The 288,358-nt window shown below is 40.4% G+C and overlaps 2 protein-coding genes across 5 annotated transcripts; both read right to left on the reverse strand.

Moving 5' to 3' along the window:
- Positions 1–8,435: 8,435 nt before the first annotated feature.
- LOC134575819 (cytochrome P450 26C1) lies at positions 8,436–21,347 on the reverse strand. The gene is made up of 7 exons (XM_063435249.1): positions 21,293–21,347; positions 20,263–20,634; positions 19,744–19,968; positions 16,834–17,109; positions 13,081–13,239; positions 10,966–11,568; positions 8,436–9,185 (listed from the first exon to the last, which is right to left on the reverse strand). The coding sequence occupies exons 2-7, from the start codon at positions 20,464–20,466 to the stop codon at positions 8,814–8,816; spliced, it is 1,839 nt and encodes a 612-aa protein (XP_063291319.1). The 5' UTR covers positions 20,467–20,634; positions 21,293–21,347; the 3' UTR covers positions 8,436–8,813.
- An 11,824-nt stretch (positions 21,348–33,171) lies between these two features.
- EXOC6 (exocyst complex component 6) lies at positions 33,172–231,820 on the reverse strand. 4 transcript variants are annotated; one of them, XM_063435124.1, is made up of 23 exons: positions 231,709–231,820; positions 176,748–176,919; positions 171,332–171,379; positions 171,157–171,247; positions 167,138–167,183; positions 152,378–152,582; positions 147,533–147,688; positions 146,159–146,227; positions 134,868–134,951; positions 134,708–134,754; positions 133,931–134,051; positions 130,648–130,719; positions 129,985–130,082; positions 129,218–129,323; positions 127,144–127,253; positions 124,170–124,281; positions 122,075–122,209; positions 120,705–120,884; positions 113,778–113,807; positions 92,513–92,654; positions 80,104–80,177; positions 37,912–38,024; positions 33,172–34,357 (listed from the first exon to the last, which is right to left on the reverse strand). In XM_063435124.1, exons 2-23 carry the CDS (start codon positions 176,877–176,879, stop codon positions 34,225–34,227), a joined length of 2,304 nt encoding a protein of 767 aa, XP_063291194.1. In that variant the 5' UTR covers positions 176,880–176,919; positions 231,709–231,820; the 3' UTR covers positions 33,172–34,224. The 4 variants fall into 4 exon arrangements, with proteins under 4 accessions (XP_063291194.1, XP_063291192.1, XP_063291195.1 ...); XM_063435122.1 differs by lacking the exon at positions 231,709–231,820 and adding an exon at positions 222,373–222,532; XM_063435125.1 differs by lacking the exon at positions 113,778–113,807.
- Between the last annotated feature and the right edge of the window lie 56,538 nt (positions 231,821–288,358).

The raw sequence follows: 288,358 nt of genomic DNA on the forward strand, positions 1-288,358 counted from the left end.
TGCTTTTGTTTTTCTTTTCATTGGGTTTATATCTAAAAAAAACGCTTACAAATGCTGTTTTGTTCTCTTAAGTCTTTGCAAGCCCTCCTCTTCTAACCCCGCCCAGACTTTCTGTGGTTGTCCAATCACAGATTTCCCAATGCAGCTTAATGAGAAGTCTTTGCAAGGCAGGTGCTCTGAGCAATTCCTGCTTCTTGAGTTTAGCTCCACTGAGCTAAACAAACAGGAAGTAACAGGAATGGTTGTCTGACATTTTGTGGGGGTTGTAACAATGTTAATTTATGTTAAAATATGCACCTTTTTGTAAAATGAAAAAAATACACTGTTCACACGTAAAACACTTAAAGGGAAACTATAGTGCCCTGATTGCAAACGTTTGTCAGAATACTGGACATTTTATTACCAGGAATGTAAAATCTGTATCTCATTGTTCTATCTATTCTTCTAACTAGTCTCTGATTGCCAAGAACATGCTTTTAATATGCCCTTGGAGTTTGCTTTTGTGTTACAGAGATATCAGTTGCATATACTCAGGCTGTGTTTCAACAGTGTGTCATACTATTTGCTAGACTGGGTAGAGGAAACAGAAGATCCTCCACCAAGGTCTGCTCAACCACACTACATGGAGGGAGGTCAGCGGGCACGGGGAGGAGGAGAAGTCCACAAAGGGACAGGCGGATGGATAGATGGCTGAAGGGGGACAAAAAGACACTCAGGGGGGCTAGGGGGACAAATAGATACACACAGAGGCTGTGAGGACAAAGAGCGACACAGAGGGACTTTGGGGGACAAAGACACACAGAGAGGCTGGGGTAGGGGACACACACAAAGAGGGGCTAGGGGAAGGGGAAAAAGAGACCTGAAAAGGGTCTGGGAGGAGACACAGAGGGACTGGGGAGGGGAAACACACACAGAGGAGCTGGGGGAACAAAGAGACACAAAGAAGAGCTAGAGGGAGGCAAACACAGAGGCTTGGGAAGGCAACAATGACACACACTCAGAGGGCCCGGGGAAGAGAACTGTGACACACACATATGTGCTGGGAAATGGGAAAAAGAGACATGCAAAAAGGACTTAGGGGGAAGACAAGCAAAGGGGCACAGAGGGGTTGGAGTGAGTCACAAAAGGGGTTAGGGTGAAGACACACAAAGTGGTTGGGGGAGAATGATTCATACAGTGAGGAGAAAAAGTATTTGACCCCCTGCTGATTTTGAACGTTTGTCCACTGACAAAGAAATCATCAGTCTATAATTTTAATAGTAGGTGTATTTTAACAGTGAGAGACAGAATAATAAAAACAAAATCCAGAAAAACGCAAATCATAAAAGTTATAAATTGATTTGCATGTCAATGAGTAAAATATGTATCTGATCCCCTATCACTCAGCATAATTTCTGGCTCCCAGGTGTCTTTTATACAGGTATCGAGCTGAGATTAGGAGCACTCTCTTAAAGGGAGTGCTCCTAATCTCAGCTTGTTACCTGCATAGAAGACACCTGTCCACAGAAGCAATCAATCAGATTCCAAACTCTCCACCATGGCCAAGACCAAAGATGTCAGGGACAAGATTGTAGATCTACACAAGGCTGGAATGGGCTACAAGACCATCGTCAAGCAGTTTTGTGAGAAGGTGACAACAGTTGGTGTGATTATTCGCAAATGGAAGAAACACAAAATAACTGTCCTAACTGTGACACGGGAGAATCTTGTTAATGATCTCAAGGCAGCAGGGACCATAGTCACCTGGAAAACAATTGGTAACACACTACGCCATGAAGGAGTGAAATATTGCAGCCAAACAAACAAAATCTACTTCTACTGTTACAGTATAGTGCCTATACAATGAGCCGCTCAACACATAAAGTGGAATACCCCTATCTCCACAATCAATTTTAAACAAAAGCACAATATAAAGCTATATACCAACCAGTGGAGCACTAATAAATAAGTGAATAAAAAAAAAAACAACTTGTGCAGGGGTTGATTTACCCCATAAATATTGTGTAATAACAAACTTGAAGGTACATATGAAAAGAAAAAGAACAAAGAAAAACATATATAGTGTAGATGGTCTTGAGAATAGTTATCATTGGTAGATAAATAACTAGAACCACTCACATGGTATGGAGCCTATATAATATTGGCTCCGTAAAATGGACCTCTTTGCTTTTAGGGCAGCAACACACCACTCACTCAATGACGTTTCTTCCAAAAGAAATACAAAAAAAGAGAGAAGCGACCAATGTGTGATATTGTACAAATTCAGATAAATCTCCTGTTGGTAAGTATTACCTTTTTCAGAGCCTTCAATGCCTGGCTCTGAGAGTAATTAGCAGAGTGCCACTTTTCTAATTTTATTTTTATGCTCTATTCCATTAAAGTCCTTGAAGCATCAAAGAATCTTCACTGGCGAAGCATCTGAATGATTCAGAGGAGAACTGGGTGAAAGTGTTGTGGTCAGATGAGACCAAAACCGAGATCTTTGGAATCAACTCAACGTGTTTGGAGGAGGAGGAATGCTGCCTGTGACTCCAGAACACCATCCCCACCGCCAAACATGGAGGTGGAAACATTATGCTTTCGGGGTGTTTTTCTGCTAAGGGGACAGGACAACATCAAAGGGACGATGGGTGGGGCCATGTACCGTCAAATCTTGGGTGAGAACCTCTTTCTCTCAGCCAGGGCATTAAAAATGGGTCGTGGATGGGTATTCCAGCATGACAATGACCCAAAAGAAACTGACAAGGAACCAAAGGAAGGAAGAAGCACTAGCCAGTTTCCAGACCTAAATCCCATAGAAAATCTGTGGAGGGAGCAGAAGGTTCAAGTTGCCAAATGTTGTCCTTGAAACCTTAATGACTTGCAGAGGATCTGCAAAGAGGAGTGGAACAAAATATCTCATGAGATGTGTACAAACCTGGTGGCCAACTACAAGAAACGTCTGACCTCTGTGACTGCCAACATAGGTTTTGCCACCAAGTACTATCTTGAAGGGGTCAAATACTTATTTCACTCATTGACATGCAAATCAATTTACAACTTTTTTGACATGTGTTTCCTGGATTTTTTTTTGTTTTGTTATTTTGCCTCTCACTGTTAAAATACACCTACCATTAAAATTATAAACTGTTAATTTCTTTGTACGTGGGCAAACATTCAAAATCAGCAGGGGATCAAATACTGGTTTTCTCCCTCACTTTACAAATTTGGCAAGTTTTGTTTTGTGGAGGGAGTGCAAGTAGCTGGTATGCCTAAGATGGTTATTATTTAGCACCGGCCCTGCTCATACACAAATATTACATTGAGGCTGTATCTTATATCATTTACATATTCTGTGGCAGTGCTTTACTATATATTACAGAAGGAAGGTGTGACACTGCCTTAAAAGCAAAAAGGTGTTCTTTACTGAGCCCACACATTCAGGCTCCTGTCCATGTGAGTGAATCGAACGATTATTTGCACACCAATACTCCAGTTGCATTTATACTTTACACGTTTCTCTTTATTCTGTATACCTGGCGTGTATTCTCGTTTTATCCAAGCCATAAGGGTAAGCAAAATAACGTTAACTATTCAGCGATCCCATATTGTATATAGGATGTACGAGTATTTATTTTAAAGATAATTTCTTTACGCTAATAGTTTTATAATAATACCTGCCTTCTTACTTTGAAACATCTTTCATATTGCCAATTGGAGAGAGAATGCATTTATTATGTGGAAAATCATTTCAGACTTTCATCCTCTCTCAGACAGGCAGTGATGACATAGATAGAGGTTTGCAAGTGTTCGATGAGAGATAAGTGTGTGTGTAAGATACTCTAACGTCTGGGTGCGGTCCCCTCAGCCTTCACCAATAATACATAACATAAACAAAGATTAGACGGAATATCTTACGTATAAATAACAGTAGAGATTCAGATGGTGTGAGTATCGTTCCTATAACAGGATAAAAACAAAGGGAACAAATAATAGTGCAGTATCGTTGGTACTGACAGGGGCAATTGTATTATTCCCAATGGGATCCCAATGAATTTGCACTCACAAACAAGGAGCCAATCAATATCCGGCTCAGATCATCAGCTTTGTGGGGTATCAGAGGTCCCACTCCCTCCTTTGTGTGTGCAGGGTCTTCCTTTGGTTGCAATCACAGGCATGCAGTAGTAGTAATTAAAGTGCTTTATTCCATAAAGTGCACAAGTATAAAAAATAAATAAAAACCTTACAGTTTGTACTGGTTAGTCTTGGATAGGGTAGCAATACGCGTTTCGCCTCTCTAGGAGGCTTCCTCAGTTGCTGGTCTAGTGTCCTAGGGGTTGTCGTTCTTTTAAATCCGTTTCTTAACTCGTGTAGTGTGTTACTTCCGGGTCGCGTCTGTTCCTTACGTATTTCCGGTTTGCGTTCCACCGGGTCGCGTCTGTTCCTTACGTATTTCCGGTTTGCGTTCCACCGTTGGAACGCATAGAGGAGATGGTCGTAGACTTCCTATGTGTCTGTCTGTTGGAACGCATCCTTGCGTTTCACTCCGCCATTGATTTCCGTTCTGGGTAGTATTTACAATGTTCGTTTAAGTTCTTATTAAAGTCCCAATATTGTTGAACTCCAAAATATTTCTCAAATGAAAAATAGAAGAAAAAGGGGAGACAAAGAATAGGTAGGGGTAGTCAGGGATCGGAATGCATTATTTTTTGCAGTTATAATCACCATTCCCTAATATCATAATTAAATACTTGTAATACTTGTATGTAACCAGTGATTACATACAGTATCTTAAAGTGCTTCCAAATGTGTACCATTTCATACCTATATATTTGTTCTTTACGTACTAATGTGCAAAAGGCTTGCTAGTATTACTTAGATATTTCCAAAAATACTTCCATTGGCAAAAATAAATGATAATATAAACATGATTATAAATACGGAGTGGGTGAGCTAGTCACCGGATATTTGTATATCTCAGTTTTAATAAACCATTAAAATCAAAAAAGGTATAAAATGGCAATGTGTAAAAATACATACAATGAGTGATTTGTGGGAGTGTCAATCATCATAAAATCACTAGGACATCCCATATGTACAGTGTTAAGTGCATAAACTTGCAGTAGGATACTTTCTCCGAACAAGGGCAAATGTGGTGATATGTAGCTGCTCATAGTTAGCAAACAGCATTTCACCGATAATTTTTTAAAAGATTTCATTTAAAATGGCAAACTTCAAAATCAAGGTTGAGGCCATGGGGGACTAATGTTTTAAAATTGTAAATAAATTTCATTTCTTCTTTTCCTAATTGTTTTATATAGTCCCCTCCTCTCCAATCTTTCTTTACTTCTTTAATAGCACAAAAGAACAGGCTCTCTGGGTTTTGGTTATGTGCTTGTTTAAAATGTAGCGGAACACTATGGGTCTCCATTCCATTTCTAATGTTCCTTATGTGCTCCGCTATCCTAATTTTGAGGGGCCGAATTGTTCTCCCTACATATAATAAGTTGCACGGGCACTTGAGGATATATATAATGCCCTTCGTGTGACACGTTAGATGGTCTAGACCAGCAACTGAGGAAGCCTCCTAGAGAGGCGAAACGCGTATTGCTACCCTATCCAAGACTAACCAGTACAAACTGTAAGGTTTTTATTTATTTTTTATACTTGTGCACTTTATGGAATAAAGCACTTTAATTACTACTACTGCATGCCTGTGATTGCAACCAAAGGAAGACCCTGCACACACAAAGGAGGGAGTGGGACCTCTGATACCCCACAAAGCTGATGATCTGAGCCAGATATTGATTGGCTCCTTGTTTGTGAGTGCAAATTCATTGGGATCCCATTGGGAATAATACAATTGCCCCTGTCAGTACCAACGATACTGCACTATTATTTGTTCCCTTTGTTTTTATCCTGTTATAGTGATGACATAGTAACGCTTTATAATCAGGGATAGGCAGCCTTCGGCACTCCCAGATGTTGTGGACTACATCCCCCATAATGCTTTTACACACATAATGCTGGCAAAGCATCATGGGAGGTGTAGTCCAAAACATCTGCTGTGCCGAAGGTTGCCCATGCCTGCTTTATATAGTTGATGAGGCGTATTTCCACAAAGCATTTTTGTATCAATATCAACAACTGGAGCAGGCGCAATATCTTCCTGGAAATTAATTTGTGGACATCGAGATGCCCTAAAAGTCTGAATTTACAACTTGCATTAGATTAATCTGGTTTCATATTCATCTACCAACAGAAATACATTCTGACTTGGAAGGGAATGTGGCAAACATGTCAAATTAACAATACAGTGATATCTTTATACACAGTTGGCTTTATTCTTTTTTTTATTTGTATCACTTTCATGTCCTTTTCATTAATGATGGGTTTAAATAGGTCAAAAAGCATGAATTTCCCAAGTTGTATGTGCAATGCAAACAAGGGGTCCATGAAGTTCCGATCCCTTTGGCCTAGTCTGAGGGTGCAGACACCTCTCTCTCTTACTCTATTTCCATCGTAGTTTAGGCTATAGCAATGAATGCAGTTGTCGGAGAAGTGGGGGAGGAAGATATCTCAGTAACAATATTAGACAGCTCTTTAGCAGATCCAAAAGTCAAGTAATTGGGGAGAATGGACTTCTAAATTATTGCAGACCTATAAACCCCTTTTAAGCTAAGACTTAGAAATTGTAAGCCAAAGTAGTAGTGATGGCAATGTTTCCAATTCTTTTGTACTGGCTTAGAATTTGAAATTCCCTTGTCCGATCTCCATAGTTACAGATTTGATGAATAAACTACCAAGTAAGTAAAAGAAAAAATTAGTTGAAGGGAGTAAATGTTATGAGTTCTTGGAGCCCACTGAAATGTCCAGTGGAAGAAATTAGTTTTCATTAACCTCCACAACAGAAGGTCAAAAAATACCAAATTATACCTGGGACTTCTCTCTACATTGGAGAAAATGTATAAAACCAAAGTAATGTACCAAAAGCAGGGTAATCACCATAGAAAAAGTTAAAGTAGCTGGCTCATTGCATTGGTAATGCCAGAATAAACAACAAGGAATGTGAAAAGGTTGGGGAGACTTATCAAGCCATCGTTTTCTGAAAAGTGGTACACATCCATTTATATAAATTATTGACCCAGTTTGCTCCAGTTCCAAAGACACTTCTCTCTTTATCATCTAAAAGCAAGCGCGGATGTGGGAATTATAGAGTAGCAGGGCACAGGAAGACACCTTTCTTCTAGTGCCAATTTTGGAGCTCAATAAACTCAATTTAAAGGAGCACTATAGTGCCAGGAAAGCAAACTTGTTTTCCTGGCACTAAAGGGTCATTAGGTCCCCCCACTCTCTGGGCCCTGCTCCCGCTGGACTGAAGGGGTTAAAATCCCTTCAACCACTTACCTTTCTCCATCGCCGGGCTTCCTCTGCGCTGGTGACCTCTCCTCCTCCTGCCGACGTCAGCGCCACATGCGTGGCAAGAGCCATGCGTGCATTCAAACCACCCATCGGAAAGCATTACTCAATGCTTTCCTATGGACGTCCAGCGTCTTCCCACTGTGATTTTCACACTGAGAATCGCGGAAGCGCCTCTAGTGGCTGTCAGTGAGGCAGCCACTAGAGGCTGGATTAACCCTCAGTGAAACATAGCAGTTTATCTGAAACTGCTATGTTTACAGCTTCAGAGTTGAAACTAGAGGGACCTGGCACCCAGACCACTTCATTGAGCTGAAGTGGTCTGGGTGCCTATAGTGGTCCTTTAAATGTACTCTTAAAATGCCATAAACAGAAATATTTTATTACATAAACTAATACAAAGTAAGAAGCACTGATAAAATTGAGTGCAAATATAGCTCTTGTGTTAAACACACAATTCACCAGCGCTACAGCTGATCCACTTGCAAGCTACTTGGTACTTCAGCTTTCTGCTTCTTTTGGTGCCCACGAATACAACCTCAATGGTGTTTCATCACGTTCTGAGACTTCCTCGGAAATAAATAATTGTTTACGTTGCGGTTGTGGCAATGGACACACAATCAAGAAAGGAGTCTTCCTGGGTCTTGCTTTTTTTTATACTTCCCATATCTGTGTTTGCTGTAGGACGAAAAAAGAGAGAGGCGTCATTGGAATTACGATATACAGGGTACGTAATTGATAAAAATGGATGTGCACCACTTTTCAGAACATGATGCCTTGATCAATCTCCCACTATTTGTATTTGGCTAGCTGAAATCTTCAAATCTGGCTCAGCATTGTGCGATTTTTAGTTTTACAGCAGCCGTAGTCCGACCTATCGATGTCTAGGCAATAATGTAACAATGCATTTCATAACAAATTCCATAATGAGTCAAGATTTCATTGCATGGACTGTATCCGGAGCAACCATTTATTTATATATATATATAAAACAGTTTTTTCTTTTCTTAAGGCAAGTTCTGAATATATTTCTTCTTTAACCTAGCCATAAATTTTTAGTAACATTATGTTAGTGCTGATTATACAGTTACATCTTACAATATACCATGCAAGTGAATAAAATATCTTCCATTGCTCCTTTAACTCAATATTGTCCATTGTCTTTTATAACTAACTGACATATAAATATTACATTATAAATAGTATAATCTGTTGGGGTTTTTTATTTTGTTTGTTTTTAGTATTTCGGTTTGTGTTCCTGGACGTGACTACATAACAGATTGTTCATACACTGTTGCAGAAATTGACAAAATAATCTCGAGTGCCAAAATATTGGGCAACGTAACGCTTGCCCCTTCTTGTGCCCACTTCGAAAAGTCTGAACAGTAAGGACACATTGTTCAAAGTCTGGATAATCACGCCTTTTTTGACACCCTGTCGTTTTCAGTAGAACCCAAAAACCTGAAGAAAACTTGAAGTCCATCAACGGGGTGAACTATAGGGACAGTTTGCATTTTGGGGAAGTTTGGGGTGGCGAGCTCCCATTTAGCCGTGCCCACAAGCTCAATAGCCAGGATTTTGAGAATCGTTTGCGCTAACTCTTTTCCGATGCAACTTCTAACTCCCCCTCCAAAAGGAATATAGTTAAACCGTCCAATTTTCCCTTCGTTTCTTTCTGGACCAAATCGGTCTGGATCAAAGAGCTCTGCATTTTTGTAGACTTCAGCTGTTTCATGTGTATCTCTGATACTATACATCACACTCCAGCCCTTAGGAATCTGGTAACCCTGTGGGGGGGAAAAAACAGGAAAATGAAAATAAAATTAAGGAATATTAATATGAGCGTAATGACTTGTGGACACTAAATTTCTATTAAAGGGACACTCTACTTCATGTCAGATATATTATCCAACATTGTGCAAGTGATTTGCAAATTCTTGGCAACAATGTTGGCAGTAAAATTGTTTTAGAATGGTTTGACTTCTTAACTGTGGTCCACTTGGCTCTGCTCCATGCGTCCAATACAGCTCAGTGAGAGACAAAAACTCTATCTTCATTGAGCTAAGACATGCAGTGCGGAGCTTAGCTCATTGACTGAGAGCAATCAGCTGGCACTATCAGTCAGTGTGCGAACCCTTAGCTCTGTAGAGCTAATAGAAGCTCCTGGTACTCTCAATGAGCTGTAGAGGACGCAGAGAGTGGCACCCAATGGACTCCAGGTAATAAATGAAACTGTTCTAAAATGGTTTGACTCCTTACAATGGGAGGGGGAAGGAGGTGGCGCCCAGGGTACTCCAGGCACCATAACTACAGCACGCTTTTTGGTTATTGTTTTATTCCTTTTGATTTCGATATCCATACAGCATGCTTTTTAACAGTAAAGAAGTCATAGAGCTCTTAACACACTGAGTGAGGGATTATTTGGGACTGCAATAGCAACCTTTAAAGCCATGTACAGTATGGAGGCATTATGTCCACACACAGATATTAGTTTTACATTCTATTGCCATTTTCGGGAAGCTACATTTTGAAAAGTCCATCAGGTTCCCTACAAATAGCAAACAAATAGAGTATTGACTCTTTATATTTAATCACACCTACTACATGTGACACCACTGTTATTTCTCCTACATCAATGTTTCAAACCCTGCCTGAAATTTAATGCATGCTATATAATCGCTGGATTTTTATTCCCCAGAGAATTAATATGTTGGAATTAAAAATGGTTATATTTACACTATTTCATTCTTTTTTTGTGTCTCTGAACAGCGGCCTGTAACTAAATTTCACGTCTCATTGTTATGCTGATATTTCTAAAACAAAGTACTTGGTCATAGAGGAGTATGTATGAGAATTTAAAATAGCTAGAATATTTAATCTCCTGTTTAAAAAAATATATTTTAAAATTCGTCCAAATCATACTAATTATGAGTGTATATCTACCATCTTAGTGGTTTTCTAAATTATTATTATTATTATTATTATTATTAATAAAATATTTTCTCCACTTTCTGCATCTATCTATCTATCTATCAATTTTGAGCATATTAATTATCTTCACTTATTACCTGCGTTTAGTAAATGATACAAATTACTATCTGGAAATTCTGTATCCACTCACAGTAAAGTATGGGGTTTCCACACTGTATATCTACAAAATCCCATATTCTATGCTGGGTCTACCTGAGCCATAGTCTCCTGGGAATCTTACACTGTCCCTGGTTTGTCTTCAAGCTTTGATTGTTTAACTGCACAGACTGGATCTATTACACAGAGCGAGTCTAGGGATATTTCCCTTCCTATCTCTCGACAAGGAAAATGAATTCCCATTTCAACCAAAAGAGGGCGACAGAGTAGCACTATCATATTATCTGTCATTCTTAACAACCTGAATCCAACTTGGTCTTTTTTTTTTTTTTTCTAAAACTGTTAAAGCAGTAAGGTGTTCAGATAAAAGGCTTCTCTAACCGAGTTAGTTGTAGTCTTCAATTATCATTTTAATATGTATTCAATCTCAGAGTACAAGAGATGTATTCTATATGATGAGAGGGTCCTTGCTGTACTTACATCCAATTCAAAAGTTTGAAGGGCTGTTCTGTAGCCTCCAGAAACTGGTGGCAAGAGCCTGAGGACCTCCTTGACCACATTGTCCAGGTAGTGAAGTCCCTTTAATTTGTCCAGGCTGAGACTCAGTTCACATGCACATCCAGACCTCCATCCTTGCATGTTAGTATAAGTCAAGTCATTGGAAGATGTATTTTGTTTGTAGATTGATTCGTTGCACTTTTCTTCACACGTCATGTTATTTTGGGTCCTCCTGTACACAGGCTGTATGATGTCCCTTTGTTTTTTTTCCACCAACATACAGTTAGGTTGATCCCAGATGTCCTCCACATGTCCTTCAGATCTCAGGATCATGGGCAAATGGCAACCACTGGTCTGACATGGACCATCTAAGAGGACGTGGTCAGAAAGTGATGGAATGTTGTTGTTGGGGTTTTCAGGAGAAGACTGGTACCCACATTGACACTGCTTGTGAAGTCCTTGTGATATGAGCTCCTGCCTGATTTTCTGAATGGCTGACGGGTGTTTCAGCAACAGCAGGATGAGAGATGAACTAGCGCTAGCTGTGGTGAAGAACGCAGCAAATAATAACTCTATCGCCGTTTCCTGCAAATACAGAACGTTACTGAGTACCTGGCACAGAAATACTATTTGACACGGAAATACTGAGTCTATGACACATAATACTATGGAATACAGAAAGCTACTGAGTATATGGCACAGATCTTACTTAGTATGTGACACAGAAATACCATTTGACACAGAACTATTGAGTATCTGACACATGAGTACAGAAATTTACCGAGTATCTGATCTAGAACGTTACTGAGATTCTAACAGAGAACGTTACTGAGATTCTAACACAGAACGTTACTGAGTATCTGACATAGAACGTTACCGAATATCTGATCTAGAACGTTACTCAGTATCTGATATAGAACGTTACTGAGTATCTGTCACAGAACGTTACTGAGTATCTGACATAGAACGTTACCGAATATCTGATCTAGAACGTTACGGAGTATCTGATATAGAACGTTACGGAGTATCTGATATAGAACGTTACTAAGTATCTGTCCCAGAACGTTCCTGAGTATCTGATATAGAACGTTACTGAGATTCTAACATAGAACGTTACTGAGTATCTGTCACAGAACGTTACTAAGTATCTGTCACAGAACGTTACTAAGTATCTGATATAGAACGTTACTGAGTATCTGATATAGAACGTTACGAAGTATCTGTCACAGAACGTTACTAAGTATCTGTCACAGAACGTTACTAAGTATCTGATATAGAACGTTACTGAGTATCTGATATAGAACGTTACGAAGTATCTGTCACAGAACGTTACTGAGTATCTGATATAGAACGTTACTGAGTATCAGTCACAGAACGTTACTGAGTATCTGATATAGAACGTTACTGAGTATCAGTCACAGAACGTTACTGAGTATCTGATATAGAACGTTCCTGAGTATCTGATATAGAACGTTACTGAGTATCTGATATAGAACGTTACTGAGTATCTGTCACAGAACGTTACTAAGTATCTGTCACAGAACGTTACTAAGTATCTGATATAGAACGTTACTGAGTATCTGATATAGAACGTTACGAAGTATCTGTCACAGAACGTTACTGAGTATCTGATATAGAACGTTACTGAGTATCAGTCACAGAACGTTACTGAGTATCTGATATAGAACGTTACTGAGTATCAGTCACAGAACGTTACTGAGTATCTGATATAGAACGTTACTGAGTATCTGTCATCTGTATCTGTCTTTGTATGCAAAAATATTTATCCGCAAAAAAAGTGGCATGCAGTATTGCACTTTGTGGCCAATTAATGACTGAGTACTATTTGCAACAGTATAGATTTTTTTTTTTTTATATATATTTGTTTTGGGGAAAAGACAAGTTCAGTTAAATTGAAGGCATTTCTAATTCAGCTCCCCCCACCCCCTTTCTCATGTAATAGAAGTCAAATAATTGAATCTGAGTGGTTGTATTATCGTACCCCTTCCCATCCCCCCAGTCTCCTGTGTAATAGATTGCAGGGGTTAAGGATTTAACCCCCTCCCCCCGTGCTGTCAGTAGAAATAAATGCAATACCTTAAGCTCCTGCATGCTGAGCGTTTTCCCATGCTCCTTGGCGCTATTTATCAAATAATCTAATGCATCTTCTTCGCACACATCTGAATCTCGTCCCGATATCTTCTGTTTAATCGCTTCCTCCATATATTGGTGCAAAGTATCCCTGGCTTTAATCCCCTGGGGAAGCAGAGAGTGATTAGCTAATTAGTACTACACCTTTAAATCGAATTGCTAATTAGGCATTAACTGGCAAGGGCTTAGAATGGGATCCCTCTCATTCTCCTATATGGACTCCGACACCCATTTAATGTGGGTAATGGGAGTTTCAGTCCAATAGCAGCGAAGGTAAAGCAGGCCTGTGTCCAGGTTATCTACAATGCCATCACTAAGTGAGACTGGGACCCCTGCCCACTACAATGGAAAATAACTAAATGAATCACGGAGGGCAATTTCATAAAAAATAAATAAAAAAAATTACAAAAAAAACCCATACATTTACTTTAAATAAAAAATAGAATAAAAGGTATTGTATTGTTTGTTTACAGCACAGCATAAACGATGGGTGATCCATTGGAATAACAGGACCCCCGCCCCCACCCCTCTTCCTGGTCAGACAGGTACCATTACTGCAAGAATGCAAGAACACACACTGACACAAAACTCATTATCATTAGATTTTAAGAAGCCAAGATCCAAGATTCTCAAACTGTCTATTAATTAAATATCTATGTAACCTATCCCTGTCTAATATATTTGTGTGTGTGTATATATATATATATATATATATATATATATATATATATATATATATATATATATATATATATATATATATAGAGAGAGAGAGAGAGAGAGAGAGAGAGAGAGATAGAGATTGTGTGTGTGTATATATATATATATATATATATATATATATATATATATATATATATATATAAATGGAAAATAATCTTGCACTCCATAAAGTAAAAGTTACTTGCCCGGTGCTTGTCAAGGAAAAAATGTAGAAAATTGTAGAGATGATAGCACTCTCAGGACTCCAATTTAAGATTTAACTTTTAATAGCTTACAGAAAAAAAAATCGACGTTTCAGTCTGCTATACACAGACTTTCATCAGGACTGTAGTGCTATCATCTCTACAATTTTCTATATATATATATATATATATATATATATATATAGAGAGAGAGAGAGAGAGAGAGAGAGAGAGAGAGAGAGAGATTGTGTGTATATATATATATATATATATATAGAGAGAGAGAGAGAGAGAGAGAGAGAGATTGTGTATATATATATATATATAGAGAGAGAGAGAGAGAGATTGTGTATATATATATATATATAGAGAGAGAGAGAGTGTGTATATATATATAGAGAGAGAGAGAGAGAGAGAGTGTGTATATATATATATAGAGAGAGAGAGAGAGAGAGAGTGTGTGTTTTTTTTTTTTACATAGTGTATGGCATGCTCATTGCTCAATAGTTGTTTCAGTAACTCTCACTTTTATTTTGTCCACATGAATTCTTCTATAGCTTTATAGGATTGGAGCTCTGCAAGTGTTTAAAGGAACAGCCACACATAACATTAAGCCAGCCCAGCTGGTTTCTATTGCTTGTCATTGTGTCTGGCACAATGACATAAACACAACAATTCTGTTGATTTTCTCTGATTTCCTTCTTGTGATGTTGTTCGGACAGTGTCTGCATGGCCATTGCTAGAATCGATAAGTAATGCACTCATCGTGTGAGGGGATACATGGGCTGTGTGTACTCAGTACTGATCTATAGAGAGCCAGTGTGGGCTGGTAGTCACTGGCCACATTAACTAGCTGTCTCTTTCTCTACTTTTCTGACAGTCTCTCTGTGTTTAATTTACCTCTCAATGTATCAAATTTCTATTGTCTCTTTAAATATGGATCTTCGTGTATGTGTCTATTGTACTCCATGTATCATCTCTGTCTATTCCCTACGTGTCATATCTCTGTATATTCAATGTATCTCCATATATGTGTGTATTCCCTGTATCATTTCTCTGTATATTCAATGTATCTCCATATATGTGTATATTCCCATGTGTCATTTATCTGTATATTCAATGTATCTCCATGTATGTGTCTATTCCCTATGAATTATTTCTCTGTATATTCAATGTATCTCCATATACATGTCTATTCCCTATGTGTCATTTTTCTGTATATTCAATGTATCTCCATATACATGTCTATTCCCTATGTGTCATGTCTCTGTATATTCAATGTATCTCCATATACATGTCTATTCCCTATGTGTCATGTCTCTGTATATTCAATGTATCTCCATATACATGTCTATTCCCTATGTGCCATGTCTCTGTATATTCAATGTATCTCCATATACATGTCTATTCCCTATGTGTCATGTCTCTGTATATTCAATGTATCTCCATATATGTGTCTATTCCCTATGTATCATTTCTCTGTATATTCAATGTATCTCCATGTATATGTATCTATTCCCTATGTATCATTTCTCTGTATATTCAATGTATCTCCATGTATATGTATCTATTCCCTATGTATCATTTCTCTGTATATTCAATGTATCTCCATGTATATGTATCTATTCCCTATGTATAATTTCTCTGTATATTCAATGTATCTCCATGTATATGTATCTATTCCCTATGTATCATTTCTCTGTATATTCAATGTATCTCCATGTATATGTATCTATCCCCTATGTATCATTTCTCTGTATATTCAATGTATCTCCATATATGTGTCTATTCCCTATGTATCATATCTCTGTATATTCAATGTATCTCCATATACATGTCTATTCCCTATGTGTCATGTCTCTGTATATTCAATGTATCTCCATATACATGTCTATTCCCTATGTGTCATGTCTCTGTATATTCAATGTATCTCCATATACATGTCTATTCCCTATGTGTCATGTCTCTGTATATTCAATGTATCTCCATATACATGTCTATTCCCTATGTGCCATGTCTCTGTATATTCAATGTATCTCCATATACATGTCTATTCCCTATGTGTCATGTCTCTGTATATTCAATGTATCTCCATATACATGTCTATTCCCTAGGTGTCATGTATCTGTATATTCAATGTATCTCCATATATGTGTCTATTCCCTATGTATCATTTCTCTGTATATTCAATGTATCTCCATATATTTGTCTATTCCCTATGTGTCATGTCTCTGTATATTCAATGTATCTCCATATACATGTCTATTCCCTATGTGCCATGTCTCTGTATATTCAATGTATCTCCATATATGTGTCTATTCCCTATGTATCATTTATCTGTATATTCAATGTATCTCCATGTATGTGTCTATTCCCTATGTATCATTTCTCTGTATATTCAATGTATCTCCATGTATATGTATCTATTCCCTACGTGTCATTTCTATGTACATACAATGGCTCTACTTTACATGCAGCCACTATGTATACAATGCTCTATATGTATCTATTATTTCTGTATAATATGCCCATTTAATCTTTTTATACACTGTATCTGGGTAGTTACTCTATTCTCTATCACCTTCACCTATCTATCTATCTAGTCTGATAGATCCAATTAAAGTGAGATGAGGGATTTAAAGTACATATTATGGTATGAGTTGTTCTTTAATTAATGGAGGTGAGAGAGATATATTTTTGTAATATTGCCATTGCCACGCTGGATGCTCTTAGAACATTATCATATGTTGGGTCATATATTATTACCATCTATCGCCCTAAGAGGCCAGTTTACCTTTCGAAGCCCACTGAATGGGATGTCCAGGGGCAATGAGAAGAGATTCTCCACCAGCTGTTCGAAGACTTTGGCCAGCTCTTTGAATTGTTGGTCCCCCAGGCTGAGCCCCAGAAGGATGCGGGCGGCTATGCGGAAAGTCATGGCTTTGGATGAGGGGTACACGCCTATACAGTCCGACTCCCGGCACCAGGCATGGATCTCCCCACTCACCGCCTCCTGGATCCGATGGAGGTAGCTCTCCAGGGCAGAGTGGCTGAACACCTTAGCCATGATCTGGGAGAAAGGGGGGAAACCAGAGCAAGAGAATGACACTCTTTGAAATCTCTGAAATATCTCTTCACAACCCTCCAAATATCTCTCCACACATCTCAACCCTCAAATATCTCCACAACCCTCCAAATATCTCTCCACACATCTCAACCCTCAAATAACTCCTCAAATATCTCCACAACCCTCCAAATATCTCTCCATACATCTCAACCCTCAAATAACTCCTCAAATATCTCCACAACCCTCCAAATCTCTCTCCACACATCTCAGCCCTCAAATAACTCCTCAAATATCTCCACAACCCTCCAAATAACTCTCCACACATCTCAACCCTCAAATAACTCCTCAAATATCTCCACAACCCTCCAAATATCTCTCCACACAACTCAACCCTCAAATATCTCCACAGCTCTCCAAATATCTCTCCACACAACTCAACCCTCAAATATCTCCACAGCTCTCCAAATATTTGAGGGTTGAGATGTGTGGAGAGATATCTCCACAGCTCTCCAAATATCTCTCCACACATCTCAACCCTCAAATATCTCCACAACCCTCCAAATATCTCTCCACACATCTCAACCCTCAAATAACTCCTCAAATATCTCCACAACCCTCCAAATATCTCTCCATACATCTCAACCCTCAAATAACTCCTCAAATATCTCCACAACCCTCCAAATCTCTCTCCACACATCTCAGCCCTCAAATAACTCCTCAAATATCTCCACAACCCTCCAAATAACTCTCCACACATCTCAACCCTCAAATAACTCCTCAAATATCTCCACAACCCTCCAAATATCTCTCCACACAACTCAACCCTCAAATATCTCCACAGCTCTCCAAATATCTCTCCACACAACTCAACCCTCAAATATCTCCACAGCTCTCCAAATATCTCTCCACACATCTCAACCCTCAAATATCTCCACAGCTCTCCAAATATCTCTCCACACATCTCAACCCTCAAATATCTCCACAACCCTCCAAATATTTATCCACACACCTCAATCTTCCAAATATCTCTCCACAATCCTCCAAATATCTCTCCACAATCCTCCAAATATCTCTCCACACACCAAAACCATTCACAAACCTAAACCCTCTAAATATCCACCCACACCTCAACCCTATCTCCACACCCATCCAAATATCTATCCGCATACCTGAACCCTCCAAATATGTATATTTACACACCTAACGCGTCCAATTATCTATTCACACACCTGAACCCTTCAACTATCTATCTAGCGCCCTCTCTCTCCCTATCGCAGCCTTCCAAACAAATACCCACACATCTAGATACACTCAAATACCTATCCACACACATGCACTACGTATTATATAATACATACAATCCAGCTAAACTTCTATTTACAAACACTTTGTTGATCAATGTATCTATATTTTACAAATAACCATTCTACACACACACACACACATACACACACACACAGACACACAAAGACACTGCAATTAACAGAATATTTTCCTGTTTAAAACGATGTTTCTATTCTTAAATCTGTCACCTTACCTAAATTTGACAATATAAAGTATTTCTCTATAGTTCTACCTTTATGCATCTCTCTCTACACATAATACATATTGTGTGTGTGTGTGTGTGTGTGTGTGTATACATATAGTGTGTAGCAGATATTTGGAAAATATTGTTGGTATAATGTTAAAAATCTGCATACACAAATTATCTATATCTATAATACATCACTCAACCTATATTCTGCATTTATAAAAATATCTATATTACACACTTTTCAGTTCATAACTAGATGATTAGCTGTAAAATATTTAGATTTTTTTTTATATATATAAATAATTTCTTAATATTAATGTCGTATTCAGTGATTTTAGGATTCAGTGTGTTTACTGATAGATGGTTTACAGGTAAACAGATGAATCCTTCTCAGCTAGATGTCATCATATGATTGACTGCAAAACAAGGGGAATGCTGCCTGCCATTTCAATATTGTAGCTATATCTGGGATTCTATAATAAATGTATATAAATGATATACTGTGTACACATAGCACATATGAAATGCATGTGTTGGATCTAGATAAAGGCTGTCACACAGATAACTTTCCTACGATCCATTCAGCTGACAGGTGTTTGATTGGGCAGAGGGATGGTTAACTCTGTGTCTCTGTGATTTGGGTCTAGACATTTTATTTCTATATATTAGTGTGACTGCAGGCGGTGTAAGCACCAGATAGAGATATATACAGATATTGGGACTTTCCACACTTCGAAAACTTGAATCCAGTATAAATAGGAAGTGCAGGAATTTAACGCACAAAGTTCACCTTCAGCTGCAGATCCAGGGCATCTTCATAACCAGAACAATTAATGTTTGAGCCTTCTCCTTTACACAACTGTCACTGGCTATTGCTCTACAACTCTCAGAAGCCTCAGCCATCCGCAGCTGGAGGGGCCCTGCAGATAAGGGCTACAAGTAATATTTTACATAGGGATTGCAATGTGCTCATTACATGTGAATAGAGACTAGCAGCTCCCTGCAGTCAGGGGCCACATTCCTAACACCCTCCTGGCTAGTTAGTGACAGGCTCTCCACACATTGCAATAACTACAATGACAGCATGCAAGGCGCTGCTTTACCTTTCTCTTCTGTCTGTGAAGGTCCCCAATAGAGTTCACTAGAGTGTTGGAGCCCAGGATGATTTGGGTGCTCTGGGGCCACTGGGTGCTCACCAGGCTGTGCTCCCCTAGTAAGATCTTGCGGATGTTCTCTGCTCCAGTTACACGGATTACTGGCTTCCCCAGGAGATGAGTCTTGAATATATTGCCATATCTCTCTCTTCTTGAACTGTGGAAATCCGACCCCTGTAATAAACCCCACATCACGTCCAGTCCATTGATGGAGAAACATCTAGCATTTAAATCCAGAGCTCAGCATGAGATCCTAATTACCAGATTTCTAGCCACTTAGAAGAACTATGATTTAGGAAAAATAATGCTTCAAATATTCATCTAACCCAAATCTAATTTAATCAATATAATCACATGTAAACCACTTACACCCAGGTCTGTTACTTTGTTGTAACAGGGAAAGTGTGATATTTAAAATGTCAACATTCTACAGCTATTAGAATCTAGCAGATGAAAAGTGATTCTTACCTGAACAAGCCAATGCAATGTCTCCCCAAAAAATGGCCATCCCATTGAGCCTTTAGGAAGGGGTAGATTGCATCCTCTGTCCCTAGTACTGTGCCACCTTAAGGACCACAACTGGTGAGATACAGCCAGGAGAAAGAGCACAGACAGGACTGAAGTGAGAGCAGTCTCAAAGAAGGACATGAAGTTCAGTTCAATGAGAAACATCTTGTGTTCAGTGATGACAATGTTGCCTTTGGTGCTAGTGTACTGTGAGCTGTGAATTACTCTGTAGAGATCACCAGGCTCTGAGCTCAAACCGTTTAATTGACACTGGGAGGCGTTCCTCTACTCCAAGCCTTAACAATTTCATTAAGCCATGAATGTATCCCAAGTCTTTAAAGACAAGCATGAAAAAACAAACAATTAATTAGACAAAATCACTCATCCATCTGACTGCAAATACAGAAAAAAATAGCACAGACACACAAAAAAATCTTAAATAAAAATGTATTTCAAAAACCATTTTCTGCAGGTTAACTACTTTAAAATATATATATATTCTTCTTATGGTAAAGTTATACTTTATATCTTTAAGAAACAGAGTGATGTGGGGTTGAAGTTATGTTGATTATAAGGAATACAATTGTAGCTTTCAGGTTTTTATAATAGAATGTTACAAAAGTGATATATTTAAAAATATATATATATATAAAATTAATAGGAAGAACCTAAATAGGAAGATTTATTCTTCAAAGATAATAATTGTTACTGCTGCAGGCAATTCATAAACCTGAATGTCCTGTAGGAACTGCAGAGGGATATTACTGCCTAAATAGAATGTTTAAATACCAGCTTTGGGAAAGTCAAAATAAATGTAGTGGTTATGGTTATAAAGAAAATAATAATAATAATAATAAAAAAATAATAATAAATCAATTAAAAACAAAAACAATTGAATGAAAATTCTCACTATCCTCATATAAACTTTACCAAAGTTTTCAGACAGGTGTGTGATCACCCTTAAAAGTGAAATATTGAGGTAAGTACTCACCAGCTCACTCTATAATCCAGCAGAGGTCCCTACACCATCACTGTATGCTTTGCCTCCAAGACAGATTTATATACATATTGCCAAAATCCATGTTCCACCTTCACAGATGACGTGTGTTCCTGCATAGCTCAGTGGGGAAGTGGAGTGATTGGACAGGCTGGGGTTGATGATATTGATTGAAGGATTGCTTGGGCTGGATGATGTGACAGTCCTTAGTGAGATTGGCAGCAGGGCTGGGGGATACTGGGATTAGAGGTTTTACTGTGTTTAGCTGTGACTGGAAGATTGGAGAAATGAGTAACAAAGTCCAATTCATTCACTGTCTCCAATCTTCTCTAAATTGATCTATTTACTTTTGTATCTGTATGTGTATCAATTTCTTTAACTATCCCTAGTTGTTTTTTTGTACATTTATCTCTATGCTTATGTTTGTGTGTGTGTGTGTATGTATTTATATATATATATATATATATATATATATATATATATACACATTATATTCTCCTCCCCTCTCCACTTCCCTCCCCCACCTTCCCTTCCTTTATTATAGTGAGTGTAAAATTCTGAAAAGTATATTTTTTAAAACCCACCAGTGATGTATATCATGGGCATTATAACCCAGGTGGGTAGTACATTGATAGTGACATGTGTTTTACAATTAGAGGATGGGGTGTTTTTGTCTCTCAGCAAGCCATGGAATCTGTACAAATCTTTTTCTGGGATAAATAGATAACATCACCAACTCTCTCTGTTTATATATATATATTGTAGCCTGAGTCCAGTGTATACCCTCTGCCCCAGTAGATTTATCCCAGGGCCCTAGCCTATCCTTGCACTACAGAGAGTCCCAGGAGGAAGGATTTCCTAAGTACATGTGATGATCTCATAAAGTATGTTAGAAAAAGATCTGCAAAAATTGGGGGACATTGATATTGTGGCAGGCTTATGTATGATCATATACTGCAACTTAATACCAATTATTTTTGTTTGTTTTCTTTGTGCCTTAGTAAGATGCTCTTAATTGTGTGTTCTTTTGACAGCAGTCTTAAATGGATTGGCTGTATGTAGACTGGCTGATCTTGATGGGAGTTAGAATGGAAAAAAATATATTGTTTTCAGTGTGTAATCAGCAGTCTGAAAATAAATTCAAGGTGCATTAAAGGATGCTTAAACCTAGAAGGTTTATTAAGGACAGATCTCTATAATAAGTGATAGAACTGGGGATAGATGCACATTAACCATCGCATCTCCAGAGGCTGTAGAAGTTTTCACAGGTATGTAGGAGTTATTTCAAGCTTCCTTGCTCTGAGATATTCAGTTAAACCTGTTCTACAGCTCACTAAAAGCCCTGCTCCTCTGGAAACACCTGTTATACAAAGTTTGGGCTGGGTGTTAATGAGTTAAATATAGAAATAAACTGCAAATCCATTGATTATCATTTCTGACTTGATACTCTGTTGGTGCATGTATACAGATTTAAAACCGATTCATTCCCACTTTGGGAGTTTATTTTTCTAAATTTGGTGTTTACCTTATTTTTTTCAGCTTAGAACACACCTCATTGTGATTGCAGGGGATTGAAAACTGAATTGCAAAATCTGGGCTAAAATAATCAATCGCTATATGTGAATAAGATAATTTTTCAGATCAGCCCTTTTTTGCCTAAATTCTGAAGTTTTGTTTTTTATTGAATAAACACTACAGTCTAGTGAATAGGTCCCTTTAGATCAGGCTTCCCCAAACTCCAACCCTCCAGATGTTGCTGAACTACAACCCCCGTGATTCTCAGCCTATTTATTTCATTCATAGAATCATGGGAGTTGTAGTTCAGCAACATCTGGAGGGCCGGAGTTTGGGGAAGCCTGTTTTAGATGACTGTGCACACTGATGCTATGTTCCTCTACTCCAATAATAGCTACATAATATCACTGAAATATTGCAGCCATATCATGCTCTGTTGTTACAAAAGACATGCATATTGTCCGTGACTGTTCAGAGGGATTTACTATTGAGAGAATTCTTCAAAGTGAATTTTCAAATTTAAGGCCAAAATCTCTATACTGGCAGATTAGTTGAATTCCAATGTTTTCCAGTTTACCTGATTTGCCCTTAAATTTGATATTCACCGTGACTTCACCTTCAAACACTGACAATTCTCACTTTCGTGTATAATCCGGACAGTGTGAACTGTTGGGAATTCTAAGTAAATTTGAAACATTTTTAGATCTAAACAGCCAAACTGAGGATTTTTTACATTACAAAATGTTTTAATTTTACATTTCTTTTGAAATCAATTTAGATCCACCACAATTCCTACGACAGTGTCTTCAATGAGCTGTGAATTGCAGGAGATTTTAAGTTACTAATTAAACTGTGCATTGTGGGGAGTCAACAAGGGAATTGCAAAATCTGCAGAATTTGAACAATTCTCTAACTCTGCTGTTATTCTAGCTAGCTCCGCCACATTGGACTAACATGTATCCTTTCCTGTCTTAATCTCCCAGTTTTGTAAAACTCCCCAATTCTTCAAGAAATCACTGAAAACTCACTTCTTCAAGATGACATATCAAAATTGTTAACAGCTTCCTCTCTCCACACCCCACTAACCCACCTCCTCTCCTGCAACTGTGTCATCTAAATAAACTGAACCTTCATTGCAAACTCTTCTTGCAGCCTTCTTCCCCATTACACAAAATATATCTTGGGTCATTTTACCTCACTCCCATTAGAAGGTAAGCTTGTTTGAGCAAGGCCCTCAGCAACTTCTGTTAGTTTAGCTGATTAATTTGTTGGAGCTATATAAATAATTTTAATAACAAAAATGATTACTATTCTAGTAGTATCCATAGCTACCCGCTAATGGCTTGTTATACAGTTCTGATTCATGGATTGCAGGATAAAACTTACCAGGAAAGGTTAAAGGATCTTAACATGTATAGCTTGGAGGAAAGACGAGACAGGGGGCATATGATAGAAACATTAAATACATCAAGGGAATCAGCACAGTAAAGGAGGAGGCTATATTTAAAAGAGGGAAAACTACCACAACAAGAGGACATAGTCTTACATTAGCGTGGCAAAGGTTTAAAAATAATATCAGGAAGTATTGCTTTACTGAGAGGGTAGTGGCTGCATGGAATAGCCTTCCAGCTGAAGTGGTAGAGGTTAACACAGTGAGGGAGTTTAAGCATGCGTGGGATATGCATAAGGTTATCCTCACTATAAGATAAGGCCAGGGACTAATGAGAGTATTTAGAAAATTGGGCAGACTAGATGGGCCGAATGGTTCTTATCTGCCGTCACATTCTATGAATCTGTTACCTGTGGTATGTTGGGGACCTTTTGACACTAGGTCCTCTTTCCATATTCCTTTTGCAGCTGCTTAGGTCTCACATCGCCCAATGACACACACTAGTTGGAGCATCATCAAATCATGCTGTGTACTGCTAAGCATCACCTATTTATATGTGCTCTGACATCCTTAATGGGACGCTGTAGACACCATAACCACTTCAACTGAAGTGGTTATGGTGCCTTGAGTTAATGTGCACCGGGACTTTACATTACTGCTTAGCAGAAATGCTCGATTCCCAGCAGGAAGCCCAGCCTCCAGTGATGAAATGGCAGCGACATATGTATATACTAAACATGCCCGGATCCTTTTTACTTCTTTCAGTCACTCCTCCCATTTTCCTTCATTATTCCCATTAAAATCCCCACGTCTCATTCGTTGTTTTTCCTCCTTCCTGCATCTCCATCTCCTCTATCCATCTCAGAAAAGTGCTGCATATGCATAGTAAACAACGATTTGCTCACATTTAACTGAGTAATCCTTTCCTATGGACTCTCTGAATGCGCTCGCGGCTCTTGCCGCACATGCGCATTCAGTGCCGACGTCTGGAGGAGAACGAAAGTTCCCCAGAGCCGAGGGAGCCCGGCGCTGGAGAAAGGTAATTGTTTAACCCCTTCAGCCCCTTTCAGCCCAGCAGGAGTGGGACCCTGTGGGTAGGGGGAATCTAAAGACCCTACAGTGTCAGGAAAACGAGTTTGTAATATTTGTAAATATGAAATAACCATTGATAAAGGTAAAAAGAAAAATAAAGTAGGTGTGATTTTGGGAGTTGGTTTTCCCTGATATATTGAAAGGAAAAAAATGTGATGTGCAAATAGAACCGAGAGTTTGTGCTATCAACTTTTTCCTTATGCACAGTGTACGAAGTGACAATACACTGAGGTGGTTTGAAGATGCACTGGTTTACGTTTTTGGAGTTTAGCGCCTGTTTTTTTCCCTTCTATTGTCTGTTCCTTTCCCTGATATGTCTTACTCCAAGATTGGAACCACTGAATTTAGACCAATAACTGCTCTACTACATTGCATCAATTGATAGTGATATTGTATGACTCCAGTGGCAACCATATTATTTTATACAATTTCATTTACAATTATTGTATCATTTAGCAGTAGCAACATATTCAGTAAATTCCAATATCAGAATTGTCATGCTGTACCGTTCCAATAAGAAGGTTTACTATATGGAATAATTCATCAGTAGCAATGATCTAATGTAACATTGCAAGTAATACATAACATAGTAAGACACAGAAATATAATAATAAAAAACACAGACTCAGATGTGTGCTAAAAAGGCCGTGGTCTTTTATTTAGTTTACAAATTATTACAAACGTAACTTCTTTTCTCTAAAACACGTAATTTGTAACCCAACCTCTCCAGTCTTTAAACCCCCAGAGATTTAACACATAAGTCACCAGAGTTCCGCCCTATTAGCCAGAACTTAAACAAAATGATAACGAAACTCAGCTTGTCCACCCCCCACCCCCTTTAAATTAGGCAGGTGACCTCAACCCCAATAAAAGACCACGACAAATGAACTATAGGGAGGGACAGCGGGGAAAAACTGCTCTACATTTAACTTTTCTTCTTTCTTCTGGCACCAAATATCACCTCAGGGCGCCTTATATATCGTGTTATATATCGTGTTTTTTCCACACCAGAGCGCCCTCGCGACAAGCGCTCCAATCAGAGCATTGTCTGCGCGGACCTCTGCATGCAAGTTCACGAGGGCATTGCAACTGTCGTTACTAATGCACTCGCGACTGATAGCAATGCGCCACACCTTGACCCCTGAATAACCCCGCAACGCACATGTGTACCTAGTCAATTGACTAGATACATTCTTTTTAACACAATTTAACAAATGTCATATTATTCACAGCCGTGCAATATTGTATTATCACTACAATAGCTAATTCTCTACTTACTCTACCATGCATATCCAAAATATCCAGGGTCTAAACAGCATTCTCATGTTTTCATAGATATATTTAAATATCTTATTTATTTATTTTTATTAGATATGTGTTTCCCGGGTGTGATCATATTATTATTACTTGTTAATATTTTCTGCAGCATTGTATAATGAATAGCAACATGCTAAAAATAATAAAATGGGTTAATAGACATCCTATAGCCCATCACTATTGTCATAGTCACCAACAGCTGGTGTGCCTGAATTTAATATATACCAACCCACCACTGCGGTTTGTTGATTTGCTACGTCATCGCTAAAAGGTTACATACTCATTCACAAAACATGATATCTTTATTTACTGTAGTAGCTCAATGTTTATCTTATTACGCTGGGAGTCACAAATATGGGCATAGAGCATAAATCGATATACATATGTCTTTTCACATTCACAGCATTATCCGTGCAAGTGGAGACATAAAATATATGTGCTAATAATTTATAGCACCCATCAGTATAAATCTCTCAGAGTTTGAGCCCACTCTCAATAATTTACAGCTTCAAATGTATCTCCCAAGATGGTCAATTCCCCTGATCACAAACTGCACTAAAAGAGTTTTATATTCGACTTAAGACCTTTCTATCGTTTCACGATACAAAGTAATTTGCCACTAGAAAACACAAGAAAGCCAATATATGAGAGATCCTAAGTGAGTGGATATAATGGACATATTTTCCATTTTAAAAAATCAACAACCCATTAAATAATACTTGCAAATAAGCCAATTGACAATAAAGCTGCTGTCTGAATTTCTAAATATAGTGTAGCTGGTACTGGAATTTTAGAACACCGTGCAGCAGCGATTTGTTGATAAAGTATAGAATTCTAAATCATTTTCCTGCTGGTTCTAGAATGAAAACAATATAGCATAGGTGTAATTTGATACACAATAACATAGCTAAATAAAAATGCTAAAATACAGAATGACTACTGTTGGGATGGAAAATTTAAAATAATATATTTAACGTGAATACTGCAGTGGTTCTTTTGTGGATCAAGATATGCTTTATTGAGGCACAAATTGTTTTTAACCCTTCATCAGCAGTCGGTAAGCATCACATTTTTGGGATTATTTATGAAAATTGTTGCATTTGCTTTTATGTAAGTGCCAGTTGTGTGCAAATTATCAGTTTCTCCATCCTTTATACATTGGGGATTTTTTTTCCCTTAACACTTTGTATTCATCTCACGCTCTTTTCTCTTGATGAATTCATCATCGATTACATTCACAAATGATTAATATTACTAGAAAATAAAAAACACTAATTCGCAATCTGAAGAATATTTTTTATTCCTTAAACAAAAAACTCAATAGTCACTGACACTTTTGCACCTCCTTTAAAAAACAAACAAACAAAAAAAACTCAATAGTGCCATTATTTCTGTCTATTTAAAATGGTGTAAAGAAAAAAAATATCGATTTACACTCACAAACTTCTAAAACAGCCATAGATAACGCTATAAGATACCATATTGTTCCATAGGAAGAGGGAGTCTGCACACTTCTCAACGAGTATTCTATGGTGCGGAACCGAACCCCTATGGCGACCCCTATGCTTTTTTCGTCCTTTGTGAGACTTCTTCAGGGCCATTCATATATTAATAAAAATAAAATAAATTTTTATTATATCTCTTAATATATCAATGGTCTCTGAAGAAGTCCCAAAGACGACAAAATGCATAGGACAACTTGTGGTGACTTTTGTGATTATATCTGCGATTATTCATTTTGATGCAAGTGAATACATTTTTTTTACTTGCACTATATTGCTCTATTTTTCTCTCTGATTGCTAGAAGATCAGAAATGTTTTACAAGGCAGAATTTGGCATACTAAATGTGAGTGGCCAATTGTAAAATATGCCATTACATTTTGTTATACACCATTATAGTTGTGTTATATGTTGTGGCTTTTAAGCACATTTCCCCTAGACTTGTACTATTTGTATTTAAAGACCAGAGAAAGTCTTGTGGGTAAACCCTTCATTGTCAAGGAAAGTTTGGTTTTTTTTTTCATATTTTTTCTTTTATATCCACTGATTTGCACTTTAGTTGTGATTGTCATATCGTAGGGAAAAAAAGCAATCAAATCTAGCAATATAAAATACCTACAACTGGAATAAACCCAATATAGTAGAGTTGGTATTGCAATGATAAAATATAGTAGTTACTATGGCAATTCAATTTTTAATATAGCAGAGGTAGGTGACCTTCATCACTCCGGATATTGTGGGCTCCATCTCCTTATAATGCGCTTACAGCCATAACATTGGCAAAGCATCAGGGGAGATGTAGTCCATAATACCTGGAGTTCTGAAGGTTACCTACTCCTGGTATAGTGGATATTGGACTAATAAAGTATAGTTACTTTTTTGGTTTGGGTAAAAGCTAAATATTGAAAAAGAAATATTGAGCAATAAAATGCAGTTGATATCATGGAGGATATCCTAATGTTTTGAACACTAAGCGGGAGATTTATCAATGAAAAACAAGTGCGGCTTTAAAGAGCAATTACCATGGAAACTGACAACTTTAACATTTAGTACTTTCCACCCAAAATGCTCCTGTTTTGCTCATGATTCCCTTTTATTCCAGAAGTTTGGTCCTTAAGGGGTTAATGTAGTATTCTGCAATCCGCTATCTCTATGTGATCTAGAGTTATTATTGGCTGCCCCACACAAGGTTTCTCAAATACTGAGAAATATCATCTCATTAATCCATTGTTTTCAATAGGACAAGATAAGCACTTTTTAATTTTGTTTATATATATATTGTTTAGGTGCGTGCATGTCTTGGCGTATCTGTGAATAATCTAAAGTTTGTAAAAGGTGTTCTGTGCAAAAGGGAGCTTAAAAAGTAATATAGAAATGTCATATTATAGCTGTTACCATGCCCATTTGGGAATCTCTTAACCCACCAAAAAATGGAATGAGGGTAAGGGAAGGTAAAAACCCTCAACCTAACCCTTGTGGTGGAGCGTTAAAAAGTAAAAAAAAAAAAAAAAAAAGGAGTACACTTACCCCTATATAAACACTGAGATGGAATCTATAGCTGAGCTTTAAATTAAGAAAAAGAAATATAGTTTAGATTGTACAAAAAAAGGAGAGTTGAAGAAACATATAATGGTCAAACTCACACTTGTAGAGCCAAAAAATGGACTGGCTCAGATCACAAACGCCTTAGTGTATTAAGGTGACACCCTCCCTCTTCTTTTCTTTGTAAATATACTCAGGAGAAAACACCGGCAGAAAAGGAAATTCTTGATGTAGTATACAGGGAGTGCAGAATTATTAGGCAAGTTGTATTTTTGAGGATTAATTTTATTATTGAACAACAACCATGTTCTCAATGAACCCAAAAAACTCTAATATCAAAGCTGAATATTTTTGGAAGTAGTTTTTAGTTTGTTTTTAGTTATAGCTATTTTAGGGGGATATCTGTGTGTGCAGGTGACTATTACTGTGCATAATTATTAGGCAACTTAACAAAAAACAAATATATACCCATTTCAATTATTTATTTTTACCAGTGAAACCAATATAACATCTCAACATTCACAAATATACATTTCTGACATTCAAAAACAAATCAGTGACCAATATAGCCACCTTTCTTTGCAAGGACACTCAAATGCCTGCCATCCATGGATTCTGTCAGTGTTTTGATCTGTTCACCATCAACATTGCGTGCAGCAGCAACCACAGCATCCCAGACACTGTTCAGAGAGGTGTACTGTTTTCCCTCCTTGTAAATCTCACATTTGATGATGGACCACAGGTTCTCAATGGGGTTCAGATCAGGTGAACAAGGAGGCCATGTCATTAGATTTTCTTCTTTTATACCCTTTCTTGCCAGCCACGCTGTGGAGTACTTGGACGCGTGTGATGGAGCATTGTCCTGCATGAAAATCATGTTTTTCTTGAAGGATGCAGACTTCTTCCTGTACCACTGCTTGAAGAAGGTGTCTTCCAGAAACTGGCAGTAGGACTGGGAGTTGAGCTTGACTCCATCCTCAACCCGAAAAGGCCTCACAAGCTCATCTTTGATGATACCAGCCCAAACCAGTACTCCACCTCCACCTTGCTGGCGTCTGGCCTTTACCAATCCAGCCACGGGCCCATCCATCTGGCCCATCAAGACTCACTCTCATTTCATCAGTCCATAAAACCTTAGAAAAATCAGTCTTGAGATATTTCTTGGCCCAGTCTTGACGTTTCAGCTTGTGTGTCTTGTTCAGTGGTGGTCGTCTTTCAGCCTTTCTTACCTTGGCCATGTCTCTGAGTATTGCACACCTTGTGCTTTTGGGCACTCCAGTGATGTTGCAGCTCTGAAATATGGCCAAACATCTTGGCAGCTGCACGCTTGACTTTTCTCAGTTCATGGGCAGTTATTTTGTGCCTTGGTTTCTCCACACGCTTCTTGCGACCCTGTTGGCTATTTTGAATGAAACGCTTGATTGTTCGATGATCACGCTTCAGAAGCTTTGCAATTTTAAGAGTGCTGCATCCCTCTGCAAGATATCTCACTATTTTTGACTTTTCTGAGCCTGTCAAGTCCTTCTTTTGACCCATTTTGCCAAAGGAAAGGAAGTTGCCTAATAATTATGCACACCTGATATAGGGTGTTGATGTCATTAGACCACACCACTTCTCATTACAGAGATGCACATCACCTAATATGCTTAATTGGTAGTAGGCTTTCGAGCCTATACAGCTTGGAGTAAGACAACATGCATAAAGAGGATGATGTGGTCAAAATACTAATTTGCCTAATAATTCTGCACTCCCTGTAAAGTGCAATCCAGTGAAAAAGATAATAACATATATATATATACTGCTCACCTGGTTTAGAGCCACAGAGAAACCTGGCTCGAGGTGTAAAAGCTTGAAGCCCACTAAAGGGGGGGAAACTTTCTTTTCCCTAATTGATGGAATGAATAACAGTGGGACTTAAGTATCCAAATTTAAACATTTATTAAACACCATTGGTTAAAAACAAATAAAATGAAAATAAATACTTGTCCACAAAAAGTTCTGGTTCCCATTTGTGAATATGATACATAGCTCATAACGAATCTTCTTAGAAGAAAACCACTCCTTATTGGTAGATTCGAGCACTGGTTCAAATTCATCATTTTCTTCTTTTACGCTTTTAAGTGTGCCATAACAATCTGATAAATGAACTTGTGACAGAAGGTGGTTTTGGGGTTAAATTAAATAATTTCGGAAGTACTTGGTGCAAGCGGCTAAGAGGGTGTAAATAATACTATGCATTATAACTGGTATAACATAAATCCTTTCAATGTTTTTCTTAGTGGCCTCTGTTTGGAAGAGTAAAACTGTTTACAGGGTATGTAGGCCCCAAAAATGGAGAAACAAACGTGAATCAAAATTAAAAGCAACAGAACGGAAGAATACTTTGAGATTGATGGTGATAGGTAGAATGAATGACGTGGCATGGCACGCGGGTTAATGTGACAAGATGAGGTGCTAATGTAGTAAAAGAGGGAGTATTTGATGCGGTATGGTGTGAGGGAAAGGTTGTGGACATGGTATCTGGTATGAAGATGTGATGGAATGCAAGCTGCTGGATTGATATGTCGTATGAGAGAAAAGGTAATCTGGTACAGGGGAAAGAGTCTGACATCATAAAGTTGTAAACGTTTAAGGTGAAAAAGCTCCTAAAGCAAAATGCTCCTGGAGAATGGAGAGTGATCTGGTATAAGGGCAATGGATAAGGTGGTACATGGAGGTGACATATTTTAAGGTGGTATGCTATGAGGGGAGGTTATTGGGGTCATTATGCTAGGAAGGACAAGATACCATGGTGATTATTGCCACGGTAACTTTTATGTCATACCATGTAAACTCTTATTATAGGTATTCTTTTCCTTATATGATTTTGTATTCGAGAAGTCACTGGGTGGCATTGCAGAATCTGAGCTGAGGTCATATAGTAAGAGAATCAGGGCAATGAGGTGATACATTAGAATGTTCACGTGGGAAAAGACATGAAATAGCCCAAAGAAAAAAAGATGTGCTTTATATGGAGGAGATGAGTAAATTGATAGTGAGGGGAGTGGACAGACACCATGGTGCAAACAATTCACTTCATATGCAATGAGGTAACAAAGTGTTGGACGACATGGGAAATGAATTAGTAGTGACGGGTAGCAATGCGCCAAGCCACACATTATCAATTATTCTTTCCACAAACAATACGTTCCAACTGCAGAAATTGTGGGGGGGAGGGAAAAAAAAAACACACAATGGATTTTTGTCAACATTATTTTATTTCCAAATCTTGGGGTATAAGGAGACTTTAAAGAATATATTTACATAGTATAGATCATGTTCACAAACCCTGAGAGCCAAGTAAGGAGTATAACTACAAAGTCTGTCTTTCATATCCACACACGGACAGGAAGACGCCTTGAGACAACACAGAGTATCCCAAATTTATTGGTAATGTGCTTTGCTGTGCTGGCCATCTTAAAGGGAAAGTATAGCTGAAATGAGCGTTACCCCTACTGGAAACAAGATTTTGAAACATTTTCATTGCACTGGTTAGGGCAATTCCCTAACTCCTTAATAAGCGATTAATTTCACCTCGTCATCATAATTTAAATCTTAAAAGACCCAATGCCAGAGTAGGACATCTTTTCTATTTGCCATCAGCAGCTCTGGTATAGCTCGGTACAGCTTTAAGGGTGCCCAGAGTGCACAGACATTTAGAGTAGACCATCAATTGTATTGAAATAGTCAGTCTAAGGCTACTTTAAAATGTATCTGGTTCTAACTACCGCAAAGCTGATTGGCTGAAACTAGAGCAATACAATTCCCCTATAGCCAGAAAAGGAATAAGATCTCACAGGGCACTAGGCAGGGCCCTCCATCATTCTTCAAGTAGGAATGGTTAATTGGGCCAAGCAAAGTCTTGGCTCCTGGGCCCCTGTGTGATCCCTGGGCCATGGCGAGCACTTAGGTCTGCCTTATATTTAATCCTGCTATGCAGATAGCAGCATCTTAACCCTTTTAGCAGAGTGCTCTGAGCAGGGTATTTGCAAAGCATAGCTTATCGCTCTATCGATTAACATCTTCTAGTGCTGGGGCTGTGTGCAATACATTGTCCCCTCTCCCATTAAAGGGTTAATGAGAAATTCCTTCCACAAAATCAAAATATAAAATGTCGACCTCCTAATAAATCTTGGTTTAAATCCCCCGGTAGCATAGAAATGGCAAGTTTTAGCAGCAATATTCACGCGTTTATACAACATATTTACAAACCGTGTGACTGGAGTTTGGTATGTTACAGCAATTTTTAATACCGCCTGTTTACAATATATAAAATTCCATTTCATTTAAAAACTCCTAAAAATCGGGATTGCCTATTGTTTAATCCAACAGAACAGTTTCAGATATATTTTATTATATGCTGCAGCAAAAACTGGAGTCAATCAGAAAATAAAAGACAGACATCTGCTTATTACTGCGTTTTGAATTGCTCATAAAAACTGTCTGGATAAGTTCGCCCAAACTCAGTCTTTTATGTCCTACTTAATGATGGTGATCGGAGTCAGACAAGGACAGGAGTGCCCCATTGCATTATGGGTGCTGTGACATCCCTATAACCAAGCTTCTTAGTTGTTTCACTACGGTGTCTAATAATTTCTGCTTGTCGCGGTCATTCCTCCTGAATTGAGCGAATATATTGTTCCTCTTATTGCCTTCTTTCATCCTGAGAAGAAGAGAGAATTGTAAACATGTAATTTAAGGAAATACCGTATCACGTGATGTGTAATAAATACCGATATAGAAGACAATCCATTTTCAAAGAATATAGGTTTTACATAATGGATACCTAACAAAAGTAACTGTGAATTATTCATTGTAAAAGTACTGAGAAAATGCATTGAAATTAGTTACTAACACTTATCTACTACTGGTGATATAGTCAAGAACTGAGCGATTGTCTCCCACACACCATGTGTCTACTCTTGGGTATAGTGAATTCTAGAATGCCCATCAAACATGTAGGACATGATATACAATAAGGGGTTCCTCATTTTATTGAGTATCATTGAGTGTCTAATCTATTTCTTTAGATATTATATTTCTCTTTGAAGTGTATGATGGTTTTGAAACCTTTTCTTTCTTTTTTTATTTTTTTTATTTAGGAATTATAGTTATGTGCTCTTTCTATTGTATGATATAAAGCATACATTAAAGGGACACTATATAGTCACCAGAACAACAAGAGCTAATTGTATTTGTTCTGGTGAATATAATCAGTCCCTTCAGACCTTTTGCTGTAAACACTATCTATCCAGAGAAAAAGCAGTGTTTACATTACAGCCTAGGTTATATCTCCACTGGCCTCAGATGGCTACTAGATTGCACAGTGTGCAGCACTGCCATTCACTGTATCCACCCTCTGCATGGAGACACTGAACTTTCCTCATAGAGATGCATTGATTCAATGCATCTCTATAAGGTGCTGTGGTGCAGCCAGGGCTGTGTTTGGCTTGTGCTGTCTCTGCTCCTGATCTGCCTCCTTGACAGCATTGTAATTGGCTGAGATCACCCCTTCTGATAATGTCAGCCAAATAGGCAGTTCAGAGGCACAGGCAGCAGCAGCAGACTGGATTAAGGTAAGATTTTACTATATATTTAGGGGGGCAAGGGGTGTCTAGATAGTATTTTTAGCACTATAGGTTCAGGATTACATGTTTGTTTTCCTGACCCTATTGTGTTCTCTATATTGTGTGGCGTGTAATACACAGTAATGTCTGTATTACAATGTTGCATTCTCTCTCCTGTAATCGAATATGTTCATTGTATTGTATGGTGTAGCATGCTTTGCATTGTAGGGTTACAGCACAATGTCTTTAAAATAACATTGACACATGTAAGAATCCTCCTTCCATCGTAATTTAACATTAGAATCCACTGAATATTACATGATGTGTAGTAACGTACTTTTATTGAATGATCATGGTGGAATGTGTTTGAAAGAGCAGGGTTCCCTTGCATACTATATAATACAAATTAGATGCCCTTAAAGGACCACTCTAGTGCCAGGAAAACATACTCGTTTTCCTGGCACTAGAGTGCCCTGAGGGTGCCCCCACCCTCAGGGACCCCCTCCCGCCCGGCTCTGGAAAGGGGAAAGTGTTTAAAACTTACCTTTTTCCAGTGGTGGGCGGAGAGCTCTCCTCCTCCGATCCTCCTCTTCTCCTCCCCATCGGCTGAACGCGCACGCGCGGCACGAGCTGCGCGCGCATTCAGCCGGTCACATAGGAAAGCGCTCATAATGCTTTCCTATGGACGCTTGCATGCTGTCACTGTGAAAATCACAGTGAGAATCACGCAAGCGCCTCTAGCGGCTGTGAATGAGACAGCCACTAGAGGAAATAGGGGAAGGCTTAACCCATTCACAAACATAGCAGTTTCTCTGAAATTGCTATGTTTATGAAAAAATGGGTTAACCCTAGAAGGACCTGGCACCCAGACCACTTCATTAAGCTGAAGTGGTCTGGGTGCCTAGAGTGGTCCTTTAATAATGCATAGAAGAATTCACTGCCTACAGCATGATGTGAAGCAGTGTCCTTTACACTTGTAGAATGCCTTCCACACTGTATGATTGCTAGCAGAATGACCTTCATACTATATGATGGGTTATATTATCCTTTATATTATCTGATCGATATTATATTATCCTTTATACTATATGATGGCTATTATATTGTCTTTTATCCTATATGATGGCTATTATATTATCCTTTATACTATATGATCAATATTATATTATCCTTTATACTATATGATCAATATTATATTATCCTTTATACTATATGATGGCTATTATATTATCCTTTATACTATATGATCGATATTATATTATCCTTTATACTATATGATCGATATTATATTATCCTTTATACTATATGATCGATATTATATTATCCTTTATACTATATGATGGCTATTATATTATCCTTTATACTATATGATCAATATTATATTATTCTTTATACTATATGATAGATATTATATTATATTATCCTTTATACTATATGATGGATATTATATTGTCCTTTATACTATATGATCGTATTATATTGTCCTTTATACTATATGATCGTATTATATTGTCCTTTATACTATATGATGGCTATTATATTGTCCTTTAATACTATATGATCGATATTATATTATCCTTTATACTATATGATCAAAATTATATTATCCTTTATACTATATGATGGCTATTATATTATCCTTTATACTATATGATCGATATTATATTATCCTTTATACTATATGATCGATATTATATTATCCTTTATACTATATGATGGCTATTATATATTATCCTTTATACTATATGATAGATATTATATTATATTATCCTTTATACTATATGATGGATATTATATTGTCCTTTATACTATATGATCGTATTATATTGTCCTTTATACTATATGATGACTATTATATTGTCCTTTTATACTATATGATCGATATTATATTATCCTTTATACTATATGATCGATATTATATTATCCTTTATACTATATGATCAATATTATATTATCCTTTATACTATATGATGGATATTATATTGTCCTTTATACTATATGACGGATATATATACTTTCTCAGTAACAACCCCTGGATGTTGGGCTAAGGTAACATAAACAGGACATACTTGAAAACCTGAGTAATCTGAATGTACCTTTCCTGGTTAAATACTTTGTTATATTATGAAGCATTTGCTATTCATTTGGTACTATCAGTGTAAGATCCTCATTCTATTAACTGAATGGTAGTAGCATATCATTTCTACTGCTGTTCCTTCTGCCCAATGACTTCCTCTGATGGTCCATGGCTTCAATCGGGAAGCCTCGGTCTGGGAAGTAGAGTGGTCCTTTAGTGACCACTTTATTTGGTATAAAACTGATCAATGCAAATAACCGAACAGCAAGACATGCTGTAATCCAACATATGGATCAGGTCTGCAAGCATTATATGTTTTAGGTTAGGGTTAGAATAGGTTTAGGTGTCTCTTAGAATTCAGAACTGAAGCAATATGTGTTGATTTTTTTAATTAGCGCCTTTTTATGGTTTTCATGCATATTTGTGATTTTTCTTTTCTGCACACTTTATGTAAACATATTTAGTAGAATTTTTTTTTGGTACAATACATATTTTGCGTATTATTAGAACCCTGAAAACCTATCTGTGTAACATTGTATTCTATATAATAGTGTGCAAGATGCGTATACTTACTTCTCCAGAAGAATTAGTGCTGTGCTTGGGTTCACTCTCAGGTATTTGGACGACGGCTGGCCATAATCAGCCAAGTATGTCGACCAATCCCAAACCATGAAGAGGTCCAGCAGCTAGAAGATTCATAAATCATTATCAATATATGATCGCATTTTCTCTTAAACAACAGATATGTCTAATGGAAATCTCCATATTGTTAACTTATCTAAGCAGAGCCATTTTCTTACATCATTTTTTTTTCTTTGCCTATTTTATATCCACATCGTTACCATAAATACGGAAGATTGTATCTTCGCAAACTTTAAATGTTATTCCAATAAAATGCTTTAAATTTATAAGGAAACATATATATTGGAAAATATCACTGCAATATAAATACACAGATAATAAATGTGAACTATAGACGTCATAAGATAACTGGAAGATTACAGTTGTCAACTGCGTGCTCCAGAGCATTCAATGTTTTTAAAAATGTTTTACTTGCCCTACCTCCAGTAATATTCTGCTGACAATTGCTATATGCTAGGTTTTGCGTGTATGAGAATCAACACAAAAAAAGCATGTAGCAAAATGAATCTAAAATCAATTAATGAAACATAAAAGGGGAAGTTAAAACTAAATATGCTTTCATACTATATTGTTTAAACCATGTACTTTAAAAAAAAAATAATTATAGGAAACATCACACGTTTGTACAAACCTCTTGCACGTGTGTATTGATATATATATATATATAAATATCCAACCTTTCTCTATCTAGATAGATGTTATTCTAATATGACCGTTGTAACAATTTGAAAATGAGACTGTAGAAAACGGTCCTTTTTTTCCAGTGATGATGTAACCCATTGGGTATTTCGCTGTCTGCACCATCAGGTGAAGTTCTAACAGAGCACATTTCTAAAAATAAAAATAATACAATGGCATCTGTAAAAACCTTCAGCTCCTACATGGGGGGGATACATGGAATTCCTGGATAATTTAATCCAGATCTTATTAGTTAAGTTCGTTAAACAGCTCCTGTTAGGTTATCCTCAGTGGGAATCGCAAGCTGGCAGATACGTCCACATTTCAGCCTGGGAATTCCGTTTCCCAAACACAAATAAAATGATTCCACTTATCCCCTATCATTATTTTAAGGTCTGCCTCAAAGGTTGTTGGTCAATACAGAAGTAATCTTTTAAAAGCTAATGTGTCTGAACTAAAACACAGAACTCTTTATTCCGATTTAAATCCATAATCCTTTAAAGCCACTTTAAACCTACTTCCTATCCACCTTATTATTGTTTGTAACAGTGACATATTTTGCTTACAAACTCTACTGGGCTTTACTGGTTTCTGGGGGTTTCGATGAAACATGCAGAAACAGACACTGGTCCCATACAGGCGGATGAGTTTTTAAAAGACTCCATCCAAGAGAAGCACAGATTGTGATTAAATACAACACGCTCGGGGCATTAATGTGTACACAGCACTAGGCCAACCCAATCTGTATATTTCTTCAAAATACTCCACATCTTACTCCACATATATTTAACAACATACAGGCTCTCGGAGCTCAGTGGAATAGTTTGTCTGTGCTAATTTTGTTTTTAAATTGATTACATGAGAACCAAACGTGTCACTTTGCCCTTTGTCCCTCTATTCCACTCCTTTATATTTATTTATTCATTATATTTAACCGTAGTTTCACTTTTATGCATAAGATAAAGTAGGGCCATCTTCTATCTTATGCAGTGTGTGATCCCGCTCCAGAGACCTAAAATCTGACTTTAAATACCGCAACAGAGCTCAAATATTTACCTCCTAGACACCTGGAACACCCCTCCGAGAGAGATGGGCAGAAAGCATCGAAAAACGGCCCAAGCGGAGGGTCAGAAACACACAGACATCAGGCTGTCCTTCTGCAGGCCACCACAGCAAGCCCGAACAGACATGGCGCCTGCGGAGCCACGCAGCTCGAGTGACTCAGAGCTTTCATGGGAGGATGAGACAGCTCAAACACATCGGACCCACAGCGGAGTGCACCAGAGAGCAGAATCTGACTCCAATCAGTCCCCATCCACTAAGGGAGACATAAAAAGAGAAAGGTGTGGAAGGCGGACCTCGCTGGGGTCCAGGAGGAAATAGGAGGCCTGAATCGCCGCATGGGAGCAATTGAGACCCGAGAAGAGGAGAGGGGGAAAAAGATCGCTGACACCGACTCCCGGGTCACTGCCCTCACCCACCAAGTGCAATACCTTACGCGCACGGTGACCTCCCTAGAAACACGCCACCGACGGAAAAATTTCAGAATCCGAGGGGCCCCAGAAACAATAGGCCAAGAAGCCTTGCTCGAGTTTGCCACCGAAGTCCTGCAGGCACTGGGACTCCGGACAGAAGGCGAACGGCCACCACTAGTGTCGGCCTTCAGGGTCAGGAAGGCCCCCACAGCACCCGCGGACGCAACCCGCGACATCATAGTTGTCTCAAGAGACATTACAGTGAAAACCGCTGTTATGGCGCGATCTAGACAAAACCCAAATCTGGTGATCGCAAACAATAGGATCTCGATATATGATGACCTACCTTCCACAGTCCTTCTCAAACGGCGCAATTTCGCGCCCATCACCCGGACCCTCCGAGATCATGGTGTCAAATACCGCTGGGGGCTGTTAGGAACACTGGTGGTATCGCAGGGGGATGCAATACACACCCTGTCGGCCACTGAAGACCATACAGAGTTTCTAAAAAGACTCAGTATACCAGCATCGACCCCCTCGGAGCAGCTCACAATGGGGGACCAGAACACAGTGAACCCTAATGCAAAGAAACAACGGGGCGGGAGGACCCCCCATAAAGAGACTCTCTTGTCCACACAACCTACGTTATCATCGAGGCTCCAGAGTTCCACAAGACCACAGTAGGTTATTGAGGACTAATTGGGACAACACAAACTCTCCAGTTAACCTAACCCCCTTGTTTTTCTTTTTTGTTCTGTTAAGCTTTAACCCACAAGAGACTCTAACAAGCCCTATCAATGGGCCGATAATGACTCCACCTGTATCGATAACGCATAGCACCAAAGTGTTTATTTTAACCCCTCAGGGGTCACCGACAGTTATTGTCACTACGTCTAATTTAACCCCACGAAAATCACCCACACACTACGCCAATAGGCTCATGCTCATCCCACTAGAGAGGCCAACCTGTGCTGTCGGGGTGCTTGCCTTACCCCATGTGAGTTGTAGTGGAGCTCTACCACAGTATGCATCATGACTCCATAAGAGTCACTAGCGGGCCCCACCAAGGCATATACCTTGGTGGTACACAAGCCGCTCAAAAGCCCCACCAATAGGGATCGCCCCAGGCCCCACGGAAGATGACCTACCATGACACTCACTAAATTCCCAGATTATAACTGCTTATCCATATAACATCTTTTATACTCACCTGTTACCTTTTTGGATGAGCTGGTGGCAATGTAATATGAGGTATAATCAGATATGACTGCTTACAACGTTTACATTTTGTATTACCACAACAACCCAGAGCGGCTGTACATACCAGAGTCAAATACCACGGGCATACCGAATGACTCACTTTTCTTATCTCTGTATAGCTATGATTTTGCCTCAGATAGTAAAACAGATTGTGTAGAAGAAGCTCATCATTAATTCAACTAACCGCACGACTCCACAAGGCTACTTTGCCCATCCTGGCTATTGTCCAGCTTGACTTAAGTTTACGATTCTGCAATTAATGTAAACACCATGTCAAGGTTATATCTAGCAAGCACGTATCTCATTCTATGTTTTAACCTTATCCGATACACAATACATGATAACTCCCATTATCCCTGTTCCCCTCACGCGGCCTACTACCGAATATAACAAAGCTATGCCTCTGTACACATAATATGTTCTTTCTTACGTGGAGTTGCCTAATGTTCCTCTAGGCTTAGACGGTTTGACTTAAAGACACCCTACTTTACAGGCAGTCTAAAATGTGCAGATTTTATATAATACTAACTAACTTGCATATTAAGACGTTTCTTGCATGTTCATCTCATTATCTACAACCACGTATATTCAAAAAAGGTCTTTATAGCATTCTATAAAAATGTGCATTGTGTTGCCATGCCATGCCTTAGTAAACCGATGTTGCTTGCTAAAGCGCGAGTACATGCTCTTGGGGCATGACAAACGCATTTGTAACTGCTTTTTATATATGCACTTAAAAGTACTAAATGTTTACCCCAATGCTAATGCTCAACTTGTATCATAATAAAAACATTACAAATTTAAAAAAAGATAACACGAGCAAAACAAACACTGAGCAACTGATGCACACATGCTCTCACATACTGCCTCAGTATCAACCTATCCTTAATCGCAGACACATAGGCAGGCACACACAGATGTAACTGTCACTGACACCGCCAGAAGGCGCCATAGCTCTCTCATACCATAACCACAAAACGCGCTGAAACAGCTTCAGGAACTATAGACACATACACGCTTGTTAAACTACCCAATACTCATAAATATATACACGTCAGTTAATATAGATTGCTTACCACACCAGACTGTTTACCTCACTAACTGACATTTGTTATGTTATTGTTCCGCGCCTGCTATCATTATAATTTAAAAATGTGCAACTTCTATTGACGCCATACTAATAATACCCTTTATTTGTTATACTATGTTGGATAAGGCTGCTGTGGCATATACAGCTTGGATGTTGATACTTGCACAATAAAAATAAAGAATTATAAAAAAAATAAAAAAAATATATATATTATATATGAACTCTAGCCTTCTCATACGGTATGTGCCAGTAAACATAACATACATCAGTATGCTTGCTTCTCCTCTATACCTCCCAACCACTGCCACTCCATACACCCTATCCAATTCCAATCCTCCTTTGCAGTGACATACCCTCCCACAGGTCCATCCTGTCTATATACAAACCTTTTCAGATCTATACCCCTTCAACATGTACATAGCCCCTTCTCTAACCAAGTACAATTTCCAATGTATACTGAGAAGTGTGGGGGCAGCATCTATGCCTGTACATCCATTTTTATAGACGAGCTTTCTCACTGCGGTTTTAGGAAAAAAATGCGGCCTTATGATGGAGCTCAAGGACATAAATCATCATCTGTTCAGATAGAAAGATAAGCACTCCGGGGACTAGATAATATGGTGAAAAAAAACTTCGCTTTTATTCAGCAAGATCAACGTTTCAGTTCCAGTACAGAACTTTCGTCAGTACAGAACTATCCTGACGAAAGTTCTGTACTGGAACTGAAACGTTGATCACTGTGTCATCTTGCTGAATAAAAGCTAAGTTTTTTTCACCATATTATCTAGTCCCTGGAGTGCTATATTTCTATAGACTGTTATAATTTTTTGCTGACAAGCACCGGGCGCTTACTATATCTGCAGGAGTGAAAGTATTGGATATTTATATATATAATTAAAGTATTTTATAATATATTATACATATATAATTCATATATATGAATTCATTATAAGTGTCTCAAAATACACTTATATAATGCATATATATGATTTCATTATATGTATAATATATTATAACAAGCTTTAATTATAATATAATATATTAGACATATATAGGAAAGAAAAGTGTGTGTGTGTATATATATATATATATATATAATGTAATGAAAATAATGGTATCTTTAGAAAGACCATTTATGTATATGTGTATATGTGGGTGGGTGTGTGTGTGTGTGTGTGTGTGTATATATATACACCTTTTTTTTTTTTATATATATATATGAAGACCTGTGAGTGCATCTTGATTTTTCATTTTTTGTATATATATATATAGAAAATCCAACAAGGTAGCAGCACTCACGGAATACTTTTAAAATCCAATCTTTATTTTGAACTAATTAAAATAAGGTCGACGTTTCAGTCCTACATACAGGACTTTCCTCAGGTGTTTGGTCCTGAGGAAAGTCCTGTATGTAGGACTGAAACGTCGACCTTATTTTAATTAGTTCAAAATAAAGATTGGATTTTAAAAGTATTCCGTGAGTGCTGCTACCTTGTTGGATTTTCTGGATATTCAAGCCCTGGCTAAGCACCCGGACCTAGAGGCAAACTACAGCGTGAGTGCAAGAACTTTCTCCTTTTTCTATATATATATATATACACATCCGTCCCAGCACTCGATGCTCCCAGTATTTTAATGCTCCGGTGCTGTCTCTAACCAAATATACAGAGTTGCGGTGGGGGGAAAAGTGTAGATGAAAACCCCTTCCACCTGAAGTAAGTGGATAGTAAATACTTCAGGTGGAAGGGGTTTTCATCCACACTTTTTCCCCCACCACAACTCTTTTGGTATGTACATTACAAGTAACGCCAAGCCTCCATTGCAATGCTGCATGCTGATGTGTCGCATTAACAACGAAATAGCTGTCCATGAGTGGTTCACAGGCTTTGCTCCTCTTCCTGAGTTGTGTTTTAAAGCTATTGTATACAGCAGACACATACTTCAAGGAATCCATGTATAACGTGGAATAATGAGGCAAAAATGTGGTTCTTTGTTGAGCTCATTTGCATACGTGCTCTACTAAGAACACGTGTTGTGATTGGTACATTTTGAATGTTTTTCATCATATTTTATAATTTTTTTTATAGTAAATTATATCATAAGATGAAAATAATAGTATCTTTAGAAAGACCATTTAATGGCGAGAAAACCAGTATATGTGGGTACAGTAAATGAGTAAGAGGGAAAATTAAGGCTAAACACAAACACCGCAGAAATGTAAAAACAGCCCTGGTCCTTAACGGTAAGAAAATTGGAAAACGGTCTGGTCACTAAGGGGTTAAACCGAATCAGTCAGACACATACATGTACCTTGGGTTGGACAGCTTTAAAAACCCACAGTCTCTTTGGTCTTCTTTGCTTCACTATCCTGCATAGGGACAAACAATGTCCGACCAAAGGTGCATGTATATGGCGGAATGAACAAAGGTATCATTTTTTAAATTTATTTTTTACCATATACTTCATTTAAGAGAAAAAATAGATTTACTTTCAGTACTTGTCAAAGATAAATTATATTTAAAAAATATATTTGAGGGCAGAGTTGTCTATTTCAGTTGCAAAGGTAATTTACACACAATCCATCAGTCAAAAAGGAAATGTGCTCATGTTGTATAAAAATAGATTAGCATGTTTAAATTAGAAACACTATTAAGTAAATTACCCATTTTGTGTCCTCTATTTGGTAGCAAACTAACTCCCTAAGATAATTACTTAATGTTTTTTTCCAAAATGTTATCATAATCAATGGTAAAACGAGAGTGGCCATTCTGGTGTATAATTAAAATATTGCATAAATCGGAGGGGGTGGGAGGGTTGGCAGAGCCCGACAGCCATGCTGGATAATCGCGAAACCCCTTGGTTTTTAGAAAGTTTCTCACTTTTATTGAAAGTCCACAATATTAATATTACTCTTACTCACCTAAAGAGAGAATGTCTTTAGCTACTTGTTTCCTGGAGAAGTCTTAAAGGGTTGATTTCCCCTGTGTTTTACACCGTTGGAGCCTACTGCATCCCTGCCACAGGAAACGGTCGATCCCTCGCCGGGTTCTCAACCTGCCTAGCTGTGAAGTTTACCTGAGGGCCCTTCACTCGCCTCTACCATTTGGACCGGTGGGGGTTATCATCAATGACTGTCCCAGCATACACAGTCAAGAGCCTAATTTACAAGACGGCTATGTGGCACTGAATCATGCCCGCAATTGAAGGATCTACTCGCTAAACATGACCAGCTGTTCGAGAGATTCTTGGCTCAGATGAATCAATAAGCAATACTGGACTTGCCTTTCGACACACACTCGGGACAACATACCGAGCAACTCAGCTAGTTTACTTGAGACTCCTCAATGGAAGTGCCTTCCTAGGAGCCTACAAGGTAATTCATTCCTCTTACTGCCAACATCTATGGAGGGCTTCATGGCAAAGGCTTTATCGACCTCGGAAATTGATACTCTCTGGGAAATGTGCCTCGGACGTGGTTTCTGTCTGGAAACAGTAGAACATGGATGACAGCTCCCATACTGCGTGATTCCACAGCTCCATTGCGGCTGCAATGTACTGCTAAGTGGCATTCACACACCTTCTCTGATTTTACCCAACAAGGGCATAGGTTGACTGACCATTCTCACTAAATAGCTGTCATGCAGTTTGGTTAGGCCTTACTTCATGCCTATGCACACACTTGTTCACTCCTCTCCTTCCCTTCATACTAGCAGACAGAAGCTCCTGGTATGCAGTCTGGCACAGAGAAAAGATGGATGTAGTAAGTGTAGAAGAAAGGGGACATGCCTTATTGTTAGAGAGACCCAAAGCAACAAGAGCATTTACACAGTCATTTTTACTGTAACTAATTTCATTGTCAGACAGTCCACAAAAGTTTTGTTCCCCTACAATCCTATTAAGTTTCCATACTTAATTCCCTCTGCACAAAGAAAGAGCAAGAGTAGTAAAAATAAAATAAAAATATTATTTCTTTTAAATCAATGGGCCGATTCCATTGTCATAGGCCTGGAGCTTCAGCTTCATCAGGCCCTATGTTAATCTGACCCCGATAATAGGATGCAACTAACTCCTAGTCAAGATGGGGTTAAAGGGTAAAAGCTGATTTATTGACAATCTACTTGGTTAGTTAATACTGTAAAATAACTTAGACTAGTCCTGTACAGATATCTAGGAATATATATATACATCCTATTAGCTGGACTTCTGGTGTAATAATTACACCTCAGTTCTAAAACTAGACTCCATGTATGTTTACAAAATTATAAAAAAAAAAAAAAAAAAATGTTCTCCCTCTAAAACAAACATAAGGAGCAGAAAGATTCAGAAATGTCTCCTTAAATCAGTATGAAGGAGGATCTGTCCCAGTCTTCACTTCTATAAACCTGAGGAAGAATGATTCTTCTTTATTGAATACAAATCTGCATATCGTCCAGCTGTGAAGGCGTAATCAATCGTTCCACTAATACAATGAATCAATACTCTGCTCATGGTAGCTTTCTCTATACACAACTGTCAGCTGTCTATCACTGACAATCAAACATGAATAAAATGGCTTACTCCTTCAAGTCCTTTACCTACAATTTAGCTTGGCGTAATGCCAACTGAACCTGAAATAGTAAATACATTAACAAATAAATACTGAAATGTTTATACAATATTCTAAACTGAATTCAGCCTTGGGGTTTTCCAAACTAGTGTTTTTAGTAATAAATAATAAAAATATTTTATGTAATAAATCAACTGTGTATTTATAATATATATATATTTCTCTCTCTCTCTCTCTCTCTCTCTCTCTCTCTGTCGTGAATCAATATGTAGGAACGAAAGGGTACACTCAAAGGACTTTCAATACAATCCGGATTTTCCATGGAACCTCACATTTTACATGTAATGATTAACATTTTGACCCTAGAATACCCAAATGTTTATTTGCATAATTTCAGGTTCTATAAATAAACCATATTACATTGAAAGACCTGTGAGGCTGCCCCCTCTTTGATATATATATATATATATATATATACACACAGACACACACAGACACACTAAGCAATAACAAACAAAATAACCTGGTACCCACACTGTCTCTAAAAACCCATTGGAAGGTGCTTCTTACTTACACTAAATTCTGTTAAGGACTAACAAAGGCTGTCAAACACGTCAATGTTACGGAGATTAAATTGCTGTTCTCACTGTGATAAAACAGGGAAATTGTTCACAATCTGTGTAATTTTTCCAAATTGTTTCGAACTTAGCCAAACAGTTCAGCTCTTGCCAATTAGGAGATTTTGCTAAACTGTTCAATTATCTGTAGTTCATGCAGAAGTTGGCCAAGACGAATAGTATGTTTATGTTTTCTTGGCTCTAGTTTAGTTTAGGTATTTTTCTAGAGAATTCAGTAAAAAAAAAGAAACATAGGAAATGAGCAGAGATAAGAGTTTACAAAGTCTGCCTTTTACCGTCAGGAATGTCGTAGGGTCAATTTAATCTCTGTTCAATACCCTAGGACTGCACAGAGTTACACAGATATTCCCAGCTATATTAACCCAGGTCAGAATGCTAAACTGGATTGCATAGCGATACTTGTTGTCCTGGCATTCAGAGTAAACCAACCCACTTTAACCTTGAACGTTAGTACTTTTTACGATGCTCACAGCCTATCACCGCGGTCCCAGGTTGGATGGGTAATGTGTAAATCCACTTCCGTGTTATATAAGCTGCTGGTGATGGAAGGGGCTTTCTCCTGTGTAAAAGGTTTGACAAAAAAAAAAAATGGAGCCAAAATACTTTTTACTGCCTGGGTCCAGCTCTGAAATTCTGCATCTTCCAATTGAACTCTAGCCTTCTCATACGGTATGTGCCAGTAAACATAACATACATCAGTATGCTTGCTTCTCCTCTATACCTCCCAACCACTGCCACTCCATACACCCTATCCAATTCCAATCCTCCTTTGCAGTGACAGGTCCATACTGTCTATATACAAACCTTTTCAGCTCTATACCCCTTCAACATCTACATAGCCCCTTCTCTAAACAAGTACAATTTCCAAGGTATACTGAGAAGTGTGGGGGCAGGATCTATGCCTGTACATCCATTTTTATAGACAAGCTTTCTCACTGCGGTTTTAGGAAAAAAATGCGGCCTTATGATGGAGCTCAAGGACATAAATCATCATCTGTTCAGACACCTTCTCGGTACGTCACTTCACACATTGCACATGAGGGAGCTGGTCTGTGCAATCACATGCGCAGACAACCAGGTCCCTGGCACATATAGGGTTCTTCCCACCTTGGAATTCGACCACTGAGGACCACTCTTGAAAATTCAGTGACTTTGGTTAAGAACATTTAAAAAAAAAATATTTTCCCCCCTTTTTTTGATATGTTGTATTGATTGATAACTAATAATGATAGAACATTGATTATATAGCTACAATGGCACCTGCCAAGAAGTGATGTATTACAGAGAGTTCTTGCATTTCTTGTGTTGGAAGAAGACAAATGTGAAAGTGAAAAGATATAAGTGACTTTAACAAAGGTGAAATTTCAGACAACTGTGTCAGGGCATCTCCAAAACGGTAGGTCTTGTGGGGTGTTCCTGGTATGCAGTGGTTAGGGTTAATACCTACTAAAAGTGGTGCAAGGAAGAAAAAACAGTTAACTGGCATCATGGTCATGGGTGCGAAAGGCACATTGATGCACGTGAGGAGCGAAGGTTAGCCCATCTGGTCTGATCACACTGTAGCTCATATTGCTGTTTGCTGTCTAAGAGGCTGCGTAGTCGCAGACCAGTCAGACCAGTCAGAGTGCTCATGATGACCCCTGTCCACTGCTGAAAGCATGAAAACTGCACCATGGAGCAATGGAAGAATGTTACCTGCCCTGAATAATCATGTTTTCTTTTAGTTAAGGTGGATGGTCGGGTGAGTGTTAACCTGGAGGAGAGATGGCAGCAGGATGCACTATAGGAAGAAGGCAGGCTGTCGGAGGCAGTGTTATGCTCTGGGCAATGTTCTACTGGGAAACCTTGGATCCTGGCATTCATGTGGATGTTACTTTGACATGTACCATCTACCTAGAGATTGTTGCAGACCACATACACCCCTTTATGGCAATGGTGTTCCCTAATGGCAGTGACCTCTTTCAGTAAGATTATGCACCCTGCCACACTGCAACATTTTTTCAAGAATGGTTTGAGGATCATGACAAGGAGCTTAAGGTGTTGCCTTTGTCTCCAAATTCCCCAGATCTCAATCCAAAAGAGCATCTGTGGGATGTGCTGGAACAAAAAATCCTATCCATGGAGGCCCCACCTGGCTACTTGCAGGACTTAAAGGATCTGTTACTAATGTCTTTGTCCAAGATACCACAGGATACGTTCAGAGGTCTTGTGGAGTCCATGCCTCAACACATGAAAGCGCTTTTGGCAGCATGAAGGGGACCTACACTATATTAGGCATATGATTTTAATGCTGTGGGTGATCAGTGTATGTGCAGCAGAATTAGTAAATGTTTCAGTGATCAGTCTAAAATGTTAAGGACTTCATTTATTTTATCTGGACAAACCACATCATCACAGCAAGAGCCACTGGCCGCAAGTCGAATATCCCCAAAAGCGGATATGTGGACAGTTTACTAGAAAGTTGTCAATAGTCTAAAAAGTTAACACAAGTTAGTGTGAGAAACAGAAAACCCTGGGCCCCTGTTTAATAGACAAAAGTGATATTGTCATCTTTGACATCTGGAAGGGTTTACGTCTAAAGAAAGTCTACTGTCAACTCACCATGGCTACAGCCAATTTTTAAACATGTCGACTCCAATACAGTTCTAGGTTCATTAGCTAGGATAACTTTTCCACATGCTTACAATTAAGGTATACACCCTGCAGTGCAAACGTTGTTTACTGGATAATACAAGTCTAACGCCTTCTCTTGCCTCCTCAGTACTTGAGTGCAGATTGTGAGGTTGATTTCTACTTCCTTCATCCCTGAATTAATCAAAAGCAATTCTTTGTGCAGAATAGTATATTATCCACAGTTTGAAACTCGAACGAAAGCAGTCCAGGAAATACTGAAACATTAGAAAAATATGTTCCGCGATATGAAATTTTGTAAATAAATAAACTATGCACTTGAATAAGGAAATGAAAATAAATAGCAAGAGAGGTGAGAACGGACAACAGCTCAATTAGCCTTCCCCGCTCAGATCTCAAGTTGGTTTTAGCTCAACTTGTGCCATTATAGAGAGAACATGTCTGAAGCATTTCAGACAGGTAGCACCCGTACAGGCAGTCCAGATCCGAAATGCCAGCAAGTTCCCTCTGCACGAGAGATACGGCAACCCCAAACAATTGTTTCAACCTTGTAAGGTATCATCAGTGAGGTATAGCCAATATCCCTCTAGGCACCATGAGCAAGGGGTCCATGTCTGGATTGCCCTCTCTTGCCACTTGTTTTTTCTCTGAATAAGAAAGTACACACAATAATCCCTATTTGCTTTGTGTACACTAGTCTACGTATATGATGACATCTTTGTGGATTAACTATGAAACAGACACTGTAAGATATGTGTCATTGAAGGGACAGATATCTCACCTCCCAAAAAGTGCACTGGAAAAATAAAAATAAAAAAAAGTTTACAGTACGTGCAAGGACACTGGGCCCGGTCTCTTCAGTCTACATAGTTTTGTACTGATTGGACAAATATGTCATTATTTGAATTTGCACAGTGGCTTGTACATTTTGACGTCTGCTTGTAGAGGTATTCATACATTCAGTAAATGTATTAACTTATAACTACCAGCCACTATTTGCCATAATGGTGTACTGAATTAAAACGAGAAGATTTTAAAACCCTATATGTGAATTATATCACAGAGAAGGCAGCGATCTAGGTCACAGAGAATGCGGCACTGAAGACAATAGTAAATATGCAATACTGTCACGTTCTATAACCCTTTACATAGTGTGCATCTTCTAACAAATTGCATTAAGTTCATATAGTCATTCTAACACAGTTTCACTTATCGCTTTCAATAGGAGATTATGAAATGTTGCAGTGATGCACAGGTTAAAAGAAAAATATTAATCTCTATTATTTAAAGGAAGGAAGGGGGTGTGATTGGGGTAGGACTCCCTTGAGCTGAAATAGTTAAAGTTCACAATGCTGTTAATATAGTTGCTCCATTTCCAATGAATGTCTTTCTACAGCAGCATAATCTGTTCTTTCATTCTCCAAACTCAACATACCCCACTTGGCCACATTTATCATACTTCAAGACAGAGTTCTTTAGTGATCACAAACTATAGGATGATCCGCTGACTGCTAGCTCACTATGGTTGGCAAAAAATCATTACAATTTCTTTCTTAACTGCTTTGTTTGTTTTGTTGTAAGAAAAAGAGAGAGAGAAGAAAAAAAACTACTAATGCTGCAGCAGGAGACAGATTTTATCTTGGTTATCCGAGATTGAAGGTAAAGCTGTCTGTATATTTTAAACCCCTTTTAATTTCTGTATCTGAAAGTCCATTTTCAATAAGAATTGCTGAATTTCCAGGGAATCGCATAACGTGCTGAATCTTAGATAGTGTTCGTCTGTATACAGCACAATTACCCAGACAGACATAGCCCTTAAACACACATACCAGACAGACACTCCAACACACACTAATGAATATATTCACAGATACACACACACACACAAAAAAACACAAGCCAAAACAAAACAAACGCACAAAAAAAGCCCTTAAACACACACACACACACACCAGACAGACACTCCAACACACACTAATGAATATATTCACAGATCCACACACACAAAAAAAAAACACAACCCAAAACAAAACAAACGCACAAAAAAAAGCCCTTAAACACACACACTAATGAATACATTCACAGATCCACACACAAAAAAAAAAACACAACCCAAAACAAAACACACGCACAATAAAAATAACTTGGCGAAGTTTCAGTCAAATATGCACACTTGCAGCTTCCAGTACAAACGTACCAGGATCATTTTTTTTTTTTTTTTTTTTAGCATTTTTCTACATGCTATAGGAACCATGTTAAGGCTGGCCAACCTAAAGACCAGCTATACGTAACTATCCTTATTTTTAGGGTGTTTCCATAGTGTTAGACAAATATGACCACATGAGCCATTTAGTCCTAAATATCTAAAACCTACGCCTCTTTACACAAGTCTGCCTACTACATGCTGCCCTGTGCCATCTGCTGGAAATAAATGTCATGCCATACGGTTTTCTGGAAAATCAAGCCTAGTCTACATCATTTAAATGGTAGAACCAACAATGACCCACTAGAGTGTGGCCTTTTTTTTTTTTTTTTTAAGAAACTAGAGCATAATTTTTTTTATTTAATTGAAGATTATTATAGTCTCAACTATAATTGTATAAATTATATTTATCTTTTACGGGCTGTGAGTAACGTTGGCTCGGTGGCAAACCTAGGCAGTGCCTGACCAAATTCCGTGAATTTTTTCCCTTAGCATAATGCTTAATGATATAGATAATTGCTTAATTATATTTTAATTAGAGAAATCTGTCAGGTTAATGGCACTTGAAGGCTGCACTGGACAGTCTAATAGCAGAGGGATCAACATTTTAAAAGGCATTACCTTCCTACTGGTAGAATGAACAGACCCACTAGGAGCATTTCAGAAGGCTAGTGAGCATCAGTGATTGCAAATGTAACCAGAAGGCTTGTGGGATGATTAGCCACTGTGCCGAAATGGTGGTCAATGCAATGGAAATGAATTCTGGCATGTTGAAGTTAAAGGAACACTATAGCATTAGAAATACATATAATTGTAATACTATTGTATTCCATTATGTATGTAGGTGTCCATCCCCCATGCAGGGGTTGAAAACATAAGTTTTATTTATCTTACATCCCGTGGTGAACTGGTCGCTGGCACTCCACCTCAGCCAATCCAATACTTACCCATAGAAAAGCATTGGGAGGCTAGTGCGTGTGCACAATTGGGAGGCTTGGGCAAAATGCTCAATCAATTGTTCTCAATGAGAGTCATTTCAGCTATAACAGAGCTGCACTTGGTTATACCAAAGCGCCTCTAGTGGCTGTCTACATTAGAGTCCCTCTGTGCCTCTTCTCTGTTGTAATGTATCTCTTTTCAAGGAGCTCTATATTGTTGGTGTGTCTGAGTGTATAACAGGCCTCCACAGCAAATATACTCCCAGTAATGTCCTTAAACTACAATAAATGTGTTTAGAAATCAGTCTGTGTACAAGAGATAAATTATTATTCTAAATTACATTTTAGTTACACTAAAATGTGTCCCACCTTGTCCATTTAAAATATTAGGAGGTATGTGAATATATTATACTTAACAAATAAGTAGGGCAACGAAGTGATTAATACCTGTTCTTAATATGTGTGATAATCCTTTGCCAAATATTCATAAAATGAATTCCATTTTGATAAAAAATATTGGGATTTCCACTTATCTTCTAAGACTATGCAACATTTGAAGTCACAAAATTGTCCAGAGTGCTTCTTTTACATACCGACGCTCCTGAATGATTTAACAATTCACACTCTAGATCCGGATTACCTGCATGGTCTTTGGTCAGATAAGCTGTCCTTCTCACCAAAGAAGACCAATCATTAGGTTACAATACATGCAATATTTTTTTTTATCAAAATAATAAAAATCATGACCGTTTTTCTTTAAACATAATTGCTCCTCCCCCCCCCTCCCCACACTAAAGACACGTTTATCCTTCTGCCATAGAAAAACAGAAAATGCTTTTAAATACGTTTTTTTACCCCCTGACCCGGGGGCATAATTACCTAAGAAAAGACCATTATAAAAACATATAGGAGCTTATTCACTTAGGGGGGAAACAAGAGAAAATAAAAATCCCTATCTGACCTCTGAATAACCCAAGCAAAGAGATTAGCCGATTTCCAAGCAACTATGTTGCTTGTCATCCTATAGGCCAATTCATTCCATTGACACTATGCATAAGCACCTTAAACAGAGCCACAAGTCATTAATGTCCTATTATTTTATAAAGTGGGATTTACATGAATAGAAAGACATTGGTGAGTTTGAGCTCAGATCAGAACGATTACGGAACAAGGTGCTTACTAGCATTCCAAATGGCACGGAAGGGGTTAATGGTGCAAATCGAATCATAGCTCCCTAATAAGCATTAAGCTGTATGTTTGGTTTAGGTTTTTTAATAGGATTACAGAGAAAAAAATACAACGTAAACATGAAAAACAAAGAAAAATACTGTTTCGACTACAATGTACAATCTAAAATAAAAAGCGCTTGGTAACCCCAGTGGCATTCGTTTCTGTTGGCGTGCAACCCCAACTTCTCACGGTCAACAGAATGCTGCCTGAGGACTGATTATCAGTGGTTCCTACAACCAACAGGGGTTGAACTATGACTACTATGGTGAATATAAATATATAGTATTCATGTCTACGGACTTGAAATGTAGCAAATGCAGGATTTGTATGTCTCATCAAAGGTACTGTTTTCAAAATGTAATGTGCAAGATGAGTCCAGCGATACATTTATATAAGTAGGTAGCTATACAGCTAAATGATTCATATAATCCAGAGGCGCCCAGTTGGTCGCTTTGCGTACAGGACTAGTAGAAGTGACAATTTAAAAAATGTATAGCACGGTTGACTGAATGAATAGTGATAAGGCAGCTTTGATATACTAAAACTTCTTCATGAACTCTTGAATTTTAGAGTTCGGAGATGGGTAGCTAAAGCTCGGAAAATGCCTGTTGGCATAAATGGAAATCTCACAGCTCTTCTAAGTGGATACAAACTGAGCTTAAGTGGTAACTTGACTCTGCTGCTTAACTACCTACGGTAATTTGGGGGAAGGCAGGAACTCTTGGAAGATGCTTTCAATCCAACGAACTCTGAGTTTAAAGACTCTGGTAATTTCAGACGGTGCATCAAAGCATGATTACTTCTGCTAATAAGCTCCATGTTGTTGATTGCGACTGCAACGTTTTGTGACGCCTTTGGAAAAGTTTCAAGATGTCAACAAATAAGACGCTTTGCCTCCTACCAGTAGTTGTCTTTTTGTTTTTTTCCTCTGAATGCTTGTATATATTTTTATAACTCAAGAAACGGTATATATGGTAGAATAATAGGGCGGGTGCATTGGGTATGTGGGGTTTAGGATGAGTAGGAGATTGGGGGAAATTAAGCCATGAGAAAAGTAGAAGGTATCCCATGATCATGCGTTCCTTGATCATTACAGACAGATCTAATTATTATATAATCCAAAAATAATAATAATAAAAAAAAAATACTAAATTACAATTTCTTCCTTTCCAACATGCTCGATACATATTTATATGCGTTCAATACACAGTACAACAAAAATAAAATATATATGATAACATTAGAAGCCCATCTGGTCATATTGCTACAGGGTGACCCTACAATGAGGTAATGAAGTATGTATTGGTTTATCTAGTAATGTTATACAGAGTACGTTCATTAATACCGTGCATTCCAATATACATAATCAATAGTAGAATTTAATGTCCGCGTGGAGTAGGTTATAAAACCTGCTATATATCTTATCCTGTCACAGACCTGTAAATATCCCACGCACAAGTGACATTTTCTCCAATGTATCGAAAGTTTAATTCAGTCAATAAGCTTATCCAGCATTTCACAAAGAACAGATGCACGATTTCCAATTACCGGCACCGTGGTAGGCATGACATAAGTCTGGGGTCAAGCAGAATTCTGAGTATCCCGATCTATCGGTCGAGAAGCAAATTATCTAGATATAATTAGATAATTTAGATCTAATTGTGTAATTATAGAAGTATATACATGTAAATTATAGAAGTATGTCCTGTCTAATCGATCTCTATACCGGAGTAGGAATATTACAATGTTAGTGTATAGTTTTTTTTTTGTAGAAGGTGCAAATTATTAATTGAACATACTTTAGATGAATCTGGGGTTATATGGTTCACTTTATATTTTTAACCCCTTAAGGACACATGACATGTGATATGTCATGATTCCCTTTTATTCCAGAAGTTTGGTCCTTAAGGGGTTAAAGACATCTTATAAATGTAAAATGTAAAGCTGTTGGGTGTACGTTTTGACGGAATAGTGATTTTTAAAACTTCAGAATAGCTATTTAGTTATATTTGGACTATTTTACGTGCCATTGGTGAAGTTTCAATCATAAGAATAAATAATAATCATCTAGTCGAAACTCAATTGATCAAATTCAGACCAAACATACTGGTATTTTACCAATTCAAAATCAGTCAATATTTGCGATTTTAAGCGATGTTTGTTTCGTAATGCATCAATATGCCAATTTGAAGTTATAGAACTCAGATGACGCAAGCCAAAATTTGGATGAATTACTATTCATTTTAAACTCACAAGTCTACTATTTGTATTGTAAATGGTACTGAGAGAAGCCATAGTTTTCATTATTATGTGCGCTGTTCATATCTAATCTATTGAGACTCTATAGAACATACTTAAACAGTAAAAGATAAACATACCCTTCCTAGTTATAGTTTACATATAAAATACTTAATTCCATGCACAAACTATGGAATTATTTCCAAACGGCGTAATCTTTAAAATGCCCAATATCAATTTAAAGTCTAAAATTCGAAAATATATATATATATATATATAAATTCATTAATATAAATTGAGACTTTATATAAATATAGTTTTATTATTTTTTTTTTACTATGATGTCTCATCCTTTGTTCAATTCTATCATTTCTAAAATGTACTTTGATCAAAGATTTAAACTAGTTCCTTTTGATTCTCATGGGGTTAACCTCCAGCTGTGCAAAAAGTACTAAACCTAATTGGTAAATTCTTTGAAATTAAGATTATACCCGCTGACCTTTCCTGTTTAAAGAAAGGGACAAAAATGGATTAATTTGTTCTAAAGATCACTTGAAAATTTAACTCCAGGAAACTTCCCACTACGTTGGCAGAGAAACTATCTCCAGTAAATACTAGAATTTCACATATACGGATTATAAAGGATGAAATTATAAAATTCCTGCTGCTAATGCCATTTAAAAAGAAACTGAGCCCTGCAAATGGTTTAATATAGCACGGACAGTGTGCTGAAAGCTATATTTCAATTTTAGAGGTATCAGCCAGCAGAATATTATAAATGCTTTCAGTTTTGATCATGATATCTATTACTAGCTAGAAAACTCGTGATTTGCTGATTAGCGAGATTTAGAACTCTCTAGAATTAACTGCATTAAAAAAAAGTTGCGCTACAGAAAGACATGTAATCCACAACTTTAAAATATGGTTATTTGCAAAACTTAATAAAAATTATAGTAAATTTTATTTCACGAATAAGTGAGTGCGGTATTCTGAGACGGTAGGTTATCATGTCTCACATGAGCTATCAAACAGAGTTATTTAGTTTATATATATATTTTTTTATCTACATATTATCACAGGACACCCAGTTTCCTATTGTACTGCTTTGAGTATATTGCCACATAACAGGCTTTTTGCCCCTCTTACACCTGGCTTTAATAACCATAGCGCTCATCTGATTTTGGGCTGTAACACCCATGGCACTTAATGTTTACACCAGCCAATGCTTACATCAGCAGCAATGAACTTGCTGTGCATGGTCCTACAATGTGATGACTGTATATCACAAACAAGTCTTGTAGTAGGTGCTATAAACATGTATGTATAAACCTTTATATTACATATCTATATAGCAGTAATACTTCACTATCCATATTAAAGGGACACGTCAAAAAATCTAAAGTACATTGGCTTTTTAAAGTGCTCAATCTGTAAAGAGTGTGTCTTTTTAAATTTTTTACAAAAAGTGCATTTTTCAATAGAAATTGGCATTTTATAAATTATATTTATTCCCCCTCCCCCCCCCTGACTGTCAATCGGACAAAGGTCCTGTTACTTCCTGGTTTGTTTAGATCAGTGGGGCTAAACTTAACAGGCAGGAAATTGCTCAGAGCACCTGCCTTGCAAAGACTTGCCATTGAACTGCAACAGAATGTTTGTGCTGGGGGAAAAAAAAAAAAAAAAAAAAGGATAGGGCTTGCAAAAGCTACAGGCAAGAAATATGAAGATTTTGCAAGATGGTTTTAGATATAGCCCAATTAAAAAATTGCACAATTATATGCACGCATGTGTACATTTGGGATATACCTACTAAATTGTTAAAAAAAACAAAAAAAAAACGAACTACAATTCCACTGGAGTTTTACTTTTATGTGCAATTACAAGTGAAAACAGATTAGTTGACAAAGATACTACTAGTTCCAAAACAAATTATTATACTATCTCCAAAAGTGACTAGACTGCAGAAAAAAAAAAGGTCTGAATTAAAAAAATTACATAAAAATCGCAAAACAGCATATGCACTTTAATAATTATCCCACGGCATTTTATCATTCAGAACCATCTACATTCAGCATTTACAGATTGTAATAAACTACACAATGGGATATACATTAATGGTTAATGTTTACAATGATATTGGCTTAAATACAGCATTATCCTCTCCGAACGCTTAATATAAAGCTTAAGGAACAGGGCCCATAATCACTGAAGCAATTAACGACTCATATAATTGAGCACCCTTCTGCTTTTACATTACATCTCCAATGACATTTGCCAAGTCATTTTTAGGAAATAATCCAGTAAGATTCGCTCTGGATAGAAGTGGTAAAGACAATGGGCTTCGACAGAAAAACTGTAAAAGTGATTTCGCAATAAAAGGAAGTGGGGAAAGGATTCTATTGTACAAAAACCTGTTTTGTTGCCTTCAAAGATGAGAGATGTGATTAGAAACCTTAACAATCTATCAATACAAGAAAATATTGGTATGGTAGGACAAGAGAACGTCCTCGTATGCCTGTTGAGCCAAAACTGTGGCATTTTCGGTATTGCAATAAATTTATTTTACACCATCCCAGGGTGCATGGCTGTTATATCTTTTGGATTGTAAAACTTGAAGTGGAAGTGTTATTTTCCTCTATATGTATCGTTGACAAAAAAATCGTGCAAATCAAAAGGCTAAACCTGTTTTGCTGAGCCAATTGTGAGTTCCTTAAAGGGACACTATAGTCACCTGAACAACTTCAACTTAATGAGGTTGTTCAGGTGAGAACTATAGCTCCCTGCAGCCATTCTCATGTAAACACTGTATTTTCTGCGAAAATACAGTGTTTACATTGAAAGCTAGGAACACCTCCAGTTGCAGTCACTCAGAGTGAACCAGAGGGACTTCTGAGTTGATGGAGGGATAATATGCCTCCATCCACTCAGATCTGCTGTGCAAGAGCATCCTGTGATTCAGTATCTCCTCCCACTGCATGCAGACACTGAACTTTCCTCATAGAGATTCATTGATTCAATTAATCTCTATGAGGAGATGCCGATTAGCCAGGGCTGTGTTTGAATCATGCTGGCTTTGTCCCTGATCTGCCTCCTTGTCAGTTTCAGCCAATCCTATGGGGAAGCACTGTGATTGGATCAGGCTATCACATGTCAGCAGACTGCTTGTTTTTCCTGAATCTAACAGCATACAGATTTACAGCTTCTGGCTTGAATACAGTAAGATTTTTACTATATTTATGGAGGCATGAGGGGCCCAGGGGGTCTAGATGGTCGTGTTAACACTATAGGGTCAGGAATACATGTAGTTGCACTGGTGACTATAGTGTCCCTTTAAGTCTGCACAAGTGATGTTCTCATTAATTACATTTGGGTTTCAGTTTAGGGAATATTCCTGGCCTAAAAGGTGGCAAAGGGTTAATTAGCAAAATCGGGCATTCCACATGGGTGAAGCTTAGGCTGCATGCAGGGTTACTGCAGCAATATGGCTTAACCTAAAGCAAACTATGGCATAGCTAAAGTATTATTAATATTATTATTATTTTATTATTCATATGGCGCCAGCAATTTCCATAGCGCTGTACAATGGGTGGACTAACAGACACGTAATTGTAACCAGATAAACGGATGCACAGGAACAGAGGGATTGAGAGCCCTGCTCAATGAGCTTACGTGCTAGAGGGAGTGGGGTATAGTGACACAAAGGGTATAAGTAGGGGTAATGAAATAGGTTGCTAGAAAAGTATTCACTGGGAACTTAGTAGGTTATTTTTGACAGTTGCAGGAGAGGAGTCATGGGAGTGGGGGGGAGGGAGGGAGTGAAAACCCGCTAACAGTTTAAATGATATGCTTTCCTATTGAGAGTTGTTTTCACTAGTTAGTGTATGTGCTTGGGCTTAGGATCTCAAAGCATTTCACCATTGTATGTTCTACAGTTTAACACATTTTGTGTTAGTATTTAAAAAGGAACACAATCTGAAGTTTTTTCACCATGTAGAACGTTTTTTTACTACTAATTAGCCTTTATTAGTACTGACATATTTATTGGCAAAGTGTGCATTTTATCTTTAAAAATGGTAGTTTGTCTTGTCGGTGACAAACCTAATGTTTCTTACTTTATTTTCATATTGTACGCTAAAATAGAACAAACACAAACATTAGGCTAATAAACGTTACCTTGACATGAGCAACCATAATAAGCTAACGGTGTGTCCGGCCGGGACTAGGAAATGCAATGACAGCCCACTGGGCCAGGATCTGTAACAGAGACCTACTATTCCCTGTAGGTTCTACAGAACTTAGGGGTCTAAGGTCACAGCCATCATTGATGGACATGTGACCTCAAAAGATGACCTAAATCATTAAAATTAAGCTGTGTAAGCCTTGTACAGAACCGGAAACATGCATTGCATATACAATCACTAACTATCCTTAAAGAATCATTTCTCTTATCCTTAAAAGCATATTCCATGCAAGTTGTCTATTAAAGCTTTTGGTAAAATATATGACCGGGATTCCTATGCATGATGGGAGTTGTCCAGTATTTGTAATATTAAATGAATACTTTTATCTTTGGGTATAGTCCATGGAAGTGGTTGTGGTACTTATGCACTTTCCATTGTAAACACTGAATTGTAGTCGACTTGATAATCATGAGTGACGTATTTACATTAATGTGAACGCACACTGGGTCATTCTTAGTATTACTCTCACAAATTGTATATAGGGCGAAATGGCTAAAAATCACTTCTGTTTTGTTTTTTTTTGTTTGTTTTTTGTGCATGATTTTATAATGCACTCAAAACCGTAGTCAACTCCAGCCAGCAGGTCCTGTTTCTTTACAACAATTTGTGTAACCCTATCAATGCGAAATGGAGTCAGGCATACTGCTTTTATAATTTGCATGGAATTAACAAATATTGAATAAAAAAATACAGAAAACAATGTAAAAGTAGACAAAGGATGATAGGTGAAACATTTCACATTATTTGGATGTTTAGCAAACAAAAAGCCAATTTGTGAGCTAGGCATTACATATTGATATATTGGAGCTTCTGATCAAATATCTTTTAAGGCAGGTTTTTTTTTTAAAGATTTTTATCCCCAAATGTAGACGAACGTAGTGCATTATAGTATGACTCCTTAGCAGCATACTTTGAAGCATCACTGAGATATGTGTAGGTTTTGCCAAGAGTAGCACCAGAACAGCTTTAGTCCCCCTTTAACCATATATCTGCAGTCAAAATTATACCAGAAAAGCAATATGTAGGTCCATTTAAAGGTATCAGGGCCTGCCAAGCAACATTCTTTCGGCGTGCAACATGGAAAACAATCTTTAGAAACTAAATATAAATTACTGTGCTGGCGCATGTTACTGATTTAGGAGGGCTGTGTGGTTTGGGGCACAAAGCCATATACCTTGAAGTGACTGTTGATCGGAGAGTACATTAGTATCCATATATTTATCACACATCCCTCCTTGTGACTTTGTCATTAATATTGTCCGTTTACAAGCAGCAGTAGCACATGTTCATGGTGATTTAATACAGCCTGCAGCACAGCCTGCGATTTATGGCACTTTTACTGCTCTCCAATGAGGAGTCGCACAGAGCATATTTAATCAGGTTTATGAATATGTATCTCTGGCTACTTAAAGGCCACGAAGTATATTGGTAGTGTGTCACTGAATCTTGTAAGGGCTAGCCCTCTGCTCGTGGATACAGACTAGTCCGTTTGGCATAAGGGGTTTGTTATGTCACCTATTGCACTGCCTCACATGCTCCCCAAACCTTCTTCCCATTTGGCAATGAAAGGGTTAAGCCAGCATTAGTTATTCTCACTCTCCGGTGATGGGTTATGTCTTTCAACACATGCAAGTGCAATGTTAATATTCTGCTAATTAACTCTGTAAAGAGGGGAACTTCTTGTTTGGACATCTCACTAATTAACCCCTGCATCTACATTTTGTAGCTGGCTGTGCTTATTACTGAAGGCATTTTGCAATTTTTGCTTTGTGTTTTCTTCCTTATATCAATCACTTTTTCTTACACTGTTTTTTTGTTTAGTTTTTTGTAAGCACAGGACATATTTCTTATTTGTATAGGAGAAAAATGCCCACTTCTGCTTTTGGGTAATTTCTAAACAACATAGTTAAAAAACACCATATAATTTATTCATCCTTGTTTGTCCTAAAAATCATCACCAGGATTTTCAAATATTTTTTGGCAGTTACAGTTCATGTATTAGAAGGAGCATGTTACTCTGTAAAATGAAAGGTTTCAACATTTTATACCTTGGTTCAATACAATTTTAATAGTGGCCAAAGATAGACCATTATTAGTGATAGACCAAAGATATGCCAACAGACAGCCTAAGGTATTTACATTGGTTTTTGACACTTCATAAAGCAATCTGTCTCTACCATAACTTTTGTTTTGTGTGTGTGTGCTTTTTCCCCCACATTGCATATTTTTTTCTTAGATTTTTTGCTAATGTTAATGTTATGTTTTGGTTTTCCACAATTACTTGAGCTGATGAAACACTCTCTTAAAGAACACACTAGTGTAGGGAATAAAAACATGTATTTCAAACATTTTAGCGCTGGAGTGCCTGTTTAGGTGTCTCTGTGAAGTAAAAAAGTTTAAAACTTACCTTTTCCCCCCTCTCCACACTGGTCAAGCTGCAGATGGACCTGCCTTCAAGGCTGAGATCATCAATCTTGATTATCTCAGCCAATCCAGTGCTTTCCCATAGGAAAAGCATGTACAGAAAAAATGCTGCACTTGGCCAATCAGCAGCTTCTCTAAGAAGACAGCGTTTTCATTACTGAGCCTGCAGGGACAGGCTACAGAAACCAGAAGTCCCTTAACCCTGGAAAGGTAATTATTGCAGTTTTTAATTAACAATTAGCTTTATGTGTTAACTCCGCCTCTAGTGGCTGTCTACCAGACTGCTACTAGAGGGACTTCCGGGCCGTTAGGTAATTTTTGGTTGCCTAACTGATGCTGGTTATCCTCACGCTATGCATGAGGACATCCAGCATCTACTGAAACCCAATAGGAAAGCATTGTATAATGCGCATTACCCCCCTCTCCCCCCCGGCTGATGTCGGCATAGGAGGAGCCAAAACGGACCCCGAGCCAGCATAGAGGGACTCTGGTAAGTGACAGAAGGGAACTTTTAATCCCCTTCTGCACAATGGGGGGGGGGGGGGGGGTTTAGAGGGAGCTATAGTTCTAGGAAAACATTTTCAATTATGGCAGTATGAGCTCATTGCTAATGTGCATCAGGTCCCCAATGCTCTTCTATGAGCATTGGATTGGACCAAACTGGAGGCTATGCCTCCTCAATAACACTGGGCAGCGCCGAGGGAGCATTGGCGCTAGAAAAGCATGAGTAAAAAGTTTTATTCTAATACATTTATTGAAAAAACTATATATAAAATTAGGGACAGGGGCTCTATAGCTTTAGGAATAAAGGTTGGCATTCTTAACTCCATAGTGTTCATTTAATTCTACAGCCTGCTACCAGGTCTTTACTTAACTTAATCACAGTTCAGTAAAGCAAGCTTTGCAACAGAATTTAATTGGGAACAAAACAACAAATGTCATAAGCAAAAATCTGCTAGTGGCTAAATGTTGCATATCAACCGGTTTCCATTTAGAGATTTAGGCTTTTAAATCGCTGTTTTCTAAATTAAACATACAGGATTTGGGACAGGTGTCTAGACTCTAAAATGTGCTTTACAATCGGTAGTTCTTCCTATTTCAAGACATCATTAAACATCTAAAACTGCTGTATGGACGTGGCTGCATTGATGATATCACAGCTGCCATGCAATATGTGAATTTTCGTTTAAAGACAATGATAAACAGAAAGCAACAGCATTTCAAAAATGAGTACATGTACTTTTTATTCCATACTACCAAAAAGCAATATTTCTCTGGTACATACAAGTCACATTTTCAATATCTGGTCCATTATTGTAACATACCTCCCAAGTGTCCCTATTTAGGAGGGACGGTCCCTAGTATGAGTCAAAATCCCTCTGTCCCTCTTTGTTGGTGTGTCTGAGTGCATAACAGAACTAGAATACTCACTGTAATGCGTCTTTAAACTACAAGAAAAGTGTTCAGAAACCAGTCTGCAGGTAAGATACATTGTTCATGTTCTAAATTAGATTTTAGTTTCATAACCTGGTATTATTAAGTAGTGTACCTCTTTGTTCATTTAAAATGTTGGGACGTATGGTATATCAGACATGGTTTGCTTGACTTTTGCACATTTTGTAGAAATGTATTTGAGGTTACCAAAGCATTAATCTAATTAAAATGCGCTTTCAAAAATGTACTAATCTATACTACATAACATAATTATTCACAAATATCACGACTTTACATATTTAAAGTGCCAAGTCAGACATGGTCCCAATAAAACCTCAAACTATACTGCAGGTCGGTCAATGTTTTAGAATTTTATATATAACACTATGCACGCAAAAGGGAGTTTAGATACCCAATACGTCTGTCAGCTTGCTAAATCCTACAAACGCTCGTGTCAACTTCTGACCTTCAACTGTTTTCACTAGTCACAAATCGTCTGTAACTACACAGCCCAAAACGGCCTACCTTCAATTAAATGTCAATTTACTTTTAACCCCAGCCCCAAACAAAAGACATGCATCCAAAACATCAAAGCTAATTCCAGCACAAATACTTCTGAATGAAAGACATTACGGAGAGCAACTCGTGGTTGTTTTTCCTGAGAGTAGCCAAAAATCACAGAGAAAGGTCCAGATGTTCTACCACAACTGCCCCGAAGAGATGATCACCTTGAGCCTCTGACAGTTGTGACTGTCTTGGAGATGATCGCAGCGCACTTGTGAACTGACAATTGCAGGACAGGGTTCTTACATTACATCGTTCATATCAAAGAAACTGTTACAAGTCGGCTTTAAAACCGCATGTCAAAAAGTGTCCAGAAAGAAATCATTAAACTGTCTGCTACACCTGTAGTAATCGGATCTGCTTCGGTCAATTACTCATTCAGATTTAATAAATGAAAGATTACAGTTTAGCACCGATTACGTCTGCACTATGACCTTTAACCCGTTAGGTGATGGGTTGTATTTTTAAGTACAGCGTTAAAAAAAGCAGTCAGATCTGTCTTCAGGGTACAAATCCATGAGCCCACAGAAATAACAGAGGCTCATTATTGTCATTATAAAATGAAAGTGAAACAACAAACAGGGTAAAATATAGTAAAACAAACAGTGAATACATCTCAATGGAATATTCTTGTGTAACTATGATACAGTTATTGTTAAAAGATGATAAGGGCTCTCACATTTTGTAGAAAGAATGAATTGTGTGACGTAACATAGCCAAATAATTTAGCCATAAACCACAAATCCTCTATTAATCCTTTTTGTTTTAACCTTTTCATCTTTATTCAAGTATTGGCTTTGATACCTATTCTTCATTTAGGCATTTAGCCCAGAAATGAATTATTCAGTTATATAATAAATACCAAATAAAATCTGGAAAATACCTTTTCTATGGTCTCCCCAATGTCAGCTGTGCCTCTGTAAACAAAGGACATGTCCATCCAACCATTAGGACCCACTGAAAATAGCATGGGAACCCAGGGAATAAGAAACAATAATTCTAACTTATTCCTTTATTTATTTTTTTTTCATTGTTAATTTTTTATTTCTTACACACACAGAAAAAACAACACAAGCCATAAACAACCCAAAACACAATAACATAAAACTAAATAAAATAAAAATAAAAATACATAAACAAAATAAATTCAATTTAACTTTTCTTTGCTATTACCTTGATTTAATTTATAATCCTTATATTCAACTTATACCAGTATGCAAAGTAAAAATAATTGACATTGACAATTAGTTCTTACTCACAAGCGGAATGCTCAGCATATTCGTCCTGTTTTAACAGTTTTAACACTATTTTACCTAAATCTTTCAGCTTTGCAGTCATACCCTATCAATTATTCATTAATATGCAATAATGTACATGCTTTAACCTCATATCTGTTTTAGGCTATTCCTCCTTTTGCTATAACCTCTATTTATACCTTACACCTATATGCTAACCAATCTTGCCATGCTTTTTCATGGCCACCTTCTCTTCCTTCTATTTTATTTACTATTCTCTCATATTCATACGTCTTGTCTACTCTTTCCTGCACTTCCAAAATATATGGTGGGATTGTTTTTTTCCAATTTTGAGCAATGCTTATTTTTGCAGCGATTAATATATGAATAATAACTACCTTATTTTTTATTCGACTCCACTCTTGGTATATATGTAAAAGATAGAACTCAGGGAAATTTGGTATCACTGTATCCATTAAAATTTGAATTACTAATTTAACATCGTTCCAAAACTGTACAAGACGAGAGCATCCCCCAAAAATATGTAATAAAGTTCCCTTCTCCCTTTGACACCTCCAGCACCTGTCAGAGGCAGCTTCATACATTCGAGACACTTTTGCGGGAACTAAGTACCAACGCATTAATATTTTGCTATAAGCTTCCCAATATGTAAGGCTGTGAGATATTTGTTTAGTAATTTTTATAGTTTGATACCAATGGGATAGATCAAAGGTTTTTGATAGGTCTCGTTCCCATAATATCATATAAGGCAACTTATTCCTTTAATTACACAGCATATCACTGTTTACAGTCTTTCTTGGGCAAAATAAGCCATGATTACAGTTTCACAAGCTTTTTAGCTTTTGTAAAACTTGATATCGGGTCATCATTCACAGGAATTAAATCTATGATAGTTTAATTGTGAGTTGAAACTACAACCAATCCTGTAATACACCCACCAAGAAAATGATTGCGTAATACAAGGCAGTTGCCAGATCTTGAGTGGCATGTATAAAGGGACACTATAGGTACCCAGACCATTTCAGCTCATTGAAGTGGGCTGGGTGCAGTGTCCCTCTCAGTTTAACCCTGCAGTTGTAATTATTGCAGTTACTCGTTAACTACTATACAGCCACTAGAGTCACTTCTGGGTCATTATGAGACTTTGGTGAGGATATCCAGTGTCAGCTAAAATCCCATAGAAAAGCACTGATGCAGTGCTTGCCTATGGGGAAGTCCTAATACACTTGCAGCGCTTGTACATTAGGTACCCGATGTCAGCTGATGCCGTGGGAGAAGGAGTAGCGGCGGAGCCTGACCCAGCACAGAGGAACATCAGCGCTGGATTCAGGCAAGTGACAAGGCTTTTTAACCCTTCATGCAATGGGGGGGGGGGGGGGAGCACTATAGTGCAAGGAATAACGTTTTGTATTCCTAGCCTATAGTTTCCCTTTAACCCCTAAAGGACCAAACTTCTGGAATAAAAGGGAATCATGACATGTCACACATGTCATGTGTCGTTAAGGAGTTAAATCACATACATCTCATACTACACTGAAATCTCCAACGTTCTTCTAATAACCTCCTCATACGTTATTCTGACCTGTGAGTTGGTAGCCACCTATTCTCATTTCTTAGGTACAATGTATTAAAGTTGCCTTTTTGATCATTTAAGAATAAAACTTTTTTTTTTTTTTTTTTACTTCTAACATGAAGCTTTGGTAAGTGTAGAGTTTTTTTAAATATATGATATACACATAATTTATATCGAACAATGTCTGAAAAGAAGTCTGGGAACTCCTATTTCCTATTGCAGCTTTAGTTTTCTCTCAACCTCCAGGAACCAAGAATTCCAAAAAAATGTGGCTCCTAATCTGTTTAGAGACAAGGCGATCTGGAATAAAGTATGCAGTGAACTTGGGTTGGTCCCCCTGCCAAGGCATTTTCTTGCTATTAGTGTAGCTGTTGTGCACATGATTCCAACTATCATTATGCTTTGTGGACTAGGATTCTGAATATGCACACACTACTTGCATCCATTGGATCCCAGCACCACTCCTGCTTGTATAGTACGCAGGTTACATCTAAGACACCTAGACATATTTTGTAGGAAATGTTATTTTATTTGCACAATATAAACATTTCTATTGTTCCCAAAATGTGTGCCGCGACACAGGGGTGCCTCAGAATGTGTGTCAGGGTGTGTATCTCCTGTGTGTGCATGTATGTCAGTGTGTGTCAGAATGAGTGTTTTCATGTCAGTGTGTACATGTATCAATGTGTGTATATGTCAGTGTATGTGTGTGTTAAGGTGTATCTATGTGTGTGTTAAGGTGTCTATATGAATGTTTGCGTCTGTATTTCTATGTAAGTATGGATGTGGTAGTGTATGTGCATACATCCAAACAGTCACACACCAGCACAACATACAAACACACTCCTGCAATCTAACACAAATATTACATACACACACCTTCACTCAAACACAAATACTTCAAACAAATGTACATCCACATTTAAAAGTAAACATTACATTCAAACACACCCTGCAATATACAAGCACCCGTTCAAATGCCAACACTGTACATTACACTATAGCGCCAGTAAATGCTGCAGTGCTGTACAGATATACTACCTAGAAATTTTAACTTGGGCGCCTTGGAAAAATATTGAAATATTAAGGGCTCCTTGAACCTAAAAAGTATGGGAACCACGGCTATAAACTATGGAATCTTAGACCTGTGCAGACTGTTCCTTAAATGTGCTGGATGAATTCCCATTAATTTATTTTAATTTATATTTTTATTGTTATAAAATACATGCATTTAAACATTTTCTGGAATAGCCCAACACATAAACAGGCTGGCATGTTTTGTTAATAATCCGTACATAAATAAAAAGTTACAAACAAATCCTGTTAATTAAAAGAAGCACTAGACCCATTTTACATGGACATTTCTTAAAATTGTGACGTTGTTCCATTTTTGGAATTTACAGATTAACTTTTTTTTCTTGTAAATTTTAAGTTTACTTTCTTTTTTCGTTTCTGCAACGTGTGCAATCAACGATACACACTGTCGACATACTATTGGGAATTGAGAAGTGGTTCCATAAATATTGCCCTTGTAATTACAAATACTAATAATGACAAAGAGATTCCCTTGTTTCACATTGACTTCTCAAGTTCTCAAATAGGTGTGAAGAAATTTCAATAATTGGGAAGGGAATTAAGGTCAATGTCTGACCAGCATGCATTCCTCGCTGTTCTGAGTGCAAACCAACTGTATCTCCAGAGATCAATTATAGTTTCTCAAATGTGCAAAGAATTGAACATTGACCTTAACAGAGAAAAGGGTAAAAGGTTCTCTGAACAAATACTTCTTTGCCAACAGAAGCAGCAGGAAGTAAGGGAAATTCAATTTTAAACAAAGTAGCCCAAATTAATTACATATATAATATTATATAAGATTAAATATATATATACATATATATATATATTCACCACGTCAGGGTGTGTCATGGATCCCGCATGATTGTCGTGGTGAGTAAATTGTAAGCCATGCTGGTAGCAGAGGATTTGAAATGATATATTTATTTGGACAGCTTAATTTGCAAAATTTCTGTTTTTATTATTTTTTTAACATTGCGCTGTCCTGCCATGGCAAATCGAACCTGCCTCAGTGCCATATGTTCATACAAAGGATTGCCCTAGTTTACATGCGCTAGAATAGCATTTCTCAGAAGATGCTGGAGAGTGCATGAACACGCAGAAGCATCGTGGGGTGACTATGGCACCCTCTAAACGGATGATCTACTAATGTTTGTTTTTTGTTTTCTTGCATGGAATAATCTGTGTACTATTTTATTGCTCTCACATATCAGCTATGTGAACCTGTTTTTTTTTTTTTTTTTTAGGATAAGATTTATACATTGCTGCAAACTCACTTTAAGCATTGCTTTGTTATATGCACTTTTCCCTTAGAGCAGAAGGGAGCTAGGTCTTTAACTTTGAGGGGTGACTTGCACAAAGCAGGTAAACTGCACAAGATAACATATAAATTACAAAGTGCTCCCAATGTGATATTCTTTAGCCTAGTAAATTCCACACATTGTTGCAAGGTATCAAGAAAAAAAAAGGAATGATTGTTGAGATAACTGGTTTACATTAACAAATTTGTGATTGGCAGGACGATCGAGCCTTTTCCATTCACAGGTCAGGTCTTCTTTAACTGAAGGGCAATCCCGCTGATTCAACTTTGAGCTGTAGTCTGCATTGAAATCCCAAATCTCCAGCTTTGAAGCTTTGATATAGCTCAAGCCCCCCTTGTATTGTAGCCTACCTGTCATCAACTACTCTATGAAGAACCAAGCACATCAGGGGTTTGACCCTGAGGCCGCTGTCCGGGTGGGCAGGTAAACTATTTGGTACTGGACCAACTTCCTTATCTTTCATAAGCTAGTATGTATGCAACAGTATCTAGTTTGAACCAAAATTCAGAAGCTTGACCTTCTCTACGTTTAAAAAAAAAAAAAAAAGCTTAAAAAAAGAATAAAAAGCCGTCTTTCACCATATTAATATGAGTGAATCACAAAAAACCAAAACCAAAAGGAAATTAAGGTAAAACACAACAATGATACTTAGATCACAATCTTAAGTCTGTTTCTCAACTTGCAGACATCTATATATGTATATATCTTTCAACGGCAAACTAAACATTCCTGGGGTAGGGGAGGTCACTCACAAAGACCTACAAGCTATGAAAATAAATCCCACAAAATAATTATGCCATTGTAGTATGGAACTTGGGCAAGATCTTGGAAGCTCAGAGACCAAATTTATGATTTTTATTTAAAAAAAAAAAAAAAAAAAAAGAGGAGTGTGGACAAAACAAGGTGCTAGGGTGCAAGAATGGGGAGAAAAAGGAGCAGAAAACAAGTGCATCGATTGAGATCTGTATAACATGCCTAAACATTACACGGATCAGGTTGACAGAATCCGCATACAAGAAAATAAATACGTATTTACTGTCTAAGTATATATATATATATATATATATATATATATATATATATATATATATATATATATATATATATTCAATAAGCAGAGAGGTGCACTCGTAGGTATTAATCCAAGTGATATTAATTCAAATATAAAGTGCCGTTCAATGTTTCGATCCTTCAGGGTCTTTTTCAAGATCTTTTTCAAGAATAGTGACTGTTCCCCCTAAATAGGGTCACTTGGCAGATATGGATTGACACCTGTCCTCAGGGACCCTGATACACACTGGGGGGGGACTGTCCCCCTCCAGCCCCCACCCCTGAGTGGTGGTTGGGGGCCCTAATTAAAAATCCCTCCCCCCAATCAAAGGTGACTAGGGGTCCCCAAGCCCCTAGTCACCCACCCCCCCACCCCAAAAGAAGTTACCCCCTACCTTCCCCCCTCACCCTAAAAAATAGTGAGGGGAGAATAAAATAACTAACCTGTAAAGAAAAATTCAACTTACCATTTGACGTCTTCTTTTTTCTAAAATCTTCTTTTTTCAGCCCCAAAAAAGGCCAAATAAAAAGCCATAAGAACCGACGCAATTTAAAAAAAAAAACTAGCGCAAAAAAAAATAATCCATCTTCACCCATGGAGGGCTCCGCGCAGACTGAGCTCTGCAGGGCGGGGGAAGGCTTATAAAGCCTTGCCACGCCCTGCAATTAGGCTAAGAACACTCTGATTGGCTGGTTTAAGCCAATCAGAGTGCTCTTTGTCATTTTACACAGCGTGGGAAAATTCCAAAGAACTTTCCCACGCTGTGTAAAATGACACAGAGCACTGTGATTGGTGGGCTTGGAATCTAACCAATCAGAGTGCTCTGTGTCATTTTACACAGCGTGGGAAAGTTCTTTGGAATTTTCCCACGCTGTGTAAAATGACAAAGAGCACTCTGATTGGCTTAAACCAGCCAATCAGAGTGTTCTTAGCCTAATTGCAGGGCGTGGCAAGGCTTTATAAGCCTTCCCCTGCCCTGCAGAGCTCAGTCTGCGCGGAGCCCTCCATGGGTGAAGATGGATTTTTTTTTTTGCGCTCTTTTTTTTTTTTTTTAAATTGCGTCGGTTCTTATGGCTTTTTATTTGCCCTTTTTTGGGGCTGAAAAAAGAAGATTTTAGAAAAAAAAAGACGTCAAATGGTAAGTTGAATTTTTCTTTACAGGTTAGTTATTTTATTCCCACCTCACTATTTTTTAGGGTGAGGGGGGTAGGTAGGGGGTAACTTCTTTTGGGGTGGGGGGGTGGGTGACTAGGGGCTTGGGGACCCCTAGTCCCCTTTGATTGGGGGGAGGGATTTTTAATTAGGGCCCCCAACCACCACTCAGGGGTGGGGGCTGGGGGGGGGACAGTAGGTCCCCCCCCCTTATTGTTTTTTTTTAGGGCCCCCACCCACCACTCAGGGGTGGGGGCCAGGACAGTAGGTCCCCCCCTCATTATTTTTATGGCCCCCACCCACCGCGCAGGGGTGGGGGCCAGGGGGGGAGGACAGTAGGTCCCCCCTCATTATTTTTATGGCCCCCACCCACGGCGCAGGGGTGGGGGCTGGGGGGAGGACAGTAGGTCCCCCCCTCATTATTTTTATGGCCCCCACCCACCGCGCAGGGGTGGGGGCCGGGGGGAGGACAGTAGGTCCCCCCCCTCATTATTTTTATGGCCCCCACCCACCACGCAGGGGTGGGGGTGACAGTAGGTCCCCCCTATTGTGATTTATGGCCCCCACCCACCGCGTAGGGGTGGGAGTCGGGGGGGAGGACAGTAGGTCCCCCCTCATTATTTTCATGGCCCCCATCCATTGCGCAGGGGTGGGGGCCAGGGGGAGGACAGTAGGCCCCCCCTCATTATTTTTATGGCCCCCACCCACCGCGCAGGGGTGGGGGCGGGGGAAGGACAGTAGGTCCCCCCCCCATTGTGATTTATGGCCCCCACCCACCGCGTAGGGGTGGGGGTTGGGGGGGAGGACAGTAGGTCCCCCCCTCATTATTTTTATGGCCCCCATCCACCCCGCAGGGGTGGGGGCCAGGGGGAGGACAGTAGGTCCCCCCTCATTATTTTTATGGCCCCCATCCACCCCGCAGGGGCGGGGGCCAGGGGGAGGACAGTAGGTCCCCCCTCATTATTTTTATGGCCCCCACCCACCGCGCAGAGGTGGGGGCCGGGGGGAGGACAGTAGGCCCCCCCTCATTTTCATGGCCCCCACCCACCGCGCAGGGGTGGGGGCAGGGGGAGGACAGTGTCTGGGGGGAGTATCTGCTTGTAACATTTATATACACTGGAAAAAAAAATAAAAAAAAATAAATTGGGAAAAAATAAATGAATGCAGCTTCCTAATGTGGATGCTGTCCAGGAGGTGGGAGGGTCTGGGAGGGAGGGTCTGCTGCTGATTGGCTGGAATGTGTCTGCTGAATGTGAGGTACAGGGTCAAAGTTTACTGAATGATGACGAATAGGGGGCTGACCGAACATCGCATATGTTCGCCCGCCGCCGCGAACGCGAACAAGCTATGTTCGCCAGGAACTATTCGCCAGCGAACCGTCCGGGACATCACTATTTCTAAACCCCTGATCTGATCTGGGTGATTTTTGGATATGTTGTTCACACAGATCAGGGCTATCAGAGAATGTACGATGGGGATGTGTTATGTTTTGGGGTACTTATGGGACTTTATAAAATATGTGTGGTTTTTCTGCCTGTGGATAATTAAGTTAATGCATTAACTACCTTAATTATATCACAGGCAGATGGGAGGGATTGTTTACTGTATGTGGGAGTGTCGTACTGTTAATTACTGTTTTCATTGGTTTATGTCCCTTGTGTCCCTGTCCTCCATCAGGTCCAGTGGGTGTGCCTCTGGCCTGAAAAACTGTATAAAAATCCAACCTGTGCCATTAGTCTCAGACCGTCTTACCCTCAAGTCGCAGCCTCGTCTCGTGTTGTAGGGAACTGCTATATCACTACAAGGGATTGCTATGATCATCATACTCCCTTGGATAATCACTAGCTCTTGTAAGAGCTGTTCCTGCTATGCTCTGTGAAGGAGAGAGGTTCACCCACTGGAGCCTGGTCGTAGGTCCAGGGTGGGTAGGAGACGGCAAGACCCCAACCAAGCTGCATTGCTTATGGTGTCTGGTGCGGTGCTGATGGTCCTTGGTGAGCACTAGGAGCATCGATTGATGGAGGGTCCGTCACAATATAAAAATGTTTTATATATAACAAAGCTAAATATCAGTGGACACTACGTATAAAATGTTTCAGTCAAAACTAGGACTTTTCTCAAGCTTGAGATACATCGCGCATTCGTTGTACTGTATGAACTCTGTTGAGTCATTTTGTGTTTATGCATCTACTTTATATTTTGTGTACTTGATACTGAATCACGTAACACTGTATCCTTTCAGTTGTAGGACATCTATCAGCTATCGGTTGTTAAATGCTACAATATTTTAGTACAGTTCATTTCCATAATTATGTTCTGTTATAATATTTTAATGGTTTCATACATAACTTCTTTAATTAGTATGTAAGCGTTTCAAGCTAGTTAATGTACAATATTAAATAAAGAGTCAACCATAAAATCATTTTTAGAGGTTTTGATGTGAGCCTAAAGATTTTATGGTACAGCATACGGATTTCCCATGATGGACTATCTAACCTCCATATAGTATCTGTCTTTACCCCTATCTATGATGGAGAGCCATATCTTAAGAGGTTTATGTTTGGTTTCAAACAGTTAAAGGACCACTCTAGGCACCCAGACCACTTCAGCTTAATGAAGTGGTCTGGGTGCCAGGTCCTTCTAGGGTTAACCCATTTTTTCATAAACATAGCAGTTTCAGAGAAACTGCTATGTTTGTGAATGGGTTAAGCCTTCCCCTATTTCCTCTAGTGGCTGTCTCACTGACAGCCGCTAGAGGCGCTTGCGTGATTCTCACTGTGAAAATCACAGTGAGAGCACGCAAGCGTCCATAGGAAAGCATTATGAATGCTTTCCTATGTGACCGGCTGAATGCGCGCGCAGCTCTTGCCGCGCGTGCGCATTCAGCCGACGGGGAGGAACGGAGGCGGAGAGGAGGAGGAGAGCTCCCCGCCCAGCGCTGGAAAAAGGTAAGTTTTTACCCCTTTCCAGAGCCGGGCGGGAGGGGGTCCCTGAGGGTGGGGGCACCCTCAGGGCACTCTAGTGCCAGGAAAACGAGTATGCTTTCCTGGCACTAGAGTGGTCCTTTAAACAATCTCAATGCAATACCTATGGTATATGTCCGGGGATGCAGTGATACGTGTGCAGGATAATCTACCACCTACTGAGAGGTATTATTTCAAGGTGCTGGCAGTGCTAACAAACAGTTCAGACTTTTAAAATATGAGTCCAGATTGTAGTAATTGGGGTCCATCTTTTCAAGGGACACTCCACTGCCCAACTTAAAATCACTGTTTAGCAGATATACCCCCAATGCATTTTTTAAGTTACGGTATGTATAAAAAAAACCTGCTTGCAATAGCTGCAGATCTCTTTTCTGATCTCTTTGCAAACTGTCCTCTTCTAACCTCGTCCAGACTTTCTCGGTCTGTCTAATTACACACACTTCCCAATGCAGCTCAATGAGAAGTCCTTCCAAGGCAGGTGCTCTGGGTAATTGAGCTAAACAACCAGGAAGTAGCAGGACTGGTTCTCTGACAATCAGTGGAGTGTAGCAAGGTTAATTTATAAATATGCCAGTTTCTATTGAAATCTGAGGACACATTCTTCACGCATAAAGCACGTTGGAAAACTAAAGTGCTTTAGATGTCTGGAGTGTCTTTTTAACTTTCAGATTTAAACTGCTGCCGTTTGGTCTACCTGAAATCAGAATTCGATTTAAGCTCACTTAGCAAAATCGGGCCATTGCTAAATACTAAACAATGTTCAGATGACCCCATACAGCACTGAATGGTTTTGTCCCATTTGGACTTTAGTGAATAGCCCAGATAGTTGGCAGAATTAAGCTATAAAATACAAAAATAAACTTTCAACCAAAGCTAAACCCAGCGGGGTAGAGAGAGAAAGTAAGTTGGGCTAGAGGATGCCTTAACCCCAGTCACGTGACCCTCATACTACGTGAATAGACAGGCAGGTCCACACAAACATACTTGGACAGTAAATGACCATTTAGAAGAGTTCTTCCTAGCTAGTTACTTGGATGTTAACAGAAGGCAGTAGTGGGTGGGCTATAACGTTGAACTAAAACTCGCACATACATACATGTTTCTTACACAGAGAAAGACAAGGGAAGGAAGTAAACCCCTCTCATTAGTCTATAAACTAATTTTGAGGAAAAAAATATCAGGATTGATCATCTAATTAGTTTCAGGCTTGCAACTTATCTGCAGCAACCTCTCGGACGTTGCTCTCTCTTTATTTATAGACAAAATCCACAGGTATTTAAGCCACCTAGTCCATCCCATCAGTGCCTTAGTGTGGTTCTCAGTAGGACTTTAGTTTGTTATGCTTATTTTAACTTCGTTCTTGTCTGCTTGCTTCAGTGTTTTAACCTTAGCTTGTACAAGTAGCCAATCTGGCATTTTTACCATGGCTAGAACTTCTGACCATGACTCGAACACCCCAATCTAAAATTGTTAAAGGGACACAATAGTCACCCAGACCACTTCAGCTCAATTAAGTGCACTGGGTGCCAGGCCCCCCAGGTTTTAACCCTGCAGATGTAAACATACCAGTTTCAGAGAAACTGGTATGGTTACATTGCATGGACATTTACGGGTTAATCCAGCCTCTAGTGGCTGTCTTCCTGAATGCAAAAATCGCATTGAGCACGCAGAGCGTCCATAGGAATGCATTAAGAGATGCTTTCCTATGGGCGTTTTTAATGCGCGTGCGCGGCTCTGGCCGCGCATGCGCATTCGGCTCCACTCGGGAGCTGACGTCGGAGGGGGAGGAGAGGTCACCAGCGCCGAGGGAGTTTTAACCCTTTTAGCCCAGCGGGAGGGGGCCCTGAGGTTGGGGGGACCATAAGGATTATATAGTGTCAGGAAAACTAGTGTTTTCCTGACACTATAGTGATCCTTTAATATTTCTCGGATTGCTTCTTTTCATGCACACTGAAATAGTTCTGTATGAGTTTTAAACAACACATTGAAATAAATAACTTCTAAAGGAATAGAATAAAACACGTTTTTTTTTTGTGTTGTTTTTTTAATAAATGGAAAAAGTTAACTTCCCCGCCAAAGGTAAATCTCAGAAACACAAACCAGAAAACTTGTAAAACGACCTCAGACAGATGGGATATTTTTAGTTTTATCAAAACAACTTAAAATATTGTTCTACTTGGTTGTCAACTAGTCTCACAAAGTGACCCGGTTTTGTAGATTCTCAATTATTAGCGAGGATTTCCTAAAACAGATTCTCTAATTTCAAACCATATGACCCGGGGGAGAAAAATAACTTCACTAACCCTGACATCAGACCCCAAAACACCCATGAGGATCTTAATGATGTAATTTAAGTGTTGCCAAGTTATGTTACTCTTGATCCTGGTGTCATTTTCCATACCCTAAAATCTAAAACACAAGGTATTTAAAAATATATTGAATGACTGTATGGGTGTTAAGTATGGCAGCTATAGGATGCCTGCTGTACAAGCAAATGTGTCAAGTTTAGGTTATGCTTGGTAGCAGTGGGACATCTATTGTATGTACAAAGGTGTTAGATTTAAAATTCCCAGTTTTATAAATGTCTATGAATGTGAACTTTCCCAGCACTATCCTATTACACTGCCGATTCAGAAGCAGCAGGCATCAAAATGGCACATCTGCAATGTTACCTTTTGTAATGGGGCAAAGAAATATCGGCGCAGCTTAAACTATTTTAGGAATTAGTTTTGGCTTAGGTGTTAGAAGACATGCATTTTAAATAAACAATTGGGAGGGAAGATTAGGCTGGTAAAATAAATAAATGGCTCTCACCCATCTTAATTGCAGGTCCTCCAGGATAATTAGGGGAATGGCCAATTTCTCATAAGAGTTTTTGTTGTTGTTGTTAAAATACAGGTTAAATAGATCTGATATATTTCTAACAATGGGTTTAAACCCTAGATGAGTGTTAGATATAAAGGCTTAGGCGTCCTGACTTTAGAACGTTACTCTATACGATTGCTAGGAGGTCTATACGAACAGGATCTTTTCCTGAAAGGCTGCAATTTCAATAGAAGTGACAACTCTCCACTTTTTTTGTGCCACAAATGTCTTGTAAAAGCCAAATCCATTAGATATTGAATTAGGGAAGTATTTGTATTAATTGTGCTTTTGGTGGTGTATGTTAAACATTGGCTTCTGGGTCACATATTAAGAGGAACATGCTTTACCTAGTCCAGGTATAGGCAACCTTCGGCACTCCAGATGTTTTGGACTACCATGATGCTTTGACAGCATTATGGGTGTAAGAGCATTATGGGGGATGTAGTCCAAAACATCTTGAGTGCCGAAGGTTGCCTATCCCTGACTAGTCCTAAATGTGCTCTACGTAGGAACGCACCAGATATTTAAATCAAAAGCATGAGCTTATTACAGCGCTCTGTAGCAGTAACACAGAACCTCCACAGAAAGCACAGACAGGACCAAGTATTGCCTAAGTTAATGGTTGAATGAACAATCCAAACACTTAGAGCATTTTAGTTTGCTGAAGTTCTTTTATGTGTGAAGAATGTGTCCTATTTTTCATTTTACAAAAAGTCTAGATTTCAACAGAAATTGTCACCATTATAAATCAACTTTGTTACCCACTAGCTATCAATCAGACAACCAGTCCTGTTACTTCCTCGTTTGGTTAGCTCAGTGGAGCTAAACTTTAGAACCAGACAATTGCTCAGAGCACCTGCCTTACAATGACTTCTCATTGAGCTGCATTGGAAAGTCTGTGATTGGACCATCATAGAAAGTGTGGGCAGGCTTAGAAGGGGAGGGCTTGCAAAGGCTGTAGAAATTAAAAATGCGACTGTTTTTAGATATGACTGTAATGGAAAAAAATGCAGCAATAAATACATAAATTTTTCCATGGGGTAATATTTACTAAACAGATGATTTTTTGGGGGGTATTTGGGCATACACCTACAGATGCTGGAGATTCAAAAATAAAAATGAATGACAGGCAGATAATAAGTGCTATCAAATTAATGAATGAATCCCCTTTGAATAAAAAATAAAACTTGATAAGTATTTAATATTAATATTAATATGTGGCAAATGAAGGAAATTTGTTCAGATTCACGCCTTACCTGTCTGAGATCGATGAATGCTAGCTGTAGGGTGTCCTCCTGAAATCCTGGTACAGGGTCTGAACTTGCAAACACTACAAATAAAAAAAGATACAGGCTTAGTTTTCACAGGATCACACTGGATAACATCTACAAATATAAACTACATTGTGTTTAAAAAGTTAACTTTCCTGTGAAGTTCCGTAGCTTGTGTGAAGTGCACAGCCTTTCCAGGGACCAGATCCTGACCTTCACACTGTTCAAAATGGAGAGATGTGCATTCCCCAGAAACCCAAATTGCAGGGGGTCTGCATTTACTAAAGTTCTCCGTTATCACGTGCAAATCAGTTGGTGTCTTTTGACTCAAATATCAAGTGGTCAGAAGATACTTGAGGTAGACATCTACTTAGAAAAGACTTCTATAAATTAATAGAAATCTGCACTATTAACACGTTCTTATAAAAGGTAAAATAAATACACAAGATCAAATAATGCGATATACAGAGGTCAACATTTAAAGGGTTATGCCAACCAAACAAAATGGTGTTTTACTAAAACACTGTTCTTGATTGCCGTAAAACCCTTGCTTGCATGGTCCCCACCCTACAAAAGAAAAAAAATAATAAAGGAAAAACTTCTCTGCGACCCAACTTAGAGGCCAAGTTCTCCCTGCAGCATGATCCTGCACTGGTGAGGTGAGGACTGAAGGGGGCTGTGACGCCATTGCTCATCTGTCACAAGCATGATGACGACAGTCCCCAATATGCACAGATATTACATTAGCCGGTCCGTTCTAGGTTTGCTAATGACAATACCATATACAGTTGCAAGAAAAAGTATGTGAACCCTTTGGAATGATATGGATTTCTGCACAAATTGGTCATAAAAAGTGATCTGATCATCATATAAGTCACAACAATAGACAATCACAGTCTGCTTAAACTAATAACACACACAGAATGAAATGTTGCCATGTTTTTATTGAACACACCATGTAAACATTCACAGTGCAGGTGGAAAAAGTATGTGAACCCTTGGATTTAATAACTGGTTGAACCTCCTTTGGCATCAATAACTTCAACCAAACGTTTCCTGTAGTTGCAGATCAGACGTGCACAACGGTCAGGAGTAATTCTTGACCATTCCTCTTTACAGAACTGTTTCAGTTCAGCAATGTTCTTGGGATGTATGGTGTGAATCTCTTTCTTGAGGTCATGCCACAGCATCTCAATCGGGTTGAGGTCAGGACTCTGACTGGGCTACTTCAGAAGGCGTATTTTCTTCTGTTTAAGCCATTCTGTTGTTGATTTACTTCTATGCGTTGGGTCATTGTCCTGTTGCAACACCCATCTTCTGTTGAGCTTCAGCTGGTAGACAGATGGCCTTAAGTTCTCCTGCAAAATGTCTTGATTAACTTGGGAATTCATTTTTCCTTCGATGATAGCAATCCATCCAGGCCCTGATGCAGCAAAGCAGCCCCAAACCATGATGCCCTCACCACCATACTTCACAGTTGGGATGAGGTTTTGATGTTGGTGTGCTGTGCCTCTTTTTCGCCACACATAGTGTTGTGTGTTTCTTCCAAACAACTCAACTTTGGTTTCATCTGTCCACAGAATATTTTGCCAGTACTGCTGTGGAACATGTGCTCTTGTGCAAACTGTAAACGTGCAGCAATGTTTTGTTTGGACAGCAGTGGCTTCCTCTGTGGTATCCTCCCATGAAATCCATTCTTGTTTAGTGTTTTACGTATTGTAGATTCGCTAACAGGGATGTTAGCATTTGCCGGTGACTTGTTTAAGTCTTTAGCTGACACTCTAGGATTCTTCTTCACCTTATTGAGCAGTCTGCGCTGTGCTCTTGCAGTCATCTTTACAGGGCGGCCACTCCTAGGGAGAGTAGCAGCAGTGCTGAACTTTCTCCATTTATAGACAATTTGTCTTACCATGGACTGATGAACAGCAAGGCTTTTGGAGATACTGTTATAACCCATACCAGCTTTATGCAAGTCAACAATTCTTAATCGTAGGTCTTCTGAGAGCTCTTTTGTGCGAGGCATCATTCACATCAGGCAATGCTTCTTATGAAAAGCAAACCCAGAACTGGTGTGTGTTTTTTATAGGGCAGCTGTAACCAACACCTCCAATCTCATCTCATTGATTGTACTCCAGTTGGCTGACATCTCACTCCAATTAGCTCTTGGAGATATCATTAGTCTAGGGGTTCACATACTTTTTCCACCTGCACTGTGAATGTTTACATGGTGTGTTCAATAAAAACATGCCAACATTTCATTCTTTGTGTGTTATTAGTTTAAGCAGACTGTGATTGTCTATTGTTGTGACTTAGATGATGATCAGATCACATTTTATGACCAATTTGTGCAGAAATCCATATCATTCCAAAGGGTTCACATACTTTTTCTTGCAACTGTATATAAATTATGTTCTGCAGCTAGTTTATGTTCTTCAAAAGGATGTATAACAGCATGTGAAGACTGTAATTTCCTGGTAAAATGTGGAAAATCTTTTTCTCCTGTACTTCTTAACAGCAGTTTCCCCTGCGTTACATATTTTTAGGCAGCCGATCATTGAAAAATTAAAGCTTTTCTATTAAGCGATTTATCATGTTTTTTTTTTCTTCAAAATTTCTCTTCACAATTGTTTTTGTTTACTTAAAACAGAGATTTGTAGTGTAAGAACAATGCTGAATCAGATCACACACGTTCCATACACAAACCTCAATTTTTTTAATTTTTCGACCCCATCTCCCCAATTACATTGCATTTTGGAGTGTTTTTCTGTTCGAAGTTCAAAAACAAGCAATATACTATATTCATGAAGAGGCTTATTTTCTGCCTTCAGGGAAATGATTAATGAGGGATTTTGAATGATACTAATTCTTCAGCTGTCAACATATTTTGAACATCTGTTTTTGTTCCAGAATTCACACATTAAGTTCTAGCCCTAGCAGGACAGCAATTAAAGAGAAAGGTGTAAAGCTGGAGTTAGCTTAGCATGCTACCATCAGGTGTAAGCCTGTAAGCATCATAATCCGGGCATTTTGCCGTTCTTTATCTTTTAAAACACAATGTCTAGGGTGGTCTGGAGAAAAAAACGCACCGAATATACTGACAAAAGTGATTGGATGTGCTATAAGTCCAAACATTTTTTATAAATGATATGTTGCTTTTCTTGATCAGTCACTATGGCAACATTAAAGGGATACTATAGTGCTCAGAATACTAAGTTGTACTCTTGGCACTATAGCTCCCTCGCGCCCCGCCCAGCATAGTAAGGGTTAAAAAAAACAAAAACCTTACAGTACTTACCCGATTCCAGCACTGGGTCGGAACTCTTCCCCCACTGACATCACCAAACAGGGGTGATTTATATCCACTAGAGGCAGCCTTAACTCTACAAGGTAATTATTGCAGTTTCTCAGAATCTGCAATTAATTACAATTGCAGGGTTAAGGGGACAGGGACACTGCACCCAGACCACCTCAATGAGATGAAGTGGTCTGGGTGCTCATAGTGTTAACGGGTTAATGCCACCCACTCGCAGTATAAAAGATGGGAAATAAAACTCTGTTTTCCTGACACTATAGTTTCCCTTTAACTGGCTTTCATTTTGTCCTGTCATGTCCAGCTAAGGAAATTCAGGATCTCACTTCCTGGAGTTGCAGTACACACAGCCCTTTTAAAGTTGTACCCCTGAGTTAGTGACCGTGGGTTTGACACAAACTCTCTCTTGAAGGAGATGACAATGGTTTACGGGGCATATATGGAAACTGCTTTTTGTAAAACAAATTTGGTTAAGTTACTGGTGGAACAAGGTTCTGCAGTAGACTATGTCTCTATCCCAGTTTCTAGCATTATATTTGAATTGTATTACAGGATAATATATTCTAATTGTGCCAGCATGTTGTATTAGAGATCCTTACCTTAATCTAGCCTACACAAGACAACACTGTGTTTGCCAAAGTTATAAATTCTAATTTATATTTAATATGTTACAAACTTCTTTCAGCTGGTTGAATGGAGAAACACTATAGTAACGATGGTAGTGTTCTACAAACCAGGGAGAGTCATGGTGCAATGATCAGTAATTCCTCTAAAAACACCTCATTTTTACCAAGAAACACGGAATACAACGAGATTGCAAACATGAAAGGAAAAGAAAGGGGATTGTTTTTCTTGTAGGTAAAGGAGAAGGATCAGTTTCTGGCTAGATTCAATGCACGTGGTGAAAGACTTGCTGTATAACTATTCAGATCCATTAGAAATACCAGCTGCAAAGTGACAAGTCAACACGTTTCTTGGCAAAGGGGTCTGTCTGAGATAACTACTTAACAGCTGCAAGCACCTGAAAATGTACACAGATGAGAAATAAAACACATACCCTCCCCCCACCACCAAACAAATACATTATTTATGGAAAGGTCTTACTATTTATGAAAAGACTTACTGATTTTGCTGAAATTCCAATACATTCAAAAGATACAGAAGTGACAAAAGGGGCAGCTTTATCCCACGTAAGTCCCAAGCGTAGGCAATGGGAAGACCTTCCACAGACAGAACATTTCACTATAGCCATTGGGTGACGCTGCTGATGGGAACAGGCATCATATTGTGTAATAATGGCTATAGCACAAGCACAATATTGAGATCTTGCAGTTTTTGTGGGACTTTCCATATAACCAGTTTTGTAGACCCCTGACGCAATAAATCACAATTCTAGATTCTCAGCCAATCCCGGTCTCCCCAGGACAGGTGTCCAATGGCAGCTAGCCACTCTCCCTGCCGCCCATGTCACACTCCCTGAATCTGACACATGAAAACACTGTTTTGGTTGAAGTAACCTTTAAAGCGGAAAAAAAAAACCAAAAAACATTTCACAGAAAGAATAGCTTATAGCAGACTTGTCGTAAATTAATGCACACACTTAATTTAGTCAGCGTTTATGAAATTTGCGGCCAAATATATGCAAATATGCAAGTATTTGTGTTCTGCCACATCAGTTTCCATAATTGGAAAGCTCTACATCAATGACTTATGGGTATCAGTAAAACCAAAAGTATCTACTAATTTGCTAACAGATTACTAGTGTTGCTCTAGAAAGTGCTAGTCAAATATTGACATGTGACGAGGGTGGTCTCTGTAACAACACTGACCATGAAATCAGGCTGAATTTTTCTTTGGGCTCTTCTTTTACGGGTACAGATAAATGTACAAGTCTTAGGAAGCATAGATTAGGGTTGAACTGTGTCATGGGTGTTTGAGGTTGGGGTTAAACTATGGGATACAAGAGTTGTAAGCATTTGTAAGAGTCTGAGTAAGATATTGTCCTGGGCGTTACAGATGTTTGGCTTAGAGGGTATGCTTGGGAGTGGTGTTATGGAAGTATGGAGGTCAGAATAAAGATAATGCTTTTGGTTAATGAGGATTGTAAAATAGGTGTTATGAAAACAATTGGAGTTTTGGCTAGATTTTACTTTTAGCTAAGAATACCAGAAGATATATTCACACGGTTTGAGTATAATAGGTCATTTTCAATGTTTTATACAATTATGTGATTTCCAATATACTGGGAGTTCTCCTTTAATTATAATGTAGTATGTACACTGGACTCTTAGCCAAATCATTCATTTCAGATTTAAATGAAAATGGTGCGAATAAAAGCAAAACTGAGATTAGAGTCTGAAGTGTAACACAGTCAAAGGCACATCCAAACATATAAAGTACTTCCGATTTTTTTAAGGAGTTATAATACAGCTCTTTGAGAAGTCTTTGATTGGACAGCCGTAGAAAGTCTGTGCTGCAGAGGAAGGTGGGGGCTTGTAGTAGCTGCAGATACTAGATCTGCAGCTATTGCAAGCAAAGATTTCATATACCCATGTAAAACAAATTACATGTAAGATAATTACAATCTGGGGAAAACCGCAAACTACGACGTTCAAAACCAATTGTTTCTAAACCGTTCGCAGTGGAAATTTGTCCAAAAGTTGCCACATAATTATTAAGAATTTATGATATGTGTGCATTTATTTAATACTTAAAAAATCCTGTCCAAAATGAAAGCATCCATTAAGATGGTTAATATTTCTTTTTTTTTATGTACACTTGTAGACGTGTTTGTCGTGTACAATTTGCCTAATATGGTGTTTGGATATTTCTCTTTTTCAAAATTAAAATATTACAGTAAAAATCTGCATTAGACGATAGACAAGAGTTTTACTGTACACAATAAGGAACTATTGTATCGTATCGGTTTTCTAGCTTACCCCAGGGAAGCATTAGTCACATGATCTCTCCTGTACAGATGGTCATGTATATTTAATTCACCACATTAAGGCACACCTGCCCATACTTATACCAACATAATGCCTCACAAGTCATTCAATCAATTCTGCATATTGTGGTTTCTGCCTTACCATTACTTTCACAAATATTTCCTTTCTGTTTGGAACACTGCAAATCTGGTCATCAAGTGACCATTCTATAAAATGGAAATGATTTGTCATCTGCAGTGAATTATTTAACGATTCACTATTAGTGACCCATTTTCTCTGTTTACAGCTTAAAGAGTCTGAATTTAAAATAAGTAACGATCTCAAGTATGGACACAGATCTCTCTACAGTAAAAATGAAAATATTAAAAAAAGAATAGGTGTGGTTCCAAATCTATAACAATTTTTCTGTCTACAGAAAACCAGACAGGCTGTAGCTCCACTGTAGTACAGACCATCCCTAGTACAGACAGACTGTATTCTGCTCAATGTCCCATGACGATCCTTACTGAACTATAGAAACATAGAATGTGATGACAGATAAGATCTGCCCAATTTTCTAAATACTTTCATTAGTCCCGGGCCTTATCTTAAGTCCAGGATAGCCTTATGCCTATCCCATGCATGCTGAAACTCCTTCACGGTGTTTAGAAAATTGGGCTATTCCATGCATCCACTACCCTCTCTGTAAAGTAATACTTCCTGAAATTATTCTGTAGACCTCGGCTGGAAGACTGACAGCAAGGTAAACTAAAATGACTACATGCCCAAGTGACGTGGGGGTTCCCAAAAATATTTAAGAGAAAATCAATTCATATATAAAAAAAAAAAAGGGAAAAACCAGATTCAATGCACAGTATTTGATCAGAGGCTAATAAAGCACCTAGACACTATACCATTGGTTAGCATTACAACTTTGCAAAGACAAAATTTGTTTGGGACAGACCCAACAAGACAATATTAACCAGTTCCAATACAAAATAACAGTTGTGCAGAACAGACCAGAGTAAAACCTACTGATCACACTTTATTAAGTATTGCTTTACAGAAGCAGTATACAGCCAGCGGTATGCAGCTATGCAGAGCCAAGGCTTACTTAACTATATGTCTAAGTTCACTTAATAACATGATGCTGGATTGTATTTAGCATAGCCTTGGGAATACCTACCACCAATTGACATGAAGCTGGTAAACATTGAATAAATCAACGGAAAACGTAACAGGATATCTAGATCAGAGAGCGGTCTTCTTCGTTTAGAGAAAATAAAGACGATTGGTGTGCTGAACAGTCTTCCACCTCGGAACAAGGGGCAATTCTGGAGGGAGAAGTGCCTCCTAGTGCCACTAACTGGTCTTTAAAACAGCCTGTACTCTTTGTTTTATTTTATTTTATTTCTCAAAATGAAAAACTAGTTGGACCAATTGATTGTCTGCTTCCAACTCTTATATTTCTTTGTATTCAAATAAAATGAATGAAAGTTGGTGAATCCACTGAACAGAGATCCAGCTCATAGCCTTTAGCATAATAGAATGTAATAGTCACTACCCTAGGCAGGATATAGAACAAATAACTTGGAAGAAGACATGATTGGCCAATTGGATCCTATCTGCAACTGATTTCTTTCTACAGTTTTTATAAATCTGATTGTGTTAAGTAGGAACCGTCAGCTCTTCTAACTCTTTATGCAACTCAAATAAACACATCACCAGAGGGTCAAACTGCTCTAGCCAAGTTTAAAAGATCTATAATTTTCATCATTTTCAGCCCACTATAGACTGGCTGGGGATCACGGACGTTGTAGTCCAACAACAGATAGCAGGGTGCAGTTGACACCCATGCAAGATGGACAAACTATAGTGTATATAGCATAATTAAAGACTGTACTCTGACAGGCAATGCCCTCCATAAAGAGTTTTATAGGCTATATAGGACATTTATTGCTCCTCTTACCTGCCACTTTAAACGGTTAACGTGATTTGACAAACATGCCAGTTTTTCGATGTATCAGCACGAGACAAATTACTTTAACCACTAAGGTTTAGAAGGACGAAAGACAAACCACAATCGTACAAAAGAAGATATTTGCTGCTCTCGAGAAGAGATGTGCGCAAATTCTGACAGTTAAAACGCAGTAATAATCTGCAAACGATTTACAGATTGCATGGAACACATAAATTCCAAGATCATTTTACAGCAGTTTGGAAACTGGGAAAAAAATGATCATGGTAGTCATTAAAGCTTGCCCGTTAAAATGTAGGATGCAGAGGGATGCACCTCCCCTTCTGTGTCTGTAAAACCTAAAACCTCATTTATCAATACAGTAGGAAGCTACCTGCCATTTGTGAGTTATTTTTACACCCTGAGTGCTAATGGAAATGTCACTGTTGTAGCCATTAATCCCAAAATGTCAAAGGAGAAAGCTGAAGGAGGCCGATGAGTTGGGACATAAATCAGAGTCTGCATAGGATGCTAGGAATGTGTCTGACAGACCTTATGAATGGAACCCTGATCACAAAAAGGCTTCTAAGCACTGCGGTTTCTTTTTGAGAAAACCAGCTCCTTTAAGCTCCAATCTTAATCTGTCATTAAAAGAATCCGGTGTTTTCACTGGTATTATCTTCAGGATTTGTCAGAGCTCTGCGTTCTGGCATCAGGGTTTTAAACAGATCATTTAAAGCTTGGTATTTCTCGAATATAGAGAAACAAATAGCAATTTTTGCCTGTCGTAATCGAGTAAACAAATTCGCAAACAGGTCATCGTACAATCTGTACAGGAGAATTTACGGCTTCACTAAAGTGTTTTTCCTTTAAACATATATGTATATATAGCTGCATTACATAATGGTGACTAATGCATACTGAACAAAAAAATCAGTTTGGCCAAAACAATTCGTCCAGGGGGAAAAAGGATTAATTTGAGTAGTCTGACATCGTCTATGCAAAAATATATAGCAAAACCATTTAGACAAACTATAATGGTGCAAAAATAGTCCAAACAGTGTACTGGATACATAATATTGTATGTGAATATTTTGCACCACACTGAGATCGCATGAGAAAAAGAAAACCAATTAAATAGGAGGAGCAGCAGAAAAAACATCCATCTATATCTATTATCTTGTCGTAGCAGCCAAATTGCAGAAAAGTAAAATCCCAGAAACACATGTAAAAGGGATTCCATTATATGAACCGTATTTACAGTGTGCCCATGCAGCACATTTTGGCTATACACTCTGTGACTGCAATGTTCTGAAATCCTATCTAATGGATTTTGCCGTGTTGATCTGCATTATGTAGTTTGTACAGATTTAATATGCAAAACCCCTGTACGACCATGTTACATGTATCGAGGGACCTAGATAAGTGTCAAACTGTTTGAAAAAAGTTTGACGAGTTACTAGGGGATGACTGCAGCCAGGGCTCTAGTGCCCTATTTTCTTGAAGATCAATGAATACTACAGCTCGATTAGCAATTTCATTGGTAAACAACATTCATACAGGTATATCGGCTAGTTTGGCTAATTAAAAAGCCGATTCAAGTAACAGCCACATGGGGGAATTGTTTAATTGTACAAACATGTACATTTTGTATGTTAGTAATTCGCACATAGCCTGCCACATTGCTACAGTATTGTTATATTACATAAGCAAGTGAGATCTCCTTAGGTAGGTAAACCTTTAAAGGATAGATTAGATGATGCATATTTTAGCCTATCGCATCTGCTGAAAATTCATGCGTCTTCTCTGAACTTAAGGTAAATATTTAATTTGCAATAACAGCCGCACAAGGGGAATCTGCCAGTTTGGCAAAGGAAGAGGCCAGGTAAGTATTTAATTTTAAAAAGCCCAATCTATATATATTTGCAAGCTTTTTAGCCGTGCACAAAATATACATCTAAACACTACAAAATTTTCGTTTTTATAACTGAGAAATCCCTTTAAGCTTATAAGTAAGAGAACAAAGTCATTTAAAACATTATTTTTGATTATCGTAAATTGATATCTTAACTCTTCAAGGGACTGCAAAAAAAAAAAAAAAGTGATTTTTTTTTTTGCAGTGATTGATTTTTTTTCTTTTAATTCCTCTGTTTTTTGGGGGGGACAAATTAGAACAGTTTTTTGTTTTTTTTTAATGAATTTCTACCACTTTTAAAATTTCTTTCTGCTCTTGATTTTAAGAGAACAGTGCAGTATAAATAGAGAATCCCTATGGAAGTTTTTAACCCCTTAAGGACCAAGCTTCTGGAATAAAAGGGAATCATGACATGTCACACATGTCATGTGTCCTTAAGGGGTTAAAGGAGAATTCTGGGCATCATCAAAATGAAGTTATCAAGGTGTCAGGAGGGTCCCTTTAAGTGCAATGTATCGTTTTTACAAGTAAAAACCCAAGTAACCGGATTTCATTAACAACTTCTGTGACACACCAACTGATAGTGGGTGCTGGACAGATCTTTGTGTAAGCAATCAGAGAGCAGGTTTGCACCTACCTAGGTTTTACGCCAATCTCTAATTAAATGGCTTGGGTGATCAAGCAGATGAAAAGCTGCTCAGTGACTTACTCACAGAGTGAATTCCTCTCCTCCAGATTCCATCACTGGGATACATCCAAACATGGACATTCTGTAATTTATTTGTGTAAGTATTTATAAAGTGTTAAATAGTGTCAGAATTAAAGGTCAATGGTCATCTGAAAAGTATTTTTAATACACTATCATCATGTGTTGAAAGTATGTATGTATGTATACATATATATTTTATTTTTATTTTATTTTATTGTTTTAATAGAGAGAGAGAGAGAGAGAGAGAGAGAGAAACTTTTCCTCAAAGGGACACTTTAGCTTAACCCCTTAAGGACCAAACTTCTGGAATAAAAGGGAAACATGACATGTCACACACGTCATGTGTCCTTAAGGAGTTAAAGGGACACTATACTCACCAGATCAACTAGAGCTTAATGTTTTTGTTCTGGTGAGTATAGTCAGACCCTACAGGTGTTTTGCAGTAAACACTGTGTTTTTAGGGAAAGGGCAGTGTTTACATTACAGCCTAGGGATACCTCCAGTGGTCACTCCTCAGATGGCTGCTAGAGGTGCGCCCTGGGGCAGTGCTGCACAGTGTGACTGACATTCAGTGTCTCCACCCTCTGCATGGAGACAATAAATTTTCCTCATAGAGATGGATGTTGCTCAAAAATTTGTTAGAATATTTTCAATTCTATCCATACATAATATTATGAGAGAGCACTATATTATGTTTCCTTTTTCTTGTATGTGTGAACATCGGTGGAGGACAAGTGTATGAACTATATCCCTGGGTGGGGATTATATCATCTTATACCTGAAAATGTGAGCTTTAATACAAAGCTCTACACTTGTGAGTGTACATTTTATATTCTTTGACAATTTATGCACACTGTAGTTATAATATTGCACTTTTGGATTTTACTTTGTCATTTCATGTTCTACAAGACTAACTCGGCCTGCACCTATATCCAATAGTTGGGATAATACCGCTACATGCCACTATTACTGGAGCTTGTACATAAACTCCCCAAAATGTGAGTGATCGTTTAAGCACTTTGTTGTTTGTCACTAACCAAGTATACTAAAAACTACACTATTAGTATTCTTCTCTTTCTCCCTTCTATCACATATACACCTAATGAGGACGGAATAAATTGCAAAAGAACTTAGAAGGACTATATTTTATTGCTCATTTTTTATTTTATTTTTATTTTATTTCATTTTATATATTCTACAGTATCTACTTTTTGTTTTATTTGTTTAATTGTTTTTTCTTTATATTGGCACAACCTGTTGTCTGTATTATAACACCAGAAAGGCTCACTTTGCCATTGAAATTACACAATAAGTGTACTCTGAATTCACTAAACCAGACGTTTCAGAGAAATAATGAAGTAGTTGCAATTTATAAGCCAATATAGCCATAATGGGAAATCCTCCAACTACAGCCAAACATAAACCAAACAATCAAAATAATGATTGTAACATTATTGCATTTAATGCCAAGATTATTTTACTAAAAATCAAATAAATTCATTGATCCAAGTTTCCTCAGCCCTGTGAGTGTGAGAATATTTACTCCAGCTACCTGGATAATGCAGTTGATACTTACATTCACACTGGATAACATCCAAGTTAAATTGCTGAATTGCTCCCATGCTGATTTGCTTCAAGTCACTGTCCAGCAGCATTTGTGTTAAAGATGTTGAGAGATGTTTGCAGGCTGACATGCAGGCAGTTTGGGCCACCTTCCCCTGGAACAAGACCATGGACAACATCAAAAGACGGCACTAACGACATAGGTTATTAGCAGCATGGAGTGTTTGAAACTAAGCATGTGCCTGGCTGCAGATTCTTGACGTTTAATGGAATAGATTTTGGGGCAAATTTAAAGTTGTAAAAACATGTACACAACAAAAACACACTCTAAAAGATGTAGGATTGCTTCTGGGCAAAGTAAATATACATTTATATGCATTGCGAAGGGTAACACACACATACACACGGAGATATAATGCAGAAAAAAACATGGGGATATAAAGTGTGTATTGCAGAGACACTTAATGGAACAGTTTCCTTATATATCATGCTTTGACATTACCTTCTACCTCTTTGTTGTTGACAAGAAATATGATATATATATATATATATAAATGATATGGTATATGTTGTTGGTATGGCTGTATGGTATGGTATAAGTTGTAGGTATGGCTGTATGGTATGGTATAAGTTGTAGGTATGGTATAAGTTGTAGGTATGGCTGTATGGTATGGCATATGTTGTAGATATGGCTGTATGGTATGGTATATGTTGTTGGTATGGCTGTATGGTATGGTATGGTATAATTGTAGATATGGCTGTATGGTATGGTATCAGTTGTAGGTATGGCTGTATGGTATGGTATAATTTGTAGGTATGACTGTATGGTATGGTATATGTTGTTGGTATGGCTGTATGGTATGGTATACTTGTAGGTATGGCATGGTATAAGTTGTAGGTATGGCATAATTTGTAGGTATGGCTGTATGGTATGGTATAATTGTAGGTATGGCTGTATGGTATGGTATAAGTTGTAGGTATGGCTGTATGGTATGGTATAAGTTGTAGGTATGGCTGTATGGTATGGTATAAGTTGTAGGTATGGCTGTATGGTATGGTATAAGTTGTAGGTATGGCTGTATGGTATGGTATAAGTTGTAGGTATGGCTGTATGGTATGGTATATGTTGTTGGTATGGCTGTATGGTATGGTATCAGTTGTAGGTATGGCTATATGGTATGGTATATGTTGTAGGAATGGCTGTATGGTATGGTATAATTGTATATATGGCTGTATGGTATGGTATCAGTTGTAGGTATGGCTGTATGGTATGGTATAATTTGTAGGTATGACTGTATGGTATGGTATATGTTGTTGGTATGGCTGTATGGTATGGTATACGTGTAGGTATGGCATGGTATAAGTTGTAGGTATGGCATAATTTGTAGGTATGGCTGTATGGTATGGTATAAGTTGTAGGTATGGCTGTATGGTATGGTATAAGTTGTAGGTATGGCTGTATGGTATGATATGGTATGGTATAAGTTGTAGGTATGGCTATATGGTATGGTATAAGTTGTAGGTATGGCTGTATGGTATGGTATGGTATAAGTTGTAGGTATGGCTGTATGGTATGGTATAAGTTGTAGGTATGGCTGTATGGTATGGTATAAGTTGTAGGTATGGCTGTATGGTATGGTATGGTATAAGTTGTAGGTATGGCTATATGGTATGGTATAAGTTGTAGGTATGATTGTATAGTATGGTGGTGTTGGTATGTGCTTGCCATTGCAGAAGTGCACAAAACATAGCTAGTTCTTAAACTGAAGATGCATAAACTACTCTTGAAGAAGAATACAAAAAATAGAAATAGACTCCCTTTTTATTTACCTAGATGTAAGTTCAATGTCAGTTTTGTAGGGTTAAACAGATGCCGGTGTCAGGGTAACATTTACTCAATCCTAACCTGTGTGCTGTCCAAAAACATACATTTAAAAGTGAACCTACAGAGATTTGGCTGGAAATTGATATCTATGAGAACTAATTATGTTTACATTTTCTGTACATTGTGGATATGCAGATGTTCAGAGCAGGTGTGAATAATGCAGGTATTTTATTTTACTAGATTTTATGCAGCATATCCACGTTAAATCTGTATGCATATATTCCAGGTCACTAAGGCAAAATCATCTTGTCACAAATCTGAGGCCCTATTCATTGTAATTAGTGTAGGTCATCCGTCATCCACATGAATATGTGCACTTATAAGGAAGCTCCAAAATTAAACTCAAAAACAGTGCTTTGGAAAAAACTGGAAATGGGAAAGTGATGCGCACGGTGTTGACCGCAATGTGCATCCAAATGCTTCTAGTAGGAAAGCATTGAATACAATACTTTTTGCAAGCTGCAAGCTCACGTGACCGTATTTTACTTGGCCATTGTTGACATTCACAGTGTTTTATATTGCAGGGTTAAAATGACATGCCCATGGCACACAGACCGCTTCAATGAGATGAAGTTGTCTGGATGACATCAGTGGTCCTTTAACTGATGGTCAGTCTCTACCATTGGGGGTGAGGAGTTGTGGGGAATTTCTTCTTCCTGTGAGACGTTTTGGGCCATTTTTTCTTACAGAACTTGTTCAACTTGATAAAATATGGAGGTGTCTTTGCAAACACCATGTGCTTCATGCCCTGCCACTGTAATTCATTAGAGTTTGATGACCAATTACAAGAAGCAAATCTTTTATTCCAGATTTACAGAAATTGGCATGTTGCGAGAACCGTCCATTTTTGTTACCATGACTTACCATGGCACAGACGAGCTACAGAGTTTCATAGCATCCTTTGCTCCCACAATCACACTGCTGCTCAGAGTGGAGCCCACCCATGTAATCATTGTGATACAAATAGCCACATATGCTGCACACCTATAAGCATGTTGTTTATAGAAGCAATAACCTACTATGGCAGCTAGTGACTTTGAGATTAGAAACAACCTTTACTTTTAGTACAATATGTACAACCCTGTGTAGTCTGGTTAGCTAAAGCTTACTTGGAAGCTATTGTAAGATTCTTGCCTTCCTGTGACTTCTTTTGACCTTGGTTTCAATTCACTTTGTAGTGGTTTCCTGACCTTGACCTTTGTCGGTGTATATTCACATTCCTGTTTCCCCAAACTTGGTTTGCCCCCACGTGAACAGTTTTCTCCGCCTTGGCATGTTTTATCACTACACATCTTTAAATTCTTCTGTCTTGGGTCACATTGTCCTTTGAGAGCCCAAATGGATTATTGCAAAGTTATAGCCAAAGACACTTCTGCTCGCATAGCAGTAGTTATCAACCTTCACCAAATGTGCTTTATTGCCCAAATACTATTTTTAATATTATTAAATATTACATATTTTACATGGTAGAGATGCCACTGTTTTCAATAGGGCCAAAAGTAAAGGCATTTTTATCTAAATCTGGGGTGTTTATTTAACTTGTGATACTCTGCAAATATACTGGCTATCAAAACCTCAAGAGGAATTCCCTATTTACCTTGCTCAGTTCTGTGTTCTATTTAGATTATATAGTTATTCCCCCCCCCCCCCGCCCCCCGCCCGCATTAACTTTATATATTTTATGATGTTTGGTTTTACTTTTACACAACATAATAGTTATCGAGGACAACTTTTTAATATGACATTCTCCAGAGAACACTCAGAGGATACATTTAGATTCACAAATACACATATCCACTCGCATTAAGAAAAAATAAATGCTAGATTTGAGCAAGCTGCCTTAATCACACAATTTCCACTACTTTTGAATGAGTTATCATAGGGGGTAATTCTTTAAATAGTACAATTTACTGCAAAGATTTATTCCTTAAGCAGTATGTTGTGATGACAAACATCCAATTTGTAAACTTTTGTCAAAACTAGTTGAAAATGATCACTAGCTCTGCTGAGCTGCCCAATTAAAACACATTTTCAAATAACAGCAACATGTAAGACAAAATCCAAACTTTTCAGCATGATGTTGCAACTCCCTGTTTAGTGAATAAACCACCACAGTTTCATTAAAGGGCACTAAAGGTGTAAGGAGAACGTGGCTGTGTGAACATAAATGCATAGAAATCAACTTAATGTGCCCTCAGACTTTACAGAAATCAAATTATTTTATTGCAAGTGCTATTGTACAATTTGCTTAAAATAATGAAATGTATGCCCAATACTGTTACCTGGTACCGTTATATAAAAATAGAATATTACTTTTTCGATTATAAACCAGGCCAAATTCTGAGATATTTAATTAGCTTTTTTTTTTTTAAATACATTTATAGTCAAAAGGATATTTCTAAAAATAAACAAATTTTAATTGTTCAAATCCAAGTCTGGTTTAAAGTAATCGTTAATTTTAATATATATAGTCCCTTTATATACTTGACTGAAGGTGAGCCATAAAAAAAATTAAAATATTTTAAAATACCGTGATTTTTACCTTGAATTTTATTTGAGAGGCTGAAATACATATAAAACTTTAATGTCCATAAAAAAAAAAAACTACTAAGTATAATTTAATTAACTTTAGGCCAGGCCTCAAATTCACTATTGCTTTAAATTTTATATTCAATATAATTTTTCATAGCCGGCTTAATGCTTATATAACACAATTAGATTATTAATAACCACATTTTGTGTATATATAAATATTTAATAAATTATATCTTTCCTTAATATATTTAATTTAAATGGAACTCATATCTAATGTTTGTAATAATCATTGGGTCAATAATTCTAAATATTCTTCAAACGCAATAAAACAATGTTTAGGGAAGAATTACACATTCTGATAGTCGATCACATTTCTATGTCCAAACCGGCCTTTAGTGGGAAGAATCTAGTATAAGAACAGGTGCCATTCTAAAATTAAATATACAGAGAGGTATCTCTGTTCCAAATAGAATATAATTTGTAGGAATAGAGGATGGAGAAGAAGAAGGAAAAAAAAATAGCGAGATCAATGGTCCACACTCCACAGTTCATTTAATTACAATGTAATATGTGGAGAAACCTAATGGCTATGTCATTTTGATTTAATGGAACAACTAGCGCATTTTACTTTAATGTACAACTCCATTAAAAATAGCTCTATCTCCTATTCGTTCTGCAATGATAATGAAATAACAGTACATCCAGACAAATAGCTTGTCAAGAAATATTCCAACAAACAATTTGTTAAAAGAAGAAGAAACGCGAACACCCTAGAGAGTATAAAATTTTTTTAAAAAAAAGCATAATGTAATTAAAACGCAAAGTTTTGAAACACAAAAGATTAATGTGTTCTATAGGAAAAGTAGATCAGGCTCATCAGTCAAACTGAACAGAGTCTCCTAGTCCTAAGCAGGAGGCTAAATTGTCAATGGAGACGTCGAAAGAAAACTCGGCTGTCAGAGTTTTTTTTTTTTTGTTTTGGCTTGGTTGTACTAAAGATAACTTTTTGATTTCTAGTTAATTGGTTTCATAGTACAGACAAGGTTTGGTAGAAACATAGAATGTGACGGCAGATAAGAACCATTCGGCCCATCTAGTCTGCCCAATTTTCTAAATACTTTCATTAGTCCCTGGCCTTATCTTATGAAAGTATTTAGAAAATTGAGCAGACTGGAAATGTATTCTAATTGTCTATGTAAATATTCTATAATAGCAGATTTATTTTATCACTCACAAATCCTAACTACAAGCATTCATACAAACCATGACTCACAGTGTGTAATAACACATACAAAATGTCGTTAGGTAAATTCTACAAACTAAATACCAGATAATCTCAGAAAAGTTACAAGTTAAAATGGTGGCAAATAGGTATCTTTCAATTAGTGAAATATTGATATTTAATGGATCTGTTCTGCACATAAAATCTTCACAAACATTAAACATTTAACAATTTGTCCGTTGTTACTGCTCAGCGCACTGTGTTTTCACATGTTTACATGTGTATTAGTTTCATATTGCTTCGAATTACCCTTGATCCACATGATTATGGGCATTATGTGGCATCTTCTGGGATTAAACAGGGTACAAAATATACTGTACTAACATTCTATCCTGGCAGCACTGTTCCCATACACACATCCTATCTATCCCACAACACTTTCACAGCTCTCCCTTTGCATTATTGCAATTTACCTTCCCTCCCTATCGCCGTATAGTTTTTCTATAATATGGCTGATGATTGTCCACACGATCTGTTTTTGAAAAATGTTTGTAGGTTGTTTGATTGTTTTTTGAGACGGGGTTGTATTGGGCTAGAAAGGAAAAATGCAAAAAACTAAGTTTCAGTTGCGTTATGGTTTAGGATATCTCCCTCAATGAAAACAATTGTGTTATTTCTTCATTATTTCTACTGGCTTTTTAGCTAAATGGTTACTGTAAATGTTTCCTGAACAAGATGGGTTCTGATTTAAAGTTCACGTGGCCCAGGGTGTATTCTTAATGCACGGAGATTGTACGGTATTTGCCTTACATGTCCTATCACCACAATCAGCACCATGGACAGAGTCCACTTAAATACAGGGAATGCATGAGTCACACACCAGTCCCCCATTATTCATGGGCAACCTTTTTCCATATTATTGTGTATGGCTTGTTGTATTCGGGAGAGTTAGTGGATTTATGCCCATGAATGACTGCCAGTGCAATGACAAAGAAAGAGACTAGGTAAAGAATAATTTATCCTGTCCATTGCTCCACATATTGGCAGCTATTTAATCAATTATCTCCAGTACCAGCATTCTGTATTCCTTTCACACTACAGGAATAACATACATTTGTGGTGGCATTATGCATCATAACTGGTAAAAGACCATTTTGCACATTTAGGTTTTTAAAATGTTTCTCAGAATTCAATGTGCCAAGTTACATTTTCAGAAGGTCTCAGAATTGGACAGTGATCTTTATATATGAAAGCAAATCATCCAGTTTTTTCCTTTGATGATCTACCTTTTCCCCATACCTTCGGGGAGATGTAACAACTTAGAAAACTGTATCATTCTGCTAACTTCTTATCTGTTAAACTGTTCATAATCTGAGAGGTCATGTTGCAACAGTTAAAAAGTCTGCTCAAGCTCCAGAGGTAAAGGGACAATATAGTCATCAAAACAACTACAGCTTAATGTATTTTTTCTGGGGAGTATAAGTATTGCCTTCAGGTCTTGTACCCCTTAGGGACACCTCCAAGTGCCCACTCCTTAGATGGCCACTGGAGAAGCTTCCTGGGGCAGTGCTGCACAGTAGGCAGCACTGCCGTTCAGCGTCCCCACGCTTTGCATGAAGAAGCTGAATTTTCCTCATAGAGAGGTGCTGATTGGCCAAAACGGTGTTCTGCCCTGCCCCCATTCCGCCTCCTTGCCGATTTCAGCCAATCCAATTCTTTACCTACAGGAAAGCATTGGATTGGCTAAAAGCCTTAAATTCTAATGTAAGCAGGGAGGCAGATCGGGAGCAGGGCCAGGGCCGGCAGGGGTGCGCAGAGCTGGAAATAAGGCGAGTTTTAACCTTTTCTAAGGGGGTTAGGGGCAATTCACATAAATGATGGTTTTAACACTATGGGGTCAGGAACACACTTGTGTTCCTGTCCCTATAGTGTTCCTTTAAGAGGTAATTTTTATGCATCCTCTAGAAGTAGATTAAATGTGGGGGTTCAAAATATGGTACTGTATATCTTACATAATAAATGAGAAAAGTAGTGTTTTGTTGACAAACAGAAGTCCATTTTTACTTAGACGGGATAGTGTTTGGATGATATAGCCAAATAATTGGCCTTTTTAGTTAGCCCATTTACTACCAAAATCACACTTTCTAATTCCGATCAGCAGTGCACATATCCCAAGATTCCAATCAATGCATTATCCCACTGTAAAATATTTCTATCATCTTTGCTGAAAGACTGTTCCACATATCCTCTCCTTTTCTGTAGTAACAAATATAAATACACACACACACACATATATATATATATATATATATATATATATATACACACACACACACACACACACACACACACCACCCTCCCCCCCCTACAAAAAAACAAAAATAACTCAACTTCTAACAATTCTTGCTTAGGACTCTTTCCACTAATAACAACAGTTAAATCTGTTAAACCCCTTGAAATAGTGGTAGGTTTCTAAAATGTAGCTCCTATCCCTTCTTTGACTCTTAGATGATGAGACTACCCTCAGCGTCATCACAAGATTCTCAACTGAAACACACATTGCATTTCTTAATTGATAGAATTTATGGATACATTTAGTAGAAGAAAACACCTGCTTCCGGACTTAAAACTTGCCTTGCATCTTTTTGTCACTCCAAATGACAGCAAGACCTTCGTTTTCAGAGAAAGGAATCTCTAAGACTAACATCTTATATTTCAAAGGAACTTCAAAATGGAATCTGCTGACACGCTCAGTCATTTCTATGGTGACCTAAAGCTTTCATTCTTTGTAACAATTGTGGTCAACAGACATTTGGCTCCCAGGAAATTCCCAAAGGGTCAGCCATATGCATCCTTACATGTCGCCTTCATGGCACTGCTGTCTAGATGCAATGCTAGCGCTTTCAAAGGCTGCTTTCATCATTCATTCGGATGTCAGTCAATATGATTTATTGACTACATTCAACAAAGTCAAAGCATACAGAATGAGAAATATGACTACAATTTGCTAATTTGTTTTGCATTGAGCTACTTACCACTCAAAGGCCTGATGTCAGACTAAGATCGGCAACACAATTAACCAGCCGGCGACAGATTCCTCCATCCTTCCTGCCAGACTGTGCCAATCAAAGGCAGCATGAGGCGACATTTGGTGCTTTCTGTAAGGTACCCTTTTCTATGAGTTTTGCTGATTGACAGTTTTTGAATTTAGCTTGTAGAGGTGGGCCTCCCTTTACCCACTGGCTTTTTACTGCAAGCTGTGAAATAAGGCTTTTACTGCCAATCATGAGAACAATGACCCAACACAAATAGCCGACCCCCCTGCCTTTAGGTAAAATAACACAACTAAGAAGAAAAAGTCTAAAGGTCAAATCATATGAAATCCAAATGCACTGACACAAACACACAACATTCTATCTTCATTTGTTTGACTTTCTGGTTTTCTCTGACCATTTTGTAATTTCCAAGTATTGATTATATATATGTATTGATTTTACATCTACACACACACTCTATATTTACAAGTATGAGTATTTTTACTGTACAATACAAATAGCTTTATCTCAATATGAGAATTCACTCTCAGAACTTTACTCACAAAGCATTTACTTTCTTACAGCATACGGACCAATGTTTTGTATAGCGTTGTTCTTTTGCTGTATTATCAATTTGTGAAACGTCTCCCTCGATTTACTTTGTGCAATTTGGTATTATATTAGCATTTGTTTGGAATGCTTAGAGCTAGACATAGACCTTCTAAGACTTCCTTTCTAGCCAATGACTTTAGATCATTTAGAATACATAGTAGCTTTGGAAGTTTGTATTTTTAGAACACTCCCGGAATGCTCTGCAGAATGTGGAAATCTTTGTCATTATTCTTACCAGTATTTAAAGATAAAAATTTGATTCACGCAAGAGAGTTGTCTACCTAATTTTCTCATGTTTTTAAAACACAGAGAGAAACAAAGTAATGTAATATAAAAAAATTTAATAAATATATACGTATATATATATATATATATATAGCAAGAACCAAACAGGTTATGGTGGGGGAAAAAATTGTGATTGAAAACCCCTTCCACCTGAGGTCTGCGGATTATTAATACAATGTTAAACAAAAATATGCACACCAGTCAAGCCATAAGACTTGCTTTTCCCACATCAATCACAAATCTGCAGTTATGTTACTACAGCAAAGAATTCTGGGTGGACATATGCAAATTAGTTTAATAAAGAATCACCTTTTTGCCTCATTCCATTTTAAACATGGATTCCTTTGAGTCTGTGTTTGCTGTATACAACAGCTTTGAAACACAACTTGGGAAAATATGCAAAGCCAGTAAACCACGAAAGTTCTATGGGAAAAGCAAGTCTTATGGCTTGACTGGTGTGCAGATTTTTATTTAACATTGTATTAACTATATATATAGAATCAAGTTTATGTAATATATATTATACACATATAATTGCAGCATTACCTAATGGTTAGCCTATTGGCACTGCATTCAGAAGGAAATTATATTCAAAGTATATTTATTTCCATAATCTGTGATATTTTTCATTGAAACCACTTTGGGCATACAATCAATAGCATGGAACCTCTTAACATTCAGAAAAGGCTGGAAGAGATACAAGTATCAAATCTCAATGAACAAAGGTTTAAAACACTTACCAAGGATTTAGTTTTCCGGTTCATTGTTGCCTAAAGAGAGCTGACGCGAATGAAATCATAGTAGCTGAAATCGTTAATTTAATTTCTGAAACACATGTTGAGAATCAGACTTGTGGTGGGTGGTTATGCGAACTCTGAATATGTAGCTTTTGGCAAATTTGCCAAAAAAGGAGAAAATAAAGCCTCTTTTCATTCTTATCGAGATGTAAATTTCTAATCTATGAGTTCACACAGGGCAAGTATTAGGGGGCTTATCAAGCCCTCGGATCCCAGTGGCATCTACTATGAAATGAATCATAGACCGTAAGCTCTTTGCTAAGGGTTCAGTCTATGGCTGGATAATCTAGATCTCTGCAAATAAAAAAGAAAATCTAATTAGGTTGGAATATCTCTCAAATCGTGATATGAGCCTCTGAAAGATTAGACAAACCACAGAAAGACTAGTAGAGATTTGTAATAACAGAGTCCCCTGTGCCAGTAATTCATTCTGGTCATGCTTTAAATATGTACAAGAGGCTTTATCACATTCTCATCAGCACATAATATTAAACCTTGCAAAAGCAAACACCCATACTCCGTGCTTGGCTAGGAAAGGTCATTGTATTCCCCGTAACTCATTTTCTACACTGGTGACATTTACTATATTCCCAGCAAATTAATCCCATCTCACACAAATCGTACGGGTCCATGTTCAACTCCTTAGAAGCAGGGATGTTGTCAAATACTCTTTATTTATACTAAGAACAAAACGGCGACAGTCACAGAAGACCGGAATAATGATATCGCATATTGAATGAAATGTGCTTAGACTACACATTTTAATTCACTTCCAATGATAATTTAAAGAGAATCCATCAAAACACTGCTGGGGTATTTATCTTAAATACACATATACCCATCTGTTACAATTCTCACAATATTTACATTTGGGACTGCATGTCTACTTGTGTGTGTGTGTGTATGTACAGTCGTTACTAACATGCACCTAGTACTAAGCACGTACCTTTCTTTTTTTTTTTTTTTAAATTCTTTATTTATAACAAGGTTGAACACCATCAATACAAACAAAATCAATAGAAATACCGCATATCGGACATATTCACATGTTTAGACACATAAATCGTATATCTTGTAGAATAAAGCCCACAAGTGCGACTGTATCCGTTGTATCATTAGGAAATCGTCTCTAAAGTGTCCAGATATGAAGATGGTGATCTCCCAATTTTTAAAATATACATAAAATACAAAGAAATCCGAAATGGCTATGATGCCTGTAGTCGGGGATCTAGTAGAAGAATTACACTTACGTGGTGACATAACCTTCATGCTATCTTAGATCCCCCCCCAACCCCGGTGTCAAGGATACCCATCGGGCCCACCACACGAAACCAGAAACGTTTCATGTCGCGGTGCCCCTCACCCAGCATACCAGATCCGGGGCTCAGGAGACTTTGGAGTATAACATGAAGCCATTCAGATGAAAAAGCGAGTGAAAATAGAAAAGGAGAAGAAGAAGGGAGAATAAGAGAGACGTAGGAAAGTAGGGGTCGAAAAAGATCAGGGATAGGGGTGGAATTTGGGGGGGGGGGGGGGAGGGGGGGGGAGGAAGGGAGGGGATGTGTGTGCCCGCTGCTCCTAATCGCCCATGCCGCTCTCTACCCAAGGTGTCCAGATTTTCTCAAATTTCGCATTTGTGCCCCTGACCCTCGCAGTCAATTTATCCATGAGGAAGTTATCTTTAATCTTTTGCATTAAAACCTGAAGCGATGGCGCCGAGGCCTGAAGCCAAACTTGTGCGAGGGCCCTCCTCGCCGCTAAGTTCACCCTATGTACCAGCTTCTGTTCAGTCCTGGTCCAGTCCTCGAGTGGCCTGGCCAGGAGGAACACCCACGGGTCCAGCTTTATCTCCCTGCCAAAGAGATCCTTTAATAACCCCGCCACTTGCCTCCAAAAATCCTGGGCCACAGGACATTCCCACCACATGTGCAAATATGTTCCTTTTTGTCCACAGCCTCTCCAGCATACATCTGAAGATAACCTATGCATTCTGCAAAGCTTTACCGGCGTGGTGTACCACCGAAACATAGTTTTATAAGCTTGCTCCTGCATGGTTACACATATGGAGGAAGTCGCTGCTGCCTCCCAAATCTCCTGCCAATCCACCCCTTCCAGTTCTTCGCCGAGGTCAGCTTCCCATTGGGCTATATAGGTAAGCTCTCCCCATTCTGAGGTAGACGCACTCAAGTGCGTGTATAATTTCGTGATGAGGCCTCTTGGGAACCTTTCCTCAAGGCATAGGGTTTCAAAGTATGTAAGGGGTTTCAGCGCACACCGCTTATTCACCGGAGTCTGTGCGTAGTCCCTAAGTTGGACATACCTAAAAAAATCCGACGGACGTAGAACAGCTCTAGTTTGTAATTCTTCAAACCTAAGGAATGTACCGCCCTCATAAAGTTGACACAAGCGCTGAACGCCCGTGCCCTCTATTCCTTTAAAGTCCCTAGCTTCCAGACCTGGGGTGAAGGCTTTGTTCCTCAGATAGGGGGTCAGCGGGGATTCCTGGGAGGTTAGCCCGTATTTAACCGATGTTGCGTCCCAGATTTTCACTGAGTTCGCTATGGCTGGACAAACAACCTGCGTCCTCGGTCTATGGTCCCGAGGGACCCAAATATAGAACTGAGGGAGGTCCGGACCCAAGAGAGAGGATTCCAGATCCACCCACCTTCTCTCCTCCGGGGGAGAATGCCAATAAGCGACTTGCGCTAGCTGGGCCGCCAGATAATAGAAATAAAAATTGGGTAATCCTAAACCTCCCCTCGACCGTGCTCTGTACAGGATATTGCGGGACACCCGGTGTTTCCTATTCTGCCAGATAAACCTCCCTACCGCCTGTTGGAGTACCCCCAGGTCGGACTTAGTCAGCTTAACCGGAAGGGCTTGAAAAAAAAATAAAATCCTAGGGAGCACATTCATTTTAACTGCATGGATCCTACCAATCCATGAGATTGGTTTATCCTGCCAGTGTTCCATGTCCGATATCAAAGAGCGAATCAATGGGGCGTAATTCTGCTTGAAGAGCTGAGCAGGATCTGCCGTCAGACATATTCCCAGGTATTTGATGTGGTGTTTCTCTATTCGAACATCATGCATACTCCCTACGTAGGCAACGTCGGAATCGCGCATGCCAATAGGGAGTGCACATGATTTAGGTAGGTTCACCTTATAACCTGCTAATTGACCATAGGATTCCAGCACCGCTGCTAGCGCGTCCATCGACTCCGGCGGATGTGTCAGAGTCAATAGGACGTCGTCTGCAAAGGCGGAAACCACGTACCGTTTGTCCCCTATCGATATTCCCCGAATTTCGGGAGTGATACGTACCTTCTGTAGCAGGGGTTCCAGCGATAGGGCGAAGAGCAGCGGGGACAGAGGGCAGCCTTGTCTGGTGCCATTGCCCAAAGTGAATGGTAGAGCCTTTGCTCCCGCTATCCGTACCCGAGCTTGAACATCCGTATACAGAGCCCTAATTGCAGTGACAAAGGATTCCGGTAAGCCAAAATGCCGAAGGACTTCAAAGAGATAGGGCCATTTAACTCTATCGAAGGCCTTCTCCGCATCGAGCGAGAGGATCAAGGTTGGGATCCCCTCCGTCGCCTGCCTCCAAATTAGATCGATGTTGCGCCGAGTATTTTCATACAGTTGTCTGCCGGGTATAAAACCCACTTGGTCGGGATGGATTAGGTGTTTTAGATGTGGGTTCAGGCGGGTCGCCAAGATCTTAGCTAATATTTTAGAGTCATGATTTATCAGCGAGATCGGGCGGAAGTTTTCGGGAAACGAGTCGTCTCTGCCCGGCTTCGGCAGGAGAACTATGTCGGCCAGCGACATGTCCTTGTCCGGCCTCCCCCCCTCCATGAGATCGTTAAACAACGTCTCCAGATGAGGCGTTAACGTTTCCCGAAAGATTTTGTAATAACCCCCCTCGAACCCATCCGGTCCGGGGGCCCTGTTGCCTTTCAACGTGGAGATTGCCGCGTCTATTTCATCCGCCGTAATTCGCGCTCCCAGAACAGCGGTGTCCCCTGAACCCAGCTTGGGCAGTGCCAGGTGCTCCAAGAATTGTCTGGTTTCGTCAGTCTCACGGCTTAGTTGGTCACTGCCTACTATCCCGGAGTGGTTATATAACGCTGCATAATAATCAGAGAAAACCTTTGCGATGTCCGTGGGGTCAGCGCGGTACACCCCAGCGGAGTCCCTGATTCTAGTGACATGGGAATGACCCTGTCTCGGGCGAAGCGAACGAGCCAGCAGTGTGTCCATTTTATTGGACTTTTCATAGTACGTCCTCCTGGACCAAACCATTGCTCTGGCCGTATCATCGATAAGTGTCTCACGCACCGAGGTGCGTAACTTCTGGACATCCGCCAAAGTGTCGGCGGATGGGGCGGTTTTGTGTCTCTCCTCAGCCTTGCCCAAAGCCTCCAAGAGAGACGACAGTAGCTGCATTTTACGTTTCTTCTTTAAGGTGGCTTCGCGGATAAATATGCCCCGTATAACCGCTTTATGAGCGGCCCACACGGTTGCTGGGCGAATGTCGGGAGCCACATTCCTTCCGAAATAATCGGACAGTTCCGTCCGGATCGTCTCCACCACGGCCGGATCCTGCAGCAGAGAAGTATTTAACTTCCAGGACCACGGCGATGTTGTGCACAACTTATCTAGAGATAGCGTGATCTCAGCATGGTCCGACCACGTGATGGATCCGATCGTGGATTTCAAAGTTTTTGCCGCTAAGTGTGAGTTAACCAGGAATAAGTCAATCCTAGAATACGTACCGTGAGGAGCGGAATAAAAGGTGTAGTCTCGATCATCAGGATGGTGAGCTCTCCAGATGTCTAATAGGCCTGTGCGTTGGATGAATAAACGGAGCAATTTATCCTGTCCCCCCCTCCCGTGCGATCTTGGCAACCCGCCCCCCTGGCTCCGGTCTACAGCTGGACATGGGGTGGCGTTAAGATCTCCTCCCACAACAATCAAGCCATGCGGTAGATCATTAACCGTTTGGGCCATAGTGTCCCAGAATGCAGCAGAGGGGTCATTGGGAGCGTAAATGTTGAGGAGATGGATCGTATGGGAGTACAAACTCCCCGAAATCACTAAGAAGCGACCCGCCGGATCAGCTGTCACCGTCCCTATCCGGAGGGGGCATCTATGGTGCACAAGTACCGCCACACCATTCCTCTTGTTTAAAGCCCTCGCCTCATGTACTGTTCTATATGTGTGGTCCCTCAAGGCAAACTTCGCGGTCTTTGGTACATGTGTCTCCTGCAAAAATGCTATGTCAGGATTAAGGCGCTTGAGTTCCCTAAACATAAGGCGTCGTTTTCTTGGAGCATTGAGTCCCTTAACATTTAAAGATAAGATCTTTAGAGGCATATCGGTGAGTCAAGAGGCAAGCTGATGTTATTAGTCGAACCCGCAGAGGGTCGACATAATAGCTGCGTAACGGGCACAGCGACCACCCCTCCCAGTAGGGCATAAGGAGGGTAACGGGATGGGGGTAGGGCGGAACTAGGGAAAGTAGAGTAGGGCGAGAGAAGGAAGAATAGAGAGAGTATTAATGAAAAGAACTTGTGCCTGGTCTTACCTGTTGCCAGGACAATGCGGGGTATATGTTGACGCCCCTCTAGGGCACCAAATGGACCCCAGATCGGCATGAACACAGACCAATCAGGAAGAGCACCTCAAGGGTGCCAATCACAACCAATATGGAGACAGGACAGCAACTCGTAGTCAGTGGGGAACAATAAAACTGCTTTATAAACGTCAGGGGGGGGGGGGGGGGGGGGGGGGCTACAATTGGGCGGATTGTACGACCCAACCCAAGGATGTGCCGACCAAAGCAATCAGGGGAGGGCAGTGAAACATTGTCACCTCCCCACAGCCTCCGGTTTAGTATACAAACAGGGGGAGGCTAAACACATTATCTGTAAAAGGCCTATCCACACATCATTGGGTATGCTTAACTATGAACATCATTTATACAAGTAGCTAGTTATCAACCATAATGTAGGTGAACCATAATTTCAAGTGTTTCAATTCGGTACCCCACCTGGTGATTGTGAAACATATTGTCTGAACCTAGAACTACTTTAAGGGGTACATAGAAATGGTTATTTAAGCAGCCTGTGGGGGAACCGATTGTGGAGGGCAGAGAACGGGCGAATATGTACATATTGCGTATCCCAATATAGCGAAGGGGGGGAGTGATAGATTATCCGATTCCGGGTTACCAAAAGGGGCAATATACACCGCCTCCCCCTCCCCCAAGCACACCCTCCCGAATCGATGGGCCCCGGGGCAAGGATAAGACCTGCTACAACAGAAAGGCAAAACATAACTTCAGGCCCGGGGAGATAGTAGAAAAACACGTAGCAAAATGCAATTAAAAAATGGAACACCCAGAAGCCGTGCCCGCCGCCCGCCGCCCCGCAGCGCTCCCGCCTGATCATCATTACATAACAACAATATACAGATGACCCCAGCCCCCATCAGCCCAGCAAGGAAAAACCCCCATAATAACCGGGTGGCGGAGCTTGTCGAGTCCGAAGGCAAAGAGGGGGCCTATCCGGCCTATCAATTAAGTAACACACAAAAACAAAAAAAACAAAAAACACTGTTAAAGCAAGCTAAGTATACGTGCGGGATAGATGAATAAAAACACATAAAAACGATAACCACCTCGAGCCCCCGCCGCCCACCGCCCCATCCCGATTTCCGATCCCGGCCATAACATGTACCCAATACATAATTGTTAACAATCCACTGATGTTCAGCTGAAAATGCAGAAGTAGAGCGGTGAAGCTCACCATACAGTGGGGAAGCATTAGTCCATGTCCACGAGGCAAAAAAGGGAGTCGAGGCCAGGATTGGGACAAACGATCAACCCTAACCCTCCCCAACATCAGCGGACCCACCCGCGAAAATGCGCCCCATAGGCCCAAGAAGGCCGCATCGAAGGTCTCGGATGCCAGCGCCCATAACAAAAAAAAAAAAAAAAGGGGGGGGGGGGGGGTGGGGAAAGAAAGAACCCCCAATGAGGGGCCCAACATCCCCCACCCAAACAAGATATCCCACCCGCAGGGCCTTACCATCCGGGACATCCGCTAGCCGCCCGATAGTAGAGACCGAGACAGCACATCACCTCAGTCCTCTGCCGAATACCATTCACGGGGAAGGGCACTAAGGACCTCCGCCTGCACCGTCGGGATCACGAAGTCGTCGGGGGGACGGATCCCCAGCTCATTCAAGAACTTCGCTGGATCGCCATCAGGAAACAAGACTTTCGTACGCCCGTCTTTGAAGGCCAGCAGCCGAAATGGATGACCCCAGGCATACTTGATAGAGTGGTGCTGCAACAGTTCGGTAAGAGGGCGCCATTCCCGCCGTCTTTGCAGGGTCTGAGGGGTCAAGTCCTGGTAAAGAGCAAGGTCTGCCCCATTGTGAGTAATCGGGTGGTCCCTGCCATATCGCATCAAGGCCTCTTTCGTTTGGAATGATAGGAACTTGATGATAACATCTCTGGGGCGCCGATCGTCCGCCCTCTTAGCACGGAGCGCTCTATGCGCCCTTTCAATATGCCAGAGATAGTCAGGAATATCGGGGAGAAGCGGTTTAAAAATATCCAAGACCACCTCGCTGAGGGCTCCTTCCCCAGCCTGTTCCGGCAACCCCCGTAGGCGGACATTATTTCGCCGCGATCGATTCCCCAGATCATCTATAGCAGAGTGAGCAAACGACAATTGGGAGGTGAGGTGATTAATTTGGGCCGCGGCTGCATTGTGGGCCACAACTGTAGACTCCACCCGCTGTTCGAGAGCCGCCGTCCTTACCCCCAAAGCCTGAATCTCGGCCTTAACTTCCGTCGTGGTACGGACAATCTCCGTGGCTAAATAGCTACGCACTTCAGCCAGCTTAGTCAGAATCTGGCTGGTATCGGAGTCCGGAGACCCCACTGCCCCTCCGCCCGCTGGGCTCGAAGGCGAACGGGGTGTACCCGGGCCTTCACGTCCGCCATCTTGTGTGCTCGGTCGCACAGCGCGAGAGGCCGCGAACATTTCAGGTACAAAGACCTCCGTTACCTTTTTCGTCTGTCTTCGTGGGGCTTTCTTGTCCATCTCGGTGTCCCCAACTAATGTAGCAATTTTCGGGGTCTGTCTCCGCTAATACAGGCTATTGGCACCGCGGTCGCAGCAGAGCTCTACCCGGACACGTCCAGCTCGCTCGGCTGCAAACCACGCCCCCCACGTACCTTTCTAAATGTACTGCACTTGGCATGACAGCCCCAATTTAGGACCCTTGTCCAAGAACCAACAAAAATCATAATTCATATCGCCGCTAGACAATCTAACCCACTCACTTCAGAAAGTTGCTGTCCTTGTAAGAGCATTTCAGCTAGGCTCTGCAAACGTGGACCACGTGACACCCTCCTTTCCATCTCCCCTCAACCTGGTCTCATTCCAATATCATACCCATCAATGTTGGGAAGTAAACAGGTAGGACTCTTTAGCCTCCAAATCGGCTTGAAAAATATTGTTTTAACAAAGTTCTAGAAGCAGTCCTTTGAGAATTTTGGCCATGCTGACATGCTGATTTGTGTTTTTTTTTTTTTTTATGTTTTTAAATATATAAACCTCCTGTTCCACCTCTCCCTGAGTCGCTTTGTTGGATCTAAGGACTGTACAGGTCAATAAAGTAAACTGGTTACTGTTATGTGCACGGAGCCAGATTGAGACAACGCTCACTTGATTCCTTAGTGCACTATGCTGCTAGAAATATCTACAGAAAATAATAAGACAGGGTCTATAAATGAATGTAGTGATCAGCAATGTTTAGGTACACTGTGACATTGTAAGCATATGTCCACATGGCAACTGCATCACACGTTAGAGTAGCATTCCATTGTGCATCCAGAGTACTACACACACACGATGTAAGTATATATGAGTCATTGCGGTAAGGAAGCCACTGTAGTATTCAGCTTCCCAAATGTTTTGCAAATATAGCCATCAAGGACCCCTAGGTGCTACCATATCCATCTAAGTGACTAAACTGAGAATTCAAAGTGAATTTCAAATTAAAGTAGCAGAACTAAAAGTATAATGGACCTAGAACATTTTTCCCATTGAATTCCCACTTTTGTACATAACCCTGACTGTATAATGTCAAGATAATCCTTTATCTTATTGTGATGCTAAAGCTAATGTTTCCACTGGTGATGTTGGACTACCAGTTTTCTTTATGTGATTTCCCCTCGCATGGAATATCCCTTTATCTTAGGATGTCCTGATCATTTTCTTATCTCCATTTATACTTTTACAAAAGAGACTTGTTGGAGTACAGCATAAATGCTAATTTGTATCTGGTTTGTATCCAACTGAACTACTCAATTAAAAAGAAAAACCCATACAAATAAGATAAGGAAAAAAAAAAGCCAGGTCAGAGATCTCAGAGAAGATGAAAGCCAACGTATAATTAAATTCAAAGGGTCCAAATTGGAGTGCACAGATGACAAATATGCCAAGAAGTCAGTCACTGACCACAGGCAACCAACGATGTGGATGTACAACTGTATTTTATTTTGTACAGTACAGTGCACATTTATAGCAAAGCATCCAACATATTATGATAAGGTGTTAGAATTATCGAATGATAGGATGTGCAATGAAATGCAACAGCATAGTGCAAACAGTGAATTGAAAGGAACTGCAGTGCATGCAAAGTGATTAGACCTAACAATGCAGGATTAATGCATTTCACTGGGGACTTGGGGCTGGCGAGTACAAATGCTCTCTGGAAGGATAGCACTGTACCTTCAATATCTTTCATACCATCCCATTAATTCAGAAATTCCTATTCTCTCACAGGTCTACACTTGTTCTGCACCTTCTAGGCACTACGATTGTGCTTTTATCTTGGCAAAGAATACCCAAAAGGATACCGTAATGGTTATCGATACTCCTGCTGCCAGTTGTGGTTGAAAAAAGGACCGGAGTACATACCTGCCTAGAGGTGCAGCTGTGGGACTGTAACTAACTCGATGGGCAATTGTTTGAATAAGTGAAGAAATGGCCTTTTTTGCAGCCTGTACCGAGTCCAAGCTAGATTAATGCATTTTAAATTGACAACTTTTTTTCCACATAGTAGAACACTGGTTTCTAGATACAGGTGTGAAATGGGAAACAACTTCAACACTCCTGCTTACATATTCTGTTTATTTTTCATTACCATAAATCTAAATATATTTAGAATGCACCTCTATTAAAATCAACTGTGGAATGTGTGTGTGGGGGGGGGGGGGGGGGGGGAGTTATACATACATTCTCAATATATTATATTAATAAAATATATATATATATATAGATTTTTTTTTTTTCAGAGGTTTTGTGGTGCACATTTTTGTGTATGACTGTGAAGGTCAGCTGCTGAATTACTACTACTCCAACTTATAATACTTTGCCCTAGGTGGAGATAAACATTTGTGGCATTTGTTTGCACTTAAACATTTGCACGAATATGATATTGTCACACATTTATGACTAATCAGGATACATTTTATATTATAATATCCAATGTAAATTGCTAATAATATATAATCATCACATTTACAGTCCGTAAATTAGAAATAAAAAGCTGTTTTAGCGATTGATAACCATGGTGTTTCTGAACATTGACGGGGATTCAAAGTGAATTTCAGACTAATTCTCAATGTTAGCTTTGCTTTTAGCGGAACTATTTAGCCTATAAATTCAAGTCGAGTTCACTTTAATGAAAAGCTCGAGACACTTTGTGGAAGCAGAGAATGAATCAATCATGTCTGCACTCATGTGACATATTGTTTGTATGCATCGAGACAAACCCCTAATAGTACCTGCCCATTACAAGTAAATCCCCCATCTACTCACCGACATGGCTCCATGATCATTGCTGTTATTCTGAAGGGGTAACCAGTACGGGAATCAAAACACAAAAAGGTGGAAAGGTAAACAGCAAAGAAATATTAGAAGCTGTAAGCAGGAAAAGTATAGCAATAAGCAGGGTTACATTGGTGTTAATAATAGCTAGTAGATCAAGAGGGTTTATTTATCAGGTTCTATTGCTTATTTGGAATTTTTAAACGTTTAAATATAAATCGAATTACAGATGGAACAATGTGCCTCTGTTAATTCAAAAACAAAATGTTGCATTAATAAACCAGAGCATGATAAACTGTCTATATGTTAAAGGACCACTATAGGCACCCAGACCACTTCAGCTCAATGAAGTGGTCTGGGTGCCAGGTCCCCCTAGTTTTAACCCTGAAGCTGAAAACATGGCAGTTTCAGAGAAACTGCTATGTTTCACTGAGGGTTAATCCAGCCTCTAGTGGCTGTCTCACCGACAGCCGCTAGAGGCGCTTCCGTGAGAAGACGCTGACATCCATAGGAAAGCACTGAGTAATGCTTTCCTATGGGCTGTTTGAATGCCAGCACGGCTCTTGCTGCGCATGCGCATTCGGCGCTGACGTCGGCAGGAGGAGGAGAGTTCCCCAGTGCCGACGGAGCCCGGCGATGGAGAAAGGTAAGTGGTTGAAGGGGTTTTAACCCCCTCAGCCCAGCAGGAGGGGGGCCATGAGGGTGGGGGGGACGAGTTTATTTTCCTGGCAATATAGTGCTCCTTTAATATCAGAAGTTATAAATAGTGTAGCAGTTGTTCATATCTTAGTAACCTACCAGTATTACGTCTTTTTACTCTAGTGCATAGAGCATAGAGGTGGGGCTAGTTGCATCCCCAGCACATATGACATAGGGAGCTCAGAACTCTAGCTGCCTAATGTTAATTCTGTGCATAAATTATGTCTGTCATCAGGGAGTACTGCACGTATTTACTATATAATCCATTAAGTACTATTACATAGTGAATGTTGCGTTTAATCCGTCAAGATATTTGTTTTTCCAGATTTACATTCAGTTTCAGGAAAACAAAGAAAAACGTAGGCCGGTCATAAACAAAAAATGGGAAAGGCTGTTTCCAGTTGGTATGGAAAATGTAAATTATACTTTGATCTTTTAACTTGTATACAGGTTTTTTTTCTTTCTTTCTTTTAATGGCTAAGAACTGGAAGGAATAAAATGTTATCTACCGGTATGCAACGTTTAGCAATGCGATATGTCGATAATATGTTATCCTTACAGACAGGTGAGATGCTCTGTTAAGAAATGCTTTCTTTTAGGCGAGAATCTTAAAACTACATTTATTTTTACTTAATAAATAAACCCCAAAGTCTGAAGTACAGTCGGCATTAATTAGAAAAGCATAATGTGTGAAAAATCAAGAGGTGGGATAATTACACACTATATCAGAGTTAAACACAAACCTTAATATCAGCAGAATATTATATAATCCTGTACAATTTACCAAAATGATACACATTAGCCTCACCCTGACAAACATTCCAGCCATTATGCAATATTTAAGAAAGATTTCGATGGCGTTGTCCATATGACACTCAGAATTAAAGGATTACTGGTTGAGGATTGTGTGAATTGTAGTTTAAGAACACAAGCTGTGGGATATTCTAGCAGTTTAAACTATATTCACATTTATGCCAAATAGGGAGAGGAAAAAAGATTGAAAGACTCTTTTTAGAAAGCCTTAAACTAAGCAGATTCTCCACTAAACTGTGATTTGTATGAAATGGGAAAACCTCACTTAACTTGGCTCCTTGGGCTAAATTGTGTAAGTCAGTTGTCAAATCCCTGCAACATACTGTTTAGTCCTCAAGACAATAACAAAAAATGAATTCGCTAGTTTGTGACACAGTGCCATGTCGCTGTAAACGGACATTAAAACAGCAATATGGTATTTATTAACAAGATCTGGATAGATATTTTTAATCTCAATACATCGGTTTGTATTCTGTAAGCTCTGGTTGTGCTATGGAAAACTATCAAAAGCTTTTATTAATGTCATAAGACAAACACAATATTGATGGAGATTTAAGACAGATGACTGGTAACAGAGTAGATATATATAATAAAAAAAAAAAACTTAGCTTCTCAGCTCTTGCTAAACTACAGTTTCCATAAGGGCTGGCAGAGAATGATGAGAACTGGAGTCCAACAACAGTTAGCAGGCCAGAGTTAGAAGTCCCTGATGTCATCGCTGCCTGACCAAAGACTTGTAGATTAGATACCACCATGACATTTTTTAAAAAAGAGTCTAGTTGGATTCTGTTTAATAAATCCCTTAGAGAATAATGATGTAATTGTCAAGGCGCAGGGCGTTTTTATCGACGCCACCGCGCCGGGTCAGTGCGGCCGCGCGGACACTTTAGATTAAAGTCAATCCTTGATCGGCACGGCCACACATGAGCAGGGCGGTCGCGCCGAAAAAGGAAAGTTTAGCTTACCAGGATTGCGGTGGAGTGCCGCCCAATCCTCCCAGAAAACGGGTCCCAGCTGGTGCAGTGTTCTAAAGGACGCCAGCCGCTGCGGTCCCGTTCTTACTGTTAAAGGGCACACGGCCCACATTAAACATCACGATATCGACGCACACGCACTTTTTGGGCTTAAAGGCCATGTACTAACCAAGCACAGCACTGAGAGGCATATTTAAACTCTGTAATGCCTTTTCTCAGTGCCCTGTCGTGGTTTCAACTTGTTGGTTGTCAGAGAGCAAGTTTTTGGTATATTTTCTGGTTTTTGACTTTCCCTACTTCTGGTATCCTGACCCTTGGCTAGTTTATACGTATTGTGCCCTTCTGTATCCCCGACCATGGCTTGTTATTTGACTATTCTCTTTTACGTTAAGTCCGGCCATTTTAAGGTCCGGTATAAGTTGTTTGTGTTAATATAGTTTCGCGTGTTGGGTCACACAGTAATCGTGACAGGAATAGGTCAATCATTAAATTTTGATGTAGGATCTCTAATAATCCAAATTTGTTATTTCATATTCATTTAAAACAGCAGTACAGAACATCAGTACCCATGTTAAATTGGCAGTTTCCATGCTGTCACTGGGTACTTAGGGACTACATTGTGATAAAGGCATGGCTTGCTGTTTGACATTCGGGCTTAAGATTCTATATGTCAAGTGGTCCTATACATTAAAGATCTATCTGAAAGCAAGATACAGTGTCAGTCTGGCAATGGCTAGCATTTTTTTCAGCTTCCATGATGCAGAACTCCTTTGATTGGCTAGATGTGTTCCAGCACTTTCATGCCAACACCAGCTCTGTAGCACAAATTTCTTTATCTGCCTCATCCAAGGCAGACCTTGAAAAATGTGGGCATGTTCACTCTTCTTATAACTCAGCCACCCACAGTCTCCTCCGAACCTACGATTAATTCTGCCAAACGGTTCTAATTTCTACATATCAATGCTGTTCGTCGAGTGCTTTGATATGTTCCGGCTGAATTCGCCCACACCCATATGCCATAGTGGCATCGTGCCTTTGGTGAGTTCTGCCAGGACAATCTTTAACCCTTTCAGAGCCAAGTGGGCCTTGCAGGGGGCTCCTTGCACCACCTGCCACTGTAAGGAACATGTATGGTGCTATTATATTAAAAAGCTACGTACAACTGAACAATAAACAAGAATATGCCAGTTGGGAACAACAGCCGCTGATAGGAGAAAGAAATATATATGATTTATCATCTAATATTCTGAAAAAAACATCAAAACGTCTTGGCACACACAGTATATGGAACGACCCTACATTTAAAAAATATGACTACGTGTTTAACAATTATTTAAAATAAGGCTTTGCTACTCATTATTCCATATTGGTAGCACTCAAGGGATTATTCACCAAGCAGTGACCCTCTATAGAAGTACACCAAGCAGTGACCCTCTATAGAAGTACACCAAGCAGTGACCCTCTATAGAAGTACATTTCTGACATCATTTGTTACGTGTATTTTAAGAACAAGACACCTAGTAGCTTATCTATTGCAAACCTGCTGTATTGTCAGAAGGCCTTTGAGAAAGAAAATATCTGTATCCCTAGAAATGTCAGATGTTTTTGCTGATAAACATTGAATGGATGCTCAAGATAAATATATAAAAATATGAAAAAAAATATTTACCTAGTGCCCAGATCATGTTAACCAGAGAGTAGAATTTATCGTGTTACCTAATGTCATCTAAGTGAAAAATACCAGCAGCTCTAACCAGATCTTGTACAGCATACTAGAGCCCTTACTGCATCGAGAGCCAAAGTGTCATAATGCACAACGCAAGAGATTATATCAAATTCATGCAGTGGTTGGAAGGTTTGTTTAATGCAAAGCATGTAATATACATAAACACCAGCACATTGCAGCTCTGCATCTAAGCATGTCTGCCTCACTAAAATATATTCTATGCCATGTCAATCACTCTGTGGCTGGATCTATAGTATTGTTTTTGTATGAGTAAGTCATACAGTGCTACATTATGATGTTATTGCATACCTGCCAAGTGTCCCTATTTAGGAAGGACAGTCCTTATATTTTGGGACCAAATCCATCTGTTCTATCCCAATCTATGTATTAAAGGAACACTATAGTCACCTAAATTACTTTTCGCTACATAAAGCAGTTTTAGTATAGATCATTCCCCTGCAATTTCACAGTTCAATTCACTGTCATTTAGGAGTTAAAGCACTTTGTTTCTGTTTATGCAGCCCTAGCCACACCTCCCCTGGCTATGATTGAAAGAGCCTGCATGAAAAAAAAAACTGGTTTCACTTTCAAACAGATGTAATTTACCTTAAATAATTGTATCTCAATCTCTAAATTGAACTTTAATCACATACAGGAGGCTCTTGCAGGGTCTAGCAAGCTATTAACATAGCAGGGGATGAGAAAATCTTAATTAAACAGAACTTGCAATAAAGAAAGCCTAAATAGGGCTCTCTTTACAGGAAGTGTTTATGGAAGGCTGTGCAAGTCACATGCAGGGAGGTGTGACTAGGATTCATAAACAAAGGGATTTAACTCCTAAATGGCAGAGGATTGAGCAGTGAGGCTGCAGGGGCATGTTCTATACACCAAAACTGCTTCATTAAGTGTCCCTTTAAATGTATTTAATACATTTTCTATCCTTCTTTTCTAGAAGCTCAGCATTATTGGTGTGCCTGAGCATTAATACTCACAGTAATGTGTCTTCAAACTACAATAAATGTGCTTAGAAATCAGTCTGTGTAAATAAGATACACTGTTCTTGTTCTAAATTACAGTTTAGTTGCATGAATTGTAGCTAGTAAGTCCCCTAAAATTTCGCTTAACAGTCCCGCACCTGGGCACACTTTACTCCAAAATGTGGACATCTGAAATGTTTGCAGTTATGTTATTAGTTCTTTTTTGCTACAACCCCCACAAACCCTTGACGTGCAACAATATAACAGGTGGCTGGTAAAAGGTCCTGGGAGTTTTTAACTATCCCCTTATAATCATATCTGCTCCTTCTAATTAACAGCAGATGATGTTAATTTTTGCTTTTCTAAAATATATAAAAAAATAACTATGGCGGAGGCTATTTCTACTATAATACATATTGCACTATTGCGATGTCATCTGTTCTTCCCTTGTAAGCCATATTACAATAAGATGGATGATATCTGACCTTTCTCCTGTAATATATATATATTGCACTATGATATCGCAATATAAGGATATTTACTAAAGTGTGGATTCATTTTAAATTCACAAAAATTCACGTTTGTGAACAATGACTATCGTGTACATTTGTTCTGCTACAAAGTATATCACTAGAGTTTTATTTTCGCTATAAGGCATTACACGGTGATAGAAAGAACGAAGATCACTAAATATTGTAACCCATCTTCGATCAGAAATGAATGGCTTATTGCCATAAGATGTGCAATATGATCACTACACTATCACTCATAATTATAAGACACATTACAATGTGATGACCACAGTTCTTTATACTATAAGCCACATCACACTATGTTAAGGCGATCAGGTTTTTGTTGTTGTTGTTGTTTTTTTCATGCTTATAACAATGTGATGATGCTATGTTTTGACACTACAAGACAAATCACGGCATAATGACATTGTTTTATTTCTAATATAGGCCTTGATTTAATACTATTTAATACATTTTCTAAAGTATTTAATATTTTAGGATAAGCTTTTAAAATGATTTGATAGTATGAAAAAATATTAATTTTCTAAGATTGATATTCTACGTAATATTCATAAACATTTTCTATATTTTATATATATATATATATATATTTTTTTTTAAGTATTTTAATAATAATAATAATATTGTTTGGATAAACTTTTAAAATTATAAAATTTTATTAAACATATTAAAACATTCCTAAAGCTTATCCAACAATATTAAATTGAGGCCGTAGTTATTAATGTATGTGCAATCTTCCTGAAAAAAAAAAAAAAAAAAAAGACATTGTGATAATTGTTTCGTTATACTCTGTCATGCTGCACCATGTCTGAAATCATTAAAACATACAATCATGAAATTATTAGTTTTCCTATAAAACATTTCTACATTATGAAATTATTTTTACAGAAATATTTCTTTTTACAGTTTGGTGGTACTATTTGTTTTATAAGCCATACTATTTAATGATGAGGATTTATGTGCTATTTTAGAAAATGATTCTAATATAAACTTGGGAGACCTAATCAAAGTGTTTTGTTCTCAAAAGTCATGCAAAGATGTAAAGAGGAAGAGTCACTCATAGAACGTGCCTGACGCTTACACTGGTTTCCATGGAAATTTCCCTTCTTTTAGCACTTTAAACAATTTATGCAAATATATATGGTAAATGAGACAATTTTCACGACATAAAATTGTACAGAATTCTGTCAACTTACAGGCAAATTAGTAAATACTTGAAATGTGCTTCGTAAAAAATTAACCAGATCCATTAGGTATCCGCTAGCCCTCCCATCAGGCTCCGACATAGTCCAGTCATAGTCTGCAAGCTGTATGAATTCATCAATTTTTTGGTTGAGCTTGGTGTAGATTTCCTCTTCTGCGGCATGCCTTGCGTCCTTAAAAAAAACAAACAAAAAAAAACACGACGTATTAGCGCAGGTCAAGCAAAATAAATTAAACTGGATCTAAATGCTAAACTCCTGCACTCTTCCTAACATTAGGAAAAGAAAGTTGCTTTTAAATTTCGATCTTCAATGCTACAGCTCATTAGGGATACTCTGAGAGCAATTTATCAAAGTGTCAGAGATGCAGTAGTAACTCAGTCACACAGGGATGCCAGCTCTGGCACAACGCCCAAATTAGGTACCATGTCATACATCATCTTTAAAAGCTTGTTAATCACCAACAAATGTCCTACAGGTAGGCCAGCATTATCTTGGCATGCTAATTTTCTTGCAGGTCAAATGAAAGTTAGGAAAAGCCATAACATATTACACATTTCACTAAACGCAAAATAATAATAGTACTGCAGTATCTCTTGGTTCCCTTTTTAAAAAAATTTTGGGGAATATGAGAATTTTAAAATGAAAAGATTTATTGAGATCCTTCCTCCCTTTTCAATTCTTTAGACTAGATTAAGAGGGAGATTTCCCAACAGTTTAACAAACCGATCTATCAGCAGCATAAATAAATAAATAAATAAATAAAAAGTGTTGTGTAGCAATTTGATCCATTTCCCAACAACATAAAAATATAAATGAAAGACTTCACTATTTAGAATGTGTGTACCTGTGCATTTGTTGTGGGAAAATAATGCCACAAAGGATTCTGGACACATCACAAACCGTAAGAACAGAAGTTGTGTTCCCCCCCTAACACACTATATTTGTCTATATTTATTGAACAACTTGAATTTTAGATATTTTTCTCCAGCCTGCCTGAGATTGCTAGGAGTCTCATTCACAGAGAGAATGAACAACAGGGCGACAAGGAGCTACCACACTTAATTCTGTCTCTCTCCTGTAATTTATGGCTTCCATCCAGAAAAGCACCCAAACCAAAGCACCCAAACATTGGTGGACGCTGAAAGCCACTATGGCACTTTGCAATATGATTTTTAGTGCATGGTGTGACATCACACTTGTGTAATACAAGAATCGAAAACATGGTCTGCCTATTAAAAAAAAAAACAGGGAGACGTGTGTGTGTATATGTGTTTGTTTTATTGCACTATTTTTTCCTTCCCGCTGTTTATTTATGACAGTCCAACTTTAAATTACCTTTAAGCTGATAACCATAAACGTACCTTGAAGGTGGAAAGCCCATAAAGTCTTGCCGTGTGTACGGTTTCGGGCGAAATATTTGTGATATTTGTAATAAAATCCTCCAGGTATTTACAGGCCTGCTCCAGGTGTGTGGTGTTGATAATGATTTGCACAAGCTACAAAGCAAAAAAAAAGAAACATCCGGTAATAAGCCTGAATTACCCAGTTTCACCTGATTTTTTTTTTAGTGTATTGTTCTTTAAGGCACTATATCAATGCATGGCAATTAGTGTATTACAGGATACTGCTGATGTTAATCATACACTTCCACTGCCATATAGCTCACCAAACTTCCTCGACTGGATGATAAAATGCTGTGTGCAAAGTTCAAAAGAAAATTCTGAAAGGCTACTAGACTATATTTTCAAATAACCAACAATTTGCTCAGTAAGAGCATGGAATGTACAAAGCAGTCCCTTATTCTGGATTAACCCAAAAACAAGAACACTCTCAACATAAAACGACATCATGCGATTATCTAATATAGTATTATGACTATTAACGTTGGAGTAAGGGGATGGGCACTTAAGACACATACAACGGTAGGGTGGTCATCTATAGTTGGGAAAAACTGTAAATATCCCCAGGTAGGTATCTATTTGTTTAGCACATGTGTCCTTTTAACTATGATTTTGTACATCATTTTATAATATTTATTTCGAAGTTTGTACCGTAATTAAAAATGAATTTAGATGACTGTATGATGGACAAGATTAATGATGTATCTACAACTAAGTGCAATAGGTATATTTAAAGCAACTCGAGTGACCCACCTCCACACAATGATGTATTATTACTTAATAGCAATTCCGGTGGCTCTTATTCTCATCCATATTAACAATGAAAGTTACAGCTAACGTGGAAGGAAATGTTGGAGGATATACAAAATGTGGAATGGTGAACAAGATGTGGGAAAGAAATCAGCAGAGCGAGAATAATGTCCTACTCTACCCATAGTGAAGCTCTACGACCCTCTCTGGTTGTATGCGGAACTGCGGTGTTATCATAACATTACACACGGTTATGGTACATTAGCACATTATCACAGGGTCTTTTGGGTCACATGCAATTAGAACATAAAACTTGAGTTTTGTTTAATTATATGAATGTAACGCGATTATCTATTTTTTTTTTAAGATGGATTGAAAGATCTAATAAAAAGGTGTAGGACTGTAATGGAAAAGGGCATTGTCTTGAAGCAGGAGGGAAATGTCGGCGTAGTAAGGTTTAAGAGAAAGTAGAGTGAGAAGGACAGAGATGAAGATGGAGGACAGAAAAAAGGGGCTAGTGAAAGAAGGTGAGGGATCAGGACGGAGGACTGAGAAAGAAGGTGAGGGATCAGGACGGAGGACCAAGAAAGAAGGTGAGGGATCAGGACGGAGGACCGAGAAAGAAGGTGAGGGATCAGGACGGAGGACCGAGAAAGAAGGTGAGGGATCAGGACGGAGGACCGAGAAAGAAGGTGAGGGATCAGGACGGAGGACCGAGAAAGAAGGTGAGGGATCAGGACGGAGGACCGAGAAAGAAGGTGAGGGATCAGGACGGAGGACCGAGAAAGAAGGTGAGGGATCAGGACGGAGGACCGAGAAAGAAGGTGAGGGATCAGGACGGAGGACTGAGAAAGAAGGTGAGGGATCAGGATGGAGGACCGAGAAAGAAGGTGAGGGATCAGGATGGAGGACCGAGAAAGAAGGTGAGGGATCAGGATGGAGGACCGAGAAAGAAGGTGAGGGGTCAGGACGGAGGACCTAGAAAGAAGGTGAGGGGTCAGGACGGAGGACCTAGAAAGAAGGTGAGTGATTAGGATGGAGGACCGAGAAAGAAGGTGAGGGATCAGGATGGAGGACAGAGAAAGAAGGTAAGGGATGAGGACGGAGGACAGAGAAAGAACATGAGGGATCGAGTAGGGCAGAAACCATGACTGATAATAAAGGGAAAGGTCAGACATACCGGTATATAATACGTTTTAACTTTATCTACTGTTTGCTAAACAACTGACATGTGCGTTTCTTTAACTTTTGTTGTAGTTATTGCACAATAATAACTAAAAGGACACAATAAAATTAAACAACTTACTTCTGTTAATCCTATATGAGGTTTCCTTATGAGGTTTTGCAAACCACTGCTTAATGTTCTAGTGAGGAGTAAGTTGGTAGCTTTTCTAAGCATATCATCTATTTCTGTAGAACTGTAAAGACATAAATACGATCCTGTATTAAGTTGTACCAACATTTAATAAAAACACAGATCTTAACACGCGTATAAAGAGCTGAACTAAAATAATTAAATAATGTCCTTGTTAGGTCCCCTCACTATGAAGGTATTTGCATTTGGGTATTCAGGCAATTAGTAGTTTGTTATAGGATTTTAAAATTTTATTTTTATTAAGCAAATACACTAAATATTAAATGGTGACAAACAACACACTCTCACATATGTTTTTCTTTCAGGACAGACTGCGGAACAATAGTCAGAGTACACCAAGGATCAAGGACCACAAAATATACAATGTACCCAACCCAATAACACAACAGACATCTCATCATGGGTATAGAGCCACTCAGCATTTTCTGACTTGTCCTTGCTATTCAACACTTCGTAATGGAGTCGGAAGAATAAGTACCACTCAGCAGACACGGTGAAGACCACATGGCATCTAAAAAGCTGCCAACACATGAAATAAGCAAAAAGCTACGTTTATGATAACATATGATTTTATCTCTTACTTCATCGTGACCAGTAATGGCTAGCTTTTGGCACTTCAGCTACTGTGGACTACAATGCCATGATTATCAGATAGTTAAGTGAAGTGCCTCGGGTTAGCTAATACTCTTCTAGATTTAAACTTGGCAAATGTAGAACCTCAGCTGTTTAACCACCACTCATTAATTTTTGGGGAGATGATGATGAGGACCCACAAACTGGCAACTTTAAAATGCGAGGACAGTGGTAAACCTCTGACAAGGAACTGAGTCACAAATGGGTTTGCAGATATTGGTGTAGATTTAGTGGGGAGAGAGAGAATTCCATTAACTTAGTGTCACATTTTAGGAAGTATTTGCAAATATTGCAAATTAATCCGCAGTGCTAACCCTCCTTGTCTTAATTGGATCATGTTGACATAATCTTAACTGCAACTTGACCTGGTCTCTCCTGAAAAGTCACACAGAGCAACTGACAGGCAAGATGCACACACGATAAGACTAACAGTTTTTCACAAACACAATAAGACGTTCCACTTGATAAACGTAATAAGAGTACAGTTTGTACAAGGGCGCAGAATTCCAGCCATGTAATGTGACTCATGAAATCCTCGCCTCACTGTGGTGACAACTAACACAATTTACTATTCCATAAGCCGTATGTATGAAAATGAAGTAAAACCCCATGCACAAAAATCTTAGCATTTGGTACTATTTGGTGTTTCTAAACAAAATGTGACTTTTAATATATATTGTTAACCCAAACAAAAGGTATTGTTCCGTTCCGCAATACTCTTGAAAATCATGTCTGCATTCGGATGGGTATATAAAACCAGTCATGGGGTAAAAAGGTAATCTTGTTTAAAATTCGAATTTAGTGTGCGTGCTTATTTTTAAGCAATGGGATCGCACGTGCCCTGAAAACAAACAATGTAAAACAAGTGTAACGTTTGGCAGTTGTGCCGGTCCCATAATTAGTGTAATAGTTTATACAGAACACTTTATAAACACATTAGCACATCTTTTTTTTCCTTGCTTAGCATTAGAATACTACTACAATTGTTTGTGTGCTTTTGACAAGGTAGTTAGCAGGTAGTTTTTACATGTGCTTTGTGAATAAATATTTACTGATTGGGTCAAAAGGTTACTCGTTAGTATGTGTAAATTGTACTGTGAATCAATTAAGGATGTGTGAATGTACAGTCATTTACATTCATTAACAGATAGGAATTAGCAGATAAACTGTGCTGTGGCTTCTAGCTCTGCTGTTTTCATGCTGAGCTCCCAAACGTCATTCTATCTTTTTTTAAACAGGCCAGGTAAAAAGAAAAACACACATGGAAAATAAAAGGCTTACCCTAAAAGAATGGGTTAATCTAGTCCGAAAATGGTAGCTTGAACACGCTAAACAATTGCTTATACAACCTTTGTAAATCTTTACGAAAAAGGTCTTTATTTTGCCTGTAGTGAAAAGTGTTCCATATGTTTATTATTTGTCTCTTATTCTGGTTTTGTGTAGTTATAAGTTATGATAACAGACACGCATTGCAAACTTCAAGCTATTTTAGGATATAGTCATATAAGCTGAAAAGCAACACGTACTAAGGAAAATATGTTCCCAATTTTTAAGGTTTTAATAAACACTAAATACATTATAAAAACAAAAATTGGGTTAAAAGTGGTGTGTTGGCACATACATTTAAAGTGAATACAAAAAATAAATAAATAAGGAAGATGTTAATGATAACGTAAAATTAGATAGGTAATGATAAAGTTAATCTAACATTAAAGAACATACAGCTATGTGGATGGTAAGATAATGATGAACAAGGTATTTAGATGACATAAGGATGAAATTATTCTAGAATTAAATGTTTAAATGGGTGTTACCTGGCCTGAACTAAACCCCAAGTAGAATGATTTGTAGCAAGTTCTTAACAGATTTAAAAAAATGTTAAAACACAACCCCAATCAGGAGATTTATTCTAATCTCTAGTTACTTGGCGATTACAAAACCTGCTGTATCGCCAAAGTAAAGGTTTTTATTTTTAGTGACAGTTCAGCTTTGCCATATTAATAAAGAATAATAAGAATAATAACGAATAAGAACCGTATTCGATTCAATTTCATTGTGATAAAGACATAGAACCAGATACAAATTAAGATATAATGTGATGCGACCTGTAATGCCAGCATCAAGTGTCTCTTTAAGCAACACAAAATGATATCCATTCAGTATAGATGAGGTCTAGCTTTTTCTCAATCAATGTATTTCTAGCATTATAAGCACACTGTTTCAGAGCCAAAATCATTGGCGTACACGCAGTTAATGAGTTTTCGTAGTTTACCTTCGATGAAGTGATTCCGAAAATTTAAGACTTGCGTAAATGAATTCTTTGACCTGCGTGTAAATCTGAGGAACGGAATGAGACATCGGAAGTTTCTTTGGGTATGGATGCTGAGGAAGAAAGAAAAATGGGCATCGGTTATTTCTCCGCAACGGATTTTATCTAGAATAAGAATTTTTTAAATCTTTTCGTATTTTTTTTATGCACAGTTTTATTCTCAAGGTGTTGCAAAGCACTTGATACACTGTTAAAAGAACTGAACCAATTTCACAGACATTAACACCAAAACTTGGATTTTAGTTAGCAATTAGAGTCGAGCATTTATTTTGAAAACGGATACATGCATAGCTGGTCTATGAAATGAGGACAAAGCAGCAAATCTCTAAATAGGCACCTGTTCAAGAAACCCTTGAAAACTGCAATTATGCAGATCTTTCACAGTTTTTATTTCTTCATTCATGCACTCTAAAATATCGGGATGATGTCAAGTTTACTAGAAAACACAGTATCCCTGGTATCGCAATTAATGTCATTTTGGCATTTTACAAACACTATGATGACCCTGGAAGTGTTAAATGGCAGAGTCCATCATAATACTTTATGACGCAAGTCCCATACACTTTTCCTTCCTCTTTTTGTCCACTGTGCAACTAATTACATGATACAAAGACCTACATTTCCATAAGGACTAGATAATAGGTCTTAACCCTTAGCCCTATTGATAACATCAACACCTAAGTCCCATTAACTTTTTTACAATGACCAAATGACACAATAAGAAAAAGGACAGTTTTTTCCCCCTGAAAATTATAGTTTCTCCAGTGGTAAATGACCCAAAACCCCCACAGACTTAACTTTAATTACAGTCATGTGCTTACTCATCATCTGACATTTAAAAGGTCTATTCTACAACTGGTTTAGTAGATCTAATAAGGCGAGTGTAGACAATGTGATCCTACACCCACTATTGTAAGGATGCCATTCACCTGTGCCAAACAATATTATACTTATCCACACGTTGCAAACTTTTATGGCAAGAAATATGTGCGAATTTGTGAAATATACGTCTTTAACTTTATTTCTCATCACATGTTTAATATACAGTATATATATTACATATTATTTTTGCATGTGTTTTGCACTTTATATTTGTAATATCAGAATTTTGTATTGTGAAGCGATGACGTCATGAAGAAGCGCTGCCAAGGGATTTGCACGTTGTATTTGTTCGTACAATCTCTTCATCACTTTTGTTACTGTTTATACTGCACTGCTTGTGATGTGTATTGGATTGACAGCAAAGACATTGTACTTTACAATTTTATCCCACAATCAATCTGCCTGAGAATGTATCCCATTTGAGCCCAGTCTTTCTCTATGTTGTTTATTTGCACTACTGTGAATCCAAAACTGGCCAGAAGGAAGTGAAACGTGAACAAGTTTACGGGCAGTAAGGGAAGTGGCCCAGATAGTTGCCCTGTAGCTGTTGCAAATGGGGTACTTGTGTCACTGTTTGTCCCGTTTCTCAGGACAGTCCTGCACGTTGAGTAACACTGTATGCGGCACAATATCAATTAGATTACCAGGGACCATTTCCCCCCACCCAAGGCAAAATGCATTACAGATAGAAAGGGCCTTTAGGATGAAGATTTTTATTATTATTTTTTTTTTTTTTTAAAAGGGGGAAAAAGTAGAGGGTTGAGGAAGACAGAAATAATGAGACAAACAGAGGAAGGGTGACCATTCAGGTTTGGAAAGTAAATGCATGTGTACATGTGATCAGCAGAGGATCTAGAGTCGGCCCTTTGTGAACTTAACTCCTATAATCCCCTTTCAGTAAAGGATTATGGTAGTTATAGTTTAACTGTTGAAGAGTGACAGCTTTTCCACCTCTTCCCTAAAACAGAGCGGGTCAATAAGAATAAACTGTTTTGTATACATTCACGAGGATATATTACATTAATTGCGGGCGGAGGATTATGGGGGTTGTGGTATCCGAAAACCAGGCACTCTGCAAGCTGCTAATCCTGGCATAAAGACATGCTCTGCGAAAAGATTCCCGGTCTACGGTTACCTTGTCAGTTTCTGCATCTTGGAAGGGAAACTTGCTAATTACAGCTCTGTACTCCTCTTCATTGGCTACGGGGATAGGACCGTAATTATCAGCTTCAAAAATATCCCTGGTGAAACACAACAATAAAAAAAACATGCACGTTACATGGGACACACATTTATCAGATTCTAATAATCTTACATTTCTACATCGTATCATATGGCGTCCCTAGGTGCTTAAGTTTACTTTGCACAAAGAGTGGCAATCAATTCTAAAATACAGGGATATACCGTACCTCTCAGCTATAAGTAAAAAACAAACTATTAATATGGTAGGTGCAAGGGATGTCCCCAAAACCAAGATAATGTAAAGTATGATCACACACTACTGTGTGCGCAGCCTGATCTATCTGCAGGGAATTTCCAATCAATATATTGATACAATATAATATATTGATCAAAAGGGGACTTACCACATTTAGCATAAAGGGATGTGCAAAATATGTTAATGTATCAAGTGTTAGAGGGGCCATAAAAAACAAATCAAACATGAAAATAAAATATACATCTGGTGCACCCTGCTTTTCTCCAGCACTCAACTGGGAAAACAAAAGGGAAAAATGATAATCTCTCATGATTTTAACACCAAATCAGAAATTGTAATAATTTTTGTCCATGCTTCGATTGATTTAAGGACAACAAAGGCAAACATGATAAACCACACTAGTTCAAGTGTTCTGTTCTGACACAGGTGTAAAAACCCATCAGATAATTTTACGAGGTACGTACCTGAATATTGCAGCCCATTTTTTAAGTAGAGTCTCATTATATTTGTCTCGAACTTCAAATAAGAGATCAAATAGCCGATTTACTTGAAAACCATAGCCCTGAACAAGGGGAAATATATATATAAGTATGGTATCTTGTTTGTTAAAAAGTACAATATAAATATTAAGAAAGAGTAGAGCTGTAAAGTTAAGATATTGTAACTATCAAACTTGATGTCGCAAATCTAAGTTTGAAAAATACTAAACTAAAAATATGCACTAGTGAAGCATGTATAAGGTAAACTAATGTCCGTGAGGGATTTCGCAGACACCTGTAAACCAAATTTGGTTTATTTTATTTATTATTTTAATAACTCTGCAGGAACACAAATCTAAATATCATAACACTGCCCAAACAGATGTGAAATTCTTAATCAGTGACTTTCTGTTAATAGCTACAGCCAGCTTATATTTGGTTTGTTTTCTAATGTTTCACAACGTAAAAGACTCGTAGCGGAGATGATTGGTGAGATACACTGATCTTTCTCAGAGTAAGCAGATATTCAGCTTCATATTCAACTCATACCATCAAACATACCATCAAACAGAGTTACTTGGCATCTTTAGTCATTTCTCCAACAGCAGCTAATCTAATCGTAGCTAAAAGAGTAACAATATCACCCACCTGCAAAGTATCAGCAAACACGACAATCAGATTCTTCAGCTCCAGCACAAGATCAGGGTCGGTGCAGTATGACTGGAAGGAAAAATCACATTTGTAAGCATGTCATCAGTTATCGGACCATTAAAGAGACAATGCATTTTTCTTCAAAATTCCACATTTTCATTATTGTATTGATAAAGATTTAGCTTTTTTTTTTTTTTTAAACTCTGAAAACGGTTTTGTGGCCCTCGTAATATAGACATGGAAATCCGGGACATAGGCTTAAAGGGACACTCCAGATCACTTCATCTAATTGGAGTGGTCTGGGTGCCAACTCCCATCACCCTTAACCCATTAAGTGTAATTATTGCCGTTTTTATGAACTGCAATAATTACCTTGCAGGGTTAAGTCCTCCTCTAGTGGCTATCTACCAGACAGCCACTAGAGGGACTTCCGGGTTCTTAGACGACTTTTGGTAGTCTAAACGACGCTGGACATCCTCACGCTCTGCATGAGAACCTCCAGCGTCGCTGGAATCCCCATAGGAAAGCATTAAATAATGCTTTCCTATGGGGAAGTCTAATGCACGCGCACGGACATTGCCACATATGCGCACAAGGTCTCCCTCACTGGTGGACGTCAGCGGGGGGGGGGGGGGGGAGCACAGGCAGAATTCAAAAAAGTACTTCTCTTTTTTTCCCTACAACATGTGTACTGGCTGTGCCTGGACTAAACTGGATTGTGATAGCATTTGCTAAAACTTTATAAATTATATATATATATTTATTTTTGTAACTATTTTAAAATAAAGGCACAAACAATAAAATAAAGCCATACTCCGCATATCACATAGGATGAGTGCCCACATTTTTTGGTAAAGTGGATAAACCAGGTCCAAAGTGCCCGTAAAATACTAAACAAGAAGGAAAGTCGGTAATATAAATAGAGACATAGCTAAAAAAAACAAACTTTGTGGTAAGAATACATCATGTAGATACTGAACATCATAAAGCGCCAGGTATGTTGATTTAACATGGGTCTGAGGCAGGGATAGGCAACCTTCGGCTCTCCAGATGTTGTGGACTACATCCCCCATAATGCTCTTACACACATAATGCTGGCAAAGCATCATGGGAGGTGTAGTCCAAAACATCTGAAGAGCCGAAGGTTCCCCACCCCTGGTCTAAGGCGCTACTAATTGGGAACCACATCATGCTAGGAAACCATCTCCAAAAGTCACAACAGAGACCGTAGAAAATAAAAAGACATTCAAAGGTGATTTTCAATGTTTGATACAACTGTGTGATTTCCAGAGAAGTGACCGTTCCCCTTTAAGCTGCGGCAGAAAGATGCAGCATTGTATTACATAGAAAGAAATGTTAAAATAATACAATATTGTTCTTGGTTAACCAGTCAGCTGCTGGAGAGGAAGATGTGGCCAACAGGTCTATGTCTTTTCCAGACAAAAATTGAAAACCCTTAGGAATGGAGCTTATGGGATTTTTAACTAGCAAATAAATCAAATGATATTATATGACAAGCAATGGTTTGGCATTTACTGGAGGGTCAGAGGAGAAATCGAAGCTCATTGTTGTATCACAAATTACGCAACAAGTTTATCATTTCATTTTTCATAAAATGTATTATTTTTCTTCTTCAAAGAGGGGTCAAATATTCGAGACTGAGCCAAATTGGCTAAATATATAACTATGCCTATCATAATAGATATATTTCTTTGTGAGAGGAATAACCATTTGTTATATGTGACTACTTGTCACCCTATCATATAGGACAGAAATCAAACTTTATGCATAAGAGCCACAATCCGAAAATTCCAAATGTCTTGTTTTTATTTATTTTGTGCAAATGCAATAACACGCGCACTGCTGTGACTTAAACCTTAATTGTGTTATAGATTGGGGTAGGCAACCTTCAGCACTTCAGATGTTATGGACTACATCTCCCATAATGCTCTGAAAGCCATAATGCTGGCAAAAAATCAGGGAAGATGCAGTTCACAACATCTGGAATGCCGGAGATTGCCTAACCCTGTATATAACTGAAGTGCTTTGTATTAGTACAACGCATTTTTCTTCGGAATTCCACATTTTCAGTATTGTATTGATACAGATTTAGATTCTGTTTAAAACTTTGAAAACGGTTTTGGTGGCCCTCGTTATATAGACATGGAAATCCGGGACATAGGCGTAAAGGGACACTCCATGCACCCAGACCACTTCTGCCCATTGGAGTGGTCTGGGTGCCAACTCCAACCACCCTTAACCCTGCAAGTGTAATTACTACAGTTTTGATAAACTGTAATAATTACCTTGCCGGGTTAAGTTCTCCTTTAGAGGCTGTCTATCAGGTGTTCTTAGAACGCTATGCATGAGGACCTTCAGCGTCGCCGGACTACCCATAGGAAAGCATTGAATAATGCTTTCTTATGGGGAGGTCTAATGCGCGCCGTGGGGGGAGCCTGACCCAGCGCCGGGGGACATCAGCGCTGGATTCAGGTAAGTCACTGAAGGGGTTTTAAAGCCTTCAGCAACATGGGATGGGGGGTGGGAGGGAGAGGGCACTGCAGAATCCTGCAGTGCCAGGAAAACGGATATGTTTTTCTGGCACAGGAGAGTCCCTTTAAAATTGCACTGATCAGCACAATAGTGCCGAACACTATTGTGCTGATCAGTGCACTAGGACCTTGTCAATCAAGGGTTTTTAAGTTACTCAATGTAAAGTTTCCCAAGCAAGAATAACGAACATAAATAGCTCTCAGTTGAGCGATAAATAGTATATTGGAATGGAAATGTCGTGGTATGCAGAAATATGGCCGTGTCCAGAGGAAGCTGGTAGAGTTTATCTTGGAAGCGGGTTATTTGGGATGATAATCAGAAACTAGCTCCTGGTGGTGTTCCAAGCCCTAAACTATTCAGTGTGATCTAATGAAGAGGTCAGTTGAGACTAATGAGGACAGATTGCAATAATAACAGCAGATTAAGTCTGCATATTGTACAATGCTGTTGCAAGAGTACGTTTTGAGGGACCAGTCAATTGTAAATCAGAAGAGGATTATGCAAATAGCCCGTAGCTGTGCCTTCACAGCCTGAAACCTTCTGGGAAAAACAAAAGCTTGGCAGGACTTCTTCTAAATCTGAACAACATCTAATTACAAAAAAAAAAAAAAATCACAATGATGGAAGACCCGTTTCTCACTCTGACATTATTCCACTTATAAATCCTTTCTTTTCTGTAATAGGCTCAACTACTCCGAAATAGGTCTCTGAAATCCATCACACTTACCGAGTGTGTTCGAAGGACCGCTATAATTTTAGACTGAGCCATGTTCCAGAGATCAGTGGTGTAGGTCCCGGTCACTAGCCCTTGTGTTACATGCAAAATATGATCTTCAACCACAAAAAATCTAAGGGAAAATGGCAGAAATGTATGATCTAATAAGCAAGGATTTGGTTAATGCACATTCAGTATGCCTTTTTACGAATAATATCACTACTGATCGGAAAGTTAAAAAAATAAAATAAGAAAAAGTGTGCAATATATTTTGCAATGTAAAACTAAAACTTGATTAGCACTAAAAATAAAATATAGGAAAGGGTGATTAAACAGTATGTTGGAATAGTCACAAAGAAAAAAATAACTATAAGGAATTAAAAAAAACAAACAATACATCACAATAAACATAATAGACAATAATAAAGATAATATGGCAAACACAATATTTATGATTTTACTTTATTTAGAAGAGTAAACTGGAAAAAACATGTCTAGCATTAGTATAATAAATCATTAAAGCACAAGCCTTACACCCATCGGCATGCACTGAACAGCAAGTTGTACAATTCTAATTCAAACAAGCCAAGTTGGGGATAAATAAATCTCAAATTCAGATGAGATTTTCCCCCCAATGTGACTATTTTGAACTCAAAAGTGCAACGTTGCTTTTAGCACGCCACAACTTATTGATTTGGACATAAACCCCATATAATTTTGTAATTTTTTTTTATAAAAAACAAAAAAAACAAGCATTTCCCCCCCCCCCCCCCCCTTTCTAGTACTTACCCCACGATCTGGCTGAAATATTTTCTATAACCTTCAACAGTTTCATGCTTTCAGAGGGAGACGGGAAACAAAAATGCACAAGAAAATAAAAATGAATACACTAAGTTGAGAACAGATGCACTGATATATCTTTAAGATAGTCAAACAGTGTGTGTTTTACCATGTTTGACTGTGGCTGTAGGACTAGTCTCGCTTGTTTTCTTCTCTGCTTTCTGTAGTAGTTTTCAAAAATTTCTTTATCACCCTAAAATGAAACCACAGAAAAACATGATCTATGATTGCAGACCTTAGCTTGGCTGTCTTGTGTGTGGGAAAAAAAAGCCAAGATTAATTTCTATTTATTCTGGTTATCTCAAGTTAAAAGCATAGGTTTTCTACAATAAAAATGATACAGTCATACAAACACATGATGCAATGTTGTATTCAGTCCAAATAAAGTTTCTCTGACTGGCACAGAGTGTGGCTTACAAACAAAGCAATGTTTTTCACGGACAGTTGGAACGGACTGCTGGAAGAACGTAGAAGAATATTCCTGGTGTATATAATGAGCAGACAGAAGATATTTGAACTTTTGGTACTGTTTTTGTATGCTGGGGGGAGTCATTTGCCTTTGCACAAACTCTTTGAGCACTTCCAGATCACATAAGAGGTGAAAGCTGTTATACCATATAGCAGAGTTTCCTTCAGTCGGCTGAAAAAAATGCCTGAACTCTGTTGGGGTTATTCATGGAAGTCCAAACCTGTTCTTGATTGAAAAACAAATAAGGTAAAAATGACCAAATTTCAACCGGATTTGCATTTCTCATATTTGCTAAGGGCAGATAAGCGCATCTCATTTATTACCAACCAGTGTCTGCTGTAAATCAATCATTCTCACATGCAGATCCTATATAAAATAAATCTGCATATCCTATATTTTAAAGATCAAATTTGAACCGGATTCACTCTGAACAAATCTGGTAGAAGATTTCCAGGTGAACCTGTAGAGACCTGGAATATTTGCCAACAGGGGGCGCAGCAATTGGGGAGAGAGTTAAAACTATAGAAAAAAATATTGATTTTTATACAGAATATGTAACATGCATGTTTTAATTATTCGGGTTTTATGTACATTCCTATAGCTAGTTAACCCTTTCTTCCTATGAACTAGTTATCTATTTTAATCTAATTAGTGATTAGCTTCTATTAGAATTGAATTTTTTAACTTTTGAATTTAAGCGCTGGGCTGCATATTTCTAGAATTCGGTTCTGGATTTTGTCAGTTGGGCTACATCCAGCAGGCTGAAATCCAGACTACATTCAAGGGGATTTGGACGTAGCTTAGCAAAATAGAGATTTTGATAAATCCATTTAGATTGTAAATTTCCATATATGGCCCTCACCTCCTCCTGTATTTGTTTGTCAAATGTCGTATTGCCTCAGATGTAATGTATCCATTCGTCTTTTAACTTGTACCAATTGTACCCATGCAATATAATAGATCTTGTAAGTAATGTCTGGAATTTGTAGTCCGAATGCCTCTGGATAGCTCTGGGTTAATTCTGATAATCGGGATTGAACCCTGTGTGTGTAGTAACTGACTTGCTGTATCTAGCAGATCAGTATAGTCGTAGAAAGTACCCCCCTTGGGTTATACGGAGTATTTACACTGGAGAATACAGTAACGGATCTAATATTTAGAACCCATTCACAGCCATCACCCTTTGCTACAAACCATAATATACCACGATGGTCTCCTGGACTTAAGTGAACTTCATATTCAGTCTATGTTTTCCTCCACAATTAAGTTTTTTTTGTTTTATTATAAAAAAAACTTTTGCAGCATAACTTTGCCTCTTAGCCTTACCTCCCCTTTTCACAAAACATGGTTTCTGGTTGTAGTACACAGTGTATGTACTTAGCTCAGCCAATCAAAAATCATTGTGAGCTGACTGGCTGACATGACTCCTCCCCATAACCAATCACTGTCCCTTTATTTGTACCATGTGCCATTAGCACAGCTATGAAATACTAACCAGATAATAAGAGAACAGTAATTGGCGGTGGAGAAGAGTCAAGCCAGTAGCTCAGCTCACAAATTCTCATTGGCTTGCTGCATATGTTCACTGAAGTTGAGGCCATTTAGATAAACATTTTCCTGCATAAAATGACTATTTTTCCCCAAAAACGAATGTGATTTTATTTTTCGAGAAAAATTGCAACATGAATAGGAGACCAAAACCCATCAAATGCACTTACGTTACTTGGTGCCCAGAGCATCCCTTTACATTTTTTACATATTTTATTACTCCAAAACAATATCTAACTATTACAAAATACTGTCCCTAGACTAACCCTCTCTAACCCAAGATTTCTTGATAAATACTCTTCCTACATAAAAGAGACTAGAGAACACAAGCCATAGATGTATGTTTTTCATACCAATATTTAAGGAATTCAATGAAATCATACTACCTTCCTCCATATTTTATCTTTCATTGTTACTTAACATGCTCTTCACCACTCTCACCTTCCTACTCCTTAATAAGCAATCTAAAAGTCGCCGCACTCCAAAGCAGGCAAAGTCTCCCTGGAAATAATACGGTAATCAATATATCCATGTAGTCACCATTTGTAGGGAAACTACTTTTTCATGACAAAATTCGTTTCATCGTCACAAAATATGTACAGTATAAAATGATCACCAAAAAAAAAAAGGGGGGGGGGGGTTTGTTGAAGATGGTGTGTGACAAGATGGATTGGACAGACAGATAGACATACAGATATTCACTAAACTGGGAGTCAAGGAAAATTGACAATGGAATTGCAAATTCAAAGCTGGAATAGCCAAAATGGAGAGAGTTGGAGAACGTTTCTAATAAGTAATTTTGGCATTGGGTTTTTATTTTCTCTAAACTATGGCCAGCAAGCCCCAGGTCAATAACAGAGACTGCGAGAGATACATATCGGGCTTACAAGTCGGTCAAAATTCTAAGTGCCTTTTGTAAGAAACGTAAGTGACATCCTGGTGTTCTCATTAAGAAGAGTCATTCACAAGGAACCATCTGTCTGTTTGAAACCACCACAACACTACCATCTCATCCACCTAGTGAATACAACGTCATTTGTATGCAAGCGGAATAAAGCAGCTTAGCATTTTGATTTTTTTTTTTTTGAGGGCACGAGGTTATCGGTAGGTCAGTTAGCATTCCATTACTTCATATCACCAACCCCCCTCTCCTGAGCCAAGAACACAAAATAAAAGACATGAAGCAGTGCTTTGTCAAATTTTACAAATAATCTTTTTTATTTTATTTATTTTTTTGCTAACTTGGAGATTCAGAATTTTTAGAAGATCATAATGCCCATAGCATTTCTGCTCAGTTGGAATAGGAAGTCATTTTAAAATCAAGAGAAATAGTAATTTTGTATTTTCTGTCTGCATTCTAGCGGACTTGATTGCTTAATCTAGACTGTGTGCATAACTTGAGTTTTTCTGCCATTTTGAAGCCCTTACCTTTGGCCAAATCTATTCAATCATATCACAGAGTGTTCCTTTACTGGCTCAATTTGATAGATTATCATTATTTTATTATTACTGAAAATAATCTATCCTGAATCAATCCTCTATACATTCCTTAAAGTAAAGCTGTCTTAATTGTGTTTTCATTTGAAAAAAAAAAAAAGCTTGCAAGTAGTGTAGCCTCTGAGTTTATTACTTTGTTATACATACATATAAGTAAATATCTTAGATCACGGTTTGTCATTGCTTTCTCTTGCTCCTTGGGGGTGTCAGAAGCACCACTTGTGCACTTGTAAGATAAAAGGAGATTACTGAGCGCTAGTGATGTTTTGTAAAAGTGATCAACATCTTAAAAATGTGCTCTGTACTGAATTCGGCCGACAAAATTCCATGTCGTTTTGGTAAAAACTTGTAATTGTAAAAGTGGTTGTACCCACCGAGCAAGGAATGCCCGGAAGATTCACTGAAAATAATCATTTACGTATATTTATGAATTTCAAAATAATGCACACAGATAGTGTAATACATGCAAGCTTTGAGTCGAAATAACAATACAAAAATGATGCGTTCCTTTAAGGAATGTGTAGATGGGCATTTTGTTACAGAAAAATGAAAGAAACTCTTCTGTACAGAAGAATAAACAGTATCATTTATCAATTGGTAAATTTGACCTGACCTATTAGCTTCTTGGTGCTGTTATAGGATTAGCGGATACTTAATCAGAAACAGAATATATAGCTATAACTTTCAGCCTTCCCACCCCCTAGCGCCGTTATTGGCGCTACCCTCCCTCAGCTTGCAATTCTGCATTCTAAGTATTAGAACAGCAAAAAAAAAAAGTTACCTGCAAACTATTCCAAATCCCTTAGTAGATTTAAATAACTGGAGGTTTTAGTATCACACTAAAGTGCATTAAAGTGTAAGCTCATATTCCACGGTATGATAAAACTCTTGTCTTGTGTTGTAGGACTCACTTAAGAGGTTTACCTTGACATGGCAGATGCGTTTACACTTTAATGGCATTTGAAGCGATATTAAAACTTCTAATTATTTAAATGTGCATAGGGATTTGGGATAGTGCACAGCTAACTTTATTTTTTATTTTTTTTGACAATCTTTATTTTGCGTTTAAAAAAAACCAAAAAAAACAGGAAATTACAGAAAGAAGAGCACAATATCTTTGAGTTAGTGTCACGATTCCAGGGTACAGTCAAGAACCACAGAAAAATCACATCGATAATACAGTGCTATTTATAAAACAACTGTGAAATACAGCCCATCAGACTTCTGTGTCTCCTACTATTCTCATTGTTTGTTTTGACATTCTTCTGTTATCTGTTGTTGTCTAGGTTAGATGGGGATATAGGGGAGAGTAGGAGAAGGGGGGAAGTCAGGGGTATGAGAGTCACCTTGGCTATAGCGAACATCGGGGGGCACAGGATCAGTACGTTAATTTCTGTCCCTCTTTTATCTCCCAGCGATAATCTAAATTATAACGGCATGAATTAAGTCCGCTTGCTTATCGCCCTTTTTCACGGTAGTGTTGGACGTACTTGTCGTACTTTGTGGTTCTCGTCAACGTTAGAGACGGTCGACCGCTATTGTTTGGTAACTACGCCTCTCAGGTGTGTCTACCTGGTGATGGGTTGTCAGTGTGTGGGTTAGACAGGTAGGAGTGCCTGTGTGGCTGGTCCTACTGCAATGTCCCGAATATGTGTAGGTATAAGTCTGTGGACATCTAAGGTGACTTAGGCGCATGCTGTATTTTAGTCTGATTATGTAGGTCTTAGTCTGTCGGCCTCTCCATAGGCTGCGTGGGCTGTAGCGTCTGTGCGTTGATCCGTCATGGCATGCATGTCTTGGTTCATATCGAAGAGTGTGATAGTCTGGTCCAGCAATGGTTCGGGTGGGTGGGGAGCGGGGGAGGGGGAGAGGGAAAGGGTGTAGGGAGGGCGAGAGAGAGGGAGGGGATGTGTGTATCTTAATAGGAAGAGGTGTGTGTGTGGAGGAGACGGAGGGGGGGGAGGGAAAAGGAGGGGTAAGTTAAGGATGCCCTTGTTTTAGGGTACAGTTCTGTCCGCAGCAATGTACAAGAGCCAGGGGGTCCATGTCAGATTACATTTTTCTGTGTGGCCCTGGAGGGATGCCGTCATGCTTTCCATGGTATGAATTTCTCCTACTCTATCCACCCACTGCTGGAAGGTGGGGGCCGCCGTCTGTTTCCACAGTGTGGGTATCAGGGACTTTGCAGCCGTCAACAGGTGTTTCGTCAATGATTTCTAATAGGTCTTTAGCATCATGCTCGTGTGGTGTAGTAACATGGGGAGGGGCTGGAGCGGGAGTTCCGGGTCCGATATCTCGCGAATTTTGGCGTGTACCATTTCCCAGAAGGGGGCGATGGATGAGCATGTCCACCAGACATGGAGCATAGTGCCTCTCTCTTCCCCGCACCGCCAACATGTATCCTCTACATCTGGGTTCATGCGGTGTAGCACGTCAGGTGTTCTATACCAGGTAGTTAACAGCTTGTAGCTCATTTCCTGAAATTTTGAGCTAATAGAGCTTTTGTGTGTAAGTAAAAATATCTTTTCCCAGTCCTGGGTTGTCAGGGATTCCCCGGTTTCTCTTTCCCATCTGGCGATAAACTTCGGAGGTGGTTCATTTCCCCCACCTATAAGCATAGTGTACAGGGTCGAAATCCCCCGTTCCATGTGCCTCCTACTTGCGCAGAGTGCTTCAAAGTGTGTGAGATCGTGGTGGAATTGTTGCTTGGCTACCGTGGCTGAGTAGAACGACCCGACCTGCATGTATTGGAACCGGTCAAGGACCGTGGGGATTGTGTCAGGGAGCAGTTCTGTCAGGGTCTTGAGGGTGCCATTTTTGCACCATTGGCGCATGTATATCCAGTCTGATCTTGTGAAATTTTTTAGGTCGCCTGGCATCAGTTCTCCCCCAACATCTGGGTTACAGGAGATGGGCGTTAGTGGGCTGGTGTGGGTAGTCAACTGCTGCGGATAGCGAAGAGCGCACCATAGTTTCACGGTTGCATCAATCAGGGGGTTCCCTGTATGGAGGGCGGTGTGTGAGATTCCCGATCTCCATAGTTGCGCTGGGATTTTCCCCTCTGCCTGTGCAATCTCGGCTCGTACCCATAGTTTGTCTGTCGATTGGGTGTGCCAGTCCACAACCCGCAGCAGGTGCGTTGCTCTGTAATATCCCGTGATCGATGGGAGTCCGGCTCCTCCTCTGTGTTTGGGTTGCTCCAGTCGGTATTTACTGATTCGTGGTGTTCCCCCCTTCCACACCAATCTCCGAATCGCCGTGGATATAGTGTGGAAGAAGTCTCGTGGTAGGGATATCGGGAGCGTCTGAAAGAGATATAGAAGACGCGGTAGGATGTTCATCTTTATCGCGTTTATGCGTCCAAACCACGAGATGTAGAGGTCTGTCCACCGATGCATATCGGCCTGGATGGTGGTCAGGATAGGCACAAAGTTTGCCTGGTAGAGGTGTGCAAGCTTTTTAGTCAACCAGATACCGAGGTATTTCAGTTTAGCCTCGCACCATTTGAACTTGAATTGGGATCGAAGGTGCCTCGCAGATTCGGCAGGGACCGAGATGTTAATGGCCTCTGACTTCTCTGTGTTGAGTTTCAAGTTCGAGACCCTCCCAAACTCTAGGAGGAGCCCCAACAGGTTTGGCACGGAGATCAGCGGCCGTTCAAGGAAGAAGAGCATATCGTCGGCATATGCCGCAACCCTGTGCTCCGTTCTCCCGATTGTATGTCCCACGATTCCACCGTTAGCTCTGACCGCCTCCAAGAGTGGCTCCAAAGAGAGGGCGAACAGAAGGGGGGACAAGGGGCATCCCTGCCTCATGCCATTCCGTATGGGAAACGGGTCTGAGAGGGCGCCATTGACACGGATTTGCGCCGTCGGATTGGTGTACAATGCTGCTATCCAGGTCCTTATATTGGGACCGAAGCCCATGTGTTGTAGTGTGGCTGCGAGGTACGCCCAATCCACTCGGTCAAAGGCCTTTTCCACATCTGTGGAGAGGAGGATTAGTCCCTCTCCTCGCTTTCCGGCCGAGTGGATGATGTTAAGCGCCCGGATAGTATTGTCCCGGGCTTCCCTGCCCGGGACAAAACCCACCTGGTCTGGGTGCACCAGGTCAGGGAGAACCCCGGCCAGTCGGAGTGCCATGGCTTTCGCAAATAGTTTCAAGTCAGCATTTAGGAGGGAGATGGGGCGGTAACTTGCACAGCATGCTGGGTCTTTCCCTTCTTTCGGCAAGACTGTTACCACGGCACGGATCGAGTCGGTCGGAAAATTACGGCCCTCAAGGATCGAATTTAGGCCCGTCAGTAGGTGTGGCAGTAGTATGTCTTTAAAAGTGCGAAGGTAACTTGCGGGGAGGCCGTCCGGTCCCGGCGCTCTGTTGGATTTGGTCAGCTTGAGCGCCGCGTATAATTCCTCGGGAGAGGCTGTTCCATGACTGCGGCTTGCTCTGGGGTAATTTTCCGGGAGACATGTCTGGAGAGATATTCTGTCAGGTCGCGGCCGTGTCTTGCTGGGTCATGGGTGCTAGACGAATCAGCCAGGTCGTAGAGGTCCGTGTAATAGTTCCTGAACGCCTGCATAATCTCCGCCGGGAGTCGCGTTTCTTTCCGGTCTTGTGTATTGATTTTATGTATGTGGTTTTGCCTCTGCCTCTGTTGCAGGTTTCTGGCTAACATTCTACCGCATTTGTTGGAGTACTCGTAAAAATAGCGGTTAGACCTGCGGATCACGTTGAGCAGTTTCTGGGAGAGTACTGCCTTGAGTTGTCTTCTGGCATCCGTCAGTTGCAGGTATATGTCTTCTGTCAGTTCCTGTTTATGTAAGTCTTCCAGGTCTACTATCCGCTGGACTAGGTCCAGGACTAGTCTGGAGCTCTCTCGTTTACGTTGTGTGCAAAGGCTGATGTAGTGCCCTCTAATTACGCATTTATGCGCCTCCCAGGTGATCAGCGGTGGGACCTCGGGGGAGGAATTATCCTCAAAGTAGTGAGTGAGCGCTTGTGAGGTCAGAGTCGTGCATTCCGCGTCTGTTAGTACGCTATCGTTCGTTAAGTCTCCATTGGCGTTCTTTCGGCTTGAAGAGGGGCGATTTGAGTTGTATGGACACGGGGGCATGGTCGGAGTCTCCGTGGATCCCTATATCCGCGGACATGAGCAGATGTAGGTATTCCTGCGCCACGAAGATGTAGTCTATCCTGCTATACTGGTTATGGGGGGCTGAATAGCAGGTGTAATCCCTCCCGTCAGGGTGGGCCGCTCGCCAGCAGTCGACCAGGCCAAGTCTATTCAGGGCGTGTTTGGTCCTGCGCACACAGTGGTCTGGTATGGCGCTGGACCCCCGAGACGTATCCACCCGAGGGTCTAGGGGGAGATTTATGTCCCCCGCCAATATCAGGAGCCCCTCTCTAACTAACTTTATTTTTTGCTCTAATACTTCGAATAAAGAGTAGAGAACGCTGAATTGCAAGCTGAAGGAAAGTAGCGTCAGTACCGGGTGTGGGGAGGCTGAAAAGCATCGATATATATTCTGTTTCTGATTGATTAAGCTTAAGGTAATGCTGTAACAGTTTTTGCTCTATGTACTTTGGCTGATGAATACTATAGCACGTGCTGCTGCCCAAGAGCTGTGGGAGTTAGAGTGCATGAGTTGTACAGCACTACGGAATCTGATGGCGCTATATAAATAATAAAATAATAATAATAATAATGAGCAATTCATTTTCTTACTTTTTACTCCATATTTGGACAGAAACGTTTATGTAATAGGTTGTGGAATGGCAATATTCCCTTTAAGCTCTCTCCATTAAAGGGACTCTCCAGGCAGAGTAGTTTACTCACCTGGATCCAGCGCCGGGAGCCTCGTGAAGCCGCGCCCCCTATTTCGTCAAAATGACGAAATAGGCGGGCGCGAGCAGGGAGCAATCAGACGCTTCAATTTGGAAGCGTCATTGCTCCCTTGTGCGCATGCGCGGCTTCGACACACATGCGCACATACTTCAGAGGGCGGCATTCATGCCGCCCTCTGAAGTCCTGAGCACACTACCGCGCATGTGCGCGGTCGCGAGCTGAGCTGACTGACAGCTCAGCTCGTGGTCTTTGCCCGCCCCCTCTCCTCTCTGACAGGCTGGAGAGAGAAGGCGCGCACACAGTGCCTTCTCTTTCTTGCACACGTCAGACGTATTTTAATACGTCTGACGTGTACAGGGCCTTTTTAGGGCCCTACATGATGGGAAGTCCCTCTGGTGGCCATCTGAGTGACGGCCACTGGAGGTATTCCTATCAATCAATGTAAACACTGTATTTTCTCTGAAAATACAGTGTTTACATCAGATTGCCTGCAGGGAGCTATAGATCTCACCTGAACAAATACATTAAGCTGTAGTTGTTCAGGTGACTATAGTGTCCCTTTAAGTCATTTGTGTTAACGATCAATGTATTGAGAAGCTTTGTTAATGTATTAAAAAAAAACAAAAAAAATAAAACACACACATACAATAGGCACTTCGTTATTTGATTGTCCTGGCATTATGCAACAGAACATTAAGAATGATATTAAAGGGACACTCCACTGCCCAAACATAAAATCACTGTTAAGTAAATATACCCAAATGAACACACGCATGCATTTAATTATGGATTTTTATTTTTGCTATTGGGGGTTTATCTAAAAACTGCTTTGAAAAGTTGCAGATCTCGCCAGCAGTCTTTGCAAGTCCTCTCCTCCTTCCCCAGCCCAGACTTTCTGTGGCTGTCCATTGCAGCTCAAGGAGAGGTCTTTGCAAGACAGGTGCTCTGAACAATCGTCTGCCTCTTGAGTTTATCTGAGCTGCTAAGCAACTAGAAAGTAACACGACCTATTTACTTTTTGTAATAATTTAAAAACTCTTTACACGCAGAGCACTTCAGCAAACTGAGGTGCTTTAGGGGTCTGCAGTGTCCATTTAAGACCCAACGGTTCTTATTTCCCAATATAAATTGCAGCTATAGACTGAAATATTGCCATGATTAAAACACACTCATGGACATAATTGGACATCATTTCAATTGTGCCTGAAATGCTGTTTTGACCCAAAATTGGAGAAAAACAAATGTTACGTTATAAGTTTCCTACATTTTCTAAAATATTGATTATGATCTCCAGCGCATAATATGATACAAAGTCTAATTAGATCATACAATATGGAAGCCAACATGTTCACAGGTTTATTTTTTTCCTTTCCTACGGTTTTCACAATTTTGTCCCTCTTAGGGAAGTTAAAAAAAAAATAAAAAAGCAGCCAGGATATTTATTCTGTGTGCATCTTCCACAGGAGCAGCTTGATTTGCAAAGCTCTGCTTCTCCTTAATGTTATCCGCCGTATATCAAATCAGTCACATTTTGCTGGCTTTGCATTAGAAATTCCCATTTTCCCTCCTAAACCTGAACTTCTTAATCAATATGACAAGACTATAACATTTTTATTACAGGAAAACAGGTCTAATAAGATTTATAATGCTTAGGAAGATACCGGCCTAATCATAAGAATCCGACTTGAGAAGCACAGAGAGACTATAAACAGGAAAAAAATTGCAGTTTTGGGGCAGTTGGAATAAAACAAAAAAACGTTTGAAAGGTCAGTTACTAACATAACATGTGAACACAACTGACCTTTCAGTCTGATTTATTGAATTCCGGTGATTTGATTTCTGGTTCTTCCCATTAGTCAGATATTTTAATGCCTTAAATAAACTGGAACCTACCCTCATCAACTGTTCACCTACAACTCCCAGAAAGCACAGCCAGAGATTTTAAGTCCAGTATGTTGTCAGCAGCTAGGGGTGACTAGTTCAAAAAGCCTCTGCCATAGTGTATGCAAGAAAAATAAAATAATACAATGTATTGACTTACCAAGACTGTATAGATGTGAAGACAACGGTATACCGGGGAGAAGTCAACCAAGTCCTGGACACTTAGGACCTTGCAAAAAAACACAGAGGTGTAAACCGAAATTCAGGATCCACGGTCAATTATCAATGATTAACACTTGCATTGTGCACTCAATACAAGCATAAACTCATATTACATTGAGGCATACGTGGACTGGCATCACACTGACTGTTCTCCACAAATATTTATTGTAGAGGTTCTGGTCGAAGACATTATCATATGAGGAAGGCCCAGTTAACTTCCTGCAATAACGTACAGTTAACACCAGCAGAAAAGGCTTATCGAGTGCAAGCAATTACAAAAAGAAAAACTGGCAGCTGGCAAAAGCATGCAATGTGTGCTGGCATTGGATAACCAATGGTGGCATGGTTTCGATGTGGGCAATATCAGAATGAGCGGATGTGCTTGCGTGAGTGTAGTGTCATGGCATTTTTAGGTGGAGGCTGGTGAGAAATTATTATTTTAAATGTTGATAATGGGTCCAAAGTATTATGGGGTCTACCCAATGTATGAGGTCCTCACTGTAAGCCCAGCTCTCCTCACTAAGACTGAAAAAAAACCTTGTTTCCCCAACATAAAAAAAGCTATTTTCTCCATCAAAGCATCTACTTTACCATAAATTGTTGACTAAACTGGGCATTTCCAATGATGAGTTCAACCATCCTGATTATATGACATTTCATAAATTGTGATACATTCCATTACAGAGAACAGATGGCTACAGAACGTGGCTGTGATGGGCTTATGCAAAGGGGGGCATGATGACAGCCTTCACTATGTAATAAACATTACTACAGAATGATACTTATCTTCCTGTCCGCCTGCACCTCCCACACCTCATCCCTCTGTCAGTCCCTATATTGGCTTCCCGTAACAAATAGGGCTCAATTTAAAATTCTGGTTCTTGCTTTCAAACCTCTACATACGTGCTACTCCCACCTATCTATCCTCCCTAATACACAAGTATGTCTTGTCAAGGCCATTACACTCTGCCAAAGACCTGTGTCTATCCACTGTTCGCACTCCCACCTCTGATGCTCGCCTTCAAAACTTCTCTAGAGCTGCACCGCTCCTGTGGAACTCCCGTGAATACTATTGTACCAATTTACTTTCCTAATACTATCCTTACTTTTTGTGTCACTACCCAAAAGGTAAGAATACCCTCTAGCATGTAAGCTCATTGAGCAGGGCCCTCAACCCTTCTGTTCCTGTGTGTCCAACTTGTCTGGTTACAATTACAAGTTTGTTAGTCCACCCATTGTAAAGTGCTGCTGAATTTGTTATCACTATATAAAAATAATAATATTAATAATAATAATAAAGAAAATGCAATACTTCATCCTCCCAGTCTCCATCTTCTAGACTCTGACATTTTGATTTCAGTCGGTTTTCCCCTTCAGAAATGTGTCCGTTGAGAATATACATGGGTTTTTTATAGCTGACGTTGATTTGCTTTTGTATTGAAGTATGAAATGTTTTCTGCTGCTGTGCCTGCGTTTGGTTAAAAAAAACAGAAAAAAAATTACAATGTTAAGATCACAGGTAAACATATATGGAGGTACACATACAGACATTGCCAACATGGTGGATAGGGGCAGACTGGCAACGATAGAGGAGTGATAATACAATTTGTAATCCTCTTAATTAGGGGGACAGCTTTCTAAGATCTCCAAGGTTGGGTAGTCATAAAATAACGACAATAACCTTTGACATGGGTTATAAAGGAAAAGTCACTTCTCTGAAAATATTCCATATGACATACCCCATGGTGTCTACATTCACAAATGGTAGGCATTTGGAGGGTCATTTTAGCAGTCAAACTGCTTTAGTGCCCAAAGATTAAAAACAATGTCATGTTTTGTACAGGAGTATGAAATAAACATATAAAAAAAAACACGCATGTTATCTGTACTACACCTGTACAAAATAATACGGCAGTTTTAATAAGTTATTTAGCAGGAATTGACAGTTAAAATGTATCAAAATACCCTTCAGTAAATAACCTGTGATGTTCATTTTATGTAAGTATATACATTTGTGTGGCAATTGTTTTTTTCTGTGAGGTCTATTATTACTCATATTACTTATAAGGAAACATACCAAATTATAAAATCACATGAAAATTGTATTTTGCTCCTAGTATTTTTTTGACCTGTAAATACCGAAAAGAAACTGGAATCCTAAACATATGATGTGCTCCGTAAATCAGAACAAATTAATTAATTTATTTTGAATTATTTTTCTTAAGCTGCACTAATTATGCACACATTATAATTGCCAAAACTGTGGGTATATACAGTGTTTTTTTTTTATTTTTATAATTCTGAAATTAAGGTGACATATCACGTGAAAATAACTAATTGAAATCAATTAATAACATGGGCAAATATTTTTATTATATAATAAAAAATACTTGTAACCTGTATTTTTTCCCACAAAAAAAAATATTTATTGAGGAATAAAAGAAAAATATAAAATATGTATCTATAAGCATAGTACCTAGCAAGTTTAATTTAACAAAACTACTTAAAATATAAACAATAAACACAATTTACACTGCATTGTGTCCATGTCCAATCCCGTTAAGGTCATAATAAAGCACTTCTCAAAGTATGGAGTACTGGAATTGTTGGGTCACATTTTTCTAAACTCTATCCCTAAGTTTATAACTGAAGGACTTAATAAATGGACCTTTAACTCTGGAAGAGGTTCTTGTTAAGACTATCTTTATGACTGAACCAGTTTTATAGCAGAATCTTTTCCCCTGCAGCAAGTCATCTACCTATTCCATTTGAAATAATCAACAATCAATAATCTTTATCTCTTCTTATCAAATCGATATATTCTGATGAATAGGTAAGAGTGCAGGGCTGTCCCCATGTTTATATAACCAAGGGAATGAGATACTGACTATCCTTAAGGCGCCGCCAATGGTCTAGGGCAGGGCTTCCCAAACTTCTATGGGCCAAGACCCACTTTTCAAAACGGTAATTTTTCGAGACCCACTTGCTTTTAATGCGTATTTTAAAAAGTGAACACCATGGCAATCAGCTTCAGAGGCAAACAATTGGCACACCGTGGCCAACCGCTTTAGATGCATACAATTGGCAAACTATAGCAATCCGCTTTAGATGCATACAATTGGCACACCGTGGAAATCCACTTAAGATGCATACAATTGGCACACCATGGCAATCCGCTTTAGATGCATAAACTTGGCATATCATGGCAATCACTTTTAGATGCATAAACTTGGCACATCATGGCAATCAGCTTCAGAAGCACGTTGATTATCCTAGTGGTGGAACTAATGTAGAGAGGACCCTGGTGCAAGTATGTTTTCTGGGCCCCCATCTAGTGAAAGTGTGTCCAAAAGGTAGAGAAGGGGTTACATTGGGGTGGGGGGGCAGGCAGAGAAGGGGTTACATTGGGGTGGGGAGGGTAGGCAGAGAAGGGGTTACATTGAGGTGGGGGGGGGCAGGCAGAGAAGGGGTTACATTGGGGTGGGGGGGGGGCAATGTTTGGGCTCTGTGCCCTACCTTCATTAGACATCCCTGGTGGTCCAGTGTCTCCCTGGTGGTCCGGTGGTTTAACTCTTCGGTCTGAGCTCCGCCGGGTGCAGAGCTGCAGACAGTGTAATAAAAGTTTCACAAGCTCCCAGAGTGTTGCCATGGTAATGCTCTGGGAGCTCGCGAGGCTTCTATCACACGGTCTGCAGCTCTGCACCCGGCGGAGCTGCAGACCGGAGCTGCTGGGCAGACTGATTGGAGGGAGCCCGGCGGCATACAGGACAAGCCGCCGGGCTCCCTCCTGGTGTCAGTCTGCCTGCCCGAGTCCCCGGTGGCCCTAGATGTGTGGGTCAGCGCGACCCACAGGGAATCGCCCTAAGACCCACCAGTGGGTCGCGACCCACGCTTTGGGAACCGCTGGTCTAGGGCAAGGGAGCCAAAAAGGTAGATCCCAAGATGTTTTAAAACTACAACTTCCATGATACTTTGCCATACTAAAGCATTCTAAAGACATGCAAAGCATCATGGGAGTTGTATTTCTACAACATCTGGGTACTTTTAGCGACTAATATTTACTGGTGAGGAATTGGGCTCTATCTTAGGCATTCTATTAAAGGACTTTCTACAACAAATTACATTTAATGCCACCTATGAAAAAAAAAAAAAAGACCATAACCATTCTGAAAAAACTAATATCTGACTCAAAGCCTGGGAGATGTGGACCCGGTTTCCTATTCTTGCTGGGCGACCTGGCCCAGGTGTGTTTTTAAATTATGTAAATATATCTTCTTCCACTGGTCATTTATATGGATACATGACATAACTGTGAATCTGAATGCTGGGGTTGCCATCTAACATTGAGGATTAACCATCAATTACTGAAAACCCTATTTATTTGTGTCATATCTTTGTATCATTATGTATTGTGTTTGATTGCTCATTTTAAATTGCCCACAAAGTTACTAATTCTCTTGGGTTACATTACATCCTATGTGTAGATTTTTGTGTCTGTGCAAATAGAAAATCGAAATAAACATTTAAATGGAACAAAAAAAAAAATGCAACAATTAGCAAGTTTAATCCATTGGGAGAAAGGTAGAGATATAAAAATATAGTATATTATATTTACTGATTTTTTTTTAAGAGTTATTACTTATAAAATGCTACAGACATTTGAGGCAGCCCTATTCGATCATATTTGTTATTTAGTTTGATTTACAAAAGAAAAATGGGCAAGATGATTTGACAATACATTAGCATGATATATACTTATATATACTTGTAAGCAAAATTATTCAACTCCCTTTGTAAATCAGGTTTATTGTCAACATTTACAGACTTTCATCTGTGAACAAATGAAATAAGAGCAATATCAATTGCGCAACACAATGAATGCTTCAAGTGGTTTCCCCAACTTCAACAGAAAATGCTACTTTTAATGACTTCTCCAGTCTCAAAATTATTCAACCACCTGAATAGAATACATCACAACAGCACAAATATGCAAACAGTTGTTTTCTCAAGCACACCTGATGAACTGGAAAACTTGAGATACCTGAACTGGCTAGAGGTTTGTTGAGTGTCATGTTTGACACTCAACAAACCCCAAGAAATATGGCAAAGTCAAAAGAATGTTCCACAGAGTTAAGAGAAGAGATCAATGCCCTTCACAAATAAGGAGCAGGATACAAAAAGATAGCGAATGCAGTGAATGTTCCTAGAGACACAATTGGAAACATAGTTTAAAAGTTCAAAGTTGAAGGAACAGTGCAGATAAAGGAAGCTATTAATGGCTGCAACCAGATTTCTGAGAAGGCAGGTTGTGAAAAACTCTCGACTTACTGCAAAAGACCTGCAGTAAGACTTAGTAGCAACAGGCTCTGAGGTTTCAGTAAACAGAGTAAGGCGCGTACTAAAGCTGCAGCGTGTGGAAGGCAAGATGGATTCACTGAAGTATTAGGAAATCCTAGGAGAAAACATCATGCCGTCTGTGAGGAAGCTGAGGCATCATCAGACCTTCCAACAAGACAATGATTCCCAGCATACCTCAAATTCCATCAACGCTTGGTTGCAGGAGAAGTCCTGGAAAATTCTACAGTTGCCATAAAAGTCAACTGACTTGAACCCAATAGAAAAATCTCTGGTGGGATATGAAGAAGGCTTTGGCAGCATGCAAACCCAAGAATATTACTGAACTGGATGTCATTCAGCAATGGGCTAAGATTCCTCAGGAACGCTGACAAAGGCTGGTATCTCGCTATGTATCCCATTTGCAGAAGGTCATAACAGAAAAAGGGTGCTCTACTAAGTACGAAAGATGCTTGCCATGAAGGGATTGAATCTTTTTGAGATTAGAGAAGTCATTTAAATTGCATTTTTAGTTGGATTTGGGGAAACCACTTGAAGCATTAGTTGTGTCGAGTGATTTCAATTGCTTTTGTTTGATCTGTTCATTGCAAACAGCTTAAAGTCTGTAAATGTTTACAATAAACCTGATTTAGGGTTGAATAATTTGGATTACAACTGGAGGCAGTGGCTAAAGAGCAAAATATGTTTTCTCAATTCAGAGATATTATAAGAATGTAGTCTCATTAACTTTATTGCAGTGTGATTAAATCATTAGGGACACTATACCTTATTTACAGTTTATGATATAGTAATGTGTACTTACCTGCTTCATTGCCGTCTCACCTATTTTGTCTGAATGCTTCCGTATACTTTCTAAAAAATCTTTAAGACCTGACATAGAAACCTCCTTTATCTCTTCTCGTAATTTTGGTAGATTTTCCCCCATTATCTGGCAAAAACGATATTGGGCAACTTTAGGTAGATATGTATTTTCCAGTTGATCCATTGTTTTTAGAGCGGAATAATATCTGTTAAAGGAAATCAATAATATGAATAGTGAAAGCTAAAAAAAAGGTGTTTAAAAGAAAATGAATAGTCAAATCCTATATAACACAGTATTGGTGATCACAGTTGCTTATCCCCCTCCTGATTGTTCCACTAAATGTCCTTAGTACATTGCAGCTAAGGGATTCTAGGTAAGAATATGCAACTGAAGCCAACAATGACTATATGTAATCTCTCTATTCATTCACACTATATTTCTAACGGTCCAGTAATTTAATGTGTACACAGGTTAACAATCGCTCTTATATCCCTAGAGAGTTTATTCCTAATCAGAATCCTTGCCTAAAGTGTTGTATGCTGAAACCATTTGTGAAAAAAACAGTTCTCCTTACTTGAATGGGATAACAAGTTGTTCCCAGCAATATTCAACTTCATAGAACCACCAGTAGAGTGTTTTAATGCCCTCAAATTATGCCATAAGCAAGACATTTTAGAAGAGAGAAATAGAACCTTGTGAGAGTTATTTTAAAAGTAATCTATCAATAGAAGCATGTTCCCTGGTAATACATTGGGAAAGCATCAGCCATTGCTACAGGTGGGTTCCTGAAATAGACCCCCAGGGCGCAGCTAGTCGCTTTTGGTTTCCTCTGTCAGTTCAAAGGTTCCTGTGCTTGCGTATAGCAGGTAAGATGACATAGAGAGAATAATTTATCAGATTGCATACACACTGATATAATGAACCGCCAATATACAGCACAGGTCGTAAATAATTGGTATCCAATCTACGGAGCTTATAGGGGCTAATAATACTGTTATTAAATTATGTATCAGTTAGTGGTTTTCAGCATCCTTGGTAATTTCCTTTCTAGAGGTTCTTGTAAACTTGCCTTTTTAGCCCTTTGTAAATTCTTTGTCCAGGTAAATAATGTAATATGAGATAATAGTTTCAAATATTTTTTGCTACTAACTGCAATAAGCCTACGAGAAATCCATGAAACTTTTCCAATTGATTTTGCCAATACTATGTAACAAGGTCATAGCTCCCCTCGGGCACCCAGAACCTTTGTGTTCATGTTCGATAACGCCTTGGAATTAAAAGATTCTTAAGCCTTTGGTGTGAAAGGGGTACCTAACAATACACAGTTCGCTGCTCTACCAAAGAGTTAAAGGAGGAAAGTTTAAATCCTGCTAATACATAAAACTGGCTTTCCGGTTAATGAGATCAAACTGGCGTGAATTGAGAATAAATAGCGTGGTCATTGAACATGTAAATGTGTGGGTTTTGTGTAAAGCCACAAATTAAAATGCTTTAGAAGAGTTTGTTGGTTTTTTTTTTTTGGTTTTTTTTTCGGATTCTTTCATCCAACTTCCAAAACTGCAGCTCTGCATGACATGACCTCTCGGGAGATAATTCCATAACGGCATTAAAATGATATAAATGGTTTTATTCAAATTATACAAATCAGCTTATCGGAACAGCGCTGGTTCATCTGGAAGGTCTTTGAATGCTGCTACTGAAATCAGAATTAGCATAATCCAACTAAAACTCGGTCTCCGGCCCCTTGCTAATTATATATATCTGCAGTTCAATGCCCTGCCCTTTTAACATCTGTTCTGATGGCAGCTTTGAGCCTTTTTTAATTTGTAGGTCACTCGCAGGTCAGGAATTATACTTCCAGGGTTGTGTTTGATATGTCAGGATTGATCATATATTGTTGTATCTCCACCCCACGAACAAAACAGCACGCGTTATTCGCTTTTTCCATTTCTAACACGGGTGTGAGGAAATAAACTGTTTTAGCGTAAAATGAGAAGATGGTCTCTGATATATTTTTATGTATCATTATATATAAATATGAAATGGATAAATACGTGTTCTCATGGGTTTGTGTTGTTTTTTGAGGAATTAAGTCATCATTTAAAATTTTCACACGGATAAAGAAAGAAAAAGAGTTCAGCAGAGCGGACAGACAAATAAAAAAATATCTTATAAAAGATTGTACCTTATAAAAGACAGAATGTGATTAACACAACACAACATGTAGCTATAGATATTTATCTAAATTTATGGCTACCGTGTTGTGTAAATCACATTCTGTGTTTGTTTTATAGATACACACACATATATATATATATATATATATATATATATATATATGGAACACTCTGCTATAGTATGCAGAAACCAGGAGCTAACCTATGATACTGGCTGAGTATGGTAAACGGTAGAAGACTGCAAGTATATAAAAGTGTACTATGCCTTTAAGGAATGAGAAATGTGTGCTGTGCCTTTAAAACTCACATAATATGCGTAGCAGGTCTATTAGCAAGAGAGAAAATAAAACAGAAAAAGGATCCAATAAATCGCAGAAAAAAGGGGAGAAAGAGAGATGAGAAAATAGGAGGAAAAAAGATAAAGAGAAAGATAAAAAATAAAATAGAGTATAAAATGAAAATAGGTAATGAAAATAAATAAAAAGAAATAGATGAATAGTGGATAACACAGCCGATGATATGTGCAGTGCAGATAACTCTATCCCTAATGGGATATAGGGTAGTTGATATCTGCTCCAAATATTATACTTTGTATATATCAAAGATCTGGTTCAAATTATAATAGCAATACAGTATGTGGAACTGGATGCTAAGGTGGTTCTTTAAAAAATGTATCACTAGATATAGAAAGCAATGGTACAAACTGGATGTAAATAACATAAACCAGTTTATTGGTAAAATTATAAAAGTATAAAAATATATAATAATATAATGCAGGAACAGTTCATGCAGTGGTTACCAGTCTAATGAGGTTCAGAAAAGTGCAGGAACCCTTGGATTTGGCTGGGATTGATGTGGATTGACTTTGGCCGATGAGCTTCAGAAATCCTGCTGCCGGTGAAGACGGCGGGCTTTTCGGTGTGCGTCCCGATAAGGATCTCACTCCAGGGGACGTGCTCTGTAAACGGCTCCACTCGGCAAATACACAAAAGGTCCTGTGCGAATACTGTTCTCTGCTGGTAAGCGCTCTGCGTGCTGGAACTCAGTCCTGGTGGATTGCTGTGCTTGTCTAACGCGTTTCGTAGGAGGGTGCCCTACTTCTTCAGAGACGGGATGTGGACCATTGCTATCTAGTTGCTTAAATATACATGCTTGTGATTGCTAATAAAAACTTATAATCATACGTTACATTCTCATTATTGTGAGGACTTCAAAGATTCATCGGTCTGCATACAGTACATAAACCTCACATGAAATTCCATGTATGTTATGTATAAAAATATAAATTATAACATAATTGTATGGGAATTCAAACCAAATTGGCAATTAAATTAACAATATAATTCTTGATGCTTAATAGTTATACAGGTATACAGGGTGATGTGATTCATAACTTAATATTGTTACAATATATAATTATTCAAAAAATGGTACAGGAGGAATACGATGGTATAATGAATAGAATAAAATATGATGAATTAAATAGACTAGGAATAGATCTGAAGGTATATAGGTGCATGTATGGCTACCTTATAATAAAACAAAATTAATAGAACAATGATAATAAAACAATGTTGAAAAAATGGCAGTACCAGTTTAGGCATAATGGTATATAGAACTACTTGGTATCATATATTGGAGGGACATATACATATGCAATCCTATATACATGATTGACTGAGAGTTGATACAAATTGCTGTACAATAAAATTATACATGTGAAGTATGGAGTATAATATACACAATCTTCTCATCTAAAAGGGAAACACATTGATTAGTAATCAATAAATGAATGTAAAATCCAAGATTGTAAGTGGACTCATAAAAAATAATAAATAATAAATCTAATAAAGCGACAATGTATAAAGTGCCTTTAGTGGAAAAGTGATATGTGCATAGTATAGTGCATATCAGATAAGGAGTGAGTGAAGAGAATGTCCAGGTATGTGGACAAACTATTAGACCAGACTGAAGCAAAATGGATCTTTGAGTTAGACACCCTAGCTCCCAAAGGATTGAACATAGATTTTGAGCTACATGCTTTCCTTTAATTTGATACCACATACCTGGACATTCTCTTCACTCACTCCTTATCTGATATGCACTATACTATGCACATATCACTTTTCCACTAAAGGCACTTTATACATTGTCGCTTTATTAGATTTATTATTTATTATTTTTTATGAGTCCACTTACAATCTTGGATTTTACATTCATTTATTGATTACTAATCAATGTGTTTCCCTTTTAGATGAGAAGATTGTGTATATTATACTCCATACTTCACATGTATAATTTTATTGTACAGCAATTTGTATCAACTCTCAGTCAATCATGTATATAGGATTGCATATGTATATGTCCCTCCAATATATGATACCAAGTAGTTCTATATACCATTATGCCTAAACTGGTACTGCCATTTTTTCAACATTGTTTTATTATCATTGTTCTATTAATTTTGTTTTATTATAAGGTAGCCATACATGCACCTATATACCTTCAGATCTATTCCTAGTCTATTTAATTCATCATATTTTATTCTATTCATTATACCATCGTATTCCTCCTGTACCATTTTTTGAATAATTATATATTGTAACAATATTAAGTTATGAATCACATCACCCTGTATACCTGTATAACTATTAAGCATCAAGAATTATATTGTTAATTTAATTGCCAATTTGGTTCGAATTCCCATACAATTATGTTATAATTTATATTTTTATACATAACATACATGGAATTTCATGTGAGGTTTATGTACTGTATGCAGACCGATGAATCTTTGAAGTCCTCACAATAATGAGAATGTAACGTATGATTATAAGTTTTTATTAGCAATCACAAGCATGTATATTTAAGCAACTAGATAGCAATGGTCCACATCCCGTCTCTGAAGAAGTAGGGCACCCTCCTACGAAACGCGTTAGACAAGCACAGCAATCCACCAGGACTGAGTTCCAGCACGCAGAGCGCTTACCAGCAGAGAACAGTATTCGCACAGGACCTTTTGTGTATTTGCCGAGTGGAGCCGTTTACAGAGCACGTCCCCTGGAGTGAGATCCTTATCGGGACGCACACCGAAAAGCCCGCCGTCTTCACCGGCAGCAGGATTTCTGAAGCTCATAGGCCAAAGTCAATCCACATCAATCCCAGCCAAATCCAAGGGTTCCTGCACTTTTCTGAACCTCATTAGACTGGTAACCACTGCATGAACTGTTCCTGCATTATATTATTATATATTTTTATACTTTTATAATTTTACCAATAAACTGGTTTGTTATTTACATCCAGTTTGTACCATTGCTTTCTATATCTAGTGATACATTTTTTAAAGAACCACCTTAGCATCCAGTTCCACATACTGTATTGCTATTATAATTTGAACCAGATCTTTGATATATACAAAGTATAATATTTGGAGCAGATATCAACTACCCTATATCCCATTAGGGATAGAGTTATCTGCACTGCACATATCATCGGCTGTGTTATCCACTATTCATCTATTTCTTTTTATTTATTTTCATTACCTATTTTCATTTTATACTCTATTTTATTTTTTATCTTTCTCTTTATCTTTTTTCCTCCTATTTTCTCATCTCTCTTTCTCCCCTTTTTTCTGCGATTTATTGGATCCTTTTTCTGTTTTATTTTCTCTCTTGCTAATAGACCTGCTACGCATATTATGTGAGTTTTAAAGGCACAGCACACATTTCTCATTCCTTAAAGGCATAGTACACTTTTATATACTTGCAGTCTTCTACCGTTTACCATACTCAGCCAGTATCATAGGTTAGCTCCTGGTTTCTGCATACTATAGCAGAGTGTTCCATTTTTGTATAGGTTTTAGTGAATCCCTATTTTTCCGGTTTTTGAGCGACCTATTGTTAGTCGGACTCCCTCTCCCCTGGGTATTACATTAGGTATACCAGCACTATCCATATATATATATATATATATATATATATATATATATATTTATTTTTTCCCCCAGAAAATTCTATATTTTGGCATATATCAGTTAACACCCCAGTGCCATTGGCACAGAGATAGAAGGATGCAAACATGGCATCCCCCAGGCTTGTACTTGTATCCTTTCATACCAGTAGGAGGCATTCAGCGTACTACAATGCTCAGCGAGCTGCCACTCACTAGAGTAATTTTCAGTACGTAATTTGAGTGCAGTTGAGCGTATCCACAGCAGTGGACAACTTTGTTAAAGAGGATAGGTACACAGACAGACAGACAGACAGACAGACAAACAAACATTTAGTGCATGCTGTTTATTTTGTTTATTAGAGATAGGTCCCTAACCTCTAACTTGGGGTGTACTATGTATGTGTGTAGCTGGACTACGTCTATGAGGAAAAGAGCAAACATGTTCAATTTAGTGTATGCTTCACATTCTGTGTACAGTATTATGTTTTGGCAGATAAACCTATTAACTTGTGCTGTGCATTATGTTTTTGGTTCTTTAAAACCCCATAGTGTGACTTCCTGAGTCTGCATCAGGATTCCAGCAGAATTTGCCTGCAGCTCTTGTGGGACAATCCTCTGCCCTGGTTTTTAAGCTGCCTTATCATGTCTAAGCTTACACTAATCGTATAGGGAATCCGGAGGTAAATGAATGCTTTCTTAATGCCTTCCTAATGTTTTTTGTTATTGTATCAAATAGATAAGCCGTTGAAACACTACCCAGTGGAAAACAATTGATAAACATGCTTGACTAGGAATTGACAGTTACTGCCACCAATGGCCAAAGCTCTATCAAACAGGGAGTATATACAGATATTGGACGATAGGGGTATGACGTAGAAGGATAATAGATAATGCATGGCTGCACTGGGTCCAGTAGTACAGCTGCGAAATCTCATGTTGCAACATGGTTTTATCCCATTCCTCTTGCAGAGAAATGATCATTATACATTTTGAGATAATGTTGCAAACAAGCTGGTGAATGCATGAAGTCATGCAAGTGTCTGCACAGATCCTAGGTGGATCGCAGATATGCATGGAATTTCATTCAATTAAAGCTTACTGCATTTGCACTATATTTTTATTTTGTGTGAGAGGGTAATCCACCTCTCGTTACTCAAAGATTTAACACCGCTGGGGATATTTGTTAGCCTGTATTAAGCTTTTAGTAGACAAGACTTGTTCAGGCTGATGATGGAAGCTCATAACTGAAAAACAGTCTGCTTCCATGAATTCCAAAGTCCTTGTGGAACTTTGAAAAAGCAAAAGAAGAGAAGAAAAAAATACTTAGTGGCAGCGGAGATGCTATATTTCAAAGCGAAAAGATTTCAACTTTTTAATAAAATACAATAAACTATTTTATTGAACTTTATTGAAAGAAGATTACATGTAAATATTGAAATGGTAGCATGACTAAATATCTTGTCATTTCTCCTTAACAAGGTGTAACATTTACAAATTTTAAAAACCCAACATATAAATCTTGAAAAAAAACTTACAAAATTATACAAACGCACAGGACAGCCAGATTTGCTGCATATAGGGATATACCAGGAATCTTTTCATAGTTCATAAATTGATCCATTGGTTAGTGAAGTTACTTTGGGTAAACCAACAAAGGCATGCCCTGGATGTTTTATATAAAAGTGTTTTTATGAAAACAGTAGTTAGGATTTTACTTATATTTAAAAATAATAGACATTAACGGGACACTATAGTCAACAGAACCATTGCAGATTAACGTATTGGTTCTGGGGCATACAGCCTGCCCCTGCAGTCTCACTAGTATAAATGCTGTTTTTTTTTTTAGTGAAAATCACTACAGGGGCTTCCTGGGTTTTGTCCTGTAAAGATTGCAGGACTGACTTTCCGCATATCCTCGCTCCCTATAGAGATGCACTATCCTTCTTATGCTTCCCTGTGAGTGAGCATTGGATTGTCTGTGATCATCAAGATTGCTGACCTCAACCAGACAGGTGGGGCGGCCACAGCGTGACCAGCGCGATGAAGGAAGAAAGCCGAGTAAATCTCAAGTTCAATGAGGTTTATTCAATAAACACTGCAATTTGGTTCTCAGTTCAGTACAATTCAAAATTTAAGCAAATAAAAATAAATCTGATTTGGCTTTGAGCCCTTTGGACCAGTGGGGGTTATCCCGGTCCCCACTGGGGTTTTTAGGGGTCATCCCCACGAGAAATAAAGCTTACCAGTGCTGACCTTGCAGTCAAGATGGCTGCCCTGCCTGGGCCTACAACCATGTATACCACTCCACTGCCACACACATTCATGGCCTGGATCCTCATGACATTTGATCACATATGTGAGAAATTCTGGAAGAGGGTCTGGGCTCGAGCACTTACCTCCGCTCCTACAGGCCTGATCATGCCATCTTGCTGGCCGACGCTTTATGTCAGTGGATCCCCAGCTCTAGGCTGGCGTTATGGAGAAGGCGTAAGAGACCACCACGGCAGGAGCACACGTCTTGCAGATCGCATCTCCAAACCTGCACCTACTCACCCCGACTGCAAAATTATAGGCCTCTTTGGCCTTAGCCAAGCTTGCTGGATCCAGGAGTTTACAACTCAAGTTGCTGAGTATGTAGGGCCATGAGACTGCTACAAATTCTGGTCGAAGGCAGGGATGTTATCCTGGAGAAGATGGAGCTGGACGGAGTGGAGGCTTGGGCTCAGTGGAGTAGCCACATCGGAGCGGCTGCCAGTGATGGGAGCTGGAAATCTCCATCTCTTGGCTTTGGCTGATTGTCCCACAAGCTTTACCTGCAGACTGGCGGTTATATCACAGAACTCACTGTACACAATGCTATACATGCCAATGTTCTGCTTTGTTTTGTTTCTTGTTTGCTTATTGTTTCTCTTGTTTCTGTGCCCTAATTGACCACCAGCAGCAGTTTAAGTTCATTTTGAGTACCCATTGGTATGAACCTCTTGCTCCTATCTATAGTTCAATACTAAGACCTTTTTCATTCTTTACCTGTCTGACACGATAGAGCTATGTTCCTGATGTCTTTATTACCTAAAAATGTGCAACATGCTCTAAGTTTGACTTTCATTGAACATTGTTGATCTATAATTCTAGAAGCTGACCTATTCATGATGTATCATGCACCCCCAAAAAATCTTTTTTTTTTTTCTTAAATCTAATGAATATTCCTCCTATTGGACTATTTTAACCAGATAGTGTATAGTGGTATTTGGCTCATGTACCTGATTAGGACTTAATGAGCAAATATATCCATTTAAATCTAGCATTTAAGCACAGTTTGAGATTAATGCATTAAAGTATTAAGTTAAAAAATAGCACAAAAACATTATACTAATTGCTATGAAAAAAGGTACAATCCTTTTGAAATTCTCTTTGGATTTCTGTTTGTGTGAAAAGCAAGCACAAGGTCAACTGTCTTGCTGTTTAAACTGAATTTATTTATAATGTGCTATGATAGATTAAGCAGATATTAATGAACTAGGAAGAGGCCATTATTCTCCCCTGTTCCAGCTGTGATCCCCAAGGATGTAATTTATTGCCGTTCCTTAAATTGTTTTAGATGATATAAAATGACAATATTTTCATTACATTTCACGCTGTTTAACTAAAAATAGTTGTTTTTGCGAGCCCTTCATTAAGCTTTTGAAAAACTGCTGTATTCAGTTGAGACATCTGTTTAATGTCAAGATCAAATCTGTTGAACAGAATCATACAAGACACAGGATTCTATTTGCTAAACACTGAATTGTGAAGTGAAACCCAAATTGCAGAATTTAGGTTAAAATTGGTATTCTACTCTTCATGGTACACTTCCAATTTTAGCAGAGAGATTTTTTTTCATTTTTTTTTTATCCTTTTTTGGTAAACAAATAAATAGTAAACTTACCTTGCTACATATATTGTAACTATTGCTTGGTTTGCTTGTCAATTTATGTTTACATTCTTGTCTTCATGCAAATATATGCCACAGTGTTTGGTGATGTAACCCAAAAATCCATTATGTTTTATGTAATATAATAAAATGTATATATATATATATATATATATATATATATATGCTCGGAATTTAATGGTTATGGAATATGTTAGGTGATGTAGAGTTGGCTGAGGTGTGCCGAAACCAACGAACGAGTAGGCCTGTAATAAAAGAGGGCCTACTAAGGTAATGACAGGGCCGGACTGGGAATACAAAGCAGCCCTGGAAAAAAAATGTATGCCAGCCCCATTAATCATTGTGCCATATAGAGTGAGTGTGTGTGTGTATATATATATATATATATATATATATATATATATATATATATTCTACGTTTATAAATTAGTAACTGGAGCAGGATAGTGGAGTGCAGGGAAATGTTGGTGTGTGAATGCAAATTAGAAGGGGTTGAATTGCCAGCCAGGTGTGAAACGTTATGAGCCACCTCAAATGCTTGCGCACGGTATTTTTTTTTTTTTTTTTTTTAACATTTTTAGTTTTTTTTTTTTTTTTTCTTCGGGTATAAACACACACAACTTCAGTTTGTATGTATGCGGGGGCGTATTTGTATGTAGTTTGTGTGGATACAGATGCACATATATGGAGCAGGTCAATGTGTTTGAATGTAGGGACATGTGTGTGGAGAGTCAGTGTGTGAATGCAGGGACGTGTCTGGATGTTTGATGTGCTTAAAGGTGCGTAGTAGGTCAAGGTGTTTTTGTGAATGCAGGGGTGTTTGTTTATGGTTTGCACTGTCTGGGTGAATGAAGTGGTGAATTTGTATCCCTCATTGTCTGTAGTCCATTCCCATCTCCAATAGCTAGTAGCCCATTACTGCCCCATAGCTTGTAGTCCATTTTTCTCCCCTATTTCTCATAGGTAGAAGCCCAGTCTCTGCTCTCTGTAGTTAGTTTCCCATCCCCCCGTAGTTAATAGCCTATGTTCCTCCTCTCCCCCATAGATAGTACCCAAACCCCCCTATAGTAGAAACACTCACTTCCTCTCTCCCATAGATAGTACTACATTCTCCTCTTGGCCTTGATTTTTCTCCTCACCCCATTCTACCCCCCAAAGATAACACTCAAGTCCCATTCCCCCATAGAGAGTACCCCAATCCCTCTCCCCATATACAGTACCCCAATCCCTCTCCCCATATACAGTACCCCAATCCCTCTCCCCATATACAGTACCCCAATCCCTCTCCCCATATACAGTACCCCAATCCCTCTCCCCATATACAGTACCCCAATCCCTCTCCCCATATACAGTACCCCAATCCCTCTCCCCATATACAGTACCCCAATCCCTCTCCCCATATACAGTACCCCAATCTCTCTCCCTATATGTACTGTACCCCAATCTCTCTCCCTATATATACACAGTACCCCAATCTCTCTCCCCAATCCCTCTCCCTATATATACAGTACGCCAATCTCTCTCCCTATATATACACAGTACCCCAATCTCTCTCCCTATATATACACAGTACCCCAATCTCTCTTCCTATATATACAGTACCCAAATCCCTCTCCCTATATATACAGTACCCCAATCTCTCTCCCTATATATATACACAGTACCCCAATCCCTCTCCCTATATATACAGTACCCCAATCCATCTCCCTATATATACAGTACCCCAATCCCTCTCCCTATAAATACAGTACCCCAATCCCTCTCCCTATATATACAGTACCCCAATCTCTCTCCCTATATATATACACAGTACCCCAATCCCTCTCCCTATATATACAGTACCCCAATCCCTCTCCCTATATATACAGTACCCCAATCCCTCTCCCTATATATACAGTACCCCAATCCCTCTCCCTATAAATACAGTACCCCAATCCCTCTCCCTATATATACAGTACCCCAATCCCTCTCCCTATATATACAGTACCCCAATCCCTCTCCCTATATATACAGTACCCCAATCCCTCTCCCTATATATACAGTACCCCAATCCCTCTCCCTATATATACAGTACCCCAATCCCTCTCCCTATATATACACAGTACCCCAATCCCTCTCCCTATATATACAGTACCCCAATCCCTCTCCCTATATATACACAGTACCCCAATCCCTCTCCCTATATATACAGTACCCCAATATCTCTCCCTATATATACAATACCCCGATCTCTCTCCCTATATATACACAGTACCCCAATCCCTCTCCCTATATATACAGTACCCCAATCTCTCTCCCTATATATACAGTACCCCAATCTATCTCCCTATATATACACAGTACCCCAATCTCTCTCCCTATATATACAGTACCCCAATCTATCTCCCTAGTACCCCAAACCCTCTCCCCAACCCTCCTATCATAGTTGGTACCCCAATCCCCCTATAATAGATATAACCCTAATACCTCTCCCCATAGATAGTACCCCAATCTCCTCTAAACCCACTCCTTTAGAGAGGTACAGATTCTAATGATTTCCCCCACTCCAGCCCTGTCCCAGTCATTGATAATGAGGACCTTACCTGTACCTCATGTAGAACTTCATAAAATCAGCGTGCTGCCTGTACTGCTTATCATGGCAGCTCCGCGCGGCTTGTGCTGCCCTTTCACTCATGACGTCACTTCCCCCGGAACGAGCCGCACAGAGCTGCTCTGATCAGTACATCAGGCAGCACGAGTGCAAGTCCGTGCGGCTGCGTTCTATCCCCCGACAGAGGCTCTGCTCATAGCGCCTCTGTCGGCTTTCTTACAGGCAAGACCAATTTTTCAATGTGTATCTGCGAGCTGTGTCGGCCGCTCTCAGTGCATTGTGCGGCCTCACAGAATCCTAAGGCTGGCCGTGACTTCATGCCGGCCCCAGGTGCCGCGGCCCACCGGGATAGGTAAGTAGGAGCTTAGAGTTTAAATAGGGGACATAACTCCTCCCAAAAATTCAGGCCTTATGGCCTTTCTACTTGTGCTCGGAATTTAATCGGTTATGGAATATGTTAGGAGATGTAGAGTTGGCTGAGGTGTGCCGAAACCAACGAACGAGTAGGCCTGTAATAAAAGAGGGCAAAAAATAACTTCTTATTAGTTATTTTTCTGGTCGTGGGATATAGGGATTATAAATGGAGGATTTCCATCGGCCCAGTCTCTTAATGATGTGGACTGGCGTGTTAGAGCTAGATGCCAATGAAGCCGCTCCTATCCGGAAGGAGTGTCCGGAGAAGGAAGAGGGGTTGTAGCCTAACCTTAGTAGCAGAGTTCTGATGTAGAACATGAACTTGGATGTAGTGAGTGGGTGATCGTGGAGTAGTAGTAGAGGAGAGTTAAGAGGGTGACTGTGGTATATAGCCAAGCTTCAGCTATAGCAAATCTAGGCAGTTTTTTTCCCCCCAAATAAGGTTTTATTATGCAAGTACTGCTTTCTATAAAGATTAAGCAGAGACGATTAAAAGAGATTATATAATAAAAAGAAAATAAAAACATATTGTGAATGAACATTCTACAATCTACACATCCCTAAAAAAAAAAAAAAAAATGTATCTGCGATGTTTACACAAACTGCTGTAGTTGTTATGAAGCCATGAGTACCCTGTCACTATTCTTGGATAATGGGACAAACTCTTTCACTGTCCCATCTAGGTCCTGCCAGGTGCCGAGAGTTCTCTAATGTCAAGTGATGTGCATTTTACTTCCGGGGCACTGCAGAACCGGATGCTGTTCCCATCAACAATTCACAGGCTGAGAGCATCAGCTGACCGATCTCAGCCAATGAATGCCTCTCTCTGTGCACAGAAATATGCACCGAATTTACATTAGCCAGCAGGAAACCCTTGTTCCGAGGTGGCTGACTACCCAATGCCGCTGCGCAAGGTGGAGTTACACCGCCAGAGGCAAAGGGGTTAAACTCTGTATGTGAAGCATTTCATAGTAAAACGCTGCACATACAGCCTCCAGGCACCATGACCACTTCAAATCACTGAAGTGGTCAATGTGCTTTGAGTAATCCCTGTAACACTGCATGAAGGTTACGGTTACAGTAATTGTATAGGCTTAGAGCAATTTGCAAGGCATACAGAGACAACATCCCAGTTATATTGCCAGAGACCAGCATGTACATTGTGTATATATACCATTTATCTTGGATTTTCTGAATCTAAACATGTTATTGTACAGCTCACCCTTTTAAACTTGGCTAATGTAGTAAAAGTCAGAAAGTGAATTCAACACAGCAAAGAAGGCACGTTATATGTAGGGACCACCAATAACGCTAGTCATCTTAGCCAGCTTGCCTTCTTTGCAAATGTAGAAAGCGTTAAAGGACAGTCCCATCCTAATGTATTCCTGTGTACTGCACACACTTTTATAAATGCCTGAATACCTACTGAATTTACTGTGCCTCCAATTTACTGTAATGCAATATGCAAAATATAGCCATTAGCGCGATATATATCATGTAATTACATAGCAAAACTACCGCCGTTACAAGTGTTGCATGTCCATAATCTGCAGTAACACAATCTGAATTATGTAAACAAACTGCATATTGCCTGCACCTGCTCTGTACTGATATGCAATCTGTAAGGCGTTTAGTATTGGTCTTACCATTAAAGCACATAACAAAATATACATAAACACATATATACAGTGACTTACCTTTTCCCATTCATCTGTTCCTTCAGTTTGCTGTACATTTCCAATGCTAAAAAAACAAATATATATAAAAAGTTATCCCTGTGTTTTATTAAGTGGCTCCTGGCTGTTGTACAATATAAGCATTAAGATAAGATAAATGGTAGTCACCGAACGAACATATTATGACCATTATGGAGAGTAACTAATTCACCGTTTGTTTATCCTTCGCAAAACTAAATGCAAAGTTATATATATGGTGCTATTATTTTCCCCGCATTATTTATTTTCCTGAAGCTACCTTAATTATTATTCTAATTATAAGATGCCGATAAGTTCTACTGATATGTACATTCAACAAAGATGAACGAATCTATATAAGAACTAGAGGTCATGAGAGCCCAGACTTACAGTCTTCAATCTAATGTACCGAAGAAAAACCTAAGTCCAATACAGCCGGTATATAATTTAGTAAGTCAGTATTCATAAGAAAACGGAGTATGGATAAAACACAATGACAATACACTATATGAATACCTTTGTACTGTATGTGTATATAGATATATACCGTACACATACAGTACAGTACATAGGTATTCATATAGTGTGTGTGTGTGTGTATATATATATATATATATATATATACACACACACACACACACACACACAAGTCCCTCACACTGTTGTGTTAATATACAAGTCCCTCATAAAGGAAGAAAACTGTTTTTCCACAAAGCCAGAAAAACAGCCGCAAAAGGTCTAACCCCATGCTCAGGGTTTATTCCACCAAACAAATGTACTAAACCATTCTTGTTCTTATTTTGGACATATTCTTACAATATAGTGTGTTAGAGGGGTCAATATATAGGATCACTCTTTTCCTATAAACCACATTGAAACAGCATTGTGTCAAATGGAAGCCTGCTAAGAGGCTGCCAAGGTAAGAGTAGGGATCGAAGGAGGACTTAGTGGTATCACTAAACGGCAAACGTAGTTGAAGTAGAATTTGGATGACTTAGGATTGTCGGCCACAGTTGTAGGTGACATTTCCTTGGTCTGCTATCTTGAGAAATTGGTCAAATAAATTAACGGAATTTGGCTCCAATTAGTCTGCCTGCCAATCCAGCACAATATGTAGAGACATTTGGCTGTTATTAATAGCTAGCTATAAGGCAACCAAATGGATGGGAAAATACGGAAAAATTATCTGAATTTACCTTTTATGAATATCGAAACTAATCTAACATAAATTTCCAGCTGAAACGTATAAATTTGTCGTTCCCAATGCCATTTAGTGGATAAAACCTGCTTCACTACTGAGGAATGCACGTTTTTTGTAGAAACAGTCAGAGACCAAAGCTGTCAACATTTAAAAAAAACAAAAACAAAAAAAACTAACTTCAATTAACAGCTACAATGTATCTCGAGGCCTTTCTTAATTCTTAAACTTGGTCACCTCAGGTGGTTGAAGCCTCTAGCCACAAAAAACTCAAGTGACACAATGCTTCTCATAACAAAAGAGCTGCCAATCAGGTTTTTTTTATTTAATTAACATGTGCCCCCTTTAGGGCCTCAGGAGCACAAAGCAGGCTGTGCATCCAGGAGAGGTGACTTCAATAGAGAATAGCTTCCCATCATGTGGCATTTAATACAGTAATGGCTATGTATGTCCAAATCTCTGGAACCCACATTTTTATTTAGTACAGATATTGATCCAAATCACTCGATCTTAGTATGGGGCCAATACAAATCCAGTCTATTTCATTAAAAATGAATGACGGCTTCCCAAGTATAACGGATCAAATTTAAAAGAAGTAACATGTTAAATATCTTACCAAATGTTATATTTGTGGCACGTGAAAATAATCTTTCTATAAAATCAATAGCTCATTACACCAATAGACTAAAGACTGATAAATATAACATTTATACATTTATAGGGTATCATGTCACAGAATGACACTTCCCCTCTTTTCTTACCCTGTATGAAGTTTAAAGTGCACCTGTTGCATAGGTTAGGATTTCTTTATCTCTGTGAAAACATTCCATCTCTACATGATGATCGCAAATTCATACTAAATATGTAGATCAAATTACATTTGCATATGTAATTATACTATATTGTCTTCACTGCTGTGCCATTGGCATGGCTGTAAAGACTAGAAACATGGCTGCCTGCATGCCTCCAATTGACACAAAAGCATCTCACAGTCCCCAGTTGGTGATATCACTAGCACAAAATACAGATTAAAGGTCTACCAACCTAAAGGTGAACTTGAATTTCTATTTAAAGATCACTATTCTCATGTAGCTTTGGAGTTGTGTTTTATTTAATTATTTAACCAAATCACAATATTGAATAACAGAGGACTATTATGTCTATTCATTTTGGTAGGCCAACTCCTGTCCATAAAATGACTCCTTTTATTACTTGAACAGTTTTGTTCACATAATTGGCTCCAGAATGTTATCAGTTATACTAAATTTCTGGATTTTGTACATTGTATATTTCAGTTATCACGTATGGATAAAACTGAGCTCAAGCTATCAGGAGCTGCTAGGTGTCTTATTTTAATGTTGGTCTAGTTAACATGTTTGGCAAGCGCCGAGACATTTACCATCCATTTGGTGACCACACCGCCGGTATGTGGATAAACGCACATAAAAAAGAAAAAAAATGTAAATAAAGAAAATTAACTTAAAAATTCTATAATTGAGTCACATGAAATCTTCCATCATGTCTTACAAACTAACAATTCACCCAATGAGTATGAGAATTATCCCAAGGATATTATAAAATTACTACGTGGTATACATGTTAAACTCTCCTAGATTGTAAGTTTGTTCGAGCAGGGTTTGCTTTACCTCTTGTTTATGTCAACATTATTCCATTTGTCAGTTAGTTGCTGTCCTGTATTCCCACTGACTGTAAACATTTCAGGTGCTACAGAATAGGCTGGTGCGATAAAATCTATAACAATAACCACCATAATAATATGGTATCATTATAGCACATACATGTCATGTTAGAAACAGTGCTACATCCTTCATCACAGTACCTGAGCCCCTTGCTGAAGAGACTGCATAATTAATACATAATATCAAATCTACCTTTTCAGGAAAAGACAGATCCTCATTCATTTACCCCAGTTAATGTTGAAGTGGTAATGGTGCCTGGAATCTATGGGTGCAGTGTTTTAGTATGAAGCGCTGTGCATACATAGTCTAACCCTCCTTCCAGCAACATCTTTGAGGCCTCATTAGCCCGTCTGTAACAGGAGTTCTGAGCTGGCTAATGTCAGGTCTGTGCATATTTCTATACACAGAGTTGCATTCATTGGCTGAGAGCGGTCAGCTGATGCCTTCAGTCAACGAATGGCAACTGGATCAGTTTCTGGATTCTATAGCTCTGCAGAAGGCGGCAGCATGACATCAGAGGGGAAAGGATGTTCTGAGCTCAGCAGGGACACAGATAAGAGCGCAAAGCATTGCTAATCAGTTTGCCCCATTACAGGTCAGGGAACTCCTGGAATCATGACAATTACCAAAAACCAAACGGATGCAGCCATGACAGTGCCGCTTTAAGAGTTAAAAAAAGAACCAATCTATGGCTAACTTTTCAGTCATCCAAGATGTCACTGTTCAAACTTTAACTTGTTGGAATGCAACTCTGATGATGCTTACTTAAAAAATAAAATTTAGACATACCCCAAAAGGAAACCTGCAGCCTTTGGAAGCCCTCCCCTTTTCCCCCAGCCCAGAGTGTCAGGCTTTGCGGGAGAATACTAGTGAATTTGACACTTTTATAAACTGTCACTAACATGACACACTGCAGACACACAACGCACTCCAGCAAGCTGAAACGCTTTATGTGTTTAGAATGTTCCTTTAATATGCTGGGAGTCGTTTCCCCAATATCAGATAAAGAATAAAGAGGTCACCGTGGCCCTGATCTGCTTATTGTGTCTTTTTTTAAGTGAATTGAGAAACTTGGTAGATTAAAGGCTTAAGTTCTAAATTCCACTATTTTTCGAACAACTCACCTGGAAGGCATAGTTGTAGCTTATCGATTACGGTAGCAATATTTCTTTGATGAATTCTACTCTTGATAGTTTCTTCTGTTTTAGCGATCACCTTAGACAGAAAACAAGAATCGTGTGAGCCATTTATTAAGATTTCAAGGTTTCACAAACGTTCCACTGAAAATAGTTTTCTCACCTCCTTCCCAGCATCCTGAAGCCTTCGGTTGGTATCAGTAACCTGTACCTAGAAAGAATGATTTTTCTTTTGTTAGAGAAACAAAGCATGGTCTTCCTTGATGTAACTGCTCACCCTTGTAATCAGATCATGACTCATGAAGAGGTAATCATAAAGAATTGCAAATTCCAATTAACTCCACAGATTGAACTTGAACTCTCCACCACAAAGGGCTTTTGCTACGTTTAATTACTTCTGACAGTTCATACTAACAGATTCTGTGGCAAACTTCTCAAATTTACTTGGGATTTTTGAACTTTCCTTGTTCCTGTGTGTCTGTCAAACAATTCAAATCACTGACCCAATTGGCCACTGGTCTCCTTTTTGATAACCTCAATGAGCTCTATCCGTCATTCATTGTCTGTAAGGAATAGTGATGGCATTTTTCTTGTAATTAAACATTCATACTTTGCTGAATGCAAACACTGGGTGGTTGATTCACATCAAACGTAAAAATGTCCGAGGCACAGAACATTTCCAGACCGCAGGTGCAAGCCGGGGGCGACCTCACATTTTCCCACATATTAAGTGGCTCATTAGGTCAATCATAATAAGGAAGAGCATTTTGGTTTATTAAAAATCTCATTAATTTCTGAACAAAGATGGTCAACGACCTCATTGACGCTGCGTTTTGTCTCTTGTTATCTGAATATCATTTATATAATGCGTTTCTAATCGCAAGCTCTGGGGCACTATGCGTGTCTTGTTTGGAGTGCAGAGTTTGCAGAAGAAGTGTAAAGGGAGCTAAATGAGATGTTACAGTGTGACCTTCGCGTAAACTCTGAACACTTCTCTGGATTCCACACAATGCTCTTTCCAAAGCCAAGCGCTGGACGTGGTAACTACTGACACGTATTAGGTGCAAACGTAAGTTTGGTTCTGAGAGCTCCAAAATTAATTTGAATACGACTGCTGGACGGACAAAAAGCATACGCACAAAACTGTGTTTCTCTGCTCTTACGGCACTTGAAAATAAATGATTGACCTCATGATGTGTTAAAGAACTTTCTGCATAAACATGAGACAATGTCCTACTGTAAGATCAAACAAGTACCACGGTGAAATAGGTTATATTTACTCGGGGAAACCTAAGGCTATTGTAAAATATCTTTGTACATATTAGTGGAGGAAAATAAGTTTTAAATATAGATAAATTTGTTGTTTGGATAATATTATCTGTTGATAATTAACTAGCAGAAAAGTACAGTTCTCAGGTCAAAAGATCTTAAATACAGTTAAACTGTTCCGGACAACTGTAAGATTTTAGGGTGTGAGGTTATGGATTAAGAATAGAGTGAGGGCTTTAGCACTCAAGGATAGGGTTGGATATTGGGTAAACTCAAGAATTTGAAACTAGGGTTATGCATTCCAGCCAATTAAAACCATAAAAAGATATTTACTCCAAATGGTAAAACCCGAAACGTGTGCAATCCAACCAGTAAAACACTCCAGTATAACCAGTGAAACCATTAAGGTTTATACGCCAAAGCACGCCAACCAGTGACACCACACACTCCCAGTAACTGTGCACTCCAATGAAAATGCTGAGGTGCTCAATCAAACCAGTGAAATCATTTAGTACCTCCTCCTTCCCAACAATCTCCTAAATCTTCTCAGTGATCACCTGCTCAGCACTTTAGGTGGGGTCAGTCCTGGTTCAACCAACCTTGCGTTAGAATTTCTAGGACACCAGGCATTGTTATTGATTGATATCTTGTAAATATAAGTATGCACCCTGTGCTGGTCACAGAGCTTTCGTGTGGCTAGAAGATTGTCATGGAAATTCTCCCAGTTGTGTATTTTTACTGCAGGGCTTGACAGATTTGCTTTCAATCAAAGAGCCAGCTAAAAAAAATTAGGAGCCAGTAACATCAAAAATACAATTCTTAAAGGGACCCTATAGTCACCAGAAACACTACAGCTTAATTTAGTGACTCTGGTGTCTATAACCTGTCCCTGTAGGTTTTTCAATGTAAGCTCTGCTTTTTCAGAGAAAAGGCAGTGTTTATCTTGCTGCATAGTAACACCTCTAGTGGCAGTCATTCAAACGGTCGCTAAAGTGTCTCCTATCTCAGTGCTGCACAATGTGCAGCACCTACATATAGCGTGGAGGCGGCGCTGAACGTTCCCCATAGAGATGCATTGCTTTAATACTTCACTATGAGGAGATGTTGGTTGGTAATTGATAATCTCAGTTATGGAGGTGGGCACAGCATTGGAAAACAGGTGAGTAAAAACACCATTCCCATGCGATCGGAGGACACACACAAACTGACAGACAGAGACACAAACATTGACAGACAGACACACACACATCCTCTCACACACAAGACATTATTTGATACACACACACACACACACAAATACAGAAACACAGACATACATGCATGACAGATATACACACACAAAAAAAAGTGAATACATATTTTTAGCCACTCTCCTGTTTCCTACCTTTTGGGCACAGAAGAGTGGCTTCTCTAGGGTCCAGTGGGACTGGGCTTAGCAGCAGACATTAGATTAGTGGGGCTGACTGCAGCTAATGGGAGTGGACTCCTCTCCTCCACCTGCTTAATATCACGTGCAGCTCACTGTGCGCCGGGAGGAAGTGAAGGGATCTACAATTACTTCCTCCCGGCGTTGAAGCCACGCTGGGTAGCGATTGTGCGGGCGGTTGGGTCTGTGAAATGTGGGCGGGAGGGTGGGTCTGTATAATGTGGGCGGGTATTGGGTCTGTGAAATGGGGGTGGGCATTGGGTCTGTGAAATGTTGGCAGGCATTGGGTCTGTGAAACGGAGGCTGGGGCCCGGCGGCGAACAAAGACGATTTTACCTGGTGTCCTGCTAGCTTGCTAGTTCTCTGTGTAGCACAGCACCGGGAGAAAGTAATTACAGATCACTTCCCCACCGGTACACTGGCGCACAGAAAACTTTGCTGGGATTGAAATAGGAGGAGGAGTGAACGGGCTGACCAATCCCATTAGTCGCCATAGCGACCTGGCGCCTGGGATTTGTTGAGCCCTGTCTTACTGTCTATTTTGCCCTCATAGCGACTATAACCCACAATGATGGAAAAAAATCTGAACCTCACCTCTAGAAACTTTCAAACTTAATGTGCCCTTCATCCATAATCACACTCCTAACCATACTTGCAGTAGAAGAAACTTAATAGGTATTGAGGTTTCTAAATGTCCCAATTGCAAATCTAAACTTCTCCATTTAGCTACCTCCCTTTACCATTTACCATTTAGTCCCTCCTCCTCAACTAACCTGGGAAAAGTAGGGCCATCCAAAAACCACCATCTAACCCATACACCGGGCATGAATCCAGATATTGCCAAACACTAGTTAAGCATTGCACTGATCCAAGTGTATAGCTGGTGTCCTTCCACTATAAATTCATTTTAGCACTTTCACAAGCCATATCACAACATTATTTCATAACACCATTTTCCGGTCTCATGCCAATCTTATTGGTGACAAATTTGAGCCTATTACAATTAAACGATCGATAAAATGTGAGAAGAATTCGGTTTTCTCTATTCCTTACCCACTCAGCGTACTTTCAGCTCTTCCCCTCTTCTCTTTACTGAATAAACTGTTCTAACTCTGCGAACTCTTCCCCCACCTCCAATCCTTAGATCTCATGCCCTATCGTTATACCTTTTTTGGATTGGCTTTTCAAATTATTTAACATTTTTTTTTTTTTTTTTGTAAATATATTTTTATTGTCATTTTTATATATTCAATGTGAGACTCACAGGTCTCAATCGTTATAAACAATATATAAATCGAGACTCGCAGGTCTCTTTAATTATTTAACATTTTGACAAATATTCAACATTTTAATTTTTTAATTTTTTTTTTTTTTATAAAAGGTCTGTTTTATTTATCATATTTATATATTATTACATTTTTTTTTTTTTTTAAATATTGTATAGTTTGGAAAATTATTTTAAAACTGTATCCAAAATATTAGATAAATTGAAAAGCGTATCCATGAATATAAAATGAATGCATTAGTAGCCAAATATTTAATCACAGCTAAACACAAACTATTCTCTACTTTTATAGATTTTTTTTTCTGCCACTTTCCACATGGTGGACCACTCCTTATCTTCCCCGTGAAACTGCTATTTCATCAAATGTATCTTACCAGTCTCAAGGCTCTATCTACATCTTCTCCCTCCATGCCTAAGATTCCTTTAAATTTCCTAAGGCTACATTCTGGAACCTTTTTTTTTTTTACTTTAAACTGCATAATCACTTTTCTTCGATTTCAGTACCACCTATATGGTAATGACATTCAGATAGACCTCTCTTTCACTTTCTCACCATACCTACTAAATGCCTGCTTACTGCCCCCATGTGGACATCTGTCTTGCTTCAGAAACTCAGTCTCACAAAAACAGAGCTTGTCTTTCGTCTTTAAATGATTAATCCTCTTTTGTCACTCAATTTGAGTCAATGGTGCTACCATCAACCCCACCACACCAAAGATTTGGTGTAATTTTAGATTCTAATCATTTTATACTCCTCAACCTCTCAAATTCAGTCAATCTCAAAATGATGCCTGAATGTCGGATAAAAAGGTTGGAGGTACTACTTGAAGTCGTGGGCAGTCTTGAGTCAGGTCTGCAAAACTAGCATTGTACAAACTAACAAGAGCAGTAATGTCTTAACTATCCCAAAGGGGAATCTCGTCCAGCAGACATCACAATGCTGGCAGAGTCCAAAACTAACAATGGTGAAAAGAATGCAAGATTTACTAAACTTATCCCAAATTGGATAGAGTTAAGATCAGTGTAACGGAGACTCAAACTAAAAAAAAAGACCAAGAAACATTTAGGACAACACCTTATTCAACACATTTTGCAGCTGTGAGGCCTAACAATCTTTCTTTGCATACAGAACCTTGTATCAGAATTGTTCTATGTCCTGTGTGTGCATCAATGTATGTGTGTGTTTGTGGTGAATATGCTGTCTTTTGAGGAAGGCAGCCAAACTGCTCTCCAATTTTGCAGATCTGCACATATCTGAAAGCTCCAAATACCTACATAGTTTCCATGAGAATTTACCGGCCAGGTAAAGTAAATAGAAACTTATTGTTGTGTTCATAGTAATGTGCACCTCAATGTGGTGGAGAATCCATAGAAAATATTGCACAACTTCGCCTTCAGCTTTAAGTAGTTAAGTTTGGTTGTGCGAATACTGAAGGTCTGTATTTTCTATGCTATGCAAACTAGACTTAAGGCTAGTTGGACATCATTGGAAACATAGTCTACAATTATGTATGGTGGCATAAATAGTCAATATTAGCCTAAGTCAAGTCAAGGTTATCAAATTAAACCAACACAATGTATAACAGGTCATCTCCCTACCTTTAATTTTTCTGCATCAGCCCTTACTTTCAGGAGTTCATTAATTGCATCTACAAAGCCCTGGTGATGAAAATTACACATTTTTTCTATTTCTCTGTCGTGATTTCGGATCCGTGTATCCAGCTTCTCCATGAACCTTTGGTGGGCATTTGGTTGGTCATCGTAAACAGAGCTGTGGAAAACAAGAATATATGAATATCCTAAAGTTGACTTGCTTTTCTTTAAACCAAGTCAAAAATTTGTGTAATTAACTCAAGGTTCTGAGCCAATGCCTACAATGTTTTATTGGCAGCAACAACAAAAAAACATTTAACTACAACAATCAGTTCAGGGTTAAATTCTTCATTACTAATTTTTGCAGTTTAACAATTGTGCCCTAACGGTTTTCAATCCAGTCATCACAGCAACACTCTATCAGGGATAGGCAACCTTCGGCACTCCAGATATTCTGAACTACATCCCCCATAATGCTCTTACACTCATAATGCTGGCAAAGCATCATGGGAGGTGTAGTCCAAAACATCTGGAGTGCCGAAGGTTGCCTAAGCCTGCTCTAGGTGTTGTCAATATCCCAATAGAAAGCAACAGGAGAAATTCTTGAATCTTAGTTTGTCATGGGGACATCCAGAAAACAGAAAAAGAATGGGCACAAAAATGAAATTTAACCCAAGGCAGATTCATGGAGACATAATGTGTAAAGTTTTATGTAATAAGAGTGCAAGTGCACATATGTTGCACCTTATATCTCAATAAAGCTGCCTGGAATTATATCCAATTTGTGGACAGTCTTCTTAAAGTGAAGTCTGACTGGTAGCACTAGGATTTTTTTTTGTGTGTGCCTTCTCGTCTCTCTTTAGGTGCCTTGATGGTCATGTCAGCCTCCTCATACAGGAAGCACAAGTTCAATGAGTCGATTAATTAAAATACAAAAGTACTTTAGACGTGTCTTTGCTGGGGTTATTTTCCTACGTAGGAATTACTTGTTATTTAACTGCTATCCAATGTTTATTGACACATGCGCATAATTACTACCTTTTGGACCTCAGATTCATGTATCAAGGCAGGTAAGTGATGTTACAGGAGAATATACATCAGAGTCTACCAAGGGGAATCATATATTTGAAGACAAAACAAAATGACCTGCTGCCACCTACTGTACATCCAAGCAACACATGAACACAAATAACCAAAATAACTATACATTAAATTTAGACGAGGAGAATCATTTTCTGGGGGAGTTTATGCAGCACATGATGTTTACAGTCAACCTTTACCACTCTGTGAGAATTCATTAGTTAAAAATAATTAATTAAAAAAAAAAACGCAAAGAGGCAAATAGGAAAATGGACTGCAGTCAACAGGGTTCAAAAGCTTGACAAAGGAAAAATAACGACAAAGTAAAAAACAACAACAATGAATAGTTCTGCAGAGAGTTCATAGCAGGTAGGATACAAATCTAGGATCTTTTTTAAATAATTAAAAAAAAAAAATCTTTTGTTTCAAAATTCATGTAAAATCAGTTTTCTTTTAATAAAATACTTTTAGTTTTATATTTAATACACTTCATAGTCCAAATGTTATTCAGCATCTGCAGAGGATAAAGCTTGAAACACGAGTTGAATTATCTACAACCAACATCATGCTGATCTATAACAAACAAAATAAGCCCTGAAATACTCTCTGTCTTTTTGCTCTTTAAAATGCTAAAATACAGCTAACTCACAGCTCAGTTGATAAGAGCGCTGCATATTTGAGATGTAGTGTATGGATGGTGTGGATGTATTTTTCTTAATGATATAGAAATACGATTGTCAAGTTATAGAAAATCAACAAAGTTACAATTTGGCTCCTGGTGTGTAACAATTTAAAATAACAAAAATAAAAAATATAGTATAGGCTACTCATTAGCAGGGCCGGATTAACATAGGGGCTGATGGAGCTGCAGCTCCAGGCCCAGGCCCATGGAATAGGCCCATTGAGTTAAAAAAAAAAAAAATTAACACACACTACTCTTAGAGTTGCCAGGTATTTCTCATGTATTTCTTATGGTTGCCAGCTATTTCTCAGAAGTATTTCTCAGGTATTTGAGGCTGCCTAGCCAGTGCTGGTATTGCAGTAATACTGGCAATACAAATGTCTGTCTCAGTATAAACAGAGATTATTCTGCAATACCAGCGCCGGCCAGTAGGGGTCGCTGTTTGTGTGGAGAGAGGCAGGGATAAGAAGTTACAGCATCTCCCTTCCTGCCTCTCTCTACTCACTGATCCCCAGGGGATCAGCTCTGCACAGAGTCCAGACAGCAGCTCCGAGCCTGCAAGACATGGGGACGGTGAGAGACTTGGGGACGCTGAGATATTGGGAGACATAGGGACACTGGGGAACATGGGGACCCTGATACACTAGGAACACAGTGGTCCCATGTCTCCCAGTGTCCCCGTGTCTCCCAGCCAGTGTCCCTAGTGTCTCAGTGTCCCCATGTCTCCCAGCCAGTGTCCCTAGAGTCTGTGTCCCCCTGAGACACTAGGGACACAGTGGTTCCATGTCTCCCAGCCAGTGTCCCTAGAGTCTGTGTCCCCATGTCTCCCAGTGGCCCCTAATCTTTCAGTGTCCCCATGTCTCCCAGCCAGTGTCTCAGTGTCCCCATGTCTCTCAATGTCCGTAGTGTGCCAGTATCCCTAGTGTCTCAGTATTTCCTAGTCTCCCAAAATCTCCTAGTCTCCCAGTGTCTGTGTCCCAATGTCTCCCAGTGTCCCCATGTCTCCTAGTATAAAAGAAAAAATCTCAGGCACCCACTGTGATAGATTTAAGCAGATTTATTGGACACCACAACGTTTCGACCTGTACCCAGGTCTTTTTCAAGTCTCAAGTGTCCCCTATGTATCACAGTGTCCCCGATGTATTCCAGTGTCTCAATGCACCATGTCTCTGTGTCTCTCAGTGTCCTTAGTGTCTCAGTGTCCCCTAGTCTCCCCATGTATCACAGTGCCCCCAAGTGTCTGTGTCCCTTAGTATAAAAGAAAAAAATCTCAGGCAATCACTGTGATAGATTTAACCAGGTTTATTGAACACCGCAACGTTTTGACCTGTAACCAGGTCTTTGTCAAGTCTCCAGTGTCCCCTTTATATCACAGTGTCCCCTATGCATCACAGTGTCTCAGTGCCCCATGTCTCCCAGTGTCCCCTCGTGTCTCAAAGTCACCCAGTGTCCCCATTTCTCCCAGTGTCCCCAGGTCTCCCAGTGTCCCCAGGTCTCCCAGTGTCCCCAGGTCTCCCAGTGTCCCCAGGTCTCCCAGTGTCCCCAGGTCTCCCAGTGTCCCCATGTTTACAAGTGTCCCAATGTCTCTCAATGTCCCCTAGTGTCCTTGTGACATGGGGGCACTGGGAGACATGGGGTCCCAGACACTAAGAGACTGGGAGACATGGGGACACTGAGACTCTTGGGGACACTGGGAGACATGGAGAGATGGGGACACTGGGTGCCCCCTTTTTGTGTATGTTCGCCACTTTTGGCAGTTCTGGTTATGTGATTTGTGTCAGTGGCCCACCCTTTTACCCCATCCTTAGACTTCCTGCTTTACTGGACACTGCTGTTAGGGGATATGGGTTTACATGAAAGCGTGAGATTAGCATAGGGCATGTGTGTTCTCATAGCTGCATCCTGTGAGTTTCCCTTCAGCACCATCTCCATCAGATACATGACGCTTGGGAGGTAGGACTGTTTTAGTGTTTTTGGTCAATAAGATTTTGTAATTAGGCCCATCATAATTGTCAGCACCAGGCCCACTGGGCTCTTAATCTGGCCCTGCTCATTAGTTCCACTGCCTCTCAGTGGATCTCTAACACACCATTGACCTCTTGCACCTGGTTATATAGCAAAGATTTCGTATGCATGAGCTTCTCTCTTAGAGTGTACAAGCGTTTCTACCCACATTAATTATACCAAAGGATGCAAACAGCTATACAGCTGGCCAGCAGAGACAGAAACAGCTTTGCCTATACAGCAAGCTGTGAGCGCCATCTTGTGGAGATATTACAAACTACACTCTTTGCATAAGTCCTACTTGATCTCTTTGAGACTGAAGTACATTTTTACTTTATAAAAGTTATAGTTTAAAAAAAAAAAAAAAAAAAAACTAAAGATATTTTCAAACACTAATGATTTTGGTATTGTTAGAATTCTAAAAGTTTCCAGGCAGATTCTCGGTTTATCAGTGGCATTTATTAACCCCCACATACCTTAATTATAGTTTCCACAAAAAAAAAAAAAAGAAAGAAAAAAATCCCTCTTACAAACCTAGTAAAAGATTTCTGACTTCTTTTTGGAGAGGCCTACCTACCAGCAGGTTTGTAGAAATGTATATGCTTTCGAGCATAGAAAGTTCGAGCGTGATGCAGTTCTTATTTTGAGTTTAATGCAGTTCTGCATTCCGTATTACACTGACACACACAGGACAACAAGAAATAAACGGAGAATCCCCTAAAAACCGGTTCATCTTCGAAAAGCTGCAACTCTTTTACAACAGTTATGTTAAAAATACAGATTAAAAATGGACAACACAAACCTTAAAAAACATTAAAAAAATAAGTATATTTATAAGCCAGGCTAGGTGAGCTATTAGAAATAAAAGTTATACTGTATCACAATGTAAACAATGTAATTAAATGTTGCACAGCGATAAGCTGCTGTATCAGCACAGGTCCTACCACCTGGAAACCAATATGTTTCTCAGACAAAAATAAATATTTGCCCAATCTATGTGCTGAAGATCACTGCTAGCCAGGGCTGCCATCTCAAGCCTTGAGGCCCCGGCAATTGCCCCAGAGTCTGCTCACAGTGCCAGTCCCCAAGGAATGCTGTATAGGATGCAGTGTGTGTATGTATATTTATTGAGAGTGAATGCAGTGTGTGTATATATACTGGATGCAATTTGTCTGTGTGCATTGTGGATACAGAGTGTGTGTGCATAGATGATAAGGAGGGTGTGCATGTGTGTATATAGAGGATGCAATGTGTGAGAACTTGTGGAATAGGATATGCGCTGTGTTCTGTGGAGGTGGAGAAGTTTTTTTTATATTAACCCCTTAAGTACTGCGTCAGCTGTACTAGTTGTGATCAAAACAAAACGTAAACAAAAACTGGAATTTGCGCTATATGTCTGTTCAACCATAATTCACCTCTTTCATATTATGTACACCCACGTTTACTATATATCATTTTGTTCAGGAGAAACAAGGCTTTAATTTCACATGAACCATTTATATATAAAACATAATTTATTATGAATACAATCTAAAAAAGGGTGAGAAATTAAGATTTCTACATTTGTTTTTGTTCTGCGTGGTATTTTAAATGTTAATGTCATAATACTGGTAGCTTTTACTGCAATAAAATGGACATATTTGTATTCAGCAAAGTTTCATGGGTACCACAGTACTCCCCCATGTACAGGTTTTATTGTGTTTTGGAAATTTATAGGGTCAAATATAGCGTGCTTCATTTTTCAGTTTATACATATTGAAATTTGCCAGACTGGTTATGTTGCCTTTGAGACCATATCGTAGCCCAGGAATGAGAATTACCCCCATGATGGCATACCATTTGATAAAAGTAGACAACCCAGGATATTCAAAATGTGGTATGACCAGTCTTTTTTAGTAGCCACTTATTCACAAACACTGGTCAAAGTTAGAATTTATATTTGTTTGTGTGTAAAAAAATGTAAAAAACAATTATGAACGCTAACTTTGGCCAGTGTTTGTGACTAAGTGGCTACTAAAAAAGACTGAACATATCCCATTTGCAATACCTTGGGTTGTCTTCTTTTGCAAATGGTATCCCATCATGTGGGTAATTCTCATTCCTGGGCTACCATACGCTTTCAAAGGCAAAATAGCCAACCTGGCAAACTTCAATGTGAAAAAACAGAAAAGCAAGCCTTATATTTCACAATGTAACTTTTAAAAACACTATAAAACCTGTACATGGGGGGTACTGTTTTACTCGGGAGACTTCACTGAACACAAATATTAGTGTTTCAAAACAGTAACACTTATTACAACAATGATGATGATACGTTTTACTGTCTTGAAACACTACTATTTTTATTCAGTGAAGTCTCCTAAGTAAAACAGTACCCACATGTATAGGTTTTATGGTGTCTTGGAAAGTTACAGGGTTATATTTAGTACTAGCAAATTAAATTCCCTGGACTTTTGGCCTGGGTTGTCAGGCAGGTCCCTCAAATTGTTATCAATAAAATGACTTAATTACGTAAAAATATATTACATAAATATACACGTAGAATTTAAATATACGGTATACATATTTATTTATTTAAAGGCTACGTGTATATTTATGAAGTTATTTATGTAATTATATGCATGGGTATATTTATAATTTTTATGTATTTATATATACATAGTTTTATATATATATATATATATATATATATATATATATGATTTCATTCCAACTATATCTTGATATGAATATACATATATTCATATCAAAATATAGTTAGAATGAAATTATATATATATATATACAGGGAGTGCAGAATTATTAGGCAAGTTGTATTTTTGAGGATTAATTTTATTATTGAACAACAACCATGTTCTCAATGAACCCAAAAAACTCATTAATATCAAAGCTGAATATTTTTGGAAGTAGTTTTTAGTTTGTTTTTAGTTATAGCTATTTTAGGGGGATATCTGTGTGTGCAGGTGACTATGACTGTGCATAATTATTAGGCAACTTAACAAAAAACAAATATATACCCATTTCAATTATTTATTTTTACCAGTGAAACCAATATAACATCTCAACATTCACAAATATACATTTCTGACATTCAAAAACAAAACAAAAACAAATCAGTGACCAATATAGCCACCTTTCTTTGCAAGGACACTCAAAAGCCTGCCATCCATGGATGCTGTCAGTGTTTTGATCTGTTCACCATCAACATTGCGTGCAGCAGCAACCACAGCCTCCCAGACACTGTTCAGAGAGGTGTACTGTTTTCCCTCCTTGTAAATCTCACATTTGATGATGGACCACAGGTTCTCAATGGGGTTCAAATCAGGTGAACAAGGAGGCCATGTCATTAGATTTTCTTCTTTTATACCCTTTCTTGCCAGCCACGCTGTGGAGTACTTGGACGTGTGTGATGGAGCATTGTCCTGCATGAAAATCATGTTTTTCTTGAAGGATGCAGACTTCTTCCTGTACCACTGCTTGAAGAAGGTGTCTTCCAGAAACTGGGAGTTGAGCTTGACTCCATCCTCAACCCGAAAAGGTCCCACAAGCTCATCTTTGATGATACCAGCCCAAACCAGTACTCCACCTCCACCTTGCTGGCGTCTGAGTCGGACTGGAGCTCTCTGCCCTTTACCAATCCATCCATCTGGCCCATCAAGACTCACTCTCATTTCATCAGTCCATAAAACCTTAGAAAAATCAGTCTTGAGATATTTCTTGGCCCAGTCTTGACGTTTCAGCTTGTGTGTCTTGTTCAGTGGTGGTCGTCTTTCAGCCTTTCTTACCTTGGCCATGTCTCTGAGTATTGCACACCTTGTGCTTTCGGGCACTCCAGTGATGTTACAGCTCTGAAATATGGCCAAACTGGTGGCAAGTGGCATCTTGGCAGCTGCACGCTTGACTTTTCTCCGTTCATGGGCAGTTATTTTGCGCCTTGGTTTCTCCACACGCTTCTTGCGACCCTGCTGACTATTTTGAATGAAACGCTTGATTGTTCGATGATCACGCTTCAGAAGCTTTGCAATTTTAAGAGTGCTGCATCCCTCTGCAAGATATCTCATTATTTTTGACTTTTCTGAGCCTGTCAAGTCCTTCTTTTGACCCATTTTGCCAAAGGAAAGGAAGTTGCCTAATAATTATGCACACCTGATATAGGGTGTTGATGTCATTAGACCACACCCCTTCTCATTACAGAGATGCACATCACCTAATATGCTTAATTGGTAGTAGGCTTTCGAGCCTATACAGCTTGGAGTAAGACAACTTGCATAAAGAGGATGATGTGGTCAAAATACTCATTTGCCTAATAATTCTGCACACAGTGTATATATATAACAGGGGGGAGGCTGCACTCACCTGAACATGCATAAATAGGGTGCTGCTGGGGGCCATTTATGCATGTTCAGGTGAGTGCAGCCTCCCCCCTGTTTTTTATATATATATTTGGGAGTCTAGCCAACTCCCTGACACAGGTGCCTCATCCCAGGGCACTATTTAGCCTTGTACTGCAGAGAGCCCCAGGTGGAATATTTTCCCCAAGTAAGTGGGATTTTTCCCCAAGTAAGTGGGTTAATCTCATAAGAGCAGACATTAGGCTGTTAGAGTAGGACCTGCCAAAGATGGGGTACATTGACGTGGCAGGCTTATGCAATGTATGATCATATAATGTAACTAAACCCCTATTATTTTTGCCTAGATTAGGTGTTTTTTTTAAAACAAAACTAATAAAATCTGTCAACATTGAAGTTGCTGTTTAGTGGATAGGTGAGTGCGCTGGATCTTGTGTATTATATATATATATATATATATGCCTCCAGACTGCCTCCAGTTTATGTCAATCAGACAGCCACCAGAGGCACTTCCTGGATGCTAGCGGACTCAGAGTCTGTTAAAGGGCGCTGGACACCCTCACGCTCCATGAGGACATCCAGCATCAGTGAAATCCCCATAGGGAAGTATTGAAGCAATGTTTTCCTATGAGGAGGGCCTAATGCACATGTAGTCAGATGAGGCGGAGCTCTGACCCAGCGCTGAGGGAGATCGGCGCTGGAATCAGTAAATAAAGGGGTTTTTAAGTATTGGGAAAACTTGTGGCACTGTAAGGGAGGGGGGACCAGTGACACTATAGTGTTAGGAATACAGATTTCTATTCCTAACACTATAGAATCCCTCTTTAATAGCCTGCATTGCTGGGTAGCTCAACATAGCCTAAAAAAAAGCGACTAATTACCCACTAATCACCTCACCTAAAACGGGATCACAGTGCTACAGAACTGCAATGTATAGAACGATACAGACCTAACAAACATGGAAAGATAAATAATGAAGCTTACTCCACAAAAAAGGCACGAGAAGTGGAAAAAAGAAAAAGAAAAAACCTACAGGACAGAATTACACAAATAAATGGAGCAAACACACCTAGGAAAACACTGTTGACTTTCTTCCTCTGTGATTACAATGTAGGCGTATCTGATACAGTATCCGGCTACTTTACTGACTAGCATAGTTCACATGTCATATGCCGGGCTGGCATTTTAAACAAGCCACCAATAAACCGGTAATAAAATCCACTCTGAATGAGACAGGACCTGCTGGCATAAGGAGTTTCAAACAGTCAACAATAAAGAGTGCCCCATGAAGCTCTATTCATAGCTCCTGATTTCTGTTTGCTTAGCATTCTGACACAACTGCTCTCCCCTCGCTACAACTGCAATAAAAATACAATGAAATGGACAGAACCTTGGTGAGAGCAACGTTTTAATTAAACTCCGTGCTCTTTACTTCCAATATAATGCTGGCTTGATATGGCATAATCCCTTAGATAAGACTTGTTTGCACATGTTGTATAAATGATGGAATTATAATAGATGTTATTATGATCTATGGTTGTAAATGATAATTCCAATGTAAGAAGACATTGACTGCACTAGCATTGCCAAAACACGTAACACATTTAGCCTGAAACGGTGCGAATATATTATATATGGCGCTGCAGAATTAGTTGGCGCTATATAAATACTACCAATAATAATACTTTTTTTATTATGGGGATGGAGGGGTATTTTTATGTATTCTGTATGCAAAGCATAATTGCTAGACCTCACAGGGGTGAAACGTTATGGTGAAGTGAGTTTTCTGTCACCATCCCAATAAGCAGTCTAAGAACGGTTTAACAACTTAAAAGGAACCCTATAGTCATCAGAACAACTACAGCTTAATGTAGTTGTTCTGGTGAGTATAATCATTCCCTTCAGGCATTTTAATGTAAACACTGCCTTTTCAGAGAAAAGGCAGAATTAACATTGCCCCCTAGGGACACCTCCAGTGGCCACTCCTCTGATGGTCACTGGAGGTGCTTCCTGGCTTAGGGCTGCACAGTAAGCAGCATTGCTGTTTAGCGTCTCTACACTCTGCATGGAGACGCTGAATTTTCCTTATAGAGATGCATTGATTCAATGCATTTCTATGAGGAGTTGCTGATTGGGCAAAATGGCGTTGGGCCCACCTCCTAGCCGATTTCAGCCAATCCACTGCTTTCCCTATGGGAAAGCAGTGGATTGTCTAAACATCGTAAATTCTGATATCACCAAGGAGGCGGATCAGGGACGGGGCCAGCGCCGGTGAGCCTGTGTGGTACTGGAAATAAGGTGATTTTTAACCATTATAAGGGGGCGGCAAGCCATCTAAATAAAAGTTTTAACAGTATAGGGTCAGGAATACATGTTTGTGTTCCTGATCCTATAGTGCTCCTTTAAGCTGGTCATTCAGGGCAATGCTTATTGGCTGAGAGCACTCAGCGGATGCTCTCAGCTAGTGGGCCAGACCTGCACATTAGGGTTTAGCTCAGTGGAGCTAACAGAGATTCTTTGTAGGAGCTTAAGACACCAGAAGAGCTTAGTTCTAATGAGCTAAATTACCAGTAAGTAACAGGATTGGTTGTCTGATTGACACCCAGAGGGGTATAACAAAAGTAATTTTTTTTTTTTTTGTGCTAATTTCTGATGATGTTTACACTTTTTGTAAAATGAAAATAAAAAAATAACACAAATAAAGCACTCCACCACTGGCAGCAGGCAAATATTAATTAAAATCATTGTTCACTTGAATAAAAATCAAGTGAATGAAAATTAGCAAATTGTGCCCATCCGGTGTTTAGTGAATGACCCAGTTAGTAATAAACATATCCGTTTCGGCAGTTAAGATAAACTGACAGAGCTAGTCACTAAAGTGAGAATTCAAAATTAATTTTAAATTTAAGGTAAAAATAGCTGAACTGGAAAAAAATTCTCAGCTATGTTTTCGATTCGGCTACACTAGCCTTGAATTTGAAATTGACTTTAAATTATCTTTGAATAACCCTGTTAGTGTCAGAACATCCCTTAGATAATCCTAAAGCAAGACAAAGAGTTTGTCAGTTACGGGAGATATCTGCGTAAGGGGCTCCTAAATCGAATTCCGATTCTCCTTCGCTTTTTCGGATTATATCCAGGTGTTTCCTGTGATTGAAGGGCCAGAAAACACGACTCCTAATCTCTAACTAGAATACAGACATTACCCAAACCAGCAGGAGACACTAAAATCAGCCACTGTTTTAGCGGATAATTAGTCACAGAAGAACAATACTACAGAGGTCAACACAAGGAAAAAGAGATTGGGGATATACCTCGATTACGGGAAGGTTTCAACAGTTACTGGGTTTAATCACTAAATAAGAAACTGTAACGCACTGACAAGAGAATTGCAACTTATAGTCCAAAATAAATTAACTGGAAAAGCTACCAAATACAGTAACATTTACAGCTCAGTTAATATGATCTAACATTAGTTACTGTGTCAGTTATCCTTAATTTATTGAATAGCCCAAGGAGGATTACATAGGATTGCCCTTTGGTGAAACAATTAGGGCTCTGGTCCACAGTCCCACTCAGAGATCTTGGCTCAGACTCCGTACGCTGTGTGGGACCTGCGCGATCAAGGCTGCCATGCCCTCGGGGGACCAAAAGTTATAAGTGAAAGTAAATGGGTGGTTTGATATTACATCAAGAGAGTGCAACCTCGTTAAATTAGACCGCAATGCTTTAAGAAAACAAAGCAAAAAAAACCTTGGGAGCATGCAATATAGCAAAAAGGCACTTTATTTGGGTTTTTTTCCCGTGTTATTTATAGATTCGGGTTGCAAAACAAGCCAAAAATTTTGACAAGAGCAGAAAACACAGCCATGGCTCATTTTTTTTTTTTTTTTAAAGGAACACTATAAGGTCAGGAACACAAACAGGTTACCTTTATTACAGTCTGCTGCTGCTGGCTCTGCCCCTGATCTGCCTGCTTGGCTGTCATCATCAGAAGGGTTGAACAAAAGCCAATCACAATGTTTTCACATAAGAAAGCATTGGATTGGCTGAGCTTGTGAAGGAGGCAGATCAGGGGCAGAGCCAGCACAAGCCAAGCACAGTCCTGTCCAATCAGCATCTCCTCATAGAGATGCATTGAATCAATGCATCTCTTTGAGGAAAATTCAGTGTCTCCATTCAGGTGGTGGAGACACTGAATGTCTGTAGTGCACACTGTGCAGCACTGCCACAGGAAGCACTTCTAGTAGCAATCAGAGGAGTGGCCACTGGAAGTGTTCCTTCAATAATACATCCCATTTTAAAAATGACATGTCAAGATTGAATTTCACTAACACTCCAATGTTTCTCAGGCAGCTCAAGTGACTGTGAGCTAGAACCGGCGCCATGCCACAAGGTCAAAACTATAGTCCATGGCTGGTGTCTGATCACTATCATTCTGAATCATAACCAATGCTCTGGTTTAAAACAAAAAGCTGTGCTTGAACCAGTGTCCATTGTGAAGGGCATCTACAGACATGCAGTATGAAATGTGAAACACGATGCCTGTCTGTACTCATTTGCATGTCAAGCTTGGAACTCTGGGATAGTTGGGAAACATTTCTCGAGTGTCTATGCCCAAGGAGCACTTCTAAAAAAGTCCAACCAAAGATATACAGGTAAAGCATAACAGTAATTTGTATTGGCAATGTGGGGAGTTTTATCATGTTTGGTCTCACCACAATCTTTTTGGTACTTAAAGGGACACTATAGTCACCCATACCACTTGAGCTCAATGAAGTGGTCTGGGTGCCAGGTCCCTCAGGTTTTAACCCTTCAGATTTAAACATAGCAATTCAGAGAAACTGCTATGTTTACATAGCAGGGTTAATCCAACCTCTAGTGGCTGTCTTCCTGACAGCCGCTAGAGGCGCTTCTGCGACGTTGGATGCGAAATTCGCATCCAACGTGCAGAACGTCCATAGGAAAGCATTGAGAAATGCTTTCCTATGGACTGTTTGAATACGCGCGTGGCTCTTGCCGCGCATGTGCATTCCGCTCCACTCGGGAGCTGACGTTGGCAAAGGGAGGAGGAATCACCAACGCCAAGGGAGCCCGGTGCTGCATTAAGGTAAGTAACTGAAGGGATTTTAACCCCTTTAGTGCAACAGGAGGGGGACCCTGAGGGTGAGGGTCCCCCAAGGATGATATAGTGTCAGGAAAACTATAGTGATCCTTTAACCACAAGCCTGGCGTACAGCAGTAAAACGTTGGAAGTAACAGGAAGTGAAATAGATCTGAAGCAGAATGCTCCACTTCTCCACAAGTAAAAACAAAAGCAAGAAAAAGTGTGATAGTTACATTACAAAAACATTTACCGTCTATGCCTCCATTAATGTGCCTTTTTTAATGTTTTTCTCCCCTGCTAATAGCATCCTGTTTGTTAGAGCAGGAAGGGATAGTGCACAGTTTGCTTGGTAGCATTGCTTCCTATAACAAAGGTCAATGCTCTAAATAAGCTGTAGTAGAGGGCAACACTAACACATTGAGATGAATTGCTGCTAACACATACTCTTCATTCAAAGACTCGAACAGACTATCTACGGCTCCACATTTCCAATCCACTTCCTGTTTCCTGTCTCATTGTGCCGGACCAAGATATGCACCTTTTCCTTTATCTGTTATAGCTGGCTGTTACAATAACAAAAATGCAATAAAGGCCATTCCGTGTTTGCTTTGGGTCTACTTGTTTTTGGAAATGTAATGTAACACATTAAATGACCTATAGGGGGGACAAAAGCGTGAGTAAACGAAATACATGTCATTAATGTCACAAATGATCTCCGTTAGTATGGGTCATGTATAGAGAATACATAGCACAACGCCGCAATCAGATCAGATTTTACGGGATTTATGCATTTCTTTATAAGCATTCTCAGTAGAAGTCCTTTAAGAGGAGCGAGAAACGTTTAAAGGGACACTCTGGCCACTATAACCATTTCATCTCGGTGAAGGTATAGTGCCTGCAGTCTGCTGGAGTTGCCCCTTTATTCAGGGTTAAACTGTTCCTGATTGGGCTATCACTGAATGGACTGGCTATGGCAGAGATTATACTCTTAGCCATACCAATTCATACACTGAAATGGGCCCTGTGATTGGCTGACAACAGTCAGCTGACACTCTGAGGCAATCATCACTGCTCATTGCTGCTCAAGCTAATGCTTCCTCGTTAGCCCAACCAGCATCCATGGGTCAAAAAAAGACTTAACACAAAATGGTCGGGACAGTACCAGGGAACTGCAGGCACTACCACCATTTTAAAGCACATATAACAATAATACTTAAAGACGACGCTTTAATTAAACTATTAGTTTTTCTAATCAAATCTTTAGTCGTAAAGTGACACTATAGTCACCCAAACAACTTTAGCTTAATGAAGCAGTTTTGGTGTATAAATCAAATCCTTGCAGTCTCACTGCTCAATTCTCTGCCATACAAGAGTTAAATCACTTTGTTCATGCAGCCCTAGTCACACCTCCCTGTATGTAACATGTACAGCTTCCTTACAAAAACCCTGCAAAGAAAGATCTAATTTTTAAATGCATTATTGCACCATGTGTTTTAATTTAGAATTTATCTCCTGTTATGCTAATAGCCTGCTAAAGCCTTCCTAGTCACTTTATTACACAGTCTCTTGAATTTAGAATTTCTTATCTCCTGCTCTGTTAATAGCTTGATGGACCTTACAAGAGCCTCCGGTGTGTGATTAAAGTTCGATTTACAGAGCAGGAGATAAAACTTCTAAATTAAGTTAACATCTGATTTAAAAAAAAAAAAAAACTTTTTTATTTTTCATGCAAGCTAGGTCAGTCACAGTCAGGCGAGGTGTGGCTAGGGCTGCATAAACAAAAACAAACTCCTAAATGGCAGACTGCAGGGGCATGACCTATACTTTAAAAAGTTTTTCATTAAGCTACAGTTTTGTGTCTATACTGCCCCTTTAAAACCACCTCTCTCTATGACAAGTCTTGGGCTGAAGATCTGTCCTCAAAGCTTCTTTTTGAGATGGAAATTACAAGACAGTACTCAGCACTAGCAGTCAAGTAACAGGCCAGCTCTGCAGCTCATGAAAATTATTATTATTGCTCTTAGGAAATATTTGTGCTATTTTTAGTAATTTCATTTTTTTCTTTTTTTTTTTTTTTTCAAAAATGAATTATACCCACTAAAAATCAAGTATGCATTTTTTGAACATAGTGTTTCCCTTTAAGAACACAAATGGAACTGCCCTATGGAAAAGCAACATCTATCAAAAATAGTCAAGTTTAGAAGTCCAGTATGGTTATTTTAACCAAGTCTGTGTCACTATTTGCCTCTTTCCATTGATGTACATCTCATGCAAGTTCTTTGAATTTACTAAATATTTAAGCAGCTTAGTCACTTCTGCGTATTTCATGGAGGAGGTATAATCTTTATTACCCTCCACAGAACTGAGTTTGGTGTACTCACGCATGCGCAAGCTGACAGTGCTGACGCGGCTCCCGACAGATAAAATTGCCAGAAGCAGAGGAAAGCCTGGAGGAAGAAGATGGAGGCAGCCCATGGCCACTGCACCCTAATCCGTGATGTCATCTTTGTTTTAGTATCAGACGGTCTTGCAGTGCTTCCATGGCAGAGATCATCAATCTTGATGATCTCAACCAATCCAATGCTTTCCCATAGGAAGGCACTGGGAGGCTATTGCACATGTGCGACAAAGCACTGTGCTGCGCTAATCAGCATCTCCTCGTAGAGATGCACTCAATTAATACATCTCTATGGGGAACGAGCCTTTCCTCCATGCAGAGCACTGACCACGGAAAGACCTCTAGTGGCCATCTGAGTGACTGCTACAGAAGGTGTTACTAGGCAGTAATGTTAAAGACTGCAGGAACAGGCAATAAACACCAGGGTCGCTACATTAAGCCGTAGTGGTTATTGTGACTATAGTGAGTGTCCGTTTTACGAAAACGCTTTATGGTATAGTAGTTATAGTACCAGGAGAACTCCGTCACCCTAAGTAGTCAAAGAGTTTGTGAACACTATGACAGATTATCTGAGGTCTGTGAAGCTCCTGTGAAGCTCTGTTCTTCTGTTAAAAGGATCTTGTAGTGCCAGGAATACACTTTAGAGATGCGGATTGACACATTTGCTGCGCATGCACAAAATCCTTAGCTGAAATCAAAGATTGATAATCTCAGCCATGAAGGTGGGACCAGCCACAGCCAAACTGGCACAGTGTGGGGAGAAAAAGGTAAGTAAAAACATCTTCCTTATGCGATCGGAGAGGGCAGGTACATAAATGCATGCGCGCACACACACACACTCTGACAGGCTCGCGCGCGCGCGCACACACAGACAGGCTCGCGCGCGCGCACACACAGACAGGCTCGCGCGCGCGCACACACAGACAGGCTCGCGCGCGCGCGCGCACACAGACAGGCTCGCGCGCGCGCGCGCACACAGACAGGCTCGCGCGCGCGCGCGCACACAGACAGGCTCGCGCGCACACACAGACAGGCTCGCGCGCGCGCACACACAGACAGGCTCGCGCGCGCGCACACACAGACAGGCTCGCGCGCGCGCACACAGACAGGCTCGCGCGCGCGCGCACACAGACAGGCGCGCGCGCGCACACACACACAGTCTGGCGCGCGCGCGCACACACAGACAGGCTGGCGCGCGCGCGCACACACACACAGACAGGCTGGCGCGCGCGCACACACAGACAGGCTGGCCCGCGCGCGCACACACAGACAGGCTGGCGCGCGCGCGCGCATACACAGGCTGGCGCGCGCGCGCACACACAGACAGGCTGTCGCGCGCGCGCACACACACAGGCTGGCGCGCGCACACACACACAGACAGGCTGGCGCGCGCGCGCACACACAGACAGGCGCGCGCACACACAGACAGGCGCGCACACACAGACAGGCGCGCACACACAGACAGGCGCGCACACACAGACAGGCGCGCACACACAGACAGGCGCGCGCGCGCGCGCACACAGACAGGCTGGCGCGCGCACACACAGACAGGCTGGCGGGCGCACACACAGACAGGCTGGCGGGCGCACACACAGACAGGCTGGCGGGCGCACACACAGACAGACTGGCGCGCGCCCGCACACACAGACAGGCTGGCGCGCACACACAGACAGGCTGGCGCGCACACACAGACAGGCTCACGCGCACACACACAGACAGGCTCGCGCGCACACACACAGACAGGCGCGCGCACACACACACAGACAGGCTCGCGCACACACACACACAGACACACAGACAGGCTCGCGCGCACACACACACAGACAGGCTCGCGCGCACACACACAGACAGGCTCTCGCGCACACACACAGACAGGCTCTCGCGCACACACACAGACAGGCTCTCGCGCACACACACAGACAGGCTCACGCGCACACACACAGACAGGCTCGCGCGCACACACACAGACAGGCTCGCGCGCACACACACAGACAGGCTCGCGCACACACACACACAGACAGGCTCGCGCACACACACACACAGACAGGCTCGCGCACACACACACAGACAGGCTCGCGCACACACACACACAGACAGGCTCGCGCACACACACACAGACAGGCTCGCGCACACACACACAGACAGGCTCGCGCACACACACACAGACAGGCTCGCGCGCACACACAAAGACAGGCTCGCGCACACACACACAGACAGGCTCGCGCGCACACACACAGACAGGCTCGCGCACACACACACAGACAGGCTCGCGCACACACAGACAGGCTCGCGCACACACAGACAGGCTCGCGCACACACAGACAGGCTCGCGCACACACACACACACAGACAGGCTCGCGCACACACACACACAGACAGGCTCGCGCGCACACACACACAGACAGGCTCGCGCGCACACACACACAGACAGGCTCGCGCACACACACACAGACAGGCTCGCGCGCACACACACAGACAGACAGGCTCGCGCGCACACACACAGACAGGCTCGCGCGCACACACACAGACAGGCTCGCGCGCACACACACAGACAGGCTCGCGCGCACACACACAGACAGGCTCGCGCGCACACACACAGACAGGCTCGCGCGCACACACACAGACAGGCTCTCGCGCACACACACAGACAGGCTCGCGCGCACACAGACACAGACAGGCTCGCGCATCCCCAGGGCAGCCACCTCCATGCTCCCTGAGCCCGCCTCCATCCTTCTCAGGGTGGCCGGCTCCATCTTTCCCAGGGCAGCCAGCTACATGCTACCTCAGCCGGCCAGCTCTATGTTCAACAGGGATGCCGGCAGGCTGCCTTCAATGCTCCCTCGGCCACATCAACTAAAGAGCTGGCAAATCCTGAGATTTGTCGAGCCCTGGATTTTTACTATATATTTTATAATTTTATATATATATAGCGATAATAATAATGTATATTGGGGGTATAGGGCCCAGGTCCCATACAGCTGTAATGGTTATACCCTTTGATATCGGCCCAGCATTCATCACTGCTGGCTTCCATAGTGAAGAGGGGGCCCAGCAGACTCCTGTCCCTCTGGCAGTATCCCCTCGCAAGCCGCTGCAGTCTGAGCATTGCCGCTGGTTGCCATGAATCCACGCGGCACATAATGTATGCTGGGCTCACGAGAGAGGAGTAGAGCTGCTGCCTGGTTGACGGAGGTGTAATATGGAGTCTGCATTCCACTTTAGACACACACTGCATCCACTACACACATTTTGCATTCACTATGCACACACACACACTGCATCCACTACACACATTGTGCATTTACTATGATTTACTATGCACACGAGCACACACACACATTGTGCATTCGCTATGCACACAAACACATCGTGCATTCACTATGCACACAAACACACATCGTGCATTCACTATGCACACACACTGCATCCACTATGCACACACACTGCATCCACTACACACATGTACATCTTGCATTCACTACGCACACACACACACTGCATCCACTACACACGTACATCTTGCATTCACTACGCACACACTGCATCCACTACACACACACTGCATCCACTACACACACATCTTGCATTCACTACGCACACACTGCATCCACTGCACAAGCACATCATGCATTCACTACACACACACTGCATCCACTACACACACACTGCATCCACTACACACACACATAGCATCCACTTTCTCTATCCTTGTAGGAGGACTTTGTGTTGGGCTTGGGCCCTGTGGGTGGACACAGGGCTGGGCGGACTCGCGGGTGATCTGCAGAGGCCCAAGCCTTGAGCTGTGTAAGGGGCCCCAAACTTTCTGATGGCAATGTTTTTACATTCTGTCAGACTAACAATAATTATGGCAGTTAATTATGTTACACCTAGCAGCCATTGCACAATCATACAATTACAAACTATTAATTATACGGTAAATAAAAAGAACCAGCTAGAGACAAAAAGGTGAGGCGATGTTAATAAATCAAAATACAAAATTAACTATTGTGTAACTATACACTTTCTGCAGAATAAAAATAACAAAATAACAACAATCTATTTTACGAAGCAGAATATAAATCATATTTCTGTGTAGTATGATATAGTGCAAGACACCTTGCCTTTTTTACTTTTCTGTAAAATGTGTTTATTCTTGAAGCCAACACGGCATTGTGTATCTAGTGGATCATGGGACACAGAATTTGTAGCAATGTTATCCATTATTCTGATTGGGAATGTACCCAGGGACGGGTACATTTTCTTCCGAAGAGAACATGAACAGATTGACATCCAGAACAATCTTAAATTAATAGATCTTACTAAACATAGCACAAGACTACAAGTTCTGTAACTTAGGAAAACACATCAGTCAAATGTACACATTGGAATTAATTCACTATTACTGGCAATTTCTGTAGACAACTATGGGAACTGTTAATTTTCTGCCAAAATAGTCAAATTGGAAAACATTTTCAACTCGACTGTTGAGGCCAAATAAAAAAAAAAAAGGGGATTTCGTTGTCAATTCTTCAAAATACTCAGTTTAGTAACATTCCACGGTGCCCACATTTTAATCAGGTTATTAAAGGGACACTAGAGGCACCCAGACCACTTCAGCTCATTGAAGTGTTTTGAGTGCACTGTCCCAGGTCCGCCTGTTTTCGCTACCCACCTTTGTGGGTTAACGCCACCTTCTAGCCCAGGCTTCCCCAAACTCCGGCCCTCCAGGTGTTGCTGAACTACAACTCCTATGATTCTTTGAATGAAATAGATAGGCTGAGAATTATGGGAGTTGTAGTTCAGCAACATCTGGAAGGCCGGAGTTTGGGAAAGCCTGCTCAAGCCACTAGAGGGACGTTCAGGTCGTTAGGTGACTTTTGGTCGACTGACGCTGGACATCCTAATGCTATGCATGTGTGCGTCACTCAAAACCCTATAGGAAAGCACTGTATAATGCTTTGCTGTGGGGGTGGGGGGATGTCCTAAAGCGAGCACAGTCATTGCCACGCATGTGCATTAGTTCTCTCCTGCCGTCTGACGTCGACTGTGGAGGAGCGATGGCGGACCCCAATCCAGCGCAGACATTTGCGCTAGACTCGGGTAAGAGAAAGAAGGTTTTTGTTTTTTTTTAACACTTTCTGCACCGCCGGGAGGGAAGAGGGCACTATAGGGAGCTATATTGCCAGGAAAACAACTGGCACTATAGTTTCACTTTAAGCAAAAAATTTAAAATTATTTAACAATGGAAAATGATCATATTATTTAACACCAAGGTACAGACACACTTACTTATATGCAAGACAATGAATCTTTGGTAGATTAACACTATCAAGAACCCAGAGGAGAGAACTGCAAGACAGTGAGCTAAATATAAATGTGATCTTTAAAATGGCCATGGGAATTGATGCAGTGAGTCGTGATTCCCATGAAAATTGAGTGACGGGGGGAAAAGAAAACGAAAAGTGATGAAATCTTTCTACAAGAATAAAGAGAGAGTGCTTGGAAACCAGACATCGTCATAAAGCAGTTAAACATCAATCAACAAAACCCTACTATAGACATGTGCATCTGCTGGTAGCATCGAAAAATCCAAGTATGAACGAAAAACAACTGCACCAAGAACCAAAGATAAAAGATTATTTCAGCCAAGGCCTCTTTCGATATACACCTGTCTCGCCACTAGAAAATTAAAGACTAAACTCCTTCAAGTTTAAAAATCAAAACATCTTTTTATGCCATTAACCCAAAGAATGCGAAAAACCACGACCTGTATATTTTGACTACCCATTACAGCGCTATGGAATTTGCAGGCGCTATATAAATAATAATAATAATAATAATGGAGATGTTCCTTTAAGTTTGTATACTCTGAAGTTAAAGAGTTAATCACCGTTGCCAAGAAAATTCTGACATGCGCTGACAAAGAACAATGTATATTCAAATCTGCTATAACATTTGTATGTCTTTAACCCCTTAAGGACACATGACGGAAATATTCCATCATGATTCCCTTTTATTCCCGACGTTGTGTCCTTGAAGGGTTAATGTGGCCCTGTCATACACAAGTCAGTGACAAGGTCCACATGAACCAAGTAAATAAATGACACATTGAAGAAATCACCGGCAATGTACAGATTAACCAATACTTGTCCCTGGCGTTTACTTCCTGCTCTGTGCGTGGAGGATTACATTGTCACAATGCACACAGCCTCACTCACAGCTATAGGCTGCTTAAAGGGATGGTACAAACACCAGAAATACTTATACGTCTTGCACAGGTTATGGAACATGAAGCTCCATTATGAGCTAGGCTGGCGCATGTACAATGTTATGGCAAATTTTAAGCAACTTTTAAATAACCTGTTCTGAGACGGCTTCTCTTATGCCCTTCTGAGGAAGCAAGGACAAGCAATTAGAATAAATTAAAGAGACGCTACGTGCTAGAAAATATCCTCTTTTCAAAATGCATTGTTTTTGTATAGTATATTGTGTTTAGTATGTTGTGTACGTCAGACCAGAATGCAACAGGTTTCACCTATAAATGAAGCTCTTTGCACAAATACGAGCTACGGCACTCATACCATCAGGTTGCCTTGCGGCAAAAAACAGGAATGATGGGGGTGGGTAGTGGAAAAAAAATACATTTCGTATATTGAAGGGAAAAAAAATAGAAAATAACAAGTAAACAATTACTGATACACTTGCTAGATTTTATATTTTTGCCTGTGCTATTCCTTTGAGGAGAGAAAAAAAATAAATAAATAAATAAAATTCAATAAGAAAAGTTTGGGAACAGCAAGCATTCATTAAAGGACCACTATAGTGCCAGGAAAACACTCGTTTTCTTGGCACTATAGTGCCCTGAGGGTGTCTCCACCCTCAGGGACCCCCTCCCGCCGGGCTGGATGCAGAGTAAAGGATTAAAACTTACCTTTATTCCAGCGCCGGGCGGGGAGCTCTCCTCCTCCTCTCCGCCTCTGATCCTCCCTTTCAGCTGATTGGGCATGCGCGGCAAGAGCTGCGCGCACATTCAGCCGGTCGCATAGGAAAGCATTTATAATGCTTTCTTATGGACGTCCAGCGTCTTCTAACTGTGATTTTCACAGTGAGAATCACGCAAGCGCCTCTAGCGACTGTCAGTGAGACAGCCACTAGAGGATTTGGAGGCTGGATTAACCCTATTATAAACATAGCAGTTTCTCTGAAACTGCTATGTTTATAAAAAAAAAAAAAAGGGGTTAATCCTAGAGGGACCTGGCACCCAAACCACTTCATTAAGCTGAAGTGGCCTGGGTGCCTAGAGTGGTCCTTTAACCCCTTAAGGACACATGACATGTGTGACATGTCATGATTCCATTTTATTCCAGAAGTTTGGTCCTTAAGGGGTTAAGGTTTGTGATGAGCGTGCTATATTTTATGCATACTGCTCGGGGTAAAGTTCGTAGCTTGCTAAATTGTGAAACAGCCAAAGCTCCTGTAAGTTCTGGTGGAGGGTAAGTGCCATCACCGTCGGTCATTACAGAGTCAGGAAGAAAGATTGGATTTGTGGTCCAGCAGTTGTAGTTGCGTAGCCCTGCCTTACAGAGAGGACATTTACTCTTCTGATGCAATAAGTTACGTCATGATTTCCTGTGCAAGAGTTTTGTAACACGAACAAGCTTCTTTAGAAAGATTTGTATCAGTCCTTTCCGAGGATCACACATTATCTTGGCAATTATCACTGGGCAATTTCTTTGTGGTTTTTTTGTAGATAAGTAGTTAACAGTATTTTCAGTGCAATATGTACAGGGGGCATTATTTTGTCTTTGTAAAGAATTATAACAAAAAAGAGCACTAATTTCCCCATCACCAAAACCTCCTGTTTTTGTATACCTCTCGCTCATCAAACGTAACAGTTGGCACAATGCCGTCGGATAACGTTCTCCTGACATCTGCCAAACCCAGACTCCCCCATCAGACTGTCAAACAGAGAAGTTTGATTCATTACTCCATAGAAAACATGTTTTCACTGCTCTAGAGACCAGTGGCGGCATACTTTACACCACTCGATCCAACGCTTGTCATTGTGGTTGGTGGCGTGAGGCTTGCATGCAGCTGCAAGGCCATGGAAACCCATTCCTTGAAGCTCCCGCCGCACAATTTGTGTGCTAATATTAATGTCAGTGGAGCTTGGAACTCCACAATCAGCAGAACAGTGGCGTACACACAATCAGCTCCGGTGCGAAACTGCTCAATGCCGCCCCTCCTCCCCCCCCCCCACCCCCCCGACACACACATACAGATACATACATACACACAGAGACATATACATACACATAGACACACACACACACAGAGACACATACATACACATAGACACGCACACAGACAGACACACAAACACATACACACATACATACAAACAAAAACACACATATACAAAATGTTTAAGTCACCCTCCTGTTTCCTACCTTTTAGGTGCAGGAGGGTGACTTTCCCTGGGGTCCAGTGGTGGCTCAGGCTCGTGAGAGTCAGAGATCCCACTCTGACTCACTCTCCTTCCTCCCGCACTGGCTCTCGCTGATAGCTGGGAGGAGTGACAAGCAGAAATTCATCTCTATCGGGTGGCCCTAACAGCATGGGCCACCCGATTGGCCCCTTGAATATGCGGCCCCAGCCGTCTGCCACTCAGGTCGGGCCGCAACACATTGCAGGCAACCGGTCGCAGGGGTCCGCAGGGCGGCCGGGCCCCCTGGGTTGACAGGCCTGGTCGCATCTGCGACCGCGTTAGGTATGCCACTGCAGCAGAGGGTTGGCGACTTTTACGCCCGATGCGTCTCAGCACCTGGTGAGTCCACTCTGTGACTTTACGTGGTCTTATGGTTCATGGTTGAGTTGATGCTGTTCATAAACACTTTCCAATAATACCACTTACACTTGACCATGAAATATCTAGCACGGATGAATTTCACTGACTTATTCGAAAGGTGGCATCTTATCACAGTACCACGCTTGAATTCACTGAGCTCTTCAGAACGACACATTTTCTTCACAAATGTATGTAAATGCAGACTGCATGGCTAGGTGCTTGATTTTATACATCTGTAGCAATGGGTCTGATTAAAACACTTGAATTTAATAATTAAGAGGTTTATCCCAATACTTTTGTCTACACACACACACAAACTCCCTTCCTTTTTCCGTTAGACTCTCACCAAGTCTCCATTCCTTAAAAAAATCATTGAAAACTCACTTCTTCAGGAAAACATATCAATTAAACTGTTAACTGCTTTCCCTCCCCGCATCCTGCAACTGTCATCAAAACAAAACACTAAGCGCTCAATGAATACTGTCCTAGCAACCTACCTTTCTATCCTACCCTTACCTTTTGTGTCACTATACCCCAATCCCTCTAGCATGTAAGCTCATTGAGCAGGGTCCTCAATCCCTCTGTTCCTGTGTGTCCAACTTGTCTGGTTACAAATACGTGTCTGTTAGTTTAACCATTGTACAGCGCTGCAGAATTTGTTTGCGCTTTATAAATAATAATAAAAACATACATATATAGAAACCCGGCACTCTGTCTTAGAATCTCCAAATTTGCCTGGTGCCCAGTATCGGACTAAATTTATAACACATATGCCGGTACAAACGCACACTGATTGCTTCTTCATTAAGGCAAGAAAATTATCGTTTCCTCGAAGAACTGTCTCGGAACAATTCGGTTAACACTGTTAGAATTTTAGGATATTTTGAGACAACCTCACTCCTGTCAATTCTATCAAACATTCCCGGATACAAAGATATATAGAAAAACAACATCAGGTCTCCAAGGCAACAACCAGTTGGATATTTTCCAATATTCATTATATAGAAGCCGTATAAAGCTGTGCAAACGGGCAAATATTAACTCTGACAGCTGATTTATACTAATTAGATAGTATGAACTGCCAGACCTGTTATGAAAGAATGTAAAATGGTTTAATGATCAGTGTTCGAAGTGAACATCTTTTTTTTATTATTTTTATTCTTATACTCCCACACGTTCTGGATCTAATGCTGGCAAATGCAGCCCATTTGCTTTCAAAAGTCCAAACCTTATTCTTTAAAAAAGAGACAGTTCTAGTCTAAACGCATTTGCAGACAAATATCAATGTTTTGAAAGTAAAACACACGCAGATTAAAAGAATGATTTATGAGCAGAGTTTTTTAAAGTCACATTTTATTAAAGGGACACTATAGTCACCAGAACAACTACAGCTTATTGAATTTGTTCTGGTGAGTAGAATCAGTACCTTCAGGCTTTTTGCTGTGCATACTGTCTTTTCAGAGAAAATGCAGTGTTTACATTACAGCCTAGTGATCACTTCACTGGCCACTCCTCAGATGGCTGTAAGAGATCCTTCCTGGGTCATGGCTGCCTAAAATGCATCCAAACATTCAGTGTCTCCTCCCTCTGCATGCAGACACTGAACTTTCCTCATAGAGATTCATTGATTCAATTCATCTCTATGATTGGCCAGGGCTGTGTTTGAATCATGCTGGCTCTGCCCCTGATCTGCCTCCTTGTCAGTCTCTGCCAATCCTATGGAGAAGCACTGTGATTGAATCAGGCCACCACTTCTGATGATGTCAGCAGACAGCTTGCTTTTCGGAGGCAAACAGCATGCAGAGCTACAGCTTCAGGCTTGAATACAAGTAAGATTTTGCTATATTTATGGAGGCATGAGTGGCCATGGGGGGCTAGATGGTGGTTTTAACACTATAGGGTCAGAAATAAATGTTTGTGTTCCTGACCCTATAGTGTTCCTTTAAGCTATTTGCTTTATCCAAATGTAACACATTTGTTTTTTTTTAAGCAGTTCGTTTACATTTTTGTGTGCCACAACAAACAGTAAAACAACAAACAACAATGTAGCTCAAAGTATCAGTTCATCACTGTGCCAGGACAGCAGCCATGATATTGAATAACCATAAATATATTAGCTCCAGTCACCACGGCCTTCCCCCAGGCAATGTTTGCAAAATAAATTTCAGATAATGATTTGGCAAAAGAAATTTAAGATAATGGTTTGGCAAAAGAAATTTCAGATAATGGTTCGGCAAATGAAATTTAAGATAATGATTTGGCAAAAGAAATTTCAGATACTAAAAACATGGATTTTAACCTTTTATTAGTAAGTGTTATATAATGGGTAATAGCACATGCGCAGAGACGCCAAGCACTATGTATCATTCATAAGTGGTTATATAGAAGGTTATTAAGTAAATTAATCGCATAATTCCTACGAGATTTGCCATGCTTTATTCAATTTCATTTCCTACTCCTGCAGAGAACTCTAGACAGTCATCAGAATATGACATTTATCGCATTGTATTCAGCACACATGCTGCTGGATGCCTACAGCTGCCCACATGAGATAGTCGATATCTCTGTATCAGAAAATAGAAAAATTATCTGTTGAGGACTTCCCCCTCGCCCCCCTTCCCTCTCCCTCCACATTTTTTAATTTTTCCTTCTTTTATTCTTTTCCTTCTGTCTCTACTGCTGGTTTATCACCTTTTATGGGTGTTCAAACTAGTGTAAACCTGTTTTGTAGAGAGGCTATGTTCTATACCTTTCCGTGCATTATAAGCCACTTTCTGTGCTTAAATAAAAAAAGAAAAAAAGATGAACATTAACCGCAGTTCGGTAACATAGGCCTCAATTTAATAGTTTTGTATAAAACTACTTTGTTTCTTAAAAATATTAAAATATATTATACATATATAAAAATTAAATCTTAAAATATTTTTCAATATATGAGATCATTTTAAAAGTGTATCCAAATATATTAAATCATATGAAAATCTAACCAAAATATTAAAATTGAGGCCGTAATGTGTAGTTGAATATGAATTACAACATTTTGTTATCTTCGTGACAAACTCTCTGGTCTGCTGCATACAGGACTCTCCACAAAGCAGCGTTTAGAAAACAAGAAGAAGATAAAGACTGATATAGCAATGTAACCTCCCTCTGCCCTGTGCATAGCGATTCCTGCCAACCATACACCGTGACAGACAAGTTAAATAATTCACTAACCACTACAGAGTAATCAGACTTCCTAGTAACTGTAAAATGAATAGACTAGGATACTCATTAATCCCAGGTGATCTCGCTCTTTGGGAGATAATAAAAAGAAGTAAAAAAACATCGTAAAGGGACAGCGAAAATGTATCCATTAAAAGCAAATTTCACATTTAAGGCCAGACTAGCTGATCTGAAAGCACAGCGGACTAGAATTTTTCCAGTACAGCTACTTTGACCTTAAATTAGAAATTTCCTTTGAATTTACCTTGAATTCTCCCTTTAGAGAATAAACCAGATGGGTATTTTAAGAAAAGTTTTAGCATTTTTTTTAAATGTCCTTTGTACTGAACTCAGACGCTATATTAAATGGACTCTCCAGGGCCAGGAAAATATATTAGGTTTCCTGGCACTGCAGAATCCTTAAAACCCCTTCAGTGACTTACCTGAGTCCAGCACCGATGTCCCTCGGCGCTGGGTCAGGCTCTGCCCATGCTCCTCCCCTGCCGACGTCAGCTGGCGGGGGAGATCTAATGCGCATGCACAGCAATGGCCGCGCAGGTGCATTAGACCTTGTCAATGCTGGAGGTCCTCATGCATAGCGCGAGGACGTCCAGCGTTGTTTAAAATACTTTTCGTGTTCTAAGAACACAGAAGTCCCTCTAGTGGATGTCAGATAGACAGCCACTAGAGGAGGACTTAACCCTGTAAGGTATTTAATGCAGTTTAAAAAACAAAACAAAACTGCAATAATTATACTTGCAGAGTTAAGGGTGGTGGGAGTTGGCACCCAGACCACTTCAATAGGCAGAAGTGGCCTGGGTGCCCCTTCAAGGAACATACGCAAGTTCTTTTGTGAGCTATTTTTCTGAAAGGAACACTACAGGCACCCAGTCTACTTCAGCTTATTGAAGTGGTCTGTGTGCAATGACTGTGTCCCCTTAATTTAACCCCTTAAGGACCAAACTTCTGGAATAAAAGGGAATCATGACATGTCACACATGTCATGTATCCTTAAGGGGTTAAAGTAACAATGAAGAATGGTATGATAAGAATTGGGTCTGAAGAAGCTGCGGAAGGCAGGGTAGTAGAGAACCCTCTTTATACGGGAAGGCTAGTATATCACAGTATTATTACTGACTGAAATGAGATCTGCGCTTTCAATTGTTCCGATCTCTTTTAGGGCTCACTCTCATATTACCGCACAGTCATGCATATAGGAATAAGTTCTAAATGCACAAGAGCCTCAAAAGATATGGGAACAGAAAGGAACATTATTTAAATTTATAGTGTGGGCATTTCAAGCCAAGTATAACATCACTATTGTAAATTAACAGTTAAACTGCTTATCAATTACTGTCCAGATCTCCATGACTTTTACAAGACAAAACCACAACACACTAGCAATTAATAAAGGTGGTGACAGATCCACTTTAATTTCTACACAAGAGAATATTTATCTTCAATTGACAGTAGCTGCAACAGTAGAAACTGCAATATGACTCATTCTGTGAATGTCATCATCACAGGCGCTTAACAAAACCTCCTTCCACACCCATTCACTGTGGTTGCTTTAAAATACAAACAAATATCAGGCCAAGTATTGAGTATCGCCGGACTTGAGCCGCAGGCCAACACATGCATCACATGTCTGCAGAAGACAGCAATGGCTTTAATCAGTGGCACAATGCTGCTTACACATGGGTCTCCAGCACTGTCACAATCCAGATCTGTCACAGAAACATTATAGTGGGTCACAGCTGGATGCAATCACTGGAAATAAGTGATCCAGCCTAACCAATTGTCCCCTGTTACTGGAGACTCTACGTAAAATATTAAAAAAGAAGAAAAATTCAAGAAGTTTTTTTTTCTGGTGATCCTGGATGGCTGAGGATAGTGTGAGAATTAAAGCAAGATAAGGGGGGAGGGGGAGGGGAAAGGAAATTCTATATAAAATTATATCAACTCATTAAATTGCACGTAAGCAAAACGTTTCAAAGCTGCAAGCACTGGCCCTGCTGACCCAGAGATATTACATAAATAATATGATTGTGCGGTTTATACACAATTTATATTATTAAATAAAATATTGTACAACATGCATAACCAATGGCTCTGTGTTCATTGAATAAGCTGCTCTCCCAGGCACTATTTATACCAATATTTGCAAGGCGACTATGTAAAAGAGACTCCTATAGGAGGGAGGAATAAGGCCAAGGTTACTCAAACGAGGAACTGACCAGGGAGTTTCCAATGTTAGGCCAAAGCAGAAGAAGCAGAGAAATATTAACACTGAGGGATTTTAGGTCTCTGCCGAATTCCTTTCAGTTCCCGGTTTAGTGCATCATCCTGTGGCAGGGTAAATTAAGCTTTAATTCAGTGACAGAAAGTCAAATAATATTAGGGTATACTGCTACAAAAGAGACATTTAGTAAATGCCAACACCCTGACTGAATAATAGGGACTGACCCTGGCAATTCAGGTATGTCTGCAGGTTTGGTACTTACATTTTTTTATTTATTTATATTCTTCTTACACAAATGTCTTAATTCTAACAATTTTACGCATTCTACTCATTAACACTATGAATGCCTGGAGTTCGTGCAGGAAGTTAATTGTACAACAAATTAAATAAAGCCACTAACCCTATTTATTGACTACGGAGTTTAAAAGCATAACGAATCTGCGGTAAAAGCCAGAGGTTTCATGCCACTAAAGTCACATGTCTGACATATCCATTTAATAGACATTGTAAGTCTTTCAATTAACACAGGATGGCACATTCAGTACGTTGTATGGCGCTGAGCTTGCATGAGGGCTAACAGCAAATTACGGCTTCAAATGGGGCAAGGCTCAGGAAATCAATGGCATCTGACACGTGTGTTGGAGAAGTTACACAACTAGCCATCTCTCCAGAATAATTAAATGGTGTATTTTTTTTTAACAATCTTTACTTTGAATTTCCGTTTTTTGTACATTTGTGAAAAAGAAAAATAGGTGAAGTTTACATTGAGGCATTAATTAAACCAGTTGCAGAACATGTTATCCTCCCATACATATGCCATTACCGGTCAGTTAAGTAGTTTTAGGTTCAACCTTTGTGCACTATGGGTGCTGATTCCTGCATTGGGGTCGTGGTCGTCTCCATGTGCGTTCGAAGACACATTTATTAATAAATAATGAAACACCCCCTGGCTGTCAATCAAACAGTCAGAAGTTAGTTTCCTGCTTGTGTTAGCTCCCTTGAGGAAATGGAAGTGGCAGGCACACCAATGTCTTCCCTATTATTCCTACTCACACACCTAAGATCAATGTTCTTGCTAATTGCTGATTGGCTATTTCCCCATGAAGAGTCTGAAAGTCTTCTCTAGGGAAAAAGGAAATGCAGCTTTTGCGAGCTTTTTTTTTAAAAGAACACTATAGTCACCTGAAAAACTTTAGCTTAATGAAGCAGTTTTGGTGTATAGAACATGCCCCTGCAGTCTCACTGCTCAGTTATCTGCCATTTAGGAGTTAAATCACTTTGTTTATACAGCCCTAGTCACACCTCCCTGCATGTGACTTACACAGTCATCCTAAACACTTCCTATAGAGAGTAATCTAATGTTTACATTTCCTCTATTGCAAATTTGGTTTTATTTAGAATTTCTTAGCTCCTGCTCTGTTAAAAGCTTGCTTGACCCTGCAGGACCTTCTTGTATGTAATTAAAGTTACAGAGCAGGAGATAAACACTTTTAAAGCAAGTAACATCTGATTGAAAATTAAACCATTTTTTTCCATGAAGGCTTTGTTCCTCTACCTTTCTCTTCTCCCAACCAACACCAGGCCCTTTTAGCCAGACCCACCAAGATCCTCCAGGTTTCCTGAAACAAAATGTCACAATTTCTATTCTTCAATTTAAAAAAGTAATGCAAACTGATATCCATATGATAATAGTGTCGGGGAAATGAATACTCCTTCAGTGTTGCCAGATCTAGTTTTGAATGTTACCATTTTAAGCACAATTCTGTAAAATATGTCACTTTTTTCAAGCTGATGTACAATGTACATTCACCGATTAATGACTGTATTACCTTCCTCCAAATGTCAATTCTATATATCACAAGGCAACACTTTCATGCTGTTCCCATGAACATGTATAAGTGATATCAGTACAAGAAGACAAGGTGGTCTTTAAAACATTATCCCGCAGGAGAGAATTTAATTAAAAGAACATACCAAGAACATACCAAGCACCATAACCACTACATCCTGTTGCCTGGCTAGGAGTGCCCTGGCGCTGTCCCACGTAAGTAGTCAAACCCTTTTGTATTATGGTTTAACAACTTACCCACACTCAAATATTATTTATATACCACATTGTCATCTACTAACTGGTATATTGCATATACATGATGTGGGATTATTTAAAAAACCTTATTGCACTTGTATTCAATTATTGCACTAACTCCATTTTAACTTTATACTGTGACAATCCTCCATTTTGTCCTCCTAACCTAACTTGTTCAATCCTCCATTTTGTCCTCATAACCTAACTTGTTCATTTTAAAACTACCTTACATGACAGAATTTCCCAGCACATCTAATACAATAGAACAAAGACTGTATTTTCTATAAAGACATGATTAACACAGGAATTGCTGACTTTTCCTTAGATTTGCAACATAGTATAGTTTGAAGGCCATGAGAACACAGTAGTAATGAAATGTTCTATTCATAAGAGACCTTGCACCTGACCACGAGGCCTGAGATCACCGACCGTGTAAAATGACGCTCAAGACCCCTTGTCCCCCACCCGTGTCCAGAACAATCCCACCTCTTGGTGGGTGGACACGGGACTAACCACTTAAGTTTTCGAACCAATTAATAATATTGATAGGAGGACACTAATCCCGACACTTAACAATTAATCCAATTAATGATGTTTATTTGCTGATATTCTAATAATCAATGATGACGTAAAATGTCTCTTAAAAGGACCTGCGCGTCCGCTTTTTAATCACTTGCCAATAAATTTTCTCGAAGTTATTTTAACCTGAACCTTGTGTGTCAGACTTAATTACTTCAGCGTATATACGCAATTTATTTTATTAATTTGGACAGGAACAGATAGACATTTAAACATTTTGGTTTACTGCTAAAAAGTACCATAACAACTTGGCGCCCAACGTGGGGCACCGGGCTATGTCTGGCCGGTGAGCCGTCCTAAGGAAGACGCTGTTGGACGGAGGAATCCAGGGGGAAGGAAAGGAGATTGATCACCTCCAGGTACACGGTAGAGACTTCTGCAGAGCCACCGGTATGTTCCGGCCCCTTTGATTGACCCGTCCACGTGTCTGTGACTGCTTCCCGGGAGGACATCAAAGACAGGTAATATCTTGCCCGGTGTCTCGTTACTCATTTGTTTACCTGCATTTTAGTCTATCTGTTGCCTGGGTGTGTTTGAATTGTGTTTGAATTGTTTGCCTGTTTCCCCATTTTGAGATAAAGGGGGGGTGGACCTGCAGGGGATTTGCCTGGGGTTCTGTCTTGCTTGTTTTCCCCTTTTTGGGATAAAGGGGGGCGGCGGGATGGAATGCCGGGCCTGCCTGGGGTTACAAACCAAAGAGTGCCTTATCCAAAGTAGATGAACAAGGTAGATCCCTTCTCCAGAGAATGACTTTGAGAAAGCCTGGGGGAGGTACACCAATGAAATTAATCCTTAACATTGAGCATCCAAGCCCAACGGATGCCGACCAGTATGTGATGGGAATGTATTGGAAAAAGGGTTCCTACCGTAAATTAGGGCATTTCTTCCTAAAAGATATGTGCAACTCTTCCGAGTAGCAAGGGGCCACCCATATGGTCCCTAACCCATTAAAACCTCATATCCAGACCTTTCAAGACATGATGGCCATTGCTAACCCCACCTTTGAAGATACCATGGCCGCTGAAACAGGTTTTAATGATGTAAATTTATGGTTAGAATGGATGAAATATAATGCTAATAAGCATAATAAGACTGCATGCTATGTGTGTGGTGGTGCCCGGCCTCACCTGGGTACCGTACCTCTAATCCTGCCAGTAGATATAGAGGAATGTGTTTTAAGCCTTTTTGCCTATCACTATGATTTTAACAGGTCCATATGTAGTGCATGGACAAAGGAGTATCCTCTCCTAACCAAGGATGTCAAACCCCCAGACGGTATTACCGTGTATAAAGGTAATTACACTTGTTATGCTAATTATGATGGAATTGGTAGATTCTTGGGTAACTTCTCTAAGGGGTATTGTGCTACCTACAGGAGTGTCTCTATGGACTTGTTGCAGTTTCACACCAGGTCATTAGGGGATATCTACTGGTTGTGTGGGGATTTACAGCTGAGATCCAGAATGGACAAGGAGTGGTGGGGGGAGTGTACTTTGGCTAAAGCTATTATGCCTATACATATTATCTCTGACACACACCTCGTCACCCATGAGTCCAGGCACACTAAGGTTAAGCGTGACGCCCCAGTGAAAGGAAGTTTTGATCCTCATGTTTATATTGATGCTATTGGGGTGCCTAGGGGGGTGCCCAATGAATTTAAAGCAAGAGATGAAGTTGCTGCAGGATTTGAATCACTTTTTGCCATAGTTACCACTAACAAGAATTTAAATTGGATCAATTACATTTATTATAATCAACAGCGTTTTGTTAATTATACCAGAGACGCCCTCCAGGGGTTGGCCGAACAGTTGCAGGCCACATCCCAAATGGCTTTCCAGAATAGAATGGCCCTAGATATGATCTTAGCCGAAAAAGGAGGGGTTTGTAAAATTTTACCTGACACCTTGACCTGTTGTACCTACATCCCAGAAAACACAGGCCCTAATGGTAAAGTTACATTAGCCATAGAAAAATTAAATGACCTGTCTATAGAGTTAAAAAGGAATTCTGGGATACAAGATCCCTGGGAAAGATGGTTTGGTTGGATGACAGGATGGCAAAAGGCTTTAATGCATATTGGTATGGCTATACTAATTTTTCTTTTTATCTTTGCTCTTCTCTTTTGTTGTATCCTCCCATGTCTGAGAAAATCCCTCCTGAAGACTGTTGACCAAGCGGCACCCACTTTCACCCATCTCGAAGTTGATGACCAAGAGCTCCAAGACATCAACTCACCCTGTCTGCCGCTGCAAACAATCCCTTTTGTTGATAAAGTGCAGGAATTCTAGGAAGGGACTAACTTAGGGACAGCATCTGTCAGTGAATGGTAAAGACCCCGTGTTGGAGAAGTGGTGGATTAGCTGCCATGGGATACCCATGGGTGTGAAGTGTTCGAGAGCCATGCTGACGGATGAGTTAGCCTATCAGGGTCAGAACTAGGGACAGCCTTGCACTTTGCATTAACACCTAGCTAGCGGCCACGGGGTTTCTGTGCCTTTGGGTTAACACGTCTTCCTGGTACTAACTTAATAAAGTTTTATCTCTTAGAATCTAACATTTCATAGGGGGGACTGATGTGGGATTATTTAAAAAACCTTATTGCACTTGTATTCAATTATTGCACTAACTCCATTTTAACTTTATACTGTGACAATCCTCCATTTTGTCCTCCTAACCTAACTTGTTCAATCCTCCATTTTGTCCTCATAACCTAACTTGTTCATTTTAAAACTACCTTACATGACAGAATTTCCCAGCACATCTAATACAATAGAACAAAGACTGTATTTTCTATAAAGACATGATTAACACAGGAATTGCTGACTTTTCCTTAGATTTGCAACATAGTATAGTTTGAAGGCCATGAGAACACAGTAGTAATGAAATGTTCTATTCATAAGAGACCTTGCACCTGGCCACGAGGCCTGAGATCACCGACCGTGTAAAATGACGCTCAAGACCCCTTGTCCCCCACCCGTGTCCAGAACAATCCCACCTCTTGGTGGGTGGACACGGGACTAACCACTTAAGTTTTCGAACCAATTAATAATATTGATAGGAGGACACTAATCCCGACACTTAACAATTAATCCAATTAATGATGTTTATTTGCTGATATTCTAATAATCAATGATGACGTAAAATGTCTCTTAAAAGGACCTGCGCGTCCGCTTTTTAATCACTTGCCAATAAATTTTCTCGAAGTTATTTTAACCTGAACCTTGTGTGTCAGACTTAATTACTTCAGCGTATATACGCAATTTATTTTATTAATTTGGACAGGAACAGATAGACATTTAAACATTTTGGTTTACTGCTAAAAAGTACCATAACATACACACAGTGAATAAAAGGTCAATCTGAGCAGCTTACGGTAATGGTTTTGGTGTATAGATGGTGGAAAAGGGGGAAAAACCAACACTATATCACACAGCCGTAAAAAAACACAGATAGGTGCAGGAGTCAGGTGGGTTTGGCTCCACAAAAACACCCGAACAGATCCAAAACAAACAATATTTATCTGCACTCAATAGATTAAGTTTATGCATGCTATACTATTGTAAAAAGGGCATGTAACATATAAAATGATTAAAGTATAGCATAGGTGCCGTAACTTTTCTTAAACAATTTAAAACATTAATTTATGAGAAACTGCAATATTAGCAATTGTCAGACACAAGAGCTAGACAGACACTAGAGCCATCTTCTCCATTCTTGGTCTTCACATTGCATAATGATACCAAAGATCTCTAATGCTTCTCCATGAGAAGAACTAGATTGGACATAGATCATCAAGGATGATGATCATCTCGGAGGAGGCGGTGCAGTGACAGAGGAAACTGTCCTGGTACTGCATTACAGGTACGTTTTTTACGGCATTTTTATTTTGAAAGAAGAGGGCTCACAGGATAAAAAAAAAATCTATTTTAGTTCTTTATTTTTGCGGGTGATGCGCATGAATCAACAGAGCAAAGTGACTGACATTTAACAGTACGTCATATATATCAAGGATTACAACATGTCAAGTGTATGCACCATATTGTATAGGTAGTAACTAGTCGTTGGCTATCTTAAAGTCAGGATGGCTTGTTAGTTGGAACGATCGGTGCCGTTATGAATTTCCTGACCTATGTATGGATCCCCTAACCCAGGGCTGTCCAACCTGCAGCCCCCCCAGATGTTGCTGAACTACAACTCCCATGATTCCCTGGCTATCTGTTTCATTGAAAGAATCATGGAAGTTGTAGTTCTGCAACATCTGGGGGGCCGCAGGTTGGGCCTGCCCTAACCTATGGGGCCACGGGGGGGGGGGGGGGAGGAAGGGACCTCAGTGTTTGGCAGCACAATAATCAGATCTTGGGGGGGCGGAGCCTGGCTTCCAGGCTGCATGGACGTGCTGCAACAGAGCTCCTGAGCACAATGGCACAATTCGGGGCAAAAACCCCAAAAAACATGCACGCACAGCACCTGGAGGGTGATAGAAACGTGGGGGACACCCGGACAAAGCGATGGATACCAGTTGTTAACCCACTACTTACCGGGAACCGGCACCAGCAACTTGAGGCCTACTTGAGACCCTGTAGGGGAGAGGCGGCCGCTCTCCTCGCGGGTAACCCTGTGCATGGAACCTCCACGCTACTCACCTCCTACCCCCACCCCTTTGGACCGGCGGGGGTCATCCCGGTCTGCAAAGTGTGTCCGGAAGCACCAGCTATACGGGGATGCAAAGCGGAGATAAAGCAGTGCCGGCACCCACATGGCTCCCCCAAGATGGCGGCAGCCGACACGCTGTTTGCAAACAATCAGCTACAGCTAAAGATGATCCGACGAGACACCGCTCGGCGCCTGAACGCGATATTCAGCCGCTTCTGGGCACAACTCAATGACCGCATAAGAGCAGCACAAAGCACTCAGGAACCTGCACAGACGGCGGGTAAGAGAGGCAGCTGGCGGCAGGGGCAGGGAAGGGTACCCTCGGGCACAGCGACAGGCAACCCACACACCCCCAAACCACAGAGCCCACCCGGGCTGAAGGCCAAAAGAGCGAAGACCCGGACGCATCGTCCACACGCAAGGAGGCTTTATCGCCACAAGCGGCCAAAGTCCAGCAGGCCCTCCATTGCCCCCGAGAGGGGAAGCAACTCAAGCTCCAGTAGTCTTAGAGTTCGTGGCACCGAGATGCAGGCCTACAAAACAGCCTGGGGCTGGAAGGATGTCTTCACACTGCTCACTGCTACTGCAGCCTTCAACACCACCCCGACCAACGCTCACTGTCCCACAAGAGAAGGCATCGGCTGATAGAGACTCTCTGCGTAAAGTCCCAAGACACGACAGCGCCAGGCCCATATTCCCTTAGCTTAAGCCTGGTAAACCAAGTGTCCAGGACTGACAGTCTTACCTATGAAGCACTGAACCGGTTGATCCAATTGTATGGCGGCAACCTGCAGAATCCCAATGGCGAACCCAAGCTGCCTCCTGAGAGAAGGCGTTGGATGATGGAAACGCTAACCGACACATTCTGGCTGTGCCGAGAACCGGGCATTACACAGCATCGACTTTGCCAAGCCACTTACCAAACATATGGACTGTACCGGGCAGCAGGACACTCGAGAGACACTTGAGCGAACCCCAGACAACAGTGAATACTTATTATGTGGCTCATCCAAGGCTAACTAGCTTCTTGATAAAATATTGTGTTTTAAACATGTTAGCTAGTCTCTCCCCAGATTGTCTACTTTGCTTTATCCGCATGCCATTAATTTACTTCACCTCTCATGCATTGTCAAAAGCATATTGCTAGCTATTTCAATATTGTCTGAATATGCCTTAATTAACTAGATAGCAACTGCGTGATCTTTGAGGTGTAGTCTACAATTAATACTGTGTGCACAGCTTGTTAGAGACTCCCCACTTCCTGAGGGGGACACGCTAGCTCAGCCTTGTTCAATTCGTAGCCTGTAATTTTTGACCCTACATCGTTTATTGTGTTAGCATGTTCCTACTGTTTGAGTTAAACCTATGCGACAGGGAAATCTTGAACCTGCTTCTTTATTTTATACAAAGCTTACCCACTTAAAAAGAGTGTGTTATCCGCATGTAACCTTATCCTGTACCTATTATACAAAAAAATGTGCACTGTCTAACAATTACCCTACTTGTTATCTATGCCAAGCAGCTCAAGGAATGCCGTTGGGGTACCTAGAGCCAGTTGTAATCACTATATGCACTGCAAAAATAAAAAATTCAAATAATCAGATCTTGGAAAAGTATAGATAAGGAGTATATACCTCTCTTCTAGTATATACCTCTCTTCTAGTATAACTAGGTGTGCTCAGCAAAGAGCAGCCCAATTGTTCATAAAGGGAGAGCAGCACTGGTAACAACTGGTAAATAAAAATTAAGTAAAATTCATAAAAACCCAAATACAAACCAAAACGAAAAAAGAAAGTCATCAGCAAATAGAGTTATGTGATGACAGTCAAGTGCCATTATCCCGCCTGGTCCCGGGTTCGAAAGGGAGGATGTTGTTCACATCCCAGGTAAGGATTTATGTTTGCGCGGCAGGTGGTGCTGAGAGGCCCAGTGCCTGTAAGAGGGCTGTGTAGTCCGATGGAACAGATGCCTTGAAGTATTTCCCATCTTTGATGACTGTGATGGCTCTGGGACAGGACCAACAGTATGCCAGTCCGGCACTTTGAAGGGTTTTGGTGATCGGTTGCATCGATTTTCTCCAGAGAGAGGTTCACCGAGTAGGCTCTTAGTGAAAAAGTCGAGGGCTGATGCTAAGCTGCCGTCTTGTGTCAGCCGCGTGCTTCCTGCATGGTAGGCCCGAGATCCTCGGCGCCGGGTTTTGGTGGTCGCCAGAAACAGAAAGGGCATCTGCATTTCAGCTGCTCTTCCGAGTGTGGATCTGCAGTGTGTGGGCTGATATAGTGAGTATTTCTTACTAGAAAGGTGGGTTTTGTCGCTTATTTGCTCGGAGCAGTTCAAAATGGCGCCCGTTTCAGTGTGCTGCTTGCCACCCCCCACCCCTCAACCTACAACTGTATTTATTAGATCCATGGTTCTGTTTTTGGACATTGCCTCCACCGCCCAGCCCACCTCCTACCATTTTGGGAAAATGCATAGGCAGGTTGGCAATACGATTGGTGATTTGATTCAAGACACTAAGGACAACATCAGATCTCAGAAAACAATGGCACAGCCATTCCTCTATGTGCAACACCTCTGTGGCATGGTTTCCCCCTCCAGGGCACAAATGTCATGACGCAAGCAATCTCCCATACAGCCTTCTGTTAGAATCTGGGACAGGTGATGCAGGCTATACTTCTCCTAGATACAAAGCACATCTACTTTCCCACTATCTGGAGTGCCATCAGAAAAGTCAAGAGTTGCATCTATGTTCTCTCCTGGATAACAAATAGTGTGCGGGCCATTGACCCATTTCTACTTCCTAGTCCCTACAGTAAAGGAGCAGGTGTTCAGGAACTGCAAAGACAAACACAGCATCAATGCCCAGGCTGTGTGACAGTGAGCTGACCTTCACTCACACACAGGTGCATCCGATTTCCAGACTCCATGATTCTGCAAAATAGAGCCTTGACACAGGTCATGGAGTCCCTGCATGCTAACTCACATTCATAGTTTATTTTTGAGCGTGTCTTAATTTTTCCTTTTTCCTCTTTGTACCTTAGTATTTCATTCCGTATTATTTTCATCAAAGCAGCCCTACACCTGCCGAAGCGACCCGAGGTGGTCTTCACGATTGAGGCCATAGAGTAATAGCATGTGCGTTCCGCGATCACAGTGTTTGCAGCATATACAACATGTAATGAAAGTCCCCCCGACTGGCTGTGCATGATAGCTATGTTGGTTGCCGGGATCGCCTGTCCCTGTGATGGCGTGCCTTCGGGGACCTCCACAAGGCTATTTCTCTGGATGCCTCGCTAGTGAGGTATCCAGAAATAGCAATATTGCAGTGACCACTGATATATTAAGGACATTTAAACTGTCGCTGTGTGTGGTACATCTGCAGTCTGAGTCATAAACCCCCTGTGACATACCACGTATGGCCCCATTCATGAATGGGCGCAGTATTTTTTAGATTTCATGATTTAATTATTTGGGGGGAGTGGGGGTTCCGGTTTAATTTCCCATTTGGTTTTCGATTATAGTATCTAACACTAACCACACCCCTAAGCCAAACAGAAAAACCTCCCAATTTGATATTGCAGAACAGTTTGTCCAAAGAATCAGTTTCGTAAATTTGTAAATGGAAAGTGGGTAAAAAAAATGAGCGAAGATGTGCCAAGTAACTTTTAGCCTCAAATAAGAAAAGTAACCAGAAAAGAAAGAAAAACAGTGAACACGGGAACTTTTCATAAAGAACTACTGATAAGGCCTCACTGAATAGTATGAGAATGAGTTGGAATAAGAAAATTGGATGCATCACTTTTATGCTGAAATAAAGCCAGCAGAATTTTTGTGCAAAAGGTATGGATGGTGCTTCTAAAAACCAAAAATGGGCCGTACACAAAAACCATGGAGATTCTGCGTCGGGTGAGAAATTACACAAAACGAAAACTTCATCTCCACGTCAATAGAGACTAGAACTAAATCGAACAAGAACTGCATAAACAATTTAATGTTTACATTGAAATAGCATGAAACTTCCGTGCTTCAGACACACTGATAGAAAAGACGTGTGTGTGTGTGTGTGTACAAACTTATTTTTATTTTTTAAATAGTGATTTTTAATCATACTTTATTTTTAAATAAAGTATAAATAATTCATGCATATGATTCTATTTTACTTTTAACATAAATTAAAATATAAAACTACTGTGGATGCTATCAAAAGGAAACATTTCTGCATAAACAGGAATAGATGGAGGAAATAATTTTCCATGAACAATGGATTTTGTTTAAAAAAAAACACGTTTAGATAAACGAAATGTATTCCCAAATAATAGAACTCAGGAGCTAAAAACTGTTGATTGAAAAATGTGTGCACTTATCCTACCAAAACTAATAGACTACATTTCCCATAATTCTCTGTCATCGCTTGCTTGAAGGGAATCGTGGGACTTGTAATCTGGAAACAACGAGGAGCAAAGATTGCACATCCTCATCCAAACATAGATTATGAAGCCACGGTTCTTGTATTTCTACATCTGCTGGGGTAAAAGTTACAAGTTCCCCATATTTTATTGCTGGACGTTTATTACTTATAAATATAGAGATAAATAAAGAGAGAAAGTAAATTTTTCTCTGTAGAATTCAAATGTTGCATTTGGGAAATCAATACATTTCAGTGGGATCCTGTATAATATGAATGCTGTATACTGCAAGGCAGTGCTTTCAATTTGCTCCTCATCCATTTAAAGAAGAAATATGAATCTGGCAACCCTACCAGAGTTTAGCCTCTAACAGGCTTATTTAATAAATTGAGAATTCCAAATTCAAGGCCAGAGTAGCCAAACGGTAAGCATAGCATGCAAGAGATTGTTCCAGTTTGACTATTTGAACCTTAAATGTATAACTTTCTCTGAATTCTCACTTTAGTGAATATCCCTGTAAGTCAAGGCCATTAAAGGGATCCTATAGTGCCAGGAAAACAAAGCTGTTTTCCTGGCACTATAGGGTTATTAGGTCTCCCTTTCCCTCACCCCCCCCCCCCCCCCTCCCACCGGCAAGGCTGAAGGGGTTAAAACCCTTTCAGGCATTTACCTGAATCCAGCAACGATGTCCCTCGGCGCTGGGTCAGGCTCCGCCCAAGCTCCTCCCAAGCTCCTCCCCCACCAACATAAGTCAGCGGGTGAGACCTAATGCCCATGGGTGGCAATGGCTGCGCACATTAGACCTCCCCATAGGAAAGCATTATTAAATGCGTTCCTATGGGGAAAATCTGACATTGGAGGTCCGTGAGGACGTCCAGCGTCAGATAACGGACCAAAAGTCTGTTTGGATTCCAGAAGCCCTCTAGTGGCTGTCTGTTAGACAGCCACTGAGGGCAGACTTAGAGCTGCAATGTAAACATGTCAGTTCTTTGGAACTTCAATGTTTAACATTGCAGCACTAAGTGCAAAAGGGTCACAGCACCCAGACCACTTCAATTAGCTGACGTGGTCTGGGTGCCTACAGCAGGGTCCCTTTAAGCATAGCAGCAAGCTGAATGTTTTATTTTACTGTTTCACATGTAAAAAAAGGTAATAAAACAGAGGCAATCGATGCATTGCGTACACTGCCAAGAATGTAAATCTCCCCCTAATGTACATTGCCTTAAAAAATATAAAAAATACATAAAAAATACTCACAATAAATACCAAACTGAGCTCCTTGTAGATTACCATTAAATAATCATAATCATCATAAACTCAACCTATAAACACAGTATATTGTTTCATTTGGAATCACTGATGCTTTACGGCTGTTTAACCCTTTATCTACTGATCTGTCAAGAAACAGCAAAACAAACACCCACACCAGCACTGAAATCGCCAAGCATGGTGCTACGCAGCCCAATATTTGTCAGAAAACGACGACTACAATGTAAAATATTACAATAGTAGAACCTCCCACAATGCAACAGCTGATGGCTCCTATGACGCTAAGCCAGCCAAAAACAAAAAGCTGGGTGGGCTTTATGGGAATTGTAGTCGGCAGCAGATGGCACTTTAGATTTCTTGTATCTATAAGTAAATATACAATGCATGAAAGCTAGTACTGATCTGCTGGAAAAGCCTGGATACTTTATTTCAGAGGTTATCAGTTTTCCAATAAATTAAGTGCTTGCAGTGTTAGCCCTTTCAGTTTTACAGATAGTCTTACAACCACGAAAACCATGCTTTAATACCAGGGGTGACCAGTAGCTAGATCTCCAACCCCCAAGATGCTTTGCATGCCTTTAGAATGTTAGAATGACAAAGCATCATGAAAGCTGTAGTTGTACAACACCTGGGTATTTACCTTTTGGGTTTTAAGATCTGTCACTCAGCACTTTTTTTTAACACACAAATGCCCACCACCCCATCCAGGGCCCATGTGAAGCCCACTGAAAAACTTTAAAAAACACAATATTCATCATTTTTTAAAATTAAAGTTTCAATGTTTGTGTGGAAGACTTCTCCAAATGAAATTAAATTAAGAAATAGAACAGGTGTCAATATGAAAATAAAAGAAAATGATTGTCACATAAAGCCTTGTGCAGCTGATAAGCTTCCTATCACAGTCTGCAGGTGAGGAGATGTCAGTACTGCTCTACACTGTAGCACTATATGGATACATGGCCAAGGGAAATACTGGATACAGGTTTATAATAGCAGACTAAGCAACATTTCTATAAAAATAATAGGTGAGGTGCGAATGACAAAGCATCCCTGGTGTATAAGGTGATAATATGATATGATACTAGTTTGCAGGTGCAGGTGAGGTGATGGGCTGTTGCAGGTGAGCTCTGGGATGAGGTTGCAAGTCCCTGCAGTAATAATAATAATGTAGGTTGGGGGGTCCTTGCAGTAATAATAATAATGTAGGTTGGGGGTCCTTGCAGTAATAATAATATATAACTAATAATAGTGTGGTGGGATGATGTTGGGGATCTCTGCAGTAATAATAATAATAGTGTGGGGGTCCACGCGGTAGCAAAAATAATAATGTGGTAGGTCTATGCAGTAAAATATTATTATTAATACTGTGATGAGGCTGGTGGTCCCTGCAGTAATAGTAATAATAATAATAATAATAATAATAATATGGTGGGTCCCTGGAGTAATATTATTAATACTGAAATGAGGCTGGGGGTCCAGGCAATAATAACAATACTAATAGTGTGGTTGGGGGGTGTCCCTATAATAATAACAATATTGATGAGGCTGGGGGGGTCCCTGCAGTAATAATAACAACAGCGTGGTAGGGGGTGTCATAATAATAATAATAATAATAATAATAATAATATGGGTGTGTCCCTATAATAATAGTAGTGATAGTGTAGTAGAGCGTGTCCTAATAATAATGGTATTGATGGTGTAGTAGGGGGGTGTCCCTATAATAACAATAATAATGTAAATAATCACAGTGTAGTGGGGTGGCGTAATAATAATAATGGTAGTAGTAAGGGGTGTCCCTATAATAATTATATGAATTGTGTAGTAGGGGATGTTCCTATAATAATAATAATAATAATAATATAGGAAGAAGAAGAACAGCGTAGTATTAGGGGGTGCCCTAATAATAATAATAATAATAATAATAATAATATAATAATTATAATTATAATAGTGATATAGACACAGTGTGTCATAATAATAATAATAATAATAATAATAATAATAATAGTGATAGTGATATAGACACAGTGTGTCCCAATAATAATAATAATAATAATAATAGTGATAGTGGTATAGACACAGTGTGTCCCAATAATAATAATAATAATAATAATAATAGTGATAGTGGTATAGACACAGTGTGTCCCAATAATAATAATAATAATAATAATAATAATAATAATAGTGATAGTGGTATAGACACAGTGTGTCCCAATAATAATAATAATAATAATAGTGATATAGACACAGTGTGTCCCTATAATAATAATATTGATAATAGTGATAGTGGTATAGACACAGTGTGTCTCTGTAATAATAATATTATTATAATAATAATAATAATAGTGATAATAGACACAGTGTGTCCCTATAATAATAATAGTGATAGTGGTATAGACACAGTGTGTCCCTGTAATAATAATAATAATAGTGATAATATAATACTATAATGATAATAATAGTGATAGTGATAGTAGTATAGACACAGTGTGTCCCTGTAATAATAATAATAATAATAGTGATAATATAATAATAGTGATAATAGTAGTGGTATATGAAGCAGTGTGTCCCTGTAATAATAATAATAGTGATAATAGACACAGTGTGTCCCTGTAATAATAGTGATAGTGATAGTGTGTCCCTGTTCTCCCCATCACCCAGCTCTCCCCAGGCCAGGCTGGCAGAGGGAGGGGGATGGGGCCATGGCTGAGCCCGGTGTCTCACCGCAGGGTGGGCCCCACGCAGGCCGTGTCGGTGCTCTCGATCTCCTGCAGGATCCGCTCGTGCTCGGTGACGCTCTCCAGGCTCTCGCTCTCCGCCATCTTGCAGGATGAGGTGCCCGGCTGCCGCCGGTGACAGGCGTGGGAGCTGCTCCGGAGGTAGAGCGATGCCGGCAGTGGCCGCTAGAGGGAGCCGGCGAGACGCCGTCAGCATGCAGGAGCAGTGCGGCTGCAGCAGGTGCTAGGGATACAGGGGGGACCCCAATATCAGGGTCTGCAGAGGGGGGACCCCAATATCAGGGTCTGCAGAGGGGGGACCCCAATATCAGGGTCTGCAGAGGGGGAACCCCAATATCAGGGTCTGGAGAGGGGGGACCCCAATATCAGAGTCTGCAGAGGGGGACCCCAATATCAAGGTCTGCAGGGGGACCCCAATATTAGGGTCTGCATAGAGGGACCCCAATATCAGGGTGTGCATAGGGGGAACCCCAATATCATGGTCTGCATAAGGGGGCCTCAATTTAATATCAGGGTCTGCATATGGGAGCCCCAATATCAGGTCTGTATAGGGGAGCCCCAATATCAAGGTCTGCAGAGGGGAGCCCCAATATCAGAGCCTGCATAAGAGCAAACTCACTATCAGGCTCTGCATAGGGGGAACCTCAATATCAGGGTCTGCATATAGGGAGCCCCAATATCTAGGTCTGCATAAGGGGAGCCCCAATATCAGGGTCTGCAGATGGAAGCCCCAATATCAGGGTCTGCAGAGGGAAGCCCCAATATCAGGGTCTGTATAGGGGAGCCCCAATATCAGGGTCTGTATAGGGGAGCCCCAATATCAGGGTCTGCAGAGGGGAGCCCCAATATCAGGGTCTGCAGAGGGGAGCCCCAATATCGGGGATTTAAAACACAGTGAGAGACAGTCCTTTTTATCATGTTTTGTGGATACAGAAGACTTGGAGGAATCCATGAGATCTCTACAGTGATAAGTGTATGAGGGTAAGTGTTGTTTTTTCACTAACTTTTTTGTTTCATTGGTGTTATATAAGAGGTGTTGGTGTTTATGTGTTTGTTTGTGTCTGTCTGTGTGGGGGCATAGGCTGTGTGTTTTTGTGGGTAGGTTGTATGCGTAGTCATAGGCTGCATGTTTTGTGTGTGAGTGTAGACTGTGTATGAGGAGATTGTGTTAGTTGGCGGAGTATTGTGTGTATGTGAGGGGGTTGGTTACATGTTGTGTACTGGGTGGATGGATTGGCTGTGTGTTTTGTGTGTGTGAGTTTGCTGGGTGGTGTGTGTGGAGTAGGCCTCCACGCACATTATTAAAGAAGAAAAGCAAATGTGAGATTTTTTTGTTTGATTTTTTTTTGCTCCCCTTCTTCTTACTTTAATAATAAACTCTAGTGGTACAATGGAGATTTAAAGGAACACTATAGGGTAAGGAACACAAACATGTATTCCTGAACCTATAGTCTTAGACTCACCATCAAGTCCCCCTGGCACCCTGTCAGGGTACCTGAGGCCTCTACCTCTAAGGGAGGTAGAGACTTGGTGGTGTATCCGTCCAGGCGAGCTGTTTCCTCCGTTCCTCGCGGTTCATCCAGTCACTTAAACACCGGCCGCGAGGAATCCACGTCCTTTTCTAGCAGGACGCTCAATACGTGACGTCATGACGCTATCACGAGCGATCTGTCACTCAAGTGTCCGATATCCAATCGGTACTTGTCAGAGGCGTGACTTCCATCCAGAGCCAGGGTATTTAAGCTTACTTCTTACTTCAGCTCATTGCCCTGTCGTGGTTCTAGCTTGTCTAGTCACTCAGTGCTCTGGTATTCTAGTTTGCTCTATTGGTTTTGACTCGGCTCGTTGTACTACCCTGCTTCTCTGTTATCCCTTGACCCGGCTTGTCTCTCGCTTATCTGTCTTCTCGTTCCCTCGACCTCGGCTTGTCTCTGACTATTCTTTACTCTCGGTACGTTAGTCCGGCCATTCTAAGGCCCGGTATACGTACCTTTCCACTCTTTGTACTCTGCGTGTTGGATCCCTGTCCCGATCCTGACATTACGACAGGGCCAATGGATCCTGCAGGTACAAACAGTCAGCTTGGTTCTTCGGATCCCAGGTTTGACGCCATGGAACATAGGATGGATCAGATGGCTTTGGCACTACAGGCACTTTTGTCTCGTGCTAGTAATCCACCTGAGGAGACACGTACTCCTTCTATCTCTCCTGCAGTCTCAGGTCTAGAGGTAGCCACTGTAGGTGCTTCTTCCCGTATTACCCCACCAGTACGTTATGGCGGGTCACCGGAGAAGTGTCGTGGCTTTCTAAACCAGATTAGCATCCATTTCGAATTACAACCCCGCTCTTATCCTACAGATAGAGCAAAGGTTGGATTTATTATTACTCTGCTCATTGAAAAAGCTTTGAGATGGGCCAATCCTTTATGGGAGAATGATAATCCACTAGTCTATAATTATAATGCCTTTGTAGCTGCGTTTAGAAGAACTTTTGACCCTCCTGGCAGAAAGGTCAATGCAGCTAGATTAATGTTGCGCCTTAAACAGGACAATCGAACACTTGTGGATTATGCACTAGAGTTCAGATCCTTGGCGGCAGAAGTTAAGTGGAACGAACAGGCTTATATAGATGTGTTTCTGAATGGGTTATCAGATGTAATTCTTGACGAGGTCGCTACTAGAGAACTCCCTGAAAATTTGGAGGATTTAATTTCTTTTATATCTCGTATTGATGAACGCTTAAGAGAGAGGCAGAACACTCGAGATAGGACCCGTAGACCCTCCTTTAAACTAGCGCCTACCTTTCAAACCTCTGAGTTCGAAGACTTACGTATTCCTGAACCTATGCAGATAGGCAGTACTCATCTCACTGAAAAGGAGAGACAGTACAGGAGAAGGGAGGGTTTATGTATGTATTGTGGAGTCAGGGGTCATTTACGCCTAAATTGTCCCAATCGTTCGGGAAACGCTCGCACCTAAGTTCCTCTAGAGGACAGGCCTTGGGTGTTTCTACTTTGTCCTCTATTCACAACTACAAGGAGCTCAGGCTTGTGTTACCCGTTTCTTTAAAGTGGGAGAAGGGAGTAGTTAAGACTATGGCACTAATCGATTCTGGAGCTGCTGAGAGCTTTATAGATCAGGGTTTTGCTGCCAAGCATGCTATTCCATCCCAGTTAAAAGAGACACCTCTGGCTGTCGAGGCCATCGATGGTAGACCGTTACTTGAGCCTGTTATTTTCCATGAGACCATACCGATTAACTTGACTGTTGGCATCCTGCATAAAGAGGATATATCCTTAATGCTCATCTCTTCTCCGTCTATTCCCATAGTCCTGGGGTACTCCTGGCTGAGGAGACACAATCCTATTATTAATTGGGAATCAGGGGAGATAGTTTCGTGGGGAGAAAATTGTCAAGAAAAATGCTTGCGGAAGGTCTTACCTCTTGGATTAACTAATACATCGAATACCTCTGACAATCCTATAGAGACACAAATTCCGCCTCAGTATCTAGATTTAAAGGCAGTATTTGACAAAAAGAAAGCCGATACCTTACCCCCACACAGGTCCTTTGATTGCAAAATTAACCTACTCCCTGGTACCATGCCTCCCAGAGGTCATGTATACCCATTATCTATAAAGGAGAACTCAGTCCTAGAGGAATATATTCACGAGAATTTAGACAAGGGATTCATCAGGAGGTCCTCCTCCCCTGCCGGGGCTGGATTTTTTTTTGTTAAAAAGAAAGATGGTTCTTTGAGACCTTGTATTGATTATCGAGGCTTGAATAAGATAACCATTAAAAATGCCTACCCGATTCCCTTGATCACCGAACTCTTCGATCGTTTGAAGGGCTCTACAATTTTCACCAAGTTAGACCTCAGAGGGGCATATAACTTGGTGAGAATCCAGCAGGGACATGAGTGGATGACGGCATTCAATACTCGATATGGCCACTATGAATATACTGTTATGCCTTTTGGGTTATGCAATGCGCCAGCGGTATTCCAAGATCTGATAAACGAGGTTCTTAGGGAATTTCAGCAAGAGTGCGTCATTGTATACCTAGATGATATACTCATTCATTCTAGTGAGATTGAGATTCATCACAAGCAAGTCAGGAGGGTTTTGCACAAGCTTCTCCAGCATGGCTTGTACTGCAAGTTGGAGAAATGTAGCTTTGATCAAACCCAGGTAACCTTTCTCGGCTATGTGATCTCTGGGGAGGGATTTAAGATGGATCCGGATAAGCTCCAATCCATTCTAGAGTGGCCTTTACCCACAGGTCTTAAAGCCATACAGAGATTTATTGGCTTTTCCAATTATTATAGGCGCTTTATTAAGGGCTATTCTTCCATTATTGCACCTATCACTAACATGACCAAACAGGGGGCTGATACTAAGAATTGGACTACTGAAGCTCTCCTTGCGTTCAAGACTCTCAAGGAGCTTTTCGCTTCCGCTCCAATTTTAGTTCACCCTGACACTTCTCTGCCTTTTTTGCTCGAGGTAGACGCATCAGAGACTGGTTTAGGTGCTGTTCTATCTCAAAGGTTGGGTGTTGATAAACCATTACATCCATGTGGATTTTTCTCTAAAAAATTGACCGGTACTGAAAGCAGGTATGACATTGGTGACAGAGAATTACTAGCGGTTATCAAGGCTTTGAAAGAATGGAGACATTTATTGGAAGGTACATTACATCCTGTTACCATTCTGACAGACCACAAAAACTTGTCCTATATCGGAGAGGCCAAGCGCCTGTCCTCCAGGCAGGCTCGTTGGTCGTTGTTTCTTACCCATTTCAATTACGTTCTGACTTACAGACCTGGGTCAAAGAATTCTAAAGCCGATGCGCTATCTCGCCAATATGAACCCTCTGCTTCAGTTGAACCACTTTTGTCTTCCATTGTACCCAAATGCAATATTATTGCTAATACCAGTCTCAAAATTCATTCTCCGCTACTTGACCAGATCTTGAAGTCACAACATCTAGCTCCCGGAAACACTCCTGAGGGAAGAAACTTTGTTCCTCCTGAACTTCAACTGGAGCTCTTACAATGTTTTCATGAAAGTAAAATAGCTGGTCATCCTGGTATTCGCAAGACATACTCTCTGATATCCAAGGATTTCTGGTGGTCTTCACTTCGAAAAGATATTGAGGAGTTCGTCGCAGCTTGTGAGACTTGTGCCAAGACTAAACTACCTCATGCATCCCCATGTGGCCTGTTACACCCCTTGGACATTCCTGAGAAACCTTGGTCCTGTTTGTCCATAGACTTTATCGTTGATTTGCCTGCTTCCAAAAGACAGACTGTTATTCTCACGGTGGTGGATAGATTTACTAAGATGGCCCATTTCGTGCCATTACCTAAACTTCCGACTTCTCCTGAATTGGCGGAGATTTTTGCGAGAGAAGTTTTTCGCCTACATGGGATTCCTTCAGAAATTGTTTCTGATAGAGGTTCTCAATTTGTCTCACGTTTCTGGAGATCCTTTTGTTCCCAAATGGGCATCAAATTGAACTTCTCCTCTGCCTATCACCCTCAGTCTAACGGAGCTGCTGAACGTACTAATCAAAAGATCGAACAGTATCTGCGTTGCTTTGTTTCCGAACACCAGGACGATTGGGTCGGTCTGATTCCTTGGGCGGAGTTCGCACACAATAACCTTGTTTGCGATTCAACTCGCTCTAGCCCTTTCTTCATGAACTATGGCTTTCATCCTTCGATTTTTCCTTCGGTTTCCTCTTCTCAGGGGATACCGTCGGTTGATGATCATGTCGCCAACCTGAAGAAATTATGGGATCAGACTCGGCAAATTCTATTACATAGTTCCTCGCTGTTCAAGAAACACGCTGACAAACATAGAAGAGCGGCTCCTGTTTTTGTTCCTGGGGATAGGGTATGGTTGAGTACTAAGAATATTCGCCTAAAAGTTCCATCCATGAAATTTGCTCCTCGCTACATAGGCCCTTACAGGGTTCTCACTCGTATCAATCCGGTTGCGTATCGCCTTGCTCTGCCACCTGCCTTGCGCATTCCTAACTCTTTTCATGTCTCCTTGTTGAAACCCCTCATTTGCAACAAATTCTCCTCTAAGGTCCCCTCGCCTCGTCCTGTTCAGGTGGAGGGTCGGGAGGAGTACGAGGTCAGCTCCATCATTGACTCCAGAATTTCAAGGGGAAAATTGCAATATCTGGTCAACTGGAGGGGATATGGTCCTGAGGAGAGGAGTTGGGTACCTCAGGAGGACGTCCATGCTTCTCGCCTTCGCAGAGCATTTCACCTCCGCTTCCCATCTCGCCCCGGTTCATTCCGCCCGGTGGGCGTATCTGAGAGGGGGGGTACTGTCAGGGTACCTGAGGCCTCTACCTCTAAGGGAGGTAGAGACTTGGTGGTGTATCCGTCCAGGCGAGCTGTTTCCTCCGTTCCTCGCGGTTCATCCAGTCACTTAAACACCGGCCGCGAGGAATCCACGTCCTTTTCTAGCAGGACGCTCAATACGTGACGTCATGACGCTATCACGAGCGATCTGTCACTCAAGTGTCCGATATCCAATCGGTACTTGTCAGAGGCGTGACTTCCATCCAGAGCCAGGGTATTTAAGCTTACTTCTTACTTCAGCTCATTGCCCTGTCGTGGTTCTAGCTTGTCTAGTCACTCAGTGCTCTGGTATTCTAGTTTGCTCTATTGGTTTTGACTCGGCTCGTTGTACTACCCTGCTTCTCTGTTATCCCTTGACCCGGCTTGTCTCTCGCTTATCTGTCTTCTCGTTCCCTCGACCTCGGCTTGTCTCTGACTATTCTTTACTCTCGGTACGTTAGTCCGGCCATTCTAAGGCCCGGTATACGTACCTTTCCACTCTTTGTACTCTGCGTGTTGGATCCCTGTCCCGATCCTGACACACCCGCCTTGCCTCCCTAAATATATCTGTCAGCTTGGCTGACATTATCAGAAGTGTTGAACTGGACCAATAGGATTGGCTGAGACTGAGGAGTGGCCCGTGGAGTTATCTCTAGACCAAGCATGTCAAACTCGTGGCCCACAAGGACCATCTTTGCGGCCCAGCGAGCCACAAGTACATGCTAGTGTTATAGCAGAGTAGACACCTGCTTTCCCCACATTTCAGGTGCCTACTCTGCTAACACATACCCGGCCGGGGAGGATGGCCAGCGAGGGAGCTCAGTGTTCCTGCTCCCTCGCGCACGCCGTCTGTAGTGAAGCTGGGCGCTAGAATATGATGTCATATTCCGGCATCATTAAACCGCACACGAGGGAGTAGTGAGGAGCAGGAAGGAGATCTCCAGACAAAAGATCCCCACACCGGCTCCCAAAGGTAGGGAACAATAAATTAAATGATGTGTAAGTGTGTGTGTGTCTGTGTCATTGAGTATGTGTGTGTCTGTCAGTGAGTGTGTGTGTGTCTTTGTCAGATCAGATTTGGCACAGGGTGGTAAAGTGGGGTGCTGTGGTTTAGTGGGGGGGGGGCTGGGATTTAGTAGAGGGGATATTTTTTTTTACTGTACTTTTTAAAACAAACCAACGTTTATATGAAAATGTAAGTTTTTTTTTTTTTTTTGCGGCCCACATAAACTTAAACCTTGTTTATGTGGCCCGTGCCAGACTTTGAGTTGGACATTTTTTCTGAAAAGATTGTGTTTACTGCAAAAAGCCTAAAGTGACACCAGACCAAATGCAATAGCTGAAGTTCTTCTGGTGACCATAGTGTCTCTTTAATAGAATATCTGGTTTTCCAGCAGGTAGCTGATGTGATGTGTACAGTAGTATATTCAGTCACTTGAGGAAGTTCTGACAAAATTGCAGATTAAAACTTTCCTAATTCAATCAGATGGTCTCATAAAGATCATCCGATTGACGCAGCTTGGTGTTTTGCTGCACATGTGCACTAGCCTCCCATCTCTTCCCTATGGGAAAGCTTTTGATTGGCTGAGATCATTGATCTCGATGATCTCAGCCAAGGAGGTGGGATGGCAGCTTGGAGACTGGCGCAGCAAGAGAGAAATGGTAAGTACAACTGTTTTTTATCTTCATTCAAGATGGGACCAGGGACCTAAACTTTATTTTTACTTTTGTATTAATAACACTATAGCGTTACTTTAAGCATAAGTAGTAATACTTTCAGTACAATAAATGAAATTGTACGTATTCTGCCATGTGTCTTAAAGGACCACTCTAGGCACCCAGACCACTTCAGCTTAATGAGGTGGTCTGGGTGCCAGGTCCCTCTAGGATTAACCCTTTTTATTATAAACATAGAAACTGCTATGTTTATAATAGGGTTAATCCAGCCTCCAAATCCTCTAGTGGCTGTCTCACTGACAGCCGCTAGAGGCGCTTGCGTGATTCTCACTGTGAAAATCACAGTGAGAGCACGCAAGCGTCCATAGGAAAGCATTGATAATGCTTTCCTATGCGACCGGCTGAATGCGCGCGCAGCTCTTGCCGCGCATGCGCATTCAGACGCAATTGAGGATCGGAGGCGGAGAGGAGGAGGAGAGCTCCCCGCCCGGCGCTGGAATAAAGTTAAGTTTTAACCCTTCACTCTCCCCAGAGCCCGACGGGAGGGGGTCCCTGAGGGTGGGGGCACCTTCGGGGCACTATAGTGCCAGGAAAACGAGTATGTTTTCCTGGCACTATAGTGGTCCTTTAATGAAATAGTTACACTGTGCTAATGTGCTTGCAGCAAAGAGATTGACAGATTTATGCCATATCAACCAATTTAGGGATGTCAGTACTTCAGAGCTGCGTATGAACTAATACTGCTATTAATTAGACTTCCTTAAATAAAATCATTGTCTGACAGCCTTATAAAAACCTAATCTCTACAGCAACTCAAAATACAGGATATATTTATGGGTTACAAACCGCTCCTGTTAGAGTTTAAACCTCTAGGGTATATTAACTAATCAGTAAATCATTTGCTGTGAATTATCAATCCGTCACAAGATTTAGACTACAATAACTGACCAAGGTATTCACTCTGTGAATTGTCAAAACCGTGAAGTCGAATGGGATTTAAATGTTTATCCAAAATCTCAAATTACAATTTGGCTGTTTTGGCTAAAAAAATAATAATAATGAAATTCACTTTGAATTCCCGACAATTCACAAGTTAGTGAATAACCCTGTAAATTGCTAAAATTCTACCGTTATTAATTTGCAATATTCATAGTTTAGTAAATAAGCCCTTGAAATGCCAGAGGGACGAATGAATGTTTCCTGTCTTTCTATCATGTCGGTCATTGTTGGTTTACTTAAATACACCACATGGGAATATTAAAATTAAAATAATATATATTACCTTAACGTAGATCCGAGAGGTAGTTCAAGCGTCTCAATCTCAGCGCATACTTTTTCATATATTTTATCTCCAGCCTTTTCTTCTGTTTGAGTTTCTAAAACCCTTGGACTGCCTGCTGCGGCCATTGTAGATCATATTCTTTCCTGATTTGGACGTTTCTATTTATTGTTGGTTGTTTTTGTGCTTTTCATTTTTTCCTGGGGAAAAAAAAGTCTGTACTCAGCATAATGGGTTGAGGACCTAACCTGACCTTAAGAATGCTGAATATGGAATTTTTGTTGCAAACAAAGGAAATAGGTTGATCGTCTCACGTGCACAGTTACCAACTCAATCAGAGTGGCCCCTTTCTAATCCCTCTACTCATTCACACTTTAAGGGGTCTTAACTCAGGTTGGATCAGAAATAAGTCCAACTTATGGCACACATAGGTGGCAACGTTTTAACCTATTTAAAGGTCATTATCAAGGCCTGGATTCTATATTGACCTTCCATTGTTATTCTAAAGGCAAACATGTTGAATATCCTGATCAGCTGGTTACATTATAGCTGCTGTCTTGCATCAGGTGTAAAACCCACAGATATATCTAGCGAAGATCTGAAAGATTCTGTATCGTGATAATCCAATAACTCCCTTGTGTCCCTATGTAGGATGGGTGGACTTTGTTTTGGAAACGGAAAACTTAACTGGTTTGGAAAAATGTTTCCAGCAAGGCTATTTTGTCCTTAAAATTGAAATTCACATAGAATTCGTGACATCGGTCACTTTGTCTGTATTGAACACAGTACCAGTAATTAGGGTTAGATCCACCAATGTCAAGATGATGGGTCGGAAAGATAGAAGCAAGGCCATGGAGGGACAGGAATCTTGCAAATGATCCAGACGCTATTTTTAAAGGACCACTATAGTCACCCAGACCACAGCTCAATGAAGTGGTCTGGGTGCCAGGTCCCCCAGGTTTTAACCCTTCAGATGTAAACGTAGCATTTTCAGTGAAACTGCTATGTTTACATTGCAGGGTTAATCCAGCCTATAGTGGCTGTCTTCCTGACAGCCGCTAGAGGCGCTTTTTCCGACGCTCAATGCGAAAATCGCATTGAGCATGCAGAACGTCTATGGGAAAGCATTGAGAAATGCTTTCCTTTGGGTGTTTTTAATGAGCGCGGCTCTGTCCGCGCATGCGCATTGGGCTCCACTTGGGAGCCGACGTCGGAGGGGGATGAGAGGTCACCATCGCCGAGGGAGCCCGGCGCTGGATAAAGGTAAGTGGCTGAAGGGGTGGGGGGAACCTAAGGGTTATATAGTGCCAGGAAAACGAGCTTGTTTTCCTGGCACTGTAGTGGTCCTTTAATGATATGAATATGTGCATGGACCAGATTAACCCTTTCAAGGAAACCTGATGGAAATTTGGAAGTTGTATAATAAACAGTTTAATATCCGGGTTACTTGTACCTCCAGTTTCACTGCTCTGGTTCTGATAAAAGCAGTGAAATACAGCAGCCAACATAAATGAGGCAGTAAAGCGCACACAGTGATTATAGTTACCTCCTGCAAGCTAATAAGATTCCTATATACCAGTTCTTGACAAATTTGCTTTGAATCTAGGAGCCAGCTAAAAAAAAAGTTAGGAGCCAGATTTCTTTTAAACCTGCATAGCTTTTTATTCAATGACAAAAATACAATTCTTATAGGGACACGATAGTCACCAGGACCACAACAGCGTAATGTTCTGGTGTCTATAGCCTTTCCCTGCAGGTTTTTCAATGAAAACACTGACTTTTCAGAGAAAAGTCTCAGCCATAGAGGCAGGGCCGGTCAAGGGGAGACCAGCAAGGCGTGGGAAAAAAAGGTGAGTAAAAACACCATTCCGTTGTGAATGGGAAGGGTTTGGTAACCTAAACATGCATACAGACACACACATACGCATATACCATGACAGACACACACATACGCATATACCATGACAGACACACACATACGCATATACCATGACAGACACACACGTATACCATGACAGACACACACACACATATACCATGACAGACACACACACACACACACGTATACCATGACAGGCACACACACACACATATACCATGACAGACACACACACACACACCAATACCATGACAGGCACACACGTATACCATGACAGACACACACACACATATACCATGACAGGCACACACACACACACGTATAGCATGACAGGCACACACGTATAGCATGACAGGCACACACGTATAGCATGACAGGCACACACGTATACCATGACAGGCACACACGTATACCATGACAGACAAAACACACACGTATACCATGACAGACACACACACACACGTATACCATGACAGGCACACACACACATATACCATGACAGACACACACACACACACCAATACCATGACAGGCACACACGTATACCATGACAGACACACACACACATATACCATGACAGGCACACACACACGTATAGCATGACAGGCACACACGTATAGCATGACAGGCACACACGTATACCATGACAGGCACACACGTATACCATGACAGACAACACACACACGTATACCATGACAGACAACACACACACGTATACCATGACAGACACACACACACGTATACCATGACAGACACACACACATACATTAACCATGACAGACACACACGTATACCATGACAGACACACACACATATACCATGACAGACACACACACATATACCATGACAGGCACACACACACACATATACCATGACAGGCACACACACACACACACACATATACCATGACAGACACACACACACACACACACACGTATACCATGACAGGCACACGCGTCTACCATGACAGACAACACACACACACGTATACCATGACAGACACACACACATACATTAACCATGACAGAACCACACGTATACCATGACAGACACACACGTATACCATGACAGACACACACGTATACCATGACAGACACACACGTATACCATGACAGACACACACGTATACCATGACAGACACACACACACATGACAGACAGACCCATACACTCACACACCATGACAAAGAAAAAAAAAGGAAAGGTATTGGGAAGACTCTAATCTATAATCTATAGAGCTTATGAATTGGCTCTAAACTGTGAAGGCATCAAACAAATAGGTTGAAGATACACTTTGCTTCTTATAGATTTAGGTCCCGTTAAATGTTGCAGTACATCCAACAATACTGCAATGTATCATATCTACAACACATCTGTATAATGAACATCAATTTGTACTGCTGCAGGTTTAATGGAATCCTAAAGAATCCCGTAATGTTACAAAAAAAAGGATATTATAGCTGTAGACAATAATATGTCTTGTTTAGTATATGTGTTACTTTTTCTAGTTGTTTTTTTTGTAAGATGGGAAAAGATTTAATGATTTTATAGTGCAAAATGAAGCATGTATCAATACTTATGTAGCATTCTCATCATCCACCTAGTATTAGTTGTTAAAGGGGAACCATTACTTCTAAGTTTTTTAATACTATGTCCACTTATTCCCTAGATTTAACAAATATAAATCCCATACGTCTGTCGTTATTTCTCCGCAGTTGACTGGTTAGAGGATAATCCACACCGTCTGCGTTACAAAAGTGAATATGAATCGACAAAAGCTGACAATTTGCTTGTGCCAAGGTTATTGAAGGGCACGTAACCTATTGTACAGCTGTCCCTGAGAGTGGGAGTGAAGATAAGAACATACAGGGTTTACGTAAGTAAAACATATAGTTTGAGTAGAGGCAGAAATAAATCCAATTATTTCAATTTGGGCAGAAATGTCTTGTGCTTACACAGTCATTGTTCTTACATTACATTACAGTGTAATTGTGAATCACGTTGAAAGCGATTGTGCATCAGTCATGTTCTTTTTATTTGCAAACTGTTGCACAAATACCACATTCGTAGAAAAACCATACCGTTCTGATTATGTTCCTTTTATGCACATGTGTAGTCAGATTACCCCTTCCTCCCAGAACATCGCTAATTAATGTTATCCAATTAGACAGGGAACACCGCTGACCATAATTATCATATGTTGTTCTGCCGGACTCAGTGTAGCTATGGATTGTGAGTGTTCTATTTATTACTAAATTCTAAGTAACAAACTACATTATGGGCTGTATATTGCAGAACACAGGATTCCCTAATGAGACTCTATAATTTGTGGATCACATGGATGTACTGGAAGTTTACGTCTCGTTTATTGTACCCCAAGGCAAATACCCAAGCTGTGTTGGAAAATGCAATTTACTTTAGAACGTACATAATGTATCTATGTAAGACTATACTTCCAGCTATACGTTTTTTTTATTGGGTTTTCTATGTTTTTTTGAGCTACTTAGAACTGCCATGAATGTCTTCTCCAGGGCTGCACCGTTCCTGTGGAACTTACGTCCCTCCTCCCTTAGATGCTCACCCAGTCTCCATTCCTTCAAAAAAATCATTATAAACCCACTTCTTCATAAAAGCGTATCAATTAAACTGTTAATAGCTCCCGACTGATTCCTCTCTTGCAACTGTCATTAGTCTAATACTATCCTTACCTTTTGTATCACATTACCCCATTCCCTCTATCATGTAAGCTCATTGAGCAAGGCCCTCAACCCTTCTGTTCCTGTGTGTCCAACTTGTCTGGTTACAACTACATGTTTGTTCGTCCACACATTGTAAAGCGCTATGGAATTTGTCGGCGCTATATAAATATTAACATAATGTGTAAACTGTACCTTAATTTAATTTCGTTATATATAAATAAGAAAATAATCGCTTGGCGCTTTTATAAATTAAGCTGGTTACAATAGGTCCTACTATCCGGGTTTGGTTAGCACAGTAGAGCTAAACTCAAGAGGCAGCAATTGCCCAGAGTACCTGTCATGCAAAGACTTCTCATTGAGCTGCATGGGGAAGTCTTTGATTGTATTGGGGGAGGGGGTTTACATTTTTTTTAAGTCCGTTTTTTTTTTTTGTTTTGTTTTTTATCTACCCTGTTTCAAAGTAAATAAACAACCTCGTTAGTACTACAAAGGGATTTTTTTCCCCATTTGCATTAATGTGACATACTACACACCTATAAATATTAATTTACTATATACTGTAGATTTCTCATGCATTATTTATATCTTCATTTACCTTAATTCAGAATTTCGTTTTGATTTTACATCAGCAGTGGAATCAACGAATCTGATTATTTTACAACAAATGTGATAAGACGTTTCACATTTATAATGTGTTCTTCAAGGTTTCCATGCAATCCAATAATGGTGTTCAAAAACAGGCATTGGAGATACTTTAGCCACCTCACTAACAAGAGTTTAGAAAAACATCAGGGGTTTATTCTATAAACACACAATGTTATAGCGAATGCTCAACGGTTATGGGTTAGTTTAGTGTGGCATGCAGTTAGGAAATAATTGGGTGCTTAAAGGGAAAAACCTGTTCCCCCACCAGGTATATATAAGAGGTAGAATAACTAATTCCCAAGCACAGTAATTGTTATAGTGCAAAATGGATGCAATAGAGTACAATCACATATATAGTACTGCATGGATAACAATAAAGTGCTAACACCCGTTCAATATTTGTAAGGTATACTGACCTAGAGAAGGAGACCACAAAACCCAGACGTTTCGGCACTTGGCCTTCCTCAAGGGGAATCTTAAGGTTAATGGTCCCAACTCCCATTTATATACCTAATAATGCTACCCATGTGAGTGAAAACTTTAAAAACATCTCTGGGGAAGATCGAAACAAGCCTGCAATCTAATTCTCTATACGGCGCTATTGTATACACCACATTGTAGTGAATTGGAATCAAGACTGCAGGCTATAGTGCTATAGATAATTTTGGCATTATATAAATAATACGTGATTGTTGTTTTTTTATGTTGTTTTTTATTCCTTATTTTTGTTGTTAAAAATTACACAAAAATAAGTAGTGCGCTCAGACTTCCACTACTCCTGGGCGACAGCAATGTCCATAGCCCCAGTACATGCAATAAAAAACAAAGAAAAAAAAAAGAATTACCTGCACACTAGCCCAAATCCCTATACATATTTAAATAAATGGAGGGTATTTAGTAACTGCAATGGCCATTAGATGCAAGCCCACTTGCCACTTCACGTGAAACCTCTTAGGTGGATCCTACACTAACTATTCACCTTGCTTGCTTTAGCTTAAGGCAAATAAATCTCTAATGAGACAGAAGGGTATTTTTCTGAACCCCTACATACTCAAGTATGTACCAACTTGAGCAGGTTATACTTGACGTGGCAGGTGGGCTTACAACTAATGGCCAGTGGAGTTACTAAATAACCTAAATTTATTTAAAGGACCACTATAGTGCCAGGAAAACAAACTTGTTTTCCTGGCACTATAAGGTCTTTGGGTCCCCCCCCCCCCCCCCCCCCCTCCCCACCCTCAGGGTCCCACTCTCGCTGAGCTGAAGGGGGAGGAAGGGGTTAAATCCTTACCTTTCTCCAGCACCTGGCTCCCTCGGCGCTGGGGAACTCTCCTCCCTCTTCCGACGTCAGCGCTGAATGCGCGCGCATTCAATCAGTCTCTGAAACTGCTATGTTTACAGCTGCAGGGTTAACCCTAGATGAACCTGGTACCCAGACCACTTCATTGAGCTGACGTGGTCTGGGTGCCTGTAGTAGTCCTTTAAATATGCATAGGGATTTGGGCTAGTGCACAGGTAACTCTTTTTTTTTTTTTGCGCCATGATATACAAACAAACTCAGCATGACACATCTTCAAGTTGAAAGAAATCATGAGAGAAATGACAGCGGTAATACAGGACATGTCAGAAATGGTACATTAATGCTCCCCATTAATACACACAACAGCCCCATTGAGCTATAACTAAGTAGCTGTCGCTGCATATCTACAATGTGTATGAATGAATAACCAAACAGTCTCTGCTGAAACATTTCATTGGACTGAAAAGTCAAAATACAATTACGTGTTAGTAATTGTTACAATTATGCCAGTCTGGACCCCTTTAATGTTTCACTTTATCTTTTCTCTGTTGATTCTCTAAAATGTTCTGTAGATGTTCTATCTCTCCTCCAGATAACTACCCTTCCCACTTGGATCATTCTGGCTGTGTGACTGCTTTTTACGACTACGTCTTAATGAAAGCTTCTAGTTATACCTCCTTACGCCCTCCTTATGTTAGTGGTGCTACCACCAATCCTACACCACATTCTCATTCCTTACTCTGCCCTATACTTTACATCGAGACGTTTATCTGCCGTCTCTTCCCACAACATCCTCAACTCCCACTAACAGGACTTCAGGGCCAAACTGTTATCTAAAAGGCACATTACAGCTCCACTGTTTGCCAGCACTGCCTTAGGTATAATTTGATTTGTGGTTAGAACACTCCAAACACCACAACCACTACAGTTTAACAACTTGCTATTCTCCAGGCACCAGTCACCTCCTCCACCAAAGCCAGAAGCTCTCTGCTATGAGATAATATTGTTAGCTGAGAGTGATCACCTGCTGCTCTCTGGCAATGAGCTGGCCCTGCAGCCAGGATTGAGCTCAGAAGAACTAACGTAAACTTTGTGAAGGAACTTACAGGCTTTAAGTTTGGGAATCGACCACTTGTTGTCAAACCGTTAACAAACGAGTTGAATACTTACATTTGGAGGGCGCCACCCCCCTGTCTGGACTTTTTCTTCTTATTGACAATCAATAAAACAATTTTACACAGATTTTCTATTTTAGATTTTTCATTTTTCTATATTTAATTTGTTTTTGTTTTTTTTTTGGAATAATCAGGTCCACATAATATAATCATGAAGAATTCCAATTGAATATAAATTGAGATTTCAAAAAGAGTTTTCTATAAAACAGTGATGACGCTACCTACGCACAACATAATTTTAGGTGACTTTTGTGGCCAATTTTTTGCTTTGGAAATAAAAAAAATAAAATGACATGGAAAGCGACATTCAACTTGATGAGCAATTTCACAATTAAGTTTAGTAGGAGTTATTAATGTTTGGGAACAAGTATACATCTGTTCGAATGGCTTTGCTTGAGATCATTCCACTAATCCAATGACAAGCATGCTGCTCATAAAATTACTAAAATGTAAGATTTGAAGAAAACAGGGACTTTGTAAATGTCAGAGTAATTCTGGATCAGAATTCTAAAATTGGACAATTGCCATAAAACCCAATGGAACGTTAGTTTATTGCTTAACGGTCAGACTCTTTCTGTATAATTGTTCTTCGTAAGAATTGATACAACTTTATCATTTCTCTTTATTTAGGATTCAATGGTTTCTTATGCCATTTTCTATGTGAGATTTAGTTCTTCTGTTATTATAAATATTGTCAGCCACCGCTAATTTAAGATATAAAATAAAACACCTAAAGAAACATAAAAATAAAATTAATTTAATGTTCTGTACTGGGGGCTAGTATGAGAAAACAATATGTAAAAAAATAGGTTTTAGAACTCTCTGCATTTTCACGTCCGTTGAATCTGTACCACATCCACATTTACTGAGACCTAAACCTTAACTAAAAAAGCACGGCCTAGACATGTTTGTTGTTTGCATGTTTCTTGAATTCTCTAATTTTCATGAAATATCTAAAGAAAAGCAAGGATTACTTTTCCTCACGCATAGCGGTCAAAGAAAACTTGACAATGGGCAACACTTAGCAAGGTTCTGTTTCCGTCACCAATCAAATTTACCAACAATGCATCAGTAAAATGAAGCCCACAGATGGGCAACCAGCAGACATCATGGGTAGGAGAGGACAATATGGACAACTGGCACAAGAAAGAAAAGATAATATAAATAAAGGCAAGGAGGGGAGAGTATAATATAAATCCAAGGGCAGAGTACAGAATATTTGATAGAGTCCTAACCTCAACATCTGAGGAAAGGGATTTAGGGGTGATTATTTCTGATGACTTAAAGGTAGGCAGACAATGTAATAGAGCAGCAGGAAATGCTAGCAGAATGCTTGGTTGTATAGGGAGAGGTATTAGCAGTAGAAAGAAGGAAGTGCTCATGCCATTGTACAGAACACTAGTGAGACCTCACATGGAGTATTGTACGCAGTACTGGAGACCATATCTTCAGAAGTATATTGATACCTTAGAGAGAGTTCAGAGGAGGGCTACTAAACTGGTTCATGGATTGCAGGATAAAACTTACCAGGAAAGGTTAAAGGATCTTAACATGTATAGCTTGGTGGAAAGACGAGACAGGGGGGATATGATAGAAACATTTAAATACATAAAGGGAATCAAAACACAGTAAAGGAGGAGACTATATTTAAAAGAAGAAAAACTACCACAACAAAATTAGAGGGACAAAGGTTTAAAAATAATATCAGGAAGTATTACTTTACTGAGAGGGTAGTGGATGCATGGAATAGCCTTCCAGCTGAAGTGGTAGAGGTTAACACAGTAAAGGAGTTTAAGCATGCGTGGGATAGGCATAAGGCTATCCTAACTATAAGATAATGCCAGGGACTAATGAAAGTATTTAGAAAACTGGGCAGACTAGATGGGCCGAATGGTTCTTATCTGCCATCACATTCTATGTTTCTATATTTCTATAAAAATACAGGGTGATTAAAGGGAAAGAAAACCAAAATAAAACACATGGCAGGGCCATTTTAATCCAATCTGTCCTGCAGTAGAGAAAAGGGAGGTGCACACAGCTGATCTCCATGTTTAAAAATAATCTAGTGGGATTCCAATGACTCAGGGGAAGCACAATGAGAGGTGTTGCAACGGTGCACGTTAAATACACAAAATGCTTCCATTAGAATGTCAAAATCAATTGTGAGAATATCCAAGTGCCCCCTGGATTAAATACGGTGTCATCCTCTACTTGTGAATGGCCAGACCCCAGGTCCTAAGAACCACATCTTTTTCCCCCAGTTCCCTGGTTAAAAATCTTTTAATAGGGTATGCCCTAAGTACAGTTAGAGTTCTGTGGTCAGACCAGGAAGATGCTCTGCCAATCAGGAACCTCTCATTCTGTGCAGTAACGTGCGGGTCTGGTCTTAATCCACAGACCTCAGTACATCAAAGTTTTATGGAATACGTAGCTCAGCACAACAAGAAATCCCATTCATCAATTTAAAATGGAACTACTGAATTAGACAATAGAAGCTGATATAATTTTATAGACATACAGAGGTTTGTCAATAGAACCGTGGACAGCATTCATTTGAGTGCCCAAATTAGCATGTGCCTAATACAGGGGTAGGCAACCTACGGCACTCGTGCCATGCACGGCACTCAAGGCTGCTAGAGCCAAACAGGCTCTTTCCTATCAGGAGTCCCAGTAAAACAGGCTCTGGCCTATCAGGAGTCCCAGTAAAACTTCAGATATCTGCTAATCCGAAAAGGTGGTGAAGGACAATCCTCAATTTATGCATTGCAGCACGTAGAGGAAGTGATCTCAGATCACTTCCTCCCAGCTCTTGTGAATGGGAATCCACACAGTAGTAGAGCAGCACGCAGTTGCAGCTCCTGTCTTTGACATGTACCTGGCCGGCCTGGTCCCCACTGGAACCCAGGGAAGTCGCCCACACTGCTAGATATACACAGAAATGCAGAATAACCCTTCCCACCATACAAATAATATGGACAGCCCACACACAAACATACACACAATCCGAACAAAGGCAACACCACTAACAATCCACATACATGAACACAACCCCACATGCAGCCTCTCACATGCAATATCCCAAACAGCCCCCACACACTACCAAACACACAATGTGACATATCCATCCACACACAAAATTCCACAAGCAGCCCCCATACACAGCTTACATTCATATGTATCATACACAATACCATAAACTACTCATGAACATATACAATATAATAGCTCATATATGCAGGGCCGTCTTTAACACGGGGCAAACGGGGCAGCTGCACCGTGAGCCCCGCTGGCCTGAACTATATCTCACCCCCCCCCCCCGTCCGGTAATCCGCACACTAAGGAGGCCCACCGGCTGGCCCATGCACAAAGGGCCACCCGGTGGGCTTCTGTCAGCAGGGGTCTGGTCGCGCGCTGAGGCGCTTTAACAGCGCGAGTGGGCCCCTTGCTTTTCGGCAGCAGGCTGGAGGAAGGGACGGCCGTGCATCACTTCCTCCCACAAAGAGAGGAGCGCGCGAGAAAGAAGAGTAGGCAGAGTGGAGGGGGGCTTGACGAGAGAGCCAGACCCCAACTCCCAACACCTTCAGCCACCAGCAGGAAAGGTAGGAAACTGGAGGGTGGGTTTTTAAAGTGTAAATTTTGTGTGTGTTAGTATGCTTGTGTGTGTGTGTGTGTGTGTGTCAGTATATCTATCTGTGTGTGTGTGTCAGTATTTGTGTGTCAGTATGTCTGTGTGTCTGTCTGTCAGTGTGTGTGTCAGTATATCTGTGTGTGTGTGTGTGTATGTCAGCATGTCTGTGTGTGTCAGCGTTGGGGTGGAGGACGTGATTGCACGCCTGGGGAGGGGGGACAAGGTCCAGGGGGCCCCAAGCAAATGCTTTGCCCAGGTCCAGTCAATATTAAAGACGGCCCTGCGTATACGCACATATACAAAGATACAAAGCAATTACAGTAAAAATAACACAAGCAGAATACAGCAGCACACGCACCTCAATTAAAAAAAAATAGCACCGCAAGCTTCGGGACATCACAATCCTATATCGGCACAGTGCTGCTAAAAGGTTGCCTACCCCTGGCCTAATACAAAGCTGGATAGTGATATGGGTACTGGAACTGAAGCATGCCATACTAATAATTTATAAGGGCAGTGAAAAAAAGTATTGCATCCTTCTCTGAAGCCTGTGAGCAAAGGGCCAGGCTCGGTTTAGGTGATTTCTGCACTTATAAGCAGCTGTGTGTTGTTCTTGTGATTTGGAATATACCTTAATGTGACGAGTGGGCATATAATCCTAAACATGGTATTTGTTACCCCACGTTTACTGTATTTGGGTTATTGTGTGATCTTTGATGTAGTAAGCACTATTGCCCACTAGAGGACACAACAGTACCAGTAACAATGAAGCCAATACTGAAACTGGGAGGGTAGTCATGAGATAGTTGCAGATTGCGTTGCAGGATAATGGAAATTCGTGGTTAGATAAAATCTGCAGTGTATGTTAAAGATTGCGAAGAACCTATTGATCAGCTGTTAATCTCATGACTAGTAGAGCATTATCAGTTAAGGCTCAAGAAACATGACTTTCTTGCACGTGTGCAGCACTAACTCCTACGATGGACGGATTTGTGTACAATTAAATTAAGTGTCAGAATCGCACAACTGGTACTTTTGTTACCACATGAGTCGGTCATAAAATGCTTGATTTTCAGAATTGGCAAGAAAAAAGATATTAGTAAAAAAATTACAGTTGCCTAAATGGAATAATTGGTCAATGCATTGAATCGGAAATTGTGGAAAAATCTCAGAGGACTTGCAAATTTTTTAACAAATTACCTGAAAATAAAAATTTGCCAGTTCAGCAATTTTTTACTTCGGCTATTTTTGTATACAATTTCTTATCAATTCTCCACAATTTCTGGTATAATTAATAAATCAACAAGACTCATTTTAAATATATATATATAAAAGTATAGTAATCAATCAATTTTGTCTGCATCATCTTTGAGAGGTTTCTACCCTTTGATTGGAGTCCACTTGAGGCAAATTCCATTGATTGGACATGATTTGGAAAGGCACGCACCTGTCTGAATACGGTCTCACGGCTGAAAATGCATATCAGAGCAAAATCTAAGCCATGATGTCAAAGGAACTGCTTGAAGAATTCAGAGGCAAGGTTGTATTGAGGCACAGATCTTTGGAAGGCAAACAAAACGACAATTCGGCTGCAGTGGCTTCCATGATTCTTAAATAGAAGAAGTTTGGAAAAATCAGGACTCATTCTAGAGCTGGCAGCTCGGCCAAACTGAGCAACGAGGGGGAGGAGGGCATTGGTAAGAGAGGTGAACAAGAACCTGATGGTCAGTCTGGCTGAGCTCCACAGATCATGTGTGGAGATGGGAGAAACGTGCAGAAGGACAACCATCACTACAACACTCTGCAGTTATGATGGACTGGCCAGTTGGAAGCGTATCCTCACGGAAACACATGAAAGCCCAATTGGAATTTGCAAAAAGCACCTAAAGGTTTCTCTGACTATGATAAATAATATTCTCTGGTTTGATTAAACAAAACAATAGCTATTTGGCTTTAGTTCAAAGTGTCTAGTCTGGAGGAAAGCAGGCAACACTAGTCACCTGTGCAATCCCATCCCATCTGTGAAGCATGTTGGAGGCAGCTTCATGATTTGGGTGGTTTTTTTTAGCGGCAGGGACTGGACGACTGGTGAGGTCCAAATGTTTACCTTCCAACAGGACTATGACCCTATCCACACAGCCAAGACTAGTAGTAGACAATAGTAGCGTTTCTGGATAGACCTGAAAATAGCTGTCCACCGATGGTTCCCTACAACCTGACAGACCATGAAAGGATCTCCAGGGAAATGGCAAAACCCACCCAAATCCAGGTGTGCAAAACCTGCTACATTATACTAAAAAAAAATGTAAAAAATAAAAACTTAAAGCCAAAGGTGCGTCAACCAAGTCCTGAGATAAGGGTTTCTGCTTAATATATTTGCAATGGGGTCAAAAATCTGTGGGGGGTTTTTTATGTTGCTTTCTCATTATGGGGTTTTGAATGTAGATTGATATAAAATATAAAATGTAAAAAAAAAAATAGTCTGTGTTTTTGGTTGGTACAGGTACCTCTGTACTTTCTTCTCTTTTCTTGTTTAACACTAGGTGATTTAAATTGCTCATTTTGTTAAGATAGAATTGTATTAGCCTTGATAAGGAAGCATAGCAAAATTCTGAGAGTGCGTGCGTGCATATGTGTATATTTATTTACTTTATTTATTTATTTTTTAGTTCATTTTTTTTCTAATAAGCATTTTTGTCCAGTTTGTGTATTTCAATGGAATTACCCCAGCACAATTTTGTTGCTATGTTGTAATAATAGGTGTTCTTTGGGGGGAGGGGGCAAATAACCCCCATAAAATCTGGTATAGTTTTTAAGATCATATGTTTAACTGTCTAAGAAAGATAGGAAAACCAAAACACATGTTAAAAATAGCTTTTTTTCCTTTTCTACTAATAGACTCCTTAGTGATAATATATAATTTACCTGTAGAAAAATCTCAATAATTATAAAATATAACAATTCCAGCAAAAAAAAAAAATGATTAAAAAAAATCAAGCTTCTGCAAGTTCTGTTTAGCAGATAACGTTTGTTATTTTGTATTGGCCATATTATGGTTACGTCTTGTGTAGTGGATATGCTGATTCATTTGACAGGAAGTTCTCTGTTGAGAGAGATTGCCAGGAAAGCAACAATCCACAGTATTTCATACGAAATATCCCCCAATTACTTCACTGTTCTCACAGCGTATGATAATGAACATTTTCCTGTTTTCTGAAAATAATAAATCACAAACACAGTGTGGCTTGTAGCACTTGTCTAATTGGAGCATTGGTTTCCACAGTCAGTTGAAATGAAAAGTGAGATATATATTTTGTATGTGGCATCTGGGGCTGGAGACAGCCTTGCCTAAGTGCAAAAAAAACAAACAAACAAAAAAAAAAAAAAAAAAAAATGGAAACTCAACGCAAGACAGACACAAGCTTAACGGTTATTTATTTTTCTTATTTCATTGCTATTTGTAAGACTCACTCAAAAAACCTGACACTGACTACCAGATTTAACACTATAGAATAACAAGAGATTAGAATTTTTTTTACCCATTTAACCCCTTCAGGACGGAGTCAATAGTACACGTTCTGATCAAAACAAAACGTAAACAAAAACTGGAATTTGCGCTACATGTCTGTTCACCCGTAGTTCCCCTCTTTCATATTATATGCACCCACACTTATTATATATCATTTTGTTCAGGAGAAACAGGGCTTTAATTTCATATAAAATATTCATATATGAAACATAATTTATTATGAATAAAATTAAAAAAACTGTGAGAAATTTAATTTTTTTTTAAAATTTGTAGTTCCGCTTCACATTTTAGCTGTAAATGTCATAATACTGTTAGGTTTTACTGCAAAAAAATGCACATATTTGTAATCAGCGATGTCTCACGAGTAGAACAGTACCCCCCATTAACAGGTTTTATGGTGTTTTGGAAAGTTACAGGGTCAAATATAGAACGTTCCATTTTCAAATTGAAATTTGCCAGATTAGTAATGTTACCTTTGAGACGGTGTGGTAGCCCAGCAATGAGAATTACCCCCATAATGGCATACCATTTGAAAAAGTAGACAACCCAAGGTATTGAACGTGGGGTATGTTTAGCCTTTTTTTAGTAGTCACTTAGTCACAAACACTGGCCAAAGTTAGCGTTCATATTTGTTTTTGTGTGAAAAAAGCAAAAAACTAATATTTGGACAGTGTTTGTGACTAAGTGGCTACTAAAAATTACTGGACATACCCCATTTGCAATACCTTGGGTTGTCTACTTTTGCAAATGGTGTGCCATCATGGGGGTAATTATTATTCCTGGGCTACCATACGGTCTCAAAGGCAACATAACTAATCTGGCAAATTTCAATGACAAAAAAATGAAATGCAAGCCTTATATGTGACTCTCTCACTTTCCAAAACACCATAAAACCTGTACATGGGGGGTACTGTTATTCTTGGGAGATTTCACTAAACACAAATATTAGTGTTTTAAAACAGTAAAACATATTACAACAATAATATAGTCCATAAAAGTGCCGTTTGTTTGTAAAAAATGCAAAAAACTTCACTTTTACTTAAAATATCATCGTTGTAATACAATTTACCAGTTTTAAACACTAATATTTGAGTTCAGCGAAGTCTCCCGAGTAAAACAGTACCCCCTATGTACAGGTTTTAGGGTGTCTTGGAGAGTTACAGGGTCAAATATAGTGCTTGGGAATTAAATTCTATGCACTTTCTCACTGTGTTGTCAGGCATGTCAATCAAATTTTAATTAATCAAATGACATAATTATGTTAAAAAATTACTTAAATATACACGTAGAATTTTTATATATATGCATTTATAGGTATTTAAATTCTACGTGTATACTAATGTAATCTTTTATGTAATTATATGTATTTATCTCTCTATATATATTTGCGGTTATTTGTATTTTATATATAGATAGCTATATATAGAATGTCATTCTAAGTGTATTCTGTTTCCAATATATATATATTAATAACAAAATACAGTTAGAATGAAATTACATATGAATATATAATTTATTTTAAATTTTGTTTCAATATTTTATTTATTTATTTAATTATTTTATTTATTTATTATTGTAATTATACGTATATATATATAATATATATATATATATGTAGATCTATTATATATAATATATATATATATACATATTATATATATGTAACGTCATTCTAAGTGTATTTTAATATTAATATATACTTATATTAGTATTAAAATACATTACGTATGACGTTACATATATATAATATGTATATATATTATATATATAATATATATACATATATTATATTTATAAAAAGACATTTAATTTATTTTATAACATCTTAATTATTTTTTTTTTACACTACCTACCAGCAGGGGGACTGTCCAATATTTTAGACAGTCCCCCTGCTGGCAGATCCATAGCCAGCTATAGGGGGCCATGTGATCGCTCTTTGAGAGCGATCACATGGCCCCCGGGGGCCTCATTTGCCGGAGGGGGGCTGCCTGGGCTCTCAGGCAGCCCCCCAGAAGAGGATCGCGGCGGAGGTGAGTACCGCCGGACCTCCAGGGCTGCAAGCCGTTACGGCGTTCTATGCCGCCGCAACGGCTTTAAAGCCCTTTAAAGCCGCGACGGCATAGAACGCCGTAACGGCGTTAAGGGGTTAACATAGTCCATTAACCCCTTCAGGACCGGACTGTTTTGGCCTTGTTGTACGTTAAGGACCAGGGCTGTTTTAACACGTTTGTGGTGTTTGCGTTTAACTGTAATTTTTCTCTCTCATTTACTGTTCCCATACAAATTATATATTGGTTTTTTTCAGTGACAACAAGGGCTTTCTTTTCATACCATTATTTGTATCCTGTCATATAATTTACTTTAAAAAAATAAATAAAAAAAAATACTACTTGAAAAATCTTTTACTTACCTACAAAAGCTAATGAAAAAAAACAAAAAAAACAAAAACTTCTGGGGCGTGGCTTGGCGCCGGACGAGAATGGCCGCCTAAACCTCGCGCTCCGCTCCTGCCTGCCCAAAAGCACAACTTACCAGCACAAACTGGCACCCATGGGACGCACCAGACGGTCCCAAATGACCCCCTCCACCCCGAGAACCCAGGGGAACAGCTCCCACCCCTCGATTAGGAGTTACCTCCACACGCCAGGCGACTTGCTCCCACAGGAGGAGGACTCCAACATGGCGCCCTCCTCGCCAGGCTCCACGATGTCGGAAGACGGCCCCAGCATGCGAGGAAACACACCGGCCCCACAAACACCGGACTGGTATACCCTCTTTACATCCCTGCCGAAAAAGGAGAATTTCCAGACCCTCATTGAGGAGGTTAGATCCACCCTGCGCACCGAAATTTCGGCCCTCGGCACCTCCCTCAAGGCACTGGAAGCGAGGGTTCAAAATCTAGAGACCCAAGGCCCAGACCTGCATTGTCCTGCAATAACTGCCACTACAGCACAAGCCAAGCAACTACAGGACCTGCGGCTCCACGTGGAGGACCTGGATAACCGCGGCAGACGGCACAATATCAGGGTAAGCGGCTGCAGGGAATCAGAGGCCCCAGAGGATACCAGAGCCCTCCTAGTGCCACTTTTCAATCGCATCCTAGACCGGCCCAGGGAAGCCCGCATTCCAATAGACAGAGCTCACAGGGCATTAAGGCCCAAACCACCCCCGGGCGCCCCCCCAGAGACATAATTTGCCATATACCTGACTTCCAATTAAAGGAGGACATCATGAGGAAAGCCCGCGCAGAACGCTCCTGGAGGCACGAGGGACAGGTGGTCGAGCTATACAACGACCTCTCCCACCTCACCCTGCAGGCCCGGAGGGCACTACGACCCATAACCGCCATGCTACAAGAAGCCCAAATCCGATATCGTTGGCAATTTCCCTTTGCCCTTACGGCCCGCCGGAGCAACACTGAAGCCACGATCCGCACACCGCAAGACACCCAAGCTTTTCAGGAGGCGCTCGGCCTCCCACAAATTCCCATCCCGGACTGGACTAGCTGCCCGGTCAATGAACGCTCCGCAGGAAGACCTGTTGGCCGCTTCATACCACAAGGCCCTGACACCGACTTCACCCCCCCCAGCAAGCAGCACCTGAGGAATAAAGGGGACACTTCCTACTCCCTACCACTCAAGATCAAGGATTGAGCTACGCATCAAAGGATCCGACCTACCCACCTTCGTTAGACATCAAGGTACCCCCCCCCACCCCACTTCCAAGACTTTTTCATTCTGACCAACCCCCCTCACGCATTCTCTGGACACTGGACTTCACCCTGCTCCACCACCCCACCTGGACTGCCCCGATGATCTCACCAATGCCCAATTGGGCCCTGCAACATGGGCGTCTGACTCACCGCACCGAGAACCTCTAGACGGCCCATTGCCCTACCATTGCCAATACTGGCTCTTCCCACACCCCCCCATGGCGGGCTGGGGCACAAACACCCGGAGACTGAGCCCCATTTTCACGCCGGAGCTCCTACCCGGTGCATTCCTGGACTTCCGTGGACTGCTGCTCTAACATCGCTCTGAACACCCTCTCGTAGAATGCGATGGGAGAATGTGACCAACGGTGCAAGTATATTACAGGGGATCATGGACACTGCAAACACACCACTAATCACACACACCCCATGAGACACCACACACAGCAACAACAACCTACTCACCCTTTGCTACATAGACCTACAATAGCATGACACACATCCACTCACCACACTTTTGCACACACTTTAAGGAACACTGACACTAGGGGGACAGGACACCGACACCTTGAGTCGCAATGGTTTCAATGTCACACTGCTAATGCCAATGTTTTTTATCTCTGTCTTAACCTATGTACTTTCTTGAAAATGTAACATTTGCCCAAACAACAGCTCTAGGTTTGTTCACCGATACGAGACAACTGACCCTGCCTGACGAGAGGCCTGGAACAACACCACACAGTGCAAACGAACGACTAAGCTGACACCAGGGTGGGCAGGCAGACCACACAGGAGCATACGGGGACACACAGACGACACTGTACGTACAAAGCAACGGGCTCAAGACGACCACACTAGAGACACCTAGACACCCACAAGACACACACGAAAGGCAGACGCACCGACGTAAGGCATACCTCTACCAACACGAGACAGCCTAAGCTAACATAGTGTCAAGGCGAAAACCCAAAGGGTAAGAGGCGAATAGGCACACGTTTCCCCCTCCCCTCCTCCCCCACATACCCGACTGGATACTCTCTGACAGGACACGCCCCCCACGACGCACACCCCAACCGACCGACGACGGAGGGCCATCTCACCTCCCGACATCACTCTGTATGGGCATGCTTGATGTGCTTAATCTGTTCAATCTGCTCGCCTAGCATAAACCGCCTGAAATGTTTGAATTGTTTGTATTGTTTAAAATGTTACTTAAATTCTTCCTGGGAATGCTACTGTCTAAGGATATATGTTATACTGATGTAGCCGAAAGTCCCCACCTCGCCCCACCCCACTCTCACGCCGCCCGAGGCACGAGACAAACCATCAAGGGGCTGAAGCGGACGCCTGCTCACACACTACACAGACCGTTTCCGCTCCCTCCTATGATCCTACCCTCCATGGGTGCCACATCAATTTCCACCACAGAGCTACTGGGCAGCAGGAGACGGATGAGGGCCGACTGTGACCCACCTCTCAACGGGAAGTCACTAGTGGGCGACCATCCCTCACCCGACGCCACCAACCCCACGGGTACACTGCCAACAAACCTGTGAGGCGGACACACGGGACAACGTCCCCGGACCTCCGCCTCCCAGCGGCACATTACCCCTACCTACTGTCGCCTTAGCGACCCAATCACACTCACTAACCCACACACCCCACTCCACTGCTCCCTCCCTTCCTCTCCCTTAACACCACCCAACCCGGGTCCGAGGGAGACCCAGCGGCATGGGTTCGCCCCCCCGCGCTCCCCGCGCCCCCGGCGCAGGCAGAAAGGACAGCAACACCATCAACCTCTACACGATCAACGCAAGGGGCCTCAACTCCCCACACAAGCGGGCCAGAGCCCTACGGGAGATCAGGGCGCTAGGGGTATCGGTTGCCTTCTTCCAGGAAACCCACTTCCACGCACCCCAGGCCCCTAGGTTCTCCGACAGATACTATCCCACTGGATACTTCGCCCACAACCCCTTGAACAAATCCAAGGGAGTGGCCATCCTACTCTCGGCGGACACTCAGTTCCATCTGGAGGCGGAGATAAAGGACGCGGAAGGCAGATACCTTTTCATCAAAGGGAAAATAGGCGAATCGAAAATCACCCTGGCGAACCTCTACCTCCCGAACAAGGGACAGAAGCAGTTCCTAACCTCTGCCCTAAGAACCCTAGAAACGTTCGGAGAAGGCACCGTCATAGTTGGAGGGGACTTCAACGCCCCTCTGGACCCCAGAATCGACACGTCGAAAGGCACCTCCACGATACCGGACCATGTCCTCCGGGGCATGAGGTCCCTCCTCTCCGACCATCAACTCGCAGACTGCTGGCGCATTCTCCACGATACAGAAAGGGACTATGTGGCGAAACCAGCTTCGCCACTGTGAACTGGAGAGGCCTGGCTGCTAGCCTCCTACCTGCTGACTATGGCCCCTGGAAAATTGGTACAGTTAAAGATTTATATTTGGGCATATTGTACTGTATATTGCTGCTACTGGCCCTTTTAACAGCATCTATGGACACATTGGGACTTTTGGGACTACTGTCCCTTTAAGACTGTGAAGCATGTTCTAGTGTGCTGCCTGTAATATTGTATATGTATTCATGTGTTAAGTTTAACCTGGGTGATATGTATGCAGCATTCATCTGATTGTTCGGTAGAATCACTCCATTCATTATATTGAGTGAAACTACCGAACAACCAGACCACCCAGGAATAAGTGTGCCTCCAATTACAGTTTGCAACAATGTTGCAAACAGGTAATTGGCAATCCATGTAATGTATTCTTTGTCCTCTGGGTGGCCGCCATTCGGGAAACAAACACGTGGCGGCGGCCATCTTAAACTACCGAACAGCAGTGTTTTGCCGTCGAGTGTCTGGAACTAAAATCGGACACTTGACTAGGCAAACACCGCTGAGACCTCCATACTTCCAGAAATTCGTATAGAAACTACCGAATGACCCGCCGTTCGGTAGAAAGAACCCCACAAACAAGGGAATTCATTCAAACCCTCTCCAGGCTCTATAACACAGGCAATTCGTCTGTTTTCATTCCCTTGTTTGTGACCGACCGCAGGGCCAAAATGCATGGAACTGTTTTCGGATACTTTACCCATGCGGTCGGTCAAATCTTTGGAAACCCATATCTGCCGAACTGTTCATCCGAATGACTTGAATTTTGGATATGTTTCCCCCCTGAATGAGGGCTATCCAGCGATGCTGGATTTAAAGGTGTACCCCCTGTTTTTGGGGTACATCCAGGAATTGGGGAAAAGGGTGTACGGTATAATTATGTTAAGTGCTAATCTAAGGGGAGGAAATGTGTGGGAGGTACATCCATGTGATTGGTTAAATTCATCCTCCCCCTGGGAGTGTCCTGTATGTACTTGTTTGTAATAAAAGCCAGACTGGGTGTCCCAGTCCAGAGTTCTTGCTTAACCCTCAAAGCGATGTGTCGTCTCGGTCTTTGGGGGAATGGGATTGTATGCTGACTGCCAAGAGTGTAAGCCGATGTCTGCTTTTCTTGTTCAGCTGTTCCAGTGTTCGTGTGGTTCCAGTCGGGAGAATGGTGTTTGCAGTAGCTGCCTGTGCATCTGTAAAGGGGATTATCGCCTAAACTGGGTTTTATCCTCGTGTGTGTGTGAAACGGTCCGTTACAGACTACACATACTACTCGACACCACACAACTCCTACTCGAGAATAGACTACTTCTTCGTCCAACACAGAGACCTGGACACACTGAGATCTGTTCGCATAGCACCCATGACCTGGTCGGATCACGCACCAATACTCTTGACCATCGATAACCACAGGCCCTACAAATCGCAATGGACGTGGAAACTTAACGAATCCCTCTTGGATGACCCAATAATACAAACGGAGGTGCGCACCGCTCTGGAGCACTACTTCCTCACCAACAAGCCACCTGACTGCACACTGCCCACCATCTGGGAAGCGCATAAATGCGTGATCAGAGGAATTCTCATCAAACACGGTACCCGCCTGAAAAGACAGCGCGCGCAAGAAATCTCACACCTCATCGACCAAGTAACCCAACTAGAAACGCGACACAAACGCACCCTCGACGACGCTACCTACAAACAACTCCTAGACGCCAAAGCGGATCTCAACACACGTCTCACATCGAAGATTCAATTCCAATTCCAACTCGCGAAGAAAACGTTCTATGAATTCGGGAACAAGAGCGGCAAACTACTCGCAAGAGCGCTGAGAGCACGGAGACTTAAGAGCCATGTCCAACGAATCTCCCTGAGGGGACAATCCCTGCTCACACCAAAAGCCATTGCGGAGGGATTCAGACAGTATTACTCCTCACTGTATAACTTGCCCGCAAACCCCATACGCAACACCACATCAGAAGAGATCTTTGCAGCACGACAAAAAGCATATATTACACAACACATGACAACTAAGCTCCCGCCCGGAACCATATCCGCCCTAGAGGAAGATATCACGAGCGAAGAAGTATGCTTAGCCATTAAAAAGGCAAAACAGGGAAAGAGTCCGGGACCGGACGGATACACGGCAAAATATTACAAGATGTTCGCAGACGTTCTTACCCCACACTTGCTCACCCTTTACAACTCCATACAAAACGGAGGCACAATGGACCCAGCCTCGCTTCGAGCCCATGTCGTGATAATACCAAAGGAAGGGAAGGACCCGTCCTCCTGTGCTAGCTACCGACCGATTTCCTTGCTAAACACTGACCTCAAATTGTTCGCCAAGATCCTGGCCCTCCGCATCCAACCACTACTACCAGACCTAATCCATCCAGACCAGGTGGGATTCGTGGAAGGACGGGAGGCCAGAGACAATACCACCAAGGCGCTCAACCTGATCCACGCGGCAAAGCAGGGTCCTTCGCCTGCTCTGCTGATCTCAACGGACGCGGAGAAGGCTTTTGACAGGGTCGACTGGTCCTTCCTGCGGTCCACACTGGAACACCTCGGATTGGGCCCGCACATGATGGCCTGGATATCGGCCCTGTACACCAACCCGACTGCCCGGGTACAAGTAAACGGACTTCTCTCCGATCCGTTTGAGATCAAAAACGGCACGCGACAGGGCTGCCCATTGTCACCTCTGCTCTTTGTCATCAGCCTGGAGCCGTTCCTCAATGCCGTGAGAGCCCAACCCGACATCTCTGGGATCGGAGGCGGCTGGGGAGTCAGCAAAGTCTCCGCATATGCGGACGACCTCCTGTTCACGGTCACCGAACCACAGCGCTCCCTAAGAGAACTGATGCAGCAATTCGACACATACGGCACTTTGTCAAACCTAAAAATCAACTTCACTAAATCTGAGATCCTCAATGTGGGATGCCCTCAAATGCTGGTGACCAGCCTACAGACTGACTTCCCCTTCCGATGGTGCACAGAGGCGATCAAATACCTGGGGACATGGCTATCGGTGGACCTCGCGGACACCTTCCGCATCAACTTCCCACCCCTCCTCGACCGGATCACGAAAGACCTGGATTCCTGGCACCTCCCCCACATCACATGGCTGGGAAGGATCAGCGTCCTCAAGATGAATGTTCTCCCTCGCCTCCTGTACCTCTTACAGACCCTACTAGTACATATCCCCAAACCCTTTCTCGCACAAGTCCGAAGGACAATGGCAGAATACGTGTGGCACCGTAGACGTGCGAGACTGAACTTTGCCACTCTCACCAAACCCAAATTATACGGGGGCCTAGGATTGCCGGACCTGGCAAAATACCGGCAGGCGATCCACCTCCAACGGCTGATAGAATGGACACATAACCCGAAAGACAAACTGTGGATCCCGATAGAGGCGAGCTTCTCGCGGACACCCCTCTCCCTCCTTCCATGGCTCCCGAGAGCAATGACAGGTGAGCTGCCAAAACAACACCCAACACTGAATGTCACAATGTCCATCTGGAGGAAACTGGCACGGCAAAAAGACATGGCCCCGGAGCTCTCACCTCTCTGTCCCGTATCGCACAACCCAAGATTCCCCCTGGCGGAGGACCCCCGCTACACTACGGCGCTGGGACTACCGACCCCCTGCAGATTGAAGGACGCGTACAAACAGGGCTCAATCACGCCTCTGGGAGACCTGGTCCCGAATAACCCGCACACCTGGCCACTCCACTTCAAATACCACCAACTAACGAGGTTTCTGAAGACCACACCCGGACTGGACTCAGCAGCCCGTGCACTCACTACATTTGAGACGGTATGCACGAACCCTCCAAGCCCACCACACGCAATATCGTTCCTCTACCGCATGCAGATCACACCAACCACCGACACACCTCTCCCCTACTTCACTAAATACTGGGAACGGGACCTAGGATACACATTACCAGCGGAACAATGGACCACAGTGTTTACGCTCATACACAAAGCATCCATAGCCACCAAATTCCAGGAAACTGGGTATAAAATGCTATCACACTGGTACAGGACACCTGAGAAGCTATCCATAATGACAACCACCTGCGAACCCGAATGCTGGAGGTGCGGAAAGGAACTGGGATCCCTCTTCCACATCTGGTGGACTTGCCCACTTATTAAACCCTTTTGGACGGCGATCCACGCGGTAATAGTGACCATGACGGATGCGAACATACAACTCGTACCGGAAACCTACTTGCTCCAACTAACATCAATCCCCATATCCGGATTTAAAAGATCAGTGATACCACACCTCCTAAATGCGGCACGTAGTCTCATCCCGAAGCATTGGAAAAAACCCACGGCCCCGACACTGAGAGAATGGCTGACCAGGGTGGAGGATATTAGGCAGATTGAGGAGCTGATCCTCTCGGCGGCGGGACGCATGCAGCGCTACCTTGACACATGGTACCATTGGCTCCGATGGCTCGCCTCCCCAGCCGGTACCAGAGACGACACGCAGCCCCCCGGAACGGCCGAAAGGCCCCCCCCTCTGACAGGACCAAGCAGGAACAACGGAACACCAGAGACAGGTTCGGACGAACATGCATCTGCCCGCTCCGGGGGGGGCTGGGACGCGGACCCGGGCCCCTGAGGCCCACGCCTCACCTCTCACACCCCAGCCCACTCCAACCCTCTGCCACCCCCCACCATCACTGCTCCCCCTATCTACTACCCCACACCACCCGTAACCCCCTACCGGAGCGATGACTCCAAGAAAGAGAGCCTCTCTGAATACCAGACACACATGACCCACTCCCTCACCTAGACGTGGCCAGCACATACCACATCCCAAGCGGCTCCCAGGGGCCCCGTTGGGGACCCCTGACAAACACACACTACAGGCCTCCAGTGACGGACCCCCAGACACGCACCACAAAATGACCTACTACCCGAGGACCTCCAAGCCCACTCCCTCATGCGCCAAGCTAAAGCGACTGGAGGGATACCTCGACCCACATCTCCCTGCTGCCAACAGGCCGCCCCCCATTCGTTTTAGATGGAACTCACATTTTCGCCACAACTAGAACTGGCATACATAATGACATCACCTGACTAAATTTGGTGCTGTGAGCTTAGGATATTCTCTGTTCTACAGTCATTTAATATGCTTGACCATGGAAATGTAAACCTACACATTATCCCTGAAGCACATATCTGCCCTCACTAATGTATGTACAAATACGCAACCAGGGCACTGTTCCCCACGGCTCACACTCGCTACAACCTCATTCGACCTTAGGCTGCTGTCTCTTTAATGATATAAGGCTACAGTTAAACTTATTAACTATACTAGGAAACGTTTATATGACTAAAACATACGTAAGTTGTTTTCATGCCATAATTTTGTTCAAAACTCTGCGACCATCGCACCTGTTGAAGCTGTTGTGGCTATACAGGAAAATTTGAATAATAAAAAAAAAAAAAAAAAAGAAAAGAAAAAAAAACTTCTAAATAGATTCAAAATTTTGTCCTGAGTTTGAAAAAACACCCAGTGTTTACATGCTTTTTTGCTTTTTTTTTTGCAAGTTATAGGGCTTTATGTTCAAGTAGGACATTGCTCTTTCAAAATATATATATTTTTAAATTTATCAATAGTGACATTGTAACACTGTTATCTGTCATACATCTCTGAATCACACCTCACATGTACATATTTTTTTAAAGTAGACAACCCAGGGTATTCAATATGGGGTATGTCCAGTCTTTTTTAGTAGCCACTTAGTCACAAACACTGGCCAAAGTTAGAATTTATATTTGTTTGTGTGTTAAAAATGCAAAAAACGGGGGGGGGGGGGGCGGAGCTTGAACTCGGAGCTGAGCGGATGTGTGCTGTCTGAGCTCCCGATCGATGGACCGGCTTTTTGGGGAAAAACCCCGGAAATCCCACAGCGACGGATGCCGCACTAGGCTAAATCGTCTGGGAATACGCGACAAAACAGCAGACACCTTTCCCAAAGGCCTACGGTACCATAAACCGCGGCTGCACGTTGAGGCCTGCAGACGGCTAGGAGGGGGAAGGACGGCCGACTTCCCTGCCGACTGGCACGTCCAGCAGACGCACTCTGCTCCTACCCCCACCCCCCTGGACCGGTGGGGGTCATCCCGGTCCCCGCTGGCCGGCAACCCGGAGTCTCTCTAGAAACAGAGTCATTGCACGCGGAGGAGCCGCGCCCAAGATGGCGGCCCAACGGCTAACCACCACAGCAATGGCCACAAGCACAATGCCAGGCACAGGGCCCCTGGAGGCTTTTGATCAGCACTGTAAGAGTTTCTGGACGATACTCTGTAACCAGGGCCTGACCCGCAAACAAGCGGTGAAAGCGTTGGCCCCCTGGATCCGCCCGGTAACCCAGCGCCGCTGCTATGGGACCCTTCCTCGAATCCCCAGAACGGCAGCCCAGCAATGCAGACAACAGCGACCAACAAGGCGGGCGGGGGAGCCGCATGGCACTCACTCCCACAATCACAGGAGCCGGACCGTCAGGCTAGCCCAAACACGTACCTCACATGACGCCGGAACCTGGAACCAGCATGGCGTACCTCCACACTCTACAGCCCCAGCGACAAACAATGGCATAACATGAAGGTACACCCCACGGTCTAGAGGTGGAGCCAAATCCCGACCGCGGGACACCTTGGAAGAAGCGCAACTCAGCCGGACACAGGGTCCAGAGAAGACGCAGCCCACGTGAGACCCGCTGCCAGATCACCTGTTCACTGCTTCAAAACAGCTACAACAAGCCCCCAAGCGCCGGCATCGGCTGATAAAGGACTCACATTGCAGGTCTGGTCTCCAGCAGCATTAGGCTGTGACCCTTTTGACCATCACTGACAGCCTACCACACTGTGCTGATCATTATAATTTAGCAGCAACACTTCCTGCATTCACTGAACTCTTAAACCAGTTAAAACGTGTTAATGTTGAAAAACACATTTTAGGAGCACCCACACTAATACTGGCGACCAAACGCACTATAACGCCATCTATCTATAGCTCCTCCGAGCTTCCCCCCCGGGGTTACAGGTACTATTTGAACAGCATACGGGGGCACTAAATTACTTGCTATAGAAAGACACCGGGTAGACAGACCACAAGGGCCACCAGTTTATTTTATAGTTATACAGCGGGGTCTACACAACGCAGCACAGCTCCTACCAGCATAGAATAATTTTCATGTAAGCCCATACATGGCGAATCATTGTTTCAAGACCAAACTTTAGGTTACCTATAATATGCTGACAGCTATTCCCCCCACAGCCACACCAGCTACACTCATAATGCACTACAGCTATGTGACCTGCGAATGTTACTCTCACATTGTCTTACTGTTATATGTCAAACGATTGACAACTTAATTAATGCCAGTGTTATTCCTAGCTTATTCCAACTTATAAACAAAAATGTGCAGCTTTTTGTATTGCCACTTTGACAAAACTGATGATCAAACCATGCGCGCTGTTTTGACACTTGACACATGCCTGTAACTACCTCTGCACAGAAAAACGAAGAATATAATCTTACTGTCAGTTAGTTAGGCACATTTTACCTAGAATAGCACATAGGTCAGAGAGGAAATGGTTATTCCGACTAAGCATGCCACACCAATGTTTTTAATGTTTTAGTTTTGCGTTTGGTAACATAAAGCAAACCCTCTCGCAAGATAGTTAGCTGGTTTCTGCTTATTTACCGTAGACGTACTTGACGACCATGTACTCACTTACATCCATAAAAAATGGGCAAGAAATCTGTATACCATGACACTGTTATCTCATGTATGTTAAAATTTGGGTTTGTACCGCTGTCGTGGCGCAACAAACTTGTTTTGTTCATGATTTGCACAATAAAAATAAAGATTGACAAACAAAAAAAAGTGCAAAAAACTATTATGAACGCTAACTTTGGCCAGTGTTTGTGACTAAGTGGCTACTAAAAAAAAGACTGAGCATACCCCATTTGCAATACCTTGGGCTGTCTTCTTTTGCAAATGGTATGCCATCATAGGGGTAATTCTCATTCCTGGGCTACCATACGCTCTCAAAGGCAACATAACCAACCTGGCAATTTTCAATGTACAAAATTTGACCCTTATATTTGACCCTGTAACTTTCAAAAACACTTTAAAACCTGTACATGGGGGTTACTTTTATACTCCGGAGACTTCACTAAACACAAATATTAGTGTTTCAAAACGTAAAATTAAAACTTATCACAACAATTATATTATCAGTGAAAGTGCCGTTTGTGTGTTAAAAATGCAAAAAACTTAACTTTCACTGACAATATCATCGCTGTGATATGTTTTACTGTTTTGAAACAATAATATTTTTGTTCAGCGAAGTATTCCGAGTAAAACAGTACCCCCCATGTACAGGTTTTAGAGTGTCAAAGAAAGTTACAGGGTTAAATACAGTGCTAGCAAATTAAATTATCTGGACTTTTGGCCTGGGATGTCATGCAGATCCCTCAAATTGCAATCAATAAAATTAATTATGTAAAAATATTACATAAATATGCACTACAAATGCACCACAATTTTTAGGCTGAAAATCGGCCTATCCCGTTTCGTCCGAAAACGGGTCAACTTTGCCGAATTTTTTTTTTTAAATATATCTATTTCTTTTTTTGTAGTGCATAGTTTAACAGACATTCTTGCATTAACAATTCAGATGATTATATATCACAATGAAAGATAGTAATTGTAAGAAAACCCAGCATTTCCTGACCTTTTTCGAACAATATTTCGCCTATTTCCCAGTTTTCGTTTATTTGTTCGGTAGTTTCAAAACTACCGAACCACCGACCACCCCTCTGGCTCATTATCTCCAAAGGAAATCATCAATTAAGCGCTCTCCATGTGTGGCCCCCATTCGTATAGCCGAATGCCACGTGTAAGAGAAAATGGCGGCCATCTTGTTTGCACGAAAGGAGGCAGTGGGACTTGGTCGTCGAGTGTCTGGAACTAAAGTCGGACACTCAACCTCCCGAACACCGGTCAAACTATACAAATGCCTGCTTCCTTTTCCCAAACAGCTAGGAGAGCGCTGTTCGGTAGTTTGGAACACTGGTGCAGAAGAGGATGACAAGTGGGCAGATATTCCAAGGCCCTAAGACCACAGTTAAACTCTTTGGTGGAAAAGAAGATGAAAAACTGACGGCACTCATCAAGAGACTAAGGATGAAATTGATGCAATGGCATTAGATAAATATTTTATATATGAGGAATTAGAATTGTATCACAAACAGAATGCTGATAGATGCATATAGTGTATACATGCAAATTAATCTGACTTTTCTTACCTCCTAATGTCTGCATGTTTTATCAAGCAAATTACAAAGATTTAGAAAACAGTACTGGTAATATTGTTCCAATCTCCTCTGAATACGTAATTAACTCAGTACTTGGTTGAAGCACCTTCAGCAGCGAGTGCAGCCTCAAGTTGGGTTTGATGGGACAAGCTTTGTACGGTGTTTTGATAGTTTCTGCTATTTATCTCTGCAGATAATCTCAAATTAGATTGGGACTGTTGGTGAACAGACATTTTTAGGTCTCTCCAGAGACGTTTAAGTCGGTTCATTCCAGACTTTGGCTGGGCCACACAAGGACATTCACAGAGTTTTCTCAAAACTACTTTTGAATTGTCTTTGCTGTATGCTTAGGGTCATTGTCAGGTTGGAAGGGGAACCTTCTGCTCAGTATGAGATCCTGAGCACTCTGGAGCAGGTTATCTTAGTATTTTACAGTTTTTAGCTTTTTGCAATATATTGCAAATATATTACACAGAAAAAAGTTAAATATTACATTGACATGTGTGTTCAAACTGTTATCTTAGTACTTAGTTGAAGCACCTTTGGCGTTAATTACAGGCTCAAGTTTGGTTTGATTTGGGTAGTTTCTGCAATTTTTGGCTGCAGATGCTCTCAAGCTCTGTCAGGTTCCAGGGGACCATTGATGGACAGCTATTTTCAGGTCTCTCCAGAACACACTCTTGCCTGTGCGCTTCAGGTCATAGTTGGAAGGTGAACCTTTGGCCCAGTCTGAGGTCCCTCCACGTGAGAAGCGGTACCTGGTTTCTTCCAGACATGGCGCTTTAATTGTAGTCAAATAGCTCAACCTTCATTTAATCAAACCAGAGAATGTTTCTCACAGCCTGTGAGTCCTTTAGGTTCTTTTTCCCAGAATTCCAATGAGCTTTCACATATTTAGCAGTGAGGAGAGGCTTCAGTTTTGCCTGCCTACCATAATGCCAAGTTCAGTGGAGAGTTGCAATGATGGTTGTCCTTTTGCAAATTTCTCCCATCTCTACACATGATCTCTGGAGTTCAACCAGACTATCTGGTTCTTTGTCTCCTCTCTTACCAAGGGTCTTCTCCCCCAATTACTCACTTTGGTCTGGTGGCCAGCTCTAGGATAAGCATTGATTGTTCCAAACTTATTCCATTTAAGAATTATGAAGTCCACTGTGCTCTTGGCATCCTTCAATGCAGCTGATATTTTTTGTGGCCTTCTCCGGATCTGTGCCTCGGCACAATCCCATCTCTGAGCTCTCCAGACGGTTTCTTTAAACTCATGGCTTGGATTTTGCTCTGACATGCATCTGCAGCTTTGAGACCTTTTATATAGATAAGTTGTGAATTTACAAATCATGTCCAATCAATTGAATTTGCCACATGTGGATTCCAATTAAAGTGCATGAACATCTCAAAGAAGATCCAGGTCATTGAGATGCATTTCTGTATTTCCTTTTAATAAAATATGCAATGCAAAAAAATCTGGCTTTAGCATTGTCCTTATGCGGTACTGAGTGTAGATTGATTTGGAAAAACAAATTTAATTTAAAGAAGTAGCACACGACTGCAACATGAAAAATGTGAAAAAATAAAGGGATCTAAATACTTTCTGAATGTACTGTAGCTAAATATAAATTTACTAACTCATAGGTTTCATACTGCTATCCGACTGATCTGGAACTGCAATTCCCATGATGCAACAGCAAATGTATATCTACAAGCTAGTAACCACAAACTAATTTTAATCATGTAAATCTCATGCAGACGGACATCTCATGGGGAGTTGCAAATGGACGTGTGAATGTTACCGATAGATTTTAGTCATTTCCTGCTTTTCATTTTCCAAGTTCAGAAAGATTAAGGAACATGAACAATTCTAGTTAAGTTTACTGGTGGGGAGTCTGAAGTTCAGCAGTTCACCTGTATGTTTCCTTTTTGAAAGAATACATTTTTAACTCCTTTGTTATTCAGGAAGTAATCAGGATGTAACCATGGAAATATATGAATGCACGGGAAATGTTAAAGTGGTATATAATGAGGCCAGAAATCTCAGCTGCATTCATTTTATTTTATACAACAACATCCTTAATTAATCAGGAAAAAATATAAAAACGGGAAGGGGGCTATCGTTACGCAAGCAATTCAAGGGTAAATTCGGATAAGTTTAATTGTCCAAATGGAGTGTGGAAGAATTCCATAATAAATCTCTTTCATGCCAAGCAAACAATTGCTTGATAATATTAGATTTTATTAACTCTGTCGTAACTTGTGAACATAAATTTGCTTCTGTATTCTACAAGTTTTCCTAAAATGTAGCGGAGAAAATTCATCTAACTAATTGATAGAAACGTACTGGTCAAGGTTGTCACATATCTTCTTAACTGTTTTGCTGGAACGAGATGAAACAAATTTGGTAGCCAAGCCAGACTTTAAAAATCAGTCGCAATATTTGATTTGCCATATCAGTCCAGTACGGTAGATACGAAATAATGATGTATTCCAGTTCATTGTAATAACTTCTTTATTTTTTATTAAACTAACATAAATTTGTAGTGACACGCTCTGAGTCTTATTCGACTGCTTTTACTGAATTTCCTACTCTATTCCCAACCCACCAGTGTGTCCAATCTGATCCAGGTATTTTTTATGTATTATTTTTCACCTTTCCACCACATGGACTGCAGATACCCAGCGATCTACAGGAATTGGTCTACAGATTATATTAGTCGCTCATTTTTTTGTAGCATGGTCTCCAAATTTGCTTGCTTGTGTTATGTTTGTCTTTTCTACAAATACCATCCTCCTTCCCATTTTATTTTCTATTTTTCTACCATTACCCCTTCAATGGAAAAATGAGGACTAAAGTTTAGATTCTAACAAAATCTATAGGATCTTGTATTCCCATCCTTAGGAAGCGACATTACAAGTTTCGGTTGATGACGAGTTACATTACACACAATTCTTTTCAGGCCAACAAAAGACAGAGGATCCAATGTGGATGTTATTGCTTTTTGCTCCTTTGTCCAGTGATATGTTGAGGAGGCCCACTCCTCAGAACCCTTAGATCATAAGGGTTGGCATCTTGGAAGCCTGCTCTTTCTGGTTAACGCATATCCTGGGGGAAGATAGTATCTCCCAAATATCAGACCAGTTGCAAGACTCCTCCAGATATTTCTACCATTAGGGAAATAATATTTGTGTAGAGTGTTCTACTTGAGGTACACGTATCCCTTTAAGGAGTTTGTCTTGAAAAGAAGACTAAGGATAAAAACCAAAGACCAAGCGAAAATATACTTGCACCCACTAGAAGTATTGTATAGTGCCTTGCTATAAACTTGACACTTCGCAAAGTACCTAGATCATATCATGGGAAATATAACACAATATGTTTTATATACTAACAAAGAAATTTGCTGTTGGCTCATCTTTATTTTCTGTATCAGTTGTGAATATTTACAATAGTTCATGCACTATGCTATTTTCTCAAAGTTAAAGGAACACTATAGTCACCTAAATTACTTTAGCTAAATAAAGCAGTTTTAGTGTATAGATCATTCCCCTGCAATTTCACTGCTCAATTCACTGTCATTTAGGAGTTAAATCACTTTGTTTCTGTTTATGCAGCCCTAGCCACACCTCCCCTGGCTATGATTGACAGAGCCTGCATGAAAAAAAAAATACTGGTTTCACTTTCAAACAGATGTAATTTACCTTAAATAATTGTATCTCAATCTCTAAATTGAACTTTAATCACATACAGGAGGCTCTTGCAGGGTCTAGCAAGCTATTAAAATAGCAGGGGATAAGAAAATCTTAATTAAACAGAACTTGCAATAAAGAAAGCCTAAATAGGGCTCTCTTTACAGGAAGTGTTTATGGAAGGCTGTGCAAGTCACATGCAGGGAGGCGTGACTAGGGTTCATAAACAAAGTGATTTAACTCCTAAATGGCAGAGGATTGAGCAGTGAGGCTGCAGGGGCATGTTCTATACACCAAAACTGCTTCATAAAGCTAAAGTTGTTCAGGTGACTATAGTGTCCTTTTAATTTATCAGAGCCCTTCACGTTTTATAAATGTCCTCAACTGTTTCTTTCATTACCACAAGGAACACAAATGGTCCTGCATTTAGGATTCACTCCATATAATTTTAATGGGGACATTGTCAAAATGGAGACAGTTTGTAGTTTGTGGGGACAACCATTGATACACAGAAACATAGAATGTGACGGCAGATAAGAACCATTTGGCCAATCTAGTCTGCCCAATATTTCGAAATATGTTTAATTAGTCCCTGGCCTTATCTTAAGTCTAGGATAGCCTTATGCCTATCCCACGCATGCTTAAACTCCCTCACTGTGTTAACCTCTACCACTTCATCTGGAAGGCTATTCCATGCATCCACTACCCTCTCAGTAAAGTAATGCTTCCTGATATTATTTGTAAGGGGCCAATTTGCCATTGCTTGTCCATGCCAAACAACTTCTACCCCTCTGAAGGAAGGATGTAACATACATGGAGTGATCATGTTGATTTGTCCTTATCTGTCCAACTAAATAAAGCACTTTTATACATATTCTTATGCTAAATTGTGCAGCTAAAACTTGTAGGTTAAATTTTCCTTATAAAGGAAAAGCAGAGAAACTGGCCTGATATTTAGAAGAAACCTCTTAAATCTTACTAATCGTGTACAGCTATTTTCGTACAAACAATGTGTAGTCAACCTTTTCAAAGGAAGTAGCAGATAAAGAAGCAAATAGCTACTTTAGACTTTATAAGGTTGAGTCATTGTTAGGTATTTCTGATAAAAATCTCTTTTCTGAAATTTCCATTAACATTATCGAAGATTACGTTAGCAACTATATAATCTTCTCTGCCAGAGTAATTTAAGAAACCCAGTAGAAAGTATGCAAGGTAATTTTATAAAAATAAAGTTAACTAAAATGGCAAATGACCTGCAATGTTTGCATAGAGAGATTAAACTGAGCGTCGACATTAAAAAGACGTGTTACTATAACCGAGCAATCCAAAGATGGAACGTAGAACACAGTGAAACAGTAACTCTGTGTATACGTTTAACCTACAATGTGGAGCCATTGGCAGTTAGGAGAGAGATAGCTAGTCTAGGCCGAGAGAGAAAGGGAGAGACAGTCTGCATGTTTTCCTTTTCAGTAGATTAGGCCAACCATACTTTGCCTATTTAGATCGGTGTCTTCTAAACTGATTGAGTTTCTCTTAAAAAAAAGATACCAATATGTGTTTTTTTTTGTTTTGCAGTTATTATTCGATTATTTCTCTATATAAATATCAAATCTACTTTTTTTCACATTCTGCATATATTGTCATGAAATTATTATAAAACAATTGTGTTCTAATAAAAATGTTAAAAGCAGACAGATCTCTATCGTGAGTGTAATAAACATTATAGTAGTAACCAAATCGTTGAGGTTGAATTCTGCACAAAACAATGAAAATAAATGTCTTTTCCTGCTCAGGTAAAAAAACATGCAAAAACCTAACTTATTCTTTTATAATAAAAATGAAACATAATAATATGTTTTTGTACACAATTCAGCCCCAGGGATCTGGTGGTTTACAACAAGAGACGGACAGAAAAACACAGTCACTGCTGTAATTTTCTTACATCACTCTGTGAACCCCAATCACATGTATTACTTTTTTATAGTTATACCCCAAAATATACTATGCTCTCACTGGTTTAGTGGTGGCTGTAGGAAAGAAAGGGTTCTTTGCCACGGGCTGTTGGGATCCACGTCCATTCAAGGTCACTTAGATGACTACCATACTACTAGCACATTATGTAACTATGTATTCAGGTTTTGAAATGTTTTTTAGGTATGTCCTCAGAGGATTACATATTACTGTTATTATTACCTGTTCCTGCTAGACAACAAGGACGAAATGTGGCCTCCATTGGCGTAGTGCTTCCATATATGTATTCACTTCTGTGATGAGGAAATAAAACAAAGATAAATGTCCATATCGATAAGACATGATATAGAACACAATATTGGAATGAAATAAATGGAGTGCCAACGATGTACTCTGAAATAAGACATTTGTCAGGCTGTTCCTTTTTTTCAAACTGTGTATCAAAACATTGTATCTCACAAGTCCCATTCAAAATGTAATGAGACCTAGAGATATTACCTATATCCATGCATCTCGAAAGACAGGATAAGCCAACAAAGTGGACCGCAGCCTAAGTTTCCTTCTATTATTATTATTAGTGGCATTAGAAGTGGTAGAAGTATTCGTATCATTGTGATTCGTGATAAATTGTATAGAACCAACATATTCAGCGGTGCTTTACAATAATACAGTGGGGATTTTTAACAGCAAGTTATTGACAAACAAAATGAATTGACAGATACAGAGGATGAAGAGGGACGTCCTCGTATGAGCTGATGGGATATTTACAGTGTAATATCCTTCAGAATTTCAAAAGAAAAAGATACATATTGTATGGTCAGAACAGCATAAGTAATTTAATTTTTTTTTTTTAAGCTCTGTTTTTTTTTGTCACACAAAACCCTCGGTTACATTGTGTATAACATAATCCATCCGAAACGTAAATTCTAGAAGCAGATCTAACTAGACAAAGCGTATATGTGATGTGTGCCCTCTTGGTTGAGAGCTTATTTTACAAACACTCAGTCCCTTCAGTATTCATTGAGGATTAGGTTTGGAGTTCATTGTTTTGTCTGTCATGTCAAAGATTAAATAGTTTAGTTAGGCTCCTACTGGTCATGTAAGTGACTCTGTATTTATTGAACGTCTAGAATCTTTATCAAAGCTCACAAATACAATCGACACCCTGCAAACATTAAGCCCCATTATATTCGCTGTCCTGATAAGATTTACTTGGGACTTCAATCACTGTTATAATTGATAGATCATTTAAATGGCTTGCGTACAGTATAAAAAGGAATCATGACAGTAGAAATATTTACTAGACAAAGGGACCTTTTGAATTGATCGAGATAAAAGGCTTATCTCTTGACTTACATAAACCATAGGCAGTTAGGCAATTGCAATTAATGATCAGACGAATCCTGAAAATGAATATCTTTAAAATAAATGGATATATTTACAGACTGTCGAACTATAAAAGTAAGAGCAGGCTTATCGTATTTTGGCAGATAGCTGATACTCAGTATTAGAAAGAAGAATGTATAGTTTTGCAAGAAATATATAGCATATATTCAATATCCTCTGAGTCGTTATAATGTAACAAAGGTAGTGGCAATGTGCATCCCTTGGCAAAATTTATATTGCATATTTTGTGTAATATTATTACATTTATGAACTCTTGATAGATAATAGTTAAGTCCTGACAACTTCTATATAAGTACTAAATTCTGAAGGTCATCTTTGGAGAGAATTACGTAATCTGAGGTGCTGAGTACAGTGAATGTTCCATGCATTTTGTATTTAATTCCTTTTCAAGTCTTAAGGTGCAAGCGATCCAGGCTTCCTAATTCCCAACTGGACTCATGTTATTTTAGAATATCCCTATTTACGGTCATCATAAACAGCTATTCTTCGTGTGAATAGGTTTTGCCTCCAGTCCTAGACTGAGCCACTTAACAAAGGATAACATAAAATACAAATAAAACAATTATTTGCTTTTCCAGTTTTTTAAACAATGAAATATTTAATAATTCAGCTTCGGTTTCTGGTCTCTGCGTGCTCTGAAGTCACAGTTGCAGTGCCACATATGGCCACTAGGAGACATCACATCCAATTTCAATATTTTATGCCTATGTTCTTTACATTCTTTTAGTAATTTTATGCGTTTTCCTAATATTTTCAGATAATACATCATTGTTACTCAAGATGAAAATGCACAACCATCATTTTGAACTTTCTTAAGAGGTCCCGATTGTTTTGTATTTCTACTGACCAATTCTTTTTTGTTTTTAGCTTTTTATTGTTATGTTTCTGCATTTTGCTTCTGGTTTTTGAATGCTGTTAGATCGTTGGATCCAAACATGGATATACTCAGTCGTGTGCGCAGTTTAGACTTCCCAAACTTTGGAGGTTTAACTTTTATGCTGTATTTAATTTCACCCCAATGAGGATAGTGACATAATTGGATGTGTGAGAAGTGCTTTGCGGCTTCTGGTAAAGATCGTCATCAGTGTACTTGGCTGTTTTGCAGGATAAAATGTCTAATAGAATTGTTTTTAAAAAAATAGTAAATCTGTACCTTGTTTTTTTTTTGTTTGTTTTTTTTAACAATTAATTTTAGATATAAATTATAAAAAATCAGGCAATAAGATAAGAAAATGGGATATAGTACATCTTGACGCCACGTATCATATAGACATCCTTTTTGACACAGACTGCGTAGTCTTGGACATGTCTTCTAACCGGAATAGGGTGCGTCGTATTTTGGAGCTTCAGCACCGATGCATCAAATAGGCAACACTAATCACAAACATTCTGCTTTCACGTTTCTCAGGAGTGAATCTAACATTTATTGTTTTTTCTGCTTTTGACTTGGCATTGTACTGTGACTACTCCGATCTCTGTATCCTGCCCTCAGCTTGTCTCCCACTCTGTGCTCCTCAATATCACTCTTGACCTTGGTTCTTTCTTAGATATTCTCTGTGTTAAGTCCGGCCACTTTAAGGACCAGTATACACCACTATACTCTTCTCATTGTCTGGACTTTTTCCAAAGTTTGCATGGTATGGTCATATGAACCTTTGCAAGTATGAACTATCAACAGGACAAATTGTAGAGGAGACCAACAATCGACTGGTAAGCCAGCTTCCCTGGGAATGTAGACCTGGACTCAACAGAGCCACATCCACTGTTGAAGTTGTGTTGGGCCATAAAGCCCAGTAGACATGTGCAATTTGGAAATAACAAAACCTCTCTAAAGTAGAGAATAAACAAAAATCTGGAGTCTTTCTCTTGAAGTGACACCTTTAAGAGGACATCAAAAACACATACAGAATTTCAGCTTCTGTAGTGCCTTGTGTGAAGAATGTGTCCTCATATATTTCATTTGATAAAAGTCAGCACGTTTTATAAATGTACCTGGTTTCACCTCCCTAACTGTCAATCAGACAGTCAGTCCTGTTACTTCCTGGTTTGTTTAGCTATGTAGAGCTAAACTCTAGAGGCAGCAAATGCCCAGACCACCTGCATTGCAATGACTTCACAATGAGCTGCATTATCATTTACAGCCACAGAAAGTGTGTGCTGAGAAAGAAGGGGTGGCCATGCAGTACCTACAGATACTGGATTGATTTGTTATTTTATTATGTTATGTTCCACTACCTGTCCTGTGAAGTATTTGTTTTTTCCCCTCAGTCATTTCTCTCCTAAATTTCCAATCAAGAACAGTGGATCCAGTGATTTCTCCTTTTATTGAAAATGCTTCTTTATTTAACTTTATTGTATCCGCTTAATAATTACAATAATTTATACAGCACCAGCATTTTCCCCAGCACTGTACAACAGATAACTGAAGACAAACAATGAATTCTGACAAAACACGTTTGACATGAGAACAGTAGATGAGGGGGACCCTGCCTAAACGAGCGTGCAGCCTAAAAATCTTTCATTTATTTTCAGATATATATCTTCTCAGATGATTTCCTATTTTTGGTGTTTCCTGGTAATTCAGATTAGTGAGACTATGCGTGATAACAACAATTAAGTAACAGTTTTAATATTGCTTTATACTAAGTGAGTCAAGGCAATCAAGTATATGGTCTTATGCAACTCTCTATGTAGCAAGCACAATGTTTATTAGATTTCTATTTGATTGGAGAATTGCATTTCTCAGTAACATTTTCTTTTTTTTTAATTTATGCTACACTCAGATACAGAGATCCTGTCATTTTGTTGTTTTATTGCTAGAACTTTGCCTCACGGGGATTGGGGTATTTCATAGATCTTTTTCGGACCGCCCTGGTAAAGATACCAACTGCATTTCATTGGCCTCTAGTTTATTTTTTATTTTTTGTGGAGTAGGGAGCAACTCTTAAAGGAGCACTCTAAACACCACAACAACTTTAACTTAAATGGCCGCTATAGGTACAAAAACAACTTTAGCTTAATAAAGCAGTTTTGGTGTATAGATCATGCCCCTATAGTCTCACTTCCTTATTTTCTGTAATTCACAAGTTAAATCACTTTGTTCATGCACCCCAAGCCACACCTCCCTGCATGTGACTTACACAGCCTTTCTAAACACTTCCTGTAAAGAGACATCTGATGTTTAAACTTCCTTTACTGCATGGTCTGTTTAATTTAACATTTCTTATCTCCTGCTCTGGTAATATAGCATTTTAGACCCTGCCAGTAGCCAACTGTGTGTGATTAAAGATATATTTACAGAGCAGGAGAGGAAAACTTCTAAATCAAGTTAACATCTAAATCAGGGATGGGGAACCTTTTATCTGCCAAGGGCTACTTGTATATTTAAAACATCACTCGCGGGCCATACAAAATAATTTAGAAATTAGCCTGCTGTATTTGGTCAAACATTGTCACGACTAGTAATGTGGTCCAGCACGCAGAAACTATGTAAACATATACATAAGTAAGAAAAGGAAAATAATAGGAAAGAGCGTAAACCGGTCCTTAGAATGGCCGGACTAATACGCTAGAGACAGAGAATGGTCAAAGGGAAAGCCGAGGTCAAGGAAGCCAGAAAATACTCAATACCGATTAAACAAGCCAAGTCAGGGAAACCAGAGATCAGAATAACCAGGGAAACGCCAAGGATCAGGATACCAGGAAATCAGAAACATGAGAATAGCACTTTCAGGAAACCAGGAAACTGAAACCACGACATGGCAAAGTAATGGGGAAAGCTAGGGGTTTAAATACCCCTCTCTAGGCTATGATTGGTCAGAGGGCGACCTCTGACCCCAAAACGTGCGTGTGCGTTGACGTCGTGACGTCACGCACACGTTGGTATAATTCTCGGGGGCGGGGCTAGCAATAGACGCGACCACGCGGTCGGCGCCATCTTGGATCTGGGCGCGATGCCCGGAAGAACTACGTGCGCGGTTCCCGGCTCGCCGACGAGCAGGTAAGCTCGTGTAGTCGGAGCGGTCGTGCCGGTCGGGCACGACCGTGAGGCTCGGCGGGCCGGTGACCGCAACAGTACCCCCCACTCGAAGACCGCGCACCGGGCGGGAAGGACCCGGCTTAAGAGGAAAGCGGTTGTGAAACGACCGGATAAGACGGGGCGCATGGACCCGGTCAGCAGGAACCCAACAACGTTCCTCGGGACCATAACCCTTCCAGTCAACGAGATAGGACAAGACACCTCTGGATAATTTGGAGTCCATGATAGAATGGACTTCGTATTCTTCTTGATCACCCACTACCAAGGGCGGAGGAGGAGTGGATACCCTGGTGTAGCGATTGCAAGTAAGGGGCTTGAGCAGAGACACATGGAAAGTATTCGCTATTCTCATATGAGCCGGTAGTGCCAAAGAATAGGTCACTGGATTAATACGTTGGGTAACTCGAAAGGGACCAATGTACCGAGGGGCAAATTTCATGGATGGGACCTTAAGCTTGATATGTCTCGTGGAGAGCCACACCCTGTCACCTGGAAGATAGACAGGATTAGCGTTTCTTGTCAGCTTGGACCTTTGCTCGGAATGAGGCTTTTTGCAGAGCTGAATGGACGGAATCCCAGGTATCATGAATCGATTCTAAACGGGTGTCCAAAGCGGGGATTTCTGTGTCTGAGAATGCAGAAGGTAAAACAGCGGGGTGATAACCCTGATTAACAAAGAATGGACTGTGATTAGAAGATTCATGAGTGGCGTTGTTTCTGGCGAACTCAGCCATGGGTAAGAGCTCATACCAGTTAGATTGATTGGCATTTATAAAGCAACGTAAATAGGCTTCTAAAGACTGATTCGCCCTCTCTGCTGCTCCATTTGTTTGAGGGTGATATGCTGATGAAAAGGAGAGTTCGACGCCCAATTGTTTGCAAAAGGAACGCCAAAACCTAGAAACAAACTGGGTACCTCTGTCAGATACTATGTTTTTGGGTACACCGTGCAACCGAAAGATCTCTCTCAAGAATATTTGAACAAGATCTTGAGCAGATGGTAATTTCTTAAGTGGGACGAAATGTGCCATCTTCGTGAATCTATCAATAACCATAAGGACTGTATTAAACCCGTTTGAACTGGGTAGATCCACAATGAAATCCATGGCCAAGTGGGTCCATGGAGCACTAGGTATGGGCAGTGGTTGTAACAGTCCAGGAGGTGACCTAGGAGGAACTTTAGAAACTGCACATATTTGACATGCCCCAACATAATCTTTGATATCGTTTCTAAGAGCAGGCCACCAAAATCTCCTGGAGACGGCTGAGAGAGTTTTATGGACTCCAGGATGGCCCGCTGTGAGGTTGTCATGGAACAAATCTAGTACCTTCTTTCGAAACTGAGGTGACACATACAGTTTGTCCGGAGGTTTTCCCACAGGTGCCTGAGTTTGATCTGCTATTATGGCACAGAAGAGTGGAGAAGACACTTCGGAAACAGTAGTGGCAATGAGGCATTCAGGAGGTACAATAGGATATATCTCCTGTTCTGGTACTTCATCTGTCTCAAACTGCCGAGAAAGTGCATCTGCCTTGGTGTTTTTAGTACCAGGCCGGTACGTAATTACGAAATTGAATCGGGAGAGGAACAATGACCACCTAGCCTGACGAGAGGACAGTCTCTTAGCGTCCCCAATATAAGCCAAATTCTTATGATCAGTAAAGATCAAAAGTGGCTCTTTGGAACCTTCTAAGAGATGCCTCCATTCCTTAAGGGCAAGTACAATGGCCAAAAGTTCCCTATTCCCTATGTCGTAATTCCTCTCTGCAGGTGTGAGTTTGCGAGAGTAAAATCCACAGGGATGTAAAGGCGTATCAGGACTTTCTCTTTGAGACAGAATGGCTCCAACTCCTGTTTCTGATGCATCCACCTCTAGGATAAATGGTTTGGATGGATCAGGATGGGTCAGGACAGGTGCTGAGGAAAATAAAAATTTTAATTGTTCAAATGCCTCTCTTGCTTCTTTGGGCCAAGATATACAATTTGTTCCGTTTTTTGTTAAATTGGTTATAGGGGAAATCACGGAGGAAAATCCCCTTATGAATTTGCGGTAGTAATTTGCAAAACCTATAAAGCGTTGAGTAGCTTTAAGGCCCTTGGGTAATGGCCACTGTAAGACTGCCTCCAGTTTACGAGGATCCATCTGGAAACCAGACGGAGATATAACGTATCCAAGGAATTGTATCTCCGTTTGGTCAAACTGGCATTTCTCCAGTTTACAGTAAAGGCCGTTTTGTAACAGGGTTTTCAGTACAATTCTCACATGTTCGTGATGTGTCTCTAGGTCTGGGGAATAGATGAGAATGTCGTCCAAATACACTAGAACGAACATGTGAAGGTACTCTCTTAGGACATCGTTAATAAAATCCTGGAATACCGCTGGAGCGTTACATAATCCAAACGGCATAACCAGGTATTCGTAATGTCCCATTCTGGTGTTAAATGCGGTCTTCCATTCGTGACCGTCCTTAATCCTGACTAGATTGTATGCACTTCGGAGATCGAGCTTGGTAAAGACTCGAGCTCCCTTCAATCTGTCAAATAGCTCTGATATAAGGGGAATAGGGTAGGCGTTTTTAATGGTAATCCTATTCAAACCCCTATAATCAATACAAGGGCGTAGGTCTCCTTCTTTTTTAGAGACAAAGAAGAATCCAGCCCCGACTGGTGAGGAGGACCTACGGATATGACCCTTTCTGAGAGCCTCCTTAATGTATTCCTCTAAACAAAGATTTTCCTGGGGGGACAAGGCATAGATTCCTCCCTTGGGAGGCATAGTCCCTGGTAATAAATTTATAGTACAGTCATAAGGTCTATGAGGAGGTAACCCTTCAGACTGGACCTTGTTAAATACCTCTTTCAAATCCATATACTGTTGTGGAATTTGTGTGGTCAAGGGAGGTGTAACAGGAACATTAATGGTGCCAATAGGTTGTGGGATTTGTTTAAAGCAGACACCTTTGCATCTCTCACCCCAACTCACAATCTCTCCTTCAATCCAATCCAAACGTGGATTGTGTTTAAGGAGCCAAGGGAAACCGAGTATTATCGGAACTGTAGGTGAAGAGATAATTTGAAAGGTCATTTCTTCAGAATGGAGAACACCCACTGAAACAGTGATTGGCAGAGTTTCGTGTGTGATGAAAGGCTGGGTAAGAGGCCTCCCATCAATGGCCTCGACTGCTATAGGTTTCTCTTTATGTCTTAAGGGCAGGAGATGTTTTGCAGAGAATTCTTTGTCTAGGAAATTCTCTGCTGCCCCAGAGTCAATCATAGCCTCACATTGAACAGTAGTGTTCTCGAAAGATAAGGTTACTTTGATAAGGAAACGGTTCTTAGTCAATTTAGGGGACATATACATCACACCTAAGGTCGGTCCCCGTACGTGCCTTAGGTGTGCAAGTTTTCCGGCCGAACCGGGCATGACGACCTTAGATGCCCCTTCTTGCCACAATACATACATAACCCCTCGTTACGTCTGTGTTGTCTCTCTGCCTCAGTGAGTTTAGCACTACCCAATTGCATGGGTTCAGGTTCTGGAAGAGGCGTTTGGCTACTCACCACTGGGTTAGAGAAACGAGGGGCTATGGACAAATTAGAGCGTCTGTTACGTTGTTTGTTTTTCTCTCTCTCTCTGAGCCGGTTGTCAATGTCTATCATGTAGGCAATAAACTCGTTAAGATTAACCGGAAGGTCTCTAGCTGCAGTCTCATCGTGTATATTCTCAGCTAAACCTTCAGAGAAAGCAGCCACCAGACCGCTATTGGTCCAATCAACCTCAGACGCTAATGTCCTGAACTCTATAGCATAATCGGCTACAGAACGACTGCCTTGCTTGATTCGCATAAGGGCTTTGGCAGCGTTCTTCTCCCTGCCTTTAGGTTCAAATGTAGCTTTAAAGGCCGTAAGAAAAGTATTGTAATCACGGGCTACTGCGTCACCACTTTCCCATAAGGGGTTAGCCCAGGTCAAAGCTTTTCCAGTTAATTGGTTCATCAGATAGCCTATTTTTGATCTATCTGTTGGGAATGAACCTGGGGAGGCCTCAAAGTGGTATTCAATTTGGTTTAAAAAACCTCTGAATTCCTTAGAATCACCTCCATAGCGGGGGGGCGGTGACAAGGTTATGGACGGTGGTTTATGTGGTACGGGAACCACTACAGGTGGCGGAACCACAGGTGGTACCGGAGGGACCTCTAAATAGGCAGTCCTCTGGAGCAAGGTCTGAAATGCCTGGGCAAATTGGTCTAACCTGTGGTCCATATCCTCCACCCTACTCTCACATGCGATCATATGCTTGCATAGTTCTGCAGGATCCATGGCCTTGTCGTAATGTCACGACTAGTAATGTGGTCCAGCACGCAGAAACTATGTAAACATATACATAAGTAAGAAAAGGAAAATAATAGGAAAGAGCGTAAACCGGTCCTTAGAATGGCCGGACTAATACGCTAGAGACAGAGAATGGTCAAAGGGAAAGCCGAGGTCAAGGAAGCCAGAAAATACTCAATACCGATTAAACAAGCCAAGTCAGGGAAACCAGAGATCAGAATAACCAGGGAAACGCCAAGGATCAGGATACCAGGAAATCAGAAACACGAGAATAGCACTTTCAGGAAACCAGGAAACTGAAACCACGACATGGCAAAGTAATGGGGAAAGCTAGGGGTTTAAATACCCCTCTCTAGGCTATGATTGGTCAGAGGGCGACCTCTGACCCCAAAACGTGCGTGTGCGTTGACGTCGTGACGTCACGCACACGTTGGTATAATTCTCGGGGGCGGGGCTAGCAATAGACGCGACCACGCGGTCGGCGCCATCTTGGATCTGGGCGCGATGCCCGGAAGAACTACGTGCGCGGTTCCCGGCTCGCCGACGAGCAGGTAAGCTCGTGTAGTCGGAGCGGTCGTGCCGGTCGGGCACGACCGTGAGGCTCGGCGGGCCGGTGACCGCAACAAACATTTAATTAACTCACTCCTAATGTGATGGCTGGAACTGCTTCTCTTTGGTGTGATGTTAGCTGACATTGATAATGCTGCTACTCACAGTGTGTATGTGTGTGTGGGGGGGGGGTGGTGCAGTGCGTAGGGTGGGGGCGTATAGATCATGCCCCGGCAGTCTCACTTCTCAATTATCTGCCATTCAGGAGTTAAATCACTTTGTTTATGCAGCCTTAGCGACACCTCTCTTGGCTGCAACTCACACAACCTCCCAAGACGTTTCCTGAAAATAGCTCACATTTTTCAAGGAGATAATGTGAGAAAAAATGTCACATGAAAGGTAGTGTCTACATAGAATAGCCGTCCAGTGGAAGTAGCAAAGATTATCATTGTCAAAAGAATAGATGAATGCTTTGGGATAGAACAGGGTTATCCTGAAAAACAATCAAGCAACGTCATTGTTAGTTTGTAACTAGATCAAATGGTTCTATTGGATTCTATTTACAAACAGAATTGGGCTAATTTCTCCAAGTGTTTGTAATCGAAAAGATAATGCCAAGTTCTAAATGTGAAGCAATCATCAAGGAATCCCGTGTTATCAGAGGGCAATGGGGATATTATATTGATGCAATAATACTTGGTTATATTTAATCACAAGACTTTGAGAAATCTCCTCCAAATTAACGTTATTTTTTTTTTAACCAAATAAAGTTTGTATTCTGCAAGAATTCAAAGAGATTGCGGATTCTAGTTAGTGAGGCTGATGCGGTGATATGGCAGCAATCTTTTTCACGAGAAATCTCTCCGTGGGCATTCGTGTGCAATAGCCACTTCTCTATTCTCTAAAACGTTCAGAACATTGATCCTGCCGCTACCTAAATAAAGAAAGCATTAGTTGCATAGTTGAGACCTTGTGGTCCCACAAAGGAGTTAATGGAGCCTCACCTTCACCAATGCACGTAAAAAAGCATTATTAAGAGCACTTGAATTGCATTTATGTGCTCCACACGGCAATTTATTGCTGCACACCAAGCTCTCGTACAAGAGTCAGGCTTTTTTTTTCCGCTGACAAGAAAAAGGATCAAAACAACAATCTATTCAGATACAATCAGCAGAATTTCGTCTATTTAATTGGTCTTTTAAATGCAGTCGCTTCTAGCACAAATATTTAACTGTGTGGTTTTACCCGGTCATCAAAAGAAAATTTATAGGGTTCTTAAATGTCCCTTTCCAATGAATTTTAAAAGTTATGGGCCTTTTCAATTGAACTTTATGACCAATTGGTCTAGATTTGACAGAAGTAAAATGTGTGGGATTAGTATGTCATTCTGATAAAATGTTTAATCTACGGTCCAAATAACTCGTAATAGAAGGCTTCTCTTTGGAGTCAAAAAAGATTTACCTATAAACCAGGTTAGCTATTTTTACACAAACTAATGAATCACTACTTTGAAACACTTTTTGGACAGATGCCAAACTTTGTCTACCTTTGGTTAATTTTTTGGAGAAATGTTATCTTTGAGCATACTGAACAATTGAAACAAAGAAACTTGCAGTTTGGTGGCCCCTACGAGGAAGGATGTGATCATGTAAACACAGATAGATTGGTGTGACATGGAATTAAACAGGAAGTTGTGCAGGCACAATTGCTTGATATTCACTTTTTTCTTACTTTAAAAAAAAAAAAAGTAGACAACAGATGCATTGGGGCAGATCAAGATGTGGCAATTGAAGTCTTCTGAGGTTCAAACCGGAATGGGAAGAGAGTTTAACCTCTCCACCACCAAGCTTTCTTCCCTTAAAGAAATTGAGCAGAACATTGGACAACATTGGACAACATTGAACAATTTCAAACATTGGTTGATGGATTGCAATCGCCATATTGTATATTGACGGATCAGCGATATCTAAAAAAAAAATTATTAAAAAATGTATCTACATTTTTTAATAATTTACAAAAAGTAATGTTGACCCCCTTAAGGACTGAAGGAATTGTGTGAAACAAAACAAAAACTAGAATGTGAGCTGTATGTCTGTTTAACCATAATTTGCCTCTTTAATATTAAGTGCACCCAGTAGCGGAAGTACCACCGATGTTGCTGGTGCGGCTGTATCGGCGTAAGCATGTATGTATGCTGTTTAAACAGTATGTTTTGCAGGTAGCATGTTAATCAGCATGTTGTCACAGCGATCAAATGACTCGGATCAGCTGAATTGGCTGCGGGGGGGGGGGCTGTTTGTGTTGTTAGGTGGTCCACTGATCGCAATCAATGTGTTGGGTAAGTATCCAGGCCCAGTGGTGTATTTGGAATTTGTGCTGCCCTATGCATGACGGAACTCAGGCACCCCCTGATTTACATTTGCCCCACCCCTTCCTGTTAATGCCACACCTCTTCCTGTTAAAGACTAACACACACTTTGACTGACAGACACATACTCTCAGATACACAGACATACACTGATTTGACACAATCTGACAGACACACACAATCACTGACTCCCTCACAGACACACACAATCACTGACAGACACGCACACACTCACTGACAGACACACAATGACACAGATACACACTCACTGACACACACACTCACACACACATTCACTGACAGACACACACACTTACTCACAGACACACACAATCACTCATACACACAGGCTCCCTCACAGACACACACTGACAGACATACACACACACTCTCACTTACAGTCACAATCAGTCAGACACACACACACACTGACAGACATACACACACACTGACAGGCAGACAAACACACACACACACATCCCCCTCCCCCCCCCCAACACTCACATATTATTTTAAAATTTTAATTTAAATCCACCCAGCCTCCCCACCCTTGGGAGAACTGGGTGGATTTTTTTACCGGGGGTCCAGTGGGGCTGCTGGTCGGGCTGTTTAGGCAGGGAGGGAGGCAGGCAGTCGGGCGGCCAGTTGAGGTCCAGGCGGGTGGTGAGGGATCTCTAATTTGTGAGCTCTCCCTGGTCAGCTCCCTTGCGCGCCGCAGAGTGATACCAAGAGCCAGAATATGACGTCATATTCCAGCTCCCGGCATCACTCTGTGAGAGAGCTCACAAATCAGCGCTCCCTTGCCGCCCGCCTGGAGTTCAGCTAGCCACCTGCCACCAGGCTAACCAGGCACTTGCCTGGGCATTTGGTGACGGTGTTTTTTGCCGTCCCCTGGAAAGTGCTGCCCAAGGCAAATGCCTTGTTTGCCTCACCACAAATACATCGCTGTCCAGGCCAGGGTTAGGGCCAGTCCATCGCTGTCCAGGCCAGGGTTAGGGCCAGATCATCGCTGTCCAGGCTAGGTTTAGGGCCAAATGCTACCCCAATGGCGTTAAAGCCCTCCTTTTCTTGGATAGCAAAGTACACCCTAAAGTCACAAAGGTGTTAATGGTTACAGAAATATAAGGGGGGATATTTTTTTTGTGTGTAATTATATGGTACTCTTTATCCGTCATGTTTCTTATCTAGCCTAACATGTCAACAGCTCTTACCTTGCAGTCAACACATTAATAAAATGAACAAAAAGTGCAAGCACAGTGGTAATAAAAGGTTAAATAAATAAAAACATATCAAGCATGACCAGCCTCTGCCATCAAAAATAAAATGCTATGTTACTTAGTTTATCTTATGGTCAGGACCTGAACTGGGGGGATTTTCAAGCTGATATTTATAATATAAAATATTATTCATTGAATGGCTAGTTTGCATGGGAGCGAAATGGCGGCAGCGTAGACGCACTGACTGTCGTGTAAAGAATTAGTAAAGATTTGGAAGTAAAGTGTTAATGCGTGACTAAAAGGAAATGTCATATCTGAGAGCTTCAATCTTTGTTTTTTTTAGAAATTGTTGAGGGTTTTGAGATGTGTAGGAGAGGATACAGAGGAAGGTATTAAAGGTGATTTGAAAAGAGTAGATCTGAGAGATATGAAATTAGCTTGTTTTGTGAGGTTTTGGACAATGCACACTATTAAATGATACAACATGCACGATAAGTGAAAAGTCACTTGTCAACAAGTAGAACTATATTCATCTTCTCAAATACTTCATGAACTTAAACTTGGAGCCTCGGCCAAATGTGACAGTAGCATGTTGGCAAAACCAGAGAATGGCACAGACCAAGAAGCGTGTCAGTGCCATAGCACAGATGTGAGACTCCAAAGTAAACTTTGCTGAAAATGTGCCAATCTTCAATTAAGGTCCACTTCAAACCTGTAATGTGCATTAACTTGCTGGAGTGCTTTATGTGTGAAGAGTGTGTCCTCTTTTTTTCATTCACAAAAATTTCAATAGAAATTTACGCATTTTTGAATGAACCTTGTTACACCCCTCCCCGGCTGTCAATCAGAAAACCGTCCCTGTAACTTCCTGGTTACTTAGCTCAGTGGAGCTAAACTCAAGAGGCAGCAATTGCCCAGAGCAACTGCCTTGCAAAGACTTTTCATTGAGTTGCATTGGGAAGTCTGTGATTGGACAGCCACAGAAAGTCTGGGTGGGGTTAGAAGGGGAGGGCTGCAGCATTTGCATGATGTTTTTACCCTCAATGAAAAAAATGCATCATTAAATGCATGTATGTAGTCATCAGGTGTATATCTACCAAACATTGATTTTATTTTTAATTGGGCACTGGAATGTCCCTTCAAGAAACACAAAAAGAGCATATGGTCAGGTTACAGCATGTAGATCTAGCTCAGAGGGGGTTAACATATGTGTGTGCTGGAGCAGACCTCTATCAATGTGTATGGAGTTGTACAGAACATATCTCCCATATGTCCTCGTTTTGGTGACAATAAAGGTCCGGCACTCCTGCATACAAGCTCTCCATTTGTTATGGCACCCCGATTTGAATAAACAACGTTTCGGCCTAGCACAAGGCCTTTGTGAAGCCTTTGCACAAACCATATGAGCCTAGTACATAGTGCACTAATTAGGCAACTCACAAAAACAGGTGTGTTTTCTTAATGTCACATGACTAACATGATCACATGACTGTGTTAGTGTATATCTGATTTTCATGAGACTGTCTCAATATTGTGCCCGCTTTTGGAAAGAAAAGAGACAGTTTGCCAGAAAGGTCTGTGCTATGCATTTTGTCCAAGAGTGCTTTAGCAGTCAATTAGCATCACTTGTATGCTTACACTATTCCCTGCCAGTGTCAAAAACAATATTGGGAGTAATGCAGTCCATTGAAACATAGAAACATAGAATGTGACGGCAGATAAGAACCATTCGGCCCATCTAGTCTGCCCAGTTTTCTAAATACTTTCATTAGTCCCTTGCCTTATCTTATAGTTAGGATAGCCTTATGCCTATCCCACGCATGCTTAAACTCCTTTACTGTGTTAACCTCTACCACTTCAGATGGAAGGCTATTCCATGCATCCACTACCCTCTCAGTAAAGTAATACTTCCTGATATTATTTTTAAACCTTTGCCCCTTGAATTTAAGACTATGTCCTCTTGTTGTGGTAGTTTTTCTTCTTTTAAATATAGTCTCCTTCTTTACTGTGTTGATTCCCTTTATGTATTTAAATGTTTCTATCATATCCCCCCAGTCTCGTCTTTCCTACAAGCTATACATGTTAAGATCTTTTAACCTTCGCTGGTAAGTTTTATCCTGCAATCCATGAACCAGTTTAGTAGCCGGTCTTTGAACTCTCTCTAAGGTATCAATATCCTTCTGAAGATATGGTCTCCAGTACAGTGTACAGTACTCCAAGTGAGGTCTCACCAGTGTTCTGTACAATGGCATGAGCACTTCCCTCTTTCTACTGCTAATACCTCTCCCTATACAACCAAGCATTCTGCTAGCATTTCCTGCTGCTCTATTACATTGTCTGCCTACCTTTAAGTCATCAGAAATAATCACCCCTAAATCCCTTTCCTCAGATGTTGAGGTTAGGAGTCTATCAAATATTCTGTACTCTGCCCTTGGGTTTTTACGTCCAAGATGCATTATCTTGCACTTATCCACATTAAATGTCAGTTGCCACAACTCTGACCATTTTTCTAGTTTACCTAAATCATTTGCCATTTGGCTTATCCCTCCTGGAACATCAACCCTGTTACATATCTTAGTATCATCCGCAAAAAGACACACCTTACCATCAAGACCTTCTGCAATATCGCTAATAAAAATATTAAAGAGAATGGGTCCAAGTACAGATCCCTGAGGTACCCCACTGGTGACAAGCCCAAGCTTCGAATATATTCCATTGACTACAACCCTCTGTTGCCTGTCACTCAGCCACTGCCTTACCCATTCAAATATTGGAATCCAAACTCAAAGATTGTAGTTTATTGATAAGCCTTCTATGTGCAACAGTGTCAAAAGCCTTACTGAAATCTAGGTAAGCAATGTCTATTGCACCACCCTGATCTATAATTTTAGTTACCCAATCAAAAAAATCAATAAGATTAGTTTGGCATGATCTCCCTGAAGTAAACCCATGTTGTCTCTGATCTTGAAATCCATGTGTTTATAGATGTTCAACAATCCTATCCTTTAACATGGTTTCCATCACTTTCCCCACTACTGAAGTAAGGCTTACTGGCCTATAGTTGCCCGACTCCTCCCTATTACCTTTCTTGTGAATGGGCACAACATTCGCTAACTTCCAATCTTCTGGGACTACTCCTGTTAACAATGATGGGTTAAATAAATCTGTTAATGGTTTTGCTAGTACACCACTAAGCTCTTTTAATAGCTTTGGGTGTATTCCATCAGGTCCCATTGACTTATTTGTCTTTACTTTTGACAGTTGAAATAGAACCTCTTCCTCTGTAAACTCACGTGTAATAAATGACTCATTTATCCTTTTTCTTAACTGAGGTCCCTTTCCTTCATTTTCATCTGTAAATACCGAACAAAAATATTCATTGAGGCAGTCAGCCAGACCTTTATCCTCATTTACATACCTTCCTTCTTTTGTTTTTAATCTAACTAATCCTTGTTTTACTTTTCTTTTCTCATTTATGTATCTAAAAAAAGTTTTGTCCCCCTTTTTTACTGACTGTGCTATTTTCTCTTCTGTGTGTGATTTGGAAGCTCTTATAACTTGCTTAGCCTCTTTCTGCCTAATCTTATAGGTCATTCTGTCTTCCTCACTCTGTTTTTTTTTATAATTACTAAATGCTAACTTTTTGTTTTTTACTATTTTGGCTACATCTGCAGAGTACCACAGTGGTTTCTTTAATTTTTTGCTTTTACTGATGAGCCTAATGCAATTTTCTGTTGCCTTCAGTAGTGCAACTTTTAAATAATCCCATTTCTTTTGGACTGCATTTAAATTGCTCCAGTCTGATAATGACTCCTTTACACATATTCTAATTTTAGAAAAGTCTGTTTTTCTAAAGTCTAAAACTTTTGTTTTTGTGTGGTGTGACTCAGTCACTGTTCTTATATTAAACCACACTGACTGATTGTCACGGTAATATACCCCAACACGCAGGAATAGTTCACAGTCAAGAGACAAGAAACAGTGTTCGTCTTACCGGACCTTAGAATGGCCGGACTAGGACGAGAGAAAGACAGAGTCAGAACAAGCCGAGGTCAAGGGAACTGAGAGACAGCGTAACGTAGAACAAGCCGAGGACTGGTACACAGAGGACAAAACAGCGGATAAGCAAGCAAGGATAAGGAGAGAGCGGAGTCAGGAACAAAGCCAAGGTCAAGCACCAAAAAACCAACTGAACGATACAAGCACTAAAGGGAACTGGACAGAAACCACGATAGGGCAAAGAGCAAGGGAAACAGGTGAGTATAAATACCCTTAAGGTTCACTTTGATTGGCCCCTGTCATATCCACGCCCCCAAAACGTGAGTGTATGGGGAATGTGGCCTGACAGGGGCCAATGGGAGACTGATTCTAATTTAGTCTCCCACTGTCCCTTTAAGAGCGCGCCCGAGACGCGCGGCGCGCTCTTAGTGTCGGGCGGGACATGTGACCGCTTCTCGCGGTCACTGCCCGCCTGACTGATCCCATCGTAGGCTGAGCCGCGCGCGGCTCGTGCAGGAGCAGGACCGCGCGCGGCGAGAAGGGAGGACCCCGGCCGGCCCCTGGAGAGGGTAAGTACCGCTACAGTACCCCCCCCTGAAGACACGCCCACCGGGCGGGGAGGAGCAGGCCTGGCAGGAAAACGAGCGTGGAAAGAACGCACAAGGCGAGGAGCGTGAACAGCGTCAGCGGAAATCCAACTGCGTTCCTCAGGCCCATAGCCCTTCCAATGTACCAGATATTGGAGGCGACCCCGAAGCAAGCGAGAGTCAATTACAGCCGCCACTTCAAACTCCTCATGGCCCTCCACCGAAACCGGAGGAGGAGGGGGAACATGCCGAGTAAAACGGTTGCACAGGAGGGGTTTTAACAAGGAGGTATGAAACACGTTAGGAATGCGTAAATTTTTAGGAAGATCCAATGCATACGAGACAGGATTAACCACATGCAAGATACGAAAAGGACCAATAAAACGAGGGGCCAACTTCATAGAAGGCACACGAAGACGAATATTGCGAGTAGAAAGCCAAACCCGGTCTCCCACAGCATAGGATGGAGCCGCCCTGCGATGCTTGTCAGCGTGAACCTTCTGGCGAGCAGCTGAGGCCACCAAAGAACACTGAACCTGCTCCCAAGTATTACGTAGACTAGCCAAATGTTCGTCCAGAGCTGGCATGCCCTGTAAGGAGAATGCAGCTGGAAGAACCACGGGATGCCGGCCATAAACAACGTAAAAAGGGCTGTTACCGGAGGATTCATGAGCAGCATTATTACGAGCAAACTCAGCCCAAGGAAGCAGGTCAGCCCAATTGTTCTGATGGTGGGACACGAAACAGCGAAGATACTGCTCCAGAGATTGGTTGGCACGTTCAGCAGCTCCATTAGACTGGGGGTGGTAGGCTGAAGAAAACGAGAGGGAGATACCCATCTCTGCACAAAACGCTCTCCAGAATCTGGAAATAAACTGGCTACCCCTATCGGACACGATCGAAGTGGGAATACCATGCAACCGAAACACCTCCCCGGCAAAGATAGAGGCAAGTTCCTTGGATGATGGCAATTTGAGAAGAGACACAAAATGAGCCATCTTAGAAAAACGATCCACAATCATCAGGATGACAGTTTTACCATTAGAGGGAGGTAATTCAACAATAAAATCCATGGATATATTGGACCATGGCCTCTCGGGTATGGGCAACGGATGCAACAACCCACAAGGAACTCTGTGGGAGGACTTCATACTGGCACAAGTGCTACAGGCATTAACGTAATCGGTGACGTCCTTGCGCAAGGAAGCCCACCAGAAATATCTAGAAACTGCTGAGACAGTCTTAGAAATACCAGGGTGTCCCGCAGTTCTAGTGTCATGATATAATGACAAGATGTCTCGTCTCTCTGGTATATCAACGAATAGCTTATCAGCAGGCCTCTCCTCAGGAGCCAAGTTTTGTTTAGCCTGAATAGTTTGTAAGAGAGAAGACGAAATAGAAAGAACAGTAGTCGCTATTATTCTGTCAGGCGGAATGACAGGGGTAACATCGACCTCGAGTTTGTCAGTAGTTTCGAATTGTCTGGACAGAGCGTCAGCTTTAGTATTACGATCACCCGGTCTGTAAGTGATTATGTAATTAAAACGAGACAAAAAGAGAGACCACCTGGCCTGCCTAGAAGACAATCTTTTTGCTTCACTAAGGTATGAGAGGTTTTTGTGATCCGTTAAAATGAGGATAGGATCCCTGGTACCCTCTAGCAGATGTCTCCATTCCTTGAGCGCCAAAATGATAGCAAGGAGTTCACGATTGCCTACATCATAATTCCTCTCTGCTTTGGACATCTGTCTGGAAAAGAAGCCACAAGGGTGTAACGGCTTTTCAGGTGAATCTCTTTGAGACAAGATAGCACCTACCCCTATCTCAGAAGCATCAACCTCAAGAATAAAGGGCAGTGAAGGGACAGGATGCTGTAAAACAGGAGCAGAGGCAAATGTAGCTTTCAAGAATTCAAAGGCCTCGAGTGCTTCTGGTTTCCAGACATGAGTATTACCATCCTTCTTGGTCATTCTGGTTATAGGCGCTACAATGGCAGAAAATCCTTTAATAAAACGCCTATAATAATTAGAGAACCCCAGAAAACGCTGAATGGCTTTCAAACCCTGGGGCAGAGGCCATTCCATAATGGCAGACAGTTTCTTGGGATCCATACGAAAACCCTTGGCAGAGATTATATAACCCAAGAATTGGACTTCAGATTGATCAAATGAACATTTTTCGA

This window comes from Pelobates fuscus, chromosome 10, assembly GCF_036172605.1.
Source record: "Pelobates fuscus isolate aPelFus1 chromosome 10, aPelFus1.pri, whole genome shotgun sequence".
NCBI lineage: Eukaryota > Metazoa > Chordata > Amphibia > Anura > Pelobatidae > Pelobates > Pelobates fuscus.

Bases quoted from the DNA above. Each gene is read 5' to 3' on its own strand.
- LOC134575819 (XM_063435249.1), bottom strand. From the start codon at position 20,466: ATGTTTCTCATTGAACTGAACTTCATGTCCTTCTTTGAGACTGCTCTC. The intron at 17,110-19,743 runs GTAAAGCAGCGC...CCTTTCTCCCAG, and splicing joins TTCACAGACAGAAGAGAAAG to ATCATGGCTAAGGTGTTCAG. The intron at 13,240-16,833 runs GTAAACTGGCCT...CTGCTTCCCCAG, and splicing joins CATTCAGTGGGCTTCGAAAG to GGGATTAAAGCCAGGGATAC.
- EXOC6 (XM_063435122.1), bottom strand. From the start codon at position 222,470: ATGGCGGAGAGCGAGAGCCTGGAGAGCGTCACCGAGCACGAGCGGATC. The intron at 120,885-122,074 runs GTACGTTTATGG...GTTTTTTTTAAG, and splicing joins ATGGGCTTTCCACCTTCAAG to GACGCAAGGCATGCCGCAGA. The intron at 92,655-113,777 runs GTGAGTAGATGG...GTCTTGTTCCAG, and splicing joins ATGATCATGGAGCCATGTCG to GGGAAGGTGGCCCAAACTGC.